Genomic DNA, 288,358 nt, shown 5'->3' with positions numbered 1-288,358 from the left:
AACTTAATTGTTTCGATAATTTTGGAAACACAATTACCATTTAATCGTAAACAAATCATATGATTTAATTGTTACCTTGAAAGGGGGTTAATTGTTATTATTCAAGTTTCATTTGAGTTAATTGTTTCCACCTAATTGTAAACACAATTTGAATCTTTTCTTGTAACTTGTTAACATGTTAAGTTCATCCCTCTTTTCAGGTAACCACCTCAATTCAGTTCCAAGTCCCACCTTCATGGAAAAACTCATTATTCACTTTGAATCATGATAAAAACGAAATTTTAAATTTCTTTTCCTTCTGAACTTTTTTTTCTTCTTCTTAATTTTCGAGCTGAAATTTTCTCACCGATTAACAAACAATTTATAATAATTATTAATTGTTGATTCATTTTTGATTTTCTTTTTTACTTCTTCTGATTGTTTCATAGTTAATTGTTGTTGTTTGATTCATTACTTAATCACGAATACCTTAGAGACGTAAATACGATAAGTTTTTTGTTTTCTTCTTAAATTGTTTGGAAACTTTATCAAAACTGTTATAGGAGAAAATTCTGATTAATTATAAATTGAATTAATCGCTCAAAACTTAACGATAACAAGGCTGATTGTTGATAATAATCCAATCCAATTCTTAATTTATTTCAATTATAAAGTAAAATTTAAATTCAATTTCCTATCGATCGGGGATAAGGTCATTTGTTATTAGAATTATCAGTTAGTTTATTTCTCTCTTTTCGGTCATTTTAAAGCCCGTGTAAGGAGAGTGACCGATGGTCAGAAGGTCAGAAACTGAAGGTATGTTTAATTTATCATTGTTTTTATCTCATCGGCACATAGGCACGGGTCAAGATGATGACCAAGCCCAAAGAACCATCATCAATGAGCCCTAAGCCTAACTGACCCTCAACTCACCAAGTACCGAGCCCATTGACTGTTAATCAAAGATGAGCATCAGAAGCAGTTAAAATCAACTCGATATTCAAGCTAATTCAAAATTAAGATTGATTCGCAAGTTAATTGGTTGAATTGTCGATTTTAGTAACAATTAGTAAACAATCAATTCTCAGGTAGTTTAATACTTTATTTAATCAATGTTGTTGTTGTTTTTTTCTTGATTTTAAATTCGTACAAAAATTTATCTTTATAATATAATATGTGTACTTTTATTTTAATTTTAATAATATTTATATATTTATTTTTAAAGATAATAAAAAATTGTGTCAACGTTTCAACGTTTTGGCAAAAAAATATATTGTTCATTTGATTGAGGATGTTGAAGATGAGAGAGATGAGGATGAATATGTTTACATTAGGATAATAAAGTTTCAAAGTCAAAAATATCATCGGGATCACATTTGATTGTGTCTATTGTTGTGTCATGAAGGGAGTAAGGTGACATTTCTGAAGGTGCCAACGATTTGGGTGATAACATTGAACATGGTGAATGCTGTTGGTACTGTTGTTGATGGTGTTGGTGTTGTTGTTGGTTGATTATGATTGAATGTTGCTGTTGATTCTGATACTGATGAATTGAATTCATCAGATGATGTTGACCATTAATTGGACTAAGTTGGTCTTGATAGTTATTGGGTTGGTGTTGATGGTGATGTTGAATTGTCGTTGGTGAACATTTAATCATTTCTAATGATTGGATTTGAGGTAGTTGATTTAATTGTTGTTGTTGATGGTATTGAATTGGATGAGAGGATTGATGTTGATGTTGATGTTGATGGTGTTGATGATCAGGTAATTGAGATTGTGTTGAGATTTGGAGCAAAGGTTGTGATTGATTATGATTCAGTTCTTGTTGTTGGTGATGAAGATGTTGCTGTTGGTGATTGTGATGGTTCTGATGATTCTGATGCAGTTGATGTTGGTGTTGGTTTTGGTGATAATTACTGTTAACTGGTGTTACTGAAATTGTTGTTGTTGTTTTACAAGATGATGATGATGAGGAGGATGCGATTGATGTTTGAACTATTGGTGAAGATGCTAAAGTGAGAGATGGTGATGAAGATGAAGGAGGAGAAGAAGTTGAAATTGATCCGATATAATTTTGATAATTCTGATTCTGTTGGTGATGATTTTGTTGCTGTTGACGATTCTGATGCTGAGAATCTTGATGATGCGAATGATGATGAGAATGGCGTAAAGGTGACGAATCAACAGGATAATGAGGTGATAATGATTGATCAGGGGAAGAAGATGATGATAATTGAAAGAAGGAAATGTTGAGATGGTAAAGAAGAGGAAGAAGGTGGAAGTAATTTCTTTCTCTATTCTATCATTTTACTTCGCTTTGATTATAAGAAGAAGAGAGAAGAAAGAGGAAGATGAAAAGAGGAAGAAAATATAAGATGAAGAAGATGAAAAGAAAGAGAGAGAGAGAGGAGATGAGAATAAGGATAAAGATGATGAGGATGGTGATAGAGAGAAAATAGCTAACAAAGCAAGAAAAGTTTCTACCTTAAAAAGCGAACAGATCGACATCTATTATCAATGTTCTAAACCAGTTTTTCTCGTTGAATTTTTAGTTCAATGTACATTCGATTGAGATTCAGTGAGGTTAAAGTTCAACAGCTCAAAGCTTTTCTAGGTAAGTGCTGAGTTGAACTCTATCATGAAGTTTCAATTGAAAACTATTGAGGTTACTTGATCTTCGATTGTTGAGTTTGCTTGATCAAAGTCTCTGATTTAAAAAGACAATTTTTACTCTTCAATTTCTGAAAATCCGATGAATATGCAAGCGAAAACTGATTGACATGATTAAACCTTTGATGATTAATCTCATTGGCGCGAATTCAACCAAATAATTAATTGTTGTTTGATTCATTACTTAATCACGAATACCTTAGAGACGTAAATACGATAAGTTTTTGTTTTCTTCTTAAATTGTTTGGAAACTTTATCAAAACTGTTATAGGAGAAAATTCTGATTAATTATAAATTGAATTAATCGCTCAAAACTTAACGATAACAAGGCTGATTGTTGATAATAATCCAATCCAATTCTTAATTTATTTCAATTATAAAGTAAAATTTAAATTCAATTTCCTATCGATCGGGGATAAGGTCATTTGTTATTAGAATTATCAGTTAGTTTATTTCTCTTTTCGGTCATTTTAAAGCCCGTGTAAGGAGAGTGACCGATGGTCAGAAGGTCAGAAACTGAAGGTATGTTTAATTTATCATTGTTTTTATCTCATCGGCACATAGGCACGGGTCAAGATGATGACCAAGCCCAAAGAACCATCATCAATGAGCCCTAAGCCTAACTGACCCTCAACTCACCAAGTACCGAGCCCATTGACTGTTAATCAAAGATGAGCATCAGAAGCAGTTAAAATCAACTCGATATTCAAGCTAATTCAAAATTAAGATTGATTCGCAAGTTAATTGGTTGAATTGTCGATTTTAGTAACAATTAGTAAACAATCAATTCTCAGGTAGTTTAATACTTTATTTAATCAATGTTGTTGTTGTTTTACAAGATGATGATGATGAGGATGCGATTGATGTTTGAACTATTGGTGAAGATGCTAAAGTGAGAGATGGTGATGAAGATGAAGGAGGAAGAAGTTGAAATTGATCCGATATAATTTTGATAATTCTGATTCTGTTGGTGATGATTTTGTTGCTGTTGACGATTCTGATGCTGAGAATCTTGATGATGCGAATGATGATGAGAATGGCGTAAAGGTGACGAATCAACAGGATAATGAGGTGATAATGATTGATCAGGGGAGAAGAAGATGATGATAATTGAAAGAAGGAAATGTTGAGATGGTAAAGAAGAGGAAGAAGGTGGAAGTAATTTCTTTCTCTATTCTATCATTTTACTTGCTTTGATTATAAGAAGAAGAAGAGAAGAAAGAGGAAGAAAAAGAATAGAAAAAAAGAGGTTCTAAGTGATGGTTCAATCGAAGAAAAGAAATTCGAAGCACAGGTTATCCAAGATCCGAAGAAATCAAAATTCATCTCATTGACGATTCTCCATTCATTACATTTACTACCAAATAAGAGATTTTCAATTGACAAGTTAAATCGTATTCTAAACTTTTCGTGAACAAATTCAAAACCGAATTTGATAATTTCAATTGATTAAAGAAAAAAAAATAAACACAATCAGTTGACCAGCAAAATCGATCATGAATTAGAATCAACAAGAATCAATATGATTTGAGAGGAAAAATCATCTCATATAGAACTTAATTGTTTCGATAATTTTAAACACAATTACCATTTAATCGTAAACAAATCATATGATTTAATTGTTACCTTGAAAGGGGGTTAATTGTTATTATTCAAGTTTCATTTGAGTTAATTGTTTCCACCTAATTGTAAACACAATTTGAATCTTTTCTTGTAACTTGTTAACATGTTAAGTTCATCCCTCTCTTCAGGTAACCACCTCAATTCAGTTCCAAGTCCCACCTTCATGGAAAAACTCATTATTCACTTTGAATCATGATAAAAACGAAATTTTAAATTTCTTTTCCTTCTGAACTTTTTTTCTTCTTAATTTTCGAGCTGAAATTTTCTCACCGATTAACAAACAATTTATAATAATTATTAATTGTTGATTCATTTTTGATTTTCTTTTTTACTTCTTCTGATTGTTTCATAGTTAATTGTTGTTGTTTGATTCATTACTTAATCACGAATACCTTAGAGACGTAAATACGATAAGTTTTTTGTTTTCTTCTTAAATTGTTTGGAAACTTTATCAAAACTGTTATAGGAGAAAATTCTGATTAATTATAAATTGAATTAATCGCTCAAAACTTAACGATAACAAGGCTGATTGTTGATAATAATCCAATCCAATTCTTAATTTATTTCAATTATAAAGTAAAATTTAAATTCAATTTCCTATCGATCGGGGATAAGGTCATTTGTTATTAGAATTATCAGTTAGTTTATTTCTCTTTTCGGTCATTTTAAAGCCCGTGTAAGGAGAGTGACCGATGGTCAGAAGGTCAGAAACTGAAGGTATGTTTAATTTATCATTGTTTTTATCTCATCGGCACATAGGCACGGGTCAAGATGATGACCAAGCCCAAAGAACCATCATCAATGAGCCCTAAGCCTAACTGACCTCAACTCACCAAGTACTGAGCCCATTGACTGTTAATCAAAGATGAGCATCAGAAGCAGTTAAAATCAACTCGATATTCAAGCTAATTCAAAATTAAGATTGATTCGCAAGTTAATTGGTTGAATTGTCGATTTTAGTAACAATTAGTAAACAATCAATTCTCAGGTAGTTTAATACTTTATTTAATCAATGTTGTTGTTGTTTTTTTCTTGATTTTAAATTCGTACAAAAATTTATCTTTATAATATAATATGTGTACTTTTATTTTAATTTTAATAATATTTATATATTTATTTTTAAAGATAATAAAAAATTGTGTCAACGTTTCAACGTTTTGGCAAAAAAATATATTGTTCATTTGATTGAGGATGTTGAAGATGAGAGAGATGAGGATGAATATGTTTACATTAGGATAATAAAGTTTCAAAGTCAAAAATATCATCGGGATCACATTTGATTGTGTCTATTGTTGTGTCATGAAGGGAGTAAGGTGACATTTCTGAAGGTGCCAACGATTTGGGTGATAACATTGAACATGGTGAATGCTGTTGGTACTGTTGTTGATGGTGTTGGTGTTGTTGTTGGTTGATTATGATTGAATGTTGCTGTTGATTCTGATACTGATGAATTGAATTCATCAGATGATGTTGACCATTAATTGGACTAAGTTGGTCTTGATAGTTATTGGGTTGGTGTTGATGGTGATGTTGAATTGTCGTTGGTGAACATTTAATCATTTCTAATGATTGATTTGAGGTAGTTGATTTAATTGTTGTTGATGGTATTGAATTGGATGAGAGGATTGATGTTGATGTTGATGTTGATGTTGATGTTGATGTTGATGTTGATGTTGATGTTGATGTTGATGTTGATGTTGATGTTGATGTTGATGTTGATGTTGATGTTGATGTTGATGTTGATGTTGATGTTGATGTTGATGTTGATGTTGATGTTGATGTTGATGTTGATGTTGATGTTGATGTTGATGTTGATGTTGATGTTGATGTTGATGTTGATGTTGATGTTGATGTTGATGTTGATGTTGATGGTGTTGATGATCAGGTAATTGAGATTGTGTTGAGATTTGGAGCAAAGGTTGTGATTGATTATGATTCAGTTCTTGTTGTTGGTGATGAAGATGTTGCTGTTGGTGATTGTGATGGTTCTGATGATTCTGATGCAGTTGATGTTGGTGTTGGTTTTGGTGATAATTACTGTTAACTGGTGTTACTGAAATTGTTGTTGTTGTTTTACAAGATGATGATGATGATGAGGATGCGATTGATGTTTGAACTATTGGTGAAGATGCTAAAGTGAGAGATGGTGATGAAGATGAAGGAGGAGAAGAAGTTGAAATTGATCCGATATAATTTTGATAATTCTGATTCTGTTGGTGATGATTTTGTTGCTGTTGACGATTCTGATGCTGAGAATCTTGATGATGCGAATGATGATGAGAATGGCGTAAAGGTGACGAATCAACAGGATAATGAGGTGATAATGATTGATCAGGGGGAGAAGAAGATGATGAAGAGGAAGAGGAAGATGATAATGATGAATTACTATTGGGTGAACATAATAACGTGCTGATTGGATTCATATTTTCATCAGGCTCTTTTTTCATGACAACATCACTAAAGATCAAATTGAAGATGCGGGAAAATAACAGGAGAGAAAACAAAAAAATTCGAAAAAAAGAAAAAAAGAAAAAAAACAAGCAAAGGTGAGTTTCCAAATAATAAACACAAAAAGGATAAATTTATGCAAACTAATCAATGAAAGAAAATCAATTGAGATGCAAAGAGAAAGAGAGAGAAAGTTAATTCTTACCTTGAAGAGATCGATGAATTGGATTGAATCGAAAGTGGTGATATCGATGAAAGTACTGAACTAAATGCTTCCAATGAACTTGTGTCTCCTTTCAAGAGTAACTGAAGTCGACGAATGTAATTAGCTGCTTCTCGAAGTGTTTCCACTTTGGACATTTTCTTGTTCTTATTTTGTTTCTCTTTAGGAATATGATCACGAAGAGTATTGAATCCAAGGTTTACCATTTTAACTCGATTACGTTCACGTTCATTACGACGAGCGACAGCAAATGGAGCGATGGTCGATGATGTCGACGACGAAGATGAAGATGAGGACGAGGAAGACGAAGATGCTATCGAGCTTGCAGATGATGTTGACGATGATGAACATGAATAAGATGAAACAAGTGATCGAGATTTGGGTGGAGTTGATGAAGATTTAATTGAGCTTCCGATTCGCTTGCGTTTAACTCCCGAAATTGTTGATGGTTTTTTATCTTCTGTCACAATAACAGTTATCATTGATGTTTGATATCCGATTGCTGTTGTGGCCATTTTAGTTTACAGATGAGAAACGATTGCAGGTAAAGTCGAAGGTGAAAACAATTTTCAAAACTTAAGGGAAAAAACTTTTCGAGGAAAAAAAGTTATTACAATTTATAATGTTCTATGTTCATCTATGGTAATAATAACATGGAGAAAGAGGCACAGTGGAGAAATAGTGAGAATAAACAAGATTGAATGTTATTCTATCCAAAGGTAAAGGTAAAATGCCAGTGGAAAGTTAAGTCGACGCTCTAATATGTTATGACGATATTAAGCTCACTATTTTTTGCTGTTATATCGAAATGAGAGGTAACTCCTTGAGAAAGAAGAGAAAGATTCGAAGGCGGAGATTTTGAAGAAAAATGGGAGGTAAACAAGAAAGAAGGTGAGGATGAAGAAGAGAAGATGAAAAGAAAGAGAGAGAGAGAGAGGGAGATGAGAATAAGGATAAAGATGATGAGGATGGTGATAGAGAGGAAAATAGCTAACAAAGCAAGAAAAGTTTCTACCTTAAAAAGCGAACAGATCGACATCTATTATCAATGTTCTAAACCAGTTTTTCTCGTTGAATTTTTAGTTCAATGTACATTCGATTGAGATTCAGTGAGGTTAAAGTTCAACAGCTCAAAGCTTTCTTTTCTAGGTAAGTGCTGAGTTGAACTCTATCATGAAGTTTCAATTCGAAAACTATTGAGGTTACTTGATCTTCGATTGTTGAGTTTGCTTGATCAAAGTCTCTGATTTAAAAAGACAATTTTTACTCTTCAATTTCTGAAAATCCGATGAATATGCAAGCGAAAACTGATTGACATGATTAAACCTTTGATGATTAATCTCATTGGCGCGAATTCAACCAAATAATTAATTGTTGTTTGATTATCTAAATATTGAAATGAGCAAAACTTAATCAAATTATTAACAATCGATAAACATCAAATTGATATTGAGATTTTTTCTACTCAAATGAATTACCAATACAATTAACAAGATGATTTACACAAATTGAATTGTAATTTACCTGTGAAAATAATCTGTGTCTTTATTTAAATGCCTTTGGGTGAATTGTAATTGTTTACCTGGTCTCATTTCAATGGTAAATCTGAATGAAAAATAATCCATAAGAAAATGTATCTTTATAATAAGACTCCAATGTAAATAATGATTACCTTTATTGTTCAATGGAAGGTAGTTATTAGTTGGTCAATTGTGTAAATTAATGTCCAATAATGATAATAATGAGATCCAATGACTTGACCAATGGTCTAAATACAAACAGTAAATATGAGTATTAATGTGAATTTGAGGTGTTGGAGGAAAAGATTTAAATGTTAATAGTTTTAACATGAATTTCTTGACCAACGGTCAAGGGGAAATATGAAAAGAGAAAAGAGAAGAACAAAAAAATGGAATAGAAAAGTAAATATTAAAAGTGTGGTTACAAAGGTAAAAGGTGAGAGAGATAGAGAGAAAAGTTCGGACTTACAATGTTCTTAACGATAAGATCCCTTTTGTCAAAGGTCAAAGACGAAAGCGACTTTGTGGGTGCTTGTGATTCTAAGGGGCAAGTAAATGTAATGGCAGTTAAATGGCGACTTGAGACTATCATGAAAGGCGTGAATCAGATGAGAGAGAGAGAGAGAGGATAAGGTAGAAGAAAGAAAGAAGAAGGTGGAGGAAGATGAAGAAAAGGAGGAGATGATGAAGGATAAATAGGAGGAGTGAAAGAGTTGGAATAGAATGAAGAACAAGATCAAATCTCTTCTTCTTCTTTTATTTTCTGTCAAAGAAAATTCATTGAATGGACAATAGATGGACTATGTCTCAATTTCAAATTCGAAAAGAGAAAAGAAAAACAAGAAACTTTTCCATCCACTGACCACCCTCACCTTCCATTCAATCGTTTCTTTCATTCATTTCTCCTCTGAAAAGAAAACCAAAGGTAAACAACATGAAATAGAATAAAAAAAATTCTTATGGAAATAAAGAGAAAACTTTTCTCTCAATTTCTCTTCTTCTCATTTACATGTATCATATTCACAATTAAATGTTATCATAAATTGTCCATGATCCTTATGGAGTAAAAGTAGTTATTCCAATCGGGATAATAATAAGTTATCACCATTGGAACGAAACAAAATAATAACCTGAATAATTTTCCTTCGTCGATTATTGTTGATTCACCTTTACGATATTAGAAGCTGATTGTTGGTCTATGGAAATTAATTTACCAACAATCTTAAAACTTTCGCTCAACAATTAAATGTAAAGAAAGAAAAAAATATTCAATTGTCAACAATTGCAATTGTTTACTAACTATTATAAGAAAAAACAATTTTGTCGAGTATTAAATTGTTGTGGTAATTGTATTGTGCTTAATTTATTCAATAAACGATTAACTGATTGTCATCACATCAATTCCGGTAATTATCTTAACAGTAAAGGAAGTAAATTGTTCTGTGTAAACGTTTACAATTAATTAGTTACTTGTTTTGTGATAATAATAAGAAAATCTATATAATATTAATGAGCCAACGCCCAGAATTAATTTGATGTATCGTTTCACTTGGATAACGTGTTAATATATTCTAGATGCACGTCCGCATGTCCAACCGATCGCGTGCCAATATCTTACATGCGACATTATTATTATTAGCATAGGAAGTGAACGAGGATGTTGACAGTATGTGGGTGGACACAAATGCTGCACAACTAGATAAACAATCATTAAATTGTTACAAAGGTTCGGATTTAGATGATTAAAACACAACAAATGATTAACTAATTGTTAGATCATAATAATAGTTTTCTCAAATCTGATCTAATCTCATTTGGAAAAAGGTGAAATTGTTAACATCTCCTTCTGACTTGCACAACCAAACTGACCATTGGCTAAGTTGTAATGTTTAATTATTTTACTTTTCAAGTTTAATCGTTGATTATAATCCTTGATAATTACAGGGTCAAGCAATTAAATTACAGCATTACAATTAACTGGCCACATAAAGAAAACAAGATTCTCAAAAATTAATATCTCAGCTCGTTAATTCATTTCAATTATCATGATGATAATGATGAAAATATAAGATAACAATCAGATAATAATGATAATAAAAATCAAGGGTAAAAAATGATGATTATCTTTAGATATTGATTGTAGTTAATTAACAGATTACTTGATTATTAGGTGATAAAAATGAACAATTTAATAACAAGTTTGGAATTTGGTTAAATGTATTAATTGTCATCTTTTTAATTGTGTAAATGACTATTTAAATAGCTATTTAAAGCATTAGGTCACCTTTGGAATGATAAGTTTTGTATATTCAACTGAGGCCCTCGGGCGATTTGTTCATCTCTTTGGTATGAACATGAAACGATGGACAGGTTGACCATTGGGCGTGAATTGAGTCGTGATGATGAAGATGATGATTACCTAACAGGGAATTGAAAAAATCGACCTTAAAGTGATCTTATAAGCCTCGTGTCGAAATATTTTCCAGGTCTAATCATTGGAAATTTATTATTATCATCAATTGGAAATGTTTTTCACTTTCAAACATAATTGTTAATCTAATTTAACTAATGATAATTTTAACTTTCTCTCTGTTAAATTAATTAACCATTTACCTTTTGTCTTCAACCGATATCATCATGTCACTAGGGTCAAGGCCTCTCACCCGTTGCCGATCACCATTTAAAACCATTAACATCAATGCCGATGAAATTTAAATCAAGGTCAATAAGATGAAAATTTTAATTTCGTTTCAATCAACATGTTCAACATTCTAGTTAATTGATTAGTTTAATTGTAAATTAAAACGATGTAACATTTAAATGTTAATTTTTCTTAGGTAAAGATTATTAAGATTAGGTAATTAAAGATAAACTTAATCAAGATGAAAATCAATTAACTAATATCAGGATCACACCTTAATTTATGATTAAGTTGATAATCTAATTATCATGATAATTTACATTCACTTGATGATAATTGATATTCAAAAATCAACTGAAAACAATTGGAAACAATTGATGTCAAGATTATAGCCTGAGGGATAATTTAGTACCGATGGACACGCGAAAATGGCCTGGCCTTGCTTGTAGATATCACGAAGTCGAAATGACAGTTTTTTTTTGCGTTAATTGTTGACCATTTAATTGTGACTGATAACAATGAATAAAATATTCAATTAGCTATTAGATTATCATGTTAATTAGGATAATCGATCTACATCAAAGGTTTTTGATTGTAATCAAGATTAAAGTAATATCTTAATTCAGTTTAATTGGATGAAGGAAGAGGAATGAAGCAAAAAAAATTAATCTAATTGCTTTATCAATGAATTGAAATCAATAATCAAGTTATCAAATTACAATCTAATTCAATTGAATTGCAAATTACAAGTAAAATGTAATCATCATCAATTTGACAATCAGAACAATCAATCACAAAGTATTATTGACAATCAACTATTTTATGAGGTTCACTTTGATTTTTTGGTTGTTCATCTTGATGACAATCAGTTGATTATTATTACAATCAATGGACAAATCAATTTGGGCCTCATTGATTATATGGTCAACATTGATGCCTCATGGGTACACCTTTGATTATATTTGATAAGGTAAATAATCAACAGGTAAGATAATTTATCCCACCAATTTATTTACGTTTAATAAGAGGAAATATTTTCAATTGGTTCAAGAATTTTCATCTTCTCTTCATGTACAAGTGATGAGGATGCTAATCATTTTCATTTTATTTTGCTGAGAGCAATTAGATGAGTGATTACATTTCAAATGACAATTAGAGAGCAGAGAGAGAGAGAGAGAAATTAACATGAAAGAATATGTCAATTGATCATGAAGAAGGAAAATGAAAAGATGAGAGAAAATGAATTGAAATTTTATTCATAAGATGATGAAGATGATGAAGATGATGATGGGTTGAAGGTGGAAGATTGAATTGGGAAGCGGAAATTTGTACCTGTAACATTGTAATTTGCATAATATTTCACGTTTGTATCATCATCAACTGTAGGGCTTTAATTTTTGAGCTTATCTGATCCTCTCTCATCCTGATCACTTGAAGGAGGATCAAGATGATGAGGTTTGTCCTCTTTTCACCTCTAAGGACACCTTAAAAAACCACCGTCACCACTGGATGATAATATCAGTTAACTTGTAGACAAAATTAAGATATTACCTGTAGATTAACTTTATCTACCTGTTGAAAACTTTACGATATCAACTGAGGGTAAACAAGTTTCATGTCAAATCTTGTATACTGATTGAAGATTAAGATTAATTAGTCTAATTGATATTCATCACTTGATACCTAAAGAGTTTGTGTTTAGAAGGAGGAAGAAGGCGGAAAGATGATGATGATGATGATTTACTTTATTTTCCTCATCACTGAATAGAATTGATTTTAATTAGAATCTTAATTATCACTTTTGTCAACATTTATTTAGACTTAATTTAGTTACAAATATATTCATTGAGCGATGATGATTATATTAATTATCTATCAACATTTAGATAAACATTATCATCATCATCGTTTATATTTACATTGAATTGGATTATTTTACTTTTCGTTGCAGGTAAAACATTCAAACTAATTGTTAATTTTCAACTAATTACAAAGCAATTTAACTAAATTATATTTATATCAATCTACATTAACACTGTCATTAACAGCTCCATTTACAATCATCGTAATTACAAGTCAACAATTAAATTGAGTTGACATTTAATTTCATATCTAATTTATCATTACAATCAAATCTCATCAATGTTTCCAACCAAACAAAACAATCAACAAACTTTAAATTGTTGTAATATTTAAATACAATTTATTACTATTTTATTATTAATTGTTGTTTGGATGTTTCTTCATGTATTAATTATGACCATCTAAATTGACTAAATCAGTAATTGATTAACTAGCAAATTATCATTAATGATTTAAAGTCCTTTTTAATTTACTTCGGATTCAAGTTAATTGTTGAGGTTTGTTAACTTTTCAAATGAATATAATATCTAATTGTTGGTTTCTTTGATTGTGATTATAATTTGGGGACAATTTAATGGTTATCTTAATTGTGACTGACGATTAAACCTCACCCAAAAATATCAATTGAAACACCTAATCACTAATTAGTAATTGGATTTTTATTATAATTTTTAATTGTAGATCTAAATTGAGTTGATTAATTCATTAAATCACAAACTCTTAATATTAAAATGATGAAACAATTAACTGAATTACTTTCAACAAACATTAAGTAAATTGCTCAAGGGCAAATGACAATTATTGATTGTGTTGAAAAAGGGTTGTGACAATTTCATTTAATGTCAAGTTAATTGTCAACTAGTTAACTGATCATTTAGTATTTAATTGTATCACAATAATAAAACTTGATGATGAGGTTAATTATTGTTACTCGTTGATGATTATATGTTTCCAATGTTAACTGATGTCAATCAAATTTGATTGTTGTTATTAATTGACACAATTAAGGAGCAGTTGCAATGTTGTATATTAGACTGTTTCCTTTTAGACTGACCATTGTCCAGAATAGCAACCACACCCTCAATAACCTTTCTCCATCGATATGAGGATGACACCTTATCATTATCTTTATTAGATTTTATTTCAAAAAGGTTCACATGTAAATGAATAGTTACTATTGTCTCTGCTGTTAAAAGATAGTGAAGTGGTCAAGGGGTCAAAAGGGTCAAGCATCTTCAAAAATACGAAGATACCAAAGGTGAAAAGTTGACACATCTTAAGGAAAACATTACAAAGGTAAGAAAACAATTAAGCGGAAGTGATAATTTTATCGTCAATGATTATCACCTTAATGTCAATGTCATTGTAACTGTTTCCTTGTTTACTTTTTATTTCTTATCCTTAATCAACTTTAATCCTTCAAGTTAATCACAATCATTTACTTTCATCTCTCTGTGATTATCACCATTGATTGAGTTAAAGGGTTTCCCAGCCCATTAGAGTCTATGGTCAATTACAGGGTGACTTTGGTCTTCCTGTTAATCTTTTTGTGTAAATATCGTAATTACGATTTATGGGTAATATTGGTGAAGGTGAGAACACGAGTTACTTATAATTTGACCTTAGAAGTGATGAAGGTAAACTAATAAACTTACGGGCACAAATAACATGACGATTATCTTTGACATCGCTTCATTCTAACTGAGTTCAAGTGCTAGAATAGTAATACCAAAGGTTGAACACGTTAGAACTGTTTTTCGAGTGTCATTGAGATTTTCTTATGATAATAAGTCTTATAAGTATAATCATGAACTCTAATTGTATGAATCTAGAGTAATACTTTAGCTTTTGCTGAGTAGAGTCTGTGGATTAATAGTTTTGAATTTTTGTTCTAAGCTCGGTTTTGTAGGAAGTGATGTTAATTTTATATTGAAGATAATTCGTGAATTTTTGTTAATAGAAGATCATATGAACTTGAGAGAAAGAATCGAGTTTGTGTTAGAGGAAGAAGGAGGAGAAGATTTGAATGAAGATGAGATTCAACTTCTTCTTTGGTAGTAAAGTTTACAACTAAGAAAAGAAAAAAAGATTAATACCTTTCGAGAAATAATCGTGATCTTTTATTGTTGGAAAATGAAAAAAAGGAAGCGGAAGGAGATGAAGATTGAGACGAAAAATATACGAAAAATATACGAAGATGACCTTTAATCTCTGTCCTTATTTCTCGAAGATAGGGTTTTATTATTGAGTTGTCACCTTCCGATAGAGAGAGAGAGAGAGGGGGGGGTAAGAACATGTAAAAGTTTCTTCTTTTATTATCATAATTCATTTTCTCTCTTGTAAGAAAAAAGGTTCGTCTTTTTCACTATTATTAAATTGATTTCCTTTAATTTTTCTCTTTCTCTCTCTTTTTTTCTCTTTATTCTTACTTCTATTCTCCGAATGGTTTGAAAGACGAAAGGGTTTTAAATGTCCAGTTCCATTGTTTTCCAATGGTCAGTCTATTGGAGATCTTTTCGATTCCAATAGTCTATTTACTTTATCGAGAAAGAAAAAAGTGCCAACGATCTGAGGAATAATATCCAATCTTTTATCTCGATCAAGAGGTTTAATCCTTTGGTCATCTTTTCATCTTTTCATCTTTTCATCTTAAACTCTTATCAGTCTCTTGACTTATTGGTCAACTTTTTGACCCAAACAACATTTCATTCATAAATCGTATTCTTACCTTACAATTACAATGGATTAAAAATGAATCTCTTTTTTTTGCACAATCAATAGTGTTTCCTTTTCTCTCAATCCATTGTCTTTGCTAATCCAATGGTCACAAGATGACAAATAACAAAAGGCGTTCATCTAACAACAATTAACTGCAATCAGATAAAATAAGATTATAACTCATGGATTAATACCTTTACACAAAAGACTATCATACCTCTAGAATCTAGTCACTAATCAACTACCAATAGATTAACCATCAGATCGTCACAAAGATAAAGTAAAATCTTGTAGATCTCCATCTTAATCTTAATCTTGATCTTGTTCTTACTCTTGTTTATGATTCAACTCGATGTTTCTATTATTAATAATATAATAAGAATTTTATTCCAATTTATGATTAATCAATAATTGGATTCATATTCTTATTCAGATTAACAATTGGATTATAAAATCTTCTCTGTATTTATTACCATAAATAAGAATCGTTTCCTTGATTCCAATAAAATATTGATTTCATATTTTCTTAGAATATTTTGTTACCTTGAGAGAGAGAAAATGAATAAGAGAAAAAAACAAGATTCCAATTGGAGATAAACTTTTACCTTGTAACTTTTTTACCTGTTGACTTTTAATCAGGTAACAACCACAAACGAAAACCTTGTGCAACCATAAAGGCCTATTATATCATAGTAAATTCAAGTAAGTTAACCTTTAGTATCTAATGGTCAGAAATATCCTAATGAGAAGGTGTAAAAAATTAGATAACCTTATTAACGGTGAGGATTATAATTAATCTCTCAATTGGTGCTTATCCTTATCCTTAATCTACACAATTCTAGGTTCAAATAATAAATGATGAGCATTTGATCAATTGTAATTTACACTCAATTGTTTCTTCATTCAGTCTCTTTGATTCTTACAAATCAAATTAACTTTTAATTGCTCATTTTTTGATAATCACGTTTTCATCATCAATGTTTTTATCTTTGTATTATTAAAATAATCATCAACATCAACATCATCACCATCTCAAGAGGCTATCACTATTTAATCAATCCTCACGAATAGATATTTATTTTAATCAAGTAAACAACAATTGTTATCAACAATCAACTGAATTAATCACAAATAATTCTGATTAAACACCAAAGTCTTACACATGAAAAACAAAAACAAAATCATGAAATTAATCAACTATTACATTAGATTACATCAGATTAGATCTGTTTAGATTAGATTACATCTAAGAGATTAACAGTTTCAAAAGTGAATATTGAATGTTCATTACAATGATAATCTTGTTCACTTAAATACTTGTGATTGTTAATCATGTCAAGATTTACTGATTATATTTAGAAAAGTGAATTAATTAATGATAATTGATCTACAAGATTAACTGTTCGCCACTGTTGTTATTATTATGTTAACGTGTTTGATAATTGATTAACTGATAATCTAAGCAAATGATACACACAATCAAAAGATACGATTATAATTAAGGCCGAAAGGGAAAATATTAGTTAAAGAGAGAAAGAGAGATGGAGGTTAGAATTAATTAAAAGATTAACTCGAGTTGATTAGTTAATTAATTATGAGAAAAGAAAAAAAATTCTTATGTGTTATCACTTCAATTACCTGGTTATTTGTATTTCTACCAAGTTTTTCAGCACGTTAGCACTTCATGTATAGAAGAAAAGAAAAAAATTCTATACAAACTTTTTCTTTTTCTTTCAGTTTCGAAATTTATATGATGATTTATATTCGTTAATCAAGTTAATGGTTAGGAATCAATTAGCAAGTTGAAATCAAAAGTGATACTTTTCTTTGGCACTTTTCCTCTCTCTCTCTCTCTCTCTCTCTCTCTGTGGGTCCATAATAATTACATTCATTGATTTGCAACAAAAAACATCAGCACGTTGATTGTTGTAGTTACTTGAAAGTGAATCTGATCAAGATGGATGAGTTTACCCTGGATACTCACACTTTGCCACCTTTATCATCATCATTGCACCTTGACACAAGTCAGTGAGTCTTGTCCATCCATTTACCTTGAATGGTCATTACAACAAAGGAAAATAATTTCTAATTGTAATCGATACAATTTTCAATTGAATCCATTTTAATTCCTATGTAATAACCATTGTGATACCATTGGCACGTAAACACTTAGCCCAATGTGATACTTTTAGATTAACAATTTTTGATTATCGACCATTAGAAATAATTAACTAATTTCAAATGTTCATTAAATTTTCCAATTCAATTAGCTGATCATTCATAGATTTTTAGTTTAAATGATAAAAAGGAAATTCAATGATTGATTAGATTGATATGATTGAAGAGATTAATCTTACAGTTTCCGTTTTAGTGACTCAATTGAATAAGAAACAATTAATTAATCCAAATCACTTCTAACCAAACAGATAAACAACAATCTACTTTTTGCTACAATTTCCGTTTTCCGGTCAACCGATATCATTGATAATTATTTACTTGACAAGAAGAACCAGTTGATTGTTACAATTGGGCAATTATAATGTTGAAATGAACCACTAATTAAATAATATCCTTACCAAAGTATCCAAAGGATTAGCTGTCAATCATAAATCTCAAATGATACTCACACTAATCAAAAGGATAGTAATCAAGAGTATTGTTAATACACTTGAATACTAATTAAATGTTGTTACAAAACTGTTGATGTACTTTAACCATGTAATTTCAATTGATCAATATAATAATTGTTTAAATGTATCATTTTGTTTTCTTGTCTTCAATAGTTTTCACCTTTAACCATTTGCATGAGAGGTTGAGCCTTGAGCCCATCAGCACATCGCCACTTCCTATTAGTGTCAAAGGTAAATTATATGAATAAGTTATATCAGTGAAAAGTGTTATTCAGCACCCAAAGGTATCTTTAATATCCATGAGATAATAATATTCACCTTAAAGGTAAATCATAAGGGATTATAATTGTTGAGGAATATGAATCGCGTTGAATTGTTCACGTTGTGTGAGGTTATCTGTTTACAGTACTAACTTATAATCATCATGTCTCAGCCTTGTTAAGATGATGAAAAATAATGATGATGATGATGATTATTATCATTTAACTAATTTCAACATTCAACATGAAACAAAAAATACAACAACTCAAATCACCCAATCACTTGGCGTGTTAATCACATAATAAATGCTCATCTTGTAAACCAAATCGTGATAATCACAATCAACTAATCATTATTTTCTTACTAATCATTAACAGGAAAACTTCATCTCTCTCTCTCTCTCTCTCTCTCTCTCTCTCTCTCTCTCTGCTTTGTTTTAGGTGTTAGTATTAGTACATTGATCGTTAGTTTAATTCAAAACTTTTTGTTTTCTTTTAATTTTTTTCACGTTAATCAGCACGTTAAGCTGATTAGGATAAAGCCATTGGCACAATTAATACTAATCCAAGGTTTTACTGTTCATCAATTACTGTTGATTAGTTGAACAATTTCAATTAACTGATATTTAACTTTTCCAAATTATGAAATAAAAATCATGATTTTCATGATTATTATCATGAAATTCTGATTGGGATTAACAAATATCAATCTTATCTTGTTTACTTAATTTGGTGAAATGAAAAATCATGATTGATATTAATACAATAATATTAACATTTATCATTATATTGTTTGGATAATCATGATTATCAATCAAGAATTAAAATTAACCATTTTCTATTCACAGTTTCAACTTTTTCCAACTACCTAAAGTTAATCAGTTGTTAATTATTGTAAAGTTAAGGTGTTGATTAGCAAAGAGTAAAGTTAATTGTTAGACACTGGAGCTAATCCATGATGACGAAAAGCGTGAAAAATTTTCTTCGAAAAAAATATTCTATTGTAAAAGTGATTAATTAAATGCTCTAAATTAGAACATTCTGAAAATGATAAATTGAAAACGAGAACTTAAACTATTACAATAACATAATAACCTCATGGGTGCTGATCGGTAATTACGGTTAGATGGAGATTAGATTTAGTTAAGTAACGGTAATGTTTACAAGGAGAGTAAAAGTAGATTAGTAAATTGTGGGAGATTACAATTTAAATTGAATTAGATTAACCACCCAAGGCTATTTAAGTATTTATCACTTTTACTTATGTGCGCCCTTTGTGTTTGAGGTCATTTTGCCGATTCCAAATTAGAGCATAATGTGCAAGAAAAGGTAATATGATGAAGGACCATCCGCATAATTATAATCAAATTGATTATGTAATTTATCAGCTAATCAACAAAGGAAGAGAGAGAAAAGTAAATTACAAACTAATTGATAACAATTACAACTTTGAATTAGTATTAATTGTGCCAATGGCTTTATCCTAATCAGCTTAACGTGCTGATTAACGTGAAAAAATTAAAAGAAAACAAAAAGTTTTGAATTAAACTAACGATCAATGTACTAATACTAACACCTAAAAACAAAGCAAGAGAGAGAGAGAGAGAGAGAGATGAAGTTTTCCTGTTAATGATTAGTAAGAAAATAATGATTAGTTGATTGTGATTATCACGATTTGGTTTACAAGATGAGCATTTATTATGTGATTAACACGCCAAGTGATTGGGTGATTTGAGTTGTTGTATTTTTTGTTTCATGTTGAATGTTGAAATTAGTTAAATGATAATAATCATCATCATCATCATTATTTTTCATCATCTTAACAAGGTTAGCATTTGATTATATTATTTATGATTAAAATTAATTCTGTAAGGTTGATAATGACGATGATTTAAAGTTATTTTCTAAATTACTGTAAACAAATAACCTCACACAACGTGAACATTTTCAACGCAATTCGTATACTTGAACAATTAATTTAATCAACTGATGATTTACCTTTAAGGTGAATACTTAATTGTATTCACCATAAGATCACCCACCAATCTAATTATCAGCATTTTTAATGATGGACATTAGTGAATATCTTTGATAATGACCACCCAACATTGATCAATTCATATGGATGCCCACACATATTCACCTTGATTTGATAACAATTAACCAAATGAAAGAGTTGATAAAATCACAATTGAAATCAATTCTCAATCTATAAAATCGTATACACAATAACAGCCAACAATTAATTTTAAGAAATCGGATTAAGTTAATCCAACTGAATCTTTACCAATGAAACTTTTGATTCTTAGCATTTGAATAAAGTTCAACTAACTTACGATAATTGTTAATGAAAATCAGAAAACCGTTGATTTAATTTAATTAGCTTAATCTCACGTTCTATCAATTTAAATAATTTACTCTAATCATAATATAACATTTAATTATCATTCTAATCCTGTTATAATCTTTAATTCAATTTAAATAAGGTAACAACATCTTCTCATTGACTGATTAAGTGAAAGCAGATAAAACAATTGGAAACTTAATGATGATGATTAAATGTGATTACCTGTGTTTAAATGCCGGTTAAATCACGATCATCATTTCATTAAATCATCGCCAAGTGAATCCCAAGTAAACAACAACAACAAAGATAAAAGCCCGGAGGCAAATTTTGATCCTATTATTAATATTGCCTCACATCTTATCATCATCATCATCATAATCATCATCTTCTTGAATGTAACGATATTTAAACCATTTCCTTATTAAAGAAAATGAAAAAAAATTCTCTTGAATTTTTTTCATTCTTTTTGATGATTGAACAAAACTGATCACTTTTCGCTATTACAATTGTCGTTTCAATGGTAAAGATGAAGTTATCATTGAATGACATCAAAATTTAAGGTGTGCCACCTTGAAAAGAAAGAGAGAGAGAGAGAGAGAGAGAGAGAGAGAGATGCTAAGTTGACATTAATCCTCATCTTCCTCATCTTTGTGTGTCCTTTTTGACTTTTTTTGTTGAGTCCTCGAAGATGAATTTGTACATCATCATTATATTCATTATCATTGGTGTGATGAAGATGAAGATAATCATGTAATACCTTTTCAATGATCATATTAACCACATTTTCATCCGCATCTTTTATCATCAACATGCTCTTCATCATCATTATCCCTGGAGAAGTGATGATTTTTTTTCTCTGATGATGAGACCAAAAGTTTCCATTGCCTCTCATCCCTAATACTACAATATACATACAGAGTGTATTCAAGTGTCAAAGGTCCGATAGATTAAGTTCAAAGGCCTTAATCGGAAAAGTGTCATAATCTATAGTTAATACAGTTTATACTTTGTTTCCTCTTGTCTTCTTGTCATCTTGTCATCGTCTTCATCTCAAACTTGCTCTAAATGGCAAATCAATAGCACTTTTACTTAATCACCAATAATCAGTTAATTACAAGCCATAAATTTAGCACAATTCAGAGCAGGTAATTGATTCCAGGGACAGATAATCAAAAGATTATAACAATCATCATGATGATACAATATTTTGATCCAAGATGCTAGAAAAATAGTCATCGTCTTAATCGATATCCTTTATATCAGATAAATGAGGCATTTACCTTGTTACCTTGACGAAAAAAACTAAGTCACCAAAATATCCGATCTCTTCAAGGTCTATATGTTAAGGCCACAAATAATTGTCATCGGTACATTTTTACAACTTCATTGACAAAAAAAGCCTCAATTGTCAATGAGGCAGAAACAAGACCTGACACATAAATAGACACACACAGGTAAGAAAAGTACTATAAATATGATTAGGAGATTTACTTTTAACTTACTAACCCAATTTCAGTTTTGATTCATGAATCAACTTGATAGTAAAAGTGAGTAGAGAAAAATTATCAATGGAAGAGTAAAAAATGAGATAACATAAATTAAAAAGTTATCACAACAATCAGAGGGACGGAAAAAGTGCTTACCGAGAGAGTGACACTTTTTCATTTCATCTTCGAACCTCAAGGTTCAACCTATTAGAACCTTGACACACTCGTACTCTCTCTCTCTCTCTCTCTCTCTCTCTCTCTCTCTCTCTCTCTCTCTCTCTCTCGAAGTCTCGTTCCCATTTCTAAATTGATATAAAATAATTCAACTTGTCAATCCTTTCACTTTATTGTTGAACAAAACATTGTGACAACAATGTGTTTCTGTGTGCGTGTAAAATTAACCAAGCCCCTTAGCACCATTATGATAATAATAATGGTGCCGATGATGGTGATAATAATATTGACAGAGAGTTAGGAAAAATGTTAATCCAATTTAGACCAGAAACAAGCTCACTTATCCTGATCATCTTATTGTCTATTTATCCTTGATCTTTGATTATCTCTGTTTCTCTCTCAATGGCCATGATCAATTTAAATTCATTGTTTATCACCTTGATAATGATGACGATGATTGTGAGGATGATAACGAGGTGCGTCCTTGGCCAACATACCGAAGGTCATTTTACCTCTATTTCTTTCACCTTAACCTTTGACATGTACTGTTTATCCTTGTCAAATTAAAACCCTTGAGCACTTTCATCACAAAAAGTGTGTTCAACTTTTCAATATCCTGTTAGAGGTCAATCTCTTGACCTGTTTAACACACATGAGGCTTGGTCCATTTTCCTGGGTGCTGAATAACACTTTTCACTGATATAACTTATTCATATAATTTACCTTTGACACTAATAGGAAGTGGCGATGTGCTGATGGGCTCAAGGCTCAACCTCTCATGCAAATGGTTAAAGGTGAAAACTATTGAAGACAAGAAAACAAAATGATACATTTAAACAATTATTATATTGATCAATTGAAATTACATGGTTAAAGTACATCAACAGTTTTGTAACAACATTTAATTAGTATTCAAGTGTATTAACAATACTCTTGATTACTATCCTTTTGATTAGTGTGAGTATCATTTGAAATTTATGATTGACAGCTAATCCTTTGGATACTTTGGTAAGGATATTATTTAATTAGTAGGTTAACTTAAAGTTATAACTAATTATTAAGATTATATTTTACTTTTGTGGTTACAACTTTAAATAAACTGATTTGATTGTGATGAAAACAAGCAACTTTTTTCAATGATAAAGTTAATTTAGTGTTTCGATTGTCACTTTTAAAGATCTTGAAACAATGGGTGGTATTGGTGGTCAACATGATCTTTCAATGGTTAATTATAATTTCTATTGAAAACAATCAATTACAATTAAGTTTTCTCATTCATCAAGGTTTGAATTCTAGTTGTAAGCAATTCTATTAACATTTAAATTCAAACAATTATTATACATTGATACCTAAAGAAAGAAATACAAATAACCAGGTAATTGAAGTGATAACACATAAGAATTTTTTTCTTTTCTCATAATTAATTAACTAATCAACTCGAGTTAATCTTTTAATTAATTCTAACCTCCATCTCTCTTTCTCTCTTTAACTAATATTTTCCCTTTCGGCCTTAATTATAATCGTATCTTTTGATTGTGTGTATCATTTGCTTAGATTATCAGTTAATCAATTATCAAACACGTTAACATAATAATAACAACAGTGGCGAATAGTTAATCTTGTAGATCAATTATCATTAATTAATTCACCTTTCTAAATATAATCAGTAAATCTCGACATGATTAACAATCACAAGTATTAAAGTGAACAAGATTATCATTGTAATGAACATTCAATATTCACTTTTGAAACTGTTAATCTCTTAGATGTAATCTAATCTAAACAGATCTAATCTGATGTAATCTAATGTAATAGTTGATTAATTTCATGATTTTGTTTTTGTTTTTCATGTGTAAGACTTTGGTGTTTAATCAGAATTATTTGTGATTAATTCAGTTGATTGTTGATAACAATTGTTGTTGTTTACTTGATTAAAATAAATATCTATTCGTGAGGATTGATTAAATAGTGATAGCCTCTTGAGATGGTGATGATGTTGATGTTGCTGTTGATGATTATTTTAATAATACAAAGATAAAAACATTGATGATGAAAACGTGATTATCAAAAAATGAGCAATTAAAAGTTAATTTGATTTGTAAGAATCAAAGAGACTGAATGAAGAAACAATTGAGTGTAAATTACAATTGATCAAAAGCTCATCATTTATTATTTGAACCTAAAATTGTGTAGATTAAGGATAAGGATAAGCACCGATTGAGAGATTAATTATAAAAAAACTCGTTAATCCTCACCGTTAATAAGGTTGTTTAATTGTTTATATTTTTATTGATACATTTGATATTTGGATTAACTTACATTTCAATTTCTATGTTCAGATTTGAATTCACAAGAGACGCGGGAAATGCTTCAGATTAACTACTTGTCTTGTTTGTGGATTTCAATGACAATTAATTGAGCTTCAAGGAAAATGAGAAGATGATAAATGATCGTGGCACCTCGATAGTCACTAAGAAGCACTCGAAATGCGTGTTACTACCCAGTTCACGCTCGGATTTTTAATGGTGCAAAAAAAAGGAAGGGCAGAAGTGGCTGGTCAAAGGGACACCTATTCGAGTACATGGATGCTGAAGGTGAGGAAAGAATGTGAGAGAAAGTTGAAAGATGAGAACAAAAAAAGGGAAAGAGAAAAGAAAGGCATTTAAAGAGAGAAAAAATACCGAGTCGATGAGGGAAAGAGGAAGAAAAATTAGCAGGAAGAGAGAGAGAGAGAGAGAGAGAGAGAGAGAGAGAGATGAAGAAGATGACATTGTTGTTATGATGATGATTTATTTCATCACTATGTTTGAAAACTATTGAATTAACAATAATCTAAATTGACCCTTAGGGTTTTACCTTTGGTTTTTGTTACAAGGTTTTCGTTTGTGGTTGTTACCTGATTAAAAGTCAACAGGTAAAAAAGTTACAAGGCAAAAGTTTATCTCCAATTGGAATCTTGTTTTTTTCTCTTATTCATTTTCTCTCTCTCAAGGTAACAAAAGATTCTAAGAAAATATGAAATCAATATTTTATTGGAATCAAGGAAACGATTCTTATTTATGGTAATAAATACAGAGAAGATTTTATAATCCAATTGTTAATCTGAATAAGAATATGAATCCAATTATTGATTAATCATAAATTGGAATAAAATTCTTATTATATTATTAATAATAGAAAAATCGAGTTTAATCATAAACAAGAGTAAGAACAAGATCAAGATTAAGATTAAGATTAAGATGGAGATGGAGATCTTCAAGATTTTACTTTATCTTTGTGACGATCTGATGGTTAATCTATTGGTAGTTGATTAGTGACTAGATTCTAGAGGTATGATAGTCTTTTGTGTAAAGGTATTAATCCATGAGTTATAATCTTATTTTATCTGATTGCAGTTAATTGTTGTTATTTGAACGCCTTTTGTTATTTGTCATCTTGTGACCATTGGATTAGCAAAGACAATGGATTGAGAGAAAAGGAAACACTATTGATTGTGAAAAAAACGAGATTCATTTTTAATACATTGTAATTGTAAGGTAAGAATACGATTTATGAATGAAATGTTGTTTGGGTCAAAAAGTTGACCAATAAGTCAAAAGACTGATAAGAGTCTAAGATGAAAAGATGAAAAGATGACCAAAGGATTAAACCTCTTGATCGAGATAAAAGATTGGATATTATTCCTCAGATCGTTGGCACTTTTTTCTTTCTCGATAAAGTAAATAGACTATTGGAATCGAAAAGATCTCCAATAGACTGACCATTGGAAAACAATGGAACTGGACATTTAAAACCCTTTCGTCTTTCAAACCATTCGGAGAATAGAAGTAAGAATAAAGAGAAAAAAAGAGAGAGAAAGAGAAAAATTAAAGGAAATCAATTTAATCCATAGTGAAAAAGACGAACCTTTTTTCTTACAGAGAGAAAATGAATTATGATAATAAAAGAAGAAACTTTTACATGTTCTTACTTCTCTCTCTCTCTCTCTTTATCCGAAGGTGACAACTCAATAATAAAACCCTATCTTCGAGAAATAAGGACAGAGATTAAAGGTCATCATCAAATTTTTCCATCTTCTTCCTCTTCCTTTTTCCAATTTCTAACAATACAAGATCACGTTTATTTCTCCAAAGGTATTAATCTATTTTTGTCTATGTGAGTTTCTTTAGGATAGAAATGCAATGAAAATATTGATAACCTCTTCTCCTTCTTTTTCCTTTCGGATGATATTGCTACTTTCCGTCTATCAATCGAACAAGTCGATTATAAACTATGAAATATTCTAATTGCTTCGGGCGATTATTCTAAAAAATCAACATTAAAGTAAAGAAAACGTGAGGGACATTCAAAAGACTAGAAGGACACTTCAAGTATACAATTCTTGTGCACTTGACCCTTGAATGGAGAGACGAAAAGATAATCGTCATGTTATTTGTGCCCGTAAGTTTATTAGTTTACCTTCATCACTTTTAAGGTCAAATTATAAGTAACTCGTGTTCTCACCTTCATCAATATTACCCATAAATCGTAATTACGATATTTACACAAAAAGATTAACAGGAAGACCAATGTCACCCTGTAATTGACCATAGACTCTAATGGGATGGGAAACCCTTTAACTCAATCAATGGTGATAATCACAGAGAGATGAAAGTAAATGATTGTGATTAACTTGAAGGATTAAAGTTGATTAAGGATCAGAAATAAAAAGTAAACAAGGAAACAGTTACAATGACATTGACATTAAGGTGATAATCATTGACGATAAAATTATCACTTCCGCTTAATTGTTTTCTTACCTTTGTAATGTTTTCCTTAAGATGTGTCAACTTTTCACCTTTGATATCTTCGTATTTTTGAAGCTGCTTGACCCTTTTGACCCCTTGACCACTTCACTATCTTCAAACAACAGACAATCGATTTTGATGTGAACAATTTTCACCTTAACAAGTAACCTTATCATTATCATTGAGAATCTGATGATGATAATTGAGGTGCTAAGATGATAAGTCAACGCATCTTTAAGGATGATTAGTAGATAAAAGGTTGATGAGGGCTATTGGGTGTGGAGGTTGTGTTCAAACTGGACAATGGTCAAGTCAAAAGGAAATGGGTTAATGAATAAGCTTAACGCCTTTGGAAAAGTAAAAGAAACTTTTAAACTGCTCCTTAATTGTGTCAATTAATAACAACAATCAAATTTGATTGACATCAGTTAACATTGGAAACATATAATCATCAACGAGTAACAATAATTAACCTCATCATCAAGTTTTATTATTGTTGTAAGGTCTAATTAATTCACGGGGATGAGGTACAGGCACCCTTACAAAAATGCACCGAAATGATCGAACTGCAATCCTAGCAATTAGTGAGAGGGTTTAAAGTAAATTACCCTAATATCCCTCTTAGCTAATTAGCAAGAGCAATTGAGTAACGATTTAGTTAATTAGGAAATTGTTTATTGAAGTAAGTAACACTTTGAGATTTATAACATGGAAACGGAAGTTGAGAGATTGGGGAAGAGAGAGTTAACTTGAGTAAGTTAAAGGTTAGACATTAACATAACCTGATTGAGAGATTAACATAAAGATGAGTAGTAACAACTATTTTCAACTGATGTGGAAAAGGAAATAGCATAGGTATTTATGCAGGTAAAGAAAGAGATGATTGGTTACAGAGATTAAGCGGGATAAACAAATATAATAATTAATTGATTGTTGATGGAGAGAAATAATTAAGGGGGAAAGAAGCCGATCGAAGCGTTTCCCTTACAGAGCCCCCGTTCAAAGCGTCGATTATGACCTTTAAATAGGCTTAACGACGTTCGTAAGCGTAGAAAAGGCTTCTGATATGCTTATAAGGTAACGGTCGTTTATGATCAGGTTCTCCATCAATGAAATCTTCAGGATAAAATTTTTGTTCAATTTTCTGAGATTCTTGTACTTTTCTTGGGAGTTTTGGATTTGTTTTAAGAGCATCAGGCCAATCGGTAATTTGTTTAAGAACATCTTTTAAAAGTCCACCCATATTGAAATTAAGAGGCCAATTGTATCCTCGATAACCAGTTTTAGTAAAACGAGGTTTGGTTTTGTATAATTCAATTAATGTTGCTTCAATTCGAGGCATATCGATTAAATAGAGCCAAAGGGTAAAAGCTGCATCGATAATTGGGGAGTGGAGTTTTTCTTGAAAGATTTTTCCAAATAAAACGAAGGCACAATATTTTAGGCCAAGAGCTTCTTTTGTTTTAACTCGACAATTATAATAAAGAGAAATGTCAACGATTCGAGGTAATAAATAATAATGATCACGTGGAGTTAAGTAGAGATCAGAAAGATCGGCAATGTGACCACAGAGAATGATTCGATCATATTTCCTTAGAACTTTTAAAACTTCATCTCGAACTTTTACAAATAACGGTGCGAATCGAACATCTTCGTATTTTAAGCCATGAAAAGCTGTTTGCATATCCCAATTAGCTGCTGCTGGATGACGAATGAATGAGTTGTAGATAATATTATTGCACTGGTCGACAATCGAAATCCATACTGGAACATTTTTAAAACTTCCATCCTTCATTACAATAGTTTGTTTCTCAATATCGATTGCACAAACTTTGAAACCATAATATTTGATTTTTCCAACTGCAGAAGCAATTTGCTTCGAGAAATGTTCAGGAGGAATCATTAGTGGTAATGAAGGGATTGATTTAGCTAATATAACATTTTTATAAAGCTTTTGTCTCCTTTGATTTTTTTGTTTGTTAAATGCTTTTGAATTTTTTCGTCGATATAATAATCGGGATTTACGGCGTTTAACAAGTTCAGCTTCAGTTTCAGGCGTATGCGCTGGGGTAGCTTGAGTGATCGGTTGATATTTTTCGGCTGAACTGAAATTGAAAATGATATCATCTGAATTTGGTGATTGTTGAGATGAACATGGAGAAGGAGATGGTTGAGACGATGAAGTTGAAGGAACAGCTGATGAAGTAGATTCTTGAGATGATGAGAGGCTTAACGAAGGAATAGATCGGCGGGTTCGAGGATCTGAAGGAGTTGGATCGGGAGTTGACTTTGGAGTTGAAGGAACTGAATCAGGAATTCGTTCAATAATTGTCGTTAGATTTTCACTTGAAATCTTCAATTGTTGTTGTGGAGGAGGTTCATTCCAATCAACACAATCTTCTTCCCTTGGACGTTGGAAGGTAAAAGGTTTGGGAGGTGGAATTACGGGAGTTAATTCACCTCGTTTTCGAGCATTTTTATTGGCACGACGACGTTGATTAGCTTGAGATTTTAATGCTCTTGATGCTTCAATTATATCCCATGGTATCTCTGGTTCATGAGTTGGTGATGCGGAAGGAGATGAATTAATCTGTTTAATTGTTTCAGTTTCTTTGGGAGTTTTTTGTTTATCTGATGAAGGAGTAATAACAGGTAAAGGTGAACCTAATTTTTCTAATAATAATTCAAATGAAGTCGGCTGAATGAAAAGATCTGCTGCTGAAATTGGTTCTTTAATTGTTGAGGCTGTAGTTGTAGTTGTAGTTGAAGATGAAGGAGTTGGTGAAATTGATTGTTGATTAATTGTTAATTGTTCTACTTGTTTTTGAATTTTAGATTTAGATTTTCTTTGAAGATATTCGGAAGGAGTTAATTTCTTTTTCGATGGAATATTTGATTCGGTATCAGATGAGCGTTTAGATGATGATGATGAATCTGATAATGTTGATTGTTCAGGATCACTGAATAAATTTCTCAATGATGAATTTGCTTGCTCTTTAAAAGCAGCTTGAATATCTTCTTCGGTGAAATTTTCTTGACCAATTTGATCGATGAAATATAAATCGCTCGGATTTTCATTAATTGTTTCATCGTCGAGAAGAAAAGTATCGGCCACATTGGAACAATCGAATTTAAATTTGTTGTTTGATTGTTTACAATTTTTACAATGGTTACTAATTGTAACGTAATCACCATTTTCTTTACAATTTGAATATATACAATTTACTTTATAACTGGTGATTAATTGTCGTTCGTCTTCGGCTAAAGGCTCGAATTTGGAGAATCCATTATCTCCGCAAATATTAAATTGACATAGAAATTGCTTATTTCCCATTTTTTCTTCATTAATATTCTTGGTAAGAGGTTGATTTTTAATTGCTTGAGAAAGAATATGAAAAAAACACAGGTACGACAATAGAAGAAGGTACAGTCCATACATTTCATCGGAACTCGTGCTATTTGATCACATAGAATACAAATGTAAGATCGTTGATCACCACTGACCTTATCCACTGTAAATCCGGGTTGAACTGATACCTTATCGAATGAAACTGAGAATTGACGTTCAGTTATTTCACCGTAAACTTTTAGAACTTTTAATTTGATGAATTTCTTGAATTGTTCACCATCCAACTCCTTTATAAATTCATTACCTCCAATATTTTCATTACCTTCATCAGTTTCCATTTCTGATGACAACTGCTTATCCATTTTATCCATTTAAATTTATCCAAAATTTAACAGCACGAATCCAACGAATGTCACCAAGGGTTCACAGGTAATTAACACTTGCACTTTATTTGTGGTTGACAATTAAAGGATTGGATTGAGGAAAAAGTTAATTGTTGTATAAAGTAAATTACCCTAATTTAACAATTAACTGGGATAGGATAAGAGTTAACAAAGTAGTTTGAAGTAAATTACCCCAATATCTACTTTGACTTTGAGCGAAGGTTATTGTTGGGAAAGGAATGGAAAAGGAAAAAAATTTACAATTTAATCTAATTGTTGATTATTGTTGAGATTTTGTTGAAACAATTAACTAATTGTTGCATTTTCTTCAAGAAAATGAAGGAAGATTGAAGAGAAATCAAATCAAAAATTAACACACATCACTTTAAGACAACGTGTTGACCAGGGTAATTTACTTTGGTCACACTTTCTAATTAAACTAATTTAAATTGAATTAATTTTGTTTAAGTTAAGGTAGTTTAGAGTAAATTACCCTAATATCTACCTTTAACTTACTAAATTAAACGAAAAAATAATTAATTAATTGTTGATTTGATTGAAGAAACAAAGAGAAAGTGAAAACATGTTGACACTTTGAAGAAATTAACATTTTTAACTCTTCTTCCTTAAAGAGAATAGAAAAATGGACATTGTCTTTTTAGACAGAGAAATAGACAGAAAAGAAAGAGAAAAGAAAGGAGAAAAATAGAATAGAATTTTCTTTTGGAGGGAAACGGAAAAGACAGAGAAAGAGAAAGAGAACTTGTTTGTGCGCAAGCGCAATCTGTTGGTTAATTGAAGAGTCAAGGGTAATTTACTTTTGTCTCTTCTCTTAATTAATTAATTTAATTAATTAGTTAATTAATTTTTTAAATTGTTAATTTATATCAATTTTGATATTTAAGATGTGCTTATTCTGATGGTGTTTTAATCATGAAAATCGACTGAATAGTTTTTTCAGAATCTCCGTGAGAAATTTTCAATTGGAACCCCGTTCACATATGCATCAGAAGGTAAGTTGAAATTTGTAATTTCTTTTGTTTTAATTGTTTAAATTTGATTAATTTGATCAACTTAACAAGGGTAATTTACTTTTGTGAGTTAATCAATTGATTGTTTCCCATTAATTACGTTGATTAATCAATCAGAATTTGGTGTTTGTAATTTCGGTTCAGGGTAATTTACTTTGACCGTTTACAATACTAAAGCTTTTTCTTTTCTTCTATTTTAAAGGTAATTGTTTTAATTACGAGGAACTAATTGATTAATTAGAGAAGGAGAATCGACAGAAAAAGGTAATTAATGTATTTAGATTAATTTGAAATCTTAATTTAAAATTGAATATGAATTAAATGCTTTCTTTGTTTCTTTTTGTTTTCATGTTGGTGACGAATTTTTCTTATCGTGGGAACCAAAATGGAGGAAAGTAAAAGATAAGTTGATCTTTTTAATTTTGAATTGACCAAATGGTCAAAATCTCTTGTCTCTATTGTTTCAATTGAATTTAAATTGCTCTCAGAAATTTGATTTGTTTAAACTTATGATCATTGATCGAAATCATTAACTTGTTTACTAGGGTAATTTACTTTGGTAAACAAGATTCTTCTAATTAAGAAGGAGAGAGATAATCAATTGATTAATAAATATTAAGAATGAGAGAACGAAAGAGAGAAGATAGATTTAGATTAGATAGCGAAATTGTTAAATGTATCAATATTACTGGACACAAGGACCAGGGTAATTTACTTTGGATACTTGTGGTCAATTTGATTAGTTAAAACAATTGATTTGTTGGTTAATTAAAATCTTAATCTCAGCGAAGATTAGCTCGAGACTATCATCTGAAAGATGATTTTCTTTCTAATTAAAATCGAATCAATGATCCAAGTGTTACTTAAATCAAATTTTCCTAATTTTCTTTTTAATTATCATTTAAATTAATTAATTTTTCTATTTTGTTTCGTTAAAGGGAATTATCTCAATGGATCTGATTGATTATCAATGGCGAAGTTTGATTTATTCCACCAAAGGAGGAGAAAGAAAAACAACAAATCAAGGGATTGGTAAAAGGTTTTGAATCAATTAATTGATTCATTGAAATTTAAATTAATCAGTCAGATATCAGGGTAATTTACTCTGAACTGAATTAAATTTAAATTTTTGTGACTGATTGATCAAAGGGTAATTTACTTTTTGATCAAATCTAATTTGTGACCACTGCTATCTGAACATTGATAATTAGGGTAATTTACTTTGGTTATCAATGTAATGAAAGGGAATATCTATCTTTTAATTATGAGAGGAGAAAGTGAGATTGAATGAAAGCAGAAATTAAAATTTTAATTTCTGATGATTAGAAAGAAGAAATGTTTGATACTGATAGGAAGTTCACTTAAGTTAATTGTGACAATTAATTGAACAATTAACTTATTCTGTGTTTTCTGATGTTGTCAAAACATCAGCTGATTGATCAGTTAAATCAGTTATCTCAGATCTTTCACCTGCTAGTTTTAAATTTTCATAATTAACTTTAAATGCTGGACCTTTTAGTCCCACAATTAAGGCCGCAGAATCATAAGTTTCAATAACAATATAATCTCCTTTGTAAGGAGCAGTTAATTTCTTTCCTCTTAATTTGTTCTGAATTTTAACAGAAACTTTAACTCTGTCACCTACTTTAAATGGTAAAGGTTGAGGTTCAATTAAATCAAGTCGATTCTGTTGATTAGCGATCATTCTCTGATAATGATCATTTCTTAATTGTTGAAGTTCCTCATGATTTGATTGCGTAGGCTGAATTTCTAATTCATTGAGTAGCGGAGTGTTTGGTAATTTTCCAAACAACAGATAATAAGGAGAAGTTTGTAAATTTTCTGAATGAGCAGAATTGTAACTTAGAACATGTTCAGTTATCCACTTGTCCCAATCTTTTGGTATAACTGTAAACATGTTGATACGGTTTCCCAAAATACCGTTTAACCTTTCGATCAATCCGTTCGATTGAGGTCGATAAGGAGTTGTAAATTGTAATTTAATTTTTTGTTGCTCACAAAATTCTTTAAATCCATTTGATCTAAAACAGGGTCCATTATCCACTTGAATAACTTTAGGATGCCCGATAAATTGAATAATATATTTAACAAACTTAATTGCTTCGTTCTCCTTTTGATTCCTGTAAGGTTGAGCGAATACATATTTAGTGAAATAGTCGACAGCTGTGAATAAATATTCATTTCTTTGAGATGACGGATGAAATTTTCCGACGATGTCGATTTGTAATCGTTCTAATGGTTGAGTTGGAATCGGCATTTGATGAGGTCGATGATTGTTTGTTGTGGGATGTTTAAAAGATAAACAAGTATCGCAATTAGCAATTTTCGATTTTAACCATTCGTCCATTTGAGGAAACCAGAATAGTTCTTTCATTCGTTTCGAAGTAGATTTATACCCAAAATGACCTCCGATTGATTCCGTGTGCAAAGCACTAAAAACTTTTTCTTGTAGAGAAGCAGGAAGAACAATTGCCAAATTGTTATTAGTTAATTTTCTTTGAAGAAGCCCATGCTTCATGACAAAATGCTTGGTTAGATAACCTTTTGATAGCTGTCGAATTGTTTGTTTGACATAATTGTCTTTCGATTGATGCTTTTTAATTTCGCTCGAATCGTTAAAATCATCATCAACTTTGAATTTTTGATCACCAGTTGCGATAAATTTAGAAACTAATTTATCGTCAATAATCTCAGGTTGTCCCATTTTCTCTCAATTTCTTCCATAATTGTTTCGAAAATAAAATCCATTGATGTTTATTTTCATCCTTAATCATTTCAATGTCGTCACAATCGAAATTTTTGATTAATGAATCATCCCTATCCATCCAGTTAGAATTATGAATTAAATTGTGAGGAGATTGATGACAATCGTTGTACATCACTTGACAATTTTCCTCAAAAGCAAATAATAGATATTTGTAATAGTCTTCTTCATTTATTTCACCGATTTTCTTATGGCGCCATTCACTTGAACGTGAGAAGCAATCAGCTGGATGAGTATCTCCTTTACTATACTCGATCTTGTAGTCGTATTGTGACATTAGTGAGGCCCATCGGTGCAATCGTGCACATTTAAAATTAATTTTCGGTAAAGCACAAAGTGCACAATGATCGGAAACGATCGTGAAACTTTTTCCACTTAGATAATGAGAATATTTATTAACTGCAACGATAACGGCCAAACACTCTTTCTCCGTTATCGTATAAGCCAGTTGATATTTTGCAAGTTTCTGTCCAAAATAAGAAACTGCTCTCCATTCATTGTTTTCTAATTGAAGGAGAATCCCGCCAACAGCAATAGATGAAGCATCAACCATCAATTTATGTTGAGCTTCAGGTTTGAATTGAGAAAGTAAACAATCTTTTATCAATGAATCTTTGATGTGTTGCCAAGCCTTTTGATGATGTTTATCCCAATAGAATTTACCTTTGTTCTTCTTAGAACATAACTCGAACAGAATCGAAGCAACAGTTGAGTAATTAGGGATAAATTTTGATAGATAATTGAAAAGTCCCAGTTGACTTTGAAGTCCCTTGACATTTTGGGAGGTTGAAATTCCTTAAGGCGCTGGATTTTCTCAGGATCCAAGGAACTGAATTTCCGCTGATAATATGACCTAAGAATTTTACTTTATGTCCCCATTTACACTTATCAGGCTGAACTTTAAACCAATATCTTTTATCCGGAAAAACGGAATTAGCATTTGCGATTAATTCATCAAACGTTTTTCCAAAATGACGATGTCATCAATATATATAAACAATTTGTAGAGAAGATTGCCAAAGACAGAATTTACGAATTGTTGAAAGTAGGCAGGGAATCAGCTAATCCCATGGGTAATCTCACATATTGAAATTTACCCATTTCGGTAACAAGAGCGACTTTTTCTTTCCGAAGGATTTAATTGATTTGATGAAACCTTGAGCAAAATCGATGGTGATGAAATATTCATAGCCTGCCAAAGCTTGAATATGATCATCAATGTTTGGCATTGATAGCTTCTTGTTTTCATGATAGAATTCAGTTCTTTAAATGATGTAACCAAACGATAGTCTTTACCACCAGGTTTTCGACTAGAAATGCAGGGGAACCACCACAGGAATTAGATGGTTCAATGATGTTGTTCTGAATTAGTTCAGTTATCTTCTTGTCCAGAATTTCCCTCTTCTTTGGACCAAGTCGATAAGGGTTACATTTTGGAATAGAATGACTTCCAATATCGATTTTAATATTGACTGTTTGGCTGGAATACAACCCAGGTCGTATTTGTGAGTTGAGAAAACCGATTTAAATTTGTTAAGAAAATCAACCATTGTTGATTTTTGATGCTGATTTAAATTTGATGAGATGCCTTTAATTAATGTTGATTGTAAATTTGAAATTTCCGAAGGAAATTCATCTCGTCTTGTGTCTAATTTGGCTTTTTTAATTTCATGAAGATATTGTTCATCTGAAAGGAGGACATGATTATCATGCTGATTAAAATGGCTTGATTGTTGATTAAAATTAATTGATTGCTGATTATAAGGCGATTGATTAAAAGTTGATTGATGTGGAAAGATTAAATTGTGATTAAAAGTTGAAGAAGAAGAAGAATTTAATTGTTGATGATTAAATTGATTTGGATGATTGTGACTTGTAGGTTGATTGTAGCTGGAAGGTGATGATTGTTGATTAATTGTTGAATGATTTATTTGTTGATGATTTGTAGTTGATTGATTTTGTTGTGAAGGTGAGTTTGAGGTTGAATGTGAGGTCGAAGTTGTGGACTGTGAGCGAATTTGTCTGCAGTTAGGTGGGTAATTACGGGCGGGTCCATAGATTCTTGGGAATTGAGTTGTGAAAAGGTGATGAAAACATTCAGGTCCGGGAATCTTCAGAGTAATTCTGAGATTTTTACCAGATCTGGTTGGTTTCCAACCTTTCACCGGGTCAGCTTCCAGTGCTGTGTTAGACCAGAACCAGAAATTTTTACCAAGTATCATTTCAAATGGTAACCTCAAGGACAAAACTCTTAATGGATCCAATTTGATTGGATTTTCTACTTTAAAAACCAATTGTGTAACACCTACCGCTCTCACAGGTTTATTTCTTCCTGACAACCCTAGAAACTCATGGTGACTCTGATAAATAGGAATTTGCAATCTAATTGCTAAATCTTTTCGCATGAAAGTTGAGCCTGAGCCGGAATCAAGAAGAGCTTCAATATTGGCTATTTCATGGTGATCAATGTTAATTGTTACTTGTCTCATATTGATTTGATTGTTGACAGCTTGTATCATACAATTTGTTGAATTTTCAGCGGCTACTCTAGCCTGACAATTTGCTGTCGAATGACCGTAACTAGTACATAAAGAACAATAATTACTATTATTGCTTGTGTTACTGTTATTGTTATTCTCATTGTTACTGTAATTTGTGGATTGTTGCTGATTTGACTGTTGATTTGGAGGTCGATTAGATTGCTGATTGTTTGACCTTCCTCGTCCTCTATAATTACTTGATCGACCTCTAGACGATCTTGAATTATTAGGTGATGATGAACTGTTCTGATCTTGATTGTACGACAGAGATTTACCTCTAGAATTAGGTGAATTGGATTGATTTGATCGCTGGGATCGATTAGAATTATCTTTACTGGGAGTGAAATTGGAGTTAAATCCATTGGATTTTCTATTGTTATTGTTACCTTGATTCTGTCGACGATTAGTTGGACTCGGAACATAATTTTCATCGCAAGAGCTATCCTTTATCTTATTGCTATAAATGATTAAAAATTTAGTTAATTTATCCAACGTGTTTACATTTGAATTGTGTCTCAAAGAGAAGCTCAATTCATTTGGAAGCAAATGGAGAATTAAAAAGATGATTCCTTTATCTGGAATCTTAGGTATCACTAACCTAGCTGCTTCTGTTAATTCGAAGACATAATCACTTGATTGATGCCTTTCGTGAATTTCTTATTGAACAATTTTCAGTCGCTTCAGCTACTTTCTTCGCTACGAAGCTTTCACGAACACGTTTAACTAAATTAGCAAAAGAAATGTTAGGATTGTTTCTGAGAATTTCATCAATAGCTTTATGAATATCATCGGTTACTTGTGCACAGAGAGTTTTAATAGCAAGGTGATCAGATAATTCTAGAAGAGAAACTTCTCTCTAGTTTGTTTAACCATTGGCAAAAGTCAGTGACCCTTTTCAATGTATTCTTCAATTACTGATTTGAATTTAAATCCATCAAGAATCGATGGTGAATTAGATCTGAACATTTGCTGAAAAATTGAGGAGTGAAATTAAACATTTGATTGGAATTGATTGGAGTCTGAGGTTGGTTTTCTGTTTGTGGTTATTTAGTGGAGAATGATAATCATGAGGCTCGTCATTGACAATGTCATCGACTAAAGCTTCATCATGATCATCATTCTGAGGGAAACACTCAAAATACCTTCTGATTTGCATAGATGTGAACTCAAGTTCTTTAGATAATCTTCAGAGAGATTTTACCTTCATCGATGACTCTTTGATTAATTTTCGAAGATCTCTTCGGTAATACCAGCGCTTCTCAATCGGTGGTGAATTTCAGGGCAATCGAGGAATTTAGGGTCGAATTGATGATTTTTATCGATGGGTGATGAATAGGATAAAAGGAACCACAAATAAAGGCTGTGTCATCCTCGCGAATGACCTTGGTGACATAGGCTTTACCTTGGACTGAATATTTAAGTCCATAAATTTCACAGAGCTTTTGACGATTATTCTCGTCGTTGATATAAGCGCCAACCGTAATTGTTTCTTCAGACATGATTGAATCACTGAATGTCCAATCGTGCACGTTAACTCTTTTGTTTTCGTGAAAAAATTCAACTAAAGATGTGTTGAGGTTTGGAACAGAAAATGCTGTTCTTAATGATGAATAAATTCTCGAATCGAATGATGTGAAGAATTTTGATTCTATTGAAGATGAGGACGAAAGCTCCACTTTGTTAAATTGTTACTAATTGTTGCTAAAAAGCACACATAGGGAAAGAACACACTCAGAGCTAGTAACACGTGTAAAAGGAACACACTTTTCACGATTACCTTCAGACAAGATAATGATTACCACTACTCTCTGAAGTTATTACTCGTTTAAGTAATGAGGGATCTCCACCATTTGTACGGTCTAATTAATTCACGGGGATGAGGTACAGGCACCCTTACAAAAATGCACCGAAATGATCGAACTGCAATCCTAGCAATTAGTGAGAGGGTTTAAAGTAAATTACCTAATATCCTCTTAGCTAATTAGCAAGAGCAATTGAGTAACGATTTAGTTAATTAGGAAATTGTTTATTGAAGTAACACTTTGAGATTTATAACATGGAAAGAAGTTGAGAGATTGGGAAGAGAGTTAACTTGATAAGTTAAAGGTTAGACATTAACATAACCTGATTGAGAGATTAACATAAAGATGAGTAGTAACAACTATTTTCAACTGATGTGGAAAAGGAAATAGCATAGGTATTTATGTAAAGAAAGAGATGATTGGTTACAGAGATTAAGCGGGATAAATAAATAATAATTAATTGATTGTTGATGGAGAGAAATAATTAAGGGGGAAAGAAGCCGATCGAAGCGTTTCCCTTACATTGTGATACAATTAAATACTAAATGATCAGTTAACTAGTTGACAATTAACTTGACATTAAATGAAATTGTCACAACCCTTTTTCAACACAATCAATAATTGTCATTTGCCCTTGAGCAATTTACTTAATGTTTGTTGAAAGTAATTCAGTTAATTGTTTCATCATTTTAATATTAAGAGTTTGTGATTTAATGAATTAATCAACTCAATTTAGATCTACAATTAAAAATTATAATAAAAATCCAATTACTAATTAGTGATTAGGTGTTTCAATTGATATTTTTGGGTGAGGTTTAATTGTCAGTCACAATTAAGATAATCATTAAATTGTCCCCAAATTATAATCACAATCAAAGAAACCAACAATTAGATATTATATTCATTTGAAAAGTTAACAAACCTCAACAATTAACTTGAATCCGAAGTAAATTAAAAAGGACTTTAAATCATTAATGATGATCATTTGCTAGTTAATCAATTACTGATTTAGTCAATTTAGATGGTCATAATTAATACATGAAGAAACATCCAAACAACAATTAATAATAAAATAGTCATAAATTGAATTTAAATATTACAACAATTTAAAGTTTGTTGATTGTTTTGTTTGGTTGGAAACATTGATGAGATTTGATTGTAATGATAAATTAGATATGAAATTAAATTTCAACTCAATTTAATTGTTGACTTGTAATTACGATGATTGTAAATGGAGCTGTTAATGACAGTGTTAATGTAGATTGATATAAATATAATTTAGTTAAATTGCTTTGTAATTAGTTGAAAATTAACAATTAGTTTGAATGTTTTACCTGCAACGAAAAGTAAAATAATCCAATTCAATGTAAATATAAACGATGATGATGATAATGTTTATCTAATTGTTGACAAAAGTGATAATTAAGACATTAATTAAACTCTAATTTCACTCAATTTGGTTGCATACACGTTTAATTGTCCGACTTTTTATAAGTTAATTTTATCATCATCTTAATCATTTTTCAATTGAAATGATTTCGATAATTAAATAGCGAGAATAAGTTAATCATAAATTAAGGTGCGATCTTGAAGCTAATTGATCAATCGATTGATTGTTTAATGATCATTGAAAGCAAATTCAATGTTCAATAATTTCGTTAATTGATTAGATTGTTAATTAGAATTGATTTTCTGATTTCTACCTTGATTAGCAAATTTAATGGTCAACAGGTGAGAAACTTTGACGCAAGTGACACAAAGAAATCGCAATAAGATCAAAGGTAAAAGCTCAACGAATTTAGTAAAAAAGAGAAGCAAAAAAATCAGTTGATTTAATCAACAATTAATCACAACTTTCAACAATTACATTGGATAATAACGTTAACCAATTTCTTCAGCAATCATCAATTGATTTAAGTATCGAGCCAATGGATCAACACTTACTTATCATCGCCGATAATTACACTAGAATCGCCAAACAATCAACCGTTAATTAATGACAATCAGTAGAAATATAAACAATTAATATCATTCTTTGCTCTCTCTGTCCTTGGATTTTACCTTTCACCTTTTACCTGATTGTTAACTGATAATTGAAATAATCTAACGTGTTAACGAGCTAAGGGATTACCTTTAGCTTTTTCAATCCATTTCAATGTTATTATTTCATTGGAATGAGAATATTTGAAAAATATATTAACTCAATTGTCTGCACCCTGTAATTATCAAGGTAATCAACATTTACCCCAGAAAAATAATGAGATGTTTCAACAACGTGCCAATGTTTTGCTATTAGAAGATAAAATTTCAAAGATAAATAATAAGCAGAAAATATTTTTCATTAATCATTTCAATTAGTTTTGATTGTTGTTGTTTAATTATTGTGGAGAGAGAGAGAGAGTTTTGTTTTTGTTTTTCTTTTGTAACAATTTGAATGTTTACTCAATTGTTTCACCCACTCAGCACATTAGCATCCTATTTAATTGCCTTATGATAAAATGAAAATAATGTCGAAAATTTTTCGCTACAAAATAAATTGGCACGCGATCGGTAAACGTACGGACGTGCGGTAGTATCTTAACACGTGAATCCAAGTGTAACGATGAAACAACAAATTAGCCCTTTGGGCGTTGTCACTACCGTTTCTCTTATTGACAAATCAACTTAATTGATTGTAAATGTTGTTACTTAACAGTTGTAATTAACTTTTCTTTGAGATGTTAATTATAGTGGTGGAAAAGGTTGTACGGTGATGACAATTAACAAAGTTTAATATGTAAATAAACACGCGTTTTGTCAAACCAAATAGGAACGAAAAAAATCCAATTAGGTTGACGAAAAATTTGTAAGGTTTATGATCGAATCAAGTTTGAGAATAACTGATTGTGATCAACTCGATAGATTTACCTTTGGATTTGTTGAATTTTTTTCTCATATCATTAATTTTAAGAATCGACAAAGGAAAATTATTTAGATTGTTTCTTTCCAATGGTGATAACTTATTATTATCCCGATTGTAATAACTACTTTTACTCCATAAGGATCATGGACAATTTATGATAACATTTAATTGTGAATATGATACATGTAAATGAGAAGAAGAGAAGTTGAGAGAAAAGTTTTCTTTTTATTTCCATAGGTATTTTTTTTATTCTATTTCATGTTGTTTACCTTTGGTTTTCTTTTCAGAGGAGAAATGAATGAAAGAAACGATTGAATGGAAGGTGAGGGTGGTCAGTGGATGGAAAAGTTTCTTGTTTTTTTCTTTCTTTCGAATTGAAATTGAGACATAGTCCATCTATTGTCCATTCAATGAATTTTCTTTGACAGAAAATAAAAGAAGAAGAAGAGATTTGATCTTGTTCTTCATTCTATTCCAACTCTTTCACTCCTCCTATTTATCCTTCATCATCTCCTCCTTTTCTTCATCTTCCTCCACCTTCTTCTTTCTTTCTTCTACCTTACCCTCTCTCTTTTCTCTCTCTCTTTTTTCTCATCTGATTCACGCCTTTCATGATAGTCTCAAGTCGCCATTTAACTGCCATTACATTTACTTGCCCTTAGAATCACAAGCACCCACAAAGTCGCTTTCGTCTTTGACCTTTGACAAAAGGGATCTTATCGTTAAGAACATTGTAAGTCCGAACTTTTCTCTCTATCTCTCTCACCTTTTACCTTTGTAACCACACTTTTAATATTTACTTTTCTATTCCATTTTTTTGTTCTTCTCTTTTCTCTTTTCATATTTCCCCTTGACCGTTGGTCAAGAAATTCATGTTAAAACTATTAACATTTAAATCTTTTCCTCCAACACCTCAAATTCACATTAATACTCATATTTACTGTTTGTATTTAGACCATTGGTCAAGTCATTGGATCTCATTATTATCATTATTATTAATTTACACAATTGACCAACTAATAACTACCTTCCATTGAACAATAAAGGTAATCATTATTTACATTGAGTCTTATTATAAAGATACATTTTCTTATGGATTATTTTTCATTCAGATTTACCATTGAAATGAGACCAGGTAAACAATTACAATTCACCCAAAGGCATTTAAATAAAGACACAGATTATTTTCACAGGTAAATTACAATTCAATTTGTGTAAATCATCTTGTTAATTGTATTGGTAATTCATTTGAGTAGAAAAAATCTCAATATCAATTTGATGTTTATCGATTGTTAATAATTTGATTAAGTTTTGCTCATTTCAATATTTAGATAATCAAACAACAATTAATTATTTGGTTGAATTCATACCAATGAGATTAATCATCAAAGGTTTAATCATGTCAATCAGTTTTCGCTTGCATGTTCATCGGATTCTCAGAAATTGAAGAGTAAAAATTGTCTTTTAAAATCAGAGACTTTGATCAAGCAAATTCACTTCTTGCTCTCTCTCTCTCTCTCTCTCTCTCTCTCTCTCTCTCTCTCTCTCTGGCTCCCATTTCCTAGGTAATCTCCGCCTTTAGAACGTTTTTTTTCTATGAAGAGTCACATTTCGATGTTACAGCGAAGATATAACTTTTTCATTGCCAAAACTTAGGTACTATGTTATTGTTACATGAACATAGAACATTATAAATTGTAATAACTTTTTTTCCTCGAAAAGTTTTTTCCCTTAAGTTTTGAAAATTGTTTTCGCCTTCGACTTTACCTGCAATCGTTTCTCATCTGTAAACTAAAATGGCCACAACAGCAATCGGATATCAAACATCAATGATAACTGTTATTGTGACAGAAGATAAAAAACCATCAACAATTTCGGGAGTTAAACGCAAGCGAATCGGAAGCTCAATTAAATCTTCATCAACTCCACCCAAATCTCGATCACTTGTTCCATCTTATTCATGTTCATCATCGTCAACATCATCAGCAAGCTCGATAGCATCTTCGTCTTCTTCCTCGTCCTCGTCCTCATCTTCATCTTCCTCATCGACCATCGCTCCATTTGCTGTCGCTCGTCGTAATGAACGTGAACGTAATCGAGTTAAAATGGTAAACCTTGGATTCAATACTCTTCGTGATCATATTCCTAAAGAGAAACAAAATAAGAACAAGAAAATGTCCAAAGTGGAAACACTTCGAGAAGCAGCTAATTACATTCGTCGACTTCAGTTACTCTTGAAAGGAGACACAAGTTCATTGGAAGCATTTAGTTCAGTACTTTCATCGATATCACCACTTTCGATTCAATCCAATTCATCGATCTCTTCAAGGTAAGAATTAACTTTCTCTCTCTTTCTCTTTGCATCTCAATTGATTTTCTTTCATTGATTAGTTTGCATAAATTTATCCTTTTTGTGTTTATTATTTGGAAACTCACCTTTGCTTGTTTTTTTTCTTTTTTTCGAATTTTTTTATTTTCTCTCCTGTTATTTTCCCTGCATCTCCAATTTGATCTTTAGTGATGTTGTCATGAAAAAAGAGCCTGATGAAAATATGAATCCAATCAGCACGTTATTATGTTCACCCAATAGTAATTCATCATTATCATCTTCCTCTTCTTCTTCATCATCTTCTTCTCCCCCTGATCAATCATTATCACCTCATTATCCTGTTGATTCGTCACCTTTACGCCATTCTCATCATCATCATTCTCATCATCATGATTCTCAGCATCAGAATCGTCAACAGCAACAAAATCATCACCAACAGAATCAGAATTATCAAAATTATATCGGATCAATTTCAACTTCTTCTCCTCCCTCATCTTCATCACCATCTCTCACTTTAGCATCTTCACCAATAGTTCAAACATCAATCGCATCCTCATCATCATCATCATCTTGTAAAACAACAACAACAATTTCAGTAACACCAGTTAATTTTAATTATCATCAACATCAACATCAACTGCATCAGAATCATCAGAGCCACCAAAATCACCAACAGCAACATCTTCATCAGCAACAAGAACTGAATCATAATCAATCACAACCTTTGCTCCAAATCTCAACACAATCTCAATTACCTGATCATCAACACCATCAACATCAACATCAACATCAATCCTCTCATCCAATTCAATACCATCAACAACAACAATTAAATCAACTACCTCAAATCCAATCATTAGAAATGATTAAATGTTCACCAACGACAATTCAACATCACCATCAACACCAACCCAATAACTATCAAGACCAACTTAGTCCAATTAATGGTCAACATCATCTGATGAATTCAATTCATCAGTATCAGAATCAACAGCAACATTCAATCATAATCAACCAACAACAACACCAACACCATCAACAACAGTACCAACAGCATTCACCATGTTCAATGTTATCACCCAAATCGTTGGCACCTTCAGAAATGTCACCTTACTCCCTTCATGACACAACAATAGACACAATCAAATGTGATCCCGATGATATTTTTGACTTTGAAACTTTATTATCCTAATGTAAACATATTCATCCTCATCTCTAATCATTGAGATTTTATTGTAAATTTTAAATGTTAAATGAAAATTATCAATAAATTGAATAGAAAACAAAACTAACTTGTAAGTTAAATACAAAGTTGACAATTCTACTGACAAATCAATCTTAATTTTAATAGAGACTGATTATCGAGTTGAGTCTAACTATTAAATGCTTCTGATGCTCATCTTTGATAAGCAGTCAATGGGCTTGGCACTTAGTGAGTTGAGGGTCAGTTGAGCTTAAGGCTCATTGAAGATGGTTATTTGGGCTTGGTCATCATCTTGACCCGTGTCTATGTGCCGATGAGATAAAAACAATGATAAATAAAACATAACATTCAGTTTGAGGCCTTCTGACCATTGGTCACTTGGGCCTCAAAGTGACCAAGATAAACTGGACACTGGGCTATCTTACCGATCCCATATAATGTTTTACATAATTTCAACATTTAAACTAATCATGACTGATTAGTTACTAAATAATCAGGGTAATGATCAATCACAAATAAAAATCATCAGCTTACAATTAGACAAAGTTTGGACAGTTAACTTGACCATTAATCTAAATGTTCGTATAATGATTAACTATTTGATCATCAATGTCTTTTAATAGAATAAATATTGAAATTGTTTCGTCAAATTACCACTTTAGAACTTTTTTATTAGTTCGAAAGTCGAATGAAGGATAAAAGTGTTTCCATCAAAATATTTGCTCTTTTAGATACTTGGGTAAGTTGATCATTTTTCTTCATATTCATTTTCAGGTCTTTCCGTTTTTACTTTTTCTTTTATTTTCCTTGGGCTTTTTGTTCATTCAATACACTTTTAAACTCGAAACGGAAAAGAAATAAGTAAATTAATAAGGAGAAAGAAATTTGAACATTGAAAAGGATCAGGCCTGAGACATGAAAAGATGAGGATGAAAAGAGAGAGGTGGTAATTTCTGCAGGAATGGAGGAGAAGGAGGAAGATGATGATACAGGAAGTACAAGGAGGAAATGTTGAGTTGGTAAGAGAGGAACAAGAAATAGTGAAGGAGAAGGAGGTGGAAATAATTTTTCTATTAGAATATATGAAGAGAAATAAAGAGTGAAGAAGCTAATGGTTGGAACTGATAAAGGAAATTCGAGAAAAGGTTATCAATGGTTCGAAAAATCAAATATCAAAGTACTTGAGCTACTCAAGTTGGCGCAAGGATCTTTTGTACCATCGCGACATTCGTGTTTCGACCAATTTGATCCATTTCTTTTTCTTTTAAAATGTTTGATTACGATTCGTTCAGGTAACAATTAAAGTTATCGGCTAATTAGTTGATAATTACAATATGATTCATTTACTGTCTCAGGATAAAAAGGAAATACAACCGAACCAAAATCGATAAGAGCAAATTGTTTGGTAAAAAACGTAATTCCAATCAAATGAAACACGAAATTAACTGAAAAGTTCTGATTATCGGAAGATTTTAAAAGTTAAAACTAATCAGTTGATTGGCGATTAAACAAATTTTATTGAATCTCGACGGAAATTTATTTCATGGACTCGGAAAAAATGTCACATCAAATGAGTTCTAAGTGGTTCCATAGATACAGTGTCGCACTTTACAACGGTACATTTTCTTTGAGAGAGTCATTTAAAACCACAGATTAAAGTTGAATGTGTGACAGTTCGTAGACTTTTTTTTTCGCAATTCAAGTGACAATTTTCTCTCCCTTTCTATTTTTCTTTCTTTTTCTTGCTAACTTACCTGTTCGTCATATTTGAAAGGTAAATTACAAGGACAATGTACATTTATCATTATTATTATCACTATTATAAAGAAATTGGTTTAGCCGGAAAAGGTGTCGAGGATATACAACAAAAGGGGGTGATTTAAGATGAACAAGATGAAGATGCTGATGATGACGAGAGAGAGAGAGAGAGAGAGAGAGAAGCCCCTAATGTTTATATGATAACAAAGAGGGTAAAGTGGAAATAGGAAGATAATGGGACAGAAATAATGTCTTCTGTTACGCTTATCCAGCATTTTCTGTTTATAATACAACATAAAGGCTAAAATCTAAAACTTTTTCTACCTTGCAAACTTTGAATACTTTTCTTGGGCTATGATAAATGTTTATAAACCATAGACAGAGAGAGAGAGAGAGAGAGAGAGAGAGATTCACTGACTCAGTTAACTTGCTAGAGAATTACAATGTTATATTGCTTAATGATAAAGTCCATTGGTTTAGGTATATTTATCTTTATTTTTCTTCTTATTCTCTGCTTTGATGTGATTTACTTTTTTTTCTCGGACTTTTACTCTGTGTACCTTTTGTGTCCTTTTCGAAGCCTCAAGAAGACAAGTTTCCTTTTCATCTCGAAACTTTGTTATAAGATTGACCTCATATACTTTTCTCTGACTCTCTTATGGTCTTTTCCGTTCATATCAACGGATAAGAAAATGTGATAACAATGATAATATTCTCTGTTCTAATAAAATATAATATATATTTTTTTTCTCTTCTTCAAGTGGATTATCCATTTCGTTACAGTTGAGAGTTTATCTTTTATCCAAATTGAATATATTCTTATCTTTCAATATATCTTCTTCTTATTATCTTCCATAGACTGTAAATATTGTGTTCTAATGGACATTAACTGTATTAAACTCTGTTAAACTTGTCGAAGTCGAAAGTGATATGAGCAATTAAATTAAATGTTTTTTTGTTTATTCGAACAAAAAAAGTCGAAACTTTTTGTCAATTGAAAAACTTTTACATTAATTTAATTTCTTTTTCTATCATTGTTACTTTAGGTATTGAGTTTCTTGTTGATTAAATTGACAATTGATTGATGAAAAATCATATGCAACAATCAAACTAACCTTCAATCAGAATCATGAGATATATTAATTTAATTGTTATTCCAAGTGATAAAGTATCAATCTTTGATCACAATTTTCATTGTTTATCAATTAATTTGATTGTGATTTCAATGTTATAACAATTAGACTTTATTACTTTGAGCTTTTCAAGTACTCTAATTTTCCACAGCAAATTAATGATAATTTATTTAATTGTTTTCTAGATTATTTTTTATTGTAACGATAATTTAATTAGACTAGAAACTTTTATCAACTATTATTGTGGAAAAAAAATTTCATTCAAGGTCGATTTCCAAATCAGCAACGACGGATAAGCAGCCGATCTCATGGTCATCAGATGTCCATCGAACTGAAAGTTCATAAGTTCCCTGGAAATTGTCAAGAATCGGTAAGAACCTTTTCATATGATTGGATAATAGGTTATGATAGTAATACTTACGGAAATAGCATTCGCAATGATTGATGGTACATTCTCGAAAGCGGTCGGTGGTACAGGGTATGAAATGTTACCTGCATAGGTTGTTGGTTGCATATGACAATCGAAAGGTACATGAAGTTGTTCAGCCAACACTCGAGCAAGTTTATAATAAGATTGAACAAAATAACAGAATTGACCGGAACAACTTCCGGCGTCATTGAAACAAGGAATTGTGATACTTTGACTGAAACCCCAAACTGTGAATCGCCGACTAAGAATCGCGTCCATTTGGACATTATCATCAATCGGATTGAGAAGGTCGAAGTCAACTTCAGCTTTCAGAGGATTTTTACCATCGATGGTTATTTTTTCAGTGGCGAAGTTCAACTTTTTGAAAACAAGTGACCGATCCTCTTGACCACAGTCTTGCCATTTAACAGCACCAAAGATTGACACTGGAAGTAAACAAAGGACAATAAGTTTAATGAACATTTTCACTTCAACTAGATTGAAATTCAAACTGATTTAGACTTAATCGATCTCTGATTCAACTGAAATAATGATGGTTAACTTCATTGTCTTTATAATGCATTTCAATCACAATCAAGATTAAGAGATAAATTTAATCTAACCAGTTTAACAATAAACGAAATTCATATTAATCTCTTTATTTCAGATTACTTTTTTAGATTGTAACGTTGATAATTATGAGTATGATTAGTTAATTTATTTTCTTTCCACAAAAACTATTCCCATAATTATCTTGCTGGTATGCCGATTCAATCCACAGTCACAAGAACGATGAAAGTTCATCCGCATGTATTTATCTCACCATTGACACTTTATATTTGCTGTGTTTTGGATTCGATTTTTTCATAATTGAACTGATTTTTAAATGAATTTACAACATGAATAAGAACTTTCGGGAAGAGATGGTCAAGCTAAGAGGATTTTATGAAATATTTACGTATAAGAAAATCCACCAAAGGTGAAACATAGTGCAAAGAAAATCTGAGCACCCGCTCATGAGAAATTCTAACTCAAAGTTATTAGCATAAACAGACACACAAACGTTAATTGAAGCGCGAGAATTGAAAAGTAAGAGAAGAACGGAAAGAGAAGGATACAAGAGAGAGAGAGAGAGAGAGAGAGAGAGAGAGAGAGCACTTTCATTTTGACGATTAATACATGTATTGGTATTAAAAAGAGATGATATGATTTACTTCAATGTCATATTGTTGGATTTGTTTATCTGTTAATGAGATTACCAATGATTTCGAAGCCATTTCGAACTCAGTGACATTAATTTGAGTTTTATCAACATGAAACTGATCATAGGCCTGTCGTATTCATTATTGCCAATTCTTTAGTTACCGAATGTTTTTTTCTTTTCCAATCAATACTTATAATATGATTGACAATAGAAAAAGATCAGATCATCTTGTAGTTATTAATAGTATAATAGAAAATTTTACGTGCGAAATATTCATGAATGTATTCATTTGAAGGTCAACTATATATTCGTGAAGACTTTGGTACGAGATTACAAAGTTTGAAGATTCATTTTTGCTGAATAAATATTTATTTGGAATTGATGATTACATGTAAATCGAAAGTGTGACAATTAAATATTGGTTTCAATGAAAGACTTTGCAAATTTAGAACGAAGATAAATATGAGAATTAAAAATTGATCGCAAGTTCGGAAGAAATAGCTAAACAGCCGAGCTCATGGCCATCAGATTTCCATCGGATTACAAGTTCGTAAACTCCCTGGGAATGGATTAAGAAATGAAATTGGTCAGTTGATGTTGTTTTCTTTTCAGAATTTGAATGGGCAATACTTACGGAAAGTGCTTCGGTGATGACTGATGGAATACGTTTGAAGGCGGTCGGTGGTACAGCGTATGAAATGTTACCTGCATAAGTTGTGGGTTGCATGCGACAGTCGAAAGGTACATGAAGTTGTTCAGCAAATGAACGAGCAAGATTAGCATAAGATTGAACAAAATAACAGAATTTACCGGAACAACTACCAGCGTCATTGACACAAGGTAATTGGACACTTCGCTTGATACCAAAAAATGTAAAATATCGCCTCAGAGTTGCGTCCATTTGGACATCATAGTCAAGCGAGTCGAGAAGGTCAAAGGAAACTTCAGCTTTGAGAGGTTGTTTACCGTCAATGACAATTCTATCAGAAGCAAAGTTCAACTTGTGAAAAACGAGTGACCGATCAGCTTGACCACAATCCTCCCATCTCACAGTACAAAGGATGGACACTGGAAGTAAACAAAGGACAATAAGTTTAATGAACATTTTCACTTTGATTATGATTAAATTCAAACTGTTTTAATTTTGGCTGATCCGTAAATCCAATTTTCATATAATGAGTAAATTGATTGTCTTTGGTTACATTTATTTCAATTCTCAATCAAGATTAGGAGGTAACTTTGATCGTACGACTCTAGGACTCATATTATTACTCATTATCCATATTATATTAGCTTAGATAGTAGGATTGATTATTTGGATCATGATTAATTAATCATGTTTATATTAACTATCAAAGTGACTTTGTTGCCAGAATCATTTAACTAATCAAAACAATAGATTTTCATTTTATCTGATAAGTTCAATATCAATTGATATTGTAACAATTGAATAGACTTTTGTTATTACAATTCTTGGTAGTGATCTTACAATTAACTTGATTTTCTAATAAATTTGAATCATCAAGTGATAATCAACAACTATTAATGTAATATCCAGTAATTAAATCACAAGTGATTATGAGGAAAAAATCACCAATCATTGTTTTCTATCAGCTAATTGTTACTAAATTTCATGAAATCCGATTAATTTTTTAGTCTAATCAATTGACATTCGGTTGTGATTAATCAAAGAGACCTTAATTGTAAGTCAATCTAATGATCACTCACACGATTGCTAATTATTATTGTAAAAATCTTAATTATCTTGTAATCACTTTAATTAGTCAGTTTAATGAGAACACAAAATATTTAAGATTCAACTGATTAAATTGAAATTGATAGTTACACTTAAATTGAAAGAGTAACAGTTAAATGAAACTTTTTTTTCACCGAAATGCTCAATTCAATGTTATCATTGATAAATAATTCTGATAATGATTAGTAACGACAATTTGATTATATAAGAAATTAAATTGTCCTCAAGATAAATGAATTTATATCAATACAAACGAAAGGTAAATTAAGAAAAAAAAATTCAAATTCGGAAATGAATCAGTTGATTGTATCAATTAGATGAACATTAATGATCAGGGTAACTTTTTTTTGTTCATTAATGATTTCGAAATGAGATAACAATCAATTGAACTGAATTAAATTAAAGATAAATTATGAATTACAATGATTAATTTAAACCATTTACTTGATGATTAGATTTCAGAGCTCAATCAACGATGGACATGACAAAGTTCACAATCAATGCGAAATGAAGTGAATCAAATCAAATCAAATGTTACAATGAATCAACAATTGAGAACTGAGAAAATATCAAAATGCTCAACCCTCCCACTCCCATTTTCAGCTCACTCAGGGTTGGACCTTGTCCACTAATCGACATGATCACCAACAATTTGATGACACACATCCAAGGACAATTAACTAATCAAGAAAGTAAAGAAACGTGAAATTATCTTAACAAGTTAATTATATATCCATTAATTATCATTATCATCAATACACTTTTCTTCAACCCTTTCATTTGATTCATTTGATTCATTTATAATCATTAATTGTAACTAATTAATATAATCATCATCATTAGCGAGAGGGACAACATGTCATATTGAATGTTAATTAATCAATTGATAAAATCGTTAATCAAACCTAATTAGCATTCATAAAGGATAAAAATGAATTTAAATTGTTAATCTTCAATCAAATTATCAAGTTAATCAGTTACAATTTACTTATCAGTTGATTAATTGAACATTAATCATTTCCAACGATGGAAAAGTTGATAAGTTTTAGTTGGAAATTATGACGATAGATGTCACAAGGTTTCTCTTTCCTTAGAATTTTTTTTTAATTGTAATCAATTAACGATTATAATTGTATTTATATGATGTTTCGAACAGTTTTTTCTCAATCATTTCGTATAAGATTAAAGTTCATTACCAAATTGATAGATTTCTCAGTTTCTTTCTCATCAAATGTCCATCGAAAGTTGAGTTCGATCATCAACACTTCGAAATTGTTAGGATTAGAATCGATCGAATCGAATTACGATTTCAATAACCCATTGGAACTTAATTAGTCTACTACTGTCATCGAAAAAACTGTAATTAACTTGATCTTTGTATCTCTTCATTTCCTGACTGTTATGATCAAAATTTCGGGTCATCACAATCAATCATTAATCTCATTTGACAATAAACAAAAATTGTCACCTCACCAAGTTTAACTCGATTAATCCAGTTAGATTTAAATTGTTGGAATGATCTATTATTATAATTATGGATTTACCATCAATCTTTATCAATAGTTAAATAGATGGACACAAGAAGAAAAAAGCTCGACCATAACTTAATTATCTAATCGATGACAAATTAACTTCCGCATAGAATCAGGTTCAATAATATCACTCAATCTTTTAGGAAGAGATCAGAACCAAAGACTCTCTAGAAATGATTATTGTTTAAATTGTAAGTTAATTGTCAACATTTGACCAGAAATCAAGAGTTAATCAGCTATCGCCCTCTTTTGATATCAACGTTAACTATTTTTTCACAATTTCTTCCAATATGATGAAATCTTTTCAAGATTGTCAAAGGAGATTCATGTTTGATCATAAACAATTAATCATCTGAAACTGAACGAAAATTTCATTCAATAATCAGAGTGGATTAGTTGGGAATTGTTTATTAACCTTTTCACAAGGAAGTGTATCAATTATTTTGATGAGCCTTCGTGAACCCAAAAATAGGGTATTCAAAGGTATTATAATGGAAACATTTTCGTCATCAACAGTTTTTTATCGTCATCAGCATGATAATGATGATATTTAAATCAAAATCATCAAGAATATTTGTCATAATCCTAACGAAGAAACAGAAAAATAAGATGAGAAAAAAATTCTCAACCAACAATTAGGTTAATATTGATTTTCCAATTTCCAACTAAATTGTATTATCAACATTATGGATAATAAAACCAACGGCTGGAAACTTTAAACAATAGTAACAATTAATTAATCGACGGTTAGGATTAAAAGTTATTTGTAACAATCAGTTAATCATATTTCTGATTAATTTACTATCTGTTTGTTAATCAATGTTTTGCTTTTTCCAACCAAATCAACAGTCTCTTCAATTAATACTTAAGGTGTTAATATTATCTTATGTCTGTATCTAACCAGATAATTATTATTATTGCAATTAAATTGTAGCCACAATTTCATCATGTTTGCGTGCAATTAGTTGATTAACTGGAATACATGAATATTTGTAACGATATATATTCATGATTGATTTGTGTTCAACTAATTGAGAACGGAAATGTTAACTAACCGTTAATGATAATGTTGATTGTAATTGATTAAAATGTCAACTCAAATGTAGGAAATACAATTAAGAAAAATATATAAACCTAATCCATAGGGAACTTTGAATATAAGATATAATAATCTTTCGAGAAGATTAAATCTTAAATTCATTATATTGGAAGAGACAGAAACAAATTAATCAATTGATAGAATCACAATCTCTCTCTCTCTCTCTCTCTCTCTCTCTCTCTCTCTCTCTCTATATTTACTATATTTATATTCAATTAAGATGATGAGATGATGAAAATGATGAAAATGATGAGGATGCTTAAGATGTGACACTTAAAATTGATTCCAATGTTTTTATAACTTTGATATTCATCATAATTCATATCAGTAATTTGGGTTGGGCTATAAAGTGACATTGTCTTTGGTTTTATCTTTCATATAATAATAATGCTCCAACGGATTAATTCATTAATTAAGATGATAATTTTATCCTAGAAAATAATTGCTTTTTCCATCAAAATTATGATAAACCAATTGATTATCTAATAATAATTATCAGTAATTAATTGAGTATCGTGTTTGTTTATTAATTGTATTTGAGCTGAAAGAGGAAAACAAAATTTATCTGATTAGTTAAATCATAACAATAATAACAATTGAAAGTTATTAATATAACTTTTTGTTTTCCCTTGATTGTATTAGTAAATCATTTGATTTGATTGATTGATAAATTAACAGTTATTATAATTATAACTGTAGTTATTCATGTCCATTGTTATTGTTATTATTATATTAGAAAAGGATTGAATCTTAATTGTTTCAATTGGGATTTCCTTGTTTATTTATTAATTTGAGCATCTCCACACCTTAATTAAGCAAACAATTAGCTAATCAGGATCACATGGATTGATCAATTGATTTGATCTAGTTTCGCATTTAGTAACAATGATCAAAGTAAATAAAGAGAAATTAGTAACAATTAAAATGAATCATTTGGAAAATAGGAAAAACCTTTAATCACAATTAACTATCTTTGTGATTGTTTCGCGTCAATCAAATTAACAACAATCGAAAGGTAATCAGAGATAATTAAGAAAAGGAGGTCAAGAACGGAAGATGTTAGATTTAGATTAGAATAACAATTTAAATCATATATATATATCGATATTTAATCATCATCACGAGTTTCATTAATCAACCAATTCTGTTAATCGGAAAAGATTATCAATAATTGTGGAAACAAAAAGTTGTAACAATTAAATTAATTTGCTTTTATTTGTGATCATAAGTTAGTTATCAAAAAGAAAGTTATTAATATTTTTTGTTTTCTTCATTCGTTGATTAATTTAGTTAATTAAGTTACAATTTTTGTTAGTAAATTTTCATCTCGTAGCAAATAAATAATGTTATTAATATGAAGATGATGATGAGGATGATGAGAGAGAGAATATAATTCTCAGAAGTTGAAGATGATGAAAAGGATGAGATGGGAAGAGAGAGAGAGAGAGAGTAACAATACATCTTCTGAGATTATCATCATTATCATGATTCTATCGGTTTTTTCTTTCGAGTTCCATATCTGCAGGATAATCTTCTGAAGGACGATAAGCAGAAAATTCTGATGGCGAAAAAAAAGTAGATTATGAACTATGAACTTTGAAAATTCTTGAAATAAAAAAGATGAGAAAAGGAAGAGGAATAAATTTCATCTTCTTCTCCTCGAAAAGGATTTTCCAGGCTAAAAGTATCCATCGAATTAGTGTTTAAATAATTAAGTAGATAATTCTGCAGATAAGGAAGGAAAGAAAAAGGAATCGAGAAGAATCAATCAAATTAATTATTTTAGAATAAAAATAAAAAAAAGAAAAAGGGGAAAAGGGTTTCGAATGCGAAAACATAATCGAAAGCGAGAATTTTCTGTTGTGTGTCGCCATCTAGAGAACAGAATAGTAACCATTGAATTTCGAATTTAAATTTTAGGTATGCTCGATTGCGATAAAAGGCACGAATACACATTTATGTATACATATCGATTTCTCTTTTAGCTATTCTTGTTTTTCCACCTTTCCATTGGACAAGCGATTGTGGACCCGCTTTGCGAAATTAATAATAATAATATAATTAACACATTGGATTAAGTTGATTGGTATTAGATTGATGAATCGATGAAATTTGGTTAAATTAGTTCATTAAGTCCTAAGTGATTAGTTAAATCGTCCGATTCGTTACTTATTTGGCCCAATAGTATACGAAAGATACTCGACACACCAATCGGTAACATTGAACTGATGTGTACAACACCAGGAGAAAGTGTTCGCATTCCGTGTGACCTTAGCACACATTTCACAAAGGTCACGTAGATCACTTCCGGGATAACATTCACGTCGAAGGTCATCCGATGATAATTTACCAGCAGGTCCATTGGGTCCATTTGAATCTGAACCTTTGGTCGATGGAACCGGATTCGAATGAGCTAATTGTAATTCACTAAAGATGATTAAAAATACCATGGACACAATTAACATCACAAATGATATCCTATTGGTTGAATGGTTATAACTGTGCTGTTGATTGTTATGATGATGATGATGATGATTTGGTTGTTGATTAGGTTGATGGTGGTTCAAGTTATAATAACTTGATGTTAAAATATAAAATAAACTTTGTTCATGAGAGATCATGATGAAGATGATTAATTATTCAGCTGAAATAATGATTTTATGCAAAAACTGTTCTCAATTAGTTGATTATTTTCAAGAGAATAGAACTTTTTTTTCTAAAAAATAATATTCTTCTTGTTCGAGTTTTTTAGCTCGTTCTTTCGTTGAACAATTGATTCTATTTTCGAAGAGATAGAAAGAGAGTGAAAGATTGATTCGTAGATTGGATCGTACAGATACAAAGAAAGAGATAGACAGAGAAAATATCGAATTTGAAATTATTAGAACAAAAAAAGAAACTAATAACTAATAACAATTCAAATTGTGATCGTCAGCAAGTAAAGTGAATTGTAAAAGTTTTTTTATATTCATGATGAATGAACACAAGTTGTAGCATTTATATACCAGGAAGGGCGCTACTATCTATCAGAACTCCCACTTTCATGGATGAAGATGAGAGAGAAGAAAGAGAAAGAGAAAGAGATTAGTGAAGAGACTCTCTTACTCTCTCTCTCTCTCTTTCTTACAAGTTCTTCTTTCTAATATTTTCCACCTTTGATCATCGTTTTTATCCTCTTTCTTTTTCACTTTCACTCTTACCATTTCATTTTTACTCACCTTTGTATCTCTTTCTATTCTCTCTCTCTCTCTCTCTCTCTCTCTCTCTCTCTCTCTTCTACTTATTTGTCTTCAATCAACAGTTAGCGTTCTGCAGAGGGAGCATTCATTTTACTCTTTTCTTTGGCATGTTCATGATAGAAACTCATGTAAACACATTGATCATCTAACCTCCTATTTCAACGTTACACTTTTTTGGTGAAAAAACAGCAACATTTTTCCCCGAACAATTTTCCCGATCAAAACAATAAATAGTAACAAAAATACAACAGAAAGCCAACAATTAGCATAGCAATTTATTAATATCACTATGAAATTAGAAGAAAACTTTTTTTGTTGTTGTTCAAATTTAGAAAAATTCGTAACTGAACTTCCCCTTGAACACCACACCTTTTCTCACCATCAACATTTGCCCTTCAAGTCTAATTCGAGTATTTCTCATTCATGGAAGCTTCAATTCATCAATCTATCTAAATTAATCAGAATCAGTCTGAACTTTTATTTTTCTTCTTCTTCTAGTACTACTTTTTTATTGATTGATGAAGGATAAGTTCGTACAAAAAATAAATAAATAAAAATATAATTAGTTGATAAAAACCAACGCGAACGTCATGAAGATGATGAAAAAAAGCATAAAAAGCAATAATATTAATCAACTCGATGAATTAAATTAAAGATCCTTGTTGTTGATTCATTAATTTATATTAATGACTGATGATCAATCGATAACAATTGTAACTCTATCGGCTTAGTTTTTCCCAATCTTCCAGGTCAACAAATAATTAGATTCAATGTCCATCAACTGTCCACCTTGATAGTTACATAATCCAAACCAAATTTCAACTACAATTAAGTTAACAATCAAAGCTACAAGTTTATGGAAAAGGAAATAGACAAATATTAATAAAATTCCGAGTTTCAGTTCTTAGAAAAACTTTTTATATTGTCACCATGATAATGAATCATATCATTGATGAGTCGATGATTATGACGATAATGATGATGAACAAGATGATATCTCTCTCTATCTTTAGCTATTTATAATCACCATCTAGACAACATGAATTTACCAAATGATCAAAACCTAAGGATTGGTTGTACTTTGATTCCTTTGCATGTACAAAATTCATCAATATTAATACTTATATTTTTATCACCGAAAAAAGTAGCTAATCAATCAGATTATCGATCGTTCAATTAATCAGATTAAATTGGTACAAGAAATTAGTCCCAAATCCACCATTAGATCAAGTTCATCGATCGGACACCTGACTTGTTCAGCTTCCCCAGTGATTACCACTTCTAACCACCATTCAAAGTTTACTCACTTAGCTCTTCCTATTTCATCATCATGCTTATCCTCATGCTCATCTTCATCTTCATCTTCATCTTTATCTTCATCCTTTTCAAGACCAATCCGTTATAACTTATATTACTATTATACTTTATTATTACAAAGGTAACCAACCTCAAGTATAAGGTTCAACTTAACCTGAAACTGATTGTATTAGTTTCCGTTTTCAGCAAGACAAGCCCTTCAGACAACGGTACTTTTTTTCATGATACATGATAATATATTCAATTCATGAATGATGATGATGATGATTAGCATCATCTAAGGCGTGATGATGATTAGAAGAAGTAAAAATAAAAGTTAATCATTTACCTTTGGGCAACAATCAAGGTAACGGGAGTTTTATTTTGTTGATTGTGTTTGTTTCTAAAAAATTAAACTTCATCTATTACTTTTGTTCATTTCCTATGGGAGGCAACAGGTTATTTACAGTTACTTTACCTGGAAAGGAAAATATTTGACTTGAATAACAATAACCTAGGATAACCTTTGAATTTGCTAACGGGATTCTGACCGGAACTCAGTTCAGTTTGGTTTACCTTTTCAATCAAATAATCAATCATCATCAGCACGATGTTGATGGTCAACTTATTTTCTGCTGCTTTTGTTTAAATAGTTATTTTATTCAATCATTTCCTGGTTTTCATTTTTCTTGCTGTTAATTTGATGTTAATTTTAATCATAAACTTGCAACTTTCAATCTCAACCTTTACAAACAATTAACAGTCAACACAACAATCAACAAACCAGTAACAATTAAGAAAAACAATATAATCAAACAATCATGAAAGTTAACAAATTGTTACCAACTCAACAAGTCAATTGTTTATTTAAAATCAACTAATACCCAATAGAAAACAATAAACTTGATTGTTGATAAGAGAGAGAAAGATGTAAATTAATTGATTATCAGTTTTTAATCATGATTGACCTTCAATACACACAAACGGTAATGATAATATGTAAATTGCATAACCCAGAAAACACGTGTAATTATCATGGTTAATACATTTTGTTTATCATATTATTCAGTTGATTGAAATGTTTCAGTTCCCATTGAATGTAGTCCATGAATCGCCAGAGCCCCTGAAGACAATTGTGACAATAAATCATCAATAATGATCAATAATTTAACCAGAGTTAATGGTTTAATAAACCAAAGAAAGAGAGAGAGAGAAATTTTTATAAAGAAATTTTTTTCTCCATGTAAATTATCATGATGAATAATTCTGGTTTACTGAACATGACGATGACATAACTGGTAAATATATGTGAAAATTGTGTAATAAATAAGGAAATTGGTTCTATTGGTTTGTTATATTTATCATCTTCCAACAGGTAGCATGATGATATCCTCAGGTAAATTATAATATATCTCATTTAGTTGACAACCGTTTCTAACTTTTAATTATCTTTAATTAACTTGTTCATCCTTGTCTCTTTTTTACTTGACTCTTTAAATACCTTTGAATAAACAACCCACTTATGATGATGAGCTCAACAGCTGATTATCATGTTGTCATTTACAATAATTAATATCATCATTTAGATTAATCAAAAACAAAGTTTTCTCTCATTGTTATGTTACCTGTTCCATGATAATCACCAAATTTCAGGATTAGAAGATGAAAGCAAAACTTTTCCAGTAAATCAATTGGTGACTTTTAAAGTATTCATACTTACATTCATTTAGTATCATCTTACAAATTGATTCAATCAACGAGAATCAATAGTAAGTGAGTGAGAGAGAGAGAGAGAGAGAGTCATCATCATCAATGAATTTTCAGGATTTCCCACTGAACTTTTCACAGGGAAAGTTATATTTTCATTTATCGAATTTGTAAAAAGAAAACTTTTCTCTCTCTCTCTGAATTTGTTAATCTCTTAATCAATTGTTTTCGTTTCGTTATTATTTTAATTTTCATCATTTAATGATGAATGATATCAATTGATTATCACTAATGATCGATAACAATTAAGAGTATTAAGTTAATTGGAAAACACGTTAAAACATAGATCACGATTTCGTTTGATGATAACAACTTTTCATCGAGATTAATTAGCTAAATTGTTCATCTACGAACTTTGTTTTCTTGTTAATTTCTCACATTTTAAATTACCTGATATCAGTTAACCTTATTATTATGGAATCTTAATCAATTTTGATGTTAATTGTTGATTAATTTTGATTGATTGGTTTACGTGACTTTGATTTCATTTCACCATTGAACCTTTTTGAAAAAACCACATAGGATTACAATCAAAGTGTCAACAACAATCAGGAGACGTTTTCAATCAGTTGATAAAGATAATCATCTCCATCTAATAGTAATCAAAAAAATTGATTAATCAACTTTCCTTTGATTGTTGGGGTCAAAGGTATTATTTCATAGCTTATATGAGCGGTTAACGATTAGTTAATCACTAACAATTATGTAATAATTATAATATTAGATCAGTAAGTGAGAATGAGAGTTGATAATTAAGTTTCGTCATCGTAAACAATTAACTCAATTAACTAACGACTTTTTTTTTACTTTTTTCTCATTCATCAGATTGTTGCTGTCTGATTGTACATGTATTTGATTTGCAATCAACTAATTGTTTAAACACTCAGACAATGTAAAGGTAAAGACAGTAAACAATTGACTGATTGATGAATCAGATTGTTGTTTAAATTACATTGTAATAACAGAAATGTAAATTCAACAATCAATCAACTTTAGTGCAATTTAATTTTCCATTGCAATCGACAAAGTTAATAGCAATTAAACAATCAGTTGGTAACAAGTTTCATTGTTAATCTGCAAAGATTACAGGTAAAGATAATTGAGTTAATTTAACCAGAGAGAGAGAACCCAAATTTTTCCTGGTTAACCCAAATTACCTGATGATTAAACTAATTGGGGCTAATAAAGACTTGATCAGATAAATAAATTGTGTTCATAATTAATCAACAATTAGCTCAATTATAGACTTTCAAATGCATTTACATTTAGATTTGTGAAAGGAAAACAAAAAGATGATGTTACTTATAAACTCATTGGTTACCATTGGTTTTTTAATTGTTACAAGTGATTTAATTAAGTTGTATCAAGGTGAAGATTCAGTTGATCATTTAAACTCTCATTTTTCAATCAATTGTGATTTCGTTTCATGCCCGGTGATTGAAATTTGCTTGGAACCTCAGCAAGAGATTGTCCAAGGAATCAGGATTGGTGGTTGTTGTCCTGGTTGTGTTTACATCTCAGGTGAATTGTCATGATTATAGTTATCAAAAGTTGTTGACCAATGTCCATTTCCATAGGTGTCAATGAAACTTGTGGTACATATGAAACTCGGTGTAAACATGGATTAACCTGTGACCAGGAATTAGGCCATTGTGTTAGAGGAGAGGCCACTTCAAAGTGTATTAGAAAACAGGAGAGATTGAAATCTTTGAATGGAAAAAAATTCTGTTCCAATCGTGGAGGTTATATGATATTTCATTGATAATTCAGTTTGTCATCATAATCATCATGTAGATTTCATCATGATTTTTTTTCTGTTCGATTCTCTCTTTGAATAATAAAGGTAACTTGGTTTCAACTGGATTCCAATTAGATACAAGTCAACATGAGCCCGACTGTAATCAGGTAACTGGACAATACAAAGCTAAACAATGTAAATCAGCAAAGTAAGTGACCATTGATTAGATTTCATCATTAATATCCAAGAGAACTGGTTAATTATCAATATTCACAGTTACGATTATTGAATGTGAACCAATTGAGTGCAAAATTGAATTAAATCATATGTACTTAGCATGAATTCAATGACGTAAACAGATTTACAAACAATCACATAATAATTATAATTACTTGAAGTAATTCAATGAAATAATTGATTGTGTTTATTTGTTTTCTTACTACAATGATCAAAATTCAATTGCAATCAATCAATTGATAGATATGAATCCAAATTACAACAACAACAACAAATTAAAATTCCAGTTAATTGGTAAAGTTATCAAACCTATTGTCAGGTTGAGAGTAATTAACAAGTTTACCTCAACAATTAACCAAGATTAAAGGTTAATTAAGGATCAAAATATCAACAGATATTCACACATGATATATATGAGAAACTAATCGGATTTTATTAGATTAGATTAGTTAATCAGTTAGTCTTGAAATCTTCATATTCTGATATTCTATCACTGATTGTCACTTTCAACGAGATAATTAGAGTTGAGACTCAATGAGACGAGAAAATGAAAGTCGTAAACTTACAATGAAAATTTAATTACCAGTTGATCAATTTAATTGTGACTTGGATCAAAATGATCATGGTTAACTGATTGTTACATTGGTAATCATTAAATTGATCCTTTTCCTTTGAACATTAAGATCTCATTGGTAAATTTGCTGTTAATCTGTTAGTCTCTTTATGGTGAATTCGTGTGTACATTAAAGCTGAAGAGAAAAAAATATTAATTTGAAGATTTATTAATTAATCCACTCATCAATAAGTGATGAGAACTTTGAACATATTAATAGATGTTAATTACTAATTGAAGTTGATGAATGTGGTTAAGATCAACAATTGAAATTAAAGGGAAAAATTAAGAAATGAAAATGAAATTAACTCTGATGTACTTGCGACAGAGACGAGATTAAGATTAGAGATATTGGATTAACCGAGTTTGATTATACAATCAGAACAATTAACTAATCATGATTGAACTGAAAACCTATTGATTTACATCAAGGGAGAGAAATTGAAATTTTTGATAACAATTTATTTGTATAATCCTCAACGAATTACCTTAATTGTTACCAAAGTTAATTGTATTAATAAGTATTGTTATCAATTAATCACTTTAAGTTTTAATCAATTTTTGAGTGGATTAGTTAAATTGTTGTAAACAATTTAACCCTGAATATGAAAAAAAAACAAAATATCAAAGATTAATATTATTTATCAGTTATGATTAAAGTTGATTAACAATCAATCGGTTAGATTAATAGATTACAATTAACTAATTACTTTTTTTAATATTATTTTTCAAGGTTAAGATTATTTTTATAATCAGTTGAATTTTGATCAATAGATTAAGAAAATGATTGTTTCGGCCAAGATTTAACTGATTAATTACTGAATTTAGACAAAAGGTAAACAAGATAATCAAGTAATTACATTGATCATTGATAATCATCAAGTTAACGGTGTTAATCAATGATTGGAATCTTTTTACTAATCAATATAATGATATTTAGATTAGCAAAGTAATTTGAATTTGAATTTCAATTGATTGTATTCAACTAATAGAAAATAATTAATATCAATCAATCTCAATGTTGATCAATTGTTCAATTGTTTGACTCATATTGAAATCTCTAAGGGGGGTAACGATGAAAATGATGATGATGATAAATTATGAAGAGGAAGATGAGAAGTAAATAGTTCGAGGGTCAATCATATCCGTTTTCTGATTAATTGAATACCTTAGCAACATCGTAACTTGTTCAGTTTTTCAAAGTACTGAACTCAGACTCCATGATAATCACCATGAGATTAAGTTTAGAATGAAAAATAAGAAGAGAAAGTTTTTTTTCTCTTTTTCAGTTTTCAATCGAAAATGAAATTTCATGTTGACAATTTAATACTTTACACCGATAATTAGATATACAATTAGATTAGTTACAATTCAGGTGAACTGATTTTCTGAGCGATTTTCTCCTCTCGGAATTTAATTGCTGCAGGATCCCATTTGTAGGTGTTGAGTCCAAGCCATAGGGATAAAATATAAGGATAAAACATTAGCCCAGCGACGACAAGGTGAGCAGTTCCTGGGGCAGTTTGAATGGTCAGTTGAAATAGGAATGAGTAAAGTAGAGTGATGAATAAGGGAACCAAACCTTCAATACATGCCAGTAATGAGAAAATTTGTCCAGACTCATTTTTCTCGATAATTCGAGATACGATTGACCTTTTAACAATAAGAAGTAGGCCGGAAAACACACCGAGTACACTGGAAACGTAGTAAGCGTAAGGTTCAAGAATACCGCCTCGAAATGACAGAGAGAGAATCATAGAGACTGAGCCCATGATACAAAGAGTAGAATCGAAGACGAGATTTTTTCGAGCCAATAAAACGGGTATTATTGTATTGGCCAGTGCTGGAATTATGGTCAAAAGAGCGTAATTATAAGAGTAATAAGGTGAACTCCAATGGTAAACTTTCTGCGCAAATTGAAGGCCAATTATGGATTCACTTAAATAGCCCATAAAGGCCACTGTCATGCCGAAAGTTAAATGAAGTAAAACTGTCCGACGTTTGTGAGGTCTTTGGCGAAAAACGGCCTTTATCATGCTCGTTATTGTCGATATACGGAAAACCTCAGTCAATACCAATAGAAAGTGTTTAGTTTTATGATCTTTAACATTTGGGTCGGACGATTTTATCGAATCTTCAACTATCGCTATACTTTTACTGTCAACTTTTTCTTCGTCATATCCAAGGTCAGCATCGTATAAGAAGATGAGAACCCAAGTAAAAGCGGCTACATTAAACACAAGTGAGGTCAAAAAGACGAGGTAATAGTTTCGATACTGTTCAGTTCCAAATATTGAATCGACTGTGAGTAGTTTACCACCAAGAGCAGTCGATGTTAATGAAGCTGAATTCGAGGTAAATAATAGAAATAATTAGAGAAAAAAAAGAAACAGAAAATCGTATATTATAGTTTACCTAGTGAGAGAAACATTTCCAGAACAGCGAATCGAGCAACTCGATGCTTGGGATGAGTTCGTCGACTTACATAAGCATATGATCCCGTTAGAACTGTGTTCATACCGCCACTGAAAAAAGTAACAGATTTCCAAAGTATATGGTAAATGTCTTGATTCAGAAAAGAGAAGAGATTCAAACGAATGATATTCTGTTGGTCACAATTAACTCGACAATTAAAAAGTTTACTCACTTGCTTGGAAATAATAAACATTCAATATATCAATCATTTCGCATAGGAAACCACCTAATGCCGGGCCAGCAAGTAGATACTTCAAATGACCAGGATATTTATCAATCCAACAGCCGATCAGTAATGTAATGATTATCCCAATTGGTGTTGTGATCATTGTATCATAATTATTAAAGTTTGTTTGGAAAACGTAAACTTTATTTTTAATTGTATCAAATTCGGGTCCTAATTGTTCAAGTTGTAGACACTTTGATGGATCTAATTTAATTTCATTGATACAGTATTTATCTTGGATCAATTGATTACGACAAACATTTGGGATTCTGTTTGCAAATAAATATAAACATATGAACACATCTAATCGTAACAATTTAAAACATTTAACTAATTTAGTTAATTTAGATTGAGAGGTTGATTTTGTCTCCATGTTATTGTTATTATCGTATTGATTTTTTTCAATGTATTGATATATTGGGTTTGCTTGTTGTTGGTTAAAGTTAATTAGTTGATAACCTTAAATCAAATGAAGTCAATCTAATTTCACCTCAAACAATTTATAACTTTGATAATCAACAATTTATATATTGTGATTATATTGATAACCTCATCTAATCAGGTACAAAGTAATTTATAATTATTGTCAGCGGATGGAACCCTAGAAACTTAATATGATTACTTTTAATTGTTTGTAATAATATTGATTAATTGCCGACGATTATAAGTAAATCAATGTCTATTTGATCACAATTAAGTGTATATTAAATATTGATGTTGAACAATTAATATTTAATGGTTAACATGTGAAAGACAACATTGATTTTTATTTGAAAAATCAAATTAGATTTACAATTAGTCCTGATGATGATGATTATATCAGAGTAACAATTAAATACTGATTAGTTTAAATTATCAAATTCACCCTGAGTAATTATGTAATTATGGTTTTAAATCCGGTTCCTGACTAGTTAATTGTTGATGAGATTGAACCAAAAACCATTTCAAGATGTTAATATTAACCGAATCATTTAAATTGTTATGTCTTAATTGTTAAATGTTTTGGGTAATTGTGTTAAAATGATTAGGTAATTAAGAGGAAAAACAATTCAATACAATAATCAAGATGAAAGATGAATGAATAAATTGCCAGTAATTAGATACTTATAACCAATAGTTTGATTGATTACTCTTAATTTGTTTTTCTTTATTGATTTAATTGTTGCTGATATACCGATAGGATTATAATCAATTATGTTTAATCACTAATGTAGTTTACATCAACTTACATTAAATTGATTTACAATTAGTGTAACCTCCAAATCGCATGTGAAGATTATAATTATCACCATTATCTAATTATTAAACATTTTAATTAATCAATCAACTTTTCCTTTGGTTGTGATTAGTTGTAATTGTGTCAATCCTGATTCTGGTGAAAAAATTTTCGGCAAATCTCAGTCCACTTATCAGTCCAATATGACCTGTTCGTGTTCCGTATCGTTAACTCAATTAACGAAAATGTCATCAATTAATCAGCTTGATTATCAATCAAATATTCATCAACATTGTTCAGATAACGGTAACTTTGCCTCTCTCCAATGTTATCATCAACTTTGCTATTGTTCAGATCCATTAACAGGTAAACCAAAGTCACCGATGGTTCTTAAAGATGCAATTTCAATTCTTGATTGTTGTAAGTATTATTGGTAACAATTTAATCAATCAACTCGAATTGTAATTGATGAAACAAAACACAATTCTCAGCATCATCTTAACCATATATGTAATAGTTGATTAAAATTGAACAAAGTTAATCATCTTCAAGTTAAAATCTAAACAAGAAAAAGATAATAACGAATTAATAAATTATCATTAGTTATCGAGCTATTCAATTAATTTCCAATCAATGATCAACTGTTTAATTGTTGTTTTCGTTGTCATTTTTCATGTTAAATATTAACACGTTTACAGATTATGATACTTACCAACGACAGGTAGAAGTTAATTGCGACGAGAAGGTTGAATATACCGATGACGATGGTAATAAGCGACTTCGAGACCTTTGTTATTGTATTGACCATGATAGTGGACAAAAATGGCGGATGAGAAAAGCCGATCTTAAAGTTTGCTGTAAGTACAATAATTGGATAACTATTGATCAATAGGAAGATATTGATGGTTGATTAGTGGCAATGATTTAACATCCCGTTGATACATATTATTATATAACCATCGTCATTAAAGTGAAGACAATTTAGTTAACGATTAAATTTGTTTACATTGGTTGATCTGATTGGTTATAGTATTTAACATCTTCCAGCATAGTCGTTAATTTATCTCATAATCATCTCAACAATTATCTTTTAATTACCTCCTGAATGGATGTTTACTCTTGATGGTATCAATTCTTATTCCAATCAATATTAATGATCAACTTTTTTTTATATTCCTGATGAAATTAACGGACTTTTTTGTTTCGTCTTTGGCTTGATTAATATGTTGATGGTTCGGAAATTGGTTCGGTACAACAATTAAGTTGATTTCATTGAGTCACAGAATTTAATTGGCGCTGATTATAGTAAACCATGTGAACGAAAGCTTCAACCTTTAGCCAATTTAACTCAATTTTTCCAGCGAAAAGGTATCGATGTTATCGGGTTAAGTTCAGTTCAATGTGACCTTGATGGTAACTATTATTATCGGCAATGTACTGACACTGAATGTTCATGTGTAAACACCAACGGTGATGGGACAGGTAATTATCGTATCGACAGGTATGGAAACGATGATCGTAACATGAGGTGTGACTGCGCCATTCAAGAGTACGAGATTACAACTCTGGGTAAACCATATGATAAATTACTTTGTGACCTTTACGGTAACTTTAAGGCCAATCAATGTTTCGAGGCTGGACTAAGGTGTTTCTGTGTCGATTCCAATGGTAATCGTATATCCGATGTAATCTCATCTAACTTAATCCCCTCTGGATTAAGTATAAGTGAAATTTGTTCAACCATGAGAACAATTTTAGAGATTGATCAAGACGATGATGATCAATTAATTTGGCAAAATTATAATTATCAAGCTTGTTAAACAGTCCATACTTTTGCTATTAAAAAAAAAGGTAAATTATGATCAGTCAAAAAAAACTGTTGTATCTTCATTGACGGTTAGTCAAATACATTTTTCAAGTGAATAATTAGTGTGAACAATTAGTTGCGAGTGTGAATGAATTAAGTTACAAAAAAGAAGATACAAAATCAATGAGCATCATGAATATTGAAAAAGAAGGCAAAAAATCAGATTAGTTGCAATTCTCAGCTCAAATCTACTGTTTTCAGTAATTAAACTGAATTAATTGTTTACACTACACGTGATTAGGTTGAGATAATTAATCTGATGTTACAATGTTGTTGTTGTGAGTTTTTATATCTTTGTTTTCGTAAATATTAATAGTAAAAGTTTCATTTATCACAATAATATAAAGAGAGTCTACTAAAGATGATGATAGAGAAGTGAGTGAGAGAGAGAGAGAGAGAGAGAGAGAGAGAGAGAGAGAGATGAAGATGAGATGTTGATGTTGATGTTTGACTTGAGAAAATTGTTATTTACAATAAAGGTGATGATTTATAAATACAGCTTCTTATTTGGTTATCAATTTTTTAAGGCCATTTTTAATTCGACACGAGGTTTTGATTAAAACATTACGTAAAATCGCATCTTCGAGTAAACTTTTCCAAACATTATTATTCACATCACCAATATCGGAAATACAGATAATCAGTGAATGTCGTGCTCGAGTAAGTGCAACATTTAACCGATTAGGTGAACCCAGAAAACCGATACCATTTTCTTTCCTTGAAAAATCTCGTACCAATGAAATGATGATTACATCTCTTTCTTGACCTTGAAAACCATCGATGGTATTCACATCGACATCAGGATAATTTTTCTCTATTTTATTGGTTAAAAGTTTCTTCTGTCCTTGGTAAGGTGTAATAATACCCACGGTGGTATCACGTTGACAAAGGTCTTTTACTGCACCATAAATGTTGGCCACAAAATCGGCTTCTAATTCATTGAAAAGATTTTTACAATTTGATTGATCAAATGATGTTCCTTTTAGATCGATAACAAGGTAAGGTTTGATTGGAAATTGCCGATTATCCAATTCGGTTGGTGTTTTAAGGCGATTGTTGTAAAATTGTTTCGATGGAAATTTACAAATGGATGAATGCATTCGATATTGTGTATCAAGTACCAATACTGGACTAGAAGGTGAGTGACCACCAAAATGATGGAAAAATCTTTCAAACAAAGAACGATCATAATTATAATCAGAGGCAATTGTTGAGATAACGGTGGCAGGTAATTGCATTGGATCACCGATAAGGATCATTTTAGATATTGATGTATAAGTGAGAGGCATAAGTATCTCGGGCTCACAGCATTGAGATGCCTCATCAATGATGACACAGTTAAATTGACAAGGATCACGATCGAAATGATAAACACCCTCCAAAAGTGATTGACGACAACTATTCAAAGTAGACAGGACAACATCAGCTCTTTTTAGGATATCGGCTCGTAGAGATTTTTTCTTCAATGCATCATTGGTAACCGCCATTTCGTTTGATTTCAATTCTTTCCGGAGATATTCAATTTCACGATTGTTTTGGAACATTTCACTTAAACATTTATCGACATTTTCTTTGTCATTTTGAACACGATAATCGGCGATCATTCTATCTTTAGCGGCCACATCACGTTCTAGCTTTTCAATCTTCTCTTGGAGACCACGGGTTAGATCAGATTTTGCTCTGGACATGTTATCGGTTACCAGTTCATCGAGTGATATTTTACGAACAGAGGGATGTATCTGGTTGGTCATTCCAATTCGAACCAATCGTAATCCTCTTTTAAATCGGGTCTGAGAAAGTGAATTTCGTACACCATAAAGTCGACTAGCAATCTCATCGATAGCACCATTTGATGGAGCACAGACCAAAATCTTTGGTGGTGAATTAACATCTTCCCAAGATTCAAATAGTTTTTTAATCATTCCTATTAGGGTGGTTGTTTTACCCGTTCCTGGTGGACCTTGGACCATTAAAAGTTTCGGCATAGTGTATGGCCGCTGGACAGCTTCAACGGCCGCTAGAATGGCCTTTAACTGGGACTCATTGTATTCTGAACTTTTAAAATCAATGGAAGGCACAGTTATCTGACAAGTGACCATTCGTGGACATAAAATATCTTCACACAATTTAGAATTTTGAATGGCCAAAAGAGCTTCGATATTTCTCATCATGGGCTTTAAATAATAAAGACCACGTACTCTCATCAATTGTGTAATGTCCAACTTAATTTGACGAAATTTGATCTTTATCGTGTAACGAATAAATACACGATGACCAGCGGGAACTTTATATGTACGTATAATTGGAGTTCGATCTGTTATATCCTCTAAAACCATTTCAGAAACATAACCAAAAACAACTCGTTTCTCCATCAATTCTGATTGTAATTCAACAAGCGTTAAATCACCTTCGTTTAGATAAGCTTGATCACGGGCTTCTTGCGCTGTCACTGTTGTTTGACATTCTAGCTTAAGAAAACCATCGATCAACTCATAACTGGCAATTGCAAACATCATCACAACCGATACTTTATCAGCATCATATGCTTGCATGACCTGAGCCCAAATCTCATGTAAAACCAGAGGCTCAAAGGTATCATAGTATTTTTGCCAATTCGTATAAGAAAGAGGTGGCTTTATCAGCGCTTTATCAGCAACCGGCGGTGATTTGTCATGTAATGATTTACTTTCCCTTATCCATTGGACACTCCATTCTAATATTTTCAACAAAACAGGCTCAGTCGTGAAACTTTTAAGATGAATCTCTTTGGGTAAACAACTGATCTGACTTTGCAGTACCGATGAAGTTGGACCAGTTTGTAACTTCCTGTTTGTTGTTGGTGGAGGACCCAAAGGTTTCATTGGACTAACTGTCATATTGTCAAATTTACTTCGCTTCTCGGCAATTACTTGGGCTATCCCTTTATCGGCTTCGTAAATTTTAACCTTTTTAGTTGGCTGGTTGGTTTTGTTGCTATCAATGAGATTAACAGTTCGTTTAATTGTTGATAGTGGTGGTAATTTATTGAGTGAAGAAGAGGAAGAAGAAGAGGAAGATGATGATGATGATGATGATGATGTTCCAGGTGGATCTATAGTTTTAGCATCAGTACCACTTCTCAGTGTAGATCTAGATGTTTCTCCATTAGTGGTAAGATGAGAAACGGGCATTGGCTTTGGACGGGGCGGCGGCGGAGCTACAAACGGTTGACTTGGTGGTTTAACATTAGTATTATTTTTCTGAGCAGCAATAATTGACTCGACTAAAGATGTTACTCTGGTACTTTTATTTGACACATTAGCAACAATTGCTGGTGTTTTTTTAACCGAAGATGAATCACTACGAATACAAGTAAGGTCAATTTTTTTTCTCCCCTTATTATCAGGATTCTCCTTAGATTTATAATCTGTTGTAGTGTTTCTCTTAGTCGTTGGATTATCAATTATCTGAATATCATCATCATCATCTTTTTCTACTTTAACTATGGTCTTAAATCTGTTATTAGATGTGGTTGTTGTCGTCGTTGCTCTGGCTGTTGTTCTTGTTACTGTGTTGTTTGGCCTGTTAGAAGCGGTTACATTTAGTTTAGGCCTTGTTGATAAAATGGTTACTTCGGGTTTTTTTACTCCTCTGCTGACAACTGATGAACCTCCACCAGGAATTGGAATCCTATTACCATAAGAAGCAGCTACTTTTGTCCTTAAACCAACAGTTTTCTGCTGTTTATTAAATGATTTATGAGCTTGCAGTTTGTTGGCTAAATACTGTAATCTCATTTTGGTTTGAATCTCTGAGGCTTTCGATGAACTATACATAATCACGTACCCTACGTACAAGCTAAATACAATTAGAAGAATAAAAATTAACACCACAATTAAAGAAAATAAATCTAATTCTAATTGGAACATGAACAAAAAAAACACTAAGTAAATAAACGCGGACAATTTTTCTTTCTTAATGAAAACAAAGTGAAAAAGGTAAAGAAACTAAAAAGTTGTCGAATCCATGGTAACCAAGACGCTCAATCGAAAAGCGGCAAATTCAAAATCTTTCGAATTTTTTTCTTTCATTTTGATTGATTGTTTTTCTCTATTTACTAATTGTAATTAACTTTTGACATATTAATATTTAGAAATTGTAGATTTTCTATTAATGTTCAAGGTTTAACAACTTTTGATACATTTTTATCTTCATCTAGTTAATAAATTTCTCATGTTAATTGTGGATCAATATTTACATTTGATTTGATAAAATCTTAATCACTTGACCCTAAACCGATTAGCGATTAATTAAGATACTTTGTTCATCTTAATTGTGATTTAGTTTTTGTTTTTTTTTCTATTGTTAGAAAATTGGATAATAATGATGATAGATTTGTTTCAATTTTCTTGGAAATTAGTCTTCTCAATTAAAAGTTAATTGTGAATTAGGAAGTTTTTTTTAAAGAGAATTGAATCTTAATTGTAATCTAACCATAAAACTTGATCAATTAATTACAATCTGATGTTATGATTTGATGAACAATCAAAATCTACTCAAGACAAGTTGTTAATTGCATTAGTTAACCAGTAATTAACTAAAGTAAAGAAGTCAACTAATTATAACTATTTTTCTGTTTCGGTGTTAATTAGATTAGATACAAATTTGCCTTTGGTATTTTAGACAAATTGACTCAATTAACACTAGAATTATAATAATTAACTGCCAGTTAAATATGAAAATGTACAATTAACACAATAATAGTTGTTGATAATCTATATCAATTTAACTAATCAAACAGATCAAACAATCAAAGCTCACACTGAGAAAATCAAGTAAACATTTTACTTCTCATTCGAGACAATTACTATTTATAAAGATCTTCATTATCATCATTTTTTTATCTTCTTCATCATCTTCACAATATCATCTTTTCTCATCCTTTCCATCATCATAGTTAGAGTTTTATCAGAGAGAAAGAGTCTAAAATCAAGAGAGCGACAAAAGAAATCGTCTCATTTTCATTAGTATCAAGAACCAAAGAAATTAAATTGCTTGGAAATTGTGATATCCAAATAATGGAACCATCATAACTAATTAGTTAATCTTCTTAATATTGTGTGAATCTATTACAATTTGAATCATAAGTATTTATTTGCTTGTGATTCGTCAAGTAACTGTAAATTTGTGCTCAGTTTTCGTGTTCCATCAGTTGTTAATTGTCAATTTCTTAATCATGGCTTCATTATTTCAAGAAATTAAGAGCAATAAAGTTAAATTTCTCAGAACTTGTTTAGTTTATTTTGCTTTTCTAGGTGTTGGTTGTGGTATTTCACTGACCGGACCCACTTTACTGGACCTACAAATCGCCGTTAGTTCAACTCTTTCAGAGACTTCACATATTATCCAAGGAAGGTCAGTTGGATATGCGTTAGGGTCAGTTATGGGTAAGATTGATTGACCATCATGTTCAATTGGATTTTGTTTTTGTTGCTCACCATTTTTATCGTTTTTATCATGATCAGCCGGTTTTTTATTGGAAACTTTTAATGAGCAACTTGTCATGGGAGCTGCATCTCTAATTAACGGCATCGCATTGGCGTTTGCGGCCTGGAATCGGACTTTATGGGGAATCGTTGCAACAATGTTTGTCAATGGTCTTGCAATGTCTCATGTTGATACAGGTAATTTAAAAGATAGTTAATTGCTCCCAATTAACCAGAAAAATTTTATTCTCATGGTGAAAAATTATGATAATATTTGTGATTACAATCAATTAATAATAACTCAAGATAAAGCTTCATTACAATGGTTGTATTAATTGTAGATAAACATCAAATTATGTTGATTGTTGGCTTTCAAGGGTATGATAATTTAAATTATGTCAAATCAAACAACAATTAACTAACATACGTGTTAACCAGAGATGTACAAAGAGCAATTAAGATTAATTATCATGTTTAAAAACCTTGACTAAAGAGTAAAATTAACTGACAGAAAATGGATTGAAAAGTTTTGTTTTGTTTTTTCTTCAAGTGAATTAAATTAATTGTGACAATTTAATTTTCTTCCCATAGGAAGTAATGTTTGCATATTACGATATTGGGGCCGATCAAGTGGAAGCTTTTTACAAATTTTACACTTTATGTTCACAACGGGTGGCTTGATTTCGCCGCTATTGGCACGACCTTTTCTCCTTGAACGCGAGGAAAGTGACGAACCTTCATCCACGAACTCATCATATTTCAACGAAACCCTAATAACCAATTCAACCAAAGTCCCTTTCGAATACTCACCAGACGATGTTCTAGTCCAATGGCCTTTCACCGTCGTCGGGATCGTTTTCATTTTAGCGGCAATCGGATTCTTTGTATTCTACTATTTCATCCCAAGTGAACCTTCAAATCCAATCGGTGTTAATAAATCTCTTCAAAATAATCTTCCAACTGAAACTCGGCTCGGTGAATCAGCCAAACTGGATCGATTACCATCAGCTGATTACCGTTATAATTTTGATAACAAGGTGAAAATAATGATCATTGTAATCATATCAATATTTTCCCACATATACTTTGGTGTGGTCATTTCATTTGGTAAGTAGAATCAGTCATCTCTCAGATTCTAATCACTAACAATTAACGTGCAGTACAATCACTTGAAGTTTGTTCCTTAAATAACAATGATCAAGTTTAACTTAAGATTGAAACAATTAACACTAACAAGTTAACAATCAAGATGGTTGAGATAATCAAGTTGATTAATTTACTTTCCCTATTGATACAATTGGTGCATCAACTTGTTATATGATTAAGATGTGGTTGACAGTAATTAAGAGCATCAGATTTAGTTTTTATTGTCATTTTGATTACGTACTTTTTGTAATCAAATTAATTTCAATTTGTCTCAATGATTAACATGAAAACGTACTTGAAAATTTACCACACTTGTAATAACCAATATTCAATGAATCTATGGTTAAGTTAATCACAATCAAACTTGACTGTCAGAATGATAATGTTGATTGTTGATTTTTATTAACTTCAGGAAATTATATTGATCATCATGATTGACTTTTAATCAACTGAATTTATCATCATCAGTAAATAATATTATCGAGATGAATTTTTATCGTAACCTGAGTTACATTTGCTTTTTTATGATGAACAAAAAAAGAGATAATCAACTAATTTGAACCGTTAATTGTTCCTTAATTGTAGCAAACTTATTACCAAGTTTTGCGGTTAAATCTTCACTCGCAATGACTAAAACTGAAGCCGCATCGTTGATGACAGTTTTCTGGAGCACGACGACCCTGTACAGAATACCGGTAATCCTTTTCGCTAATAACATTTCCCATACAGCGATGATCTTAATCCATGTAAGCATAATGGTGATCAGCTCAGTTTGCCTTTGCATCTTTGCTGAAACTTACCTTTGGGCGATTTACCTGTTCACTGCAACTATGGGCATTGGTATTGGTCCAGTTTTTGCTGGAGTCTTGGGTTATCTTCAACAATATTTCCCGGTGACCGGAAGGATAACCTCAATTTTCATTGTTTCCGCTTGTGTTGGTGAATTTCTTTACCCATGGATAATCAGTCAATGGCTTGAAGATCATCCATCGGTGTTTTTATATGTCATGGCAATTTGTTCAATCGTTGATCTAATTGCTTTCATTGCTGCCTACTTAATGTGTAATCTAGTTGTCAAAAGATTTGCAGCAAAAAACGTTAAAACATCAGCACAAGTTGAACGTAAATATTGATTAACTATTGATTAGATAAAAACAATTAAAGAAACTGTGATATTATTGCTAAAGTATTAAAAGAATTGCAATTAAATTCATAATTAATCTTTGCACTTTTCTTTTTCTTCATAATCAATTAGCTGGTTAACTCGTTCGACATTAGATAATTGATCTTTATTCAATAATCGACAGCATCAAGGTCACTTCGAATATGATAATCGACCAAGTCTATCAATGTTTCACTCGAAGTTGGAATCAAGTTTAATGATGATAATCATCTAGTAATCAAGTTGACCTTCAGTCAGCACGAGTTACCAGGATGGACACGATTCTTGAACATTTGAACATCGATAATAATTAATTTCAATTGATAGACAAATAGTTTTTTAATATAAGATTTAAATTTGCTATTGAAAACTGTTTAGTTGCGTTGATTTGGATTCCAAATTATTGTTTTCCAATTGTTGTGATTTAGCAGGTTGATTATCAGTAGTAATGCCTGTTGACAATTAAGAGGTTCATTAGTCATTTAATTGTGATTATTTTACTCTGATTGTGGTAATAAAAACTTACCATCATCAAGTTTAATCCAATCATCAGAAAAGTTGTTGGGATCGATCCAAACGCTTCCAAAACTAATCCACCAACTGAAGGGCCAATTGAAAAGCTACAATTAAAGTGATTGTTGATTTAATTTGCCGATCTAAAAATCCAGTAATGTTAATTATCTTACCCGATGCTAGTACATGATAGGAAAGTACTTGTGATAAGTCCGTAAGTCTCAATGTTCTCATGGAAGCCCCTACGTCCGGTTGTCTCTCGTCGCACCGATACAAACCCACAAAGAGCTCTACCGGCCTCACCGATACCAATAAGAGACAATGAGACCACAATTAACTCAATTGTCGAGTCGATTTCCAATAAGGGCAATGGACCCAAAAGTATCGCTCCGGCCATTGATATTGGACAACAAATGAGATTCATAACTTTTGGTGGAACCTGATGATTTAGTGAGATCGTATTTTGTTAAGGTCGATTTCGATTATTAGTAAATTCTAAAACTTTTAAAATTTAACTTACTCCATGATCGACAATCCATCCGATAAGTGGACTCGCCGTTGCATATGCAAGTCCTTGGGTTACAAAGATTAGTCCAAGTGCAATTGGCTCAAGTTTGAACTGTCGCAAATGAGGTTCGAGGAAAACATTTAATAGACCAAGATTTGTAAATGTAACACAAATACTCAACAAATCGACGATTGTCCCGAAGTCGGATAAAAATTTGGACAATGAAACGGGCTTCCTAATCTCAGGTATCGCTACAAATTAAATATCGAGAAGTATATGAAATTGACTCTATTGGAATTAGCAATAAAGGCATTACCGATTCTTGGTGCACAGAAATGATTAATCACAGTGGCGATCAGTAAAGTAGACCCAAGAACCATAAAAGGTAACAAATACCCTCCATACTCGTAAAGTAGGCCCCCGATAGTAGGTCCGAAAGTCGATCCAGAGGCAAATGCCACTTCAAGGAGACCCTGAAAATACAAAGAACGTTTCAAATAATTGCTGGAAATTTATTAGAATCAAAACTCACAAAAACTGAGGCAATACGATCGGGAAATTGTTTGGCCATTGCCGAATAACTCGACGTGAGATAAGCAGAAACACCGAGTCCGTCCAGGACCCGAAGGATAAAGCAACAAGTTATGAAGATGGAACCGGACGGTAAGTAGACCGTCAATCTAAGATTAATCGAGAAATAATCGATTAGTTCGGAACTTTTCTCGAATCATCAAAATCTTACCCGAATAATATAACAGTGACTCCAGCAAGTGCGAGGCCAAATTGCATCAAAACATTACACGAAATATAAGCGACCTGAATTGTCAGAGATCAGTCAAAATTGATCTTCGAGATAAAGTCGCTTGTGTACTTACCAATTTACCATAAACGGGTGCCGATAATAAAATGGTTACTTCGAGAATCGCGAAAATCAAGCCATAAATCGACGGTGTTGCTCCTTTACCTTCAGCAAATTTCGGGAAAAATGGTGCTTGAAGTGAGAAACAAGAAGCTTCAGCAAAATTGGCGAAAACTAGAGCGAAAATGAACAAAACTTGATTTCGATGGACAAATTTAGATGATTCATCATTTTGACCTTTATCTTGTTCGGTCAAGTCCAAAGACTTCGTTGAGGTCATCGTTGAAACACTTACGAAGTTTTTCTCGATCTTCGAGTCCATGTTCAGTGTTGATTATGTTCACATGGACAATCAATGAATCTTGTTTCTTATTGAAACTTTGAAACTTTTCTCTGAGAAACTAATCAGGTTTAAGTAATTTGGTCAATGTTATACATCTAATGGTAAAGTGAAAAGTAATTAATTATAATTTAATTCAATTCAATTAAGACAGAGAATCAGAATCATGAGCAAATCATGAGCTGAACAAAAAAAACACCAAGAATTCAATTCATCACAGGATCAATCAAATGACGTAACTGTTGATTTTTTTTATGGTGATGATTAGTAACAAGCATCGATAAATTGTCCAGGTAATAAATCAGGTTAATCAACATTGATAAACTTTAATTAACTTTCACGAGGCGATTAAAATTTAAATCAGTATGAATTTATTATCATAAGTGAGTGATGGTAAAGTTGGTTTACTTTAATTTGATTGTTACGATTTCGATTGTCAAAAATTAAACAGAGCCTTTAATAAGTTTTTAGACCCGGAAGTTGGAGCTTGACACTTTTTTCCTCCATATTGTTTACTACTTGGTGACCAGGCTTGACCATTAGCCCAATATTCAACCCAATGTTGACAGTTACAAGTTAAAAGGTTATAATAGACACTTTGACCTTTAAACTTTTCCAAACTCGAATATGCATCTTGAACTGTTCGAACACGTCCTTTACTTCCTGGTCCATTGTTGTGACAATTTTTCTCCATATTTCGATCAAGATATTGTTTCACAGTTTCCTCGACAATCTGAGCCTTATTCTTATGACCAATCACATGGACTAACTTATCATGTCCACTCGCAATTAGTGTGTGATATTTGAAAACATCAATTATCCAATTAGTTGATTTACAAATGATAATATCACCAGAATCCATGGTCTGATCACCAAGCCAAGCATCACAATCTGATGAAATCAATTGAAATTAAGATTATCTCATTAATAGGAATCACAATGTAAAACTAATTAATTACTTACAAATTATGGATAAGCTTATTTCCAATATTAATACAATTAATTTCATTGTTTTTAGGAATCAAATGATCACACAAATGAGCGAGAAAAAATATTAAATGATAAATGGCAAGTAAATGACAAACGTAATCAAAAAGACTAATGATTAGATTTTTAGTCGACATTAATTATTATGTAACTTTGATCAAATCAATTTGATTGCTGAATATAAGTAGTTTCTTATGCTTCTTATATGTGGACCATTTAATCACTAAAAATGAGATACAATTAATAAGTTTTTTTTTTCAGATGCTGATTTACTTTTGCAAGAAAAGATTCATTGAATTGACTTCTCATTCTCACTTTTTTTTGATGAAATTGTAGCGAATGAGATTGTAGGTCAAGGTCACCTGAGGTTAATCATTGAATGTGATCTTCCAATTGCCAGTTATTGAGAAAAGCGAACGGACTGAAATCGTCGCGAATTTATCTCGTGATCAACCTGAGGAATGGCGTTTCTTTTCAATATCAACCCACTCGAGACAAGTACTTGTGCTTATCAAGATTGAGATAAATCAACAAAATGAGCTTGTGATGTTTACATTTGAATTCTGGGAATTCATTCAGAGTTCTGAGCTTACTTTACCTGTGTCGATCTATTAATATTTAAAAGTGATAATGTTCCTAGTCGATTATTTTGAACTTACTAACCCTCTAATAAGTATCATCACTGGACTTTCATTTTTCGTAATTTTCAATTATTTGGTATCACAAGTTAATCGTTTAGTAAGATTACCCAACGGACCCTGGGGCTATCCCATTGTTGGTTACTTACCTTTCATCAAAGATGATATTTATCTGGTATTTGATAGACTGGCCAAGAAATATGGACCCGTTTTCAGTCTGAAATTAGGTAAACATGACACTGTAGTTATTTGTGACTGGGAACATCTTAAGGTCGCTTTCGCTGACGAGGCCTTATTGGCTCGACCTCATGAGAATTTCTATGCTGGATTAATCGATGAGAGTTCGTTTATCGAAATGTCTGGTGACCCTTGGCGTGAACATCGACGACTTTCAATACAAATTCTTCGTGATGTCGGTTTTGGTAAAAGTACAATGGAAACTTTGATCACCAGAGAAATCGATCAATTCTTACCAACAATTGAAGGAGAAAAAATCGATTTTACAAAAAAGATAACACCAAGTGTATCGAATATAATTTCGTGCTTTTTATTTGGTCAAAACTTCGAGTATTCTGACCCATATAAGATTGAATTGGATGAACAAATGGAAAAATTGGGCCAAGTCTTTGAGTTTACTGGAATTCAAGCATTCTTACCATGGCTGACCAGGATTCTTTCTTATTTTAAAGTCGCAAATTTGGAGCAAATCAAACGAGCAATAAATGATTCTGATAATTTAGTCCAGGAAAAAATTGACGAACGCATGAAAAGCTATTCACCATCAACTGAAATCGTTGATTATATCGATGGGTATCTACAAGAAAAAGAGAAACGCAAAGCGAAAGGTGATCATATCTTCAATTTCAAGATTCTGAAAAGAAATGTAACTGAATTCTTTGGTGCTGGTTCGGAAACTGTCGCTACTACTTTATCATGGACCATGAATTATCTTGTCCACTTCCCAGAATATCAGGAAAAAATTCGTTCCGAGATAAGTGAGATCACTGGTTATGATCGAAAACCCAATTATACCGATCGAAATCAAATGCCTTTCACTATGGCTTTTCTCTACGAAACTCAACGAATTGGATCTGTTATTGCATCCAATTTACTTCGCCGTGCATCTCGCGATACGAAAATTGGCCAATATACTATACCGAAAGATACATTGGTTATATTCAACTTATGGAGTATCCACCGGGAAGAAAAACTTTGGCCTGACCCAGAGAGATTCGACCCGAATCGCTTCTTAACCGACAATGGAACCAAGGCATTCAAGCCTCCCTATTTGGTACCATTCGGTGCTGGCAAACGAAATTGTTTAGGTGAAGGCTTAGCTAATGTGGAACTGTTTTTGTACATTGTTAGTATATTACAAAGATATCGAATCAAGTCCGAGAAAATAGATCATAATCTCTGTTCAGAGTCGATCTATGCTGCAGCAAGAAGACCAAAATGTTTGCCACCATTGACATTTGAAAGACTTTGATAATAATGAAAGTTTAAATTGATAGACAAGACACAATCAAATTCAAATTAAAAATAAACCTTCAATTTTTATTTTCTTTCACAATCCAATGATTATTCAAGCTCTACATAAGATCGCAGATAAAGGCATCCGATCTCACGATCTCCTTCGGTCACATAAGTGGTACTTTCGATATCACCCTAAAGTCCAATATTGAAAGTGAAAATTATGGTTATTTAAAATTTGAAGATACAAATAAAAAGTTGATCTAACTTACTGAAAATAAATATCGCATCGCACTTGGAATCCAGTTTAACTTATGGATATTTACTATGTACGACATACGAGCTGAATAATTTCGTGGTAACAAAGGACATTTGATTGGACCACCAGACGCAGCCGAAAAATCCCGAGTCACTTTGTTTTCTTGATCGATCAATTCACATAATGATTGAGAGCACATACCGAAACAGGGTATTGGTATTCGAGTTTCATATCCCCAAAATGAAATGATTCTTTTCAGGCTAATTGTTATTCGAACGTCTGAACCAAGAGGTCGAATAATATCGAAATCAACTTCACCACGTAGAGCTCTACCGTCCATTATAATTACATTACTACTAAAATAGTCGATCTTGTTGATCTTCACGGCTCTATCAGGTTGACCGCAGTCATTCCATTCGAGGCCAGAAACGATGGAAGAAAATATTAATAGTAACAATGGTAAAATAATTGACAGTTTTAGAATCATTTGGAATTAGTTTTAAATCAAATTAACCACAATCGAAATAAAATTAAAGTGAATATTGTAGATTCGACAAGTGATCGGATAAGTATTAATAGTAAGTGACGAATTAGTTACGAACTCTCTGATTTATATTCTTATATTGAGCTCATCAAATATCTGTAAACATTATGTCATTTCTTGTGCGTTTGATTAACATATCGATGATTATTGTCCAGCTAGTGTTAGATTTACATGATAGATGACACAATCTACTGAATATTTCAGAATTTGTTTATTAGTTCTATTGATTCGCAATCATGTAAGATAAAAGATAAAAACGTTGACGTACTCTTTTCCCTTAAACATTAGAATAAGAACAATTCAATAATAAAGTAGAATGTTTTGAATTTCGCCTCCAAAGATCATTATTAGATCATCAAATCTTAATTAGATTATTATTATTAGATTAAACTGATTAATAATCTTCGAGTACAAATATGAGAGGTCGCTTTTTGTTATAAGTGAGTAGAAACTTACGAACTGTTATTTTATCTTGTATTGAAAATTTTCCAAAAAACAGATTGAGAGTTATTCAATTTTCGGAACGAAATCATCAGATCCTGTGCTCTATTCATGATCAGACCATAGTTACCCAATTGAACTTTGCACAATGATTGAATAGTAATTGAATGACTTTGACCAAGAAAACATTATTCTGAACATTTGAATCAAGAATTCGATGAACATCGAAATCAACTTCGGTGCTTAATGTTTTTCCATTGGCTATTACCAGTTTGTCTTCCAGAAGTTTGCCCTTGTTGAAGCTTATTGCTTTGTTATTTCCACCACAGTCACTCCATTCAAGGCCAGAAACGATAGCCGAAAGCAATAAAATATTAACAATTTAAAGTTCGAAAATCATTGTGAAAAACTGAAACAGACAAATATTGAAGATCAACCAAGAATTTATCAATATAATCTGATAAATAGTCACTTTTAAAAGGAAACCATTGGTTTATATTCTCATTGAGTTTATTGAGTATCTGTAAAAAGAATTATGTCATTTCTTGTGTTCCAAATTAATACATTGACGACAACTGGACAATCAGTGTTAGATTTTCATGATGAATCACACATTCTACTGAATATTTGAGCGATTCGAGTTGAATTTGGATTCTTGATGCTCGAAATTAAGTCTTTAATCAAAAACTACTCGGGTTTAGATTTTGATTTACTAACTAATAAATCCACCTACATGTAATACAAGACTTATTATTAGTATAATCTTGCAGGATCATTATCACTGTTGAACTTTGATTAGTTTCTACTGATAGAATCTATAAAAATCTATTAGAACAAGTTGATTCAGTGATGAGCAATCAAAAGTTAGATCCATATAAAGCTAATTGATTTTAGACTGATTACCGGTGATAAATTGGAGATTTTGCAAACAAAACTATTGAAAGTTAATCAAATTTCGGATCAAAATCATCAGATCCTGTATTCTATTTACGATAAAACCATATATCATGACCTTAGTAACTGTTTCACAATCAGCATTGACTTGGTAACCAATTGGACTCTGTACGGTGATGAGGATAACGAAAGCTTATAAGAGATAAAATTATATAGAAATTCGATTAATAACAACACTGAGTTAGTACGAACCCGTTGTACTTTTCTTATGTTCATCTGAGTGAATTAAATTTTTTAATTCTATTCCTAAGGTTAAGTTATGTCTCTGTTTGATTATTTTGAGGTATCGATGCCTTTGCTTAGCATCACTTCAGGGCTCATCTTTATTGTGATCTTAAACTATATTATTTCTTCAATCAATCGCGTGCAAAAAATACCTCCTGGACCTTGGGGACTTCCACTTGTTGGATATTTGCCTTTTATCAATGATGATTCTTACCTTTTCTTTGATAGATTGGCCAAAAAGTATGGACCAGTTTTTAGTCTAAGATTGGGTCAACATGATGTCGTCGTTATTTGTGACTGGGAACACCTTAAACTGGCCTTTGCTGATGAATCGCTATTGGCTCGACCTCTTTCGACCTTCAAGCCTGGTGATGTACCTTCGTTCATGGAAATGTCCGGTGATATATGGCGTGAACATCGTCGTCTTTCATTGCACATCCTTCGAGATGTTGGTTTTGGTAAAAGCGCAATGGAAAACTTGATAACCAAAGAGATTAACCAATTCTTACCTACACTTGAAGGTCGAAATGTCGATTTCATCAAAAAAGTTCAACCGAGTGTTGCAAACATAATATCGAGCTTCTTGTTTGGAAAAGTGTCAGTCTATTCTGACCCACTGAAGATTCAGCTGGATACCAATATTGAGAACGCAGCAAAGTTATTTAAATTTGCCGGTCTGCAGGCGTTTGTACCTTGGTTGATAAAAACTTTGGCTTTTTTTGGATTATCAAACTTCAAACAATTCAAAAGCTACATGGAGGCAGCAGAAACGGTAATTCAAAAGCATGTTGATGATCATGTGGCTAAAGACAAAGACTCACATGAAATTGTCGATTACATTGATGGATATTTACAAGAACATGAAAGAAGAAAAATCAAAGGTGAAGATGACAACATGTTCAATTTGCACATTTTAAGACGAAATGCGACAGTTTTTTTCGGCGCTGGATCAGAGACCATCACCAGTACTCTATCATGGGGTATGATGTTTCTCGCTGCAAGACCTGAATATCAAGAAAAGATTCGAGATGAAATAAGTGAAGTCATCGGTTATGAACGAGACCCTAACTACACCGATCGAAATCAGATGCCGTTTACAATGGCCTTTCTTTACGAAGTTCAAAGAACTGGTTCAGTCGCAGCAACTAATCTACTTCGACGAGCTCTCAATGATACCAAAATTGGAAAGTTTTTCATACCTAAAGAAGCAACTATAATTTTTAACCTATGGAGTATCCACCGGGAAGAAAAACTTTGGCCTGATCCAGAGAGATTCGACCCCAATCGCTTCTTAACTGACAATGGAACCAAGGCATTCAAACCTCCCTATTTGGTGCCATTTAGTAGCGGAAAAAGAAACTGTCCCGGCGAGAGTTTAGCTAATGTGGAACTATTTCTGTACACTGTTAGCATCTTACAAAGATATCGAATCAAACCTGAGAAAATAGATTCTGATCTTCTCTCAGAAGCGGTCTATGGTATTGCTCGACGGCCGAAACATTTACCACCATTGACTTTCGAAAAATTCAAACCATAATCAATCAAACGTCTCTAGCCTTAGATTTACATGAAAATTCATACATTCTATTGATTATTATTAAAACATATTAATAAATTCTTACTCAAAATTCAAAAGCTTATCAAGTTATAATCAATTTAATAATCTACGACTTAAAAATCAAAATTGGTGCATCAAATTGTTAAGATTATCTCAATCTTTATGACATGAAAAGTTCCCAAGTTTCTGTCAATTAATATAACGTAAATGTAATTTCATTTGTAATCCGAAGGAATTGATTTGATCATTCACACTGATTAGTTAAAATCACTAGTCATTAGCAAGAAATGTTCAGCTGACTATTTGTTTCAACTCTCCACAATAATGATCTATCTCTGTTTATTAAAGATGTGATTAGTATCTGATTAATACTGATATCAAATGAATCGTTTGTATAATAATATTAATATTTCTCATCTCTGAGGTTAATCTTTATCTGATTACTCTAAGGTAACGACACCTTATCTTGACACCTTTTCAGGACTGGCCTTTGTTTTGATCTTAAATTATATCATTTCCCGAATTAATTTTTTGATAAGATTATCCTATTGACTTTGTGGTTGTCTCATTGTTATTTTTGACAGTTAATAATATTAATTTCCTGGTTTAAATCAAAGATCTTACATTTGTAGATGTCTGAAGCAATTAGTTTATTATAAATCAAATAGAAAACAACTTTTTTTCAGCTGATTTCTGGTTTTTGATTTGAAATCAATGTTCTAGAACCAAACAGGGCTAATCAATTTCTTATAGAAATCTTGAGAACCTCAACGTCTAATTGAGATCAGGCCTCAATTACGAAGTTGGAGGTTGGTTGACAATCAGAACTCACTAGATAACCACTTGAACTATGCACGACCATGAAGATAATAATTAATCTCCATTAACAAGAGATAAGATTGTTATTGTCAACCACGAGTTGATACTAATCATTTGATGACTTGTTCTTTCTGTTTGTCTGTTTAATTATTTTTGATTTCGTTCCATGGGTTAAGTTATGTCTCTGTTTGATTATTTTGAGGTATCGACGCCTTTACTCAGCATCGCTTCGGGACTCACCTTTATTGTGGCCTTTAATTACATAGTTTCACGGATCATCAGTTTGGTAAGATTACCCAATGGACCCTGGGGCTATCCCATTGTTGGTTACTTACCCTTTATCAAAGATGATACTTATCTAGTATTTGATAGACTGGCCAAGAAATATGGACCCGTTTTCAGTCTGAAATTAGGTCAACATGATACTGTAGTTATTTGTGACTGGGAACATCTTAAGGTCGCTTTCGCTGACGAGGCCTTATTGGCTCGACCTTATGAGAACTTTTTTCCGGGACTAATCGATGAGAGTTCGTTTATCGAAATGTCTGGTGACCCTTGGCGTGAACATCGACGACTTTCAATACAAATTCTTCGTGATGTCGGTTTTGGTAAAAGTACAATGGAAACTTTGATCACCAGAGAAATCGATCAATTCTTACCAACAATTGAAGGAGAAAAAATCGATTTTACAAAAAAGATAACACCAAGTGTATCGAATATAATTTCGTGCTTTTTATTTGGTCAAAACTTCGAGTATTCTGATCCATATAAGATTGAATTGGATAGACAAATGGAAGAGGTTAATCAAGTTTTCCAATTTACTGGAATTCAAGCATTCTTACCATGGTTGACCAGGATTCTTTCTTATTTTAAAGTCGCAGGTTTAGACAAAGTCAAACGAACCATCGAAACCGCCGATAATTTAGTCCAGGAAAAGATCGATGAGCACGTAAAAAGGTTTTCGCCGTCGACTGAGATCATTGATTATATTGATGGGTATCTACAGGAAAAAGAGAAACTCGCTACGAAAGGAGATCACATTTTCAATTCACAAATTCTAAAGAGAAACGTTACTGAATTTTTCGCCGCGGGCTCAGAAACTGTCGCTACTACTTTATCATGGGCAGTGAATTATCTTGTCCACTTCCCAGAATATCAGGAAAAAATTCGTTCCGAGATAAGTGAGATCATTGGTTATGATCGAAAACCAAATTATACCGATCGAAATCAAATGCCTTTCACTATGGCTTTTCTCTACGAAACTCAACGAATTGGATCTGTTATTGCATCGAATTTACTTCGACGTGCATCTCGCGATACGAAAATTGGCCAATATACTATACCGAAAGATACATTGGTTATATTTAACTTATGGAGTATCCACCGGGAAGAAAAACTTTGGCCTGATCCAGAGAGATTCTACCCCAATCGCTTCTTAACCGACAATGGAACCAAGGCATTCAAACCTCCCTATTTGGTACCATTTAGTAGCGGAAAAAGAAACTGTTTAGGTGAAGGCTTAGCTAATGTGGAACTATTTTTGTACATTGTTAGTATATTACAAAGATATCGAATCAAGTCCGAGAAAATAGATCATAATCTCTGTTCACAATCAGTTCTTGGTGTCGCACGAAGGCCAAAATATTTACCAAAACTAACATTCAAAAGACTCCAACATTAATCATCATCAAAAACTCAACAGATCAAAAAGTTAAATCTATTGCTCAGCAGCTTTACTGTAAATTCATGTAATTTAACATCAATAATTGCTTTCTTAGTACAACTCACGAAAATGTGATCTATTAATATAAATGTCCAAGTTTCGTCGGTCAAATTTAATGCAAAGCTCTCACATTTGTAGATATCCAAAAGAACTGATGTGTTAGAAATTAAATCGAAAGCGATTTTTGATCTGTTGATTTTTGTCCTCATGATTGCAGATCACTATTCTAAAATGAAAGCGGTTTAGATCAATTTTCTTGAAGAAAGCTCTCGATCTTCGAGGTCCAATCCTTCTTCGGACTTCGAGATTGGTCCACATTCAGAGCTGATTAGATAACCATTCGATCCAAAGAGCAGAAAAGAGACTTCAGCCTTATGAGAAAAAGAAAAGTTGCCAAGCATCTGAATCATCGGCTTATTACACGTTCTATGATGGAAAAAGCGTATTTTTGGGTTACTTCGAAGATAGAATATTCAAATTCTAGAACCTGCCGGTCTTATAGAATCGATAAGTGCCCTCTGGTCGAAATGTTTCAACTAAAATTCCACATTAACAACATTAACTGTTCTCTCTTGTTATTTATTATTTGATTACAATCAACTCGTTGTTGACATTAACAATCTTGTCTCTCATAAACAGAGATTAATTATTATCTTCATTATCGTGCACAGTTCAAGTCAAAGTCTTTGATACCAATCATTTGTCTACTTCATTTCTTTATTTGTGTCTATTGTTTTTCATTTCATTCCTGAGGCTAAGTTATGTCTCTTCTTGATTATTTTGATGTATCGAGTTTACCTTTACTCGCTGTCGCTTTGGCACTCGCCTTAATGTTGATGATCAACAGCATTATTACATCAATCAATCGACGGCGAAAATTACCTCCTGGACCTTGGGGACTTCCAATTGTTGGATATTTACCCTTTATCAATGATGATTCTTACCTTTTCTTTGATAGATTGGCCAAAAAGTATGGACCAGTTTTTAGTCTAAGATTGGGTCAACATGATGTCGTCGTTATTTGTGACTGGGAACATCTTAAACTGGCCTTTGCTGATGAATCGCTATTGGCTCGACCTCTTTCGACCTTCAAGCCTGGTGATGTACCTTCGTTCATGGAAATGTCCGGTGATATATGGCGTGAACATCGTCGTCTTTCATTACACATCCTTCGAGATGTTGGTTTTGGTAAAAGCGCAATGGAAAACTTGATAACCAAAGAGATTAACCAATTCTTACCTACACTTGAAGGTCGAAATGTCGATTTCATCAAAAAAGTTCAACCGAGTGTCGCAAACATAATATCGAGCTTCTTGTTTGGAAAAGCATCAGACTATTCTGACCCACTAAAGATTCAACTCGATACTAATGTTGAGAGAGTAGCGCAGGCATTAAGATTTGCAAGTCTACAGGCGTTTCTACCTTGGATGATAAAGATACTTGCGTTTTTTGGCTTTACCAACTTCGAAAAGTTCAAAAAAGGAATCGCTGCTATCGAATCGGTAATTCAAAAGCATGTTGATGATCATGTGGCTAAAGACAAAGACTCACATGAAATAGTGGATTACATTGATGGATATTTACAAGAACATGAAAGAAGAAAAATCAAAGGTGAAGATGACAACATGTTCAATTTGCACATTTTAAGACGAAATGCGACAGTTTTTTTCGGCGCTGGATCAGAGACCATCACCAGTACTCTATCATGGGGTATGATGTTTCTCGCTGCAAGACCTGAATATCAAGAAAAGATTCGAGATGAAATAAGTGAAGTCATCGGTTATGAACGAGACCCTAACTACACCGATCGAAATCAGATGCCGTTTACAATGGCCTTTCTTTACGAAGTTCAAAGAACTGGTTCAGTCATCGCTACCAATCTACTTCGACGGGCTACAAGTGACACTAAAATCGGAAATTTCTTCATACCTAAAGAAGCGACTGTAGTCTTCAACTTATGGAGTATCCACCGGGAAGAAAAACTTTGGCCTGATCCAGAGAGATTCGACCCCAATCGCTTCTTAACCGACAATGGAACCAAGGCATTTAAACCTCCCTATTTGGTACCATTTAGTAGCGGAAAAAGAAACTGTCCCGGCGAGAGTTTAGCTAATGTGGAACTATTTCTGTACACTGTTAGCATCTTACAAAGATATCGAATCAAACCTGAGAAAATCGATTCTGATCTTCTCTCAGAAGCGGTCTATGGTATTGCTCGACGGCCTAAACATTTACCACCATTGACTTTCGAAAAGTTCAAACCTTAATGGGCCACTTTTCCACCGAAGGAACAATTAACTAAACATTCAATCATAATGGGAACAAAATTTTCATCTTATGAATTAATATCTTTAGTTTAATAAAGATTCGATTCTTGTCTTTGTAAAGTTCCAATTGTTTGGTTCACTCCGTTGATTGGTAACAATTCACGAACCAATTGTGATCTCTGACTTGTAACAATTAAAAGATAATCGTAATGGTAATTATCATTGTTTCTAGACCATAATTAGTTTGAGACAATAGAGATGATTAACTGATTATTAGACAAAAGTGATTAGTGTAGGAGGAAATGAGTGTTAATGGTGTGTGAAGTAAACACAAGGAACCATGTTAATTATACAATTAGAAATACAATGAAAGGTAGTAATTTAAATTGTTATTTATATATAAGGCACGTTAATCAATAATTATGGTAAGTTAATTGTTATAATAATTATGATTGGTAAATCCGTGAATGATACAATTTGAATGCCTTGTTGATTTTTGTTTTATCCTTACAATTAGTAAACAAAAATGAGTTGATTGTTGATACATTAATTATTTTATAATAATAATATAAAGACAAAGAAAGGGATTGTAATAGTTAATCAGTTTTTGGCAATAGATGATATAATTATTACAATTAAGGAATTGCGATTGAAAATGTTACAAAGATAACAAAGAATTGAACATTTTCATTAATGATAAAGTTAATTGATAATATTAATTGCAAAATAGAAACAATAACATTACAATTAACGATTAGACAATATTAATTGTTGATGAAATATTTAACAGAATCAATAGAGATTAATGTTGTTTCCATTTTTTGTTTCAATTGATTTTCTGATTGATTAACTTTCGCGTCAATAGAAAGGTGTTATCCTTGGTAATTGTACCGTTCGATAAAGATCAATTCCCGAACAGAATGTATTAGCCCAACGGGAATTTGTCCCTAATTGTGCGGTCGATGTTGAGCTACTATCGGTTTCCGATGAGAGGCTTGAGCTTCGTGATCGAAGTGATCCCGTGGCTGAACTTTTCTTTGATCGTAAATCGTAAGTTGAACAATTGGGACTCGATGAAGTAGAATAGTTTTTAATCAATTTATCTGAATAAGAAAAATAGAACAAGAAAAATTTCAATTAGTTTAATTGTAATTAGTAAATTTAGTTGAGCCTAAATTATTTTGGTAGTCTAAATAACCAATAGTTAAAATTAGATTGTTTAAAAAGCAACAACAATTTACACAATTAACACTAACAATTAATCAATCATCATGATGTAAAGGTTTGCCAAAGAAATGAACTTGATTGTTGCTCTAAATTAACACATATACAATCACTAAATAGTTAATTAATATAATAACAACAATAAAAGAGGTTCCAGTTTAGTTGGAAAAAGAAAGATTCACAATTAATGCTTTTAAATTGTAAACAATTAAGTAAATTATAAGACAATTTAACGGCCTATTGGTTGTCAGGAACGATTCCCTTTTTATCAACTATCTTTAACAATTTACCAATTATTAATCTGCCAACCAAATGATTTTCAGCTAAATTAAGTGAATTATATTTAATATTGTTTAACAATAAACATATCAGTTGATTGGTTAATCATCTTGATTGTTACTCTAATAATAATACAGTTTGATAATTTAACTAACAATTTAGTGAATAATTGATTTGCTCACCAATAGGATGGGTTATTGGTGAGAAATGATAATTAACTGTACTTTCACTTTGAACAATTAATTTTTTCGCCCAATTTAATTGTTTAACTTTCAACCAATTAAATTTGGCTCAACGAAAGTTCAACGTAACCATAAATTTGTTGATTGATTTTAAAACTATCGATAGAAAGTCGATCAACAATTGATTCTTACCTGGTAAAGGTGTTTGGTCATATAATGAACCCGGAAGTCTTTGACTGAGAAAACTGGGCATTTGAATTGATGAGGATGCTTCAGGAATTTCCATCAGTGTTTCTGCCGATTTACCCCAAACTCGATGCTCTTTAATGTGAACATCAATCACATTCAACCAAACCTCTCGATCCTCTTTGTTCAGCACGTAAAGTGTATGTTTAACTTTACTCTCTTTACCATTAAAGTTTAAGGTGTTAATAAGTGTGAATGATTTTGAATCTGAACCTTTTCTGCAAACGGTAAATTGATTAATGTCAATAATTAGAGTAGGTTGACCTGCTCGTCGATTAGCCAATGGTTCAGTGTTTACTGATGAAAGTTTCTTTCGCCAAAGGCAGAGTTTAAAAGCTTCAAGTGATGCCCAATACATGGGCTTCTTTTTATCCTCTTTTTTGTTGTTCTTATCACTCGAGGTTGTGGTCGTTATCGTTGTCGTCGTTGTTGTTGTCGTTGTTGTTGGCGTTGTCGTTGTCGTTGTGATGGTATTATTTTCATCTGTAGTTTCAATATCGCCCTTCAAGTAGCTACTCAATCGCTCTTCTGTTAGACAATAAGGTTGAACTGCTAATCGACAACAGAAAAGGCCAAATAAAGGTAACTGTGACTGGCGATTAGATTCCTTGACCAATTCCAAGTCATATGTACAAATGGACTCATCCGAATCCTCCAATCTTAATAATGCTTTGGCCAATAGATCAAATTTAGGATAACTAATGAAAAAAGATGAGAAATTGATATTATTAGATTAGTAAGAATATTGAAGAAATCAGATCAATAGATTTAACCTACGGTTCGTTAAGTTCCTCTTTAATTGCGGCTCCTAACTTTCGACCGAAAGTTCGACTCACTGAGGAAGAGATTTTCTTTTTAAGCTTTTTCGGCGTCGAGGCAATACTGAGATCATCGTGCATCAATCGACCGTAAACCTCGAAGTTTAACTCAAAGTCATGGGGAATGTGACGGAGAACAATTATATCATCGAAATTGATATCGGTCGCACTTCGATCAATATTGTTAACTAGAACAGTGTCGTAAACTTCAGTTCCACATTTTATCAAGCAGAAAACAGAGAAACGCCGATAGTCTCCTTTGTTCTTAAAGTGATCACTGTCCTTCCATAGTAAAGGCATTCGAATATCTGAATTGGAAAGAATAGAAGAAAAAAATTCGATTAAATTTAAGAAGAAAAAAAATCAGAGGAGTAAAAGGATGCGGGAGAAAAGTTTTTTTTTTCATTCGATTGTTCTGAACTCGATCCGCTCGAGTTATCGTAACATTTACAATCAACAGGATACAGAAAAATATTCATCACATGAAACTCAATTGCGATCTTAAAACCCTGACTGATTGTTGACAATTAAATCATTTCTTCATTATGCAAACGTTGGGCAGTTTTTTCTTCTTGATTGTCAACAATTAAAACTAAATTGTAAACATTGAGCAACAATGAGATGTGACAATTAAGAAGCCTAAATAAGCAAAGTTCCAAAAAATAAGTAATGAAACTTTTCCTGGTGATTATCACTTTTGATTGTAACAATTAATTAATCTAGAAATCTGAATCAAGAAAAGCCGCAAGATTATAATGTTTGCTCTAATTATACAATTAGATTAGATGATAATTCAAGAAGAATCAATTGTTTACATAATAATTTACATATTAAATGATTCTTGTTATTGTTGATTGAAACAATTAAGGAATTGGTCAGAAATGAGGAAGTTAATTACAAGAATTAAGTGCAAATAAGGTGATGAGGATCAAGATTATTATTGTTATGATGATGTTAATGATTTTCATGCTGATTCATTAATCATTTGTTACTATTGAAGATGAACAACAATCAACTCTCAATGGTTGTTGACCTTTGATTTGTAATTAAGTAGATTAATCCGTGAATTTGATTGATATTATTAATACAATCAAGATGATAATAATAATATCAATGCAATAAATTTCAATCAAAATAATATTATTATTAAATTAAGATAATCATCCGATCACGAAACGTTGATTGTTGTTGTTGTTTTATTGTAGGTAAACAAACAATCATCAAGCCTTAAGGTAAATTGTAAAAACAATTGGCCTCAATTGAATTGATAATAATTGAGTAATTTTTACTTTGATTGTCAATTAATGTTGAAAAAACAACAATCACTAATCAACATTACAATTAACATTTAGACTATTTTTTTTTGTTAGTTAATTTAACTTTGACTTTTTCATCTTCATAGTGATTAAAACTCATCATTATTGTTTCAATTTTTTTCCGCTTCATTTGATTAATTCATTAATTTGATTTGGTTCAAAGGGATTGGTAGGTAGTCCAGTGATTAGCAAAACATAAACAGTAATTAAACAGGTTAATTAGTTTTGATTTAATACCGGATTAAAAGTCACCAACCAATGTAAAATTGTTGATTAAATGAAACGACTAATTGTTAATCTTATCGGTTAGAAAACAATTAAGAATCGGATTGGAAAAGCATTCATACTTAAATGGTAAACAAATGATCATAAATCATTAGACAATTAGATAATTGTTGCTGAATGGATTCAAGTGATGATTAAGTTAATCACCACCACAATCATCAATTTTTTCACCATCATCATTATCTGATTCTCAGGTAAAAGCTTATTAATAGTTTGGTATCAGAAAAAAGGACAGAAACAATTTAATAATAGTCTTGATTATGATTCGCAATTTTCACTTGATTAAATCATGATAAGTTGCTAACCGATTTCCATGTGAGAATTACTTAATTTAATCATCATTTTAATCAACCATTAAACCGGTCATTAGCTTAACATTAACGCTACGATAACAAAGATTGAGAAAAAAAAATTCATATTAGATTATCATGATAAGTATTCAGATTCAATTCTGTAGTTTTAATCAATCAACTCAAACTCAGGTAAATGATGGAACTTTTTTTATCTTTTCCTCATCTTTTCATACATACTTTCAGTTTCACAATTAGTTAATCGTTATCACCTTCATAATCGTGACTTAAATTGTTGATAATAACAATTTAACAGTCAAAAAAAATCGTTTCACTTCAATCACTTTAATCTGTGTAACCTTTTTTTACATGATTATCATTGAGTAATAATAGTAATCATGATTAATATTAAATTATGATAAAAAAAAATTTGATCACCAAAAATATCCGGAAATCAGAATTACGATAAATTCAATAGTTTCCTTGATGATTAACAAATTGTTCAATTTACAATTAGCTCAATCAAAAAGGACCGTCAATGATTTACAATTGTGATTGGAAAGCAAATGATAAAATATCAAAAAGTAAACTTTTCATCTGATTGATCAAGTTAAATATCATTATCGCTAATTTCAATCATCATCATTGAATAATCAACATTAAACAAGAATAATTCATTGATTAATCAGTACAATTAAAACTGTTGAATTGTTCAATTTAATTCAGATTAAAATCAAGGTTGAGACCTTGAAGAAAATTAGTTAATTGTTAATCATTTGATGATTCAAGTTGATTGATAATCAAGATGAAAGTGATCAACTTTAACAAAATACAAAAGGATAATCAAGATTAAGATTAACTCAGATTATCAAGTTAATTGTTAATCTAGTTAATCGTTGATGATGAATATCATTTCTCATACTAATCATTTAATACTTGTAACTATTGTTTTCAAACTTAAATCATTGAGAGTTAATAATTCATCCATAGTGGGAAAATTTACCATCGAAAGAGATTTAATTGTGATTAAAGTTAATTTCTAACTAGTTAATTGTTGATTCTATTGATTAAACTCTCTAAGGTTCCGTTTCAAGGGATTTTAAATGGTAAAAGTTGAAGGTAAAGTTAATATTGATGGTTCAATGGTTTTAATTATGGTTTAAATCAACAATTAATGTATCGAATTGAATCAATTAACTATTTACTTTAATCAACAAGAAAAAAAGTAACAACAATTAGCCTTGAGCGATAAACATTTACTTTTAACAAAATTAGTTGTTGTACTTGTTTATAAAAAAATGATTGTTTAGTTAATTATGATGATGATCATGGTGATTAAGATAATAATATCAGGTAATTGATGGTTAAAAGTAATCAATCCGGAAGACAATTAAAGGTTAAATTGTTGTAGGGTTAAGTCAATGATCAAAGTCTGAGTGAATTAGTTAATTCAGTTTAAGTCAATGATGATTAGTAACATTACATGGAATAGATTAAATTAAGTGTGTCAATTGTAAATCTATTTTCATTTGTTTCTAATTGTTAATTGCATCACAATTAAGCTAAACATAGTCATGGTTACGTCAAGTGATTTGATGATGATGATGATGATGCTTAATTGTTGACAAAGTTTGTTAGTAGGACAAAATAACTTTGTGGTTGATTACCTACTTTAAATGTGATGATAAGGTTACATAGCTACAATTAACATTCAAACAATCAAATTGATCAAGTTTAATTAGTTAACTAATTTATTGGATTTTTTTTATTATCGGGAAGGAAAATCAACTCAAAAATTAGATTTAATTTTGTTGGATGAGCAACGAAAAAAATGTTAATCATGATTAAATCTTAATCAACATCACACAGCATCCTAATCAATATTAATCATTCTCATGATTATTATGATTGTTTGAAATGTCAGAATGAATTAATGTTCATGTAAATTAATATAAACAAAAACAAAATGTTACGATGAATATAAATTAACCGTTATTATTATAAAATTAGCAATAAAAGTGACTTTTTAACAGCAAAAACCATTTAAAGTGGGATTAAGGGCAAGGTAACCAAGGGGGAGAGATTAATGTTAATCCACTAACCCAAAACCTAAGCCTTTGTTTATACATCCAATTGAATTTATATTTAATCATTTTGGAACAGTAATAACTCACAGTTGGATTATTTTACATAATCTAATCAAAAGTAATCATGATGCTGATCCATAACACACACACAAATATCATCATCATCATCGATACACTCCCATGAAACAACCCACATGAACATGATACTCAGTAATTGAAGCTTCTGGGAAAAGATTTCATGAGGTTTTCTATGCAAAAAAAGCAACAAAATTAATCGCATGATTATTATGATAAACTGATCATGTCTCATATTTAATGAGCAGGGTAAACAATGGGCTTGGTGTGGGGCCAGAGCATTGGCACGACCAACATACAATATGAATTATCGGATAAGTTTTATTGCTATTGGCACGAAATTGTTATGGATGAGGCTGTGAAGATGACAATGGAAAATTATTTCATCCGAATCTTGAAAATGATCATCTTAATTATCTTTGTTAATGGTAATTAATTTGAAACCATTTTACATGATAATGGTTATAGAAACATGGAAAACAATGATAACTGATTGTTCAACTAAATTTAGTTACTAATTAAATCTTGATCTTTAGATAGACATCATGGAGAGAGAGAGAGAGAGAGAGATTTAGATGAGAAAATGATATTTTATATTGTTGACAATTTAGAGCATCTTTTTGCAATCGTCAACAATTAACTTTTTTCTCCAAGGAATTGATTAGAAATCAAACAATTCAATGTAACTTGATATTAAATCAAATTGATCTCAAGTGATGAGGATGAAAAAAAATCTAATGTAAACCATGAAAGTTTTTCCGGTAATGTAACATTAAATGGTTGAGAAAATTTTGATTGTTATTAATTTTTTCTTCTGTCTGTTAATTGTAATTGATTAAAGAGGGTAAAAAATTGGGTAAACCAACAATTTGTAACAATTAAGATGATGGTTAATCTATTGTAATACTTTGGCATAAGAAACATTGTTTTTTTGTGAGTGCTAATTGTTGTTGATTTAATTTCAAGTATTTCACTATTTTCATTGTTTTCATTAACCAAATGGACAAACTATTAGTTAATTGTTCACTGGACATATCAAGGTTAATCTGATTCCTTAATTCATGTTAATTGTCAATAATCAACAATATCAATGATATGGTTTTAATTGCGAGATATCAATTTTTTAAATGTTCACATGTTGATGATCAATAATATTAATATGTCATGATGATGATGATATTTATTGTATTGCCATTTAATGGATAAATGTAATTGCTATCAAGAGAATGCAATTAATCATTGGTGTAATTAACTGATTGCTTTTGTTTGTTTTACTAATTGTTTTGATTGTTTCATGAAAATAACTTTCCGATTGACAGAATCAAGAGAGAGAGAGAGAGAGAGAGAGAGAGAGAATCTTAAATTCTGAAACAATTTCATGATTCTTATTTTCTGATGACCAAAACATGAGGATAGTTAACTAACTACAATTAATGTTTTTACTTTTTCATTTATCATCATCTTCATTTCTGATCAGCATTATCCGCATCATCATCATGAAACCTTAGTCAGCAGCTTAATCATTTGAAATGAAATGAGCTTCAAGCTAAATTGTCCTCAATCATTGTGATCTGAATATGCCAACAACATGCAACAATTTAAAGTTTATATTAATATCTTAAATTAACGTCAACAGTTTTAGGCCTAAAGATGAGGATGAAATTAAATTGCATCAGAAAATGATGAAGATAACGGTTTTCGTTTCCTATTAGACTTTTACTAGAAAAAGTGGTAAAAAAACTCCATTTAAATACCAAAAATAGATTGTTCAATAAACTAATTGTGAGAATCAGGAGCTGGTGTCACCAACAATCAAGAATCGATCCTCATCACAATCAGAAAAACTTAATTATCAGTTCAATATCTTCATCACTCTGTCGGATATCAGTTTCTGACCACTAACCTAATCTGATTTTTTTTTCAAAACATCAAAATGGATCAGCAAGATTCAAACTCCAATTGATATCATCATCATCATAATCATCATCGCCATCATCATCATGGTGATGGAGATAATAATAGAAGTGATAATAATAATGAAAAAGTTGTTGACATGATAAAAATTTCTGAAATAAAGTTATCAAAAAGGTAAACTATTATTTCCTGTGATTAAAATCTGATTGATACTTTGTTGCTATTAAAAGTTTCCAATTGTTATCAAGGTGGTTGTTTAAATTGGACAACAATCAATGGGATCAATTTAAAAATTCATAGAATAAAATCAACCGATTAACCGGAATTTCAAGATTTCTGAGTTGAATTAAATCTTAGGGAAAACGATTAAATCATCATCATGATACATTGGAATTGATTGTTATCAATTATATTTTCATCACAAAGAAATGATGATAATATATGTTTGCCCTTTGTAACACCTACTCAGGTAAATGATGAAGATCAAGTAGGATTAATGATTCCATCATAATGAAATCCTCTGTATATTTTATAAGATGAATGATAAATTGAAGTAATGGAAAGAAAAGAAATAAAAAAGAATATTTTTTTTCTCTAAATTCTAAAATTCTGTTATCATCTTTTCTCATCAGGAAAAGTTCATCATCATGATTACAATGAAAGTGAAATCAAGAGGTATATCCATGATGTGTATAACCTTGAAGATGATGATGATGATTGTTGATTGTTGATGAGAAATGATGTAAATGACAACGAAAAGTAAATGATAACTTTACATGCAAAGGAAGAAAAAAAAATATAATTACAATTAAGGATAAATTATATACTTTGTGATTATGTTATTAAAAGTTTTTCTCAACATGATGATGAGATGAGAGGAGGAGAAAGTAAAAGATGATGATGATAATGATGATACTCATGGTGAACACTATTAAAAACCTTAACTGATTCTAATCAGATTAAATTGATTGAGGTGTAATTATAGAAAAAAAGAAAACACAATTAACCCTTTTAATGATTTGATAACCATGAAAATTCATATATTCATGATGATATGATGATGACCTCAAATTGATAAGTTTGTTTTCTGTTTGATTGTTTTCAATTTTCAATGGTAACAAATGATCAGTACAATTAACAAGCAAGTTTGAGTGTCTTTGTCTTGTTGATTGTTGATTGATGATTGAGTGATTTCATTTCCAATTGGCATCGATATATAATCTCAGCAATTCAATGAGTGAGTAAGCGAGAGATTCAGATGATAAAACATGATAAAGGTAAACATTAACAAGGAGAATGGCCCAAAACAATCAAGGGACACACCTTATGTTTACTTTTATTATTTATCTCTCATGGGGTTACCTGTTTTCTATTATTACTAAGGTAATTTTTTTTTGTCTTTTCAGGTTTTTTTTTGGGTTGAAGTAAATTAGGTTTGGTTGTTGTTTCGCCAACAAGAACAATTAACAGAATCAATTAATCAAATGAACTTGAGGTGTTGTGATTGTGTTAGAAATTGATGATGGAAAAATGATCAACAGGCTTACCTGAGATGGCGACTTTGGCTTTGCAGGGTTTCAATTGTTTACTTGATTTTCTATGAGAAAAAGAGAAGCGAAAAGAATAATTAGTCTCAGGGATAAATTGAAATTCGAAAAGATTAACTAGATCACTATTTTTAACTCTTCTTCTTTCAAATCTTCTTAAATTTCCTCTTCCTTTTCTTTGCTTCCTTGTTGATTTTTCAAAAGCTTTCGCTTCCTACTGTTCTCCTTTTTTTCTCTCTCATATTCCAAACTGATTTTACTCTCTCTCTCTCTCTCTCTCGGTCTATGTTGATTGAGTGATCGATTATATAACTCACATGGTGATTGATTCTGCTTGTTTTCTTCTTTGTAGCTCACTGGTGTAGGCGTTCATCCGTTCATTTGATGTAATTAATGATTTCGCTGGTTCCAGACTCTGTATCTCATGTTTACAGGCAGCGAGTAACTTTGTTGTTCCCTCTCTCATCTTTATTTCATAGTCAATTTTTTGCTCTAAATCGTATTGCTATTTCAATACACCAATTAGTTGACCAAATGTAATCAGTGGTTATGGTGATGGAGAGAGAAAAAAAAGAATAGAATAAAACAAAATTGAAAAGATTAATTTTGTGATGAGAAACATTGATGAGATAATCAAACAAGAAATTCACTCACATCAAAAGCCATTGTTTTAGTTTCTGGTGGAATTATTTGTTCTCGGTGTAATTGTTGTTTCCAAGCAAATAGTTAACTTAATTTTTGTTGATCATCACCATTGTCACATTTAATTAATTTTAAGAAAAGTGAGAAAAAACTAATCAAAAAGGTAAATTAATTAATTTGATAGAAAACAAGTTTCACATTTAAAGTGAAAAAATAAAAAAACGTTAGTAAAAGTTTCTTCAAGTTGATCAGGTGAATAATAAATTCAAACTGAAAACAAATTGAATCTCAAGGTTGAAATTTCGTGAGACTCGTTTAGTTAAGAAAATGGTCACTAGATGGCGACACAATTTCTCTTTTCCGAAAAAACTTTTTGATCAATTTGATTACAATTCTTTCATCATTTATGACAATTTAGTAATTTGGTTATGGTAATTTTGCAGATTCGATTTATTCTATCATGCCACCTGAGAAAATTCTGACTGAAAAGTGATGAAAGTTATAAGAGTGTTACTGGAATTTGGTTTATTCATTGTAATGTTTAATTACTATTCAAATCTTAGTAAATTCAGTTATGATTAATCATTTAGGTCTTATGATTGTTGATCAGTTGATCTTATTTATTATATTGTTTTTTTTTAACTCATTCATATGAAATAATTGATTGCAAAAAGGGTGTTAATTAATGATTAATGATTATTGATTTGTTTTTATTTGGTTATAATATTTGTATACATTGACAATTAATAAATTGTTTTAGACGATTGATTCAAATCCGTGGCCAGTTAGATGATTAAGACATGCCTTTTGTAATCGTAGGGTGAATCGTTCAAGTTCAGAGGAATCAAAGTTATTTGATTGAACGATATTAGCAAAAGCGTACATGTATTTAAGTCCATAGGAATGAGTACCAAGGTTGATACAATCAGTTTCAAATGCTTTGGTCACTATGGAATAAGATTTATGGTCAATTAAAGGTAATCGAATTGAAAGAACATCGGAAACATGTGAACAGAATCCATTGGTACAAAGTTCGTCGATCACTTGTCGAATTGACCTATCATAGAATCGACGACCAGAGACAAGGGTCGATAGTTTTGATTGAACTTCTTTTGTGTCATTCGAGCCATTTGAAGCTAATCGACGTTTCAAATTGACCAAAGGCACATCTCGACTATTAATCGAACCTGAAGTTTTGATGAATTTGGATCTTGAGTCGAGTTTATTTGATTCTCCTTGGAATTGACCAACATCAAGGGAGCCCAAATCCTTAGAACCATATTCTTGAGGTGATGAATTTCTAACTGATTTAACAACGTTCTTGAACTGAGTTTCAAGAGTTTCATGAGTAAGATCATTACTTTCCGAGTCAAGAATCCAAGCAACTGAATATTCATCAGCTAAACAGGTCATTATGTCGGGTTGATCACAGAAAGTGGCGTAACTTGACTCATCTGGATTGGCCGCTGTAGTGGCAAAGACACTGATGTTCGAGGGCAAAATGTTGGCAAACATTGACCCTGATTCACAAGCTTCAAGGTAAAAGGTCAATTTACCGTATAATCGGTTGTCGTGCATGTAAACCAAAGCTTCATTGAGCTGGTGGGATGAAAGGGTCGATGAAGGAAAAGCAACAAGACCTGTTGCCCCATGGTCAGAGAAGTAGATGAAGACGTGATCATTTGGTCCAGAGGTCAAAACTTTTTTGCCCTTGGCTGCGAGTTCCTTGTCACCTTTAAGCACTTTGATGAAATTTTCGGGGGTCACTTCATGTCCAGTGTAGTCTTTTGAGACTCCTGAATAAACGTTGGGTCCTTTTGGAACATTGAAAATTTGACCTGGATAAGGATTCTCCTTGTTATTGGCGATATCATCATACATCATGACGATAATATTTTCCGCTGGGACACCATGAGATCGTAGCAATTGGTAAGCATGACAAACATCAGCTTGATGACGATAATTTCCGAATCCAGATGAACCAGCGACCAGAACTGCATGAATGTTGAAAGCCTCATTGGTTTTCAATTGTGCATTCAAGTCAATTGAAACCGACGAACTTAAGTTAATTGCAATTAAAACAATTACCAATCCAGATAAAAGTAACTTCATTCTGATGATTTACTATTTTCACAATCGTTGATTCAACTACAATCAATAAAGCGAAATGTACAACTAATTGTGAAAGTTAATTTCCTTTTATAATTTAACTTTGATTCATTGGGTTGAGATAATTATTTATCAATGAGATAAATAATTTATATCAGTTTACAAACAATTAGTCATTTTAATGAAATAATATTGATCTCGTCTTTGATTGTTTGTTTTAATTGTAAATGGATTGAGTTAAATTGCGCTTAAAAGTTATGGGAGTTAATTTGATTATTTATTTCCACTCGTTTGATTGTTTTTGATTGTTTACAGTTGTAAACAATCAATATTATGATTCATGTATTAGATCATTTGTTTGAATACAATTAATTTGATAGAAAATGATTTGATATAATTATTAATAAGAAGCAAAAAGTTAATGATTGTATTTAAAAATTGTGATAGAAAGTTGATAATTTCTGTTGGGTTGAAATAAATTGTATTTATAAAAAATTAACGAAACATAATTAGCCAAATTGTTACAAATCGCAATTAATTAACAACAAACTGAAGATGAGGTAGTATAATCAACAATTAAATCAGTTTTAAGTACTTCATCTTTAATCAGTTTGATTTGTAATAAATACATAGAAAATGATAGATTGATTAAATGAACAATTTGGAAGCAAAAAATCAAGACACAATTAGCTGCCATTTAGATTGTTTGTAATTGAGATCAGTTAATTGTTCATGATGAAAAAGTATTCTAACCATGTTTAACCTTATTGGCTCTTCCATGAAAGGTCATCATCGCCGTGTCACCACCGATCAGTTTGATGATATAATATGAAGCTTGAGAGGGAAGAAATGACTTGATGAACAATAGGAAGTAGATTAACTTTGGAACCACAATTATCTCCTGATTAGCCAGAATCCCTGAGATTATCTCATCGGCGACATAATCTGAGTCCAAAAGTCCCATGTACTTGGTTTTCACCCCGTCAAACATGCCGGTGTTTATGAACCATGGACACACAACCGTACAGTGGATCCCATCGTAACCCTCTGTCTTCATCTCGTACCTTAGGGATTCATCAATGCCCACGGAGGCAAATTTGGAGGCACAATAATCGGCAAGTCGAGGTCCACCTGAAAGTCCAGCGACACTTGAGATGGTCACTATGTGCCCATGATTATTTGCCATCATGTTACCAAGAAACGATTTGATTATCCAAAAATTGGAGGTACAATTAACGGCCATGGTTCTATCAATATCATCATCTTGTAAATCAATGAATCGCTTTCCGGTTACAATTCCTGATGAGAACAATTAAATTTAATCAATTTCATTGTCTACACTAACTGTTTAATTAGTATCTCTAATAAATTAACTTTCTTCCTTGTTATTGTTACCAAAGGTGATCAAGATAATCGGAAAAGATTCACAATTAGCTGATCACAATTGATTTGAGGGCAAAGACAATCAACAAAAAAAATGATAAATTGTTTTTATTATTAATCAAGATTAGATTAATCATCTCAAAGTTAATTGCAACATCAAAACAATTCACAATTAAGTGTTAAATTTGATTAACTTTGCCAATAAATACCATTAGTGATAATTATTAATAGATTTTGATAATTAATTTTTCATTTTCAATCAATCTCAACAACTACTGATCTAAATCAATACTTAATCAATATTAACAATGATTAGTATTGATAAAAAGGCAACCCTTTTATTAAATATTGTGACAAAATGTTTAGTTGATTGCTGATTGATTAAGTGATTAGTTAATCAACTTACCTGCATTGTTAACTAGGATTGTAATTGGTCCGGCTAATTGTTTGGTTTTAATTGCAGTCTCATAAACTGATTCTCGGTTTGAAATATCAACCTGAAAGGTGAAAACGGGTGAGCCCAATTTTTTAATTCGAGCGGCGGTTTCATTCATTCCGTGAGCATTAATGTCCCAAATAACAATTCGACAGCCAAGTTTAGCAAATCTACAGGCTAAGTTTCGACCTAGGCCACTTCCTCCGCCCGTGATTAGAACGGTTTCACCTTTAATATCCTTGTGCTTTAAAGATCGAGGTAGTAAGGCCATAATCGCACCAACAGTCCAATGGTAAAGTATCAACACAAAACAAATTAGATTCTTGAAAGCATCACTTTTCATTGCATTGGACATTTTTATGGTTAATTGTTATATTAAATTTCTTTCAGGGGAAAACTCAGAAATGGAAATTCAATCAACAGGTAGCACAAAGAAAATGGAAAAAGTTTTCTATTCAGGGAAGAAGAAGAAAAAAGAATTTTTTTAACATCGAATGTCCTTCGAATGTTCAACTAATGTTCTCTCTTCTCAACAGGTAGGTATATTTTTGCGACTTTAGCACATGATAATGAGTGAGAAGTTTTTGATTACAAGAAGGAGAAGTTTAAAAAGTGAATTGTTTATTCCTGAGAGAGAAGGAGAGTTGATGAGAGAGAAAATAGGGAGAGAATGATCCGCCTCCCCGAGTTGTTTCTCTCTCTCTCTCTCTTAATCGATAACAATCCTGATTCATAATCGATGAAATTGAATTAAGACTGAAATTTGGGTGGAGTCTTGGTGATGATGAGTTTCCACTTACCTTCGAGCCAAAAAATCATCAGGATAAAAAGTATCGAATTTAAAAACTCGACGAAGAAAAATGGATTGTTTTTCGAGATTAAGATGCTTATGATAACATCGAAGTGAGAGAGAGAGAGAGAGAGATGGCCTGTAGAAGATTAGTGAACATTTTGCCTTCGAAAACGAAGTTTTCTTTCCTTTTTCAGCAATTCGGTCATAAACTTATATTCGGCTTCGAGTGCAAGGTTAACATTTGATCGAAGGTCAAGCAATCAGGTTAATTTATTAAAATCTTTTCTTCTTCTAAGTGGAAAGGTTATTATTAATCACTGATTGATGACAATCAATTGAAACAACAACAGGTTAGGTCAACACTTTAATTAATCAACTTTAATTGTGTGATTACCAATGTTTGAGCAATTCAATCTGTAACCTTGTCTGATTTTTACTTGAAATTAGTTTCGCTAATCACTTGATAGAGAAAATCAATAATTAGCTGATTATTTTGTTCACAGGTTGGAAAAGAAAGAGAAAAATTCAAATCGAAACTTAAATTAGCGACTAATTAACTTGGTAAGAACTAATTAATTATTCGAAAGTGTGATGCAATGGTGATTGATTTTCGAAAATGGAAAAATAATTTCTCTTATTACCTAAAAGAAGAAGAAAATTATTAATCAAATTGGAAATTTTCCTCATTCAATTATAATTATAATCGACAATTTAAATTACATACATCGAATTAGTAAATTGTTTGGGAAAAGACCTGAAAATTATCAGGATGACGGCGAGTTAATTGCAACAATCAATTGATTGGATCAATGTTGTATCGTTTTCTTGTTATTATTAAACATTAATTATGTTTCAATATATTAAAATCTTAACAATTAACAAGTATCATTCAGTTAATTGTAATGTTTAGTTCATACTAAGTGCCTTTGAGGTTCAATTCAAGGTGGTTTGATTAAGAGCAATCAAGAGGTTTCGTTTTAATTGTTGTCTAACTTTTAACCAATTGGAAGAAATTAGTTAACGTAATCACATATAACTAATAAAGTAACAAGTTGATTTCTTTCAAGTTTTTTGTTGATTAATCAACTTTTTCTTATCTGGGGATTTAATTGTTACACAATTTATATTAAAGAGAGAGAGAGACAATCAATTGATTATCTATTAATAAATTGAGTAATACAATCAACTGTCCAAATATATTAAAAGTGTTAATCAATCATTGTAAACATTATGATGAATGAGTGACAATCAATTTAATTATAATCAAATAATAACTACAGATAGTCAATGTCAGTTGATCAGCTGTTTTCACTCAATTAATCAAACCAAATTCAATTTAATTGTTAATCTAAATTGCGATTACAACAAATGGTGACATAGAATTTGAAATTTGAATTTGATTTAGTTTGAAAATTTAATCTTAATCATAGCTGAGTAAATTTCGAATATAATTATTCAGTTATTAGTTAATTGTTGAATTAGATTGTTGCTTCTTCGTATTAATTATACAAATGGAACAGAAAAAAATTAAAAACTTGGATTTCGATCTTTGGGTTGACTGTTTGTATCGAGTACCAGGATCTGTTGCAGGCTTGGCAATAGAAAATGTATCCGAATATCAGATTGAAAGATCGAAAAGTAGCTGATATTTTATTCTAAACGATTCGGTTGTGGCTCCATCTTTTGTTCATTCGAAAACTTACCAATGATTGACATCCAACTGAGAGGATTTTTCTTGATTGGAGATTCCTTTTAATTTGAGAAAAACAAACTAATCAAGTTTAATGAATGGACAAAAGTTGTTTATTATTTAATTTAATAAATTAGTGGTTTAATTGGATGACAAATTTTTAATTAATCTCCTTTGTGAGAATAAAAGTAAGTTCATTTCAATTGTGATTATTTTTCTTCTTTTCCAACATTTTGCTTTTTTTCTCTTCTCTCTCTTCCTTTCTCTTTGCTTTTTTCGCTTACACTCAAACAGCTTCCCTTATATTTTTCGCCATCTTGTTATGTTATATCAATTGATTTTCTTAATCATTTTTTCTTCTTTTTCTTCTAATTTAGCTGTTTATCTCTTTTTATTTTTTTCTTCGACATTTTCCACTTTTTTCATCTCTACGTTCTCTTTAGTCTATTCGCTTGTTCATGTTATCATTTCAGTCGTTTAAATATGGAATCAGATTAGTGGAAATACAATTTTCTCCAAGTCTCCATCTCTCTTTGTGTGTGTGTCTTTTTTTCTCTTTCTCTTTCTCTCTTTCTCTCTCTCTCTTATACTTGTCTTTCTTTTTTTCTTTTTTTGCCTCTCCTTTCTTGTCTGTTTTTCCTCTTATTCACTTTAACATATATTATGATGATGTTTAATCTCTTGTATTGTTTATTTATTTTATTTTCTTTTTGTATTTTCTTTTCTCTTTCTTCTTATTTATAACAGTTTTATAATTGGATTGTCAATAGTCAATGAAGTTTGACAACATGGGAGAAGATTCTGAGAGAGATTCTTTTATGAAGCGGTTGGCCGCATTCAATGAATCCCGTGGTGTTTCCATGACCTCATCGCCAACGATTAGTAAACAACCACTTGATCTGTTTCAATTATATAATGTTGTTAAAGATAAAGGTGGTTTCCAAGAGGTTTCCAAGAATAAAGGATGGAAAGAAGTGGCCACTATATGTAACTGTATGGTCAATCCAAGTGCTGCCTATGCGATTAGGAAACAATATATGAAGCACCTTTTGCCCTTTGAGTGCAAATTTGATCGAGGCGGCATTGACCATACGACTTTAATTCCACAAGTGGAAAGCAAATCAAAGAAATCTAAAGATGCCATGTCACCAGGTCATAGTGATAGCAATTCGCAAAGTGGTTTCCCACCGACTCCCGGCTCCATGGAACCACCTTCATCACCCTATCCTTCTGGGCCATCGCCCATAGGTAACAACTATCCACCCGGTTATCCACAATCTCACCCGGGAATGTATCCAAATATGATGGGTATGAATCCAGAATCATATCCAGAAACAGGTGGTCCATATGCTGGACATCATTCTGGTTATCCACCGGGACATCCAGCCAGTCATCACGGTCAACCACCTTCTACCACCTCCTCATCCAGCACCTAGACAACATTCACCTCATCCTGGTAGGAAAAAAGGAGGAGCATCTGTTCCCTCTCCTGGTTCAGCTGACTCAAACTCGCAAGGTAGTTATCCCCAATCCACCACACCGGTTCAGTTTGAGGGACCATATCCAGGTCATCGACAACCACCGCCTGGACAAGGTTACCCTGAGAATCAAAATTATCCACATCAAGGAGCCATTAATGATTATGGTCCCAATCATCATCCTGGACAACCACCTCAGCAACCACCTCAACAGCCACCGAGCAATTATGGGCATTTGGGTGGTCATTTACCTCCTGGAATTCAACAGCAAATGTCTCAACCACCTCGCCAACAATCTCCTCATCAGAATAGGAAAATGATGAAAAGTGGTGATAACAATTATCCTCAGCCAGGAAATCCAGCAATAGGCTCTCATTATCCTCCGCCACCACACCCAGGATCAGGTCCTGCTCCTGGTTCAGGCCCCGGCCCTGGCCCCGGTCCAGGTTATCCAGGTGCTCAACATTATCAGTATCCTCCTTATCCTTACCATCAACCACCTCATGGTCAATATCCTCAACAGCACCCGCAGCATCATCAACACTTGCAACATCCTCCACATCCTCAGCACCCTCAACATCCATCACACCAACAACATGCACAACATCAACATTTACCACATTCCCACCATCAACAAACTCATCCACAACATTTACCGTTACTTCATCAACAAGGTTCCAACTATTTACCACCCAATCCACACTCTACTGGACCTCCTTCAAAATCAAATTCTTCACCTTATCATCCTCAAGCTTCACATGCACCAAATCCACAATCACCATCACCTGCAGGGAACTCAAATCGATCTGGTGAGAATTCAGACTCATATTCGTCTGAGATGCAACCATCTACGTCAAGTGGTCATCGTCGTCATCCTTCAGGTCACCAGCAGCAACAACAACAACCAACAAACTTTGAAGGTCCTAATCGAACTGGTCCAGGAGGCTACTATGGTCAACATGAGCAACAACAACCACCTCATCATCAACATCTTCGTCATCCTCATCCACATCAACAACCACAACAGCAGCAACAACAAGGTAAAAATGGTCCATCCTCTGAATCGACCACCGAGAATTCAGGATCCCATAGTCGTCCTAATAGTAGACCAAATAGCACAGGAGCAGCGAGTCCTGGTGCTTCTTCCAGAGGATCTGATAGTGGCAATAGCAAAGAAAATCAAGATTCATCTAATTCATCCAATTCATCACAAAATCATCCATCTTCTCATCCCTCGCATCCCCCGCATCCTTCGCATCCTTCGCATCCATCTCATCTTCCACATCAGTCTCAGCCTCCTCATCCACCGAGTATTGAGACTAATCAGCGTTATCCTCATCCTCATCCTCATTCTCAAGCCTTGCAACCACCGATCAACAATTACCCACAGAGACCACCAATTTCTGGATCATATGGCTCAGCTAATCAACCCAATTACCCAGGAATGAATGACAATTATCGCAGCAATGGTCCATCAAATGTACAGGTGAGTGATTTTTGTTGATTGTTTTCACTTTTGATTTGATTTTATTATATTTTTATTTTTTATTTTCTTCCATTTTCTTTCATTTTTGCACGAAAGACGTCAACCCATAATAGTCCACTTGCACAGCGACTTTTAGCTGCCAAGTATAATCAACCTAATCAACAAGTAGGTTTTTCTTTTTTTTATAAACTTTTTTTCGTTTTCTTCTTTTCGTTTCTTTTCTTTTCTTTTCTTTTTAATTAATTTATTTTTCTGTTTTTTCTTTCAGGGATCGAATTACGATACAACGGTTTATCCTGCAAATAGATCATCTCCTAATGGACCTTCGCGATTTATTGAACCGCGAGAAAACAATTTCTATGGCACAAATGCTCCTCCAACAAGTGGTCAAGAATCAGGACCGGCTCCTCAACATCCACCGCATCTTAAAAGACATCCTGATTTCATGAAACCTGATCATAAATCACAACATCCTGGTCAATATGGACCTTATCCTGGTAGGCCAATGGCTCCGAATTACCCTCAAGGTGGCAATGGACCAAATCATGGTCATCAAATGTGGAATCGTGATCCCGTTTTTAGAGGTAGTCCAGGGGCTCCTCCTCCTCCTCAGCCACCTAATATGACAACATCATGGGACCATCAATCTCGAACTGATCCAGGATCTTTGCCACCTCCACCTCAATCTCTCCATCCGAATTCAGCAAGACCTGAACTTGGACCATCAGTTCCAATGGTCAACAATGCAGCAGGTGGTTGGCCCATGAATCGATATCCACCACCACCAGGTCAATCTCCTGTTCCACCACCACCACCATCACAACAACAGCATCAGCAACAACATCAACATCAACCACCACCCGGAATGAATCATAATTATCCACCTTCTACTCAACCTGGCTACTCTTATCCACCTGATCATCCGATGAATAAAATGAATCAAATGCAAAATCGAATGTATCAAATGCCTGGTGGACCACCAATGCCACCTAAAGCTCCATCACAACATTTAACTCGACTTTTATGTTCATCACCGAGTCTTCCGTCATCACCCACACCGAGTCCACATTTGGGAGCACCAAGATCACCTCATCCTCATCCTCAAGCTCATCTACAAGCTCTACCACACCAACACCAACATCCGCACTCTCTTCAACATCCACATCCACATCCACATTCTCACTTACCACCACATCCAGGTCATCCAGGCCACTCTGTGCACCCAGGACATCATCCTCAACACCCTCAACATCCTCATGGCCCTCATGGTCCTCATCATCCTTCAATGCCGTATAGTCAAATGATGATGAAAAGAGAGTTAGTTTTCCCTGTGGGAAGTGTTGAAGCCACTACACCAAATCTATTCAAAAGACGCAAATTGAATTGCAAAGATTTGTGTCCTACTGAAGCCTGGAAATTGTTAATGAGTCTTAAATCGGGTTTACTTGCAGAAAGTACTTGGGCAATAGACACTCTCTCAGTTTTAGTTGCCGATGATAATAGTTACCTTTACTTTGGACTTCAACATTTGCCTGGATTACTAGAAACTTTATTAGAACATTACAAAAAGTGTCTCAACGACATGTTCGAAGGACTTTTCAAGGACACCGAAGTCAGTGGTCACATAGAAACACCTTTACAAAATGGTATCAAAAAAAGTCGAAAATGGTATCAGATTGGATCTGATTTCGATGAGCTTTCTCAGGATAATGAAAATGGTGATGATGCAAATGATGAGAATAGTGATGATGATTGTGTAACTGGTGAATTCGAGGGAATGACGGATGTAAATATAATGAGAAAAAGTGTCAGTGGCAAGAAAGAAATGACCAGGAAATTGGATCGGGCGATTAATGTCAACATTCCGAAAATGGATCAACAACTGAAAATGTTGAAATCATCTTTAGATTTAACTTTTACTTCTCGCAGCGGAAAATCTGTGAGAATGGAAAATGCTGAGGCTCATCTATTTGTTACTGATTATGAAAAGAAATGGGATCCATTTAAAAATGGATTCAAAACCGGTAGAGATCATTGGTCAAAGGGATATGGAGAAGCCACTGACCATATAATCACACACTTCGAACCAAAGGAAAAGTATCTCAAACTTGTTAAAGTTATCAAAACAAAAGAAAATAAGTCAAAAAAGTCGAGAAAGAAACAAGATTCATCATTTTCTGTTACATCAACCACTTCAATTACCAATAACACCACAACCACAACAACAACAAACTCAAATATAAAAAACAACATTGTGAATAATAGTATTATGAATAACAAAGATGATGTGTCTTCCAATCAATCTTTAGTTAATGGTAATTGTGACTCTAAATTAAGTTCATCTAAAAAACCATTTATTCACAATGATCATCCAAAAAACATCAAATTAGAAGTGAAAGTTGATTTCGATGATCTTGAAGATGAGCCTGAGGATGAAGATGATTCTCCTCTTGCAACAATTCAAGATTATTATGATTCAATCTCACAAAGATGCCTGTGTCTTTCCACCTTAATAAGAAATTTATCTTTTGTGCCTGGTAACGATATCGAAATGTCCAAACATCCAGGACTACTTGTTGTTCTTGGACGACTCTTAACATTGAAACACACTCATGCTGTTAAGAAGAGCAACTTTACCAATGATACAAGCAGCAATTCCACACCATCAATACCCCAAACATCATCATCATCATCATCGTCATCATCATCTAGTGAGGAAGATACAATTGGATCATCTAACTGGTGGTCGGAATCAATTCATCTTTTAAGAGAAAACACTCTTGTGACTTTAGCAAACATTTCATGTCAACTCGATCTTGACCCTCATTCGGAAGAAATTAGTTTAAATATTTTAGATGGTTTATTACATTGGACCGTTTGTCCTTCTTCCTATGCTCAAGATCATCTTCCGACCACCACAGTTCAATCATTCACCCCGAAGAGACTCGCCTTGGAATCACTCATGAAATTGTCCATCATCGACTCCAATGTGGATCTAATGTTGGCCACTCCACCTTGGAGCAGATTAGAGAAAATGTTTACCATGTTAGCAAAGATGTTGAATCGAAATGAAGATCAAACTTTACGTGAATTTGCTCTTGTGTTATTAACCAATTTCGCTGCCGCTGATTCTAGTATAGCCCGTGCAATAGCTTTGACTGGTTATGCGATTCCTCAGTTAATTGGGTTCATTGAACAGTCAGAACAATCAGCATTACAAGTAGCCAATACACAAGGATTAAATGCTTTACGTGATAATCCAGAGTTGATGGGGACGACACTCGATATGGTTCGAAGAGCTGCCATTTGTTTGCGACATTTCGCCAGGATACCTGAGAATAGATCGATGATATTAGTCCATCAACAAAGACTTTTATCACTTGTTTTCTCTCAAATTCTCGATCAAGGAGTCGCTTCAGTGATCGCTGATGTTATTTATGAAGTGTCTCTTCACGATGATAGTACTTTACCTCATCCGCACCTGATTTCTTTAGAAAAATCATCATCTGTACATACGAAATCATCTCCATCTCCATCATCATCTTCATCTACTTCATCATCAACAACAACCACCTTATCGTCATCATCATCGTCCTCAATCACCACTACAACTACAACGACAACATCAGGAACAACAACAACAATCACAATCCATAATAATAAGGACGAAACAAATGGAGATTCATCTCAAATCTCTGATGAAGGTAAAAGCGATCAACAAGCTGATTCATCACAATTCTCATACCCTTTATCAACATGTTCCAAAATTGGAGGAACAATCAAGCCTTGTGATAATCCGGATAATGAGCTGGAAAAAGCAGATAAAGAAGACACAAATTCCAATAATCAAAGATGCAACGGAAATCTATTGGTCACAATTACATTTCTCTGTTAATTAACTTGTCCTGAACTTTTTTTCTTTTCTCAAATCATTGTAACTTGGCTGTAATTCTCTCTATTCAGAGTCACTAAATAGAAAACAATTGTAATAATTTATTCCTTCTAAATATTTCTCTTTTTCTTTCTATTCCATTATATGTAAATTATTATTTATGAAAATTTTCCCATTAAATTAACTAATTGAATCATTTTCGAAATTTAAATTTCTCAAATCTTAAGAATGAAAATTGTGTCACCTCTTCGAATGATTAATTGTCGCATAAACTAAGATGGAGGCACTTCCACAATTAATTTCTAAGTTTCAGTTGATAAAGAAAATCATCTTCATTGCTTTAGGTGTTTTTGCATACTGAGTAATTCAGATTCTTTCTTTGAATCTATGGGTAATTAAGTTGAAACAGTTTATCAATTAAACAATTTATCTTATTGTTTAATTTGTGAAACATCTTAAACAATAAACTGGTTAAAGGAAGATTTAAGATAAACTTTTCGCTAAGAAATAAAAATAAGAATAAGTTTATCAACTTTTGGTTTTCATTCAAAACTTTTCTCAGTTTAGTTTTCAGTGTCAGTTCAACAGGTTAATTTTGTATTTCTTTCCGAAACTTTTTGGTTTTTTGATTCTATTCTTTATAATCAAATTTTTACACGACTACAAACATGTTAAAACTTCTGCAATTTGTTTTAATTATCTTGTTGATTGTTGTAATTGAATGTCTGCCACTAGATCGATTTGTACATTTATCAATCAAATCAAATCAAAACGAAACTGATAATCGATTACAGTTTTCACCAGGTCATAGTGATAGAAATTCGCAAAGTGGTTTCCCACCGACTCTCAGCTCCATGGAGCCACCTTCATCACCCTATCCTTCTGGGCCATCGCCCATAGGTAACAGCTATCCACCCGGTTATCCACAATCTCACCCGGGAATGTATCCAAATATGACTGACGGGAATCTGGAATCAGGTGGTCCAGATGATGAATATGATTCCGAACTCGAAGATTACACGAAAGAGTTATATTTAAAAACCGCAAAACAAATTGTGGAGGAGTGGATGGACGAACTCGTTGTTTTAAATCGACATGGAAGGATTTGGGTTCGTTCGAAGGTTCATAATCAGTTATTTCCTGGTTCAGCTGATTCTAATTCGCAAGGTAGTTATCCCCAATCCACCACACCGGTTCAGTTTGAGGGACCATATCCAGGTCATCGACAACCACCGCCTGGACAAGGTTACCCTGAGAATCAAAATTATCCACATCAAGGAGCCATTAATGATTATGGTCCCAATCATCATCCTGGACAACCACCTCAGCAACCACCTCAACAGCCACCGAGCAATTATGGGCATTTGGGTGGTCATTTACCTCCTGGAATTCAACAGCAAATGTCTCAACCACCTCGCCAACAATCTCCTCATCAGAATAGGAAAATGATGCAAGGTAGAGATAACAATTATCCTCAGCCAGGAAATCCAGCAATAGGCTCTCATTATCCTCCGCAACCACAGCCTGATCCCGGTTCTGGTTATCCTGGTGCTCAACATTATCAGTATCCTCCTTATCCTTATCATCAATCACATCATGGTCAATATACTCAGCAACACTCGCAACATCCTCTACATCCTCAGCACCCTCAACATCCATCACATCAAAATTAGTATTAAGGCTGACTGATGATATTAGTCCATCAACAAAGACTTTTATCACTTGTTTTCTCTCAAATTCTCGATCAAGGAGTCGCTTCAGTGATCGCTGATGTTATTTATGAAGTGTCTCTTCACGATGATAGTACTTTACCTCATCCGCACCTGATTTCTTTAGAAAAATCATCATCTGTACATACGAAATCATCTCCATCTCCATCATCATCTTCATCTACTTCATCATCAACAACAACCACCTTATCGTCATCATCATCGTCCTCAATCACCACTACAACTACAACAACAACAATCACAATCCATAATAATAAGGACGAAACAAATGGAGATTCATCTCAAATCTCTGATGAAGGTAAAAGCGATCAACAAGCTTATTCATCACATTTCTCTGTTAATTAACTTGTCCTGAACTTTTTCTTTTCTCAAATCATTGTAACTTGGCTGTAATTCTCTCTATTTAGAGTCATTAAATAAGTCTTTTTCTTTCTATTCCATTATATGTAAATTATTATTTATGAAAATTTTCCCATTAAATTAACTAATTGAATCATTTTCGAAATTTAAACTTGTTAAATCTTAAGTATGAAAATTGTGTCACCTCTTCGAATGATTAATTGTCGCATAAACTAAGATGGAGGCACTTCCACAATTAATTTCTAAGTTTCAGTTGATAAAGAAAATCATCTTCATTGCTTTAGGTGTTTTCGCATCAAAACAATGATTAAGGAATTAGAAGAAAAGGAGATTATGATTAATCTTCTGTTTCCATGGAAATTCATCTATTTGAAGATTTTCTTTTCATTCGAAACTTTTTTCTTAGTTTATTTCTGTTCATCGACTTCAAAGATCTACAATTGAAAGATGAAAATGTCACAAATACTCTATACTTTTTCGATTTTAATCATTACCCTCGTAATTACCGAATGTTTTTCGGTTGATAATCATCCAGCTCCTTTCGTGTACCTAAAATCATCAAGCCAAACTTCTGAAAACTGGCAACCACAACCATCTCAGGTACAGCCATCAGAGCCTCCTCGCTATTCAGATACAGGGAATCAACAACTTTATCCTCAGCAATATCCTCAATATCCTTATCCAACTCAGCATACACAATATAACACCAACAACTACAACCTCGTAGCACCAGTATTCAATCATCCTCAAGCCTTGCAACCACCTCAACAGTTACAACCACCGATCAACAATCACCCAGGAGTAAACAATGATCATCGTAGCAATGGTCAATCAAACGTACAGGTAAATGCTTTTTAATTTAAATTTTTCTTTTCGGATTTTGATTGTCTGATTTGCTCTTATTTACACTTTTGTTTTCTCCATTTTCTTACTTTTGAATGAAAAGCCATCGACCCATTATCACAATTATTCCAACAATATCACAATAATTAACAACTATCGTGGCCATAGAAACCTGACATATTATAAAGGTGCTTTGACTCGTTACTTCAGGAAAGTGAGAAAGTTTTTCGTTGATAGAAAACATTATTTCAACCATGAAAACTTAAAAACTTTTACGGATAAAGTTCTCATTCCAGTGCTAATCGCTGTTCTTGACCACCACAGTCACCATTCAAATCACGGTATTCATTTCCATCATCATCATCATTGGCGTCGTCGTCGTTATCTAGTGAAGAACATACAATCTGATCATCTTGGAATCACTCATGAAACTGCAAATCCATAACTCCAATGGAGATCTAACGTTGATCACTTCGCCATGGAATAGATTAAAGAAAATGTTTACTATGTTACCAAAGATGTTAAATTGAAATAAAGACTAAACTTTAAGAGAACTGAGTAACTATTATCAAATAAAAATAATATCGCGCCAACTCATTGAGAGCTTGTAACGATGGTAACATTAGGATGTTGATCATGTCGATTTATGATTCAGACAGAATCAGAATGAGATGAGTAAGAACTCGAAAGAGACACTTGGAGTTTTCTTTTTACTCTTCTTTCCACTTTTTCTCAACTTTTCTTTCAGTGAATCATTTTTATCATCATTCGACTAAACTTATCATCAAATCATCTCAATCAACATTTACCATCGAATCTCAACAGTTTACAAGTTGAGTGAAAATCGAATCGAGTTGAAAATTGGAAAACTATTGTTCTAATTTGATTTAAATTGTTCCCTAATAGTTTCATTCTCAAGTGTTAAATCAGTAAATTCAACTTTAATTAGATTCTGTGTATCGCAATCATAATCATCTTCCAATAATTGAATTACTGATAAACAATTTAACTCTTAATCAATTGATAAACTTTTCCATCAACAGGTAAGAAAAATTTTCGATCAACAATTTAAAGTTTTTCATCTTTCATGGATTCAAGGCAGAAAATTCCCTCATCATGATTTCCCATAAATTCTGAATTTCAATCATTCTCTTTATTTAAATTATCATGATGATTATTATTAAATTTTCATGGAGTAGCAAATAATGTTAACAGTAACAATTCACCAGAGAATCAGAATATATTAAATATTGAAATGTTATCATTTACTATTAATATTAACCTTGTTATCATGATAACAATAAACGTTCATCCCACGAATCAGTTTTGTCAACAATTTCCTCATCATTCTGATTATAATATTTTTTATCATTCTAATTTGAGTAAACATTGAGGTATTATTAAATTAGATGATCAGAATTTAATTGACTTGAACCAAAGAAACACACAAACGATAATAATTAAAATTGAAACTGAATTCATGATGACAGTTATTTCAACTTCAACCATCAGTTGATAGCTTTGAAACTGAATCTTCGCCATGATTATGTTATAAATCAATTTTTGGTGATTATTTTGATTTGATTCTGTGAGAGTTTTGATAACTCTGATTCTAAAACCAATGCTCCAATGATGAATAATATCCTATCTTTTCAATTGAATCTAGAATATAACAAGAATAATAATGAAAACTTCACGTTTGTTTGTATAACATGAATTCGAAGGGATAAAAAATATCACCATGAACCCGAATTTCAATGATAAAAGAATAAGAATGTAAATACATCTAATCTTCTTCGTTTACCTGAACTCAACTTTTTCTTTTTTCATCTTCATTTTTATGTCTTCATAAATTCATCATCATCTTATAACTTATTTTATCTTCTTACTAAGTTAATACTTTTGTCAAGTTGACGAAAAAAAGAGAAAGAAAGAGAAAGAAAAGTTCTAACATCGAACTTACCTGTAACAATATGATCTACTCGAATCATTTTTTTCCAGAGAAGAAAAAAATTCTCATTACCTAAAGTATATTATGAATATTCATGATTAAGATGATATTTATCATCTTAATTTTCAGCATCTTCATTATCATCTCACTGAAAGGTAATAGAATGATAATTATGCTGATAAAAAGTAAATTATGTTCAAGTTTACAATCAACTAAATCATGAACAGGATTAAAATGGAATCACTTTTGACATGGCAAATTTTTCTTCCTTCTTAACATCAATATAGCTGATGAATAAAGGAATTTAGGAATAGAAATGTAACTTGAAATTATTAAATAGAAAAGTTTAATGATTAAAATATTGATTTTGTCTCTTTGAAGGTATATAAACTTAATGAGTTTTAACAAATTCCGTTAATTAAATACTATTGCTTCTCAAATGAGAAGCAGTGACAGAATTCCCAACGATTTAACACCACTGCTTCTCGAGTTGAGAAGCAACGTAAAATTATATTAAAGATGAACTATAACCATTTAATATCATAAATCTTAGTGATAAAATCTAATAATCAATGGGATTACAATTAACTGGAACAATTTGTCACAATATAATCAAGCAGATATACAGTAATTAGAGAAAAACTTGATTCAGATTATTACTCTTCCTATTGTTAATCAATGGTAAATATCGGTAACCCTAATAAATTAGCATCTCACATATCTCAATGTATCTTTTACTATGTAAATACTAACATCGTATTTGTGATATTTGTCCTAACAATCAACAAATCGCTACACCATCAAATCTTTTCAATAGTTTATAATCTAAGGTAACAAAAGGTAATGGATAAAGGAAAAAAGATTCATCATTCATGAAATGATGAATAAATATGATTCAATGGTGATCATGAATTCACCTCTAAGCCAAACATCTTAATGACAGAATTTCACATGAATAATATAAGAAAATATCATGTAACCTTTATATTCATTAACAATCGATGATATTTTTACTTGTTGTTACTCTATTGTTTAGATTCTAAGTTCGAGCTGATTAGAACTTTTCTTTTCTCTACTTCTTTTGTAACTGTCTAAATAGAGATAAAGAGAGAATAAAATAAGTTTCTTCTTATGTAAATATTAATAAATTATTATTATGAAATTTGAGATCTGTTTTCACCTTAAGCTTATTTATTGTTCTGTGTGTTTGACAGATTCATTTTCTATGTATTTTCGTGTCTCTAAGATGGTGATGTTGATGCAGAAAGTGAATCAACATCTTCATCGTCATCTTCCTCTGTTCAACCAAAAACAAACATGAGAAACTCAAAGGTTCACATTTGGATGGAAAGATAAACAGCTTCAGGGTTTTTCATGAGATTCAATTCATTTCGTTTCGTTTGAAAAAAAAACTCACCAAAACTGAAGAGAGGGAAAAAATATCATCACAATATCATCATCATCTCTATCCAGCTCATTATTTAGGTCTGATTATCTGCTAGTGCTAAGCATTAGGGTTCATGGGTTCAATTTACCTCTTGACAGTTTAGCATTTAAGTTTATTCACATTAAATTAACTCCAAGTTGACTTTTTTTTTTGATTCTTTGCTTGTAAGTCAACAGCTTATCATGATTATCATTCTGATGAAAATTCTCATTCTATATTTAATATAACGAACAATGGATAAATAATATCATTTTCCCTTTATCACCATGATCAAATTTCCACTACCTGTGGTTCATCATCAACTTTAAAATTGTTTGGTTGAATTTTTCTGCTCATTTTCATGGTAATTAAAGTTGTAGAAACATTTTCCCTCTTCATCATTAATACTTTCACTAACTTATCAACATTAATTCATATTATTAACTCAATTAACTTTATTGATCCGTTAATTTAACCCAAAATATATAACTTGAACGGAAACAACATCAATGATAAAATAAAAATGTTATCAGGAAATGAGATCCAACATTCACCTTGACAGATTGAATATATAAATTCATGTTACTTTAACAGCCACAGATCTTGAGGCTTACAGAACTTTTATCTGATTCTCATGAGAATGATGATTCTGGTGAATCTCATGAAGAAGAAGAAATTTCAATTGTTGCAATCACAATTTGGTACCGTTTTTCTCATCACAACTTTTTCTCTTCCTTTATTTGTTTGACAAAATTTCTCTTCGATGAATGGATGAAATTTCCTATTCAACTGAGAAAGTAAAAAGTTCAGGATAAGGAAGTAGAAAAAAAATAAAGAATCGAACTTTATTTTTTAAGAAAAAAAGAAAAAGGTAAAAGGGAGAGAAAAAAAAGAGAAAAAGTTTCAGTAATGAAGATGAAAGAAGATGAAGATGATATTCTTAACCTTTGTATATACATAAAGATATTTATGTTACCCCATTGATTCAGATAAATAACATTGAGATAATTACCTTCATCTCGGTGGAATCATGTTCCTCGATAATAGAATAGCTTTGAAATATGTTCCATTCTCTAGTTTGAGTTTAGTTCATCGAAAATTGTTTTCTCTTCCCTCTTTTAATATGATAGTTATTTTATCAGTTTCAATGGTCGATTATCTCTCAATATTTATCTCAACTCTGAATTCCCTGAACAGAATAAAATAGAAAGTAACAAAGTTAATATAACAGTTATCGTCATGTCCAGTCAATCGGAATCAATATGGTTTTATATTATTTCCATTTCAATCATCATCATCTTCATCTTCATCACCATCAATTTTATCATGGAAACTGGAAGCTTCATCTTTCACTTATCGTTATTTTTATCATTAAATATCTTGATGATGTCTTCATGATGATGAGCTTTGCACAAATATGAATTAACCTCAGAATCGAGATGAATCTTGTAATTTGGTGTTTCCGCTATTCGATTGCAAGATAACATTTAATTAGCAATAAATTCACAGATCAATTGTTGAGCCAATTCTTATTGTTGATTCATTTCCTGAACAATTAAGATACTTTTGGTTTGTATTCTGTATCATTGATCTAATATTGAAAATTGATGATTCTCCGTGATAATATCCATGTGTGAAATTAATATTGTTTTATTTATATCGGAAGCGATAATAATATTCACCCAGAATCATAATCATTCATGAGTTAAATGTAACATCATCATCAGAATATATGACCAGAGGTTAGATTAATATTAATTATCTGATATTGAAGGTAAAGTTCAATCCTCACCAGAGATGATGTCTAACTTATAATCATTTCTGTACTGGTTACAACATGATCGTGATCAATAAAGATGACATTTTCATGTTCATAGATAACGTTGGATTATTCATGTGAAATAACCAGAATTTTTCGCCATCGTTAACTGCTTAATGCCTTTGATTTTCTGTCACTTTAATGTAACTGTTTCCATAAAATATTCATGTTAGGATGAACAGGTTATGGTTGGAGAGTGAAAAAAGATACTAAAAATGAAATTGACCAAAGTAATTGGACGATCAAATTTACTGTTAATTGTTTTCATAGTGACACTAAATCACTTGATCAAAATCATTGAGAATAATATTTCAAGTTGATTGCCAGTTAATTTGCTTGAGAAAACACTGTAACAATTAAGGATAAAAGATGATACTGTTGGGACAAATTTATGAAATTTGCTGGAAAAAGTTCTGGTTATACTCAGACGATTTTAACAGAATTATTTTTCGTCTGAATTTTAAGTGGGTGAAAATGTCATCCTTTGGTTGAATTAATCAATTCCAATTGAATTTTGAGGAAAAAAAAGGTCTCAATATTCCGGAAGAATCAGCAATTATAGAATTTCAATTTTCTACTATGGAAATGAATGAATATTTTCACCTTAATCTTGATGATAATCTATTTTTGGAGTTTCTTTTCAGGATAATCTTCTGAAAATGTATAGAAATAGTGATTCTGAATAGAATCAAGAACGTTTTTTTCAGCATTTCGACTAGAATATAAATACAAATGGATTGAGCCATTGAACTATTTTTTGCATGATAAATACCAATTCACTTTGAAATGCAAAATCAATTCTTTATATTCATCAATTCAATTAAATATTAAACCAGTTGTGGGTTGAAAAGCAATTTAAACTTGTTGATGATCATTTTTCTCAGTTAAATAAAACATTATTGTTAAATTTTCATGATTATTTTGATGTTTTTACAATCATATTGATGATGTAATGATAAATCAACAAGGTTTGCTGTAAGAAATTGATTTGAAAGTAACTCCATGACACCAAATTGTTGAAAATTGATTAACTTTAAAAGCAGAGAAAGAAAATTTAAAGTTTCTAAAGTTCCAACAATTGAAACAACCTCAAACCGATAGATTGAGTAACTCAGGTGAAAATGTTCAAAATAACAGATAAAAACTCAGGGGAATTCACGGAAACATCAGTTGGAACTTTAGGTTTGATTTGTTTACCTATTTTGGGAACAGATTCAAAGGAAATACATTGTAAAGGAAAATGATGAAGATGAAATAATATGAAAAAGATGTTGATGATATTATCATGCTGAAGAAAAGATGAAAATTCATGAAAGGTGAAAAAAAGAGATAGAGCAAAATCAGTGATTCATAATTTCCCCTGTAGCCTTTAGGAAAAACATGATTTCAACTCAATTCCTTCAGCCTTCCAGTTATAAGGTTAATATTTTGATTATTATTTTTATTATCAAGATGGTGATGTTATTTCATGATGATTTCAATGTTTTCTTTCCTGAAGATCTCATCATCATATCATCCAGGTAAAATCGTTCACTTTGATTTATTCTGATGATTTTTTTTCCTCATGATGAACGATACAAATCAATGGAAACTCATAAATAAACAGTTCGTACCAATAAATAGACTCAAATAAAGATGAATCTATCTCTCGTTCCTGGAAATCATTTGCAATCCATGAATTAATCTGAATTAGATCATAAATCACCTTGGAAAGATCTGATTGCAATTAAGAAAATAAATTTACATCATTAATAGTAAAGTTATTAAACAAGTAAATCTCGTTCAAATGAAGAGTTCATGAGGTAAAAAAAAAACAATGAATCTATGGTTGATTTGCTCATTCAATTATCGAGAATAATTAAAAGATAGACAAAAGTTTTACCTTGATAATGATTATTTTTGTGTAATAATAATCATGTGTTGATGAACATGCAACATATCAGAATGATGAGTATGAAGATGTTGATGAAGGCAAAAAAAACGTTATTTCCTCCGGGAAATCATGATGATGAGTTTATCTGAAACTTGTGATGAATTGAATAACACCAAAATTAGCAACAACAGAAAATATTGTTTTTCTGTCATAATAATAATGTTAATCTCTAGAGTGAAAATCAGCCAACATTTAAAGTTTTATCAACATTAATTATCTGAATCAGGATTTGAAACTTTGACCAGTAAATGAGGATAATCTTCCCACCTGATGATCTAATTATAAGCCGTCACTTTTTGGACACATTGATCTGTGGATATTGAGTGGGTAGAGGTCAGTTGAAAGGTAGAGAAAGTTTGAAAATGGAGAGAGAGAGAGAGAGAGAAAGATTATTTTTAGGCCTAATTCGATCATTATTTTTAGAACTTCGAATCTAGAACTTTAAGTGGTTGTTTGTTTTGTTGTTCACCAAACGATAACTACTCTTGAAGATGATTCAATTATCGTCACATAATCATCGGAACTGAAGAATGACTGGAGAAAATCTCATGATAGAAAATAAAAGTTTCTCATTAGAAGATAATAAAATTTCATATTCCAAAGGAAAACATGTTATTATTTGAAGTAGGAAAAGAATAGAGGAAAAAAAACTCACTCAGAACTTTACCTTTCAACAACAAGTGTCAAGGTTTTCATTTTCACCTCATCTTCATCAGAATCGTCATGGGAATCACTTGATTACCATGTATTATTATAAAGGTACAAAGAAAATGAGTAATCTGATATAATCAACTACTTGGAGTCACAATAGGAAGAGGAAAAAAAGTTCTGATAGAAAATAATAATCATAATGAATCACCATGGATTTCATGGAATTACGTTTTTCCCTTCATACATTCAAGCTAATTCACCGCCAATATGGTTATGATTATGTAAGAATATCATTGAGATTGTTGACTGAACAATAATTTAATCAGCAATCAGTTAATCAGGAAAACTGAATTGAGTAGAAACAAAAGTCTTGGTAAATAAGTAAACAAATAACTGAATCATTCCTATGGTGATAATGATACAATCATATTGATTGAATTGTTCAGTTGGTGATTATCATAAAGTTCATCATGTTGATTATGATTCTCATGTTAATCTGATTTCTGGGAAAATCTCAACCATTTCATATGAACAATTTTCGATCTTATTATTTCAATTAGTTAACATTCACTTTCATAATTGACGATAAATTAACAATACGATCATCATAATAATCTTTCATCGTCAATTAATTTGAATCGTTATTCTGTTTATGTTAATTGCAATACAATCTAATTATGTTCTGTTCTTGGTTAAATTATTTTAAACTTTAACCATTAGAAATTGTTAGCAATCTAAATCAGTTGGAGAAAAAAAATTCTATCAACAATTAGCCAAATGAAAAGGTTATTAGATTTTAGTATGAATTTCAAGTAATTACTTTGGGTTAATTTCTTCATCCTCATCACTTTTTTCCGCATCTTCTTTCATCATCAATATATCACTTACCTGATTCTATTTCTTGCTAATTACCAAATTAATTTTAATTCATTAGATTTACGTCTTTACGTTTCTGTGTTAATTTCCATTCAAATGGCAAGCTCTAAATTGTTTGGATTAACCGATTTCCTCTTAATCACTTTATCATGTTAATTAATTTACTATATCTTCTTCTTGCCTCATATACTAATTGAACTTTACCCATGGATTTGATGATTTATATGTATTAACTTTAAATGTTAATTTCTATGTTGAAATAGAGAAGTAAATATTTAACTAATTTAAAGTTAATTGTTACCCAATGTTTTAATTTATTTCTGTTTGGCTTCTTGCTTATTAATCTGATTTAGTTTCATTCCAATAACAATTTGATTGTATTATTATCTAATTGTTTCACAATCTAATCAATCTTTCAATTGTTTGTCAATCAGTTAATCACAATGTTTCTCATTCATCTAATTATCTATTAGACTGATTGAATTTATTTCTCACCTGATTCTTTGGGCTTGTGAGTATTAATAACTTTTCTCCGGTTTAATCATATTCCCTTTGGAATTATTCGTATATTTACTTTCTAAAGAATCACATTTTCATATTCCATGTAAATATTGGCTCATGTTTTCATGAGAGATTCATCATCATTGAGAGATGTTGAATTTCTATGCAAATTCCATGTTTTTTTCATGACAGGGGACAGAAAATCAGAGCTTCTTTTGAGTACTTTTTCTTTCACCATGAAATCAGAACCAGAGATATGAAACTATTTGTTTAGAGAGAGAGAGAGAGAGAGAGAGAGAGAGAGAGAGAGAGAGAGAGAGAGAGTTATGTATCAGCTGATTCTAAATGCTGTCAACTTTTTTTGGTGAAAAAAGTCAATTATATTTGATTGAGATTCGGGTACTCACAAGTTCATGGTGATGATGATTAAATTGTCAATGTCATTTCATTTAAAATATCATGAAATTGTGATCTCTCATTTGTATTCACAGTTATTATCATGTAATAAGAATCAATTATCACCATTGTCAATAGTTAAGTCAATTCTCATGCTAAATTTAATCTTGATTCAGTCAGGAAATAACTAATCCCGATTTCCAGGAATCAAAATTCATGAGTTTGATCATGTAAATTGAAAATAATTGTAGATCAATGATCTCGATTTGTAATTGATTGAAAAGATTTCATGGTAAATGTCATGAGTAAAATACCAACTTAATTGTAAGTTGATTGTTATATTACAATCATTTCAATTACGTTTTCTAAAGAAAAAATAACAATCAATAAATCATTTTGATCAAAACAATTTTGATTACTTTCCTCATATACCAGCATCAATACTCATTATTAATATTCATGATAATTTCATGACGGATCCTTGAAAGGTAATTAAATTAATTAATAACCAGGATGAAAATAATCATATTAAAATGAAAACTAATTAATTAATAAGAGTTTAGTAAGCTAATGGCAAACAATTAAACTCAAATTGCATCATTCTGCTTGGATTTAAAAAAGTTCCTGGTAATCTGATTCAATCCTGAATTCAGTTTCATGATGACAACTTACATTAAATGATTGATATTTTCATCAATATTATTCAGGACAGTTTCAATTCTGATTTCATGTAATATGATGAGATACATCAACGGAAATAGATAGAACCGGAAATTAACTGTCCAATCGATTCCAATTTTTTTCACTGTTTCAGTTTATTAGATTCAATCTAATTCCATGAAAAAATTACGAAATTTGATTATTTCGTTTGTGATGAAATTAGAATAGAAGAAAAAATCTATTAAATTGTCATCTTTTCAATACAATTAAGATTAATTTGATTACAGTTATCTTTCATTAATTGTAATCAACTTAAATGGGATTAGGTTAACGATGATTAATTTGACAATCAAATCACAATAAATTGTGTGAATCAACATTGACTAATTGTTTGATTTGAATCATTTTTAAGTGAGAAGAATCAAAAATGTAACATTTAATTGTTTACAATTTAAGATTGAACCTTGCTCATTTGGTTAATTATTGATTAATTTATCAAACCAAATTAAAAAGTATTAATAAATTGTTATTGATACACTAATGTAATTTAGTTGATTAACTTTACATTTTCCATCTCTTATTAATTAACCTAAATTGTTAATCAAAACTTGAAATATAATACTAAAGTTACAGTTAGTAAATCATGTTTGGTTTCTAGTTGGTTGATTTTATATCATCATCTTGTTAATTTGTGATTCAAATCACTAATTTAAAATCAAATCAATCTAATTAAGTTGGTTAAATTTAATAACAATTAACTTATTACAAGGTTCAGATCACTAATCATGTATTTATAAGGTTATAACCTTTGTTTGACAGTTAAGGTTTTTGGGTTAATAATAATATTTCATCAATTTTATCAAAAACAATCAATTTGATTTTATCATTACTTTTACCTAATCAAAGCTGATTGTTTACTGTTCATCTGATTGTAATCAATTGAATAAAAAAAACAATAGACTTGATAACAGATCAAACATCAATTTGATCAATTTTTGTTTTTCAATCAAAAGATGGATAAGATTAGCTGAACCATAAAATTCAGAGGTGATTATCTCCAGGTAGCAAGAAGATGATATTGATTTGAAGTATAAAGATTATCAGCAAGAAGTAAATAAATATAAAGGTAAATATGTTTATTAATATTCTAAAAGGTATAATGATGATGATGATTTACGAAGGTAACATTGATTATCTTCATAAGTGAAGGTGAATGATGAAGATGAAGATTATTTTTACCTGAAAACTAACAGAATAACTTTTGAATCATGAATGATGATGGTGATAAATTATTCGTCACCTAATATAAGTCAAGTGAATACAAGATCATTACAATCAACATTTTACTCTGCAGGTCATCAAGTTGTTCACTTTGTAACTATCATAATTTACTATCGAATGTTACAAAATTATAATTCTAAGTTTAGAACTTTTTTTTCTTCTATCAAAATGTCATAATCTTCTTTTTTTCTCTCATTTAGAATTAAGAAAATGCTCGAATTGAACTTTTCGTTTTCTAATACATTTTAATCGTTTAGAATTGAAAATTAAACTCATTAAGCAGGTAAACACACAAATGAGAATAAAATTTAAGATATTAAGAAGTAAATAAGATTAAAGATTTACCTTGGAAGAAAAAGTTCTCGAAAAGTTTCTTGGTTCGAGTTTTTTTTTCTCGCTTCTACTTTTCTTAGAAAGTTTTATATTCTTACCTGTCCAATAATCTCATGTCTTATTATCATGGATGAAGAAAACAAAACTCTCGTATTCTTAATCATCTCCAGTATCATTTCTATTATCTAATCCGATGTATTTCTCTCCCTCCCTACTAGTTTATCATCTATCTTCATCTTCGATCCTCTGGTTCATCTATTATCCTTTATCATGAATCAACTCTGAAACCAGAATGAATAAGATGATGATCGTAAAGATGAGATAAACAAGGTATTGGTAAGGAAGGAGACAAAAAGATGAAAGAAGAAGCAATGAAAAAAAATGAGAAACAAACTTAAGCTTAATAAAAGTTCAGTTGAACATGAAATCGTCTACATGAATTCATGCATAAGAAAATTCAATGAAATTTCATCTTCTTTGTTCATACTTTGTTTTCTTTACCTTATTTTACATCCTTCTTTCATCTTATGTCTATAAAGATCACCTTCATCATTTATCCTCATCCTACTCAACCCGATCCTCATCATTACCTCAAGCCTTCAACAATTCAGATACACACAACAAGAAATAAACACTATGATGTTTTTACTGTTTGTTTGTTGATTTTTGTTCAATATTGAAAAATGAATCGTCAGCATATTTGTCAGAATCCTGAGTAACATGGTAAAACTTTGAAAATAAGAGAGAAGAAGAAAAAAGTTGATAAAAAAGCAAAAAAAGTTGGCGAAGAAAATTTTTCTCCTCGAACTTTTCTAACTGTGATAATGTTTACCCACTTCGATGATAAGAACGCTGATTATCATTTCTATCGATAATCTTTTCGTAAGTTAATCTTGATCTGTTTTATCTATTCTTTTCTACTATTATTTCATTCCTATTTTTTTCTCTCTCTTTCCCTCTTATTATCACAACGATTTTGTACTAATATCAACATCACGTTCGTTGATTTAGAGATAAATATTCTGAAGCAATTGAATTTGAAGAATTGAAGATCTGTCGTTTTCCTTGAACTTTATTTGAGTTTGGAACTTTTTTCTCAAACTTTGATTCGATTTTTTATATAAATAAATATTATTGGGAGATGAAAATGATCACCATGATCCCTTGTCTCGATCGTGACGATGGCTCATATTCATTCCTATCTTTTCGTCATTGCTGTTCGATAAGTTCCAAATTTTTATCATTACGATTCCAATGAAGCATTTATAGTAATTGTAATCTCTCTCTCTCTCTCTCTCTCTCTCTCAAATTCTGCTTGGTTAAGCTCAACATTCACCTTTCCATTCACAAGAATACCCACTTGAAATATCAAACATCCACCATCTTCTGTCATCTAACCCGATAAACCAACCACCATCATTAGAATCATCATCATTCAACTCATTCCTAATTTGATCATTCTCATTCCCTGAACTCAATTCAACTAATTAAATACAGAATAGAATGAGTTTTCAGACTTCCGGTAATCTAATTATCAAAATGTTCATCGTCATGAAGTATTAGGTTTTAATGGTCATAACTCTTGAAATCAACAAACAATTAAAACTTTAACTTTGTATTTTGAATTCCAAATTGAAACAGTTCACAAAATAAATATCGAATGTGTCAAGAACTTAAAAAGACTTAAGTTGGTAAGTTTTACGAATTTTCGTCAATCTATTTAGTTAATTATTTCCAACATGATTATTCAGAACATGATGTTTTCTTAAATTAACTGACGGTATTTGAATTCTGATTGAATTTGATTCTTCGCAAAGTTGAGAAGAAAAAAGTTACATTCTCAATTGAACTGAATCGTAATGAATACGTTCTTGAATGTTTATGCTCTCTAATTGATTAGTTTTCCATTGATGCTTAACAATTAAGATAATTGAACATTTGTTTACCTCGAAATGAGTTGATTACCAATCGCTTCTTGATAAATGTCCATGAATGGTCATCATCAACTGTCCACCTCCATGACTTGAATTTAAACTGCATAATTAGGCAAATGGTTTCTCCCCCTCCATCCAATTGATTTGTTAACTTATCGAACCAAATTAATATCAGTTTGATCAAAATGGTTTCAGAATCAATTCATTCTAATCAACAACTTCATAACCATCTCCTTGAATCACCATGAAAGTAGCAAGAGTCGAAATAATGTTCTTATCAAATGAAAAGAAATGATTGAGAACTAATTTTTCTCTCTCTAAGTGAAACTCCAGAATCTCATGAAGTTGTCTTATAATCGCTTAGCAATTCAATGAATTCGAACTTTGAACTGTCTTAATTGACTCAAGAATTACTGATGAGCATCTATGGATTCATAGTACATGGTGGGTGGAAAACTTAACCTCAGACACCATGTAGATTGGAGAGTATTGTTAATAATGACAACGATAGAATAATAAAATCAATGTAATTCCTCCTATTGAGAGAATTGTGATTTATTTTTCTTCTTCATCATTATCATCATGATAATCATCATTGTTGTTGGCAAAGAAAATGTAAACAACATCTCGTCTCCTTGGAAAAGACGAGATGGAGATAAAAATAATGATGAAGATGAAGATGAAGATGAATGTGAAATGAAAGTCAAAGATGAGCATTAAAGCTCAATGAAAACCCAATGTATGAGTTAGTTGGGATGATATTCCCCTTCTCTTCTAATTAAAAAGTAAAAGTTATCAATAAAGTGAATTATTAATACTCCAATCTACATGGTGTCTGAGGTTAAGTTTTCCACCCACCATGTACTATGAATCCATAGATGCTCATCAGTAATTCTTGAGTCAATTAAGACAGTTCAAAGTTCGAATTCATTGAATTGCTAAGCGATTATAAGACAACTTCATGAGATTCTGGAGTTTCACTTAGAGAGAGAAAAATTAGTTCTCAATCGTTTCTTTTCATTTGATAAGAACATTAATTTGACTCTTGCTACTTTCATGGTGATTCAAGGAGATGGTTATGAAGTCGTTGATTAGAATGAATTGATTCTGAAACCATTTTGATCAAACTGATATTAATTTGGTTCGATAAGTTAACAAATCAATTGGATGGAGGGGGAGAAACCGTTCACCTAATTATGCAATTTAAATTCAAGTCATGGAGGTGGATAGTTGATGATGTCCATTCATGGACATTTATCAAGAAGCGATTGGGAATCAACTCATTTCGAGGTAAACAAATGTTCAATTATCTTAATTGTTAAGCATCAATGGAAAACTAATCAATTAGAGAGCATAAACATTCAAGAACGTATTCATTACGATTCAGTTCAATTGAGAATGTAACTTTTTTCTTCTCAACTTTGCGAAGAATCAAATTCAATCAGAATTCAAATACCGTCAGTTAATTTAAGAAAACATCATGTTCTGAATAATCATGTTGGAAATAATTAACTAAATAGATTGACGAAAATTCGTAAAACTTACCAACTTAGAACTCTTTTTAAGTTCTTGGCACATTCGATATTTATTTTGTGAACTATTTCAATTTGGAATTCAAAATACAAAGTTAAAGTTTTAATTGTTTGTTGATTTCAAGAGTTATGACCATTAAAACCTAATACTTCATGACGATGAACATTTTGATAATTAGATTACCGGAAGTCTGAAAACTCATTCTATTCTGTATTTAATTAGTTGAATTGAGTTCAGGGAATGAGAATGATCAAATTAGGAATGAGTTGAATGATGATGATTCTAATGATGGTGGTTGGTTTATCGGGTTAGATGACAGAAGATGGTGGATGTTTGATATTTCAAGTGGGTATTCTTGTGAATGGAAAGGTGAATGTTGAGCTTAACCAAGCAGAATTTGAGAGAGAGAATTACAATTACTATAAATGCTTCATTGGAATCGTAATGATAAAAATTTGGAACTTATCGAACAGCAATGACGAAAAGATAGGAATGAATATGAACCATCGTCACGATCGAGACAAGGGATCATGGTGATCATTTTCATCTCCCAATAATATTTATTTATATATAAATCGAATCAAAGTTTGAGAAAAAGGTTCCAAACTCAAATAAAGTTCAAGGAAAACGACAGATCTTCAATTCTTCAAATTCAATTGCTTCAGAATATTTATCTCTAAATCAACGAACGTGATGTTGATATTAGTACAAAATCGTTGTGATAATAAGAGGGAAAGAGAGAGAAAAAAATAGGAATGAAATAATAGTAGAAAAGAATAGAGAAAACAGATCAAGATTAACTTACGAAAAGATTATCGATAGAAATGATAATCAGCGTTCTTATCATCGAAGTGGGTAAACATTATCACAGTTAGAAAAGTTCGAGGAGAAAAATTTTCTTCACCAACTTTTTTTGCTTTTTTATCAACTTTTTTCTTCTTCTCTCTTATTTTCAAAATTTTCCCATGTTACTCAGGATTCTGACAAATATGCTGACGATTCATTTTTCAATATTGAACAAAAATCAACAAACAAACAGTAAAAACATCATAGTGTTTATTTCTTGTGTTTGTATCTGAATTGTTGAAGGCTTGAGGTAATGATGAGGATCGGGTTGAGTAGGATGAGGATAAATGATGAAGGTGATCTTTATAGACATAAGATGAAAGAAGGATGTAAAATAAGGTAAAGAAAACAAAGTATGAACAAAGAAGATGAAATTTCATTGAATTTTCTTATGCATGAATTCATGTAGACGATTTCATGTTCAACTGAACTTATTGCTTAAGTTTGTTTCATTTTTTTCATTGCTTCTTCTTTCATCTTTTTGTCTCCTTCCTTACCAATACCTTGTTTATCTCATCTTTACGATCATCATCTTATTCATTCTGGTTGCAGAGTTGATTCATGATAAAGGATAATAGATGAACCAGAGGATCGAAGATGAAGATAGATGATAAACTAGTAGGGAGGGAGAGAAATACATCGGATTAGATAATAGAAATGATACTGGAGATGATTAAGAATACGAGAGTTTTGTTTTCTTCATCCATGATAATAAGACATGAGATTGGACAGGTAAGAATATAAAACTTTCTAAGAAAAGTAGCGAGAAAAAAACTCGAACCAAGAAACTTTTCGAGAACTTTTCTTCCAAGGTAAATCTTTAATCTTATTTACTTTAATATCTTAAATTTTATTCTCATTTGTGTGTTTACCTGTTTAATGAGTTTAATTTTCAATTCTAAACGATTAAAATGTATTAGAAAACGAAAAGTTCAATTCGAGCATTTTCTTAATTCTAAATGAGAGAAAAGAAGATTATGACATTTTGATAGAAGAAAAAAGTTCTAAACTTAGAATTATAATTTTGTAAATTCGATAGTAAATTATGATAGTTACAAAGTGAACAACTTGATGACCTGCAGAGTAAAATGTTGATTGTAATGATCTTGTATTCACTTGACTTATATTAGGTGACGAATAATTTATCACCATCATCATTCATGATTCAAAAGTTATTCTGTTAGTTTTCAGGTAAAAATAATCTTCATCTTCATCATTCACCTTCACTTATGAAGATAATCAATGTTACCTTCGTAAATCATCATCATCATTATACCTTTTAGAATATTAATAAACATATTTACCTTTATATTTATTTACTTCTTGTTGATAATCTTTATACTTCAAATCAATATCATCTTCTTGCTACCTGAAGATAATCACCTCTGAATTTTATGGTTCAGCTAATCTTATCCATCGTTTGATTGAAAAACAAAAATTGATCAAATTGATGTTTGATCTGTTATCAAGTCTATTGTTTTTTTTATTCAATTGATCACAATCAGATGAACAGTAAACAATCAGCTTTGATTAGGTAAAAGTAATGATAAAATCAAATTGATTGTTGTTGATAAAATTGATGAAATATTATTATTAACCCAAAAACCTTAACTGTCAAGCAAAGGTTATAACCTTATAAATACATGATTAGTGATCTGAACCTTGTAATAAGTTAATTGTTATTAAATTTAACCAACTTAATTAGATTGATTTGATTTTAAATTAGTGATTTGAATCACAAATTAACAAGATGATGATATAAAATCAACCAACTAGAAACCAAACATGATTTACTAACTGTAACTTTAGTATTATATTTCAAGTTTTGATTAACAATTTAGGTTAATTAATAAGAGATGGAAAAAAGTTAATCAACTAAATTACATTAGTGTATCAATAACAATTTATTAATACTTTTAATTTGGTTTGATAAATTAATCAATAATTAACCAAATGAGCAAGGTTCAATCTTAAATTGTAAACACATTTTGATTCTTCTCACTGATTCAAATCAATTAGTCAATGTTGATTCACACAATTTATTGTGATTTGATTGTCAAATTAATCCTAATCCCATTTAAGTTGATTACAATGAAAGATAACTGTAATCAAATTAATCTTAATTGTATTGAAAAGATGACAATTTAATAGATTCTATTCTAATTTCATCACAAACGAAATAATCAAATTTCGTAATTTTTTCATGGAATTAGATTGAATCTAATAAACTGAAACAGTGAAAAAAATTGGAATCGATTGGACAGTTAATTTCCGGTTCTATCTATTTCCGTTGATGTATCTCATCATATTACATGAAATCAGAATTGAAACTGTCCTGAATAATATTGATGAAAATATCAATCATTTAATGTAAGTTGTCATCATGAAACTGAATTCAGGATTGAATCAGATTACCAGGAACTTTTTTAAATCCAAGCAGAATGATGCAATTTGAGTTTAATTGTTTGCCATTAGCTTACTAAACTCTTATTAATTAATTAGTTTTCATTTTTAATATGATTATTTTCATCCTGGTTATTAATTAATTTAATTACCTTTCCAAGGATCCGTCATGAAATTATCATGAATATTAATAATGAGTATTGATGCTGGTATATGAGGGAAAGTAATCAAAATTGTTTTGATCAAAATGATTTATTGATTGTTATTTTTTTTCTTTAGAAAAACGTAATTGAAATGATTGTAATATAACAATCAACTTACAATTAAGTTGGTATTTTACTCATGACATTTACCATGAAATCTTTTCAATCAATTACAAATCGAGATCATTGATCTACAATTATTTTTCAATTTACATGATCAAACTCATGAATTTTGATTCCTGGAAATCGGGATTAGTTATTTCCTGACTGAATCAAGATTAAATTTAGCATGAGAATTGACTTAACTATTGACAATGGTGATAATTGATTCTTATTACATGATAATAACTGTGAATACAAATGAGAGATCACAATTTCATGATATTTTAAATGAAATGACATTGACAATTTAATCATCATCACCATGAACTTGTGAGTACCCGAATCTCAATCAAATATAATTGACTTTTTTCACCAAAAAAAGTTGACAGCATTAGAATCAGCTGATACATAACTCTCTCTCTAAACAAATAGTTTCATATCTCTGGTTCTGATTTCATGGTGAAAGAAAAAGTACTCAAAAGAAGCTCTGATTTTCTGTCCCCTGTCATGAAAAAAACATGGAATTTGCATAGAAATTCAACATCTCTCAATGATGATGAATCTCTCATGAAAACATGAGCCAATATTTACATGGAATATGAAAATGTGATTCTTTAGAAAGTAAATATACGAATAATTCCAAAGGGAATATGATTAAACCGGAGAAAAGTTATTAATACTCACAAGCCCAAAGAATCAGGTGAGAAATAAATTCAATCAGTCTAATAGATAATTAGATGAATGAGAAACATTGTGATTAACTGATTGACAAACAATTGAAAGATTGATTAGATTGTGAAACAATTAGATAATAATACAATCAAATTGTTATTGGAATGAAACTAAATCAGATTAATAAGCAAGAAGCCAAACAGAAATAAATTAAAACATTGGGTAACAATTAACTTTAAATTAGTTAAATATTTACTTCTCTATTTCAACATAGAAATTAACATTTAAAGTTAATACATATAAATCATCAAATCCATGGGTAAAGTTCAATTAGTATATGAGGCAAGAAGAAGATAGTAAATTAATTAACATGATAAAGTGATTAAGAGGAAATCGGTTAATCCAAACAGAGCTTGCCATTTGAATGGAAATTAACACAGAAACGTAAAGACGTAAATCTAATGAATTAAAATTAATTTGGTAATTAGCAAGAAATAGAATCAGGTAAGTGATATATTGATGATGAAAGAAGATGCGGAAAAAAGTGATGAGGATGAAGAAATTAACCCAAAGTAATTACTTGAAATTCATACTAAAATCTAATAACCTTTTCATTTGGCTAATTGTTGATAGAATTTTTTTTCTCCAACTGATTTAGATTGCTAACAATTTCTAATGGTTAAAGTTTAAAATAATTTAACCAAGAACAGAACATAATTAGATTGTATTGCAATTAACATAAACAGAATAACGATTCAAATTAATTGACGAAAGATTATTATGATGATCGTATTGTTAATTTATCGTCAATTATGAAAGTGAATGTTAACTAATTGAAATAATAAGATCGAAAATTGTTCATATGAAATGGTTGAGATTTTCCCAGAAATCAGATTAACATGAGAATCATAATCAACATGATGAACTTTATGATAATCACCAACTGAACAATTCAATCAATATGATTGTATCATTATCACCATAGGAATGATTCAGTTATTTGTTTACTTATTTACCAAGACTTTTGTTTCTACTCAATTCAGTTTTCCTGATTAACTGATTGCTGATTAAATTATTCAGTCAACAATCTCAATGATATTCTTACATAATCATAACCATATTGGCGGTGAATTAGCTTGAATGTATGAAGGAAAACGTAATTCCATGAAATCCATGGTGATTCATTATGATTATTATTTTCTATCAGAACTTTTTTCTCTTCCTATTGTGACTCCAAGTAGTTGATTATATCAGATTACTCATTTTCTTTGTACCTTTATAATAATACATGGTAATCAAGTGATTCCCATGACGATTCTGATGAAGATGAGGTGAAAATGAAAACCTTGACACTTGTTGTTGAAAGGTAAAGTTCTGAGTGAGTTTTTTTCCTCTATTTTTTCCTACTTCAAATAATAACATGTTTTCCTTTGGAATATGAAATTTTATTATCTTCTAATGAGAAACTTTTATTTTCTATCATGAGATTTTCTCCAGTCATTCTTCAGTTCCGATGATTATGTGACGATAATTGAATCATCTTCAAGAGTAGTTATCGTTTGGTGAACAACAAAACAACCACTTAAAGTTCTAGATTCGAAGTTCTAAAATAATGATCGAATTAGGCCTAAAATAATCTTTCTCTCTCTCTCTCTCTCCTCCATTTTCAAACTTTCTCAACTGACCTCTACCCACTCAATATCCACAGATCAATGTGTCCAAAAGTGACGGCTTATAATTAGATCAGGTGGGAAGATTATCCTCATTTACTGGTCAAAGTTTCAAATCCTGATTCAGATAATTAATGTTGATAAAACTTTAAATGTTGGCTGATTTTCACTCTAGAGATTAACATTATTATTATGACAGAAAAACAATATTTTCTGTTGTTGCTAATTTTGGTGTTATTCAATTCATCACAAGTTTCAGATAAACTCATCATCATGATTTCCCGGAGGAAATAACGTTTTTTTTGCCTTCATCAACATCTTCATACTCATCATTCTGATATGTTGCATGTTCATCAACACATGATTATTATTACACAAAAATAATCATTATCAAGGTAAAACTTTTGTCTATCTTTTAATTATTCTCGATAATTGAATGAGCAAATCAACCATAGATTCATTGTTTTTTTTTACCTCATGAACTCTTCATTTGAACGAGATTTACTTGCTTAATAACTTTACTATTAATGATGTAAATTTATTTTCTTAATTGCAATCAGATCTTTCCAAGGTGATTTATGATCTAATTCAGATTAATTCATGGATTGCAAATGATTTCCAGGAACGAGAGATAGATTCATCTTTATTTGAGTCTATTTATTGGTACGAACTGTTTATTTATGAGTTTCCATTGATTTGTATCGTTCATCATGAGGAAAAAAAATCATCAGAATAAATCAAAGTGAACGATTTTACCTGGATGATATGATGATGAGATCTTCAGGAAAGAAAACATTGAAATCATCATGAAATAACATCACCATCTTGATAATAAAAATAATAATCAAAATATTAACCTTATAACTGGAAGGCTGAAGGAATTGAGTTGAAATCATGTTTTTCCTAAAGGCTACAGGGGAAATTATGAATCACTGATTTTGCTCTATCTCTTTTTTTCACCTTTCATGAATTTTCATCTTTTCTTCAGCATGATAATATCATCAACATCTTTTTCATATTATTTCATCTTCATCATTTTCCTTTACAATGTATTTCCTTTGAATCTGTTCCCAAAATAGGTAAACAAATCAAACCTAAAGTTCCAACTGATGTTTCCGTGAATTCCCTGAGTTTTATTCTGTTATTTTCACCTGAGTTACTCAATCTATCGGTTTGAGGTTGTTTCAATTGTTGGAACTTTAGAAACTTTAAATTTTCTTTCTCTGCTTTTAAAGTTAATCAATTTTCAACAATTTGGTGTCATGGAGTTACTTTCAAATCAATTTCTTACAGCAAACCTTGTTGATTTATCATTACCATCATCAATATGATTGTAAAAACATCAAAATAATCATGAAAATTTAACAATAATGTTTTATTTAACTGAGAAAAATGATCATCAACAAGTTTAAATTGCTTTTCAACCCACAACTGGTTTAATATTTAATTGAATTGATGAATATAAAGAATTGATTTTGCATTTCAAAGTGAATTGGTATTTATCATGCAAAAAATAGTTCAATGGCTCAATCCATTTGTATTTATATTCTAGTCGAAATGCTGAAAAAAACGTTCTTGATTCTATTCAGAATCACTATTTCTATACATTTTCAGAAGATTATCCTGAAAAGAAACTCCAAAAATAGATTATCATCAAGATTAAGGTGAAAATATTCATTCATTTCCATAGTAGAAAATTGAAATTCTATAATTGCTGATTCTTCCGGAATATTGAGACCTTTTTTTTCCTCAAAATTCAATTGGAATTGATTAATTCAACCAAAGGATGACATTTTCACCCACTTAAAATTCAGACGAAAATAATTCTGTTAAAATCGTCTGAGTATAACCAGAACTTTTTCCAGCAAATTTCATAAATTTGTCCCAACAGTATCATCTTTTATCCTTAATTGTTACAGTGTTTTCTCAAGCAAATTAACTGGCAATCAACTTGAAATATTATTCTCAATGATTTTGATCAAGTGATTTAGTGTCACTATGAAAACAATTAACAGTAAATTTGATCGTCCAATTACTTTGGTCAATTTCATTTTTAGTATCTTTTTTCACTCTCCAACCATAACCTGTTCATCCTAACATGAATATTTTATGGAAACAGTTACATTAAAGTGACAGAAAATCAAAGGCATTAAGCAGTTAACGATGGCGAAAAATTCTGGTTATTTCACATGAATAATCCAACGTTATCTATGAACATGAAAATGTCATCTTTATTGATCACGATCATGTAACCAGTACAGAAATGATTATAAGTTAGACATCATCTCTGGTGAGGATTGAACTTTACCTTCAATATCAGATAATTAATATTAATCTAACCTCTGGTCATATATTCTGATGATGATGTTACATTTAACTCATGAATGATTATGATTCTGGGTGAATATTATTATCGCTTCCGATATAAATAAAACAATATTAATTTCACACATGGATATTATCACGGAGAATCATCAATTTTCAATATTAGATCAATGATACAGAATACAAACCAAAAGTATCTTAATTGTTCAGAAATGAATCAACAATAAGAATTGGCTCAACAATTGATCTGTGAATTTATTGCTAATTAAATGTTATCTTGCAATCGAATAGCGGAAACACCAAATTACAAGATTCATCTCGATTCTGAGGTTAATTCATATTTGTGCAAAGCTCATCATCATGAAGACATCATCAAGATATTTAATGATAAAATAACGATAAGTGAAAGATGAACAGTTTCCATGATAAAATTGATGGTGATGAAGATGAAGATGATGATGATTGAAATGGAAATAATATAAAACCATATTGATTCCGATTGACTGGACATGACGATAACTGTTATATTAACTTTGTTACTTTCTATTTTATTCTGTTCAGGGAATTCAGAGTTGAGATAAATATTGAGAGATAATCGACCATTGAAACTGATAAAATAACTATCATATTAAAAGAGGGAAGAGAAAACAATTTTCGATGAACTAAACTCAAACTAGAGAATGGAACATATTTCAAAGCTATTCTATTATCGAGGAACATGATTCCACCGAGATGAAGGTAATTATCTCAATGTTATTTATCTGAATCAATGGGGTAACATAAATATCTTTATGTATATACAAAGGTTAAGAATATCATCTTCATCTTCATCTTCTTTCATCTTCATTACTGAAACTTTTTCTCTTTTTTCTCCCTTTACCTTTTCTTTTTCTCAAAAATAAAGTTCGATTCTTTATTTTTTTCTACTTCCTTATCCTGAACTTTTACTTTCTCAGTTGAATAGGAAATTTCATCCATTCATTGAAGAGAAATTGTCAAACAAATAAAGGAAGAGAAAAGTTGTGATGAGAAAAACGGTACCAAATTGTGATTGCAACAATTGAAATTTCTTCTTCTTCATGAGATTCACAGAATCATCATTCTCATGAGAATCAGATAAAAGTTCTGTAAGCCTCAAGATCTGTGGCTGTTAAAGTAACATGAATTTATATATTCAATCTGTCAAGGTGAATGTTGGATCTCATTTCCTGATAACATTTTTATTTTATCATTGATGTTGTTTCCGTTCAAGTTATATATTTTGGGTTAAATTAACGGATCAATAAAGTTAATTGAGTTAATAATATGAATTAATGTTGATAAGTTAGTGAAAGTATTAATGATGAAGAGGAAAATGTTTCTACAACTTTAATTACCATGAAAATGAGCAGAAAAATTCAACCAAACAATTTTAAAGTTGATGATGAACCACAGGTAGTGGAAATTTGATCATGGTGATAAAGGGAAAATGATATTATTTATCCATTGTTCGTTATATTAAATATAGAATGAGAATTTTCATCAGAATGATAATCATGATAAGCTGTTGACTTACAAGCAAAGAATCAAAAAAGTCAACTTGGAGTTAATTTAATGTGAATAAACTTAAATGCTAAACTGTCAAGAGGTAAATTGAACCCATGAACCCTAATGCTTAGCACTAGCAGATAATCAGACCTAAATAATGAGCTGGATAGAGATGATGATGATATTGTGATGATATTTTTCCTCTCTTCAGTTTTGGTGAGTTTTTCAAACGAAACGAAATGAATTGAATCTCATGAAAAACCCTGAAGCTGTTTATCTTTCCATCCAAATGTGAACCTTTGAGTTTCTCATGTTTGTTTTTGGTTGAACAGAGGAAGATGACGATGAAGATGTTGATTCACTTTCTGCATCAACATCACCATCTTAGAGACACGAAAATACATAGAAAATGAATCTGTCAAACACACAGAACAATAAATAAGCTTAAGGTGAAAACAGATCTCAAATTTCATAATAATAATTTATTAATATTTACATAAGAAGAAACTTATTTTATTCTCTCTTTATCTCTATTTAGACAGTTACAAAAGAAGAGAGAAAGAAAGTTCTAATCAGCTCGAACTTAGAATCTAAACAGAGTAACAACAAGTAAAATATCATCGATTGTTAATGAATATAAAGGTTACAAGATATCTTATATCATCATGTGAAATTCTGTCATTAAGATGTTATTAGAGGTGAATCATGATCACCATTGAATCATATTTATTCATCATTTCATGAATGATGAATTTTCCTATACTTTTGTTACCTTAGATTATAAACAATTGAAAAGCTTTGATGGTGTAGCGATTGATTGTTGATTATACGATGTTAGTATTTCATAGATCGATATTTGAGATCTAATTTATTAGTTACCGATATTTCATGATTAACAATAGATGATAATCTGAATCAAGTTTTCTAATTACTGTATAGCTGTTGATCTTATTGACAAATTGTTCCAGTTAATTGTAATCCCATTGATTATTGATTTTATCACTAAGATTCATGATATTGAATGGTTATGTTCATCTATATCTTAATATTTAGTCATTTCAATAGATTTATTGAATTTCATGTTCATTCAGTATTTAGTTAATTAGCGATTTAGTTGAAAATCATTTACAATAGTATATTAACAAGTATGCATTTGAGTAATAGTATAGTTAACAAGATGATTTGATAAGTATTAGTTAACGGAATATGTCATTTAGTATATATTTAGTTAATACATTTGTAGATTTAGTTAACAATAGATAAGCAATAGTATTAGTTAACAATGTACTCATTTCTAGTATTTATTATTTCATGCATTTGAATAATAGTATTAGTTATTGTTAATCTTGAAGTAATAGTATTGTTAACAATCATGTCATTTAAGCAATAGTATTATTAAGAATTTATCATTTACAATAGTATTAGTTAATTTATGATTAACATTAGATTTAGTTAATATCATTAATAGATTTAGTTAAATTCATGCTTCTCATTTTAATAGTAAGTTAATTAGTCACTCATTTAACAATAGTATTAGTTAACGAATCATCATTTGATAGTTAATAATTAGTTAATGTCATAATCATTTAACATTTAGTTGAATGTCACTGCTTCTCATTTAAGAATAGTATTTAGTTAATGTCAATTTAAGAGATTTAGTTAAAATTACTCATTTAAGCAATAGTATTTAGTTAACAATTTATGTTCTCATTTAAGCAATAGTATTTAGTTAAAATCATTGAGATTAATAGTATTAGTTAACAATTCTGTAATTTCAATAGTATTTAGTTAACATTTAGTTTCTCATTTAACAATAGTATTTAGTTAACAATTTATTCTCATTTAAGCAATAGTATTGTTAATTCGTCACTGTTCTCATTTTATAGCAATAGATTAAATTGAATTTGTAATTGAAGAATTTGTAATTTTATCAATATTAATTTTGTCATGGCTTCTCAGTTGAGAAGCGACGAGTTGTAAATGTTTAATTGTTAACATTTAATCTTAACTAAATTATCCTTTGATTTTAGTAAAAGCAAAAAGACGAAAAGAGTTAATAGTATCTCGTAAAGATATTAACGAGATTTTGTTAAAACTCATTAAGTTTATATGCCTTCAAAGAGACAAAATCAATATTTTAATCATTAAACTTATCTATTTAATAATTTCAAGTTACATTTCTATTCCTAAATTCCTTTATTCATCAGCTATATTGATGTTAAGAAGGAAGAAAAATTTGCCATGTCAAAAGTGATTCCATTTTAATCCTGTTCATGATTTAGTTGATTGTAAACTTGAACATAATTTACTTTTTATCAGCATAATTATCATTCTATTACCTTTCAGTGAGACGATAATGAAGATGCTGAAAATTAAGATGATAAATATCATCTTAATCATGAATATTCATAATATACTTTAGGTAATGAGAATTTTTTTCTTCTCTGGATAAAAATGATTCGAGTAGATCATATTGTTACAGGTAAGTTCGTTGTTAGAACTCTTCTTTCTTTCTTTCTCTTTTTTTCGTCAACTTGACAAAAGTATTAACTTAGTAAGAAGATAAAATAAGTTATAAGATGATGATGAATTTATGAAGACATAAAATGAAGATGAAAAAGAAAAGTTGAGTTCAGGTAAACGAAGATTAGATGTATTTACATTCTTATTCTTTTATCATTGAAATTCGGGTTCATGGTGATATTTTTATCCCTCGAATTCATGTTATACAAACAAACGTGAAGTTTTCATTATTATTCTTGTTATATTCTAGATTCAATTGAAAGATAGGATATTATTCATCATTGGAGCATTGGTTTTAGAATCAGAGTTATCAAAACTCTCACAGAATCAAATCAAAATAATCACCAAAAATTGATTTATAACATAATCATGGCGAAGATTCAGTTTCAAAGCTATCAACTGATGGTTGAAGTTGAAATAACTGTCATCATGAATTCAGTTTCAATTTTAATTATTATCGTTTGTGTGTTTCTTTGGTTCAAGTCAATTAAATTCTGATCATCTAATTTAATAATACCTCAATGTTTACTCAAATTAGAATGATAAAAAATATTATAATCAGAATGATGAGGAAATTGTTGACAAAACTGATTCGTGGGGATGAACGTTTATTGTTATCATGATAACAAGGTTAATATTAATAGTAAATGATAACATTTCAATATTTAATATATTCTGATTCTCTGGTGAATTGTTACTGTTAACATTATTTGCTACTCCATGAAAATTTAATAATAATCATCATGATAATTTAAATAAAGAGAATGATTGAAATTCAGAATTTATGGGAAATCATGATGAGGGAATTTTCTGCCTTGAATCCATGAAAGATGAAAAACTTTAAATTGTTGATCGAAAATTTTTCTTACCTGTTGATGGAAAAGTTGATCAATTGATTGAGAGTTAAATTGTTTATCAGTAATTCAATTATTGGAAGATGATTATGATTGCGATACACAGAATCTAATTAAAGTTGAATTTACTGATTTAACACTTGAGAATGAAACTATTAGGGAACAATTTAAATCAAATTAGAACAATAGTTTTCCAATTTTCAACTCGATTCGATTTTCACTCAACTTGTAAACTGTTGAGATTCGATGGTAAATGTTGATTGAGATGATTTGATGATAAGTTTAGTCGAATGATGATAAAAATGATTCACTGAAAGAAAAGTTGAGAAAAAGTGGAAAGAAGAGTAAAAAGAAAACTCCAAGTGTCTCTTTCGAGTTCTTACTCATCTCATTCTGATTCTGTCTGAATCATAAATCGACATGATCAACATCCTAATGTTACCATCGTTACAAGCTCTCAATGAGTTGGCGCGATATTATTTTTTATTTGATAATAGTTACTCAGTTCTCTTAAAGTTTAGTCTTTATTTCAATTTGACATCTTTGGTAAACATTTTCTCTAATCTGTTTCATGGCGAAGTGATCAACGTTAGATCTCCATTGGAGTTATGGATTTGCAGTTTCATGAGTAATTCCAAGATGATCCGATTGTATGTTCTTCACTAGATAACGACGACGACGCCAATGATGATGATGATGGAAATGAATACCGTGATTTGAATGGTGACTGTGGTGGTCAAGAACAGCGATTAGCACTGGAATGAGAACTTTATCCGTAAAAGTTTTTAAGTTTTCATGGTTGAAATAATGTTTTCTATCAACGAAAAACTTTCTCACTTTCCTGAAGTAACGAGTCAAAGCACCTTTATAATATGTCAGGTTTATGGCCATGATAGTTGTTAATTATTGTGATATTGTTGGAATAATTGTGATAATGGGTCGATGGCTTTTCATTCAGTAAGAAAATGGAGAAAACAAAGTGTAAATAAGAGCAAATCAGACAATCAAAATCCGAAAAGAAAAATTTCAATTAAAAAGCATTTACCTGTACGTTTGATTGACCATTGCTACGATGATCATTGTTTACTCCTGGGTGATTGTTGATCGGTGGTTGTAACTGTTGAGGTGGTTGCAAGGCTTGAGGATGATTGAATGTTGGTGCTACCAGGTTGTAGTTGTTGGTGTTATATTGTGTATGCTGAGGTGGAAAAGGATATTGAGGATATTGCTGAGGATAGAGTTGTTGATTCCCTGTATCTGAATAGCGAGGAGGCTCTGATTGTACTGGATAACGAGGGTAATCAAGAGCAGGCTGTACCTGAGATGGTTGTGGTTGCCAGTTTTCAGAAGTTTGGCTTGATGATTTTAGGTACACGAAAGGAGCTGGATGATTATCAACCGAAAAACATTCAGTAATTACGAGGGTAATGATTAAAATCGAAAAAGTATAGAGTATTTGTGACATTTTCATCTTTCAATTGTAGATCTTTGAAGTCGATGAACAGAAATAAACTAAGAAAGAAAAGTTTCGAATGAAAAGAAAATCTTCAAATAGATGAACTTCCATGGAAACAGAAGATTAATCATAATCTCCTTTTCTTCTAATTCCTTAATCATTGTTTTGATGCGAAAACACCTAAAGCAATGAAGATGATTTTCTTTATCAACTGAAACTTAGAAATTAATTGTGGAAGTGCCTCCATCTTAGTTTATGTGACAATTAATCATTCGAAGAGGTGACACAATTTTCATTCTTAAGATTTAAGAAGTTTAAATTTCGAAAATGATTCAATTAGTTAATTTAATGGGAAAATTTTCATAAATAATAATTTACATATAATGGAATAGAAAGAAAAAGACTTATTTAGTGACTCTGAAAAGAGAGAATTACAGCCAAGTTACAATGATTTGAGAAAAGAAAAAGTTCAGGACAATTAAGAGAAATGTGATGAATAAGCTTGTTGATCGCTTTTACCTTCATCAGAGATTTGAGATGAATCTCCATTTGTTTCGTCCTTATTATTATGGATTGTGATTGTTGTTGTTGTTGTTGTGTAGTTGTAGTGGTGATTGAGGACGATGATGATGACGATAAGGTGGTTGTCGTTGATGATGAAGGAGATGAAGATGATGATGGAGATGGAGATGATTTCGTATGTACAGATGATGATTTTTCTAAAGAAATCAGGTGCGGATGAGGTAAAGTACTATCATCGTGAAGAGACACTTCATAAATAACATCAGCGATCACTGAAGCGACTCCTTGATCGAGAATTTGAGAGAAAACAAGTGATAAAAGTCTTTGTTGGTGGACTAATATCATCAGTCAGCCTTAATACTAATTGTGATGTGATGGATGTTGAGGGTGCTGAGGATGTAGAGGATGTTGTGAGTGTTGCTGATGCTGCGATTGCTGTTGAGGATATTGACCATGAGGTGATTGATGATAAGGATAAGGAGGATACTGATAATGTTGAGCACCAGGATAACCAGAACCGGGACCAGGCTGCGAATGCGGAGGATAATGAGAGCCTATTGCTGGATTTCCTGGCTGAGGATAATTGTTATCACTACCTTGCATCATTTGCCAATTCTGATACTGAGATTGTTGGCGAGGTGGTTGAGACATTTGCTGTTGAATTCCAGGAGGTAAATGACCACCCAAATGCCCATAATTGCTCGGTGGCTGTTGAGGTGGTTGCTGAGGTGGTTGTCCAGGATGATGATTGGGACCATAATCATTAATGGCTCCTTGATGTGGATAATTCTGATTCTCAGGGTAACCTTGTCCAGGCGGTGGTTGTCGATGACCTGTATGACCCTCAAACTGAACCGGTGTGGTGGATTGGGGATAACTACCTTGCGAATTAGAATCAGCTGAACCAGGAAATAACTGATTATGAACCTTCGAACGAACCCAAATCCTTCCATGTCGATTTAAAACAACGAGTTCGTCCATCCACTCCTCCACAATTTGTTTTGCGGTTTTTAAATATCTCTCTTTAATGTAATCTTCGAGTCCGGAATCATATTCATCATCTGGACCACCTGATTCCAGATTCCCGTCAGTCATATTTGGATACATTCCCGGGTGAGATTGTGGATAACCGGGTGGATAGCTGTTACCTATGGGCGATGGCCCAGAAGGATAGGGTGATGAAGGTGGCTCCATGGAGCTGAGAGTCGGTGGGAAACCACTTTGCGAATTTCTATCACTATGACCTGGTGAAAACTGTAATCGATTATCAGTTTCGTTTTGATTTGATTTGATTGATAAATGTACAAATCGATCTAGTGGCAGACATTCAATTACAACAATCAACAAGATAATTAAAACAAATTGCAGAAGTTTTAACATGTTTGTAGTCGTGTAAAAATTTGATTATAAAGAATAGAATCAAAAAACAAAAAAGTTTCGGAAAGAAATACAAAAATTAACCTGTTGAACTGACACTGAAAACTAAACTGAGAAAAAGTTTTGAATGAAAACCAAAAAGTTGATAAACTTATTCTTATTTTTATTTCTTAGCGAAAAGTTTATCTTAAATCTTCCTTCAACCAGTTTATTGTTTAAGATGTTTCACAAATTAAACAATAAGATAAATTGTTTAATTGATAAACTGTTTCAACTTAATTACCCATAGATTCAAAGAAAGAATCTGAATTACTCAGTATGCAAAAACACCTAAAGCAATGAAGATGATTTTCTTTATCAACTGAAACTTAGAAATTAATTGTGGAAGTGCCTCCATCTTAGTTTATGCGACAATTAATCATTCGAAGAGGTGACACAATTTTCATTCTTAAGATTTGAGAAATTTAAATTTCGAAAATGATTCAATTAGTTAATTTAATGGGAAAATTTTCATAAATAATAATTTACATATAATGGAATAGAAAGAAAAAGAGAAATATTTAGAAGGAATAAATTATTACAATTGTTTTCTATTTAGTGACTCTGAATAGAGAGAATTACAGCCAAGTTACAATGATTTGAGAAAAGAAAAAAAGTTCAGGACAAGTTAATTAACAGAGAAATGTAATTGTGACCAATAGATTTCCGTTGCATCTTTGATTATTGGAATTTGTGTCTTCTTTATCTGCTTTTTCCAGCTCATTATCCGGATTATCACAAGGCTTGATTGTTCCTCCAATTTTGGAACATGTTGATAAAGGGTATGAGAATTGTGATGAATCAGCTTGTTGATCGCTTTTACCTTCATCAGAGATTTGAGATGAATCTCCATTTGTTTCGTCCTTATTATTATGGATTGTGATTGTTGTTGTTGTTCCTGATGTTGTCGTTGTAGTTGTAGTGGTGATTGAGGACGATGATGATGACGATAAGGTGGTTGTTGTTGATGATGAAGTAGATGAAGATGATGATGGAGATGGAGATGATTTCGTATGTACAGATGATGATTTTTCTAAAGAAATCAGGTGCGGATGAGGTAAAGTACTATCATCGTGAAGAGACACTTCATAAATAACATCAGCGATCACTGAAGCGACTCCTTGATCGAGAATTTGAGAGAAAACAAGTGATAAAAGTCTTTGTTGATGGACTAATATCATCGATCTATTCTCAGGTATCCTGGCGAAATGTCGCAAACAAATGGCAGCTCTTCGAACCATATCGAGTGTTGTCCCCATCAACTCTGGATTATCACGTAAAGCATTTAATCCTTGTGTATTGGCTACTTGTAATGCTGATTGTTCTGACTGTTCAATGAACCCAATTAACTGAGGAATCGCATAACCAGTCAAAGCTATTGCACGGGCTATACTAGAATCAGCGGCAGCGAAATTGTTAATAACACAAGAGCAAATTCACGTAAAGTTTGATCTTCATTTCGATTCAACATCTTTGCTAACATGGTAAACATTTCTCTAATCTGCTCCAAGGTGGAGTGGCCAACATTAGATCCACATTGAGTCGATGATGGACAATTTCATGAGTGATTCCAAGGCGAGTCTCTTCGGGGTGAATGATTGAACTGTGGTGGTCGGAAGATGATCTTGAGCATAGGAAGAAGGACAAACGGTCCAATGTAATAAACCATCTAAAATATTTAAACTAATTTTTCCGAATGAGGGTCAAGATCGAGTTGACATGAAATGTTTGCTAAAGTCACAAGAGTGTTTTCTCTTAAAAGATGAATTGATTCCGACCACCAGTTAGATGATCCAATTGTATCTTCCTCACTAGATGATGATGACGATGATGATGATGATGATGTTTGGGGTATTGATGGTGTGGAATTGCTGCTTGTATCATTGGTAAAGTTGCTCTTCTTAACAGCATGAGTGTGTTTCAATGTTAAGAGTCGTCCAAGAACAACAAGTAGTCCTGGATGTTTGGACATTTCGATATCGTTACCAGGCACAAAAGATAAATTTCTTATTAAGGTGGAAAGACACAGGCATCTCTGTGAGATTGAATCATAATAATCTTGAATTGTTGCAAGAGGAGAATCATCTTCATCCTCAGGCTCATCTTCAAGATCATCGAAATCAACTTTCACTTCTGATTTGATGTTTTTTGGATGATCATTGTGAATAAATGGTTTTTTAGATGAACTTAATTTAGAGTCACAATTACCATTAACTAAAGATTGATTGGAAGACACATCATCTTTGTTATTCATAATACTATTATTCACAATGTTGTTTTTATATTTGAGTTTGTTGTTGTGTGGTTGGTGTTATTGGTAATTGAAGTGGTTGATGTAACAGAAAATGATGAATCTTGTTTCTTTCTCGACTTTTTGACTTATTTTTTTGTTTTGATAACTTTAACAAGTTTGAGATACTTTTCCTTTGGTTCGAAGTGTGTGATTATGTGGTCAGTGGCTTCTCCATATCCCTTTGACCAATGATCTCTACCGGTTTTGAATCCATTTTTAAATGGATCCCATTTCTTTTCATAATCAGTAACAAATAGATGAGCCTCAGCATTTTCCATTCTCACAGATTTTCCGCTGCGAGAAGTAAAAGTTAAATCTAAAGATGATTTCAACATTTTCAGTTGTTGATCCATTTTCGGAATGTTGACATTAATCGCCCGATCCAATTTCCTGGTCATTTCTTTCTTGCCACTGACACTTTTTTTCATTATATTTACATCCGTCATTCCCTCGAATTCACCAGTTACACAATCATCATCACTATTCTCATCATTTGCATCATCACCATTTTCATTATCCTGAGAAAGCTCATCGAAATCAGATCCAATCTGATACCATTTTCGACTTTTTTTGATACCATTTTGTAAAGGTGTTTCTATGTGACCACTGACTTCGGTGTCCTTGAAAAGTCCTTCGAACATGTCGTTGAGACACTTTTTGTAATGTTCTAATAAAGTTTCTAGTAATCCAGGCAAATGTTGAAGTCCAAAGTAAAGGTAACTATTATCATCGGCAACTAAAACTGAGAGAGTGTCTATTGCCCAAGTACTTTCTGCAAGTAAACCCGATTTAAGACTCATTAACAATTTCCAGGCTTCAGTAGGACACAAATCTTTGCAATTCAATTTGCGTCTTTTGAATAGATTTGGTGTAGTGGCTTCAACACTTCCCACAGGGAAAACTAACTCTCTTTTCATCATCATTTGACTATACGGCATTGGAGGATGATGAGGACCATGAGGGCCATGAGGATGTTGAGGGTGTTGAGGATGATGTCCTGGGTGCACAGAGTGGCCTGGATGACCTGGATGTGGTGGTAAGTGAGAATGTGGATGTGGATGTGGATGTTGAAGAGAGTGCGGATGTTGGTGTTGGTGTGGTAGAGCTTGTAGATGAGCTTGAGGATGAGGATGAGGATGAGGTGATCTTGGTGCTCCCAAATGTGGACTCGGTGTGGGTGATGACGGAAGACTCGGTGATGAACATAAAAGTCGAGTTAAATGTTGTGATGGAGCTTTAGGTGGCATTGGTGGTCCACCAGGCATTTGATACATTCGATTTTGCATTTGATTCATTTTATTCATCGGATGATCAGGTGGATAAGAGTAGCCAGGTTGAGTAGAAGGTGGATAATTATGATTCATTCCGGGTGGTGGTTGATGTTGATGTTGTTGCTGATGCTGTTGTTGTGATGGTGGTGGGACAGGAGATTGACCTGGTGGTGGTGGATACCGATTCATGGGCCAACCACCTGCTGCATTGTTGACCATTGGAACTGATGGTCCAAGTTCAGGTCTTGCTGAATTCGGATGGAGAGATTGAGGTGGAGGTGGCAAAGATCCTGGATCAGTTCGAGATTGATGGTCCCATGATGTTGTCATATTAGGTGGCGGAGGAGGAGCCCCTGGACTACCTCTAAAAACGGGATCACGATTCCACATTTGATGACCATGATTTGGTCCATTGCCACCTTGAGGGTAATTCGGAGCCATTGGCCTACCAGGATAAGGTCCATATTGACCAGGATGTTGTGATTTATGATCAGGTTTCATGAAATCAGGATGTCTTTTAAGATGCGGTGGATGTTGAGGAGCCGGTCCTGATTCCTGACCACTTGTTGGAGGAGCATTTGTGCCATAGAAATTGTTCTCCCCTGATTCATAACCTGACGGCCCATTAGGAGATGATCTATTTGCAGGATAAACCGTTGTATCGTAATTCGATCCCTGAAAAAATAGAAATAAAAATTAATAAAAAATTAATAAAAAAGAAAAGAAAACGAAAAAAGAAAAACCTACTTGTTGATTAGGTTGATTATACTTGGCAGCTAAAAGTCGCTGGGCAAGTGGACTATTATGGGTTGACGTCTTTCGTGCAAAAAAAAATGAAAGAAAATAAAAAAATGAAAATAAACATGAAAATAAAAATAAAAATATAATCAAATCAAATCAGCAGAACAATCAACAAAAATCACTCACCTGTACATTTGATGGACCATTGCTGCGATAATTGTCATTCATTCCTGGGTAATTGGGTTGATTAGCTGGACCTGAGCCATATGATCCAGAGATTGGTGGTCTCTGTGGGTAATTGTTGATCGGTGGTTGCAAGGCTTGAGAATGAGGATGAGGATGAGGATGAGGATAACGCTGACCAGTCTCAATACTCGGTGGATGAGGAGGCTGAGACTGATGTGGAAGATGAGATGGATGCGAAGGATGCGAAGGATGCGGGGGATGAGAAGATGGATGATTTTGCGATGAATTGGATGAATTAGATGAATCTTGATTTTCTTTGCTATTGCCACTATCAGATCCTCTGGAAGAAGCACCAGGACTCGCTGCTCCTGTGCTATTTGGTCTACTATTAGGACGACTATGGGATCCTGAATTCTCGGTGGTCGATTCAGAGGATGGACCATTTTTACCTTGTTGTTGTTGTTGTTGTTGTTGTTGCTGTTGTTGCTGTTGTGGTTGTTGATGTGGATGAGGATGACGAAGATGTTGATGATGAGGTGGTTGTTGTTGCTCATGTTGACCATAGTAGCCTCCTGGACCAGTTCGATTAGGACCTTCGAAATTAGTTGGTTGTTGTTGTTGCTGTTGGTGACCTGACGGATGACGACGATGACCACTTGACGTAGATGGTTGCATCTCAGACGAGTATGAGTCTGAATTCTCACCAGATCGATTTGAGTTGCCTGCAGGTGAATGAGAAGGTTGAGGAGGATGTGGAGCAGAATTGGATTTTGAAGGAGCTCCACTAGCATGGGGATTGGGTGAATAATTGGAACCTTGTTGATGGGGCAATGGTAAATGTTGTTGATGATGTGATGGATGTTGAGGGTGCTGAGGATGTGGAGGATGTTGCAAGTGTTGATGATGCTGCGGGTGCTGTTGAGGATATTGACCATGAGGTGGTTGATGGTAAGGATAAGGAGGATACTGATAATGTTGAGCACCAGGATAACCAGGACCGGGACCAGGACCGGGGCCTGGACCAGGAGCAGGACCTGATCCTGGGTGTGGTGGCGGAGGATAATGAGAGCCTATTGCTGGATTTCCTGGCTGAGGATAATTGTTATCACCACTTTTCATCATTTTCCTATTCGGATGAGGAGATTGTTGGCGAGGTGGTTGAGACATTTGCTGTTGAATTCCAGGAGGTAAATGACCACCCAAATGCCCATAATTGCTCGGTGGCTGTTGAGGTGGTTGCTGAGGTGGTTGTCCAGGATGATGATTGGGACCATAATCATTAATGGCTCCTTGATGTGGATAATTTTGATTCTCAGGGTAACCTTGTCCAGGCGGTGGTTGTCGATGACCTGGATATGGTCCCTCAAACTGAACCGGTGTGGTGGATTGGGGATAACTACCTTGCGAGTTTGAGTCAGCTGAACCAGGAGAGGGAACAGATGCTCCTCCTTTTTTCCTACCAGGATGAGGTGAATGTTGTCTAGGTGCTGGATGAGGAGGTGGTAGAGAAGGTGGTTGACCGTGATGACTGGCTGGATGTCCCGGTGGATAACCAGAATGATGTCCAGCATATGGACCACCTGTTTCTGGATATGATTCTGGATTCATACCCATCATATTTGGATACATTCCCGGGTGAGATTGTGGATAACCGGGTGGATAGTTGTTACCTATGGGCGATGGCCCAGAAGGATAGGGTGATGAAGGTGGTTCCATGGAGCCGGGAGTCGGTGGGAAACCACTTTGCGAATTGCTATCACTATGACCTGGTGACATGGCATCTTTAGATTTCTTTGATTTGCTTTCCACTTGTGGAATTAACGTCGTATGGTCAATGCCCCCTCGATCAAATTTACACTCAAATGGCAAAATATGTTTAATATATTGTTTTCTAATCGCATAGGCAGCACTTGGATTGACCATACAATTACACACAGTGGCCACTTCTTTCCATCCTTTAATCTTCGAAACTTCTTGGAAACCACCTTTATCTTTAACAATAGTGTACAGAACAAATAAATCAAGTGGTTGTTTACTAATCGTTGGTGATGAGGTCATGGAAACACCACGGGATTCATTGAATGCGGCCAACCGCTTCATAAAAGAATCTCTCTCAGAATCTTCTCCCATGTTGTCAAACTTCATTGACTATTGACAATCCAATTATAAACTGTTCAAGTAAAAGAGAAAACAGAGAAAACAGAATAAATAAACAATAACAATATACATATAAAAAAGGAGAGAATTTGATTCATCATAATAGTAAATGTTGACTGTTAGAGAAGAAGCAAAAAAAAACCAAGAAGGGAAAGGAAAAGAAAGGAGAGGCAAAAGGAAAAGAAAGACAAGTTGAAAGTAAAATAGAAAGAGAGAAAGAGAAAAATTAGAAATAGACACACACAAAGAGAGAGAGAAAGGAAAAAAAAGAGATACTTGCACAAAAATTATCACCAATCTGATTCCATATTTAAACGATTGAAAGGATTATCTTAATGAAGTGAATAAAAACACGCGGCAGAAAACAGAAACGTTGTGGTAGCAAACAAAATAAGAATAAAAAATAAGAGAGATAATCGTAAATAGAGTAAGAAAAGAAAAGGTTTGATTGTGAAAATCAATTCAAATAACACAACAAGATGGCGAAAATAGGAGAGAAATAGTAAGAGAAAAGCTTAAAAAAGCGAAAAGAAAGAGAAAAGAAAGAGAGAAAAGGCAAAGAGAATTTTCCCCACCAGTTGATATTCTATTCGCCAGATGACACTAACCTCAACCTTCTCTCAATGGGAACATTTATTTTCTTCGCAACCACAAGAGGGCATTCGATTGATTGAGCGGCAACTATAAACTCTGTTTTGAAATAAATGTTGACAATTAACTGATTGTTTTCGATGATGGAAAATTGATTAGATTGGCTGATGGATTCGATAAATTCTCATTTTTCATTTTTCTTTTTAAAATCTTTTCGAAATTTTTCTCATGTTAATTTCCATAGAATCAATTTTGTTTTTCTTTCGTTTAAGTTTCGAGTTTAATCATTTGGGTTATGTAACTTTTTTGTTTTTCATAGTTTCCAACTCAAAGTTTTCGATATGTGATTCATGAAGAGATGGTGAATTCTCGGTGAGGATCAAGATGAAGATAAAAAGACTCCCAGCAAATTATCGCGCCAACTCATTAGATCCATGTAACTATGGAAACATTTTGCTTCCTATTCTGATATAAACAGAATGAGAAAAAAGACAGAATGTTATCATTATTATTATAGAAGAGAAGAAAATTTTATTCGAAATTCTGATTTAACTTGTGTATGAGTTTTCATTCTATCGTTGCTTTCGATTGAACAACAAACAACAGATATCATCATCTTCGACCTTCGAATTTATCTAAAACTTTCTTTCAACAATTAATCTCAATCATTCAAACTAAATACGATCGTTTAACATTCACCTTGTTATCAATAAACATCAGAACAGTTCAAAAGTCATATTGTAAGTCACGAAAATCTGTTGAAAGTGATTATCAACTAATCACAATCGAACATTAATCAATCTCGATTACAATCAATTGTGCAAAGTTGATCAAAAGGTGAGTTTGGAAACTTTTTTTATCATATGAAAGTTTTTTTCCATTCATTAACATGACTAATTGCAACAATTATCAGTTACCAAAGTTGCAATTTATTAATGAATAACAATCTGATTGAAATGATTAATTCTTTGATTAGTATTGGAATTGAGATATTCTCTATTCTCGAATTGGTTTATGCAATAGTAAACGAACTTTTTCTCTTCGAATAAGTTGATTTAATCTAATAGATGAAAAGTTAAATGAGAAACAATTCCCATGGAAAAACGAGAATCTCATTCCAGGATAATCTTGAAATAGGAACAAAAAATTATTCGAAAGCCTTGAATGACTTTTATTCATTTCTACACTCAAGGAGACTCATGAATCCACGAACATTTTTATTTGGATCAACTCACGTAGCACTTTAACAGAATCACCATGATCATTATCATTCTCACCAGAATTTCCTTTCGATTCTCACTCAATACTTTTCTTTTTGGGATAGAATTTTTTTCCTCTTCCTCTTCCTATTTCCTTTTGTACATAACAAGACTCACTCTCTTTTTCTCTCTCTCATCATCATCTGTGCTCCAATTTTTTTCTCTTCTCTCACTCTCATTCGATAGATGATAGCATAGATTCAGTATATATTCGATAATGATGATGATAAGAAATAGATAGTCAATCGGGAGAAGAAAATCCAACCAAAATAAGAAGTAAACAAGGAAGAGAAAAAAGAAGAGAAAAAACGATAAAACGAAAGAGAGAAGATGAAGATAATGATGATGGAGAAAAAAAGAGTTGGCTTATCTTTTATCTTCTCTGCAACCTTCTCATCCTCATCCTCATCCTCATCCTTATCCTCATCATCTTCAGATCATCATTGAGTTGATCACAATTTATATCTTCCCTAACCTCGGCTTGTTTACTAATGGTCCTCATCATTATCATCTCATTGGTAATGTATTTGGAACAGGGGAAGAAAATTGATCAACATGGTAATCAGTGAATTTGAATAACCTTGAAATTATCAATAAACTTAATCACTTATTCTTAATCATGATAATATGATAATAAAGCTGATTGACTGTTAAATATGTTGAAAGTGAATCAAGTTGCAAGATTTAATAGATTATCCGATTTGGAGAAAAAAGGAAAATTAAACAATGAGGATCAAGAAAGAAGATGAAAAGTTCTGAATACCCTGAAAGTTTTTTTCTTCTCCATCAACTGAGCATTTTCATCATGTTATCAGAATCTTTGACATTCAATATCTTTCACTTTTGTTCGGGTTAACAAAATTTTCTGTTCATTTTCCCAGGAATCTTGTTCTCCCAATATTTACCTGATTTCAATCCTTTTTTTTTCATCACTCGACTCATGAGAATATGTTATCATTATCATGATGTTACCTGCGTATTGAAACATTTCAACGAGAAAATGATGAAGATGAAAAAGCTTCCATCCTGAAAAAGAAGAAGAAGAAAAACAATTTCTCTTGATTTTCAGGTGGAAAATGATTGGGAAGGAAAAGTTTTGTTCGAATACATAAAATTTATTGTTGACAGAAAGAAAAGAAAATCAAAAAGGTGAATCTTTTATCTTTTTAGAACATTGTGCCCATCGAATGATGGATAACTGAAGATCAGCTGAGAACTAATTGAAATCGATTTATTGAAATGTTCGCAGTAGAAAAGTTAAAAGAAGATCATTTCATGTAGATCCATAGGAATTTCTATCAACATGATGATATTCAGGAAATCATGAGATTCGGTTGCATAACCTTTTGAAACCCTGATAAAAAAGTATCTATGACTATGAAGATGCTGATAATAATACAGGGAATGATTATCTTTTCATCAATTGAGGTAATTCAGTTGAGCAAGTTATTAGCATTTCAATTGACATCCCCTCAGGCTAAATCACCTCTTTTTTCATCATCACAGTCTTGATGATACATGATGATGAAAGAGAAAGATCTGGATTCAGAACGATGAGATTTACATCCGAGAGATTGATCAAGTAACATTGAAATGAATCTGATTATTTCTTTTCAAATGAGAGATTACAAACTGAATGGAACTTTTTTTCACTTCTTTCCCAGGGTTTTCCCTTTCGGGAATTGATTATAACGGTAACTTAATCAGCATTTCGCTGATAATAACAATAGAAATTACATCAACTAATTGAGCCTTTTATTCAACCAAACAACAAGATGACAAACCCTTGATGTGATCAAGTAAAATTATCGATAAATTATATTAATTGAATGCAAAGTTCAGAATAGCAAATGATGAAATTCTTGAAATAATTAAAAATCTCAATGGAAATTTGGAATTGGAAATTCTGTCATCTGAGAAAATTAATCAAAACAAATTAAGTCAACAAAGTTTCTTCATCCAATCCTTTAATTGTTGAGATAATTAATTTTTCTCTTGATTAAATTGATGTTTATCCAAATAAGTATCATATTGATTTATTGTGACAAATAAAATCTGAGGATAATTTTTGACTCTCTCATGTTTATTTGATCAAATTGCAACAACAACAATCTGATACCATCATGATGATAATCACATTGATTAACATGATTAAATCATCAAGGTTATAACCTTGAGTTCAATAATCATATTATAACAATTTACGTGTGAAAATTTTATCACTAATTCAATTTGTCATTTCTAATCAATACCATCTATTAATATATTACAATTACAATCACAATCACAATCAAAATCAGAATAACAATCAAGGTTAAGGTTTGATTATCAATCCATACCTTTGATCATCTTGATAGCTTATCAATTATAATAATTACCATTTGATTACAAGTGATAAACTGATATCTCGATGATAATTAACTGATATCAATCAACTGAGCAGGTTAATGATAATCATAATCATTGGACATTAGATATCACGAAAGTTTCATATTAATTTCATATCTTTGTTATTACGATAATATAATTATTCTGATGATAACGAAATTGATATTCACTAATATTGAATATTATTCTTATAATAAGTTGACAAGAAATTAACCCAAAAGGAAAATCTTATTTTCACCTTTCTACCTGTCAGAAAATGTCATAGAGAAATTATTGGAGAAAAAGAATCTTTTAAATAAACATTTTCTTCTGTCAGAAATTACCAGCATTCTGTCAATGCTGTACTCCCAGTGCTCTTATGATAATAATCATCATTTGGTTGAACCCATAATGATGATTGATATGTTTAGTTAAGTTTTTTTTCTTTTGGAAATCGAGAAGAAGAAGAAAAAAAGTTCATACTCAGCTTTATTCAGGGCAAATGCATTCATGAAACTCTGAAGATTCTGATGGTTAATTTATTGCACATCGTTATCACTTCTTATTCTTACACTAAGGATACTTGGGTTTACATCAGCACGAAATGAATATAACGGTCAAGGTGAAATTCAATCTCAGGCTATAAATATTCAGGATAATTCAGTTCACAATCTATTCAATAATGATAATAATCTAATAAATAAAAGTATATTATCAATCCTTGTAATTACATTAATTCATGAGATGGTGTTTGAGAAATTTGCTAAAATCATTTGATCCAATTAATGTAATTAATGTACGATTCTGGTTGCGGTGTAACAATTTATTACGCCACATGAATCTCATGATAGATGAAAACAACAACAACATTATCATCATCATTCTGCATGAGTATCAAGTAATTAGCACAGAAAAATAAGGACAAGGATGATGAAGAAGATGAGGAATGATGCAAAATGGAAAACATTGATTCTGTTTTATCAGAAAATCTTTTCAGATCATTAAGATCATCTTAATACAACGATTTCCTTTTCCTTTTTATCTTCACCAGAACCTCAGCCTATTCCTCCTCCTTTACCATTTATCATCTTAATCTTTATCTTCTCTTATCCTTCATCTCCATCATCATCATCATCTCCTTTTCTTCATTGATAAAGGTTGACCCAATTCCTTGTAAAATAATAATAAATTACTGGTCAGTGTTTTTTTGGTCTTCATCATATTTTGCTGATTATTGCGCTTTTACCTTAGCATGATGATGACCATCATCATTGCTCAGTCCAGCATTAAATTACTTTTATTACCAAGTTCCTAATATTATATGGCCAATTAGAACGGAAGTTGACCAATGTTTTCCCTTTACTCAAATTTTTTGTGTTTCATTTTCATAGGTTATCAATTCTGTTGCTTTCGTGAGGACTCATAGCATGTTGATGGTAAAAAAAATCCAGAATTATTATCATCATGATGAAAAAAATGAGTCAAGATAACATATGATACAATTTATATTGTAGATACGTAATTTTTTTCCTTCATAAACAAACACATACTCAAGGTTATCCGTTCAATTCATCAAATTAAGGTTGAATCTTGTAAGCCCTTCATGTTAACTTTTTCATATTATCATCATCTTCATCATGATCATCATGTTGTAATAAAAGTTAAACTTGTAAACAAACAATTTATGATATTGACGGTGATTAATTTGAGGACTTGCAATCAGCCATTTATGTTGATTAAAATGCGTTGAAATGATTACACTTTGAGAGGCTTAATTGTTTGCCTTTATCAGAATCTAATTGGAATATATTATCAAGATGATTCAAATTCTGAAAGAGTAAACAAATTTCTCATGCAAATTTGATTACAATTGTATTCTTAAACCTTAGATGAAAACATTGTTATACAATATGAATAAGTAGATCAACTGATTGAATAATATTTTGTTGTTTGACGATAAAAATTCCCAGATAATAATGAGTTTTACATCATAGCGAATTAGTTAATTGTTTTTACAGTTTGTTCATGAGTTAATCTGTAATTTGCTTGAATTCAGATTGATTTCAATAGAGAACTAGACTTAATACCTCCATGGGTATAATTCTGAGACTGGAAAATGAAATCAACTTGTTGACATGAAACCAGATATTCCAATGAAATAATATCATGCTAAGCCATTATGTTAGATAAATGCTTTTAGTAATACAAGATAAGTCTTTCCTTTGAATTCCGAGTTCATTTTGAACATTTTTCATGGGGAAAAAAGTTAACATTAGCTTGAAATATGAGTCTTAAAATTGACCATTTTATTTGGTCATCTAGAGTCAGAAAACCTCACTTCCTGATTAGATGGTGTTTGAAACTACATGAAATACATTCAGAGAATTCTGTTCATTTGTTCATATATCAAATAACATTCGAAATCAGATAAGTTTACTTTCTAACATGTATTTGAATCAATGGATTTCAGAGTAAATTCATGTTGAAATATTTTCCAAGTGAAAACCATAACCTGATTTGAATACTGCTAACAAATGAAATTAGGAATTGGTTTTGGATAATTCATCTCATTATCTTGATTAAACACTTGTAATCAACTGAATACCATGAAAGTACATGGTCAAGGTAGTTCTATGAGTAGATGGTTTCAAGGTAGTCTGAATAAATTACATCATGAACAACACACACACTCACTTATAATGATACTTTTACCTTGAATTAGAATTGAATTGTGATCGATCAACTTCAGAAATAAACTCAATCCAAAATCATTCACAATCAGAAAACTAAAGTAGTTCATTGGAGATAACAAATCAGACTCAACTTTTGATTTCCTTGATTATTCCCTATGGTTAATAATATTAATAGATAACAATTATCATCAACACTCGAGATTTACTGACCACTTGAATAATATTTATAATGAAAAAGAGTTAAATGATTTATATTACTAATGATAAAAGATGAAAATTCATAATTAATTGGAAACATTTCAATTCTGCTGGTTCATGAAGTTGATGGGAATCAACTTGTGAATTTTGTAGATTCAGGAGATCCTCAGAATCCATGAAATTTGGAAAATCCAAATTCAGCATTATGTTTCCATCCAAAAGATATTGAAGTTGATGAAAATCCTAACAGAACTTTCCAGATAAAGATGACCATGACTTGAGACTTACTGACCGATGAACTTTTTTGTTCTAACGAGCGAAAGTGAAGTATATTAGATAACCATGGAGATAAGTTGTCGAATTCTCGAATTAGGTTAATGGAAACGTAAAAATTTTCAATAATCGAAAAGTTCAAACGATTCAAGTGGAGAAATAATTTTTCTCTGATCCTTCATGACAAAATTTCTTACCTCAGAATGGACAGATTTAGTTACAAATAAATATCACATAGAATTTTAATATCACCAGGAAATAATAGCGAGAGAATTGAATATTTTTCTCTTTCAATTTTCAATATTGAAAGAGAAAACTAAAACTCTATTTCATTATACTAAAACTTTGCCCTCAAGATACCGAGCAAGGTCACATGAATTCTGAATAAGTTCATGGTAACATCAATGAATATAGTTTATCTTCATCTCATCTTATCAAAATCATGTACAAGGTTAAACTTCCCTAGATATTATTACCATTATATCAAATTGTTGATGAAATTCAGATTCATTATTATCTCGGTGATTCCTCATTATCATTACCATTATCATTATCATCATTACCCACTGTCATCAATAATAATGAGATGGTTACATTGTATTAATCAGAATTAGTCTATTAACATGAACTTCGTTTTGTATAAATTTAGCTGAACAACTGATTACCATGAAGATGAATCAAAATGAATTCGAGATGTAATAATCTCATTTTCATGGTAACTTGGAACAAAGAACAAGAGTAATGATTTATATTTCTAAATGGTTCAGCTCAAGTTTTAGAGAACGTAAATGCTTACATTGGGGAAATTTTGAAATTTTTCTTCATCTTCTATTCTCAGAATGAAAGTTTCATTCAGAGTTTTTTGATCTTTTCAAGAGTTCTTGCTAGTTCTTCCTGTCTTTCTCAAGGAATGAATAGTTATTGTTCCTGTTGAATCTTTTTCTTGACATTCAATTGTGTGTGGGAGTGAATTCTGATTCAAATGTTTACCTATCTCCACTTAGAGGGTATTCACTTCATCTCATGACAATGTTGTTTTCTGATGGGCGAAAAAACTCATGTGAAATCTTTTCCTATCATGGAATTGGAAAGAGGTAAGGAAACCAAATGATAACTTGAAGATCAATAAACTTGAGATTTAGCAATTATTTCAAAGAATAGAAAATCATTTTCAGAATTTACTATTCAATCAGACGGATTTTAGAAATTTTCTTTTCTTTTTTTTCTCTCAACAAAACTACTCAAACTAAACAACTTTATCGTTCTACTAGCATGAGACATGATGGAGTGAAAAGAATGATATTAAAGACAGAAAATCTTGTGAATGATAATTCATGAACATTCAAGTTCAACTCTATTGAAAAGTAATCAGTTCCAATCTCGCACTTATCAGATTATTAGCATTTCAAATTCAATTGAATTTCCAAAGTGTCAGAATAACAAAAGATCAGCATTAACTCAAAATTTTAGTTTCATGAAACTCTCTCTCTCTCTCTCTCTCTCTCTCTCTCTCATTTCTGAAATAACATAGGTTAAACTGGTGAAAAAAACAGGTAACTGCACTTTGAAAACTTCTGAGGTGTAGATTCAGAGCCATAGTTGATATTGGAAAACAAAAATATCCAATTCAATCATCACCAGAACTTTAAGTTCACTGAACTTTTATCGTGATGCAAATCAGATTTAACTTTTTTTCTCCCTGAGCTTCAACATATCAAATCATTATTATAGCAATAAACCAATTATCTGGTTACATGATAATCTCAAATTTTTTATCTTCTCCAATTGATCAACACCAAGACAACAGAAATAGCAACAGGTTCAGGTGATAATAAACTCAGGGTAAATATGAGTTGGTGTTAATCAGAATCATGTCATTGGCATTGAACTTCCCCCCCCTCTCTCTCTCTCTCTCTCTCTCTTTCGCAATTAATAGTCTTGTCACTCTTTCAGTTAGTTTAACATCACCATTGTTTCATCGTTCTAATCAACAAATTGTCTTGATTATTGTTTGTTAAACAATTAACTTGAGATTTGTTCATAAACTTTGCCCTTTATGTTTAATCACGATCATGATTGCAAAGGTATTACTTTATTTTTTGTTATTTTCTCCCGAAAATGTTATTATGTATCCAGAACTTGATTTCTTATATTTTAACTAACTAGAGTATTACAGAGATTTAATCATATTATTATCAACAATTATAATTAGTATCATGAAATATCAGAAAATTTCAAGTGGAGCGACAATTGAATATCAAGTTAATTATATCTTGAATAAAGAAATAGAATCTTAAAGATAAGAAGATATCAGAACTTTCTGAATACCATGTATTACTTTGTAAATGATAAAGTTCAAAATTGTTATCATGATAGAATCGTAAATTGATTAACTAGAAGATTTCTTTTCTATCTCAATTAGTATTCCAAAGTATTAATAGATGAATAATTTATTGCAAAATTTTCGAGAACATTTTGTCTCGCATTTCAAATTCTAATGCATTTATGAAATTGGATATTTCAATTCAGATTAAAGCCTAAGAAAATCACGACCAAGTTCAGAGCGAGAGATTTTCATGATTATTAATACAATGAGATTGTCCAAGATTCAATATCCACAAAAATAGTTATAAAGTTACCGGAATAGTAACTGAATTTTGGATGAATTTTCTTTTGTGAATAATTTCAGGTCCATTGGGAACGAATAATAAAATGTAGACTAGGATTACATGGGAAGATGAATTTAGCAAATGAATAAATAATACATGTATGAGTTAAGATTTTCAAGTTCAACTTATTTTTTTTATTCAGTTAAAAACAAAATAATATGAGGAACCATAAACATTATCATGAAGTAATGAGACTCATATCATGATGGGTTTTTTCATGGATTGTGATTGAGATAAAGTTGAATAATTGATGCAAAAAAGACATACAGATAAACTGAATTCATCCTGGATTTAGAGGTACTCGGGTAAATAGGAAAAATTCAGAGAATTCAGAATTAAAACAAAGAAAAGAATGAAAAACTTGAACAAAAATGGCGATTTCTCAGTTACATCAATCGTAAATGAAACTGAATTTAACCTGAACAATAATGAATTTGATTAGAACCCAGAAAACAGAAAGTAATAAAAACCTGAGAAGATAAAAAAATGTTATTGGATTTTATCAGAACTGTTATTTGTTTAGTTACATGAGAGTGAGATAGATGAATAAAATTACCTCTAGAATCCAGGGGAAAGTCAAAGTATCATGTTAGTCCGTTGAATAGTTAAAAGTTAACATGATGTCTCGATAATAAATGAAATTGATTCCAGATTATTTGGAGCAAGAATGATGGTGATTATCTCCATATTCTGAGGGGAAAGGGTGAGTTCAGGGAATGAAATTCAGGCAAAGAAAAATAAGAGAGAAAAAGATATTCCAAACATATAATAACCTTGAGGATTCTCAGATAAGAACAGAACTTTTATCTCTATTTCTTTTTTCTTATTTAATCAGAGTATTTTTTATATTCCTCTTTCCCCATGAATCTTTAGGCAACATGAGAAAAGTTGAACAACAATGAATATGTTATTCTGTTTCTGTTAGGTTGTTGTTGTTACTTTTACAGAGATTATTGTATAGCTACAATCAGAAAAGAACGAGGAAAAAGATGAGAAAAATATTCGTAATTCAATGGGGGATTTCAAGATTTCAGGTGAAACTTTATCTAAAATCTACTGAGCTTTCTACTGGTTGAAACTTACATGATTCATGGAGAGGGTAAAACGAAACAATAAGAAAAAGTAAATACTCTGAATGAAAAAGAAAAGAAATTCAAATTTTTACCTGAGATCTGCAAACATATTGTAATGAGATTAAATTTCATCTTTTTCTTTCTCAATAACATTATGAGAAAAGTTCTGAATAACTGAATACAGATAACTCGTTGGAGTAAGATAAGGAAGTAAAATATTTAAAAGAATAATAATAAAATAAAAGATAACAGAATAAAATTTTCTCCCTGTTAACTGAATTCACCATGAATTTGAATGTTTTCAAGTTCAATGGTTGATTCAAATTTTATAAACAATGTTTTCGGTAATTATTATGATTCCTCATGACAAAGTCAAGGTAATTCATTTGTTGTCATGGTTTAATGAAAAGTAACATTGAAGGTTAATTATTATCATTATTTAATTCATTTTATTTCCTAATGAACATTAATTTCATTATTAATTGTATTATCTTCACATTCATTTCAATATATAATTAATGATTGAATAGGAATAGAATTGAAATAAAACTAGGAAAAGAATAAAAAAAATCGGGAAACCTGATAAAAATGCTAATTCGAACCTCGAATTTGTAATAATAGTATTTATTGTTTTGTATCAACTAATTCTCTCCAGTGATGATAACTTGATACTGGTAAGAATCCTCACCAGAGAATCAATTAATTAATTATTAATTCCAATGATTAACAATAAATTACGTTCATTTCCACCTTGCCTAACCCACTCCACCCTCTCAATCTAATACTTGGATAACTTTTTTTTCCCACCATCAATCTGAATATTATTTAGGTCAACTGATGATGATAATCATGATGATGATTATAAGTACACACAGAACTTTCATCTTCAACTTATTATCATGATGAAAGTTTGATAAATTGTTATCTAATTAATTGTGATTCTCATTGTTTTTATATACAAATTGATTGAACAATTTATGATAATTTAATGGATGAAATATTAATAATAAGTGGAGAGAGTTGGAGGATATGATTGTATTCATGAAAATTCAATAACAATGAATATGAAAAAATAATAAATGATAAAGATTCAGGGAGAAAAGGGTGAAACTTATCAAATATTAATCATGATAATATAACCTTGGTTTTAATCATTTTGTTGATTGAGTCAACATTTAATGAAATCTGATGAGATACAATCAGTTATGCAAACTTTTTAATACTTTGATTGAATTTCGTTGAAAATAATTTACATGAAACTCAAATTTTTCATTTTCACCTCGATTTCAGATCACCGTAAGTATCATGTTCTTAATATTTATTATATTTAGAAAATGAGAAGAATAAGAAAATAAAAACTTATTATTATCAGAACTTTTTTTTTAGTTTTTCTCTTTACATGAAGATAACATTGAGATTGATGATGATAATGGTTGATGAAAGAAAGAAGATGAATGAAAAGAAAAGGAGAATTGAAAAAGTTCAAGGATATTTCATCATCAATGAATTCCTGTGATGATGGTGATGAAAACGAGAAAGTGAAACTTTTAAGATGTAAACAATGATAATTTCATATACGATTCCAAATGAGTTCAAGGATATTGTTTAAAAAAGGAATCAATTTGAAACGAGAAATCATATTGATCATGATAAGCTTTCAGTCTGATTCATTTTTTATTATTTCCTGATCATGATCACAATTTTATCGATGTTCATAAACACTAATTCTCATTGAATTGATACAGAATTCACTGATTCGATATAAAATCAGACAGTGAATCAAATTTACAGCATTTCTAAGACTTGTAAGGTCCATTTGTTGACATTAATGTTTATGGTTTGACTCAAGAGCGGGAATTTGGATCACATATAATTTGACCTTAGTGTCGACCTCAAGGTTACTGGTTTCTCTCTTTATCTGTGTGATATTGATTCCTAATTCCTTTAATTGTCATGAATTTCGTGTAATTGTTTGATTGGATTCTAGGTGATTTGATTTGATTGCTATTATCAGCAATTCAGCTCTAGTTTGATTTGTAATTCAATCAACACTCCTAATCCAATTTCCGGTTAATTGAATGTTTCTCATGAATTAAATGAGCAGCAATTTATTAATTATCAACCTACACTTTCATTGATGAATCAATTTGTTGCCAATTCAACAGATACTTGAAATTTTCTCATGAATTTTTTATATCATGAACCATTTAAATGACCTTAACTGATGATCAATTATGACCATAATTAAGGCTCCCATTTAATTATACTGATTACCACTCGAAAGTTTTTTCCATTGATTAAAATATTGAATTAATTGTGAAGCTTTTTTAATGAAAAAGGTCAACTAGATTTATCAATTGGCGCTTGAAAAGCTCATTAAATTTTCCGACAATTAACTAATCACTAATCAGAAAGTGGAGCAATTTAGTTTGAATTACTTTTCCACTGCTAAATTAATCAAAATGATACAATTAATAGAAAGTAATTAAGTTCAATCACCGATAAAATATCTGATTAAATTGATCACAATTGAGAATTAAAAAATCTTGAAACAATTTAAATACAATCAATTTTTTAAATAATCAATATAATTGATAGATTGATAACAGAAAATCAATCTAATTAAATTGTCAGTATTGATTAGCTGTTAATCTAACACGATGGTTGATTAGGCTTACTAATTGTTGGTAGTTTGAATTTTTTAATCAGGTCACTGGATTTAAATTTAATTACAATCTCAAACTAATCAACTAAAAGTATTGGTAAAAAAAGCCAATTACTTATTTGCAACAAATTGATTTTTTTAAATCTTCTCAGCTAATCAACTAATCATAGTTAATTTAATCACAAGTTAAACTGCGATTACAAACTTGAAGCTTGATTGTTGATCAGAAATTTAAATTGTTATTGATTAACTGCAATGATTTACTCGGGAAAACAAATGGAAACTAAATTGTGATTAATTGATTGTAATGAGAAATCAAATGATTCCCATGTTGTAATTAAATTTTTTCCTCCTCGAGATCAACACAATTAATTTACTTGCACTGATTATGTTGCTCCAATTTAAATTACAATTAAGTTAATACCTTCAATTCAATAAGATTCATTTAATTCAATCTAAGTAAATTAATCAACGTCCATTTAATTTGTTTAAAGTAGATCATTAAAATTAATCACAAATGATTTTCATGGCGAATTGTTATTGGACTTAATTGTTAACAATTGTAGATAATAGTTGATTTAGTTTGATCTTGATTAATTCAATTACTTTAATTTCCTAAAACTCAATTTTATTGTTGCTTTTGTATTCAGAGTGTTGGTCTTTTTTTTTGCTGAACATCATGGTGATTGTTGAGGTAATAATAATAAGTTGATTCTGATAAGTTAATTAGATGAGAATTTATTAAATTAGTGAGAGAGAGAAAGAAAAAAAGTCAACAATAATTTGTCGAACTGATTGAATTATCAGCCTGTAGAATAAGAAATCAATACAGATGAAAAGAAGATGATATTTTTTTCTAGCATCTTTATTACTATCGATTGAAATTGATCAACTTGAAATGAGGAAATTCAGTTAACCAGAACAGAATCACAATCAGGGTGATTATCATGATGAAACAAGAGGAAGAAAATAAAAGAGAAAGGGAAAAGGAAACAAACTAACACATCAAACACTTAATCAATCTGATTGAAATGACAGAAATCAAGTTAATTGTAAATTGTTTTCATCACTTCAATTGACTCAATTTTTGATTATATGTAAATTGTTTCACCCAAACAATTATCCACAACGATTAGTTATCATCAAGGTTAATCAGGGAGGCAAATTATTGATTGAGATTACTTGAGATTAAATTAAATGCTTACATGATTGATTATTCATCAACTGAGTTTTCAATAATCTTTTGTTGATTCTTTTCAGGGCTTTCATGTTATAAATCCCCTGATTTTCATGATAGGATCAATTTTGACAATAATTACTTTGTGGTATAAAGTTTCATCTTAACATTAAATCAATCAGTTAGTTGATTGTTAACCAGAATGTTATATTATACCTGTTGAGTGCATCATGGTGATTGTGGTGTAATATCAAGTTTATCAATCAGATTGTTCATTATTTTATCAATGTTAAGCTTTGATGATCCAGATAAATTAATGGAAATCAATTGTTCCACATATTGTATAAGATGATGATGATGAAATTCAGTTGATGTCAGGGTGAAAATGATGATCACCATGATATTTACTAAGTGAAAGTGTAAATGTAGATCATGAGATCTGGGGATTCACAATTGACCAGTTTGATTAATGATTTTACAATAAAACCATCAATTGGACAACAATTAAGGTGAAAGTGGTCGTTACAAGAATCAGAAACTTTCCTCATGAAAAAAAGGATAAGCTGAATGTTGATAATAATGAAAAGTTCACATTGAAATCAATCAATTCTTATGGTATTTTGAAAGCAGATTATATTACTAATTGAAATACGATAAATTTTATAGTGTTTAACATGATTAACATTGGAATATGAATCGTGATTATCATTGAACTTTTTTCGTCTGACCTTGTTAGTACATTGACCAGAGCTCGAAACCTTTACAATCCTTTAGACTTTCAAGGTTCAAATTATCAGAACTTTTTATTAATACTTACACATGGTAAACATGATAATGATCCAATATCATGATTATTTCTCTCACATTTATGAGATTATTCATCAATTACCATGATAATATTATTAGCATTACCTTTATGATAATACTTGGAGTAAATATTATTGCAAACAAATTATTTCAAGTGTGTTAACATGTTTACATTGAATAAATAATAACCTTACCTGTTGATTATCATAAACGTTGATAAATATTGTAAGAGAATCACCAATCCAAAGTGTCAACCTTGAATGAGTAATTATCAGAATTTATCATGATCTTTTCAGATTCTATGAGTTTTTTTCATCATCAACAATTTCCACTAATCACATTTAATTAGCATAAATGTTTAGGTAACAATTAACTTAACGTAGGAGTGAATGAGTAAAAAAAATCCGTACAAATTCAATGTAAATTGTACTAATTAAATTATTCATCAAAAGTTCAAGGTAGATAAGTTCATTGACTTAAACCTTGAGATAATTGTGACTAATCATTTAATTAAGTGATTAACAGACAATTAGAGTATGAATCGGTTTTATAATAGAAAAATTCTGATTTCAACTCATGTTAATGAATAGGAATCATGGAAAATTAATCAAACTTATCGATAACATTTTTCTTTGTTCTTAATTTTATATCATTTTCACCAGATAACTTTGGACATTTTGCTTTCGAGTAAAATTTCATTCTCTTTCCATTGATTATCGTTGGAAATTTGGAACTATCAACTGGTGACAATTAAAACTGAACTAAATGATGCCAGGACATTTGCCTTCTCTTGGTCGATTGGGTTCAACTCATTCAGAGGGTAAAATGAACTTTCACCTGAAAATCGTTGTTCTTGGTTCACCTCGAGTTGGTAAAACGGCGATTGTCAGTCAATTCCTTTACTCTCATTTCCCGGAGACTTACAATGCCACCGTTGATGAATTACACCGAGCAGAATATGAGATTAAAGGTTTCGGTGATTTGGTTCTTGACATTTTGGATACTTCGGGTTCTCATGAATTTCCAGCCATGAAAAAACTCGCCATTGAAAGCGGTGATGCATTTCTACTTGTCTTCTCATTAACAGATCCAAATTCATTTGAAGAGGTTCGACAACTTCGTGAAGAAATAATCGAAACAAAAACCTGTGCAGCGAAAGCCAAAGCCGAAGCAGCCGCAGCCGCAGCGGCAAAAGTGTCCACAGTCCAATTTATAATCCACAGCAACAACATTCTGGTTATACTTTTGGTAATTCACATCATCACGATTACGATCATACCTTTAGCTACACGAACAATAATATGAACAGAGGTCGACATCATAGTATTAATCCGATAATCGCAAGTTATCAGGGGACTCATCATTATCCACCAAGTGATAGATTAGATAATCAGTTTAACAATAGTCTTGATACTAATAAAAATAATAATAGTCTAATTAGTGGTATCGATTCTATTGATATCAATAATAACAATCTTGGTGCTGGAGGAGGAGGAGGAGGAGGAAGTGGCATTGGTGGTGGGAATGGAACTGGCAGTGGAAATCGTGATAAAGTTAATCCCTTATATGATTCCGGATACATTGAGCCAATTAAATCACCTCCCATTGTGGTTGCTGGTAATAAAAGTGATCTTGATTCCATGAGATTAATTAAAAAGGAATTAGCAGAAACCATAGTTAACATTGATTGGGAAAATGGTTACGTTGAATCTTCAGCAAAAGATGATTATAATATCAATTCAATATTCCAACAGCTGATGGTTCAGATCGGTGTGCCTTACAAGATCGGCCATGTTATCGGTAATCCAAAGATAAGGAGGAAATCCCTTCCCGCTTATCCCACAAGTCCAGCCATTCGTGACAGAGTCACACCAAAGCGAAACAGTTGTGCCGTTTCATAGATTTTCAACAAGAATCGAAATAACAAAAAGCAAGAGAAAACAACTGCAACGATCTTTGATCTGGAAAAAATAAAATTTCGAGAAAAAAAAACGGATCAAAAGGCCACGAAAATCGAACCAAGAAGAAAAAAGAAGAAAGAATAAAATCAAAATTAGCGCACTTTTTTTTCGAGCTTCACTTTTTCAACATTAGATGGAGTTGAGATTCGAATTTAGTTTTAATCAATAGATGGCGTTTGGAGCAAGTTAATTGTTCAGAATGAGTTTGATTGTTATTTGGATAAATTGTTGTAGTTTAATTGTGAGAAAAGTTTGAAAACTGATTAGTAAGAAAAAGTTAATTTGATACAATGAGAAGTTTATTTTTTTTTCTCTCATCTTTACTCTTTCTTTTAAATTTATTATTCTTATTCCCTCTTGATGATCATCTCTTCCTATTATATTGATCAATTAGATTGATTTACAATTAGAGTTGCAAGTGTGAATTCAGAATGAATTGTTCAATTGTTCAGAATGTAAATATAAACAATTAAATTATAATCTCGAAAGTTAATCTAATCCATATGATCAACATTGTAAAACTTTTGCTCATCATTTAGATGAAGAAAACATCAAAAATATAACACAGACTAAGAAACGAAATCTTAATTTTCCAAACAACAATTAAAATTGAGCCAAAAATACTCATTAAATTTTCACTATTTTACCAGCAATTAACTTGATCAACAATATAAGTAAACCTTAAAGAAAACTTTAAACATCGATCATTTTGCAAAAAAGGAGCAAACAATTAACTAATTGTGTTCCCTGAAAAAGATGAAAACAAAACAATTTTCATTCCAATTGAAAACTGATCATCACAAGTTGATCGTTGATTAATCGTATTGATTAATTGATGAAATGATAAAAAGCAAAAGTGAATCAATTTCTTTGTAAATTAGTAAATACAATCAATTAAGCTTCGTTTAATTGTTTTCATTGCTTGTTACACATTTTAAGTTAATTAAATTTATTTACATTGTAAAATGATTATTATTATTATTATGTATAAATCATGATAAGAAAATTATGTGAAACTTTAATCATCAATTGATTTGATGTAAAATAAAATGTATTATTCAATTGGAAATCAATTGATTGCTTGATTGAGTCTCAAGATGAAAGCTTTGGTAAATGATGTTCAAAAAAACAATTGTAAAAAAAGTTAATCCATCGACAGGGATTAGCAGATTATTGGATCAGGCAGTGATGCAAGGATGTAGCCGTCCGAAAGTGGCACTAAAAGTGAGGTCAAGTAGAAAAGAGTATAAAATTAGAATGAAATTGATCAACAATTAGCCGACAATTAGTTGATTATCCCAAGTTAATGTAAGAGAAAAAGAAGAAAAAAAATAATCAGTTTGATTGTTGTTCTTTCTCATCGTTAATGATGTTTTTCGATTGTTTTTTTTCTTCCACAATCATTATCATGATGATCATCGGATATTATGACTATTTATCACTTTCACATGTAATCACTTTGTTTCGAACTTTTTTTTTCTCGTTCTATTCGAACTCTACTTTGGGTCGTAATGATCATTTCTAATACATTAGATGCGAATGAGCATTTTATTTATTTGGATTGTTGATATGCTTTTCTTTTATCGCTCTCATTTAATCTTTTCAATTCTTTTCGTTTGTTTTGTCTCTTGTTCAGTTTTTTTTTCATGGTGAAAGATTGAGATTCTCACCGTAAGTACTGAATCCTTGAGGTTGGTAGTAGTTTTTGACATTTTCCAGTGGATCATCAATCAGATAAGTGGTCAGACTTTGATGAATGTTACCATGCATGTAAGAGTGTATATTGGGATGAATACTTTGCTGATTTCCGTTCATTGGTATACCAGAATTTATCTCCTAAATAAATTAGAACAATTAGAATCATCATGAGAAAGATAAATAAACAAGAACATGTAATTAAATACATGATAGTGATTCCTAATCAATACAAAAAGGAAATAGAGAGAGAGAGAGAGAGAGAGAGAGAGAGAGAGAGAGAGAGAGATAATAATTGATGAATAACAAAAAAGGATGCGGAAATGATGAGCAATAGGAAAACAAGATAACGGTAAGTAAATAGATTTTTTCCCCTTCTAATTGCGATTATAACAAAGTTTCAATTGATACCAATTAGTTAATCTAATTGGTGGAAATTAAATTTTTCACTCCCTTCAAGGAATAGACGAAAATAATCAAACTTATAACTCATGTAATTATCTCATTGATGATGAATAACGGAAATAGGAAATTGGTTTCATACACACAATATAATTATCATGTGATTAAAACAAAAGAGAAACTTTCAAAAAATATTAACTAATTACTAAAGCGAAAGCTCAATTATTATATTGGCAATTTAATTGTCATGATAGAATCGCAATAATTACCATTACATAGTCCGTTTGACCTGAGTAAGCACCTTCACTGTGCTTTTCCTCATCACTTGCAGATAATGATGTTTCATTAGGTCCATTAGTGTAGCTTCCGCCTGAACCGGAAGCTGGTGCATACATTTCAATGGTTGCCGGTTTATTTGTACTTGATCCATCAGTTTCTGAACATATAAATATATCCATGGTGATAATAATATGATATCCAAAAGTTTCAAGTCAATATCCGAGTAAAAAAAAATGTCCATGATCACCAAAAATGAGAGCATCATCATCATCGTCATCATCATTATAATTAATGAGTATGATGAGAAAAGGACAATATATATTAGAGGAGAAGAAGATGAATCAAAAAGAAAGAGAAAATAAACAAAGAGAGAAAGATTAGAATCAGGAAGATGAACATGATGCGGATAAATGATGATGACGAGGAGAATCTTTTCCACTACTGGTCATCCATTGGTCATAATCAACTTTTTATTGTGTTGGTACAAGAGTTTTGATATAATTATAGGAAATATAAACCGGAAATAAAGCATAGGAAACAAAAGGATCATGTTGATATAAAAGATGAAAAAAGAGAGAGAATCTCATAAACCAATGAATGGAAAAATTTGAAACAGAAATGATCATGTATCATCATGATAATGACCATCGTGAATTCAGCCATTGAATTAACATAATTGTGAATCTATTTGATTAATTTAATTCAACTGAAAAGTTGTGAGTACATTAAATTATTACAATTGAATCTGGACCAAGAGCAATTATCAAATGAAATGATCAGTGTAACGATAATATGAATGAGTTTCCATCAATCTAATGATGAGAAAAATTGAATTTCTCCTCGAATCTAGAAAAACAGATCAGTTTCAATATTCATGGAGATTCACAAGTTCATGGATATAAAATTTTCAGGAATTTGTTTCTCTTTCTCATTAATCAGATAACCTGATTTCGAGAGAACCAGTAAATAGTTTTTTTAGTGTTTAAAAGATGAAGAAGAAGAAAAAATCAGGAGATATAATCAATTATCAGAATAAGAAATTAAACATTTCAACTCGAACTTAAATCGAAAAGTTTTTTTTTTGTTTCGAAAGGAAAAAAAAAGTATTCAAATGAAGATAATGATTGAGTTTCACAAGAAGAAAAAGAAAAAAGTTCTAATCAAAGTTTTCGATGAAAATTATTCGATTAGTTGAAAAGTCTAATTGTTGTTGGTTCTAAATAAGATTAATTGTTTCTAAGTTGATCATTTAGCTCAGTTGATTGACTTTGGTTACGAGTTTGCTTTCAACAGAAATTTCATAAAATGGTTCATGATGATTCACGATAATTAATCACTGAAAAATCATTTCATGATCATTAAGTTTCCAGAGCATCCCGATAGAAGGCGCTAACTCGATAACCATGGTAACTGGTTCCATTTGGATTGTTTCAAAATGATGAGAATAGTTTGGTCGAAAAACTCAACCGAATATCGTTTTGTACCAACGAACGGGAAATTTCGTGACCTTGACTTACCTTCTTCGAGTCTCTTTTTCCTTCGTTTTCGGACAAAACAAATAACAAGAACAACGTTGAGTAGTAACAATGTACTTCCAAGAACCGAAACCGCAATGATTATCAAGCGAGGAACATCACCCGATTGACCAGAGAAAACTTGAGAGATTCTCTCAGTCTCCGAAACTGGAGTTTCTATTATAAGAAGAGAAGCAAAAAAAAAAGAAGAATAATTAATCCCAAATGAGGAGAGAAAAAAGCACCAATGAATAAATAATCATCGAAAATGAAACTAATCTGTCAATCAGAATATTAACATAAACGGTGAAAAGAGAAGGAGAAAAAAATCAAGATTCATCATATTCGATAGACCCAATTAATGGTATTGTTTTTTTTCCTTCTCTTCTTTCAATTCTGTCGATCTTTCATGACAGAAATTGAAATGATGAAACATGATCTTTTTCCCATGAACAGATAATCATTAAAATTACCCTGAAGAGTTTTTCCTCTGATGTTATCCATGTTATATTTACTTTCTCCGAGGTCATTATAAGCCATTACATTAAATGAATATTCAGAATTATCTGTTAATCCCTTGATGGTAAAGATTGTTGTATTTGAAGGATGGACATCAGAATACTGAGCAGGTTCAGATGAGACCACGGATGAAGTTGTTGACGATAATGATGATAAACTATTGTCTGAGGGTGATGATGTTGATGATGAAATAACAGTGTTCGAGTCATCCGATGATTTGGTGTCAATTTTCTGATACCTTAACCTGAAAGATTGACTTAAACCACCATCAAAACCAGGAATCCACCTTAATGTTATACTTGATGTTGTTCTGTTGACAATTTTCAATGTCAATGGTGGATCTGGAGGTGATGTCCGATTAAAGTGAATAGATAAACGATTAAGTCCTAACTCGTTACGAGCAATACACTCATATGGACCATAGTCTTTATTGGTGACATCATTGATGACCAATGTACTCTGATAAGTAATCAAATTTGGCTGTTCAATGGGTTCAACTGTATATTTGTTATTGGTCATTTTCTCTGATATTATTGCTCCTTCTCGAAACCATTGGAACGTAATGTTTGGTGCACCTTGAGCCCGACAAACCAGTCGACCCTTTGAACCATTGTCACTTGCTGATTTCGATAGAATCGGTGCCATCAGAATTCGAGGTTGATCTGAAAATTGGACGAAAAATATTCATCATTAGCTTCATGATTGTTTGCAAATTATTTTCAGAATTTTTCATTTTACTCTTGAAATAATAATCGTTTCATGGAAATATGAAACAACCTAATTTCCAGTCTCAAATATTAATCAACTTTTCATTTTGCACTCTCATTGTTTCTAATGATGATGAGTTTCCAGAACAGTTATTAAGCTGATTAATGGCTCGATAACGTTCAATTGGAATTGAAACTAATTCGAAAACTCTAAATCAGGTCAATAAATGTAATTTAAACTAATGAGAAAGATCAAAATAATTACATAGATGATACTCTGTGAATCGTTGAGGCTAATGAAAGGCTGATGAAATTGTGGATAACAGAATCAGGCTGAGTATTCATATTGAAATCAAATTGTATCACAACTCAATTGATTGAATTACATTTTTAAGCAGTTCTCAATGATCACGAACTGATCAAGAGGTTGATATTTATTAATAAGCTTTGTTATTATGAAATTGCTATCAAATAAATGTAATAAGAGAGTTGATGGGAAATTGTGATTCTAATTATCTTGTTAATCTCATGAGGAGATTTTGAAAATTGCAAGAGAAAAGGCAATTAAAATCTCAAATTAACGAAATTACGAGAAATTGAACATTTAAAGTTTAGAAAAAAAAAGTTCCAAAAAGGAAATTCATCAATCAGAATAATTTCCTATTCCGAAAGATACATTTCAAAATTGAGAGAGAAGAAAAAATTGCATTGGGAATTTGTTTTTTTTTTCTATGGACGAAAAGGAAAACAGGAAAAGGAAAGAAATGAAGAGAATAGATAAAAATATCTCAGAATAACCAAAGGAATAAATTTTCCGATAATATCATCATGAAGATTATTATCATGATTCGCTTGATAGGTGATGCAATTTTCAATTCCCTTGACTGATGAGATGATACAATGAAAGAGAAAAGAAAAGGATTAGGTTAGTTTTAAATTCAAATTCGTTAATGAAAGTTCAGAATAATCAGTATCATCATAATCATCATGCAAAGTGTAATAATTGCCTGTTTATTGTGTTAAGATGAGCATAAAATGATGAAGATGATCAAGTTTTTCATCATTTTCTTGTGTGTTGGTGTGAAAACAAAACAAGTTATTAGATTTTTCCATCTACACCAGAACGTTTCCATAGTAACCAGAACTTTTTCCTTTTTTCCGCTAAAACAACTGAAAGAAACAGGAGATCTTAAGTTATCCAGACAATTCGAGAGAGGTAGTTGAACTTATTTCTGCCCTTTTTCGCGCGGGAAATGCTGATAAAACGACTGCTATTCCCGTGAAAGGGTTTAATCAATTTATTTATTAGATTACGAGGTTAACTGAACTTTCTGAACAGAAATGAATCTGGTACAAGAAATAATAGTAATGATTAAAGCTAAAGGTGAGATAAAGTTCAATCCATGAGAATGAGTTTCATTTGTTTTACTTTTTTCAACTTCACCAAGAATATGAATCAATCTCAACTTCATGATATCTGAACTTTAAATCTCAATGAACAGTCTGACAAGATGTGAACTCGACACAATTATTTATGGTTCTACTATGATCAGTATCTTTTATTGGTCGTTCGATTCAGTTCGAAAAGTTTAGAGTAACATTTGGAATTCTGTTGGAACTTTTTTTTTATTCCAAAGTTCGAACTGTTTGACAGACTGTAAATGAGAAAAAAAAGTCTCAATGAAGATGATAGAAAAAGAACAAGAAGCAAAATAACATTTTCGAAAAATCTTTGAAAGAAAAATGTCCAAAAGTTCATTGGAACATTTCCACTGGTGAAGATGTGAAAGAATTACATGAAATAGACTGAGAAAAATTCTGTTATTTATCATGTTTTGTTTTCGAAACTTTTTCTTACTCTTCATAATATAAACGGATCGAAAAAATAGTTCACCACATCAATTTTACTATTCACGAGGAGAAAATTACTATTGAGTCAACGGAAACGGAACTAGTTCAGTTCCAATAAATGCTTAACTCTGGTGAAAGCCAAGAGAAATTCATGTTGACCACTTTACTTGACCGCTCATAAATTGAGGATAACATTAGTTTCATAAATCTAATTCATGTCAACCTAAATTTACAGTTTGTTGATTATAAACAAATCAAGTTGAAGAAACAAAATCAAGTCAATTAATTAACATCAATCTAATTGTTAACCAATCTAATCAAATGCACACTCATGCAAATATCCAAGGATAAGAAAAGATCAACTCTTGATTTTCATTGAACAGTTAATTGATTAACTCGATTTTTACTCAACTCGAAGGATTAACTGGTCAATCAATTCGGTTGACCTTTTCAAGGCTCAATGTTTTGTTGTTCAACTCAATTAACTCATTTTCTAATTGAAAAATAAAAATAAACAAACAAATAGATGGAAAATCAGAATAATGCCTGAGGGCGAAATTTTGCCGAGAATTTATCATTATCAATCCAGTAAGAGAATTAGTTTGAAATTTATAAAGAACAATTCATAATCAACAATTCTGTGGCTCTATCAAGTGTCCATTGAATCATTTTCCAAGTTTCAGATTATCATCTCAACAACTGACCAAATCTTTCATTCTTAAATCAAACTGACTAGTAGATGATTTTGTGTACATCTTTCTTTTGGTGTCGATGGGTGGACATTAGGAAACGGAAGTTGATTGAAAAGAAAATAATGAAAACAGAGATTGAGAGAAAAGTATCAAACTAAAGTGACACCAACAAGATTCGAAGTCACAATGATAACCTTGGTTAACATGTCAAAAATCATCGAACCAAAGAAAAAGAATATAAAAAAAGTTCCAAGTTCATGTTGAGTAATTCGTCTTGATATGGAACTTGAAATGAAATTTTTCTCTCTCATTTTGCCGAATCTTTCCCCTCATAGAACTTAACATTTACGATCTGATCTTTTACCCTTGAACCATATTTATATCTCTCTCTCTCTCTCTCTCTCTTCTTCCTAACGAATCATCATCATGCTCTTCATCATGACGCTGATGAAATTTTCGTTCGATTTATTATCAATGTGAGGTTTCATCATGGACTGAAAGATAAATAGAGAAAGAGAGAGAAATGGATGAAAGAAGACAAGAATCTAATCAGCTTTAGCTGAAGAAAATAAAGATGAAGAGAGAGATAAAAGTTGATCTTCTTTATCGTTTCTCTATTTCTTCGCCATTCGATTCCCTGTATTCCAATATATAATTTCATCTATAATCTTCTCCATTTCTTGTTTCCATGAAAATTATTCTGAGTATCAGAATTTTCCTCTTCTTTCCTCAACAACAATCTTAATCATCAGTAAATCAACAGTAACATTTTCTCATGGTCACAATAAAAACTTGTCCTTTTTCATGATTCACACCAGAGTTTCTATGTTATATAAAAACAAATGACCAGTTGACCAATTGAGAAACAACAGTTATCGGGTAAAACTTATATCATTTCACTGTTACTCACAATTATGATTATCATCCTCATCCTCATCCAATTCTCATGAAATTCACATCATCCTCATGGTAATTTCTTAGTCAGTTTCATTGCACTTGTGTATATTTAAGTAACGTTTATCATGCATAATTGGTTAACCACATTTCCGTTTCAATCAATTTATCTTCATCACAGAATCTTCATAACAGAACTTTCATCAAACGAATATAATTCTGATTGGTTATCATCATCATCATGAAAGAAAAACAATTCAACACCAATAATCGGTAAATAAACCTGATTAACCTTTGAGAATCTTCAATCTAACCAACTGAATATCCTCTTCTCATGATCATGTTTATCATGAGAAATAATAATCAATCGATTGACAACAATTAGATAAATCACTTTGATTGACATTCTCGATATTTGAATTCTCGATATTTGAACTAACGTCCATATGAATACACGTATTTAAGTTAATTCATTTAGAATTCAGAATTTCATCAAATAATAGTAATCATTTCATGCTTCATGATATAAATTTAACTTACGTTTAACAATTAAATTTGTCGTTGCTGAATCAGGTGAACCAATTCCATTGGATGCAAGGCACTCATAAGCTCCTGAATCGGATTCTGAAACATTGAAAACGCTCAGGAATGACCTGTTATCGAGTATTGTTATCTTGAAACGTTCATTATCACTCATGGTAACAGAATCTGAATCAAATGTTGGTAAAGTTGTAAACGATTCAAGTGAATCTTCAACATAATTGGGTTTTCGTTGCCATTTGATTAAATCTTTAGTTATTGGATTAGCATCGACGGTACATTCAAGATAAGCCGTTTTTCCGATATCAACGAGGGCAAGGTCACTTTTCTGTGTAATTGTTGCAGCGTCTACGAAAAAAGAAATTGAATAAGACCAAAACAATTAGTGCATCATGAAAGATACACTTGGAATACTCAAGTTGATACAGATGATTAAATTATCTATGTAATGACTTAATCATCTAGGATTAAATAAGTGGATTTCATAAGGATTAGGTAAGAAAAAGGCTTTAAGGTAATACGAGAATTGTTTTCAGGAGACTTTCAGATCTAATGTATTACATTTGAGTCTTTTCCATGATAATCCTAGTAATTTTTTCGTCTCTCATGATATAAGATAATACATATAAATCGTCCAGAATGCTCATTTTTTATCAGAACTTTTTTTCATCATTCTCTCTCTCTCTCATCACCATTATCATCATTACTCATCACAATCAACAGCACCTTAACATTGACCAGATTCATCTGATATCATGGTAAACTCATATTTCATTCACAGAATTATCATTATTCATCATTTCATCAAGGCCTGAAATCTTTCAGGGGAGATGAACAAAAATATCAAATTCATTTTGTATCTATTATCATACTTCATTCAAATGCAAATTATTTCTGGACAAATTGATTATGTATATCATGGAGGAAAAAGGTAATTAATAATAAACTCAAGTCAAGAATATCAATTATAATTTTCATGGTAAAAGTAATCAGGGGTAAGTGCATAATCGAATTCAATTTGGAAATAAATTGTTCTGTAATGTAGAGAGAAGGAGGAAAAATCGATCGAGAGACTGTAAAAGAGGTGGAAATACATGGTGGGTGAATTTTTCATTTTTTCTGATACTCACATTTAACATTCAATGTGAAAGGTAATTTGGTGGTTCCTTGTGAATTAGTGGCTTCTATCAGATATGAACCTGAATCTTGCCTTAGAACTGAAGTGATATTGAAAACTGGACCTTCGGTTATGAATCTCGTACTGTCCAGTCCATTATTACCACTGATACGATGCCATTTATACTTGATATTAGCTGGATTACCTCGAGCAGTCAAGTTGATTGAAGCTTCATTACCTTCAACCAGTTCAAAGGAAACCATTGATTCTGATCCAAATTCAGGTTTGACTTTAATTAATGGTAAGAAACAAAAGGGAAAAGAGAAGAAGATTGATTTCATCATCATGTCCATGAGAGTGTCCAGTTATGTTGTTCATGTGTCAATGTGAAATGTTTGTTGTGTCATTGGATGAAATTGACAGCGAGAGAGAGGAAAAGTGAGTCCAAAAAAAGTGAGAGTGAGAAAAATAAACAAGAAAAAAAAACAATGGTGAAAAAAATGATATATCAAAGTGGGAGTGGGAAGGAAAGAAGTCACCATAATCAAGTTACGATGATTGTTAATAAATCAGAGAGACACACCGAGTAGCTTAAGCAAACAGAAGCTCAGCTAAGCTGCAGTGGGAGTGAGAGGGAGTGGGGTGGAAAATATCAAAAGCCAAAGGGAAGGGAAGAGAGAGAGTGGGTTATGTTTACAATGAGAAAAAAAGTTCTAAAGTGGGAAAGGATAAGATGTTCGAGACAATGGTGACATCATGAAACACACTGAGTGTTGGATTAGATGAAAAATGATTTCTGTTCAGAAGTCACCATGAAAATGAGCAAACAAAGAAGAGGGGAGCAGAAAAAAAGTTCAATAAGTTGGAGGTGGAAGCGAAAAAGTTGAGAGAAAATCAAATAAAATCAATTATGAAATGAAATTCATATTAAATCAACAGTAAGAAACATGAATCTGAACCATGATGATTCAGAGTAAATGAAAATAATAATAAAATAATTGAATCTTGCAGGGAAGATACAAAAAACAACAACAACAACAGTAAAAGTAAATGGTCAGTTGGTCAAATGAAGATAATGAAAAAATTGCAAACCAAACAAAAAGAAACGATATCACTGCAATTGCAAAAATTAACTAATTGTTTGATTGCAATTGCCTCAAGATAATTAGAGAGTAAAACAAAAATGAGAATCATTCAGTGACCATGAAACGAAAAACAGTTGACTGGACAATGGTCAATAAATGATAATGGCAAAAGCATTTGCATGAGACAAAACAAAAGAAAAGATAAAATTTATATGCAAACAAATTCCATGATGAAATGAAAAGCATGATGAAGATGAACTTTTTTGGCAAAATGTTTCAGTTCATTTGACTGGTCAAAACTTACACTGGACATTTAATGTTATCGAATCATGAACTTTCTGATCTAACAGGTGATTCTCTGCTTGACAGGTAAATATGGTTCCATCGTCGGAAGAGGTAACATTTATGTTTAGAATACTTTTGGACGATTTACCACCGAACGATGAATCAATCGGTTTTTTCACATTTCCAGGTAAGAGTTGACCATTTCTCCACCAGACCACCTCAGAAGCCGGATTAGAGGATTCGGTCTCACAGATAAGGTCAACTTCTGTACCCGCTTTGATACGACCTGGTCGTGATTTAATCTTCACTTTGGACGGTGCAACTAATCATAATAATCATAGGTTTCCATTTGTTTATTATCATCGGTGATGAAGATGAGAGAGAGATGAGTGAGTGAGTGAGATGGAGATAATTTTCTTTATTAATTTTATTATTCTTAGAATGCTATATTAGAACTGTTTTCTCATTAAGCAGAACCAAAATAAATCACGAAATCGATTTCATGTTAATCATAAAAACTTTTCTTCGTACTCATTTACCTTTATGATAACTTAATAATCTTACCAATTATATTTCCTTAGTTAATTGTTGTTCAATATTCAATATACAATCATGATAATAGTTGAATTTTTATGAATATTTTAATCACGAATTAGTGTTTATAATTAAATTAACTTTCACATCTTAAATGTTGATCATTTTCCATGTAAAAGTTACAAAATCTTTAAATGATTAACTTTTTCCAGATCAATTTATTTCTCCCGCCTTTGAGTTTGTGATTTAATTGATTCTGATTATTGATGAGTTAATTTTAAACTGTCTAATATATAAAATACTCACAAAAAACCGTTAATTTAACTGAAGCTTCGAGTGGTTTAATTGTCGCTGAATTTGATGCTTCACAACGATAAGTTGCCCCATTGTCAGAATCTTTGACAATTAAGGTTAATTCAGATGATATTCCGTTTATTTTTGAAGAAATCGTAAACCCTGAGGTTATCTCATCTTTACCCTTGAACCATTTAAGGTCAGCTAAGGGATTACCACCTTGAGATTCACAGGTAAGGCGTTTAACTGAGCCAGCACGTAGAGGTGTAGACTCATCGTAACCAATAATTGAAGGCTTATAAGGTGAATCTTCATGTGAAATTATCATTTCAAGACCCATACAATTATAATAATGATCATCAGGAAGATTAAGATGATATTTTATAAAAGGATAGAGGGGATGAAGAGGAAAAGTTAAATTTAAATTGTTAAGAGTTAATGATGATCAAGAAGTTAGGAGGATGAGGATGATTATGAATGATTAAGGAAAGGCAATGTTATCTTCTTGTTATCAATGAATGTGAATGTTTACAAATGATGATAAATGAGAAAACAACAGTAAAAAAAAAGGATGAGGATGAAGATGAAGATGAGCAATTGGATTAATCATTCATCTTACTCAAACCACGAGACGCCCAAACCAATCAAGTTAATTACAGTTATAGATATTTTGATAATGTTGATTATCAGAATGATAGAGAGAGGCTACCGGTCAATAACTCATCTGATTATCAAGATGATGATGATGATGATGATTATCAATCTGATGGGTTGAATGATGAGGATGAAATAAAAGATAACTGATAATTTTCATTGATCATCAACAATTTTTTACATTTATGATAAACTTAAATTTCAATACAATTCACCCTCATGTTTAACAAACTAACATGATGATCATTTCTGATTATGTTTAATTAATCATCTTCATCATTTGTTGATATCATGGATTCTTTATCATCTTTTTCATCATCTAATCTTCATCATAATGTTAATCGGTTGTCAATTCATTCATAAGCAAATTATTTATGTCACTAATTAGACTGATCATTAGCTACTACTTTATATAATCAGTAATTCTTGTCACTTAATTGCTAATCCAAATTTAATCGGATTGATTGAGATTTTCTTCAATTGAAATCAATGTTTGGTTGTTTACTTTTCTAAATGATGAAAGATTTGAATCATTGAATAATAATCAACAAGTTGATCTTCATCTTAATCATTAACCTACATCAAAGTTAATCAATAAGAAGAAAAAAATAGTTGAGACTCAGTTAATCATTAATTTGAAAGAGAACAGGAAGAAAATTAAGTTTGGAAATTTAATTAACCTCAATGATAGTCAACCGGACATTCAACAATCTATTGACCAGAATGAAATTCAAGATATAAATTGAGAGGTAAATTCTGACAGGGGACAAGATAAAGTCTCCAAGATAATATCAACATTTAGAAGGGGAAAAAAGTTCCAAATGAAATTGGTCAAGAGGATAAGAGAAAGATGAACTTTGAGGGATTCACTGTTTTCAAATTTTCTCAGTTCAAGATAAATAACATGGAGAGAAAGTGATAAAACTCATGGATAAAATTCTGAATGTTAGGATTAGTTCACAACTTGGGTGATTTGAAATAGAGACAAGAGAGAGAGAGAGAGAGAGAGAGAGAGAGAGAGGAAATGATAGAATTCGAATATAATATCAAACAAGATGATCGGAGGAAGGAAAAAAATCGAGAAGAAAATATAACATGGGAAGAGAGAAAAAAAGTCAGAATCGGAACTTAAGAATTCTCAGCTACTACATGAAACAATAATTCTTTTTTTCTTGCTCAGTGGTATCAGAATTTCCATCAGAGAGGAAAAAAATCCTCTCACCAAATTAAGATTCTGATGTAATAAGATAACAGAATTTTTCGATAAAACTTCTGATGAGACCAAAGTGATGAAGGGATCAAGGTAAGAATAGAAAATAACTTTATCCCAGAATTTTGAGGGAAATTTGAATATTATACAAGAAAATCAAGTTTAAGAGGAAAAGGATGAGGTATAAATATGAATTTCCAAGGCCAAACTCTGAGAATTCATGAGATACTTACACAAGATATTTAAGGCATGAGTGGCGGTAACTGTTGTATCGAGAGCTCGATTAATAGCAAAACATGAAAAAGTTTTCACACTTCGTTCCTGTGAAGAGATAAACAAGATGGATTATTAATAATTCTGCTTATTTTTGTTTCTTCAATCAAAGCGCAGAAATAGTTGATTTAATGTTAATCATCTTCCAATCAATCGTATGAATAATTATCCATGATGAGGATAAAGTAATTAACTAATAACTCAATCAATTCATGAGCCTTTTGTTATCAATCAAAGTTAAATATTCACTTTTGACATGAAATCTATTTGATTCATTCAATATTCACTGAAACAAAACACAGCAAAATTTTTCAAATCAATTCCGCCCAATTGATTCAGTTCAATATCTGTAACTTATCATGAAATCAACTTAATCACTCCCTCCTTTCCCATTACTATTTTTCCACATCTCATCCTCATCTTCATCTTCATCCTTTCCAATTATCATATTACACTGCATCAATCATAATGAAGATTAAAACAATTAAGGTGATATGTTAATTATATGGAAAACTTTTCATCTCAAATTTTGTGCAATTAAATTAACTGATGATGAGTTTAGCCAATGAACAATTTATAAATAATTACTGAAATATCAAAAATATCAAACATGTAATTAAATATGAGATATACAAATGAGACAAAAGGATTAATGATTAATCCTTCAATATGATTGACAATTGATTGGATTAACATTTTTATCATCAAATTGAAATTACATTTGAATGATAATCAAAGTGATTATTATGATTGAAGATGATGATAACCTACCGTTGACAATATTGGTACCGTTATGTTTGTCGTTGTTATATAACCTCCACCCTTGGATTGTGATTTATGACTATTTTCAGTTTTAATTGTCCGGCCATCGATTGACCAGTTCAATTCAGCGGGCGGATTAGACGGTTCAGTTTTACAGATCAAGGTAACATTATCACCCGCTTTAGCTTCAGATAAACCTACAATTGTGACTGATGAAGGAGCAACTGATGGAGAGAAATGAAGAAGAAGAAAAAATATCGTGAGTTAAATATATATGGAAAATGGATGAGAAGAAGTGAGAGAAAAAAAAAGAAATCAGTTAACAGTCAACAACAAGAATAACATGATAACAATATGAGTAATCAGTGAATCAGAAAAGATGAAGATGAAGATGGACACAATGGATAAGAGAAACAGGTAATCAGACAGGTAGACAAGAAGAAAAGAGAGAGAGAGAGAAATGGATGATAATGATTATTATTATCCTTATATGATATTAATGATATCGTTAATAATGATGAGGATGATAAGTAACAAAGGCAGAGGATGAAGCAAGAATTGGGATACAATTAGTTGCTCAGGTGAGGTTGAGGTTATCATGTTTTGCAAATTTACCGCTGCACGATTATGCTTATGGTCAATGTTTATTATTTTTACCTTCTTAAGGAGCTGAAAAAATTGATGATAATCATCAAGATGAAGATGATGATGATAATGAAGCAACTGAATAATAACAACAAGTTGATTCCGTCGAGTTACCTGTAAACTTTACCTTCTCATTTCTTTACCTTGACCACTTTTACCTGAGATTTTTTTTTCTTCAATGGATCGTTTTTATTATATTTTTTTTTCCTCTTCTTCTTTTCATCTATTACTACTACTAACTATTCATTTTCCATTCATTTCAATACCTTTTTCCATTGGGTAACTACTTTTATCTTTTCTGACGAAAAATTGACTTCACGAGTTAATCTTCACGCACTTAATAATTATCATCAACTTAATCGTAATCTTAATCATCATGATCATCATTATCATTCAATCGTTATCATCTTGTTATTTTCACATTTTCTTACCATAATTTATTTATTATACAATTTACTTCATATCCAAGGTAATAATAAACACTCACACAGGTAAATTATTATATCCTGATAATTATTATCATGATATGAATCATTTTTCACGTTCATCATAATCAACAAACTAAATGATCACAATGAGATAATTTTGGTTTCATGTTGAGTTAATCAGATGATAAATTGATATATAATAATAAACATGGTTATCTTATTGTTACCATTGTATTGGAAAAGGAGGATTAAAAGTGGATTAACAATATGAGACTTACATTGAACGGATAAAGTAACTGAAGTGGTCATCGCATTTGAAGATATTGGTGTTTTAGCTTCACAGGTAAACTTGGCATTATTATCATCCGAATCAACTTCAAAGGTATATTCATTGATTGATTCTCGATTACTGTGAGAATCAAATGAGAAATCAATTGGCTCGTCATTTTTGTACCAAATTAGTTGAGCTAATGGATTACCACCTCGAGATCTACATCTCAATTTCAATGTATCTCCTTTTCTGATTATATCTCCAGTGTGATAACCTGAAATCTCAGGTGCACTTGGCGGATATAAAACGGACATGGAAACAGTTGATCGCAGGGGTGATGATAAGGCAGGATGAGAGGCTGAACATGTATAAGTAATACCATTATCCTCGGCGTTTAGTTTAAGTGATAATTCAGATCTTGTGGTGGTAATTGAATCACCACCTCCATTAGAAGATGAGACACCATCATTGGTAGAAGATGTTACAGTTAAGACACTTTGATTTGGAAGGGAAGCTGAATAAGAACGAGAGAGAAAAAAAATCAATCAATCAAGTGTAACAATTAAAATACTCTTTCAATTTGTTCAACATCCTTTTCACTTTGTAAACAAAACCGGAAAAGGAAACGATGATTTGTCTTCAATTATGTTACTCTAATCAAAAGGGTTGAAAATGAGATACAATCATAATTAGATTATGATTATCAACAACATCATCATCATTATCATCATCATTTTAGTGATAATTTTGTTTTTTCTTCCACTTTTCTGTAAATACAATCAATTTTATCGCCTTTTTGATTGTAAACAATTAACTTGATATTTACTTTAATTTAAGTTGCAAAGAGAATGAGAAAATTAAAATCAATTGAAAAAGTAAACATGATGATTATAAGTATTCAAAGTCTATTGTTGTTAATACATCAACAATCAACTAAAATCTATTCTTGTTTACAGTAAATTAAACAAAATTTAATCATGAGAATAGAAATTAAATTCAATCAAATTAGCAGGAATTAAAATTTTTCTTCAATCAAATCTAATTGCAAAGGTGATAATCAATGAAAACATTTCAGCTCATGAAACGTAATCATGAGAGTGAGAGAGAATGCAATAAGATGCAATTAAAATTGAGAATCTGCTGAAATTAAGGTTGACCACAAATGGAAACAAAAACAACTACAACTCAATGAGTGGAAAATATCAGTTACTAGAAATCGTGAGCATCACCCTGGCACCGATTACTGAATTTATGGTGAAAAAAAAGATTCAAAGCCTGAAATGAGAGAGACAACAAGGTGGATCCATTATCAGGGTGGAGATGATGTTTTCTGCTCTTTTTTTTTCATTTATCAAGTTTGTTTTTTTTTCTTTGCGTTTGCTAACATTTGAAACTATTACAACAACAAGGAGCATCATAACTTATCAGTTACACCAACATGATGATAATATTATTATCGAGATGATAATAAGAGGATGAACAAACCGAGATCTGAATTATATTGAGTTTAGGTTTTCAGGATAAACGTGATGAAGATAATTTCCGGAATCATAAGGAGGAGTTGGTGGTGATGATGATGAAGGAAAAAAAAATGAAGCTAAAACTTTACTGAATACAAATTCAGGCGAAAATATAAAATTCTGACTTTGGCACTTAGAACTTTTTTTTCGACTTGTTCATGATTCTTATCATGATGAAAGATTTTTTTTGTTGGCGATTTACTTACTTGAATTAAGCTCAGTTTCTCGGCGAAACCATTTGATCTTAGCGGAGGGTTTACCTCCGTAAACTAGACAGGTAAGAGTGACCTTTTCACCCTCTCTCACCTCGACTGCTGACCCATTGGAATGACCAATGATTTCAATCTTTTTAGGTTTAACTGTAAACAAAAAAAAAGAGAAAATTAAATCAAATGAAAAAGTAAATTAGTTACATTGTTTATTCAGAATTAATTTGGAAACATGTTACATGAATTCATGATTAGTTTATACTATAAAAGGTTCGAACTGGTCAGAACTTTTTTTTCCAATATCACCAAATGACCGATAAGTTTGATAACTGAAACGAAAAAATTTCTTCTTTTTTTCTGTCTGTTTATATGTAACATTTTCAATGGAAGAAAAAAAATTGAAGCCTCAAGTTATTGTGAAAGAGAAAGAAAAACAAAAAAATTGAGCTAAGAAATTTAAGAAAATAGCCTGAGGCATTTCTCTTGGTTCCTTTTAGCATTATTATCTATTCATATATTTACTTAATAGTTAATTTTTTTCCTCTCCATTCTTTTCATTAATTTCATCAAGAACGAAGGAAAAAATAATAATAAGCTTTTCTCAAATTCGGTTTTCTATCATTAATTGTAATATATTGATTCAGTTTATTTATGATCTAATTTTGATTCGGTTTTCAACCTTATTTGGAGGGAAAGATTGAGTCAAATACTAATTGCGTTGGTTAATTGTGATTAACAATCAATTCGGATAAAAGATAATGATACTTACGGAGAACCGTTAATCTGCTATTAGCTCTGATTGCTTTATTATTGGATGCTGGACCAACCTGGAAAAGGGAAATGTCAAAAGAGAGAGAGAGAAATCAAATATATGTATTAATCTGATTGAATGTAATCTGATGAACATTGTAAACATCATGTTAATTAGGTCAATGAGATAATATTATTGAAATGAGATAAAATGTTGAGAAAATCATTCGGATCGTACTGAGCTTTTTATCAGAACTTTTTTTTCTCGTCCAACTAATCTCATATAACTAACTGATTATCATCATGATTCTGTAGAAGGCAAAAAGATAACCATGGAGACGATAACTGAGACTCCGAAATGAACAAAAAAAGCTCAATAAATTGAATTTTATCTCAAATGATAAGAATCAATTCCTAATGTAATCTTATCTTATATCAGAACTTTTTATTTATTTATTCACTCGGACATTATCAATGAACTTACCTGACATTGGTATTCACCATCGTCATCAATTGAAGCATTTTCAATTTGTAAATTATGTTCACCTTTGATTGGATTACCCTCCATACTATAACGAGGATAACCAGGGATGGATCGATCGAAACCTGAACAATTTGAAATAGAAAAGAAGAAAAAAAATCATCAAAAATCATGAAAGAAACAAAAATTCATGCAAATATCAAGAACATGATAAAAACAAATGAATAACACTCATTGAATAGTGTAAAAAAAGCTTAGCAATTAAGTTAATCATAATAATAGAAAAGGGCAAACATCATAATGGTTTAATATTTGTACACATGATCATTCATTCATTCATGAATTGAAATGAATCATCACCATGATGAAGATGAAACGAGAATGGGAAATAATTACAACTAACTAATCATTATCACTCTCAGAACCTTGGGGTTACCATTAGCATCAATCATATTATTTATCATTATTAATAATGAATAATAATCAACAAGATCACTTTAATTGTTAACTTTAATCACCATGAATGTGAAAAAAAACAGTAATCACAAAACTTTGAATCAGAACTTTTTTCCTCTTTCTCTCTTATATTACTCATTTACACATAGAAATTACAACAAAAAAAGTGACATGAATACACTGAGGGATAAATGAATGGGTGGAGTAGAGGGGTAAGGGTTAGGGTGGATTATGATTAAATTGTTACAATCAAATAACAGTTAAATTTGTCGTACATGTAAAAAAAATCACCCTGAAAGTAAATCAATTTATTATGAGTTTCCTTTTGACAGGTTACTGTTCCCATCAATTCAATTTCATGATAAAATGTTTCACTTTTTTCAGTTACTCGGATAATCAGATTGATGTTATTGATATTATGAGATTTAATATGATTTATGAATTGAAACATTTAACCTTTTTTTTTGCTATTCTTCAATTGATTACAATTAATCACAATCAAGAAGTTTATCTTTGTATTCATGTACAGTTATTATTAAGTCATTTTCAGAAGTTCATTGATTTCTCATTAATTATCTCGATAAAATTTTCCTTGGATTCTAATAGTTTTTGTTATCATTTCTTAATTGTTGCCAAATTGTTAATATCGGTTAATTTTCCAGCTTAATGGTTATGATGATTATGTAAACTAAATTAAAACTAATCTAATCACTTTCTTTTAGAGTAAATTGTTACCAAAATGTTTCTTCAACTGATCAAGTAATTTAGGTTAAAATTACTTAGTAAATTGTTTGCAATTTTAATTGTAAAACCATTGACTTCCTTATTTAGCTTCTAAATAGTGTTAATAATTTACTAATTATCTAAACAATTTAGTCGTAAATTAATATAGAGTTGAAAAAAATCATAAGTAAACTTAATTGTTAACATTGATGGTTAATTGTTGGCTAACAATTTGGATTAACCTTCGCTCTCGTAGTTAACTGTTAACTTTGAACTTAATTGTTGCATTGAGAAATCTTTACAAATCCTATGAAGGTTAACGATACCAACGAAATCAATTAAACGATTGTAACAATTAGTTAATTGAATTACGACAAAAACTAAAAGTCTATTGATTACAATTGGTTAGAATTGTAGTTGAATTGAGATCAGAACTTTTTTTTCCTTCTTGAATTAACTGAAAAGTTTTGTTAATCCTCTCGAAAGGTGAATAGCCATGAGATGATTAGGAGATGATGATAATAGATGATGTATAAAAGGGGGTGGAGGAAGATGATAATGATTTATATAATTCTTACAATGATTATCAACAATTAGTTAACAATTTACCACCTCTAATACTGACCTGGTTCATACGGTTAAGTGAACTGAATCAAATTAAATGAAACAACAATTAATTCAAAGAGAGTTGATATCTAATTATCATTCAGTGTATTATCATGAGATACATGGGTAGGAGGAGGAAGAGGACATTGAATTAATTTTCATCATCAACTGATTGATCAAAAGCGTTTAATCAAAGTTAATTTTCATCACAAGTTACTCAATCATCAGAGAAACATCATCATCATGAAAAATTTCATTCGTTTCGTTTTAATCTGTATCGAGATAATTGTTATCTTCCAATCAACAGAATCATCATCAGTAAATTCATCGTCATCTCCATCTGCTTCTTCATCATCAACAGCATCTCCATCATCATCATCATCATCATCTTCTTCTTCTTCTTCTTCATCAACCAAATCATCTGCATCTTCCTCATCATCTGAACCTTCCCAAGCGGAATCATCTGTTAAACCAGTTCGAAATGATCTGACCATCTTATTGACCGATAGACCAATCGGTGAGATTCAAAATAACAACAACGCAAATGATTGTGTTAATGATAAAAGTTCATCAAATTCTGGTACTCGAAACATGAAAGGAAATGGTAAAAATCGTTACAGTTCCCAGCGAGTGGTCAGTTCATCTTCAACTAAAGGATTAACTGGCTCTCGATTCACTGGGATTAGTCAAACTAAAGTCACTGATAATCTTAGTGAATATAAGTTACTCCATCATGGTCATCTTGACGATCCATCAGATGATCAACCCAAGCAACAAGGTAACTTACTAAACACTCGTAATCAAGGTAAACATTCATGGACATCGAAATTTCAAAACAATCAAAATTATCGGGATAATTCACCGATGAACAGAATCTCAAAGAATCGCCACCAATTACAAGAATATGGTTCATCTTTGAGAAAGAAGTTCAATAATCTTCGACAAGGGCAAACAAGATTAAATCAAGGTGTTAACAATGGTCAACTTCAATCATCGAATAAAAATAATGCTGGTCAAGTGATTGTAAGTGAAAATGAATCAGCTGATGGCGATCAAGAGGAACAAGAAGAAGAGGAAGAAAAACCGAAAAAAAAGAAAAAGATTAACAAGAAAATTTCAAGTAAGCAAAAACCTCAATAGATTTTTTATTTACCTTTAATCCTCTTAATCTCTTAGTTGATTAATAATCTAACCTTTTCTTACTCTTACTTTTCACTGGATTAGGTAAAAAATACAAGACCAATAATAGTAACAAGCATAAAACTTATGGCTACTCGAACTTGAAAGGTCATCGAATCGCAATCAAGGATGGATCGAGAAACAAAATCAAATCTAATCACAAACAATCAAAGGATAAGGTTCACATTATCCTGGTAACATGATTAACCTTTTAATCTCAAACCAGATGATTAACCTAATCCTCTAAAACAATCAAATCTAATTTATTCCGTTACTCGAAAAACTAATCACTAATTTAAATCCTTTAATCTATGAAAAGATTGAAACCCAATCATGTTACCCAAATTTACCTGAAGATTAACATTATAAACCCAAAAGTTAATGAAAAGAAATCAAAGATTACTAATTATCAGGAGAGATTAACAATTTATTATCAACAATTAAAGTTAACAATTTTATATATCATCTAATCTCAAAGGTGATGAGAAAGTAACAATTATTGTAACTGTTACAAATTGACAATGTCAATCGGGTTTCAACAATTTTTGTTCAACTTTTATCATGAAATCTCATGGGAACATTTGAAATGAAATATATAATGTTTATCTTTGGAAACAATAATTATCTTGATAACGATAATGTTTGATAGTAATCAGAATGATAGTTAATAACAAAATTGTCTTTCGTCATGAATAATAATATCAAGAATTGTTGTTATCAAAATTCAGGTGAAAATTATCACAACTCATCATGTTTAACATTTTAGTCTGATGATGAATACCCACAGGGAATAAGTTATGCTCAATTCTGCCTCTCCCTCTTTATTTTTTACCCTGAAATTCAGTGTATATAATATTCATATTCAACACTTTCTATTCAATCAAACCTAATGTTTTCGTTGTTACTTTCATCATGATGAATATTAACATAATATATATTGGAGAGATAATTTTTATAACGATAACATGATGAAGGAAAAGTTCTGACTGAGAAATCTCGACAGGGAGAAAGAATCAAGGTGATAATAGAAATCATTGGTGATAAAATTGACAGAATTCTGATAAAATTCAGAGCCCATGTTATCCTGTTACACTTGGAGTTTGTTTTTCAATGAGAAAGAAAAACAGGAAAAGAGATAAACCGAAATTTTCTCTCTCATTTTCGTTTTATTTCTGATTCTTATCTTATTCCTAGGTTATCATGTGTTCATTGTTACATTAGCATATATTTCAATGATATTTCATGATGAAAAACATGGGGAACATGATAATGTTTCAGAAGAGTGAGTGAAAAAATAAAACTCAGCTTGTAACTGAAACTGAAAAGTAGTAAGAAAAAAAATCTGATTAATCTTGAGAATAGATTTTACTTTTTTTCCTCTTCAAGTATTTGCATTATTATTATCGTTTCATGAGCCTGATAATAAACAATGATGGAAAAAAGTTCATGTTGTTCAGATCGGTAATCATGATGATGAAACCAGGGTGGGTTTTTTTCAAGCAAAGTTACAGGAGGAGGAGGAGGAGGAGAGGCAAAGACTGATTGTTGGTAAAGTTTTTTATCAATCACAAGTTGATAGTTGTAAATGTTTATCTCTTGGAAACAGTTCATGGTTCCTATTGAATCAGCATCATGTTTTATCATGAAATTGATGCTTGGTGAACTTTTATTTTTCTTCTTCTTTTATGTTGTATATCTTGCGATTATTGATATACTTTAATGCAATTGATGATAACTGATTCTACGGATGAAGATGCGGATGATAATGGGGCGAGGTGTTGATGATGATGCTAGAAAAGTGAAAATCAAAGAAAAGAGAATGAAAAATTTTTCTCCTTCTTTTACTCTTTCTCTCTTACATTCAATGATGATGATGATGATAAAGTTTTGCTTTCAATTTGAAACATGATTGACATGATGGTTTGAATTATATCGAGAAAGATGTTTCTCATCATCATCTTTATCATCTTCATCATCCTAATCAGATTCTTGTCATACTCGGTAGAAATATAAGAGAGATAGAGAGAGAGAGAGCGAAATTTTTTCCATCTTCCAGAGGAAGAGGAAAAAAGATGATGAAGATGGAGTAAAAACCTCAAATTCTGAAATGATGAACATTGATCCAGGGGAGAAAAAGTATTATTTTGGAATCTGAAGCTCTATCAAATTCCGAGGATGATAAAAAAAAGAGCAGAAAGACAGAGTGAGCATCTCAAAACATCCTCATCATCTTATCTTCATCTTGTTTTCCTTTCTCAGGTTTATCTCTTCTTCTTATCATCATTTGGATGTCTAACTTCATCTTCATCTTATTTGTGTATAAGATTTATCCTCATCTTTCCTTCATCCATCTTCTCCCTCGCCCCCTTTTTTGTTATCCTTTTCTGATTATCATTATGAAAATCAACATTTCCATCCTCTGATTATCATCATCATCTTTAATCATGTCTCCGAAATGATTATCATCTTCATTATCATGAACCATTTTTACTCTCTCATCCAATTTCAATTCATCATCATGTATCATCATCTTTTAACGTAATAAAATGATTTCTCAATTTAAGATTGGAGAGTGAAATATTTACACCATTCATGGGCCCTGGTTGTCCTGATAACATGACAATCACATCAGTCAAGCTTCATCATCATCTCTGAGCATCCTCATCAACTTCATCTCTGTCAGAAAAATGATAAGAAGGCGGAAAGTGTATCACCATCATCATCATCATCACCATAATAGTTGTGTAAATTATTGAGGGAAATTTTCATCTCAATTAAAAAAGCGCAGAAAAAAAAGTTGTAGTCTACAATTGATCAGAAATGATTCAGTTGATTCTCAGAATTTTCATCCAGGAAAAAATTGCTTCAGAATTGAGAATCAATCTTGTCAATATTTATCGGATATGAACAAGATGCTTGTTAAGCAGAAAAAAATATCAAATATGAAATTGAAATGACCCCAGAAAGAAAAGAGGAATCAACTAAGGAAACGCGGAATGAACTTATCATGAGACTAGACTAACATGAGATTAAATTTTATCATGAAATTCAGGTTACAAGTCACCTCAACATTAATATCTGAGATCAGGGAGAAAGTTCAACAGGAAACGTAAAGTTGACACTTGATTGAATGAATTACAAGAAACTGACCAATATGATTGAGGGTAAAAAAGTAAAGAAAGTTGATTAATTCACTGGTCAAGATCATGAGCAAGTTCATCACATTTTTCTGCGAAATAAAAGTGAAGATTGATGATAAAATTATCCTGAAATTCTGAATCTATTGGTGTGAATTTCATGATATCAACTTGTTAGCATTTAGATGATAAGAGGAAAAAATATTCTTCCATAATTATTATTACCATAGAGAAATATTTTATCTCCATTTCTATATTTCTGTCAAAAAGCCAATCCCTTTTTATTGAAACTCAACTATCAGTTTACAAACAAAGAAAAGAAAGAAACAAAAAAGTTCTGATAAATCTGATTGATGCTGATGAAGAAGCATCAGAGTCGATTGATTAATTACGGTTATCATGATGAAACTTATCCATTCTCATCGGATTAACATTAATCTGTTATTCAGTTGAGAATTGGTTGTTGTTAATATTAGATAATTTTTCCATTGTTACAAGAGATAAACTTTTTCATCCAATTTTGTTTTAATTTCAACGCTGATGGTCAATCAAATGATCTTACAAAATGGATAATCACTTTCATCCTCATCATCAGCTTCTTACCTTAACCATCATCATTATCTTCATCATCCTCATAAAATCATTCTGATCAATCTTTATCTTTAATATTTGAGAAGAAAATTGTTCATCTTTTTGCTATTTCAACTTTTCATCTTCTCCATCATCAGTCAACACCTTATTCTTGATTGATTTTAAATTCTCCATCAATTTTATCTTCATCTTCTCTCTCTCTCTCTCTCTCTCCCTCTCTCTGTTTTTATCTTCTCTCTCTCCTGTCATCATTATGATGAACGATTGTTAATCTTAACCATATCAAGAAACATTTGATTCTCTATTCGAAGGAAAAAAAGATGATGAAATTATCTTCTTAAAAGATGATGATTAACTTGATGCTCATCTTCATCATTTATATTCTGTAATGATGGTGATAAGTTCATTTACTGAATCCAAAGTTAATCAGGTAATTATCATTGAAATTATATCTTAATCTTTTTCAAAAAGTTTTCTTATCGATTCCGATTGATTTTTCAGTTTAAACTTTTCTTTACACTATTCTACTTTTATTCTCATGAAATTATCATGAAATTAATGATGGTCATAAGCAAATAGATAATCTAATCACTTGGTTATTTATCCTGATTCATCATGAAAGAATTTTCTTTTTTTCTCTTCCCTTATTAAACTTCCTGTCTCATTTTGTTTCCCTTTTAATGATATGGGATTAGATTGAAATAAATCTCTGAATAGGGTTACATGATTGTGATACATTCTGTTCAGAATCAAGAGTAATAATCAACTTGGTGATAATATTGAGAGAAACAAGTTGAATGGAAATGTTATTTTTCTGTATTGTGTGTGTGTTCATTGTCTGATATTGAATCTTGTTTGTTGCTCATCATGAAATCAAGAATCTGAGCCTCATGAGATTCAGTTATAAGTAAAGGTTAAGGTCACATGGAATTGATAAGATTTCTTGGTTTTTTTTCTTCTACTTCATTTTCTGTAAGTGTTGCTATTGATTGTAAATGAATTATTAGAGAGAGAGAGAGAGAGAGAGATGAAAAAAAGTACAGAAAATGATGAGGATAAGAAAGATGAAAGTTCTGAAAGGGAAGATAAATATTCCTCATTCTATTACAAATGGTAAATGTAGATGACAATCTCTCATGTGGAGACTCGGTAAGATAAACAGAGGATGATTCGGAGGAAGATGATGATGGATAAAGATATGGGTGAATTCAAGGTAAGATGAATGGATAGATTGAGATGAAAGTCTGAAAAAAAAGATAAAGCGAGTTTATTGAGCGTCTAATTTGATGAGAAAAAAGTAAGAATTGATTGATTCTTATCCTGAATCAGTTACATGTTTTTCTTTTCTTTTCTTTTCTATTATTTTTACAGGTAAACAATAGAACGAGAGTAAAAAAATAACCGATATGAAAGATTCTTATGAGGTTACCAAAAGGTGACAACAGATGAAGAAGATGAGTTGAGTGAAGAAATGACCAACCATGAGGAGAAATATAATCTTTATGATTGAATAGTGATAACTGAAAATTCTGGAATGAAATACTGGGAATGGAGAAGAAGAAGAAAAAAGTTCATGTTGAGTAAATATTGCAACTCAAATTAAGGAAAAAGTTTTTCTGTGTAATTTTATTTCGTCGATTTTTGGATCTAAGATGTTTGTTCATTTTATTTATTTTTAGAGAGAGAGAGCCGAGTAACACTGGTCAGTGGTCAATCATTTTCATGGGAATTTCAAATGAAAATAATGATAACTGAAGATATTGAAGAGACAGTGAAGATGAAATAAGATGATAACAAAATTACAAGATAAAAGTGTGAACTTAACAAGTTTATCATCTTGAGAGAGGATTAAACTTCATCTTCTAGTGTTACTTTGATATTGGAAAATGAGAAGGAAAGAGTTCAGAGTGAATTCATTTTAATTTGATAACTAGAGGGAAAGATTCTGGTGTAACAGAGAAGCTCTGGACATGGAGAGATGATGAGGAAATGAAGAAATAGAAACTTGAAAACAATGGAAATGTCATTAAAAGAGATACAAAAGAAACTCTGTTTTTATCCAAGAGGAAGAGATGATGAAGATGAAAAAATAGATTCGGAGGAACTGTGTGTATGTGTGAGAGAGATGATTTTACAGGGTGTCCGAGTGTGATGAGCTTTTTTTAACCATGATAACATTTGGAGAGTGTAAAAAAGTTCAATTGTTTGATTTTCTTTCAGAATCATCAACACATTTTCATGAAAGAATCAAACTTTTTTCTCTTGTTCTTGCAAAAAAATAATATGATGATGGAGGATGAGGATAAGAACATGAAAGAAAGAGAGAGAGAGTGGTTGTGTGTGTGTGTGTGTGTTTATAAAAAGACTATGATGATAAGAAAGAGAGAGAATAGAGAAAAGAAAGAGAAAGAAGTTGATTGTCTTACATGAAAAAAGTTCATTGTTATCATGTTCACTTGAAGATAATGAATGGTTAAGACAATGTTTATATTATCATTTTGATTATTTTGGGTTTCCAACACTTAACAGCAATTAGTTGAAAGTTAGTTAAAATATTATCATTCACGTCTGAATTATATTTATCATGTTTTCCTTGAACTTTCAAGATGTGAAAATTATCATGTTGAAAACAGTTCATGTTGACATGTTATCATTTCCCTTTGTTAATTGTTACGCCATTTTTTTCCCGCTCTTATTTTTGTATCTTTCTAATTGTAATCTAATTTAATTTGACATTAGAAATGAATATTCAGTTCACATCATTACCCATGGAAACAACAATCAACCTCAAGTTAACACCCTGAAAGTTGAAACAATTTGAATTAGAATAGAATCTGAATATAATTTCACCTTTGCAACTCAACTGAGTTTCTTTGAATTTTTTTTATTCTTCTTCCTTTTTTCACCATGCAAATTATCTTAAACATGGGATCGGAAACCACATAGCTATGGAGAAGAAAATTTTCCGAAGAAGAAAAAAAAATTCTGATGTAATATCATGAAAATCCCTTTGTCTCTTCTAATGGTAGAATCTACTGATTGTCATGTTGACTGTAAACAGCGGAGGAAAAAAGTTCCAACAACATTTAGAGAATTGGAATCAGTCAAGAGAAAAGTTGAGTTACTATGATTTCGAGATATTTTTCAGTTTTTTTCTATTCTTTTCCATCTTCATCATTGTCTAATCGTATCTCATGAATGAAACAATAGATGTAAACAGGAAAATAATAGAAACAAAAAGATTATGATGATAAAAGATTAATGCAAACATGATAAGGTAAAAATATCAATTGCAATGAGATTGTATCAGCATTTGCAAAGGGAATTGGGAGTAAAGCAAAAAATCAAAAATGAATTTGATTTGATTCAAAGAGATGCAAAATCAGTTCAGTTCAGTTCAGAGGTTACATTGACTTTTTCATGGAAAAATTGATGAAATAAACAAACAGAAAAACAATAGAGTCAACAAATAGATTCACAAAGATTATCGAATATTTTGTCCAAACTAATAATTCATATTAAACATGATAGAAGAAATAAGATCTTTCTCTCTCTCTCTCAATCTCGATTCTCATCTAATATTTAACAATTACACTGAACTTTTAGCCGAAATCATGTTGAATTTTCATGTCAATTTGTCGAGTGAATTTCCTTTTGTATTGTTGTTGATATTTACGATGTGATATCAACAACAACAATGGCAAAGGAAATGGAAGAAGCATTTTCCATCATCATGTTTCATTCAGAAATATTATCATGAATTCAAGAATAAAGCATCTTAAGATGAACTGCAATGGCCAAAGTAATTTGTCAATTTACAAAATCAAATTAAACGACAATAAGATTGACATTTAAGCTTAAAAGTTAAAAACAAAGTTAATCAAAGCCTTGAGATTATTACAACAAAACGAAAGGTAAGTTAAGTTAATTGTTTGCCTTTGCAAATTGAATGAAAGTTGACATTGAAAAGTTCAAATTCATCCAAGTGTCACTCGAGAAAAGTAAAAAAAGGATTCAAAGATCAACTTGGAACTCATGTAATAATAGCATCATGATTATTAGTAATATCATTAAAATTAGTTATGATTTATGTTGTTTTTTTGTTCTGTTCTTTGTTATCAACACTTATTTCACTATTTTCTTGCAAAGTATCAGCAACTTTTTCTTACTCACAATCTTAATATTATTTTTCTCAATGTCACTTCCTTTGAATCTCTAATATTTCAAAGTTGAAAGTGAAAAAAAGTTGAGCTCAAATTAATTTAATTTTCCAATGTAACTTCAATGTAGATTTTGCATTTTTCCTCACAATCTCTCTCTCTCTCTCTCTCTCTCTCTCTCTCTCTCTCTCTCTCTCTCTCTCTCGCTCTCTCTCTCTCTCGAGTTCTAGTCTTCTCCTTTGTATGTTTCGTTTTTTTCATCATCATCATTTGATATTCAAAAAAAACAATGAGAGAGACAAACACTTATTTACAGTTAGCTGAGCAACTACATTTTCCTTAGAAAAAGCTTTCATCAAGTTTTTTTCATCTTCCTTCACTATGTCTACATGAACAACAATAGTTTGCTCCCTGAATAAGGATAATATCATTTGCAAAAGACTCATGATAATATTTAGACGATGATGATTCTTGATGATGATGATGATGAATATTGAGAATATAAGTAAAAGGAGTAAAATTAAATGCAAACAAAAGCATCTTAACTTTGCTTCCTTACTCCATGTCAGATCTTCATCCGCTTGTATCAACATCATTTCTCTCTCTCTCTCTCCAATCTTATCATTTGCTTGTTTCTCTGTTGAATTTGCATTTCTGCAAAGGCCTAAGGTTTTTTTTCTTCGTCCCTTGTATGAAGTTTTCTTCTTCTTTGAAAAAATATTATTCTTCCACCTTTGCAGTATTAAAATTGAGTTATCATCATGATGCAAAGGAATAGATTGTAAACTCTGAACTTATATCAAAATGAAGTTTGCAAAAAACTAGTTGTTGATACTTTTGATTCGGTTTTCTTGCTTCAGGAGATGATTAATAAATCGTTTGCTTTTCATTTGCATTTTGAGGTTTTGTTTTCAATCTCATGGTGGATAACACAAATGCTCATCATCATCATGAATTTCATGGTGAGAGTGACAATGTAAATATGATTGGGAACAAAATAAGAGGATAAACTTGTGAGTGGAAACAAAAGTTTCTCAATGAATTGTTTTGATTACCATAAAATGAGATTCTGATAAACTCCAGGATTTCATGAAACTTGACTGTATTTCTCATTCTTTTCATGGTACAATTGTGAAAATTCAATATAATCAAGAACTTTTTCAGTTCTAAGTTCTATCAAAAAAAATAGAGTTCGAGATAAAAGTTAAGTGTAAACAAAAATTCATTTCGTAAATGATATTTAAATTATTCTTACCTGATTCGCTATTCACCAATTTCCATGAAAATTTGGGAACTTATTTGTTCAACTCGTTTATTATTATCATTTTTTTCCACTACTTTCTCATTCAGTTTCAAATAACTTTCTCTTCATCAAATTTCATGTAAATGTTTCAAATATTTGCAAAAGAATTTACAACAATTCCAACAGAATTCAATCATGAACGAATCTGAATAATTACCTTCATTCAAAATTTTCACCATCGACACAATAATAATAACAATAATCTTCTGAATCAAATTGAAACAAATAATCAACTGTTTGTCAACGATATTTGATTAAGTTGTGACAAAGTATCTCGAGTAAAAATCGATGACAACTTTTAGTCCAAAACAAAAAGTTCTGAATCGATAAGATTCATTGAGCTTCTCATGATTATTACAACTTTCTCCCCTTGCTCCTTTCTGAGCTTCTCTATTCATTGAGAATGATTTGGAAACCTAATCAGATAATTTGATATAATAAGATTGATTAACTTATTGAATCAACGTGATTCATTCTTGATGATTATCAAGTAAATAATAATTCAGATAATTTTCTGACGATAATATTGAATTATCATCATGAAAACAGTAATAGTTTTTTTCCTTTCCTTTTTCTCACCACAGATAATACTAAGAAATCTTGTTTTTTTTTGCTCACCTTTATCATCTGATACTTTTTTCTGGTTAGATAATAAATAATAATCATAATCATAACTATCTCAATGAATTTGAGCTTGAAATTTATCATGGTTAAGTTTATGTAGGCTGAAAATCACGTTGTAAATTAATATATTATCAAGCAATTGAATTATTATCAGAATTAAAGTTAATTCTCTCGCTTTGATTCAATACACTCACACAATCAAATTTAACCATAACTCATAATGTTAACCTTACGTTACGATTGTGTAAATTAGTTTCAATGGTAACAGCAAACAATTTACAATAATATCGCAATCAATTACCATGATAATCAATGTTGATTCAGTTGGAAAAGTTTGAGAATTAAAGTTTTAACCTTTATTAAAATCTGAGAAACTCTATGATAAATGATTATAAGTTAATCACGATTCTGCTAACGATTAAGAGTAGAAACAATTAACTTTCAACTTCTCAACGATTAATAAAAATGAAGATAGAAAAATAATTAAAACGAAAAGTTTAACAATTAAGTTAATCGTTGTTGATTAAATAGCTTGCAAGTCAAATCGGTAGTTCAACAAACCTGATGATGGAGATGATTGTCTCTCTCTCTCTCTCTCTCTCTCTCCTTTTCAACAATGAGAAAGGAAGATGATAACCTTCTGAAAACAATGGAAGGTGATGAAAGTGATTCAATGAAATGATGAATCCAGAAATAGATGATGAAGATGATAATGTAAAGAGATAAAGATGTAAATTCGAGGAGAGATTTTATCTTTGTCTTATCTTATCGATGAATTTCACAATAAGAAAACATTGTTTTTCTTAAACAATCTGAATCACACATGGAACCGGATACGGAAATAAAGACAGATGCTTGATAAACAATAGAAGAAAGAGGGAGAAAAGTTCTAACCGGAAATCGGAAGTAACGAGGAGAAAAAAGCTAAAAGTTGGGTGACCAATGGTGGACAGATTGATGAGATTATTGATACAATGGTGTTGGTACTTCTGGTATCAAATGCAAGTGGTTACTTTGCACATGGGATTGTGAATGTTTATTCAGGGAAATCTGAATCTTGAATTAGGAATTGTAATCATATTATAAAACAAATAGTTTTCCTATGAATGGATTCTGATGATGGAGATAAAGTTTCCCATTTTCACACAATAAAACCAAAAGTAAGCAAATCGCTTTGACTTAAACCTTCAATCATTTGATTAACTTTATCTTCATCACTTATCATCTTTCATCTTCTCTCTCTCTCTATCATAACCACCCACTAAATAATAACAATGATGATGATAATCTAACGTAGGATTCATTGATTTTCATCAACATATTCCTAAGATTAAATGTTACAATAACTTATCGTATCTCCAATCAACCTGAACAATTTCATCAATCCCTATCAACTTAAAGGGGTCAATCTTATCTTCACCTTATAATCTCACACTCATGATAATAATCAAGCCTCCTCACTTTCTATCCCTTGTCCACCCACAACTGACCTTATCCTCTCTCTCTCTCTCTCTCTCTCTCTCTCTCTCTCACTAATAACTGATTCACTCTTATTATTAAAGCTCCAATTTTCCATGGTAACTAACCTCAATCTCTTATAACACTTTTCTCTTGAAACTTTTCCTTTATTAAGAAAACTCAACTTTCCAAGTTTATCTTTTCGATTTTCTCTTTTCACCTTCTCATCTCTCATGATTCTGATTCTCTGTGTTAACTGTTTAAATAACGAAATCACCATTATCATGGTTAAAGTTATAAAAAGCCAAGTGGACATTTTCCCATGTGAATTGACCATTAACTTATATAAGATATTTACTAACAGTAATTTTATTGAGACCTTATTTCATCTTTATTGCTTCTTGACCAGAAGCAGTTTGATATTTATCCCTTTATCCAATATCACATTTCATCCTCATCCTCATCCATACAAATATCAGAGACTTTTTTATATTGAAAAAAGTAACAATCTATTTGCAATAACATTATAAAAAAATCGTCACATGAAAACATGAACAGAAACCACAACATGATAATCGCGCCGATAATCAAAACTGATTATATCTTCCTGAATTGGATCAACAATTAGCTGGTTAACTATATTTCCAACAATTAAAGTGATAAAATTAATCTCCAGCATTGGTGTTGGTTAATTTGCTTGTTGGGTGAAAATGTCAATAGTAATTTTTTTCCTTCTCCATCCGAATAACAATTAAAGTTAATTCATAGTATTTACTCATTAATGGAATTAAATTAAACATAGAAAACTTTTTTTTTCTTCTTCTTCTAAAGACTTATTATTATTATTATTATTTACAAGGGAAAGGAAAATGCCTCAGGTTATTTTATCTTATCATTCACATGCATAATGATGGTGATAATAGTAACTGAATCAATGAACTTTCTAGTTATCAATGGGAGAATCAGATTCATCATCATGATGGAAAGTGAATCAAGAATATGAATAAAGTTGATCGATAAACATTATCATGTTTGGATAACAGTTTTCATCTTTTAATAAGCATTTTAATCAGAGAGAGAGAGAGAGAGAGGGGAATTATGTAGAGTGGATATTGAAGAGTGGGTCTATCATCTTGTATGTGTGATGATTATTAAGATGTAAAGATAATTAACTAGAACTTTGTCTTCTATTTGTACTTTGAATTAACATTAAATAAATAGAACAACTTGTATATTTAATTACATTGAGAGAGTTGATGCTCATCATGATGATATAGTTGTTCAATTAGTTGCTAGTCAAATAAGTATTACAATGATTATCCTCATCATTGAGAGAGAATTGGAAAAAAATATATTTATGTAAGTAGATACCGGTTGAGGATGATCAGGTGAAGGAGATGGAGAAAAAATCACCAAATTAAAATGATTATTATTGTTACTTGGTGATGAAAAAAAGTTCCAAGATCAGGATAACTTGGAACTTTTTCATTTCTCTCTAACTGTTTCTCCCCTGGATCTTTATATACTTATACTTTAAGGGTTATCATCAGTTTCTGATTGTTTATAAATATAACTAATGATAAGATGAATTGAATTGTCATCTTCTTTTTATCTTGTCTTTGTTTTTACTCTTAGTTATCATCGTGATAGGTAAAGGATTTTATTTCTTGTGTAATGAGGCAAGAAGATGAAGTGAGAAAGATGAAGACAAAGGGAAGATAATGTTTCTTTTTTCCTCTATCCTAATGATACTCTTTTTTGTATCTCTCTCTCGTTGTTGTTTTAATTTTGTGGTGGGAAGAGGAGGTGATGAAGGCGGAGTGGGTGGGATGAAGTTGAGAGTTGAATATAAGTTGAAAACAAATGATTGTGATGATGATGATGGTAAATGGGAGGAAGAGAAGTGAAAACAATCTCAGTGTTTTGATACAAATTGATGATATTGAGATGATTTTCTTAAGGAATCATCATGAATGTTATATAACCTTTATGGTGAAAATAGGAAGGATAAACATTGGAGTTGAGTTTTTATTTTTCCCTTTTGAATATTGAATTGGATTCCTTGTTACGATTGATGAAAGTGATACAATTTCTTTCTCATTCTTTTCAGGGTGAAAGTTATTTTTATCTATCATGTTGTTGAGAAAAAGAAGAAAAAATGGAAATATAAAAAGGTGAAAGAAAAGATGATCTGTCATCAATAGAAAATTCAACTTGATGAACAATCATGAGACTCTCAGAACTATTCTCTGTTATTATTATTAATTCCTTATTCTTTCTGATTCCATGAATTCTAAGCAATGATAATATTGACAAAATGTGATTATCTTGCAACTGATTATCTCTCAAAATTGAATTCCATCCTCATCTTCATAACTTCATCTTCCATTATTCATCCATAGGAGATGAGAGAGAATCTTTTTTTTTCATTATTAATCTTGATTTCTAATCATCATCATCTCAAAGACAAACTTTAATCTTAAACGACAAAAAAAAATGTTGACAAAATATCAACACTTTGAGTGATTATCCTTGTGATTGTTAACTCAAGCTGAATACAATCAGATGATTTAATCAATCAACAATGAAAGTTGATAATCGATACACCAATTGATTATGATAATCAATACAATTTCAAGATGAAACAATCAACCAGCAAATGCAACAATTGAATAAAATTGAGTAGCAATGATTTTAATACAAAAAGATGATCAATATTACAGTTTCAATAACGATTACACAATTAATACAAATCAAGTGAAGCTCAAATTGTTACAATGAACTTGATTAACTGCTTAACTGTGTTGGAAAAAGTTAATTGTTGGAGATGTATAAAAATAAATTATCCACCAATTAACGTGATTAATTTTAACCATTGATTTATTTTTCATCTCATGTTTCACTTTTTCAAATGATTAACGTGATTTCCTATGAGCAATTTAAATGTTTGCCATGAGACAATCACTTAACTTTTAATTTTGATTAATGATTTCGCCTAAAAATAAAATCATCGTTGAGTTTTTTGTTCCTATTCAACTGATATTCAAGTTACTGGACAATTTTGTTAGCATCCTCATCACTTTTCACATCAATGGAAATGACATTGAAAGATAATATTAACTTTAAAAGCTCAGTGATGAATTTATCAATTGCTTATTATAATTAACGCTCTCTGATTTTCCTTGTGATTAATTAACTCAATTTTTCAATTGATTTAACTAATACCTAACAATTTATAAATTTCATTCATTTCTCACTGAAACAAATGATAATAAAAAGTAATATATTGTTAATAATTGAGTACAATCAACGATTCGTGATTAAAGTGAAAGGTTAAATTAATCAGAATTACAATTAAGCTTGAAAATCAATTGAATTGTGAAGAGAGAGAGAAAATTATTTAATCATTTCAAGTGTAATGGTCACAATTAAAAAGTTAATCAAGATTGTCAATCAATTTGGATCAAGTTGATTACTTCACTCCACCCAGAAATGATAATATTAATCTAACTATTTATGTAACAATTAGATTTGATTGTTGTTGATTTATCATAATCTTAATATGTCAGGTTAAGGTCAAGTTGATTTTACTTGGACTTATACAATTGTATTATTTATCAAAGTGAAAACCAATTAACAATCAAATCTAATTGAAATCTAATTGTTGAAGGTTTTACCTTTTATCACAACAATATAACAATTTGGATAAGAGAGATTGAGAAAAAAAAATCTAATCATATTTTCACAATCAAAAATTGATTGTTAATCAAGATGTAATCAACCAACTCTAAGGTTGCTGGTGGAAATATAATAATCAATCTGATTGAATTGTATCACTAATAAGAATCAACTGTAATTAAGTAACTGTAATAATCAAGAGAAAATGTCACCGGTATTATTAAAACTCATTGAACCTTAAAACAAGATTAACAATTATCCCAATTAATTTGACTTTAATTTGATGATATTGTATCGCACTGATCATCCTCATCATCAAAATGACACAATATATGATGTAGGAGGATATGGAGGAGGAGGATAAATGATGAGGATGATTAAACAATGAATCCTGAAACTCACAATGATAAAAAATCAATGTAAGTAAATGATGAAGTAAAAAAAAAATCCAACATCAACAAGGGAACATGATAACATCCGGGTAATTTGGTACCATTATGATTGGAAACAATTAACTAATTGCTTTGATTACTGATAATTGACGGGGGTGGAAATAGATTCAATTAAGACACTTACCCAATACGAAACCATCTTTGGCCCATTGGACGGCACCGGCTTGATTTCCTACTTGGCATTGGAGCGATATTGAAGAGCCTTCGATAACCTCGACATTGGATCGAGGTCGAACACGAAAATATTGTTGATGATGATGTGAGTTTGATGATGATGATGCTACAATAGAAAAGAACAAAAAAAAGAAAGAGAAGATTAGATTTTTTTCTTTTTTCTTTTATTATCTCTCAATCTATTAATTTTATTCTTCACTGGTTACATGGAAAATTATTTTCTCTCTATTATCATTATTACCCTGAAATGTAAAGTAATTAATTTGATGAGCTGAATGTTGATATTTCTGTTCATCTTTTTATCCGCATCTCTCATCCATCAGTATCTTTTGTGTGTGTGTTTTCAGTAACTTATTTGTTAGAGTGAATTTTTTCTCTCCCTCTCCTTATCTTCCGCATCCTTTTTTGTTCATTATTTCAACAGATATGTTTCAGTGATGATAACAACAAAGACCATGATAATGATGAGGATGATATTGTTTGGTTGTCATGGTGAAATTATGTAACATATGGTTGACACGCAAAGTCATGAGAAGAAGGAGAAAGTGAGAGAGAAAAAGTTCTGTACATGAATTGGAGTGATAATTTCAAAATGAGTTGAATAGAAAGAGATGAAGATGAGGATGAGGATGAGGATAAAAGTATCAAAGGTAAAGTGAAAACAGAAACAGTTTCTCTCTCTCTCTCTCTCTCTCAGGAGACAGATGAAAGTGAAGGTGATTGCGAAGAGGAAAACAATTTATTTCGAAAAAAAAGTTCTGTTAGAACTTTTTTTCACTTTTTCTCTCTCACTCTTTTCCATCAACAATCAGCTATCAATGTATCATGTTAATAATGATCATCATGAAGATGATGTATGCGATTCTCAGGATGTTAACCGAACAAAATTTGATGCAACTTTTTTTCTGGTTTAATCTTTTTCTTTGATACCTGAAACTTTTATTTCTTACTCTTATTCCTCATGATACTTGTGTGAATGAATTGTTTATTCATGGTGGAGCTTGTAAAGGTTTTTTTGCCTCAGAAATTGAGGTTCAACCAGAATCAGCTCATCATCATCATGAAGTCAACATGAAACTGAAGGCGAAAAAAATCAACATCATCTTTTTTTCTCTTCACTCAAAAGAATCAAAATTGATTCAATTTTTTCATCTTCTTTTACCATGTTATCAGTATTTCATGTCTCTTATCCTGAAAGCTCTGAGAATTGAGAATTTGAATGTTTCCATGATAACCGGAACCAAATATTTACTTTCCTCATGTCAAAATAAATCAAATTTTTCAGTTCTCTGAAAGAAACATGATAAAAGAAAATGATGAAAGTAAAACACGTTCAAAGTATAATCAGTTATTCGTGAAATCAAATATCGATATCAGCATGATTACCATGATATCAATGAGGATCAAGAAAGAGAGAGAGAGAGAGGAAACTACTGAAACTCAATTTACCTTTCAGATTAATCGAGCTTTAAATTTGAATCAATCAGTGAATTGAGACTAAATCATGAAATGAAACATCAATCAAAACATTTTAATTGAATAACAATTGGGATAGTTGAGATAAGTTCTGATAACTTGAGCATTTTCAGCGGGTTGAAATGTTTAATACTTTTGTTTTGTTGATTAAAGTTAAATGACAAATGATATTCAATTATCTGCAACTGTTGACAATTGACCAAAAGTGCAACTGACCAACACACTTGAAATTAAGCTAATAGTCATGACCATAATAATAATAATAATTCAACTTGAAATCAACTTGAAATTGGCTAAATAAATAATAAGAAAGTGAAGGTTACCCTGTAAGAAGGATAAAAGGGAGAGATACACTTTCTGCATATAAGAGGTTCCCTTTTATTCAGAAACAATTGGGTCAAGTAGGTAAAAGTTTGAGAAGAAAGAGAAACCGAAAGAGAGACAGAATTTAATAAAGAGAAAAGTTTTTCAGTCATGGGAGAGAAGATGGAGAAACTCAAAGATATTAAGAACTTTTTTGTTTCCTTTTGCTGGAGAAGAGGAAAACAAAAAAAAGTAATGAAAAAAAAGAGTTGAACTGAGAGATTTTGATGATTTGTGTTGATTTTTGGTTCCATTCATTTGCAACTCAAGTCTTATTGCAGAAAAGAAGCTGAAACTTCATGGTGAATTGAAATACACATTGAATATGCAAGAAATGCTAAGGTAAATGTTACGAACTAATAATTCACCCAATTGAAAAGGTGTAAAGAATGCAAAAGTATATCAACATTGAGAAAAACATGCAAATGGATTTGCAATGTTTTCTTTTCGTTTTTTTTTCTGTTCGTTGACTTGTTTATGTGAATTTACATTGAAAGTATTATGATGATCAACAAGAAAAGAAGCAGAAAAAAATAATGACCCAGTAAACGAGTGAGTTTATGTTGGAAAACCATTAAACTGACCATTGGAATCACTTAATCTTGGTCATAAAATGTCAACATTATTATGATAATCCATGATGACGATAATGATGAAGATGCTACTGAACTTTTGGGCTAATTTGATGGACACGAAGTAACAGTTTTATTTCATTATTCTCATCATCATGTAATCAAATGATTGTTACAAATTATTTTCTTGTAATTAACTGTCATCATGGTGACAGGATCTCTTTTTTTACCTGGTACATCAAGATACCATTTGAATAACATTTACATTGGTCAATCTTTTTTGCAAATACAAATCAAGTCCGAGTGTAAACAACTAACTGACCATTAGATGGGAAAAGTGACCATTCGATCAACAAAAATTCGGAGATGTCAAGGTAACTTTCAGGTGAGAATTTGATAAATTCAAATTCGAATTTTCAAAAAAAAAATCTTATCGTCTTTGGATTTAAACTGATAATCTCAAGGCTTGAGAGTCATTACTTTTGGCTTAACAATTTAGTAAATGATTAACACTTAATTACGTTGATTAATGAGCAGTGAAAAATGATTGTTATTGTAAATTAGCTTGTTGATCAATAATTAATCCTCTTTGATTGTTTACAGTCCTCTTGATTGTTTGGTTGATGAGATTAACCAAAAGTTAAAGTAAAATTTTTGATTGAAAACAAGTTGATTTAATTGTTATCGTAATCAATTTGATTGATTAGTTGAAAACATTCATTTGCAATTTGATATTTCCTATTTGGGTATGTAAACGATTAACTAGGTTGTTAATCACTGTCAAAATCAATGATTACAATTAACGAGAAATTGAAAATTAACTGACTAACTTAAAAAGGAAATACAATTAAAACAAATTGAAAATTAATTAACTGAAACTTGTTATGTCAATGATTTAATTTGGTAAAGTTAAATTGTCAACTATTATTAGCAATTTAGTTTGATATTAAAGTGAATACAATTGTAATTTAATGGGTTAATTTAAATTGTGATACAACTTGAAAATGATGATGATTAGTTAAAATTTAATGATAGTTAACCAATTGAAGAGACATTGATGATCACATTTAGTTAAGTTATTAGTTAGTTAATCATGATGATGTTTATTATTATTATTTCCGTGAATACAACTCAATAGATGAATTCAAGTAGATCATCATCATAATTAATATGATAATTTGGTTAATAAATAGCAAGATAATATAAATAATATTTAGGTAAACATAATAAATATTTACTTGTTAGGGTTGGTGCTTTTTTTTGTACTCAGATTCTGTATTCTGAATAGATTCTGAGTTCATTCCCTGCATCATCATCATGTAACATCAAGTTATTTCATCTTCTTGCTTATTGCACATTGAATGATGTTATTATTTAACCGTAAGGATGAGGCTTAATTGCTATCGATATTTACTGAATACTTTATCCTACTGAAGCTTCAACAAACTGTTTATTTCAGAGAGAGAGAGAGAGAGAGAGAGCAGGGTGGAAGGAGGAAAGTTCAGACTGAGGAACTGAATAAGAAATTGGGAACAGTGTAAATAAGAAGAGTACTTGAACATGATGATGAAGAAGATGGAGGAATAAAGATACACCAAAGTGATCTATGGGTTTACTAATAGAGTGAAAGAGGGAGAGATGAGGATGATGATGAAAAAGGGGAGAGTTGGGTGGTGAATGGGATGGAGATGAAATTCTGAGACTTGTTTTCCATGGCAAAAAAATGGGTTTTGATGATAAGGAATAAAAAAAGATAAACTCATTGATCGCTTTTCTTTTGGCTCATATTGTACACATGGAGAGAGTCTCATGATTAAGATGATAATTCTGGGAACTCAACTTTATCATGGAGCTTTTTTCTTGCTCAGTGAAACAATCCAATAAATTGCAATATATTAAGTTGAAATTAATTTTTTCACTTGCAAACAGAATCAAAAGTTTAAATGAAATAAAAAAAATAATCATCATTATTGGAACGAGTTGAGAGACGATTTTTTTATGGTTAACCAACGAAATCGATTCTTTTTCTTAGATCAAATGACTCGTTCAGTGTTATTGTTATCATCATCATTATCATCATGAAAAATATCATCATCTCTCTCACTGAATTGATGAAACTAATAGAAATGAAAGAGTAAGAGAAAAAAAAGTAATAATGTTGAAATAAGGAAGAAAATATCAGACACTTGGAGGGATAGAAAGTTGTATTCGAATACAATAAAAAAGAAGCGAAATAAGAAAGAGAAAAACAAATAGAATCAACTAAAGTTCTGTGATTTTCATCAACATCTTCAGTCAATTACGATTCCAATATGTAATCAATAAAGTTTCATCTTCATTCTCATCCTCATATTCATCCTCATCTTCATCAACTCACCTCTGGCCAGAAAAAAGTTTTTTCCTACTCTCAGTTAGTTGGAACCAGAATTCTGGTATGAAACTAATAATTTTCAATGAATTTTTCAGCTCATTAACCTTCCTGTTAATTTCACCTAATCTTGAAAATTCATCACAATTTAACCTCAATTAAATTAATATCTCATAATAATAATTTATAAATCACCAGTATGATTAGTTTGTCAAGACAATTTAAAATTTTTCTCCTTTTAATTAATAATCAGATAATAAGCTTAATCTCAATTAAAGTAATACCTTTAATGTTATTTAAACTTTCATGACAATTAAGTAATTGTCATTATGAAAGTTAATTGTTATCATCATTCTAATCGCTATCAAATTAATTGTAAGAGACAGAAAATTTTGCCAATTGTAACTCTATTGTCTTTGTCTTTCAAAGTTCTGGTTTCACTTGATGAAATTATATCAACATGATAAGGATGATGAATAAGTGAGAGAGTAAAACAAAAACAGAATCATGTTAACAATTTAAATGTTGAGTTAATTATTGTGTTAATTGTTTGAATTACTTTTACTGTATTAAAACCTTTTGTTTAATCTTAACAAATTTGTTGTTTTCTGTATTGATTATATTTGCATTTATCTTGATTACATTGATTGCAAACAATCAACAACAAACATTTCATCATCATCATCAAGATTAGATGAGATTTAGTATTCAGGGAAGCGTGAAGTTAATTGTTACTTGCTAATTGTGATTGTGGTTTCTGTTTTTTCTGGAATAACGGTAAATGATAATTTTATTCATGGTTAAGGTCTATGGGGTAGATGAGTGAAATTTTCACTCTATGAGAGTCAACTATGTTTACAGTTGATGAAGATGATGATTAGAAAGGCAAAGAAGTAGGAAGATAATGGTGAAGATGAGGAAGATGATGATGATGATCGCACTAGTCGAAGGCATTTTTGTCTAAATTAAGGTTAAATTAGTTGATGTTTTATGGGATTGAAGCTATTTCACAATTGGATGCACATGAGTTCATCTCTTACGCTCATATCCTTAAAGAGCGGCTTCATCAACGCGCCATCATCATCATCATCATCATCTTCTTCTTCTTCTTCTTATTCTATCATCATTTTGTAATCTTCTTATTCAATGTTACCAAAATGATGCGAAAGAAAAAATCATTTTCACTTTTCAAATGTTCTCCTTTCAGTGTCAAATGATGAGGATGGAGATAAAATGTTATCTCTTCCTCTTGATAATCTTTCAGCCATCATGTTGTTGTTCATATTATTATTAGAACAATAAGTTATCACTTTCAGATCTTTTTTTGGATCTTTTCATGGAAAATACCACCCAAAGTTCATCGAGAAAGTGAGGGAGAGAAAGAGAGATAATTCTTTTAGCATCATCATCATTATCATTGAGAAAGTTCATTAATGATTTTATCCATTTAATTTTCTTTTCAATTGATATTAACCTCATGAGAATAATAATTTAAATTGATAACAATAATTTTCTCAGTTAGAAATTATCAAAGGAAATTAATACATTTTCTACAGACAAAATGATGATAAAATTTTTTATCCACAATTCATGATGATACCTTTGGAATCAATTTTTATTTTATCAAGTCCAAACTCTATTAATATTGAACAATAATAGTTTCTTGATAATTGACCAAAAGTGACTGACCATTTTCAGGAATAAGCAAAAAACAAGTCAATAGAAAAGCTCAAGGTCTACAAAGTAGTCATAGTAATAAGGTAAATGACCAAGGGTCAAGTGTAACAAGATTGATGGTCAGTGAATGCTAAGAAAGAGGATGATGGTCAATCTTAAATTTAGGACAAAATAACCATAAAAATAGAGCCAATCTTAAAGTAAATAACTGTTACCTTTTTAAAAGGTAAACTACTAATAGTATTTAAGGTTGACCAACTCTCTGTCTCTGTCTCTCTCTTTCTTTCTCTAACAATTTTCCTCCTACTGACCATTGGTCAACATTATGATGATTCCTCTTTTGTAATGGGTCAATAAGAAGAGAAGAGGAAAAAAAAGACAGATAATTCACATTCCATAGATATTATCTTTTTCTTTTTCAAAGATAAGATTAGAATGCAAATTGATTGAATATGATGAGAACCACGTCATCCTCATCCTCATGTACATGATGTTCATGATATTTATCTACTCTTTTGGAAATGATATTGAATAATTGGAACCAAGAATTCAGAATAATCTTGTGATTAATTCACTATTTCCCTAGGAGAAGAGCCTTTAAGGGTTTCAAATGGGTGTTGACAGAATTCAAGTTTAACTAAACAATTAATCTGAACTTTTTCCCATTTTTCTCCATTGTATCATCACCATTCTCATCTTCATCCTCATCATGCTCATCTTCATTTTACTTCAATTTAATAGCAACAACTTCACTCACTCGGAATTGATAAATTCTGGATTGAACCATGAAAAACGATGAAGGAATAAAAAAAATAAATTCCACCTCATATCAAGAGCTTGTTTCAAATCAATATCTCACTCTTGATATATTTCATCAGATAAAATTAGATGACTGTAAATGATGATAATAAGAGAGGATAATGATGATAATGATGACTGATAATAATCAGGTGAAGTAAAAAATTCCATTTATAAAAGAGAATCTTTTTTTTCTCTTTTCTTTAAATTCTGTTCAAAAAATGATTACAATAAAGTTTTCATGAGTAGACTTTGAATATGATGATGATGATAGGAAGCGATGAGGAAGATGAGAATAAATTGTTAGAGAGATAAGGATGCGAATGATGAACATGATGATGAGCATGATGATAATGATGAATAATATTTTTCTTCAAGAGTAAAAGCGGAAAAAGAAATGAAAGAATCTCCATCCTCATCTTCATCAAGAAAAAAGGGAAAAGGGAAAAGTTCATCTTAATCATATTCATAATATTCATGATGATGAAAATTATCCTCTTTTCTCATGTTAGGATGTATATATCAGCTTACGATTTGGAATTCTATGAATCCGTTCAATTATCTACATGATACCAATGGTTTTTCAGAATGAGATGATTCCTCATCAGGGTAAACCATGGAAATCTCTGAATAAAACAAGAATCCAAAATGCTGAGAAATCTCAACATTGAGTTAACTGTTTCCCTTTATCCCTCTTTTCATACCTGAATAGATAAATATACAAAGTTATTCAGGTAAGAATCGGAATTATCTTGTAAGTCATCATCATCTTCATCTTCATCTAAATCTTCATGTTGATCCAAAAGTGAAATAATAGGAACACGAAGAAAATATTATTATTACTCTTATTATGATTACAATTTTATTCCTCACCATGAAAATGAATCTGAACCAGCTATCAACATGTAGAATCGACATTTTTTTAATGTCCATCATCATCATCATTTACTTTAAGATTGAAAATGTTTCAGATTTAAATCAGTTCCAAGTTCATGTGAGAGAAAGGATAAGAAAAAAGAACGAGTAAAATTTAAATCACTTTTCCTACTTTTTTCTTATTCTTTGCATTAATCTAATCTATTCTGAGCTCTGAACTTTTACCTTAAAACTTTATCGTAATTTAAAATTTAAATTACCATTTTGTTCAGTACAATGAGGAAGATAAAATAATGAATTTTTTTCTTCAGGTAAATATCATGGATTTGAGAAAATGATCATCATATGCAAAGAATTGCGAAATTTTAACCTCTCTAATCTCATCTTAGATCCAAACTGAGCACTGAGATTAAAATATCTCGGTGAAGTTACCATGTTGAAATCCATTTGAAAATCTGATTTCATTTTCCAACTGAGAGAGAGAAAGAGAGAGAGAGTTGATATATTATGTATAACATTAATGGTGAAATATTCAAAAAAAGTTCATGATAATTCAGTGCTGTGTATTCAGATGAAATTGAATTGATGCCTTAAAATAGTAACCGAATCACATGGTGAAAATGAAATCATCATGTTGGAACAATTTTCATAATAATTTCATAATCTAACTGAGTAAATATCATTCATGAAGCCTCATAGGTTGAAAATGATACTATTCATTTCAACCTGGAAATCAAAGTTCAGGGGAGGAAAATGAGATGATATTAATTCAGCAAAAAGGAAGTGAAAAAAGATTCAGGTCAACACATGATAATATATTTCATGATTCAGATAAAATAAGAATGATAATTTCTCGGTTCATCTTTGAGCTTATTGGTAGAGTTTCAATGATAAGTGGACAGTTATTTTTTTTTCTTGTTCATGATAAAAACAAAAGGAAGATAAAAACTACTGATGATGAAGATAAAAAGGGAGTCAAAATGATCGAGAGAGAGAAAGAGTTGATTGATGAGCCTTAAGGTGTCAACCTTTTGTTACTTTTCCCTCGGTGGAATATAATTCTTATTCTCAAGCTCAAACTTTTCGCTGATATAATACTCACAGAATTTACTGGAAAATCAGAGCAAAAATATTATCCATCTCATTTTTATCTTCTCTCACTTATCATCTTCATCATTTTTTTCTCTAACAATCAAAGTCTCTTTTAGTTCTAACGGTCAAGTTATCTTCATCAACGATTTTGCCTCTTCCTCAAAGAGAAAGTGAGAGAAAACAAAAAGAAATCTAGTCACTGAATTATCCATCGATTCTCATGAACATCGTTTCAGGGGAAGATGGAAAAAAGGAGAGAGAGAGAGAGTTCGAACATTTATCTCCCATGGTAACAGATATAAATATAATTCTTGGACAGCGATAAATTGTATCAATAAGAAGATGAAAAATATAACATCGATTAATCGTTTTCTATGGTAAAGATATTACATTGTGTTAACTTACTTTTCTCTCTTCATCTTCAACATTGTTTTTCTTTTACTTTTGTTTTCATTCTTAAAGAACGATAATGAAGATAGAAGAAGAGAAAATGATGATAAAAGTAATAATGATGGCGATACCGAAAGATAAAGATGAAGATGATGAGGTGAATGATTAGCTGTCTATGGAAGATAAACTTGGCGAAGGGAAAGAAATTAGAGAAGAAGAGAAAAGTATTCGAATCATTGATGCATTACTCTTCATTTCTTTTTCACAAATGAACATTATCTTCTAATTGGTAAGAAGACAATGATTCGAGATGAGGATGAAGATCAAGATGAAAAGTGAGAGAGAGAGAGAGTAAAACGTGATGCAACGAAATGTAATGAAAAAGATGAGGATGAGAAGGCGATCTCGCCATAAGTTAATTGGTAATCAAACTCCAATCTCATGAGAGTTTCATCTATTTTTTTTCTAATACGAAAGTATATATACTAAGACTCCTACAGAACAATAATGATTAAGTTAAGATTATTTTTACTATGAGAATCGGTGGAAACAAATAGTTAGAGGTGGGAGTAGGTCCAAGAGAGAGAGGAAGAGATTTCTCATTTTCTCCCTGCGATTTTTTATCATCTCTTTGCCTTAACAAATTCTCTCACATTGTGAGTAATAAATCTGATAAAATTAGTTTTCCATCATGAAGATAGTTGGAGACTCGAACAAAAAAATCAATGATTAACTCGTAATATAATTGTGATTGAGATTTGTCAATGTTTTCATGTTTATTATTAGTCTTTCAACTTCAACTACATTAGAAAGGTCGATGGATCGATTTTTTTTTCTTCTCGTCTTTATCTTCATCATCTTTCTAAATACAAAGATGAATTGCAATTCTATTTTTGCTCCACTAGGAGAGCCCACATTTAACTCGGGTCTTACATATGATCATCATCATCTTCTCCTTAGCCCAGAACTCTCTCATCTTCATCTCCATCCTCATCTTCACCGTTCAGAAAAAGGAGGAAGATAAAAGTTCTTGAAGAAGAAAAAGAAACTAAACTTTCAACTGATCTGTGAACTTTTTCTCCATCTTCTCAATCTAATAACTTGATTGTTCAGGATGAACCAGAATTAGAGAGCTGATGATTAATGTAAATTGAAATTCTGGTTACTAAAAATCATTTCTATCTTTTCATCAGTCAAGAGTTTATCATGATGATAATGATGATTATCAGAATCATCACCAGAGCCCGTATTCCATTTTCTATCATTAATCTGAATAATATGTTAATTTTGAGAATTGAATACAAACGATAATTATAATATCATGTTAACGACGATTCCGTTAATGATAATCATCATTGAAACGTTTACTTTGTATAAATAAAAAAAAGGTATTTAGGATTCAGGTAAATCTGGTAACATTTAATAACTCATTTAATCTCAATTACTTATCTCTTACCTGAATATCATTTCAACAAACCTATGAGATTAAGAGGATCATTTTAATCATCTTCTTCTTGGTAGATTAAACCTCTCAAAACAAATTGTTTGCAAATCTTTTATTCTTGTTAAAAGGTAAATCAGCTCAAGGTAAATCGCAAGCAGATTCGTAGAGCCATTTAATCAGTAATCTTTTTACCTGGAAACTTTTATTTCGTAGGGAAAACATTACAAGTTCATGTTAATGAGTTCGAAATGAAACATTATCATGGTTCTCAATCTGAGAATTAACCATAAGAAAATCACATGTTAATGAAAGAGAGAACAAAAAATTTCATCGTTTTAATCGCGATTCTTATTTTCATTGAGGTTACTAGACTTTTTTTGTTGGCAAATTTTGAGTGAATTGATGTTACTTGATGGGTCCTAATGGTTAACAAATGATTTCCTTTTCATCCTAATATTTATCTTCATCCTCCCACTTTTTGCCTTTTAAACTGTACGAGTTTTCATCTTCTTATCATCTTCCATGATGATGACTCCATGAACAGTTATATCATCTCTTTACTTGGTGATTCTTGAATCATTTTAATGTTCCCTTTGAGAGAAACCATTTAAGATTCTGTTGTAATCATACCCTGGGTTGGATATCAATCGATAATCATGTTAACTTTAATTCAACAACAACAATAACAAAACATTAGTCACAAAATTCAAAGTTAACTGTCAACTGAATCTTCATGAATTTACCATGATAATGATGATGTTTAGTGTGGAGAGACTTTTCTCTATCTCTCTCTCCTTCTCATCCTTTCCTTTTATCTCTTCAATCATTTGCTAAACCAAAATTGATGAACATTCAAATGAAATTGAAACTTTATCATGCAAAGAAAATTTTTCTCTCTATTTACAGAAATGAGAAAATAATTTCAAATTCATTCCTATTTCCCATAAAAAGTTCAATTCAAATGAATGACCATTAGTTAAACAGAAAGAGGGAAAATGAGAGAGAGAGAGAGAGAGAGAGAGAGAGAGATTTGCAGGTCAATATTTATGATTAATAACATCCCACTCTTAGGAATATGAGTAAAGCAACAAGGAAATAAGTTGTGATTGGTGATAAAAAAATCTGACAAAATCGTACCTCAGATAGTTCTGATTACGATGCCCCGCATTTTGATATAACTTGACTGTTTGTGACAAACAATTAGCTGATAATTATCGTAATTATTGGCGAAAAGATATCAACATAATCAATCAATGTCAGGGTAGCAAAAAAAAAGTATCAAAAGAAAAAGAAACAAAATCTTATTATTATAATAAAAACAATGTTGACGATAATGATGATGATGGTGATGAGACGGTGATTATCATATATACTGAATGATAACAATAACAATAATGATGATGATGAAGAGGAGGAGGAAGAGGAAGAACCAGAATCAACAGAAGCTCTTGATTATCATTATCATCATTATGATTGTCAATTTAATGTAAACATTAGTTGAACCAGATTGTGTTCATCATCATTCAGAAACATTAACCATGAGAATTGTCAAAACCATTGAGACAAAATCGGGTTCAAATTGCAGAGATTTTATTTCCCAATGTGGATGCTGAGATGAAAATTTCGTAAAATGTCAATCGATAAACACGTTCTAATCGATGAATTCATCAGAACGGATTAGAGAATCACCTTGTTCCTTTTTCAAGTCTTCTAATCGACAGGAAAAGATTCACTCGAAAAAAGAAGAAAAGAAAAAAGTTCTAAACATGAGTAAATAATAGCATCGAAACTACATGTTATGATGATAAGCGAACCAGGAAAAATAACATTCTTTTATCATCTTTTTCTTCATGAAAATACACAATAGATACTTGGACCCATTAGAAAAGGAAAGATGATAAAAATAATAAACGAAAGTTCAGATGCTTCAGAACTTTTCACTTCTTCTCTATAACTTTCAGAATCATGGATTAGTTGGAAAAGACTCAGATGATATCATGAAACTTGGAAGTTTTTTTCAGTAACAATCAAAGTGTTCTCGTTATGAACAGGGAAACTGGCACGTTGAAGCAAAAGTGATGAACTAAATGTGGTTCATGTTTCCAATTTCAACTGAATTTTCAAGAATTAGATTCATCAGAATCAGAATGTCCTCATAGAATTGAATGAATAACAGTAAATAAAAAAATCTTTTTTTCCTTCAAACTTGTTACCTATTGTGTGTCATAATCTTTAGCACGTTATTCAAATTTAGTACACAAATCTAATCCTTGTCTCAAGAGTTAATTACAACTTTTAATTGCAAATTTAATTTCACTTTTACTATAGAGATAATCTTAATATTCAGTAATTTTGTTAACCTTTTTTTTCATGCTAATTACATGATAGTATTAACGTAGCAAAGTTTTACTTTATTCAAATTTCTGTTGAATTTAAAGTTTCACTTTACATTTTGAGTGTTTATCTTTTAATTGTTTACAAGTAAATTGGCTGATTAATTGTATCACAAATTGTGTCACTTAATTGGCTATAAAAAAACAAAAGGATGTTGCTTGATTTCTGAATACTTGTCTACATGAAATTGATATGATTGCATTGAGATTGTAATAATTAACAATCAGAAAGCAAAACGGAAGCAATAATTTACTGATAATTATTTAAGATTGATAATCTTTTACTTAATTATCATTTAAGATGAGATATTAATAGTTGATGATGATGGTAAAGTTGTCAACACTCACGCAACTATTATCAAAAGGAAAACCAATCAACATAATAACAACAACCCCACGTAAATGCTGATTAAATATATAATTCAAATCAATGAACAGGAAATCATTTTCCAAATGAAACTTGAAATTTTATTTTCGCCAGGTAAATGAATGATAATCTTTTCTTGTGTAATTTTGTGTGTGGTTGCAAAGGTGAGATTGTAAACCTGAGCCTTCTGGTGATTTCACTCAGAATTTTACTCAATGGAAATTGAGAAAAAAGTTCTAATCCAGATCCATATTTATCATCATCATCATCATTATCATCCTCGTTTGTAGTAGTAGTAGTTGTAAATTGAATTGTAGTAATTGAAAAGCGTTGGTGTAACTCTGACATGCTAAATGTTATCATCATGATGAAATCGTTATTATTATTGGTTTATTATTACCATGACGAATTCAGAGCTTTTTTCTTATTTTTTTTCTCAATTTTTTTTTCACTTTATCGTCAAAACTGTAGCTACATTAATCGTTGACCTAATTACTTTCAACGATTTAACAATCATTTAGTTTTACCTCATGAAAACAAAACTATAACATTCGTTACCTTTTCTTTTTGTTAACATCTCACGTTACGATCGTTGCAACGATTTTGTTATTTTTTTTTCGCTTCTCCTCAATTCGTAAGTGAAAGTTATCATTATCATTATTATATTGTCTCGGTGTAACTACAGCACGTTATGAAATAAATACGATGATTATTTTTCAGTTAGCGTGATAAATTGTTGCAATAATGATTAAAAATTGATAAATTGATCTTATTATTATAGAGATAACTTTTTTTTCAGCATAGAGAGGAAGTGATTATCATTTAAGTTTGATTGTCTTCATGATATCAATTAAATTCAAAGGAATTTAAAAACTTGAACATTCTGAAAATATACTTTTCTCTTATATATTGATTTAATTGATTCAGGAAGTTAATTGTTGAATCATGAATTGACTCAACACAGTTACTATTTAGTTAATTGTTGGTTTAAGATAATTGAAAATCTGAAAAGTTTCAAGTTGACATGAACTTTATCATGGATAAAGTTATAATTTATCAGATTTTCCCTCTGAGCAGAATTGAAATTTTTCTAATGCTAATCAGCTGATCAATAATGATCGTAATTATCTTGATCATTATCATTGAATATGTAATTTACCTGAGAAGAGGGAAAAAGGTTGATGATCTTGGTGAAAAAAAAGAAGAAAAAATTTCATGAGAATTTCCCAATTTCCATGAATATGAATAATTTTCTAACTCTGTTAATTCAATTACTATTTTATCATTCATATTATAATACTAATGAATTTATATGAGCTCAAAGTTATTAGTTAATTTAAATTGAGTAAGTTGATTGCTGGTTAACAATTAAATGGTAATTATGTTGATGGAGAATCAGAAAAAAAATGAAACAATTAAAGAGCCAACAATTGTTTAATCAACTTTTCTTGTAAGTTGCAAGTTAATTGTTGTAATAATAATCGTAGTTGATTAACATGATGAAGCATTTAAAACAAATTAAATTTCAACTGTAAAACCAAACAGATTAGTTAATCAATTTCAACCATGAAGATACAAGAAACTAATGATTATGCAAATGAGTTTTAATTAATCAACATTATGATTAAGTTTTTAAGAAATCATAATTACATCATAATAATAATCTTGAAACAAATTAAATCATCATCAAAATTATAAGACAAAGTTTTAATTGATTGGTATCAATAATAATGTTATCATTACACTGAATTGAATTGATGCTAATCAATCAAGAGGAGTAACATTAAGTGGAAATCATAACAATTAAGTTATATGAGATGACCAACAATCAGATTAATTGTTTTGAGTAATTAGTTAAATCATATTAAGTTAATTGTCTTGAGTAAGAAAAAAAATATCTCAAGTCTACCCCTTACACCTCCCACACTGATAAATTTCAATGGTGTTCAGGTCAATTTACATGATGATTACTCTGATTGTGACAGGATAACAATCAATTCAATAAATAGGATATTAGGTCAATAGTAATGAAATAGTTTACATTGAGTTTTTTTTTCTCTCTCTCTCTCTTCATCAATTTCATGATGATTATTCAGAATTCAATTGATTCTTTTGTTTTCTTCAAATATGATTACTTTGTTTACCTTTTGTTTTGTTTGTTTATTTTTTTTTCTCTCTTCATCTCTTGTTTGAAAAACTTTTCTTTCATCATGATTATCTTATTATCAGTCAATAACCAGAATGAATAATAAAATATAATGAATTATAACGGGATGCGGTTAGGATAACAACCACTCATACACATGAGAAAAGCTGATTGTTCATCATCATCATGATAATAATAATAGTCAATCAAAAAACAAAAGGGGTTAACAGGTAAAAACGATAATGATGATGATAAGTAAATAGTATCACGAGTTGATAATGTTTAGGATAATGATGAATGAGAAAAGTGTGTCATTTGATTGGAGTAACATTGTATTATTATCGTTATCACCTTTTTGACCTTTACCTTGTTAACACATTGACACATCTTTGTGATGATAGAATGATTGAAAAAGCAATTAGATCATCGTCAAAGTGATGATGATGATGATGAGAGTGAACCATAAAATTGAGTAAATTACAGGTAAGAACAAAAAAAAGTGAAAGAAAGTGGCAAAAGTAGTTAACATTATATCTCAACCGTAGAGGTGAAAACCTTACATGTATCAGAGTGGGAGGTGGGAGTTGATTTTGAGGTGATGATAATGATGATCATTATGATGAACAAGCCGATGATTTAACCTAATCATCATCAACCATAATTATCTACCTGTTAACTAAAGTGTAACGTTGACCAAATGCTCATCATAGTGACCGATACGATTTTCATTTTTACTCCAACGAAAACGACTTATTCATTTTCGTTGCTCATTAATATTCATTGGAATATTTTATTTTCCAATAACTTTTGTCTACCATGTAATTAAGTTACCTGTGGATGATTTAATTGTTCACACAGGTTAATTAACTCTCAACTCGCAATAATTATCATCAATTAAATACTAAATCAAGGTTGAAACCATAACACATCTTATTAGTTACATTGAAAATGAAACATAAGAAACTTGAGTAATTCAATAAGAATATATTTCTTTTTTCTTCTTTCTTTTATCTTTCTTATCATCCTAATATCATCATCATTATCTTCATCATTATCTTCACCTTGTATTCGTTACTGGTGATTGCTGTTTGTTACTTAGCTTGTAAATAAGCAAAATAAATGAGCTTTTTGAAACAAGAAAACAACAACTCAGATTACATGGAGATATTTAATGTGCTCATTGACTCTTTACCATGTTAATAACGTTTTCTATCATTATCATCATGAGAAAAATAATACAAATAGACTTGGATGATGATGGTGACAATTTTCATGGGGGTTTTGTCATTTGCAAGTTTCAAAGTTATCATGGAGATTGATTCTGAGAGATTGTGAGTTGAGCAAATTGAGAAAAGGATAAACCAAGAAAAGAAAAGTAAAAGAAAACTTTTTGAATTTTATCTCAATGAATTGGAAATAAATTCAGGTTCAACTCATCACATGATAAATATTATTATTTGTAGGTGGCGCAAGTGTATTTCCTCATTCATATTGTATATTTATCATCCTTATCATCATAATAATCATCATTGGTAGATATCCATTTACAATGAAAATTGATGTTTACATTGTTGTTGTTTGTGAATAAGCAAACAAACAACAAGCAATTCACATTTTCTTTGCATTCATTTCATGTTATTCATTTTTTTCTGATGCTGTTATTATTTGATGTCTTCTCACTCTCATCATCATCATCATCATGTATCTCTCTCTCTCAAACTAACTCACTATGTTTATTTCCCTCTCCCTTGGTGGTTATCATGTAACCTGTTTATATGGGTTTTATATGAGAATCAGACAGAGAGAGGAAAATGAAAGAGAAGAAGTGAAAAATTTTCAACAGGATAAATCTGATAGATCTGTAAAACTCTGAAAGATGAGGATGGAGATGAGGATGAAGATGAGAAACCCAATGAGGTGTTATAATCTGAGAAAACGTTTTGCTGCTCAACATGATATTGGCCTGAGAAAATCTGTTGAAGCCTCACCAAAGTATTATATTGATGATACATGAGAGAGAGAGAGGAGAAGATGAAGAAAAAAAGTTCAGACAAAATAAATAGGCAGATAAACTTATATATATAAAAGGGATGATGATGATGATAATGATGAAGATGGACAGATAAATATGATGAGAATCAAGGGGAAACAAGTAAAAGTAGCACTTATCACGGAGCCAAACAGTGAAGGTTATCATCTCAACGGAATCTTCATAAGGCTTATCATCATCATCATCATTTTTTCATGTTCATCATCATGAATTAACCCATGGAAACCTGATTAATATCATTATGATAGCGTGACCATGTTGACCGTGTTTATATATTATCACTTTAATATCAATACAATCAAAATGGATAAATATGAATTTCGGCTTTTTCATTTTTCAAAAGTTTTTCATTTTCTTCAGAATTTCAATCATATAAAATGTTATCATGAATCTTTATCGGTTATCGTTTCATTACCTTTTGGTGATTCAATTGATTTTCCAACGATTATTATCATGGTATTTAAGTGAATACGATTTATTCTGATTGTTGCAATTGATTTGATGATTTAGTAAACTTTTGCTCTTACTTCATTCACTTGATTATTGTAAATAAATCAAAGCTTATTGCTTAGGATCAACAACATTTAATGGATTATCTTTCATCCTAATCTATGGTGATAATTATTATTATTATCAACATTATGATTACAGTTTTGAGTGGGCGATGATTTGTAATTAAAAGTATAAAATGTTGAATAATAATTGTGATTTAGTTAAATGTTGTTAATCAACGTTTTGTATTTTGTTTTTACTAATCAGTTGAGTGAAATGAGCAAATGTCTACCTTAGTTAAATGGATCAGTGAAGTTAAGATATTTAAATTGAATAAAGAATCAAAGTAGATGATGAGGATAATCATTTGGAAGATAGAAAAAAAAGCAGAAAAAGAAATTATCATTATTACATGATGATGATGATGGAAGAGAAAAATAAAGAAGAAAGAAAAAGTAGGAAGATGAGAGAGAGAGAGAGAGATGAAGATGAACAGAGGTAAGAAATTGGGTTTAATAGAGGGTACATTTAATTCAGAGTCTTGAAGATATAAATTGAAGAAGCAAAAAGATGATGAAGCAAAAGAGGCGGTCATAAGCATGGAGGAAAGTGGGCAGCTAAGGTAAATTCAATGGTGGCCTTTGCTTAAATCGCCTAAGGGCTGCAAGAAAGAGAGAAAGAGAGGTGATGCTGTACAAAGAACTAGTATTTTCTGATGTAAGGTAAAAAAGAGAAGCTAATGGAAGATGAAAATGATGATCATGAGGAAAACCAGAGGCAGAAGAAGAAGAGAAAGAAAAAACCAGTAGAAAGATGATGGAGAACAAGAGGTCAAGAAGAAAGCGAGAGCAGCGTGAGATAGAGAACTAGTCTTGTAAGAGAATATAAGATGATGAGAAGAGAGAGAGAGAGAGCAGTCCGTGTATTAAAAGATTGTTATAAGATCTGAGAACCGGAGTAACTCAAGATCTTCCAAAATGGCGGCCAACCCGAAATTAATTGCTTCATCAGTTTAGAAACTCACCTTACAAAGAGAGAGAGAGAGACTCTCCTTTCTATCTACCTAAGATTTCTCTCTCTCCCTCTCTCTCTCTCTCTCTTACTACTGACCTAGCACGATTTGGTCTATCTTTTTCCTTTCCATCTTCATCTTAGATCATCTCTTTTACTGACCACCCCCTTTAATCTTACCTGTCTCTCTTCATTTATCTTGCTCACTCTCTCCTTGGACTTATATTCTTGCCACTAATTAACAGACTCCTTCAGAACTGATGAGTGAGTAACCATGAAAGGAGATGAAGAAGAGGATACTACAGTGAGTCAACTAATTCACCTCAATTAATTTCCTCTCTATCTCTCTTTCTGATAATTTTTTCTTACCTACAGTTGATGAAAAAAACGAAGCAAAATCTTATATAACTTTCACTTGTTCATCATCTCAATCATTTTTTTTTCTTATAAACTTTCAAGGTTACATTTTTGCTCCCGAGAATCACCATCATTGTGAAAATAAGATGATGATGATTCCCTCTCCGTCATTATCATCACAATTCCCTCATTTCTCTCTCTCTCTCTCTCTCTCATCATCATCATCATTTTGTCTGCTTGTGAATCAATCATCAACACGCAAAAGTCATTGACATGCAAAAACATCAACACAAAATGTATTTTCTCCTCATTCTGACAAGAAAAAAAAAGATTAGTCCTTTTTTGCAGACCATCACAGGTACATGATAATTTTGGGAGCACCTCATCATTAACATCATCCAGGTAACTTCTGAACATTCTGATCCTCATCACTTTGTATTACCTAACAAGAGACATCATTATCTAGGGCATCATCATCATCATCATCATCTGGGTGAGGCAATTTGTTATTGTTGGAACGGAGTGAAAAAAGTTGAGCAATAATTTTGGTTATACAATTACAAAGAGATTGTGAATAAATTGATTGAAGATTACCAATTGTCTTTAATCAATGGGTATTTAATTATCATGATTAGTTGAATCACTTATAAGGAAAAACAAGTTAACGTTATTATTATTAACACGCGATCAATACTGATGCTTATGTTGAATAAACAAATTAAAGTTGATTGTTGATTACGAATCTCTCTCTCTCTCTCAATAGTTACATTCTAAATGGCAAGTTATCACTTTTTTATCATGATGATCATTACAATTTTTGATTGTTATTACAATCAAGATGATTAAGATGATATAAGGAAGATGAAAGATGAGAAATCAATCAGCTATATGTTACTTGGCACACAATCATCATCATCATTTGTTGATTTAACAATTATCACCAATGATGATGTTTGTTTGCTTCGTTGGATTTACTTATTTTTTTGTTCATTGATGATGATGATGATGATGATAGAGATAAAATCAGATTCAATAGAAAATGAAAAAATCTATTGATAAAGATGATAAGAAAAGGAAAAAGTTTCTTTTCTCTATTCTCTCAATTTAATCATCATCATCTTAATAGAAAACAAATTAATCAAAATTTTCTTCATCTTCATCAATAAGAATCAAACTTGAAATGATTATTACATTTATATTAATTTTTCTGATTCTCTAATTTCATCATCTTTGTTTATCTTTATTCAGGATCCATCATCAACTTCCTGTTCATTTTTTCATCTAATAAATAATCAATATCGTTTCAAGATATATAATAAACATGGTAACATATTATTAACAGTAACTCATATAACTTGATTTCTAACCTTTGACATTGTAATATCGTGACCTTAAAGTTGAAGGAACAAAATTTTCATTAATATCCTGTAAGTGATTGGCTATTATTGGGAAATGTATTATTATTGTTTTCATCATGTTAATTAACAAGAACAGTAATAAAGTTAGCAAATTAAACATCATCATCGTTATAATAACTTTTTAAAAAAGTTAACTTAAGTTAATCAATAATAACATGATAATATCATCAAAGGTATTTAAAGGTAATCAAGGTGATATTCAAATAATAGTAACGATAATAAATGATGATGACAAAATATTATTATTGATGAAACATTTTCTGTGTGTGTGAGAGAGAGGGAGAGACAACTACGAAATGAACATTAATAGTAATTATCTGATCGTTAGGTTAAGATATTCGTTGGAAAGTAATTATTATTATTATCAGCAGTGGAAGTGGATTACAGGTAGCAAAGGAATAGTCAAGGTAAGAAGAGAGATGAAGATAATGTTAAGGTTGTGATTATAATGGTGATGATGATGATGATAAAGGGGAGGGAATTGGGAGGCTGAGTGTCATTTAATTTTAGGCTTTGTGTACATTGGCATGTTAGAACTTGGAACTTAGAACTTTAGAAGAAAAAAAAATTTTCTTTTCTAAAGTTTCTTAGGGTGAAGAGTCTTAAGGCAATCGTTTTATTATTAATATACTTTTCTTTCATATCTTCAGGCTATTCAATGATGATTCAAAGATTCAATGCTAATTATAATCATCATGTTGTTGATAATGGTGAGGAAGATGATGACGATCATCATCCTAATGGTTGTGACGATGAGCAAATTGCATCAGAATTTTCATATTCTATCATCAGTAGTGAAAAAATGTCGCGAGTTCTAAAAAAAGTTATTCCAAATTTTCGAAACTTTCAACTTTTCGAATTATCTTTTTTCTGATAAATTTCTCAAGTTCAACATGATAACCTTTCGTTGACTGAAGATGAAGAAGATAAAATTAATAACGATGCTAATGACAGGGCTGTCTCAGGATGAGATTCTTTTGTTTTTTTTGTCTTCATCAAATTTATCTTCCTCTCTCTGGTCATTTATTTATTTCTAAATTTGTGTCCACATTAATGTCTTGAAAGTGATAATAAGATGAGAAAAGGACTCATATTATAAAGTTTCCCATGAAAACGATGATGATGATGATGATGATCGGGAGCAGGAGAAGGGTGATAACTATTACCTGGATCTATCAACTTCATCATCCAATGGTTTGTTTCTCTCTCATTCAAGAAATAATAACCTTAAGGAAAAATAGCCTCAGGGAATAATTTTTTTCTCTCTCATCTTTTTTGAAAAAGAAAAGTTTTTTCTCTCTTCTCTTTTATAAAAATGATAACATAAAAATAATAAAATGTTTCCATCATAATAAACATAAAGAAACTCAATGATTATCGGTTATCATCCTTAAATTGATCATCATTACCACTAAAACAACATCCTCATCCTCATCCTCATCTTCATTGTCATTGCAACTATTAATTTCCATCGACTTTCACTGATCATCTTTATCTTCATCATCTTTTCTTCTCTCACCAAGGATTCCCTCATCTTTTAGGAACCTGATAAAGTTTACATAAAATTAGAGTCTAACCTTAATGCTATTTCCTGTTTCTGATCAATATTAGAGAGTGGAAAAGATTTCTCTTCCAGTTTTATCATCTTTTTTCATCTTTATCTTCATTTCTCTCTCTCTCTCTCTCCCAATAGGAACCTCAAAATATTTAAATTGGATCCATCATGTTATCAACTAGGCAACAACAACAACGAAAAAAACAACAACAGATATAAAAGGTAACCTCTCCCATGAGAATCCTCCCACTTCCGCTCTTCAGCATCCTCATCTTTAATTTCCATCTCTTTCCATTATAAAACTTTGCCTATTCCCTTCATTATCCATTTCAGATTCTGGTTGAAAACAAACTTTTCCTGCGTTTAACTCAATCTATCATGAAGATGAATAATATTATCATTATAATACCTTTGATCCTAATCATTTAAGATAAACAGTTTCATTAGATTTTAGAACTTTTTTTTCTTCAGAATTTCTGTTCATTTGCATTTCTTTTTTTCATTTTTAATTCTTCATGATAAATACCAGACACAATTAAAGATAATTAACATTAAAAGTGCAATTGAAATCAATCAATGAGAAAAGAGAGAACTGATTGATTCATTTAAGTAGAGAAGAGAGAATAGAATAAGTTTCAAAGAGAATAGGAATAATATCTCATTCTCTATCACTATTGACCTTTTTTCTCTATTATTCTTTAAATTCCATGTATCTTTTTCGAACTGATACCTTTTCCATCATGTTCATCATCTTATTCAGATGATTATCTTTCATTCATCTTCTTCCCAAGGAAAAAAAATACTGTATCTTAGCACGAAATCTAATTTCATGTTACCTGGAGGGTTAATATAGTTGTTAAAAGGGAGATTGATCTGATTCAACCAATCATTTGTTTCCTATTAGACTGAATATCATCATCATCATCATCATCATCATCATCAGAAAGAAGATGATAAAAGAAGAAGAGAAAAAAAGTGAAGATGAAAAGACTCTGAGAAATATAATCTTCTCTGTCTATGATTATGCACACAAAGATTTTACAATGACAATGTTACTATTATTACACTTTACTGATAATGACGATGAAGATTAAGATGAGGATCAAGATGATAAATGGATGAGGGAGACAAAGTTACAATAACGAAATGATGATTGATATACATTATTGGAATTACAGAATTGATACAAAATTGAGTATCAATGTAACGAGTATTTAACTTTATCACTGATACTCAACCATGAACATGATGATCACCATCATTTTGTATAATAACCTTCAGCCTGTTTTTTTTATCTCCATCAATTATTATTATGTTGATTCAGTTAATTTACAGAAGCAAATCAACAATCAACTTGATTGTAATTACAATTTAACTACAGCCAAACATTTGACAACAGTACTGAGCTTATAACATGTAATTATTTTTTTTGCTTCTACAGGTAAACTCAATGTCAATCGTTTGATCATTCAATATAATCAAATGCTAATTACAAGAAGATAATGATTAGCTGATTAATAACAGTCAATTTGTGACGATTATTATTTAATCAAATTGTTACCAGCATATGAACAGCAATTAGAAACCTGTTGGGTCGTTGAGAGAAATGGTTTATTTGATCGTTGGAAAAATACAGTTACCATTTGGTTGGAACTTTTTTGTTGAACTCTTCTATTCAAACTGTATTAGAATCGAGATAAACTTGAAATTGTTCAGCCTGAGGCAGAATTTTTTTCGGTGACAATACAATAAGATGATATTTGATGATAAAGATCATGTTCAAGAGGGAAGATTACAAGAAGAAAGTTGATTCATTCATTGAAACAATTGACTGGGAAATTGTTGTAACTGTTTCAAGAAGATTAACCGATTAGATGAATGAAAATTTTTTCTTCTTCTCAACGAGAAAAATTTTTACTGTTTTTTTTTGTTGTTCTGTTGTTGTGACGAGATAATTTCGTCCCAACGAAAAGTAGCTCAAAGTATTTGAAATGATAAAGATAATTGTGTGAAAGAAACAGACTCGTATGTGAGGTTATCAGGGACACATAATAATGACCAGTACCAGAAACAAGGTCATTTGACTGTCATTTTACTCGAAGATGATGATAATGATGTAGTTACATTGTTATTACTGTTTCTTTTTTTCATTTTCTGTCTTTTCATCAAAATATCACAACATTGATTCCGGAAATTGTGTAAAAAAGTATCACATCAATTTACGAAGTTTAAACTCAGTTATAAAAGATGAAATTTTCAAGCTCAAGATTCATGGTGAATGGGTGAGCAAAATAATAGATAAAATGGAAGAGAGAGAAAAAAAATTGCTCCGATCTGGAGGAAGTCCCAACGATGATGATGATGATGATGAGAACCATGTTGATGATGATAAATAATCAATAGCAAAAGGTCAGGAAGAGGTGGCAATGGCACTTGTTATTGATCTAATATCCGGTTATTTCCGATTCTCCAAAAAGTTTTTGCCTCATCATTATCACCATTCTGTTCAGTTCCAATATCTCTTATCATGTTCGAAATTCAAACAGGATGAAAAATTTTCTTCTCTATTTTTCTATCCCAGAATTCTGGTACAATTTTCACTGGAAATTCATTCTATCATAATCATCACCAAACGAACTACTGATCAATCCCGTTTTCATTATAATTTTCTTGAAAATGAAAATTAATTTTTTGGCCTACCACAAAAGCAAATCATTGAAAAAATAACAACTAAACTTGATCATCAAATATTGATATTGACTGTTGATTATTGAGCAAATGATTATCATGATTATTTTTAGGAAACATATAAATTATCAATTTTATGATTATTATTAACCATTAGTTTTTATTATTATTACCCTGATTATGATTATTGTTATTATTACCATTGAGTGTTGAGTTGTATGTAAGTTGAAGGAGGAGAGAAATGATCATCAAGATCAACTGATGAGGAAGACGATGAAGATGATGAAGATGAAGATGAAAAGGATAATGAGCTAAATGAATTATAGTTTGTATAATGTTACCCTGAATGTCGTTCATCATTCCTCTTCATCCATATAGTCATCAGCATTTTCTTTAAAAAATGTTCAAAAGAATAGTAATAACTAAGATGAGAATTTATTAATAGAGAGAGAGAGAGAGAGAGAGATGAAGATGGAGATGGAGATGGAGATGATGAGGATGAGGGATTAGTGTATGTTCATTTTTTGTGGTTTACATAAACCACCACAATATTTCATCATGAGCTCAAATCTTATGGTTCATTTTAATTGAAACAGTAAACATGAAATTATCATTAAACTGATTGTTTATCAACATATTCCCATGGTGTGAGTAATTACATTTACCATCAACATGTTTCATCATGATAATTATTCAGTTTTTTAACATGAAAAGATGGATCAAAAATCACAGATAATCAGTTAAATCAAGGCAAAGAAATTCATAATCAGAGGTGATTTTTTTTCATCTTATTCACTTTCAAAATGTTTAAGCCATCATGAAGATGATTATAATCATCATCATCATCATCATCTTCATGATAACAGGTAATAATAATAGATAACAAGACTGAAACTGTTTCAATCTTTTATGTTGAGCATCACTAACATTGTATAAAGAGACTGATCATCATCATGATAAAGATGATAGATTCAAGATTCAAAGATGATATTCACGGTCAATTCATCATCATCATCTCACCTCGTCTCTTAGGATAAAGCAAAAAATTTTCTTCAAAATATTAAAAAAATGAATTTTTTTCTACCCTCATCTTGAATTCCAAGCGAAAATTGAAACTTTCCTGAGTTACCATAACAACGAATCACAACAAATTTGAAATGAAAACATGATTAGGATGAAGATAAAATATTTAATTTCCATGGAGATTGAAACAAGCAAAAGGTTCCAATTGAAAGACCAATCTAATTGTATTGTTATCGCCTCAAGGTAAATGTTTCAAATGAACTTTCAAAACAATTACCAGGAAAATTATCATCTTCATGATAATTGATTGGACTTTAGCAATTTGAATTTATTGTTTTTACAAGTTAACATTAACATCAATGATAATTGATTGATTGGACTGGATTAAAGGTAAATACTGGAGAGGATTAAGTTATCTTGGTTTTAGTGAGCAAGAAATTGATGATCAGATGAAAAAGAACGAGAAAACAACAAGATGATGATGATGATAATGTAAAGAAAAGACCAAAGACTTTAGCATCTTGATTTCTTTTTCTGATCATCTTCATCATCTTCAAGAGTCTATGAAAGTTACAAGGTATGAATAGAAACAACTACAAAATGATGAGTTAACATTCATCTTCACCTTTCCACTTTGCTCTCTCTCTCTCTCCCCCTCTTCAATTATCATCTTCATCATCTTTTGTCTACCTATGGAGAGAATTAATGTCTTTCTCTCTTTCTTTTCTCTTTCTCTCTCATCATTATCATCTTTTTTCTAAGTGAGTGAAAAAAAGAGTGACTCCTTATCGGCTACTTCAATTTGATCGCCTCAAGGCTTGGTCATCATAATGATTATCATCATCAACTTCTGTCAAATGTTAAGTGGTATCTCGTTCATCCCTATTATCATCATTATCATCATTTCGTCTTCTGTCAATCTCAAATATCTTTTTTCTTCATCATCATCATCTTAAGAAATCACTCTTCCGATCTTAATCTGATTCCATTATCCTTGTTGACCTTTTTGCTTCTGTTTCGTAAAAAAATAAAAAGGTAACCTTTAACTCTCACTTATATAAGATACTCACTCAGGTAACAAAAGATGATGGTGATGATGAAGATGAAAGTACCATTAAGAGAAGTGAGTTAGTGGCGAAAAATTATCATCATAGGAGGTATTGTTCATAAAGAATCAGAAAATAGCCAGTAGATTATTGAAAGAAAATGATGAAAAACAGAATAAGATGAAGAAAGATAATGATGATTATCTTCAACCAGGTAAGGGGAGATTTGATTCTATCTTTCTCTTTGATTCTCTAAAGCATTTGCACCATTGGCCCTTCTAATGAGGTCATTTTCATCTCTTATATGAGCCAGTTTTCTGTTCGATTCAATATGTGAGATGATTAAGATGAAGATGAAAATAGTTCCAATTGAACGGACTCGAGAAAAGTTATTGACGGATGATAAACATTTCGAACATAAAATAAAAGATGAAAAGTGAATCACTTACGATCAATAAGGTTACTTTTGATTCGAAGGCACCACATTGATATTCTGTTCTAACGGTTTCTACTGCAGTTCAATTGATCTTTTCTCTTTTTAGAAAAGAATTTTTTTCTTCTTCAATCGAAGATTAAGAGAAAGAGAATGAGAGAGAGAGAGAGAGAGAGAGAGAGAGAGAGAGAGAGAGAGAGAGAGAGAGAGAGAGAGACAAAAAGAGACTTTAAGTGTCAACCTGAAAGAGAAGAGACTTAAATTTCTTCTTTTAGCTTTTCCTAGTCTTCTTTTGGCCAATTACCTTTTGCATGGTAAAGAGTTGATGGAATTATCTTCCAGCATCTTCACCAGAATTCCAAGTCTCATTGGTGATCATCATTCTCTCTCTCTCTCTATCAATCTGATGACAACTATGCTTTTCTTTAGCTTCTTTTTATCTCCTCATGATGATAATGATGAAGATGAAACAATTTTTATCCTTAAAAAGTGAACCTTGTTATGTATTCCATGTAATCCATGTTCATAGCTTTGAGCTTTATCCTCTTTGGTTATCATCATCATCATTTTGAGTATTGATAAGCAGAAATAAAAATGATCATCATCATAATCTTAAAGCTACTCAAGATGCTCATTGTTATCATATTATCATTATCATCCGACTTTATCTCAGCATTTTCATGGAGACTTTCAGGAGTGAAAATGTTATCATGGTAAATGAGAGGGAGAGCGAGAGAGTCAGTGAAAACTTCTGACATTTCCATGATGATAATCTTTTAGCAATTCGATAACAAAGCACCAAGTCCACCCCCATCCATTTTCATCATCATTATTACTTTGTTATCTATTTCAATTTCATTCATTTTTATTGAGAATCAACTCCAACAACTCTGAAAGAAAAGTATCAAACTTATAACTTGAAGAGAGAACGAAGAAAAAAAATTCTGAAATTCGATAACAAGAGGGGGAGAAAAAGTTCTAAACAAACCTCGAAACTAATGTTCAATAAAAAGTAATATCAATGACATTTTATCTCAATTCTGAAACATTATCATGAGAAATTTCATTTTTTCCATATACATGATATTATATATTATTGATAATCAAAAAATGATCATCTCTTTATGAACAACATGATCAACTTGGAATCCGAACACTGAATTGATATAAGAACTTTTTTTCATCAAATGAATAAGAATCAATATATTTGAAGCATTTTGATGAAAAAAAGAGGAATAAGATGATATTTATGACTATTATCATTGAAATTATGATGCTAATAATCATTATCGTCAATAAATGATAATATTGATAGTAAAACATTGGTGATAGATAAACATAAATGAGAGAGAGAGAGAGGAAGAGGAAGAGGGAGATGGAAGATATTGAATTAAGTGAAGATTAAATAAATCATTGGTTCACTAATCTCGCTAATCAACTAATGATATTTAATTACAATTGAATTAATTTGCGATCAATTTTTCTTTCATCTTGATAAACACCAACTATTACATAGAAGATGCTTATTCAAAGTTACATTTAACTTGACAGTCAATTGTAATCATGATAATAATTAATTATCTTTGCGTGTTTTCAATGGTCAATTGAATTTGACCAGAAAAAGATGACGATGAGAATCAAGTTGATTAGATTTGAGATGCTGATGCTAATGGTATGAGAAGATGAAGATAATGATAATGATGATGAAAGAAAATATTAGTTTGTGTTACCATTTTTATCATCAGATTGATAATATTAATATTTTGCATATGATTATATGTCCAGTCGCCTGATACTGATGATGATGAGGAGGAGGAGGAGGAGGATAAGGTAAAGGATGATAATGATGATTGAAATGATGGTCAAGGTAGACTGATTACCCAGGGTTAAGCTGAAATCCAATTAGTGACAAGAAAGTTTCTGATTCAGTTACATGTAAATATGAGAGAGAAGGTAAAAAAAGCATCTGTCAATAATCATCCTCATCACAGAATCTCAGCTGCTTGAGCATCATCGGTTTGATCCCTCATCATTATCTTCATCTGTCTTCTTTGTCATCTTTCTCTTTCTATTTGTAAACTTTTATCTTCCTTTTTTTCTCAATTCTTTTTCTGGTTAATCTTTCTCTTCCCGTTCCTTCATGAAATCGTATCCAATTTACTTGAAGCTACCTTTTTTTCATTCATTTACACTTCATCTTCATCATCATCATCATATTTTTTTTCTCAGAAAGAAGCAAAATGAAAACACTGCTTCTTGTTCATCATTATCTTCATCTCATTTCATTCACACTTACATTTGAACTGCCCTTTTCCTCTTCATCATCAATTTCTGTTTTCTCATCAACCTCATTTTCATCCCAACCTTAAAAAAAGAGGAGAAGCAAATAAGATGATGATGATAAGAGTTCTTTCTCTCACTCTATTCATTAGTTCAGTATCTCCCTGTTGAGGGAGTACTTTAAGTGCGTATTGGTTGTAGGGAAAAAAACGCGTGTTCGAAAAGCAACTCGATGAAAGACAAAGTCCAAAGGCGTCGGCTGACATCTTCTTACGAAACACGCGTCTTCAATACTCTTAATCTCCATCTTCTTATCATCCTCTTTGCTAATTATCTTCATCATTATCATCCATTGAAGGTCAAATGGTAAAAAGAAACGGAGATGAAACATGCAATAGAAAAATAGCTCTCTCCGTTTTTCTTCATCATCTTCACCCTAAAGGCAATCATTTAATTTATATTCTTGTGTATATTTATCATCAACATCTTTTCCTAAACCATGAAAAATGACCAAAGTTACAGAGGTTAAAGGTATCTTTTCATTATCCTTTTCAATCTTCATCCCTCATCTTCTAGGCCCTCGATCATCATGTTTGATGTATTCAAGCTGGTTCATCATTTTCTCTCTGAAAAAATAGATGAAGATGAGGATGACGATGGAGAGAGGGAGAATATAAATAAGTAAACAAAAGATTCTTAGCATTTTCTTTTGCAAACAACAAGACAAATCACAAGAACATAAACTGAATTTATAAACAGAGTTTTATGTAATCATCCTCATCCCTTCATCTCATCATCATCATCAACAACAACAGATAATATTGTATGTTGGTTAATAATAGTTTTAAAAACTACAATCAAGTAAATTGTTGTTACATTTTGTTCCTGGTGACAAATAACACAATCAAGTAAAATCAATTTGTCTTCATCCATTAACTTCAAAGACGATAATACAATCAACCAATTTACATTATACAAAATTTAACAACAAAAACTTATCTTCATCATCCTTTTCATCATCATCATCATCTTTACAATTTGTTAATTTAATCATTCATTGTATTCATTAAGGAAAAGATAAATTCTTGAATCAATACTTGAGATCATTACAATTATTTCAAGTTGTAAAAACTTTTCCTCGAAAATGAAAAAGTTTTTTTTTATTTCGTAAACATTTACTATATTCAATTGTCACATCATAACCTTTGACCTTGTACATTGATCAAAGGTTAATTTACATAATGATAATGATAATGTTGAATGTTGATAATTATATTTGATTGTAAATACATAGATGTATAAATGAATATCAAGTTACATCAACAATTAACATAAACATTTATCTTTGTTGAAATTGTAGGATTTTTGTTTAACTTATAAATTGTTTTCCTCTCATCTCTAGTTGCTTAATCATCTTTCATACTGATTAACAGGATGATGTAAATGATTAGATTGATCATCATCATCATCATTATTATTATCGTTTGCAATTTCATATTTAATCAAGGAAAGAAGTAAATTGAAAATTAAATGACAAGAGGACAAGAAATTAAAAATATCAACAGAAAACTCAGTGGGAACTGAATGAGTGGGTTAGGCTCATGGGAAGATGAAGAGACAAGTTGAAAGAGAAAAAAGAAAGAGACATCTTCTTCATCATCATCATCATCATCTTCTCTCTCTCTCTATTCACCGACAGCGAAAGATGATGAAGAAGATAAAACATTTTATCCCTTAGTGAGTAAACTCTTGTCCAGCCTCAAGAAATTATAATGAAAATGATGGAGAGTGGGCTTCAAGTAAGAAGATGATGATAAGTTAGTGTGAGAGATAAAAAATTGAGGAGTCGATGATCTTTGACTATCTCTCTCTCTCTCTCTCATAAAATTAGTATTAATGTCTGAATGAAGATGATGATGATGTTGAAGCAAAGTGGAAAGGGAAGTGGGCCTTATAATCAAGGTCCGCAGTTGAATAATAATTTAAAAAGTTATCAACTTTTACCAGGCTCATTAAATCCCTTAGCTCATTAGAGACTGAGAAAGACAATGATGATAACAGTAGAAAGGGTGAGTGAGATTAACATCCTCTCTCACGCACATCATCATCATCGTAGTATTTAGCTTACTATTTTTATCTTCTTCTAATTTTGTGTCAATCGTTTCTCTCTCATAAACTTATTAATCTTCTTGTGTCCATCATAAGCAAATTATCCTCATCCCTCCCACTGATGTCACCCTCTTGCGACAATCTTACCTGTACAATCATTTTACTTTTGTCCATCTCTTTGTTTTCAATTTCATTATCATTTCTATTCTCATCATCTTACTTTCTTTTCTCTCTCAGTTACTTTTGAAAGAGAAAAAACTTTCTAAATGATAAGTTGATTATATTTGAGCTTTTTGAAGCTTAAAGTTAAATCTTATTTAATGTCCAGTAAGATTTTTATCATCACTCTCTTTTCATCCTCATCCTTAGCTAAAAATGATTACAACTGATGATAATTATTACAAAAAGATTTCATATCAACAACAATCAACAGTAGTAAAGAAAAAAAAATAGAATAAAAAAAATCTTTATCAATCATCAATTCAGTTTATATCCTTTTCATGGTCACACATCTTCATCAAGTTAAGACATTGATCTTATACTTCATCTTTTCATCATCATCTTCAGACAAAAAGCTATCATCATCCCTTTGGGGTTACTATCACAATGTCATTTTCATCCTATTGTTTCCCATCATCTTTATCATCTTACTCTCAGCACGCCAATGATAATAATCATTATCATTACAGAAAAGCTAACAAAAGTATCGGAGGTAAAAAAAAACTTTCACTTTCGTCAACGATTTCGTTGGATTAACAAAATGTTGATGATGATGTTTTCCTTTACCATCATCATTACCATTGGTGTTAATTCATGTTATCTTAATGTGAACGGTTGAGAAGATGTTAATTGTTGCAACTAATAATCAACAATGATGATAATGGTCTTAATATAATGACCACAATGTTGTTTTCTTATTTAGTCAAGGTGAGAGAAAGTCAATCTCAGGTAAGAGTCTAACAAAAAGGTAATATTATTTTACAGAGGAAAAAGTTTTTCTTACATTTAGTTAATACAAATAAATGTCTTTTATTGGAGACTCTTGAAGCAAGATGAGGATGATAAAGAAGATGAAGGATGAGGATGAAGATGAAGAGAAATTATTTCATTTTCTTAAGATTTTCAGGTAAGAGAAAGTCGGGTGGAGTCTTATTTCTAGCATTCTCTCTGTTTCTCTCTCATCTTATCAATCCAATTTTCACCTTAGAATTTTTTTCTCTCTTCTTTATGATTGAGTAAATACTTATTGTTGGTAACGTTTATGGGTCAAAGATGATGATGTTAAGATGAGAAGATGATGAAATCCTGATGACAAAGTGAAAGATTGACAAAATGATCAAGTTGAAAGGTACAATTAGTATCAAAGTTATTTACAAAGAAGAAGAGGAAAATAAGTCCAACATAAACCTTAAGGAAATTCTGAATGTCTCAGTTACTTTATTTCCTTTTACTTTCTTCAGGTAATATTCAGTTGGAATACAATTGATAACGTAACATCCTCATCATTATCATCCTTAACTTGTCATCATCTCTTTCAGATGAGTAAATTCTTAGGGGTAGAGAAAAAGGAGAGAGACAACTTCTTGCTTCCTCATTTCCGTTTCCATGATGAATGGTACAAGCGATGCTCATGATAATATTTCATCATATTGTTATCATCATTATCATCATGATAATGATATCGTAAACTAATAGTGATGATGATAATGAGGATAATTTGGTGAATTGTACTAAAAGATGATAAATATTAGAGATGATAAAGTTTTCATCTTCACTTATCTTAAATGATCACCATTATCATCAGCAAGTAAAATCTTATGTCCAATATTTTTCATCATTTCTCATCTTTATCACTATGAAAATGATGCTAATGATAAACAAATAACAATCAATTTTATCCGTATCATTATTACATCTTCATAATATAAATAATCATCTTCACCAACATGTAACAGTTTTCTTGTTAAAATTATGCCAAAGTCCACTTTTCACCTTTCATTTATCATCATCATCATCATCATCATAACTCCTACAACTTATCATCTCTCTCTCTCTCTCCCATTGTTCCAATATTTTCATTTCCTTGTTTCCACTGAATAACATTTCACCGTTATCACCATTGTCGACATTACAACACATCATCATCACCATGATAGTCCACATGATCATTATCTTCATGGAGCAAAAAATAAAGTTATCACAATAATTTATTCACATTTAGAGTAATATTTTCCTGTCGAGATGAAAAGTTATCACCATGATAACATTGGTGTTACATGGTAAAAACATTTTCCTTGTTTCATCATCATCTCAGTTGCCAGATAAACATCATCATCACCATTGTGATTATCATCATACAATATAACCAACATGATATATGGAAACAATAAATATATACTAGGAGATAATTGTGAATTCTGAGTTTGAATGAGAGGGAGAGAGAGAGAGAGGGAAAAAGTTCTGATAATAATTGAGATAATGATAATGAAAATGTTGACTAAATAATTAATCATCAAAATCAAAGTTAATTCACTTTCATGTGTTTACCATTATTAAGTTAATTATGTTAACATTTTCTTGTAACAATCAAATCCAATGATGAACAAAAAAACAAAATAAATTGCCTTTTGTTTTAATCTTAATCATAATGCGAATCGTCATTACAATTAAATCTAAGGATAAACAGAAACAAATTATCATCATCATGGATAATAATCAAGAGTTAATCAACTTATTGAGACAATGAAGATAAGGTGTTAAATATTGTCCACTAACAAGAGTAACAACAATTAACTTAATTATCCTTCAAGTTGGAAAACAATGATGATAAACATTTATAATCATCTTTTAATCTCGAGTGAGTTTGAATTAAAAAGATTAATCTTCAATTATCATGGAGAAGTTTTTTTCTTCTTCATCTTCATTTTCAGTTGTTAATTAACTTTTTCTCGTAATTAAATTGTCAATTAATGAAGAGGAAAACAAGTTCATTTTCTGTCAGAATTTTCTAATTTTGATCAAATTTAAATGATAATAAAAATTAAGAGAAAATAAGAGATAATCTCTACAAAAGAAGTTTAAAAAAAGTTCTGAAATTCTGAGTATCTTTTTTTATGAGATTCTAACAGGAAACAGTATCATTATCACTATCATCTTCATCATAGAGAGAAAGAGAGAGAAAGAGAGAGAGAGAGAGAAGTTATCATTTCACTCTCTCACTTTTTTATCATCATCTTCATCTCTCATGAGTAAGATAAGAGATGATTTTTCACCATTAATCTACAATCATTTGGTCATCTTTTTCCCACGAATAGAGACAAACTTGAAATTTAGAAGATGATGAAGATGAAGGATGAAGGATGATGATGCAGATAGAGAAGGAAAAATTTTCTTTACTAATTAACTCATCCAACCGGTTTCATCTTCATCATCAGAAGCTTCATCTTCATTTGATAAACAAGAAGCATCTTCTACCTTTCCCCTTAAGCCTTCCTACCTGTCTTCATCTTCATCTTCATCCTCATCCTCATCCTCATCCTCATCATAATCTTCATGTTAACCTTTTCCCAAATTTAATTTTATCATTTCCCCTTAATCATCATTATATTATCATCATCAACATTTACTATCAGTATTAATTATTAACTTAATCTAATTAATTCAATGCCGGTTTCATCATTTAATTGTCTTTCACATTCATTAACAATTAGACTAAATTTTTAATTTTCTGTCAAGATTAAGATCTCGATTAAGATTTAAATCTATAACTGATCCATTGAACAATTAACTTAATCATCATCAGATGGATTATTTAGATTGTAATAGTTAATTTTAATTTTCCAGGTTAATTATGAGTTATGATAATAGAGAGAAAATTGTTTTATCCATTTATCGATCGTATCATCAAATTGACGATTAACTTTGTTTTAATTACTACTGGAGTTAAGTTTAATTGTTTGTTGATTGTTCAGAACTTACCTAATGAACGATTAAATCCAGTTGCATCTTTCGGATGACGATTAAATTGATTAGGTGAATCATTAACAAAATCTATTGTGTCCATTGGGCTTGAATACACTTTGGGTATAATTAATAACGATAAGATAATCAACCAATTGATTGATTGATGAGTAATTAAATTTATCACATACTCCATTGGAATTGATTTGTATTGGTGGGTATTCAAACCCATCCATTCAATTAATTAACACTTTTTCCTTTTTTTGATTCTATTAATTTTAATTGTAACAACAACACAGTTGATCAATTGGATTTAATAATAATTATCAACAGTTGATACGAAAACAATTTAAATAAATATCGGACACTTTGATTAGCTCAGTTGATATAATGATGATGGTTCTTGTTGATTGTTGTTCATTTAATCCGTTTGATTGTTGTGTCTAATTTGATTTACCAATTGATCCGATTTTTGTTTTTCACAAAACTATTTACTATTATTATTGTCGTTTAATTAGTTAACAATATTCACAGAAACAATTAAGAAATATGATCAATTAAACCTCGCTGATTGTTAACTGTTGATAATCACAATCTTCATCCAACAAAAACTTAAACTAAACTAAAAGTTGTTTCTGTTTGAGAAGCAAAAGCAAAGCGGATGAAAAGATGAACATTTGAGAGAAATAGTGACATCTATTAGCGTTCATTTGAGTTACAACTGAGTTTATCTTTGAAATTTTTACTTATTGATGAACATTTTCAGTATCTTGTTACTTGAGGTCGAAACTAATGTTCTAATGACGATATTTCGAGGATTTGTGGCAAATGTTGAGCGCGTCGACTACGAGCCGCTTGGTTCGAAAAGGTGATTTGAGAACAGAAGCAAATTAATTTTAGAATTAGATTTTTGATTGTTCACCTTTCACTTACGTAAACAAGATTATCTTTAATGATGGATTTTACATACCACGAGGCGATTGGCTGAACCATTGAAGATTCGAGTGACAAAATAATCGATTGTGAAATTTAATCTTTAATCAAATTTTTTCTCTTCCTCTTTCTCTCCCCTCTCTTTCTCTTCTGTCCTCTCTTTCATCTCTTTCTCTTTCTTTTCCCTACCTTTTACTTTTTCTCTCTCTTTTTGAATCTCGCGCTCTCAAAAGCCGAACTGCTCTCGCGTACAAAGAACTTTTATTCAGAATTTCTCATGAATGGATGATCAGATTTTGTTCGTACTAGTCTTTTGTTTTGTAGGATTTTTGGTCAATTTTTTGATACCTTAACCTTTCATAGACTCCTTGTAGCTTGAACGTAATCTATACCTAAAATGTCAGCAAATCTTAATCAAGTTAGTGGATACTGAATTTAAACCTGATTATAATCCCTTGTGATTTTTTCTAAAGTGATTCAATTAGTTGGATAATCAAAAAAAAGCACAATCAATATCCCCAAAAAGGAAATTAACTGACAAATTAGATAAACGATTGAGTATCAAAGTGTTAGATTTTGTATTTCCTCGATTAGTAGACATTGATTATGATTTTTACTTCGTCACTACCTGTGATTAATTCATTGATTGTGTATGAAAATTTACTTCTCTGTGAAATGATTGGTAATTGTTATCATTTGGTATTCATTTGCAAATCAAATCAGATATCCCCTTTAATTGGATGTGGATTGGATTTGCGATGATTATTGATAATTTCATCTTGAGTAGTTGAGTTAATCGAACTAATCATTAATATATTCTATGATTTGTAATCTTAACAAATCAACTGTGATCAACTAATTGTGAGCCAATGGTATTATCTTTAATGTCCTTTGACAACAGCATTTCAATTGGTTATAATTCATCAGTAAAAATGCCGCATGTGTTGGTGAACTCTTTTACCTTTCGATCATCGATTATAGCATTTGGAGACAATTGTTATTCTAGCTGATCTTCTAATTACTTTTACCTGAGAAAAAGTCAAATTGAATTTCGAATGATACATTGATGAATCTCTAAGGTACGAAATGAAGACAGAGGATTACGATGGGATCCACTGTACGGTTGTGTGTCCATGGTTCATAAACACCAGCATGTTAGACGGGGTGAAAACCAAGTACATGGGACTTTTGGACCCAGATTATGTCGCCGATGAGATGATCTCAGTGATTCTGGCTAATCAGGAGATAATTGTGGTTCCAAAGTTAATCTACTTCCTATTGTTCATCAAGTCATTTCTTCCCTCTCAAGCTTCATATTATATCATCAAACTGATCGGTGGTGACACGGCGATGATGACCTTTCATGGAAGAGCCAATAAGGTTAAACATGGTTAGAATACTTTTTCATCATGAACAATTAACTGATCTCAATCTAAATGGCAGCTAATTGTGTCTTGATTTTTTGCTTCCAAATTGTTCATTTAATCAGTCTATCATTTTCTATGTATTTATTACAAATCAAACTGATTAAAGATGAAGTACTTAAAACTGATTTAATTGTTGATTATACTACCTCATCTTCAGTTTGTTGTTAATTAATTGCGATTTGTAACAATTTGGCTAATTATGTTTCGTTAATTTTTATAAATACAATTTACTTCAACCCAACAGAAATTATCAACTTTCTATCACAATTTTTAAATACAATCATTAACTTTTTGCTTCTTATTATGATAATTTTATCACATCATTTTCAATCAAAGTAATGGTATTCAATGTTTCAAAAGGAACCAACGTTTATTCAGGAGTCTCAAAGGACTACACTGGACATGAAGTGACCCCCGAAAATTTCATCAAAGTGCTTAAAGGTGACAAGGAACTCGCAGCCAAGGGCAAAAAAGTTTTGACCTCTGGACCAAATGATCACGTCTTCATCTACTTCTCTGACCATGGGGCAACAGGTCTTGTTGCTTTTCCTTCATCGACCCTTTCATCCCACCAGCTCAATGAAGCTTTGGTTTACATGCACGACAACCGATTATACGGTAAATTGACCTTTTACCTTGAAGCTTGTGAATCAGGGTCAATGTTTGCCAACATTTTGCCCTCGAACATCAGTGTCTTTGCTACTACAGCGGCCAATCCAGATGAGTCAAGTTACGCCACTTTCTGTGATCAACCCGACATAATGACCTGTTTAGCTGATGAATATTCAGTTGCTTGGATTCTTGACTCGGAAAGTAATGATCTTACTCATGAAACTCTTGAAACTCAGTTCAAGAACGTTGTTAAATCAGTTAGAAATTCATCACCCCAAGAATATGGTTCTAAGGATTTGGGTTCCCTTGATGTTGGTCAATTCCAAGGAGAATCAAATAAACTCGACTCAAGATCCAAATTCATCAAAACTTCGGGCTCGATTAATAGTCGCGATGTGCCTTTGATCAATTTGAAACGTCGATTAGCTTCAAATGGCTCGAATACCACAAAAGAAGTTCAATCAAAACTATCGACCCTTGTCTCTGGTCGTCGATTCTATGATAGGTCAATTCGACAAGTGATCGACGAACTTTGTACCAATGGATTCTGTTCACATGTTTCCGATGTTCTTTCAATTCGATTACCTTTAATTGACCATAAATCTTATTCCATAGTGACCAAAGCATTTGAAACTGATTGTATCAACCTTGGTACTCATTTCTAACTTGAACGATTCAACTTACAATTACAAAAGGCATCTTAATCATCCATCATAGATTTGAACCCAACATCAAATAATAGCAAAAGTACCAATACAAAAACGATAAATTCTAGGGATAATTACTCTATTCAAGGTTGAATTCCGGTCGAAAAGCCCAACTCTTGTTCAGTGGTCGTCGATTCTGTGACAGAACAATTCGCTCAATGGTCTTGTAACAATTGGATTGTGTTGATAGTTGAAATGGAAAATTAACTCTTACATACACTGATAGATGTCACTATCGCTTCTAAATTGTAACAATTAAGTTAATGGTGTAACTAGTTTGCTTTTACTTACCAAACAGAAACAACTTTTAGTTTAGTTTAAGTTTTTGTTGGATGAAGATTGAAGCTTCTCATCAACAACAATCAACAAATTACCATCACCTTAATCTTAATGTGTACTAGCGGTGAATGTGTTTACATTGTGTTTATCCCTTTGATCACAATTAAACTAATCAACTTGAGAAATTAGTTTAGTACAATCAAAGTAAAAAAACAAAACAAACTACAAAACATTTTGGATTAATTTGTGAATAAACTTGAAACTAAATTGAAAACCTTAATTTAGCTTGTTAATTGTGATTAAACTTTGCCAATACTCGGACTCAACTAACTAATTATATTCAATTAACCAACAATCTAAAAGTTAATCAACATTTGGAAACTTTTTTATACAATTTAAGTTGTTTTTTCATTACTGCCAATAATTAACATTTAAGTTTCACCTTCAAACTTAATTGTGATTAAATTTAAATTGTAAAGGAATCAATCAACAATTAACCTTAATTCATCAATTGAAATTGTGTTTTTTTTTCAACTTTAATCAGTGCTAATTACAATTACAATTGGATTAAAAAAACAATAATTAACTACAAAGTGAACAATAATTTTACATTAAAAATTTTTCATCAAATTCAAGGTAAGTCCAATCAATCAAATCGTTAATTGTGATTAGCAAACTAAATCAGATGAAATGTATATGATTAAAAGCTCAATCAAGTGTTACAATTAAATTAGCGATCAATAGTTTGAAGAAATGAACTTTTTTCATTGATCAGAAAATCTTGAAACCTTGAAATTCATGATTGTTTCCGAGAAACTGAAAGAAAAAAGTTCTGACTGAATTTATGATAAGATGTCATATATTAAGAAGATGAAGATAATGATGATGATAATGATCATCGAAGCGTTTATTTAGTATCTTGGCTCATTACGATAAAACAAAGGCCACTTTTTGTTACTCGAAAAGATACTCGAAGTTATTATAATATTTTGGCAGAATATGAAATTTACATGGAGAGAAATGTTTCTCAGCGAATCAGCAAAATGAGAGACTCAAAATGAACTTCGAACTTTTTTTTCCTCGAAAATGTGAATTTCTAAATTTAATGATAACTGTGATTATCTTAAATTGTATCGAATGAAAGTTAATTGCTGTTCATTAGGAAGAAAGAAGCAAAGAAAATTATTAGGTTGGTCAATTGAGAGAAAGAAATGAAATTTAACAAATGGAAACAAATTCGTAAACTGAATCAATTTAACTTAATCACTGGAATTAAAGTTACCCGAAAGATATAATATAATCAATGAAGATAATCTGACCAGATAATGGACAAAGTTTCCTACCAATGGAATATAATAATTAGTCAATTATTATCTAATTTCATAATCTAAACGATAACGATAATTAGTTATTACTACTCACTGATTATCAAATTAACTTTGTCTTGTTGTTCATCCTAACAGTGATGAAGATGGCTAATGATGAAAATGATGTTGATTCATACAAAATAAATTACCATGAAAAGCTAAACTTTTTTTCTCATTCACCTCAAGGCAAATTCTGGTTCGGAATCAGAAAATTTCAGATTATCGGAATCATTTTCATGGTGATATTTATGATGGATGAAAACAAAAATGCTTTATCATCAATTGTTGAGGTTTTATATCATGATAATAAATATATGATCAGGTAATCTAGTTAATAATGATAATAAGGAAACCTTTAAAATTAATCATCTACCTTGAGCTTTTGGATTAGCATCTTGTTAATCCTAATCTGATATAATGAAAAACCTTAGATTAGTTTGTGATGTAATTTTTGCTTTCTTGTTTACCTTTGGTATGATTATCATTGTTATTAAATTGATTCCTTTAGTACTGAATTAATGATGATGATGATGAAGATGATGATAGATTTTTTTTTCCTCTTCTTGTTATCATTGCAATTGATTAATCAATTGTTAATCTCACTTGGGAATTGATTGTTATCAAATTGTCTTGTTGTCGTTTCTCTGTGTCTTTTTTGCCTTCGAGCTTTTAACTCTTAATCAACTTTCATCATGATGATTATCGTTGTTGTTGTTTATATTATTCAGGTAATTTAATTCATTTTCTGGTTTCAATTGTGATCCATTTTTGGTTATTACTTTTATTATGATTACAATGTTATCAAGAAAATTTTCCTCATGAAATATTTTATCATCATGAAAAGATAAATTCTGTCATGATGAAATAAGAAAAAGAAATCAAAATGAATGATAATCTATGGTAATAATCATAACGAGTCGAAATTCAGATGAAACAATTGTATTAGAACTTTTTTTTCCTTCTCTTTCCAATTTCGAGAAATTTTTTTACCTCTAACAATTTACCGTTAGAAATGAAATGATTACAATACCTTAGCTAATCTTTGAATGTGATTAATTGTCAACAAAATGATATGACAATTAAAATGTAATGATAATCTTGATGGTTGTAAATGTTACTCGGATTAACATTACATATTATTGTAAATCCCTCGGTGAACATTGGTTAGATTAAAGTAAAAGGACAAATATGATTTACTGATCATCATGATTGATCAATTGATTGTTATACTTTTTTGTTCATCTCTGATTGTTATTATATTGGTCAAGAACAAGAGTATGAAAAAGATGACCAGTGAAAGTGAAAAGATTGATTCTTTGTGGTCACTTTTTGTTTTCTTTCATTTCTCTCTCTCTCTCTCTCTCTCTCTCTCTTTCTCTTATATGCTTGACCTTTGTCCACTCTATGGATTAGCCTTCTATTAATACTGAAAGTATTTTTATTATATTTGATTCTTTGATAAGTCAAAGTGAAACTTTTGACAAGATTTTTTTTCTTCTTCTTTCATAATATTAGTTATAGGCTTTACTGGTCATCTTCTTGACCTCAAAGCCTATACGATATTATATCATTTCTTTGACATCTTACATCTTCTCATCCTTCATCTTTTATCTTCATCATCATCTCTCTCTTTCAGAATCTTAATCTCTCACTTTTTTCTGTCGTCATTCAACTGTTGCTGTTACTTTTTACACTTTTCCAATTGATAGAAAGCCATTCATCTCTCTATGAAGAAAATTTCCTCTAAAAATGATGATGATGATGAGCAAAGATGAGGATGATAATGATGATAGAAATTATTTCTTTCTCTCTTTTACCTTTTTATTGACTCACCTTGAAAAAGGGAATCTGTTATTTCTGTTATTTTATTAGTTTCAATTGGAAAAGAATTTTTTTTCTCCAAATTTTCTGATATTTTCTTTTATCTTTTTGCTTCATCTTCCTTTTGTGTGAATTTTTTGATAACTTGTTAGTTGATGGTGATAGTGATGATGAAGATAAGTAAGAAGATGATGATAATCTAGATAACCTTTTTTTTCTTCATCTTCTACTGAAAACAAACACTCTTTTTCCAGGTAAAAGGAAGTTAGAAATTTTTTTTTCTTTTCTTTTTGTTACTCTTTTATTGCATCATAATTGTTACTCATCATCATCTTGATCGATCATCATCTTAATCAGAAAGTATCTTCTCATCTCTATCTTGATCTTTTGTAGCTTCATTTTCATTCTGTGTGGTGATTCTTGTTTACTTTATCATTCTTGTTTCTAGGAAGAGAGAGAGACGAGAACATGATGAACAATTGGAATAACAAGCAAACTCTTTTCTCTTCTTTATCTTTTACTCATTTCATTTACTTATTCTCGGATTCTAATTTCATTCATGTTACGTTTTCATTATCACTAGCATGATATTTTCTCTGATGATGTTGAGCTTCCGTTTCGTGTTCGTTTACCTTTAGTTACATGTTGTAACAACAACACTCGAATACAGGAACAAGGGAGAAAAAATTAGAACACAAATTGAAACAAATTTCCATGAAGGATGAAGCTTTTCTTAATGATGGATGCATAGAGATGATTTGTCTCTAGAGAGATGATGATGATATTTAATACAAGGTAGTGAGAAAAAGATGGATAAAAAAGAGTAAAGAAAGAGACGAGTGAATGATAAAGATAAGGGATGAAGATGATAGAGAGGCATAAGAGATGAAAATTCTGATGATCAGAAAAGTTTATGAACACTAAATGAGGTGAATAGATGAACTTAATAGCAAACAGCAAGGAAGAGAGAAAGAACCAGAGCCAGAGAGAGAGAGAGAGAGAAATTATGATGATGATGATGATCTTTGGTGAGTTTCCCTGATGATTTTGTATTAGTTGAAAATCCTTGAGATTAACTATTTTCACTTTGATGTAACCAATCTGTCTCTCGGATGATAATTAGGGCATCTCTCTCTCTCTCTCTCTCTCTCTCTCTCTTCTTTCTTTCTTTCTTTCTTTCTTACTTTCTTCCATCTCATCATAATCATCATCATGTTGATCATCATTCACCTAGCTACTTCTCTCAGTATCCCAATTGAACTCGACACGCCCTTTTCCTGGGAGGTTTTGACTTCTCCTGATTTGACTCACCATCTCCAGGAGTGTTCAATATGCTTTTTTATCAATAGGATAGCGTGAGAGATAACATGAGAGAGAACTAAAAAAGGGAGCCAATGATTATGATGAAAAAAAGGATCAGATAACAAGGGTCAAGTCTCGATATACGTATTATATGTTTATCATCATCTTCTTTGTTAATCCTCAGGAAGAGAAAAGTATATTTTTTTCTTGCTCTCTAATGAAAAGAAGATTAAACTGACTCATATAAGATTTTCCTCATTATATTAACTCTCACTCCTTAAAGTATCTCTCTCATTCTCCATCATCATCATCAAGGCCTCTCTATCATCTGCATCTCACCCACTCTTGATATAATCTTCATCTTCTCATCAATTCTTATATTATCATCATTAGTTTTCTATCAAACTTATTTATGCTTCTGTTCATCGATTGGAACTAAATTTTTTTTCTTCTTTTCTCTTTCAGGTTTTTTTCTCTCTCTTCATCCTCATCTTCTTTCTTCATCTTATTCTTTGTTAAAAATTTTTACTATTCCAAGTAAATATCAGAAAGAGAAGAAGCTAAAACCGTGATATCCTGATACTGAAAGAATCATCTTCATCTCCATCTCTCAAGGTAAGACTTGTGTGACCTATCATCATCACGGTCATCATTATCCTCTATTATTTTTTTCCTTGTCTCCATCATCTCAACAACACATAATAATAACACAGTTTGAAAACAACAACAGAAAAAATCACCAGCAATGAACATTGGATACACAATATCAACTTCCGTGAGTTTTTCAAAGGTAAAAAAATGGTAGAAACTTGAAAAGTACAGACGAGAACTTTTTTTCTGATTGTTCAATACTGATGCTTTTTTTTATCAACTACAATTCTGACAACATGATATCAGGATAATTTGCTCAGAAAATATCACACGTTACAATGATAATTGAGACACTTACCTTAGTTTTTTTTCACGATTCAAAGATTTCCTATCATCTTCATCAATAAACTCACGTCTTGACTTATTATTATCATCATCATCCTGAGATTAAGATGCTCAGAGATAATGAATCTGTAATAAGAAGATGAAAAAAACCAAGGTAACGGAATATGAATATACTGGTCAACATGGTGAATAGTTTATCTAACTAATTGAGTCTCAATTCATGAGACTTTTTTATGATGATAATATTGTTATTTTCACTCTTGAATACAAAAGAAGATGAAAAAAAGTTATGAATCTCATGTTTCCAGGGAAAATGTTATATAATAATAAGAAATTGATCAATGATAATTTACATAAATATTCACAAGAAAGATGATGAAGATGAGCAATTGCCCTGGGAATGGATTAACATGTCAATCTGTTTTTCTAAAGTAATTTCCATCCTCATCTTCATCTCCTAAATATATAGGTTACGATGTGATGGAGATTTTTTCATCATTCTCATCATCTTCATCTTCCTCCTCAGATTTTGACATGATGATGAATATGATAAAAGGTGAAGGAGTTAAGAAGCAAAATGTTACAAACTATTAATAATAACAATATAATAACATGATAATATGAGAGTTCATATGATATTCATTTGATATTCATGATGATACGTTTTTTTTTCATTCATACCCTCAGCATATCACCTGGTTCATGAATCTTTCAGGGTGGTTTTGAATGTTGAACAGTTTCTTCATATACTCACTTACATTTCTGGTTGAATTGTAAGTTAATTCATATTCACATGAATTCATATTTTTCACCCTGAAATTTTTTTTCTCTCAATAAAGTTAATCAGCAGAAAAAGATTCATGGTGAAAATTATGTTCACACACAATAGTTACAGAACTTTTTTTCCTCGGAAAAATTTCAAGAACTTTTTTTTCACTTGGAACTTTTCATCAGCATAAATAATGATTAATATTCACTTGTTGATTCCTAATCAATTACTCGTGATAATAATCAATTGATTGTCTCATTTGTTTATCGTCGTTGGTTTAATTCAATTGATCAATTTCAATTCGTGACAAGTTATCGGTTACTGTTTGTTTATTGTTGATATAAAATCACAGGTATTATTGTTATCATCATTTAGGATGATTAAGATGATAAAGTGAGATAATGATCATCTCAACATCTTCAAATGATGGATCGGCATCAATTAAATGTCAGATTATGTTATCTCTCACTGGGAATACTTTTCTATCTTCATCAACAAACTTTTTCGAATTTTTTTCTCTCTTTTTTCCTTTTTTTCCCTCTTTCAGTTGTTTCTCTAACTATCATCTTCTTCATCTTCTTTGTCCTCTTTTGTCTTCTTCATACTATGTCAACCTTACGATCTGTGACAATCTTTTGTGTGACAATAGTTTCAATCTCTATCTCACCTTGAGAGAGATTTCCTTTCTCACTTTAACTCCAAGAGTCAAATGCTTATATCATCATCCTCGTCTCCACCCTTACTCTATCCTCCCACCTTTAAATGTCCATTTGTAGGATTCACCGTTGACCATAGCCTGTTGGTCAAGTCTCTGGAGTCTTTGTCATAGTCAATAACCTTCACCTTGTTTTCTGTTATGAAAATCTCATTGATTTTCATGTTATTATCCTAAATTTTATCTAGCAAGTTATATTTTCATGATGAAATGAACTTTTCACAAAAGATTTAAAACTAAACCATTATGATCATTGATTATTTTCCTCCAACTTTCTCAGAAAGAATCAGAAATCCTCTGATTAGAAATTCATTTTTTTCTCAACTCAGTGTGAAAACATGATCATTTCATGATGATTCTGACGATGTTTTGATGAAAGTTCAGAAGGAAATTTGTAATAATGTTACACAATTTGTATTGTGATTCCTCTTCTTATATTCTTATCATCCAATCTGATTCTCTTCCTCTTCCTCCTCTTCATCATTACCTCTGGTATAAGATAATGATGATGATACATTTTCCCAATGTTAACATCATTTTGATGTTACCTTCAATATTTATGACGATATTTATTATTTAAGATACAATTAGCTGGGGAGTGATGATAATGTTGATGACTATGGTGGTGGTGGTGATGATAATGATTCTGTTGATGATTTAAAGGTTGCCTGTTATATTATTGGAGTTAAGTTGTTGATGAAATTGAATATTACCATTGAAAGATTAACATACAAGTTAATTGCAAATTCAGTGTGAATATTAACTGGGTGGATGAATACTAGATGATGGTGATAATGATAATGAGTTAAAGTGCAAGTGGGATGATATTGGATGATAATGATGATGATGATGTAGTTTATCAAAATCTTTTGGCTATTCTTTGGATGGTGTGAAAGTGAATGAAAAAAAAAGTTCTGACATTAACTGAGTAACTTTATCTTTTCAACAGATTTAATATATTAGGATAACTCTTGGAACAGATTATCATTTATGTATCTTGATCACTTTGAATCTATCATGATGATCACCTGAATGTGATGAGGAAAGAAAAAGTTTCCTCATAAAGTGACCATTTACTTAACAAGAATAAGGAAAGAAAAAGTTGCAAAAATTTTCCATTCATAATGATTATTGTTTTCTTACTTTCTGATGATAATGATCATCACCCTGATGATGATGAGGATCATGATGATGAAGATGTTATTATGTTGATGGACTTTATGTAAAAGGGAAAATAACATCAACTCGAGATTGAATAAGTTACTCAGCAAAAACTGAATCACTTTCGATAGGCAATTCCAATGAATAGTTGATTGTTTTTCATCACAATTTTCAATTCAGTTAAGTTGAAATGATAGACTCGATAATGGTGATAAAGAGATTGTCAAAATGATTGTAACAATAATAATAATAATATTAAACTATTGAGTGTCAATGATGATGATGGTTTCAAGTCATTTTCAGGGTGAAGATGAACAGGAAAGAAACAATCAACTGATGTGATCTGAATTTAAATTCAAATTCTCAGATGAACTTTTTTTTCATCAGAATTTTCAATAAAATGTTTTCCTTTTTTTTGTTTCTTATTCTCTTCCATTGAGTTACCTGTTTTTTTTTGTTTTCTCAAAGTAAATACATGATATTATCACTATTCATGGTAAATCTTTCAGGATTTTATTTGTTGGTCATCATCATCCTTTTCCTGTTTCCTTTAGCATCCTCATCATCATTTATCTGTGTGAAATTTTATTCCTTCATCATCTTCATCTTTCTCTCTCACATCTAAATATCAATAAAAACAAACTCATAGTAAAAACTATTTGCTTTTTACTCTCATTTTTTTTTCTCTCTCAATTGTTACCATTATATCAACCGGTACAATCATCATCATCATCATCATCATCATCACTTGGCACTTTATCCTCATCCTTTCATCTGAACTTAACCTCCTCTCTCTCTCTCTCACTGGTATTTACTTTTCTCTCTCAAATGTTGATCATCTATTTTAATTAACTCATCTTCATGTTCATCATGAAACAACAGGAGAAAGTAAATTTCAACACCAGTGATTATGTTGATAATGGTCAATGGATCAAGATGATGATGATCATCATCATGTTAAAGTTAAACGTTAGTGTCCAGTTTTGGTCAAAAGTGTTACATTTTAACCATTTACCTTGAACTTGGAGGTAACTATTAGTTGATGTTGATAAATATATTGATAAATGTTTACCATCAATTCAATACACAGAAAGCTGAATAATATAAAAACATTTTATTTGGGCAATAATATCAAATTGTGATTCCATGGACAGTAACAAAAATAAAACCATTGACCAAACCTAATTGACCATTTGATATGGTTATATAATATATCTAACCTTTTACCCATTGACCATTTACCTTTTATTGTTGCGAATCAGATTTTCAAATCAAATCAAATAACCATAATAATAATAATCATGAATCAAAATCTTCACCTGTAGTAATCAAAATGATCATTGATTCAATTGCCAAAATATTGAATTTCAATTGATAATTAAAATTTGATCACAAAGTAAATTATCAAAATCAACAGTTTACATGCAAATGATAAGCTTTATTTACATATTTACTTACCTGTTCATCAATTATTACCTCAGGTAGATAATGATGAACATCCGGTTACCTCTTTTGAAATGACCACTTAAGATGAGGATCTAACATCATTATCATTATCATCCTCATCTTTTTTTACCTTTAACACATTAGCCATAAGGGTCACTTGAAAATTGAACAACTTTCGGTCAGATAAGATTGACCTCATCATCTTTTTCATCCTACAAAGGATGATAAAAGTTAGAATCATTGTTAGAAGATTTTAGTTTTTTTTCCTTCTTTTTTTCTCTAAAATAATTTTCTTCTCCATAGACACCATTATATTAATATAATGATGATAATTTGATGTAACAAGAAGATGATGATGATAATGATGATGTTAAAAGCATCAAGTTGATTGTGATAAAAGGAATATTGCAATTAATATGAAATTATCAATTGACTTTCCTAGAAAGTAAATGAATTTATCATGTAAATATCTATTGAAATATACTACTGACTTTCTCAGAAAGTTAATGAATTGATTCATGGAAATGTTCATGATAATTTAGTATTGAATTTCTAAGAAAGTAAATGTTTAAGAAACGTCATCTTAAGGGATTATCATGGGATATTGGTGTTAAATTTAATTTTAACAATTTAACCTTAATTGGGATACAATTTACTAATTGTAATGTTTGTCTTTATATAATCTTACTGATATAAAAACCCAATCGATCAACAATTTAAGTTAAGTTAATCATTTTACTTTCATCTAATCATCATTACAATTTTACAATAAAATTATCTATTTAACTAACTGAGTTTAATTGTGTTCTGAGTTACTATTTATCAACTGGTTATGGGTCCAGATACGCTTAGAGGTAGTAATTCATTGGTAAACTCTCCGTGTTTAGTGGATATTTTTAATGGTAAACATTTCGATGTTTGGAAATTTAAGATGATGAACTTCCTGAAAAGAGAAGGTCTTTGGTATGTAGTCAATGAGACTGTAGATACAGGTGACCAAAGAAAAATCGATTTATTCAATCGGAATAACGAAAAAGCTCTTGGATTATTGTGCTGTTGTGTTGGTTCGAAATATATTTATTTAATCAAACACGCAGAAAAGGCTGCCGAAGTTTGGAACATATTGGTTCGAACATTCGAGCGAAAAGACTTAGCAAAGAAATTTATTGTTAAGCAAAAACTTTCTAACTTTAAAATTAAGTCTAATCAACCTTTGATTGATTCGATTGCTGAGTTAGAGCGTTTGTGGTCTGAATTGGGTTCTATTGGTGATCCAATAAGTGATGGTGATAAGGTAATTGAGTTACTAGGTAAGCTACCATCAGAATACAAACATTTTGTATCAGCTATTCGTGTATCATTGGATATTATTAAGTTTGAAGATCTTATTGCTCGTTTATTAATTGAAGAAGATCACATGCAAATTGAAACGGTTCATGAACATGAATCAGCTTTGGTGACCAAGACGAAATTCAAATATAAAAACAAGAAAAATGTTATTTGTTTTGAGTGTCAAGAAAAAGGTCATTATAAACGAGATTGTCCAACTTTGAAAAACAATAAGAGAGACAAAAATGATTTAAAGAAAAAGTTTGAGAAACAAAGTCCAACCAATGAACATGCACTTACAATGGTTAATCATGATAAAGATTCTGAAAATTGGGTTATTGACTCAGGAGCTTCTAACCATATGAGTTGGAATAAGAAATGGTTCAGAAATTATTATGAAACTCCAGGTAAAAGTGTAACTCAAGCTGATGGTACATCGATGGATGTCAACGGTATTGGTGATATTGAACTTTTATCAGAATTTGGGACTAAATTTATTCTTAAAAACGTTTACCATGTACCAAAATTAGCAATCAATTTGTTTTCCATGGGTCAAGCTGAAGATAATGGAGCTACTTGTACATTTAAAAATGGACAATGTAAAGTTTATCTTGCTAATAAGTTGATTGTTGTTGGTGAACGAAAAGTGAAACTTTACTATTTGCGAGTTAATCAAATTGATCAAGATTACTCGTTAGTAAATATCGAGGAAGAGAAAGTCGAAAGTGAAGATAAAACGATTCCAATTGGTAATATTAATCTTTGGCATCTTCGATATGGTCATTTGAATTATGATAATATGACCAAGATGGTTAGAAAATATTATCGATGGTATTAACCTTAAAGGTGAAGTCTGATATTTGTAAAGGTTGTTTGAAAGGAAAAATGACCAAGCACAAGTATCCAGCTCGAACTATGGTTAAAACTGAATCAGTTTTGGACTTGGTACATTCAGATATTTGCGGTCCAATCAGAGTACCATCTTTTTCTGGTTGTCGTTATTTTATAACTTTTATTGATGATTTTACCAATTGGGTAAAAGTGATTCCAGTAAAAGAGAGAAAAGAAATTTTCAATGAATATAAAATATATGAAGCTGAAGTTTCGACTCTTCATGGTAAAAATATTAAGTGTTTTAGATCTGATAATGGGCGAGAGTATTTATCATCTGAATTTACGAATTTCTTAAAAGAAAAAGGTACTAAACATGAAACTAGTATCGCTTATGCTCATGAACAAAATGGTGTAGCCGAACGAATGAATCGAACTATTCGTGAAATGGCTTGTTCGATGTTACATCAAGCCGAACTACCATTAGAATATTGGGCGGAAGCAGCTATGACCGCTGGTTATTTAAGAAATCGTTGCATATCCAAAGCTATTGGTGATGTTACTCCATTCGAAAAGTGGAAAGGCCGAAAACCTAATGTTCAACATCTTAGAATATTTGGATCGAAAGCTTTTGTTCGTGTTCCATCCGAACAACATCTCAAGATCGAACCAAAGTCGATCGAAGTTCTTTTTGTTGGATATGGTGTAAACAAAAAGGGTTATCGATTAATCAATTTATCAAATAACAAAATCATTTATGGGAGAGACGTTATTTTTGACGAAAAATCAATTCTCATTAAGCAAAATGATTCAATGATTAATCAATTTGAACTTATCGAAAATGACTTAACTGATTTATCTCAAGTTGAAAGTTCAAATGAGAAAACACTGATAACTTTAAACAATGAACCAGAAAGTTATCAAGAGGCAATTGAATCAAATGATTCAGGTGAGTGGTTAAAAGCAATTAACGAAGAGTATCAATCTCTAGTTAATAGTGGAACTTGGATATTAACCAAACGACCTGAGAATACAAATATTATTAAAAACAAATGGTATTCAAAATGAAAAGCAATGAAAAAGGTGATGTTCAATATAAAGCAAGATTAGTAGCAAAAGGGTTTACTCAAGTCAAGGGTAAAGATTATCAAGAAACCTTTGCTCCAGTTGCAAAATTTGCGACATTGAGATTATTAATCTCGTTGGCCGTTAATTTTGATTATATTGTCCATCAACTCGATGTTAAAACTGCTTATTTGAACGGTAAATTGGAAGAAGAAATTTACATGGATCAACCTGAAGGTTTTGTTGATGATCCTGAACTTGTTTGCAAACTAAAACGAAGTTTGTATGGACTTAAACAGTCAGGAAGAAATTGGAATCATTTGTTCAATGATTTTATTACGAAACTTGGATTTACACGAACTCAATCGGATAATTGTCTGTATTTCAATGAAAGTGAATCTAAACGAATTTATGTATTAATTTATGTTGATGATTTGCTTATATTTGGAAAGCAAATTGAGATGATCAATATTCTCAAGGAACAATTGAAAACTAAGTTCCAAATGAAAGATCTTGGTGAACTTAAGTATTTCCTTGGAATCGAATTTGATATTGATCAAAAGTCACAAACAATTAAAATGCATCAATCAAAATACATCAAATTTATACTCGAAAAGTATAATATGATTGAATCTAAACCAAGTAAAACTCCAACTGATTTATCAGTTAAATTATCGAAATCAACTGATATAAATGCTGATATTAGTTATCCTTATTCAAGTGCTGTAGGTGCATTAATTTATTTGTCCACTTGTACTCGACCAGATATTACGTTCGCAGTGGGAGTAGTTAGTCAATTTATGACTAATTACAATCGACAACATTGTTTGGCTGTCAAGCGAATCTATCGATACTTGAAAGAGACAATGAATTATGGTTTGTTGTTTGACAAATCTAATGATCAACTGGTTGTTGGTTATTCAGATTCTGATTATGCATCTTGTATAATGGACAGAAAGAGTATCAGTGGGTTAACTATTTTCAATTTTGGTAATCTAATTGTTTGGGGTAGTAAGAAACAATCAACCGTTTCGCTATCGACTGCTGAAGCCGAGTATGTGGCTTTGACTGTGTGTACAAAAGAAATAATTTGGTTGAAATCTTTATTAACTGAACTTGGTTTTATCTTCGAAAAACCAATTGTCATAAATGAAGACAATCAATGTGCAATCGCTTTGGCAAGAGATCCAGTGTCTCAATCACGATCTAAACACATTGATATTAAATATCATTTTATCAGAGAAAAGGTTAATGATAAAATAATAACAATTTATTATTTATCAACTGAGAATATGATTGCCGATATTATGACAAAATCATTACCACGAGAAAGATTTGAAAAATTAAGATCGCAATTGAAAATTATTAATATTAATTGAGTGGGAGAAAAGGAATATTGCAATTAATATGAAATTATCAATTGACTTTCCTAGAAAGTAAATGAATTTATCATGTAAATATCTATTGAAATATACTACTGACTTTCTCAGAAAGTTAATGAATTGATTCATGGAAATGTTCATGATAATTTAGTATTGAATTTCTAAGAAAGTAAATGTTTAAGAAACGTCATCTTAAGGGATTATCATGGGATATTGGTGTTAAATTTAATTTTAACAATTTAACCTTAATTGGGATACAATTTACTAATTGTAATGTTTGTCTTTATATAATCTTACTGATATAAAAACCCAATCGATCAACAATTTAAGTTAAGTTAATCATTTTACTTTCATCTAATCATCATTACAATTTTACAATAAAATTATCTATTTAACTAACTGAGTTTAATTGTGTTCTGAGTTACTATTTATCAACTGTGATGATGAAAAATGATGAGATAATGAAGATAATAATTAATCATCAAAGAGAGAGAAAGAAAGTCAATTGGTTAACATTTACATTTCCATGTTAATCATTTTCACTTTTATTCAATGCTAATTGTAAGCTGGAAATTCAAATATTATATTCACCTGATCATCTTCATCTTCATCTTCATCTTCATCTTCATCTTCATCTTCATCATTTTCATTACCACTCTATTGTTTTACTCTAATTTCTTATAATTAACCTGGAAACGAAAACAATTTATCAGTTAATTTAGTTGAACAATAAAAAACTTGAAGACAAACTAATGTCATAACCACAATCATCAAGATGATAATGATGATGAAGATGAAGATGAGGATGAGGATGGAGATAAACTTATATATTAAATGTTTGTTTATGTAAATTTAAACATGATGATTTTTGTTTCTCTCACTATTAGCAAATTAAATTATTACATTAAATTGCAATTAAACTTGATTATGATAATGTCAAGTTTAATTGGTGTTGTAGTTTTGTTGAATCGCAATCATAATGTTTAAATCAATGTCACCATACAACTATTATTATTATGATTATGCAAAATTGTCAACAATTACATTCAATCATTGTCAATTACAATCAACATTAAATGATAATAAATCATATTTACATTTATATGATTAATATTTAATTTGATAAAAAACATATCAATTAACTTGATTGTTGTTGTTGTTGTTAAACATGATGATTATCAGCTGATAAATGATTAGTATCACAAATAATAATAGAAACTTGTTCAATCAATTGATTACAATTAATCAATTTCCAATGAAATGATAAATTAAATCACTTGTTACAAATTCATGATTCTTTTTCTCATCTTTACAATTAACTTGGTTCTCGTTTCATTCATTCATTTAATTGAAGATGAGGATAAAATAAATGATTAACTTGATGATCATTATTATTAATCAAATCATTCAAAGGATATTAAAGTTGATTGAAGATCCTAAGTTTTTACCCTTTGGTCAACCGAGCGTCTCACCTCATACATATTTATGTATCACCTTGATCATCCTCATCCTTTATCTTCATCATCTTGATCATCTTTGTCTCATTTTTTCCTATGATTAAATATCATCATCATCATCATTATGATTATCATCATGAAGATGAGATGAAAATTGAAACAGTGTAACTTTGTGCTCATTCAAATGAAACCAATATTCACCAATATAATATATTAGATGATTATTATCATCATTTTATCATGAAGATGATAAAAAGATGATGATAATAATAGTAATAAAATTTACCTTTTTACATGGATCTTTTTTTGTTATCTTCTTCCTCTTCCTTTATCATCATTATCATGATGATGATGATGATCAGCTCATGGATGAAATTGTTGCATGATAACTGAATAAATGTTAACATAAAATTATTGGTGAAAAAAAATCTAATATCTTCAGGGAATTGAAATTGATGATAACTTACATATCAATGGTAGTTTTATATTGTATTCAATTTTTTTGTTATTCTCAACCAAATTATCTGATTTTGATTCTCAATCATCTTGATCAATTTGATTGTTACACAGAAAATGTAACAATCAATAAGTTTGATAATATAACAAACACGTTGATCCATTGAAAATGATAACTTTTGATTAGATAAGAGGATAAATGTTTCGTCGTGATTACGATCACAATTAAAGTTAATTCAGTTGATCAGTTAGTCTGAGATTCATTCAATGTCCAAACTATTCACTTTATGGAGAATTTTTTTTCTTCTATTTGAAAATTTCCATCAATATGATGATCAGGATTCTTTGCATGGTCATCATGAAACTCTGCTTGAGATAAATTTGATTGGTTAAAGGGAAAAGAACAAAAAAAAAGTTCATAATCAACAGAATAGATTTTTTTCTCTCCATCATCATCACTTGTTTACTCTCATCGTTTGTTAAAATGTAATCGTAGGTTCACTTGACTGTGTAAAGGTAATCTCATCATCTTCAGTAGGTAAAGATGATGATGATGATGATGATGATTCTGTACCTGTCTGCTAAGCCCCCTCAAGGTTTTCATCCTCTTGATGATTATTGTTAACTTAAACATGACCAATTGAATGTTGTCCCAGTTTCACCTCCTCCAGGGTAATGTAAACATATTGTAACACCATAAGTAAAATTTCAATAAATGAGTTGAGCAAAATTCAAATTGGTCAAGTTAAAACTGACCAACATCATCCATCAGAATATGATTCATCTTCTTATCATCATTTAATAGTTGATTGATTGTCTACAATACATATTAATGTAACTGAATTTAATTCACTTGATGTAATACGTGAAACATAATGTTAATCATAATCTTTAATCAACTTAATCCATCGTTTACCTGATGGTACACAATTTAATCTTAATTCACTGTTACCTTTTAGATTTTATCTTCTCTATTTATCTTCTTGATCATCTTTTATCATCATGATTGTTTTCCCAAGTGAAGTAAATAACTGACTGGTCAAATGCCGGTGCCAATTCAGGAACAGTAACAATCTCAATCCCAAATTGACCCTTCACAAAGTATTAACTTAGTTGAAGAAAATAATTTCAAGTGAGAATGAGAGAGTAAAAGATGATGAAGATAAAGATGAGAATGAGATTCATGGACCAAGATGAAGATTATAACGATAAAAGCGTTGAACCAGAAAAGATTGGCAATGGAACGGTGCCAATGTTCATGGTCCACTGGTCACTTCTAGTACCAATTTGAGTACAAACTTTGTTGTTCAATCATCTTCATCTTCATCTTCATCTTCATCTTAATCTCCATCCCCATCTTCATCTTCATCTTCATCTTCCTTACACTGATTATCATCCGAGTTAATTTACTTTCGATTGAAGCAAACGCACCTTAATTTTATCAACTCTCAAAAGTGTAGGTTGATTAATAAACTAATCATTTGATGATAATTGTTATTATCATTTTCTTATTTTCTCATATTAATTATAATATGTAATTTGAACTTGTAGCTGATTAATTGTTGATCACTGTTAATTAAATTGTCCATGATAAATTTCCTACTGATCCTATTTCATTATGATTATCTTGATTCACTTGTTGATTTCAATTAATTGACTTGACTAAAGTTAATCAATTGATTGGTTACATTGTATTTACTTAATTGTATATTCTAATTGTTAATCAATTGTTAACCTATCAACTCATTTGGCTTCATGATAATTATTTACATGATTAGAGAGGAAATTTCATAAATTAATCATTACAATTTACTTACGATTTAGATGATTCTGATTACAATTTAATTTAATTGCTTCTCTTGAATATAAATACAATAATCTTGAGCAAATGTTGAAACAATTTAAAAAAGCGTTAAAGTTACATTAAAGTTTCGACTACAAATGATTAGTTAATTTTGATATTTTGCTCCAATTGTAATTGTCACACTTTTAATCTAATTAGACATTCAATTGAATTTGAATTAACTTTGACAATTAAGAAGATGATGATTAGATTGTAATGATGATCAAGACAAAGATGTGATTCTAGTTAATTGTAACTTTTAATACAATAACAAATTCATTCAACCCGAAATCCCTGTAACCTGTTTCTTCAGAATTTTTTTCTTCACCTTTCTTTATCTTCCTTATCATCTTCCCCTGAACTTTCCAAGGCCTATTTTGATGATGATGAGAGAGAAAGAGAGGGAGAGATGATGTGTAACTTAAAATTGATCTTAATCTAAATCTTCACAATCAAAATCATCACAAGAGTGTTGAGATAATTCATTTAAAGGAGTTTCTTTATATCTTCCTATTTTTTTCTTCTTTTCATCTTCACTCTCTTTCTCCATCTTCCATGTCCAGTTTATCCTCATCTCTTATCATCTTCATCATCTTACCAACTTGACCTTGATTTATCTTTTCTCTCTCTCATCAGTTATCATCTTCATTCTTGTCTTGATAAATTGTCAAGATGTTTATCTTTTTTTACCTTAATCATAGGAGATTAGCTTAACCTCTGTTGATCTCAATCAGTCTTAATCATCCTCATCATCTTCTTTGTCTCTCTCTCTCTCTCTCTCTCTCTCCAATTCTAATGTAACATTGAAATCTATCAATCAGTTTATTCCAAGTAACTGTTTTCTCTCGTTTCATGTCATCAGTTTGATTCTGGTTTCGATAAATCTGATTGTTACATTGTTTCCTTTTTTCTCTTCCTTCTCATCTTCTAATCATCATCCTCTGTCCTTTAACTTCATCATCTCATTGACAGTCAGATAGATATATTGTATTCTCCCTGAAGGTAATCGAAAGAGAGAGAGAGAGAGAGAGATGATCATGCAAAAAGAGAAAGAAAGAAAATATCTTTTCTTTTCCAATTCGACATCAATCGAATTTTCAATCATCTCTTTTTTTCAACAAATCGCATTTACTCTTAATATCATCAAGTAAGAAGATGATGAAGGAAAATGGCATCAACTTAGGGAATAGAAGAGAAAATGATAAAATAAAAGGAGACACTTTAAGATGATGGAGAAGGAAGATAAGAAAAGAGAGAGAGAGAGAAGATGAAATGTTAAGTCAATCAATTGATATAATATCATATAAGGTGTCGTTCAAATGATATTTTTACCTTTCCAGAGGTAAAAGGGATAAACTTGAACTTGTTTTTCAGGTAAATTGTTTTGGAGAGAGATGAGGATGATAAGAAAGAAGAAGAGTAAAAATTATATAACAAGAAGAGGAAAAATAATGTCGATACTTTGACTTTTTTATCTTCATCATTTTTCCCCTTGACTTGTATGATCACTTTGGTAAGATGAGAAAAAGAAAAAGAAAATTATCATAAATTGAGAGAGAAAGGGAGATAGAAAGAGAGAAATGATGATGATGAATCTTCTCCCTGGTCTAATTATTGACCATTTTCAGATCACGATTTCAAGACTAGGACCGAACCAAGAATTACATGTTCCCCTTAAGCCATCAGTCGTTTTCATCTTATCTTCTCTTTCTTCCTCTCTATCAATTTCATATCATCATCATCATCATCTTCTTCTTCTTCTTCTTCTTAATTCGCTTTCAAAGTAAGAAAAAAAAACTGAATAATAGTGAAGCCATTTTTTTCTCATTTTCCCTCCTCTTCTTCTTCATCATCATCATCATCAAAAGCTACTTCAGAAGCCTGACAGTCTCTCTCTCTCTCTTCTTCTGCTCTTTCTTTTTCTCTCCACTATCATCATCATCTTTTTACTTCTTCTTCTTCAAAGTTAACGACCATTCCTGCCGGGATAAATAGCCTAAGGCTAAACCCTGACTACCTGTATCATTGGGGGTTGCACAAAATTATTTCAAAAACCGAATCAAGACCTGGAAGAGAAGATGAAGATTCTTCATCTAAGACTGGTCTTCATCATCTTTATTATCTCTCTCTCTCTCTCTCTCTCTCCATCATCTGCTTCTTCATCTTCTTCTTGCAAAAAAAAGTAACATCGCCAATGCTTTTTTCCAGTTCTAACCATTTATTTGGCTCATTTCTCATCTTAGCATTTATTTTATTTTTTCCTCTTACCTGGATTCTGACCTTGACTCTTGATAACAACAAACTGACTTGATAATTTTTTAATTTAAATTGTTAACTAACAACAATCTATAAAATGTAATTAAAATACTACCTGACAAAATCTTTCTGATAACAGATTAATTATATCAAACTGTTCATTCACTATTATTATTAAATCTTATTATCATTTAGATTGTCAACAAAAATTAAAGCAAGAGAATCAAGTTAATTCTGGTTAAATTATTGTCTCTCAATGTCCAGTGTATTGGTCAACCATTAATACTTTCTAATAATAATATTAATCTGTTGATTATAAATCACATTGGTCACAAATGAATTGAATTAATTTATTATCATTAGATTGAAAATGTCATTGAAATATTTTCCAAATATATTATACTAATTATTAATTGTTACTCTAATACTGAAGCAAATTTTAAATTGTTAACTGTTAATTTATGTTACTTTTTGTTGACTGGTCAGTTGACAAAATTAATGGTAATTGACCAACAATGTTTCAAATTATGTATTCACTTAATACATTGGATAAAGAAAATTAAGTTAATTATATTTGATATTTTCCAGGTTTATCAAACCTTGAAAATGTTAATTTAGATTGATTGTTATTCTGTCACAATCAACAATTAACTGTATCACAATTGAAATTATTTTCTCGAAAAAAGAAAAAGTAAAAAAAACAAAAACAAAACGAAACGAAAACGATTCCATTTGAATTGAGCGCTTTTTTTTTCTTCTCTCTCTTTGTTTATGTTTAGTGTCACAACGAAATAAAAATAATTTAAGTTATGATTTAAAGCTAAAATTATTAAATTGTTGTTATTAAGCTCAATTAAATTCTAACTGTTAATCCAAGCAAAGATTATCATGATTGTCATTTAGAATCGAAGGTTGAAAAAAGAAATTATTTTCTTTCAAATTGTGTCAACATCAATTCTGTTTCCTCTTTTTCTCTCACACCTTTTTCTCTCTCATCATCATTATCATCATGTTCCTTTACTCTTTCATCATATGTGTAATATGGATGATGAAAAATGACCTAAGAACCATAAATCTTAAGTCAATGGGTTTTCACGCTTTTCCTTTTGGTTAGCGAACATTTTTTCCTCTCTCCTAACCAATGATAGAGAGAAAAGTGAGAGAGATGATACTTTAACTGCGTAAAGTGAACAGTTTTTTTAATCCTTCTCTCTCCATCACCATCACCATCATTATCATCAGTTTCATCGTTTCATCTTTAACAACATGATATATTTACCAAGACGATGGTTTTTACTACGATGGAAAATGATCATTCAAACAATAACAAAACTGTTATCTTCTAATTCCTGATTTCAACAAATCTTGTTAAACTCTCTCTCTCTCTCTTATTGGTTTGCTGATGTTTCTCTTCAGGATTTTTTCGCTGTTGCTTGTTCTCAGTCTGTTCCAGGTTAACATTGGAAAAATGTGGAGGAAGAAAAATCCTAAAAGAGAATAGAATATAACTGAAAAAAGAGAGAAAATAACGAAAAAGTGAAAGTGATGCTGCGTAAATTTGGTTTACTAGCCCTTGAAATCCCAACTTGAAATCTGGATATTTGATTGATGGTATTGATTCTCGAGAGGCTCATCTTCCTCTTCATCCTCCTCATCTTTTTCTTGCTTCTATTTTACAAGAGAGAGTGAACAAAACCTTCACAATTTACTTGGATGATAATTCCTCATGTAATCGGTAATCCTGTTGATGATGTTCATCTTCATCATTCTCTCTCTTCCTCCTTCTTTTTTTACACTCTCCATCTCTGAGTTAATCACACTTTCTCCAATGGATAACATGGATTTCTGACCCGATACATTTTACAACAAAATCGACAAACTTCAAGTTACTCAGGAAAATAATCGAGATTTGGAAGCGCGAACATGAAAAGCTCAATGATAATCATGATTATCGTGAGGATGGATATGAATCGTAATTGAACTCTCACCTAAAATAATTCAATTGATTGTTCATTTTAATTGTTACCTTCTTTCACCATTTAACTGTTTTAATGCTCATTCCATCATCAGTTTACCTTTTTTATTGTTCAACTATTATCATTATCATTATCATCTCTCTCTCATCCTCATCCTCATCATCATCATCATTGTGTTGTTAATGCTTTTAAATGGAGCTATTATCAACTAATTAGTTTGATGAAGAAATGAGTAAAGTGATTTAACTTACAGCTTCTAACAATTCCCAGAATGAAGTTGATCAAATGATCATCTCTCTGGCTTTAATTGTCAATCAAGAGCCAACGATAAACAAACTTACACACACAACAATTAATCCGGTTGATTAGTTTGTAAAGGATTTACAGATTTAAGTACAATTTTCAATGGTAGTTAATTTATGTTAACAATTTGATCTTCAACAATTTATCTATTATCCATGTATTAGGTATGTTGATTAGAGATTTAATTTACGCTGCAAATTTAATTATTCTCATGAGATTTTCTCCTTCCATCAGAATCTAAGGTAAAAAACGAAAGAGAATTGTAATTGTTAATTGTTTCTCTTTAAATTCTACATGTTAATTATTTCACAAATGAAAAGAATTTAATTTATCTTAATATTCTCTTTAATCTGTCTCAGTGATCAAACAGAATCTTGAATTGATGAAAAGAGAGAAATTCTAATAAAGTGATGAAGATAATGATAATTAAGATGATGATGTATATCAACAGTCATCAGAAAATTAAATTAATTCTAATGGTGTTGATATTTGTCTTGTTAATCGTAATTATCTTTAGCACTTTTCTCTCGCCTTGGTGATTTACCGTTAATTCTGTTGATAGTTTTCCGTTTTTTTCTCCATCTTGATTATCTCGTGTTCTTTATGAGGCAAACAATTACTTGGACCAAGTTCATCATTTCATCCTCATCACCGGTGGATCCTTGTTGCTTATCTCGTTTCTCCACCAAGACTCACTTTCCTTCTCTCTCATTGTGTCATCTTTGTTGTGGATAAAAAAGTGGAAAATGAAATGGCTCATAAGAAGATTCGCTTGGAATATTTTTCGCTATCATCAACACCTCATGTTCCTTTAATCATCCCTTTCTTATTCCATTATGAGAACTTTTTTATGGATCTTCATCCATCCTGGAAAAGAATATGGAACAAGATGATATTCTGTCATCTTCTTCCAACCGACTAATGATTATCTTTTATTTACTTTGATAATAATTTCCTTCTCTTCATTTTCATATTACCGTTATTTCACCATTTCCATTGATTAGTCTGATTAACGGCTTTTCTTATTATGGGTTAACAATTTAATTCTTGTTGTTGGTCCAGTTGATGATGATGAAGATGATGATTATCGTTGATTATCCTTCATCTTTACCATTTAGATTCATGTGTTTTGTTTGATCTGTTTACCATCACCAATTGATTACAAGTTAATGAGGATATTGAATGATTGAAGAATTGGAAATGAAGATTTGTAATCAAAACGAATATCAAATGTTAATGATTACGATTTGATTTTGGATTATCGTTTCAACCTCATTGATGGAATGATTATCATGATGATGTTGTATTTATATCATGGGAAATAATCTTTGATCAACAGATGAGAGAGAAAGAGAACAAGGAAACATGAAGACGCTAATTATGTTCTGAGAATATGGTGATTAGCGAAAAGCATTGATTGTCGAATGGAAATTAAGTTAAATTAATGATCTTAATTGGTCTCATTTTCCATTTGACCATCAACCTTATCACTTGGTCGTCATCTTGAGCATCTTCATCTTCTTGGACTGGGATAATTGAGAGAGGGAGAGAGAGAAAGAGAAAACCCAAACCTAAAAATTTTCTTCTAAATTATATCATGAATATTGTGAGACCAAGTATCAGGTTTAATCATTTGGTTAACCTGATGATCTTTATCTGATTTAAGTTTCCTTTGAGTTGATCTTTCTCTCTACCTTTCATTACATATGATTTAATCTTGATTATCCTCGGGATATCCGGTTGGATTAACTTATAACTGATAATGTTAATGACGATGAAAGATTCACCAAGAACTCAAGATCAACGATGATGAAAATAATTCTGATTACTGGTAACCAATCAAAGATATTTTTCCTTCTTTACTCTCTCATCCTGTGTATTGATCATCCTCATCAATGTATTCACAGGTTTCTCTCTCTCCCTCCCTCCCTCTCTCTCTCTCTCTCTCTCTTTATCCTGATTACTTCATCATCTTCAATCAAACCCTCATCCATGTTGATTCAATGATGATTATCGAAGGCGTGTCAAACTGGATCATCATCATCATTAGTATCGTTCTAGTTTTGCCATTTTGATTTTTTTCCTTCTCGCCATCATCATCATCTCTCAAATTGATTTATTTCCAAGAAATAATCAGGTTCATGGTGATGGAAAATGATTATCATCTAATATCTAAAAAAGAAGAGCAATTGAATAGACTTTTAATCAGAACTTAAAATATGTGTACTTACCCGCAGCTAATCATCATCTTCAATTTGTCATCATGAATATTTCTCAGAGAGAGAGAGAGAGAGAGAGAGAGAGAGAGAGAGTTTCTATTTCTCTCTCTGTATATATCATGGTAGAATTATATTGATGAAGAATAGAGATGATGAGAAAAGAAAATAAAATCTGATTAACTAATTATTCTTAAAGCGAAAAACTCTTTCCATCATTATCTTCATTTATCTAAAAGCATTAACTCATTTCTTCACCAATTGATTGTTGGTGTAAAAAGGTTTTACCATGATGATGGTTATCTCTCACTCTCTCTTTATCTTTGTGAGTTTGTGTGAATAGCCTGAAGCTATTACTATCAAACCTAAATGTTAATTAACCAGAGGAGAAAAAGATAACCCAATTTACATGTTGATTATTGATCATCTAAAGAGAAAGGGAGAGATAAATATCCACAGAGATGAAAGAAAAGATGATGGCGGAAAAGAAGTTTAGTCGAAAATTGAATCACATTGGAAGATGAACATGAGAGAGGAAAACACTTGCCAAAAAGAATCAATCAAATCCATTGAAGTTTAAATAATCTAATCCAAAATCACCAATAAATTGTTAATCCAAATGGTGGTAATCATATTAACCCTTTACCATGGAAACACAAAGGGATAAACACTTTTATTAAATTAGAGGGAATTTGGTTTAGTTGTTATGGTGACCCGTTCACTTGGATGGGTCATTTTCAAAAACGAATCACTGACCGAATGTTTAACTCGATGATTATTAACAATCTTAATCATAAAAACGTCTCTTGATTATAATTAAGTTAAAATGATGAGAAGGTGAACACTTTAGGTAAGAAGATCGGTTATGATAGAAAAGAATTTCTAGTTTATTCTATTCTCTTTTACTCTCTTTCTTTTTTCTCTTTCGCTTTTTAATCCATTTCGGTTACCGATCTTTTCTCACTTGACCTTTTATCTTTATCCTTCATTTTGTTTTTTCCTCTTTAACTTTTCATCATTTCAACTTCTTACAAAAAACGTTAATCTTTTCATCTCGCAATTTGTTTTAGAAAAACTGTTGAGATGGTTATCCAATGTTCCTCACACTGTGTCTTATGTGTTTGTCTTTTAATCCAACTTGTTGTTTCTCTCTCTTCTGCTAATCCATAATTTCCAATGATTATTAACTTGTTTTCTATTGTTTTTTATTCTCTCTCAGGTTATATGTTAATTGTTGAAGATTTACTGGGTTTGATTGGCGATTCCATCATCTTTTTATCCATCATTCAAGTTGCTCATCATTTTCTTTAAATTTCCATCTTTCTCTCTGCGGGTCAATTCATTTATATTTATCACCAATTGGATTTGTAAACAACATGGAGATAAAGGTTAATCCGATCCTTGAATTATTATTTGGTTAAAACAAACGTTGAACAAGATTATGGATAAACCGGTAATTGTTTACTTGATTGCACTTAAATTGGATAAATTAAGATGTAAGTATATTTTTGATTATCTTCTTTTCTCTCAATTCATTTCATTTTCTATTCTATTCTAAATATACATTTTTTTCACCTTAATATATCATCTTAATTTTTATTCTCTAATAACTGTTGAAGGTTAACATTAGATAATCCATAATAACATTATTATAATCACTTACATGTTGTATCATGCAGACAATTTAATTTCTCTTGATCATCTCTCCTTTTTGTGTGCTAATCATTTCCATCAGCATTATAATGATAATCTTATATACACCTGATAACAATGACCATTGTCCATCATCATCTTTTTGTTGTGTCCATTTTTCTATGTGTTAATCATGATGATAAATAGAAGATGGAAAATATGTTATTGTTACACAATATTTACCTGTTTCTCTCTCTCTCTCTCAAATTCTCTCTTCTTTATTCACTTGATATTCTTTTTCTTCTCTTCCATTTCAATAATTCTCACCTTCTTTTATCTTATTCTTTCTTTTTTTCAGAGCTACCATGAAGTTTTTGTACAATTTTAATTTAATTATTTTATTACTCGGAGCTTTAATCTTATCATCATCATATGAACCTGTTACCTCAATATCACTGACCAATGTTGGAAACATTGGAGAAACATCAACATCCGATAGATTATCGGATAGAAAACGAGTTCGCAATAATAATGGTGGATTCTCTTTAACTAGCAGTAGTATCAATGATCAACCATTTAATCAACAAGATGGAATCTCAAGTTTAAGTCGAACAAGAGGTAAAAGAGAAAATTTGTTCTTTTCCTCTTCGCCAATGTTAAACTCATATTTATCCCCCTGGAACTTATATACTCTCCCATTCTCTCTCCGATTCCCATGACAAGCAAATTAATTTAACACAATCATTTACAGTTTTTCTCCCTCATCTCTTGTTACACTTGCAACTTATATGTGTGTGTTTACATCTACATGATTTGAGGTGATTGCTCAATGGAATCACCGTAATCATCAACACATGCATCTATTTTTTCAGTGAAAAATAGATGAGAGAGATTCAGTGAGATACTCAATCATGTCAACAACAATCTTGATAATGATAAATCCATTCTCTAACTTATCTCTCTCTAGTTTCTCTCTGGCCATTTGCTAAAACCAATATTTCACCGATATTGAATGTCTGTGGATGTGTTGAACTTCCTCATGAAAGAGGAGTGAGTCAAATTCATAGACAACCTTGTCAGAATTTATCTTAACGAATCACTCTCTCTCTCTCTCCTCTCTTTTTCGCTCTACCATTGGAAATATTTTCCACCTTCTTCCTTTTCCCTTATTACATGGATATATTTATTTCTAACAGTTTTATTCTTTATCCCTTCTCGATATCTTTTCTTGCTCAATTTTCCCTTGTAAATGTAATATGTCTTAGGGAATAACGTTATGTCTCTAACCTGCCGAGAGAACTGTCAAGATCTGTCATCACCAATTTTCTATTAATGATTTTCACCTCTCTCTCTCTCTCTCTCTCTTTCTCTATCCAACTTTTATTTTTCTTCATGTTCCTCCTCTTCCTCCATATTCATTCTGTAACTGATTCTAATTCGATTCTGTTATGTCATTCACAGAATTATCATAATCTATTCATTATTATCCCTCATTTTCGTCAAACTCTTAATCTTCGTGTTTCTTTTTTTCTTTCTTCTATTTTTATAGGGAATGCTGTTCAGAAGTTCGATATCGAACCTGTTGATAAATCTGCAATAATCGGAAAAACAGTTATACTTCCATGTAGAGTATTGCACAAAGTAGGTCCACTACAATGGACCCGTGATGGTTTCGGCCTGGGTCCTGATAGAAAGTTAGAAGGTTTTTCTCGTTACCAAATGATTGGTAGCGATGAAGAAGGAGATTTTTCATTACAAATTCAAAGCGTCTCCTTGGAGGACGACGCTGTATATCAGTGCCAAGTAGGAGCAGCCGAAGGAGTTGACGGAATTCGTTCTCGAAATGCTGCTCTAACGGTTTTTGTTCCTCCCGAACCTCCCAAAATAGTCCAAAGTGATCCCCTTTGGACAACTGCGGGTACTACTGTTGAGTTAACCTGTGAGTCCCATGGTGGTAAACCTGCTGCCGAGGTAAGAATTTTCTATATATTCTTTTTTGTTTGTTTCTTATGAAAGAAAAAAAAAACAAAAAGAAATCAATCATAAGCGTATCATTTACTGTATCACATTCTCACAACAAGCATCATTATCACCATCCCACTCGTTATTTATGCTAATCTTAAACATTGCTACTTTTACCACCATCACCATAACCACCACACCTTTTACCCAATCCATTGTTTTCTTTTGCACAGTCGGTGGAAAAGAGACAGAACCACATTCTTTGCCCACCATCAGAAAAGATCATCATCATTACAAGTCATTGGTTTTCTGTCCTTCTCCTGTTTTCCTCCTTACCCTCTCTTATCATTTTCTTCCTCTACCTTTCACTTGCTCTTTCTTTTTATTCATCTCTCCCTTCTTACAAAGTCGATGATTGTTTGAGAACTTTTTGATCATATATACCCTCAGGGTATTCAGGCTATCGTAAGGAATTGAAATCAAACTGAATTATAAGAGTCAAAGGAAGCAAAGATTATACTTGTATCTATCAGTAATTGCTTCATTTCTCTGTCTTTCTTGTCTTTCTCCTTCTATCTCTCTTATTACCTCCTCTCTCTCTCTCCATCATCATTTTCTTGATGATCAATTCTTGTCCGACTGGTTTAATGGTACATTAAAGGAGAGAGAGAGATAGAGAGAGAGGGAGATAGGCCAATCAAAGATGGAAGAGAATCCAAATTTCCAAAAACTATTTAAATGTGTAGTAGTTGTGTAGATATAATTATATCATTGAATCAATTCCAGTCCATTATTACCTCTCTCACTTGCATTGGATTCTCATCCATCTTTAACCATTGGTTTTCAATTGGTAATTTTCATCATTATCATCACAAGGCCACAAGCAAGTAGGCAAAAAAAACAATCATCAAGTTTTGCTTGTCCGAGTCCCTCTCTCTCTCTCCTCACTTTTGCTTCTTCCTCGGAAGGTTAGAGGCTCATCATTAGTGATCAGTCTTATCAAATGCTTGAAATGACCAATAACAATTACATGTTATTATGTTGCTACATTTACATGCATTCGCCACTGAATATGATAAGCTATCAAGTAGCTTGATGATTGTAAATAATGAGCTTTTTATTTTATTAACTGAAAAGAATAATTAGTGATAATTGTTATACAGAATCGAATCTTCTTTTTAATATTAATTTCATTTTACTTTTCAGAAAGAAATTCATACACTTGCATGGCTGCTACAATTTCAGGAATGAATTCACTATTAATGATATTCATCAATTGATCATTTCAATTAATCCCTATATTTATTATCATTTTTTCCTCTACAATTTAATCTTGCTAATCCCTCTCTCTCCCCTAGTGATACTGTTTATCTTGGTTTCTTAGTAACAACAACAACTTTTATCCAAGTAAAAGTGATCAAGTTTATTTGAGCAAACCCATTTAATTAGCTTCACATGATTGGTATTTTTCATCCACTTTTCAAGCTGAAACATTTTCCCTCTCTTTACACCATCATCATCATCTCCATCTTCTTCATCTCCTTCTTCCTCTTTCCACCCACATCTTCCTTCATTGTTTCACGTTTACCTTATAGGCTAATAGGATATGATGAACATTACTGTTAGTTGATTGTATTAATAGTAAAAAAAGATTCTGATAAACATTCCCGATGATGAGACCTTTTTTGCTTCTCACATCTTCTTTTCCTTTTCCTGTATTCTCATCCCTTGACTATCTCTCTGTATCATTTATATTGCTCAAATATTGTGGATACATGGTGTATATGTGATGCAAAAGGAAGAGTAGGATGAGAAAATGAAGAAAAAAGGTTTCTCTCTCTCTCTCTCTTTACCTTCATCGAATGATTAATTATTGCAAATATATTAAGTCATGTCTCTGAGATAGTTATTCCTATGTAATTTTGCATATTCCTTTTTCACGCTACTATCATTCTGTTAACATTGATACAATTGAATTAACCTCTTCATTAATCTAATCAAATACACATTCAACTTGGTGATATACTTTTCATTCACATCTATTTTTAGCCTTACAGAAAATATCTATTCTTATGATTGGTCATTTTTTTATCCATTCCTATTAAGAATAACTTATATTCTTACTGATTGTTTTCTTTAACTTATTTTTGATAATCTCTCTTTTAGCTCACATGGCTTGATGGTGAAGGTAATCCAGTGAGAGTTGGAATTGATCAAAAAATTCAACTCTTAAGTGATGGTAAACGTGCCAATTCAGCCTTAAAGTGGACATTTATTCCTGGTCGGGAACATCATGGTAAAACATTTACCTGTCGAGCAGAGAATCCGGCCTTACAGCAGCCACAAAAAGCTCATATCCGGGTTGAGGTTAAATATAAACCGGAAATTCATTTAACATCAGATAAATCATCTTACATGGAGGGTGAAGATATTAAGTTATCATGTAAAGCATTTGCTAATCCTACTGAGGTAGCATATAAATGGTACCGTAATGGTGAACTTGTAATGGGCGATTATACAACTAATCTGGTTATACCTCGGGTAACCCGAGAAATGAACGGCTCTCCGGTTACATGTGAAGTGACCAACTCAGTGGGCACTTCTAAAGAAACTTATACACTAGATATTCATTACGGTCCCGTTTTCTTAACATCGAAAAGTGAAGAGGTTTTAGGAGTAAACGCTGGTGAAATCGTTAGGCTAAAATGTGATCCCTCCGGTAATCCTAAACCCGAAATAGCTTGGCTTTACAATGGATCAACTAAAGTTCTTAGTACCAATAAAGAGCTTGTAATACCTTCCATGAGTGAGGATAAATCAGGTCGCTATGTTTGCCGAGCATCGGTTCAAGGATTTCCCGAAGTTTCATTTTCAACCCACGTTTTTATTAAAGGTAAGAGAAGTTTCCATCAAAAGTTTTATGTATCAAGTCTAAATCATCATCAGTAACTTTTACTGTTGCAAACCATCAAAATATGATGATAATGATGATGATGAATATATAAGCTTTTTCTTACTCCTATTTTCTTGCAATCATCATCATCATCATAATGATATTATTGTATAACTGCTTTGCTAAAATAATTTTTTCTTCTATTTTTAATCAACTCACCCAAAAACCATCAACTCGAGTCGAGTTGAGGCAAAAAGGCCAACAACAACTCTCAATTATGATGTTTATGTTGATACAACTTTCCGGTTCTTTTCTTAAAAAGTCATCATTTTTTTTCTTGTCGGTCTTTCGTATATTACTCTTAGTCTTCCATCATCATCATCAGCATCCATTTTTTTATCATTTTCCGTCTCTTTCTTTTTAATTCATGAGTTAGTTAAGTTTCCTTCACCTTCTTTCATCATTTCTGACCTCAACATAATCATCATTAACAGCAACACATCAGAGTCTTGTTTTTCTTGCTACTGTTACTTTGCTACTTGTTACTGTTGCTTTTGCATCTCAATCTCTCGTGTTGTCAAAATAACCACGTTACAATTTTTGAAACAACTTCTATTTTCTTGCTTATTGAAATTATCTTACGATCGTTGATGGTTTATTAGCCTTAACGAATAGACAAGTAAACAAACAAACTTAAAACTCTCTCAAACTGTGATTCTTTAATTAGGCAACGCGATGAAAGCGATGTTATTGTTAAGCTAAGATGAGAGGAATGGAAATTATTGTAACTGTAACAGAAGCATTTACGAGAAGGGTGGGGTGGGGTGAGTGGCGATTCTATGTTTAAACAACTTAGAAAACCATAAAATTGATGCAAAGTGATGATGATAAACAAGTAGAATGAGAAAGCTTTAAACAGTGAGAGAGAGAGAGAGAGAGAGAGAGAGAGATTGTCGTTTAAATGAAAATTCGTTGATAATGATTATGATGATTGTCTTTTTTCCGGGTTTTAAGCAACAAGTTTCAACAAAGAATCAGAGTTTTAATGACAATCACTTTGATTGTTAAATTATCTTCTAACTGTTAATATTTATATCAGAAAAAAAGTTATTCACTTTAATGATTGTGTTTGCTGTTTAATGATTATTATTTGTTGGTTTGTTGACCAGATTATATTATCCAATGAAAAGTTTTTCTTGTTGTTACTGTTAAAGACCATGATGATGATGATGGTTATGATGATATTTTGGTTAATTCAGAAAATGATGATAGTATCTTTGATAACTTTTCAATTGGGATGATTGGAGATATGATTATAACAATTTATTGCCTGGCAAGTTTGTCACCAGCAAAGAATTGATTGATTTTCTTAATTCAACTTGCTTATCTCTTTCTTCAATTTAATCATCATTATCTTTTTAATTTTTCTTGATAATGATGATGATGGGCCTGGTCATCACCACCAACATATTCCTGCAACTCAAAGTCATCATTATCATTTGAAGAAAATCCTGAATAACCAATAAATCAAAATCACTAATTCTTTTTTCTCTCTCCTCCCTATTACAGGTCCACCTAAGATTATTAGCCCATCAATACAATATATTGTTGATGATGAACCTGTTAAAGTTGAATGCATTGTACACTCCGTGCCATCACAAAATCAAGTTATATGGAAACATAATTCACAGGTTATTGATTTAGATAATGGTCAAGGTATTGAAGTGATCGAGGATAAAAAGCCTTCAGAATCGATCACAAGAAATATATTGTTAATTCATAAACGCTCAGATGAATACTTTGGTAAATACAGTTGCTCAGTTGTTAATGATTTGGGACAAGATTTCAGGACGATCACGTTAACAAAGCAAAGTGAGTTACTTCATCAGTTTATCCATTGTTTTGAGGGAGAGAGAGAGAGAGAGATGCTTGTGATGATGATTTCCATTTGTTAATGAATCGCAAATCATTCATCAATTTTTTGCTTCATCTCTTTAAAACTTTCAATTCTAAACAAAAAAGATCAATCATCATGATAATAATACATCATCTTTTTTTATCTCAATTATCACAGAGAGTTTTCCCATGTTAATAATTATTGCAACAATTATTGGTTCCATTGTTGCTGTTGTTTCGGTGACCATAATTGTAATACTCTGTATGAAACGTAAATCATTGGATAATGATGATTACCTGAGTGACGTGAAAAAAGACACTTCCAATTCTAATGAAGCTCCTTCATTAACAAATTCAAATAAAACCAACGATTCAAATACGCTGACTAGCAATGGAATCAGTTTTTCAGGTTGTATATCCACAAAATCGGCAGCATCATCATTAATTAATCCAAGTAAAACCATGATGATGGCCAACGATTCGCCAACATTGATCACTGGTTCAAATACACTGACCAACGGTGCAAACATATTATCCAATGGGTCAAACATTTTGTCCAATGGGTCAAACACATACTCAGTTGGGTCAAATACTTATTCAAATGGATCTAATATATTGTCCAATGGGTCAAATATTATGTCTAATGGTTCCAATCAATACACCAATGGCTCAAATACATTCACCAATGGATTAACCACTTTTACTAGTAACGGAATGAGTTTTTATGGTTGCATCTCTCAGAAGTTTCCTCCGCCATCATTATCATATGTTTAGAGAGATGATGAGATTAACCGTTTTTTTTGTGTACAAATTGCGAGAAAACGAAACGATTAAGACCAAAGGATATATAAAAAAATTCGAGAAAAGGAAAAGGTCAAAGGATTCTCTCCATCTTCATCCTCTGTCATCACCATTGAGAAATGTTGAAGATGTAAATCAAAGCCGCTCCCTTGGTTTTATCTTTTTGTTTCATCTTTGATTATTGTTGGAACTTTTTTTCTTCTTCTTGAAAAGTTATCACATGTTTAGTTTTTTATGATGAAACTGAATTTAAATCTCTCAAATTAAATAATCAAATTAATTACTACCAATTGGTTGTAATTGTTGTGATCAGAAATTGAAAGAAATGATCAGGGAAGCAAAACACCCTGAGGAAAAATAAGAGGACGATAAAAAATGAACTTTGATGACTTTTTCTGATGAAACAATGATAATGATGATGATTAATTTCACCTGAGATGTGTGTATATATAAATATTAAATCAACCTTTTAAATCCCAAACTTTTTTCCCAAACCATCATGTAAATCATATCATGATTAAAGTGATAATGATAGCAATTAGTTAAATTGATTAACTTGGCATCAAACTTTGTATTATAATCCAAAAAAATATCATCATCTGAATATGTTGATCAGATAATCAATCCTGTAATCTGAATTACAGGTAACTATACATAGTTACTATATTGTTCAATAAAATCTACGTCAAAATTTTCAATTGCTGTCATTGAGAGCAAGACTTTCTCACCTTGACCATTGGTCATCCCAAATGAGTAAACTCAAAGGTAAGTTTGATCCTCATGATCAACCAATAAATGAAAAATAATCTAATTGTTGGGTTATAGTGAGTGAAGAGCAATTGAATTTTACTTTATTCTTATTGTGGATTACAAATTTTTTGAAATTTCCTCATGAATTTATGAGGATTAAGAAAATGGATCCATCGGATTAACATGGATAATTGAATGAACGTTGATTAGCAGTTGAATCGTTTGTTTCACTTTATTGTTGTTTATTGTTGTTGGTGATGAGGATGATGATCTTCATGATGATGATCCATCTCTTCATGGTGATGATGATGACAGATGAAAAGCTTTTACCATGTAACCCAGAATTGTTATGAACCATCTTGAGTGGATAAAGATTATCATGTAAATGTGTATTAAGTATAATTGTGAATGTGAATTATGATATTACTCTTGTCACGTAAAAAAACAAATGCAAACAATATCAAGTGTGATGATTGTTATTGTTGATTGTTCATCATCATGGTGATCGTCTTGTTGATGTTTTTTTTCATCCAAGTGATCAATTGAAATGAGAAATGATAATGTCACTTGAAGATGTTCTTGAAAGGTAAGAAAAGAAAGAAAAAAGTAAAGAGATGAGGATGAAGATGAAGATGGAGATGGAGAGTGGGAGGGATAAGGTGACAGTGGAAAATATCAAATCCTTTTGAGTATTTTTATTTTCATGAAGATGGAAATTCAATTTTCCAATAATATCTAAGATTCATCAAGTGTTCAGAACATTCAACTTACCTGTTGAAGAATTTTTTTCTTCTCTCTTTTTGTTTTTTCACTTCGATTTTGAACAGTTCGAAATCCTCGAAATACATTTGATAGT

The 288,358-nt window shown here is 31.0% G+C and overlaps 26 protein-coding genes, 3 long non-coding RNA genes and 1 pseudogene across 33 annotated transcripts; 13 read left to right on the top strand and 17 right to left on the bottom strand.

The window, feature by feature from the left end:
- Nucleotides 1–6,122: 6,122 nt before the first annotated feature.
- Nucleotides 6,123–7,776, bottom strand: LOC128385739 (uncharacterized protein DDB_G0271670-like; the record flags this gene model as incomplete). The annotated part of the gene is made up of 2 exons (XM_053344643.1): nt 6,929–7,776; nt 6,123–6,732 (listed from the first exon to the last, which is right to left on the bottom strand). Coding segments are annotated over exons 1-2 (1,143 nt in total), but the record flags the coding sequence as incomplete, so codon positions are not given.
- Nucleotides 7,777–8,448: 672 nt separating this feature from the next.
- LOC128385740 (uncharacterized) lies at nt 8,449–9,074 on the bottom strand. Its single transcript, XR_008324825.1, has 3 exons — nt 8,936–9,074; nt 8,619–8,714; nt 8,449–8,551 (listed from the first exon to the last, which is right to left on the bottom strand). It is a non-coding gene; the product is annotated as an uncharacterized LOC128385740 (long non-coding RNA).
- Nucleotides 9,075–43,772: 34,698 nt separating this feature from the next.
- LOC128385658 (uncharacterized protein DDB_G0271670-like) lies at nt 43,773–45,804 on the top strand. Its single transcript, XM_053344545.1, has 2 exons — nt 43,773–44,494; nt 44,684–45,804. Exons 1-2 carry the CDS (start codon nt 43,962–43,964, stop codon nt 45,684–45,686), a joined length of 1,536 nt encoding a protein of 511 aa, XP_053200520.1. The 5' UTR covers nt 43,773–43,961; the 3' UTR covers nt 45,687–45,804.
- A 2,872-nt stretch (nt 45,805–48,676) lies between these two features.
- On the bottom strand, nt 48,677–49,558 carry LOC128385807 (uncharacterized). Its single transcript, XM_053344729.1, has 2 exons — nt 49,011–49,558; nt 48,677–48,939 (listed from the first exon to the last, which is right to left on the bottom strand). The coding sequence occupies exons 1-2, from the start codon at nt 49,479–49,481 to the stop codon at nt 48,847–48,849; spliced, it is 564 nt and encodes a 187-aa protein (XP_053200704.1). The 5' UTR covers nt 49,482–49,558; the 3' UTR covers nt 48,677–48,846.
- A 990-nt stretch (nt 49,559–50,548) lies between these two features.
- On the bottom strand, nt 50,549–51,391 carry LOC128385813 (ganglioside GM2 activator-like). Its single transcript, XM_053344735.1, has 2 exons — nt 50,837–51,391; nt 50,549–50,761 (listed from the first exon to the last, which is right to left on the bottom strand). Exons 1-2 carry the CDS (start codon nt 51,305–51,307, stop codon nt 50,672–50,674), a joined length of 561 nt encoding a protein of 186 aa, XP_053200710.1. The 5' UTR covers nt 51,308–51,391; the 3' UTR covers nt 50,549–50,671.
- Nucleotides 51,392–62,137: 10,746 nt separating this feature from the next.
- LOC128385757 (uncharacterized) lies at nt 62,138–69,225 on the top strand. The gene is made up of 6 exons (XM_053344666.1): nt 62,138–62,412; nt 62,469–62,633; nt 62,735–62,837; nt 67,530–67,816; nt 68,095–68,253; nt 68,660–69,225. Exons 1-6 carry the CDS (start codon nt 62,184–62,186, stop codon nt 69,214–69,216), a joined length of 1,500 nt encoding a protein of 499 aa, XP_053200641.1. The 5' UTR covers nt 62,138–62,183; the 3' UTR covers nt 69,217–69,225.
- Nucleotides 64,282–67,043, bottom strand: LOC128385754 (proton-coupled folate transporter-like). Its single transcript, XM_053344664.1, has 3 exons — nt 66,127–67,043; nt 65,895–66,044; nt 64,282–65,823 (listed from the first exon to the last, which is right to left on the bottom strand). Exons 1-3 carry the CDS (start codon nt 66,551–66,553, stop codon nt 64,844–64,846), a joined length of 1,557 nt encoding a protein of 518 aa, XP_053200639.1. The 5' UTR covers nt 66,554–67,043; the 3' UTR covers nt 64,282–64,843.
- Nucleotides 67,815–68,664, bottom strand: LOC128385763 (uncharacterized). The gene is made up of 3 exons (XR_008324826.1): nt 68,495–68,664; nt 68,109–68,274; nt 67,815–67,955 (listed from the first exon to the last, which is right to left on the bottom strand). It is a non-coding gene; the product is annotated as an uncharacterized LOC128385763 (long non-coding RNA).
- Nucleotides 69,226–69,743: 518 nt separating the features above from the next.
- Nucleotides 69,744–73,207, bottom strand: LOC128385752 (probable helicase senataxin). Its single transcript, XM_053344662.1, has one exon. The coding sequence runs from the start codon at nt 73,169–73,171 to the stop codon at nt 69,767–69,769; it is 3,405 nt and encodes a 1,134-aa protein (XP_053200637.1). The 5' UTR covers nt 73,172–73,207; the 3' UTR covers nt 69,744–69,766.
- Nucleotides 73,208–74,179: 972 nt separating this feature from the next.
- Nucleotides 74,180–77,090, top strand: LOC128385759 (sodium-dependent glucose transporter 1-like). The gene is made up of 4 exons (XM_053344668.1): nt 74,180–74,689; nt 74,768–74,926; nt 75,320–75,835; nt 76,460–77,090. Exons 1-4 carry the CDS (start codon nt 74,479–74,481, stop codon nt 77,005–77,007), a joined length of 1,434 nt encoding a protein of 477 aa, XP_053200643.1. The 5' UTR covers nt 74,180–74,478; the 3' UTR covers nt 77,008–77,090.
- A 256-nt stretch (nt 77,091–77,346) lies between these two features.
- Nucleotides 77,347–79,419, bottom strand: LOC128385760 (MFS-type transporter SLC18B1-like). Its single transcript, XM_053344670.1, has 8 exons — nt 78,933–79,419; nt 78,800–78,873; nt 78,590–78,737; nt 78,374–78,530; nt 78,070–78,308; nt 77,723–77,988; nt 77,563–77,656; nt 77,347–77,488 (listed from the first exon to the last, which is right to left on the bottom strand). Exons 1-8 carry the CDS (start codon nt 79,236–79,238, stop codon nt 77,411–77,413), a joined length of 1,362 nt encoding a protein of 453 aa, XP_053200645.1. The 5' UTR covers nt 79,239–79,419; the 3' UTR covers nt 77,347–77,410.
- A 185-nt stretch (nt 79,420–79,604) lies between these two features.
- On the bottom strand, nt 79,605–80,477 carry LOC128385762 (uncharacterized). Its single transcript, XM_053344672.1, has 2 exons — nt 80,220–80,477; nt 79,605–80,147 (listed from the first exon to the last, which is right to left on the bottom strand). The coding sequence occupies exons 1-2, from the start codon at nt 80,263–80,265 to the stop codon at nt 79,693–79,695; spliced, it is 501 nt and encodes a 166-aa protein (XP_053200647.1). The 5' UTR covers nt 80,266–80,477; the 3' UTR covers nt 79,605–79,692.
- A 258-nt stretch (nt 80,478–80,735) lies between these two features.
- On the top strand, nt 80,736–82,454 carry LOC128385758 (cytochrome P450 2C15-like). The gene has a single exon (XM_053344667.1). The coding sequence runs from the start codon at nt 80,874–80,876 to the stop codon at nt 82,368–82,370; it is 1,497 nt and encodes a 498-aa protein (XP_053200642.1). The 5' UTR covers nt 80,736–80,873; the 3' UTR covers nt 82,371–82,454.
- LOC128385761 (uncharacterized) lies at nt 82,412–83,358 on the bottom strand. The gene is made up of 2 exons (XM_053344671.1): nt 82,627–83,358; nt 82,412–82,549 (listed from the first exon to the last, which is right to left on the bottom strand). Exons 1-2 carry the CDS (start codon nt 83,098–83,100, stop codon nt 82,463–82,465), a joined length of 561 nt encoding a protein of 186 aa, XP_053200646.1. The 5' UTR covers nt 83,101–83,358; the 3' UTR covers nt 82,412–82,462.
- A 1,352-nt stretch (nt 83,359–84,710) lies between these two features.
- Nucleotides 84,711–86,700, top strand: LOC128385755 (cytochrome P450 2J6-like). Its single transcript, XM_053344665.1, has one exon. It carries the CDS (start codon nt 84,812–84,814, stop codon nt 86,312–86,314), a length of 1,503 nt encoding a protein of 500 aa, XP_053200640.1. The 5' UTR covers nt 84,711–84,811; the 3' UTR covers nt 86,315–86,700.
- A 560-nt stretch (nt 86,701–87,260) lies between these two features.
- LOC128385676 (uncharacterized) lies at nt 87,261–91,360 on the top strand. Its single transcript, XM_053344562.1, has 2 exons — nt 87,261–88,833; nt 89,637–91,360. Exons 1-2 carry the CDS (start codon nt 87,333–87,335, stop codon nt 91,142–91,144), a joined length of 3,009 nt encoding a protein of 1,002 aa, XP_053200537.1. The 5' UTR covers nt 87,261–87,332; the 3' UTR covers nt 91,145–91,360.
- Nucleotides 91,361–91,518: 158 nt separating this feature from the next.
- Nucleotides 91,519–102,320, bottom strand: LOC128385753 (rhotekin-like). Its single transcript, XM_053344663.1, has 6 exons — nt 102,062–102,320; nt 101,725–101,912; nt 101,408–101,457; nt 93,853–94,201; nt 93,022–93,773; nt 91,519–92,247 (listed from the first exon to the last, which is right to left on the bottom strand). The coding sequence occupies exons 1-6, from the start codon at nt 102,071–102,073 to the stop codon at nt 92,003–92,005; spliced, it is 1,596 nt and encodes a 531-aa protein (XP_053200638.1). The 5' UTR covers nt 102,074–102,320; the 3' UTR covers nt 91,519–92,002.
- Nucleotides 102,321–102,731: 411 nt separating this feature from the next.
- Nucleotides 102,732–104,236, bottom strand: LOC128385780 (legumain-like). Its single transcript, XM_053344694.1, has one exon. It carries the CDS (start codon nt 104,159–104,161, stop codon nt 102,806–102,808), a length of 1,356 nt encoding a protein of 451 aa, XP_053200669.1. The 5' UTR covers nt 104,162–104,236; the 3' UTR covers nt 102,732–102,805.
- A 503-nt stretch (nt 104,237–104,739) lies between these two features.
- LOC128385781 (epidermal retinol dehydrogenase 2-like) lies at nt 104,740–106,588 on the bottom strand. Its single transcript, XM_053344695.1, has 2 exons — nt 105,948–106,588; nt 104,740–105,457 (listed from the first exon to the last, which is right to left on the bottom strand). Exons 1-2 carry the CDS (start codon nt 106,330–106,332, stop codon nt 104,907–104,909), a joined length of 936 nt encoding a protein of 311 aa, XP_053200670.1. The 5' UTR covers nt 106,333–106,588; the 3' UTR covers nt 104,740–104,906.
- Nucleotides 106,589–109,655: 3,067 nt separating this feature from the next.
- Nucleotides 109,656–115,514, top strand: LOC128385779 (trithorax group protein osa-like). Of its 2 annotated transcripts, XM_053344691.1 has the most exons (3): nt 109,656–111,424; nt 111,521–111,589; nt 111,693–115,514. In XM_053344691.1, the coding sequence occupies exons 1-3, from the start codon at nt 109,808–109,810 to the stop codon at nt 115,317–115,319; spliced, it is 5,313 nt and encodes a 1,770-aa protein (XP_053200666.1). In that variant the 5' UTR covers nt 109,656–109,807; the 3' UTR covers nt 115,320–115,514. The 2 variants fall into 2 exon arrangements, with proteins under 2 accessions (XP_053200666.1, XP_053200668.1); XM_053344693.1 differs by lacking the exon at nt 111,521–111,589.
- Nucleotides 115,515–115,984: 470 nt separating this feature from the next.
- Nucleotides 115,985–116,989, top strand: LOC128385675 (calcium-binding protein P-like). Its single transcript, XM_053344561.1, has one exon. It carries the CDS (start codon nt 115,985–115,987, stop codon nt 116,987–116,989), a length of 1,005 nt encoding a protein of 334 aa, XP_053200536.1.
- Nucleotides 116,990–117,679: 690 nt separating this feature from the next.
- On the top strand, nt 117,680–118,793 carry LOC128385697 (uncharacterized). The gene is made up of 2 exons (XM_053344587.1): nt 117,680–118,249; nt 118,353–118,793. The coding sequence occupies exons 1-2, from the start codon at nt 117,854–117,856 to the stop codon at nt 118,692–118,694; spliced, it is 738 nt and encodes a 245-aa protein (XP_053200562.1). The 5' UTR covers nt 117,680–117,853; the 3' UTR covers nt 118,695–118,793.
- Nucleotides 118,794–146,541: 27,748 nt separating this feature from the next.
- On the bottom strand, nt 146,542–148,335 carry LOC128385683 (uncharacterized). Its single transcript, XM_053344569.1, has 2 exons — nt 147,714–148,335; nt 146,542–147,614 (listed from the first exon to the last, which is right to left on the bottom strand). Exons 1-2 carry the CDS (start codon nt 148,137–148,139, stop codon nt 147,534–147,536), a joined length of 507 nt encoding a protein of 168 aa, XP_053200544.1. The 5' UTR covers nt 148,140–148,335; the 3' UTR covers nt 146,542–147,533.
- Nucleotides 148,336–148,532: 197 nt separating this feature from the next.
- LOC128385674 (trithorax group protein osa-like) lies at nt 148,533–157,221 on the bottom strand (annotated as a pseudogene).
- A 570-nt stretch (nt 157,222–157,791) lies between these two features.
- On the top strand, nt 157,792–175,152 carry LOC128385783 (uncharacterized). Its single transcript, XM_053344698.1, is given in 3 exon segments — nt 157,792–158,138; nt 173,145–173,680; nt 173,683–175,152. Coding segments are annotated over 2 exon segments (1,134 nt in total). The 5' UTR covers nt 157,792–158,138; nt 173,145–173,247; the 3' UTR covers nt 174,384–175,152.
- A 181-nt stretch (nt 175,153–175,333) lies between these two features.
- LOC128385782 (nephrin-like) lies at nt 175,334–249,614 on the bottom strand. 2 transcript variants are annotated; one of them, XM_053344696.1, is made up of 17 exons: nt 248,998–249,614; nt 212,546–212,701; nt 194,058–194,179; nt 193,593–193,650; nt 192,821–192,973; nt 191,102–191,608; nt 189,760–189,974; nt 188,949–189,036; nt 186,864–187,160; nt 186,043–186,345; nt 184,667–184,942; nt 183,537–183,884; nt 178,807–179,514; nt 178,337–178,510; nt 176,810–176,976; nt 176,114–176,279; nt 175,334–175,661 (listed from the first exon to the last, which is right to left on the bottom strand). In XM_053344696.1, exons 1-17 carry the CDS (start codon nt 249,209–249,211, stop codon nt 175,606–175,608), a joined length of 4,008 nt encoding a protein of 1,335 aa, XP_053200671.1. In that variant the 5' UTR covers nt 249,212–249,614; the 3' UTR covers nt 175,334–175,605. The 2 variants fall into 2 exon arrangements, with proteins under 2 accessions (XP_053200671.1, XP_053200672.1); XM_053344697.1 differs by lacking the exons at nt 186,043–186,345; nt 186,864–187,160 and having other exon boundaries at nt 175,339–175,661; nt 248,998–249,607.
- On the top strand, nt 196,073–197,548 carry LOC128385784 (putative uncharacterized protein DDB_G0277255). The gene is made up of 2 exons (XM_053344699.1): nt 196,073–196,959; nt 197,064–197,548. The coding sequence occupies exons 1-2, from the start codon at nt 196,083–196,085 to the stop codon at nt 197,219–197,221; spliced, it is 1,035 nt and encodes a 344-aa protein (XP_053200674.1). The 5' UTR covers nt 196,073–196,082; the 3' UTR covers nt 197,222–197,548.
- A 2,063-nt stretch (nt 249,615–251,677) lies between the features above and the next one.
- On the top strand, nt 251,678–252,616 carry LOC128385673 (legumain-like). Its single transcript, XM_053344559.1, has one exon. The coding sequence runs from the start codon at nt 251,678–251,680 to the stop codon at nt 252,614–252,616; it is 939 nt and encodes a 312-aa protein (XP_053200534.1).
- Nucleotides 252,617–252,639: 23 nt separating this feature from the next.
- Nucleotides 252,640–287,450, top strand: LOC128385677 (irregular chiasm C-roughest protein-like). 3 transcript variants are annotated; one of them, XM_053344563.1, is made up of 8 exons: nt 252,640–253,573; nt 257,893–258,042; nt 278,788–279,064; nt 279,559–279,818; nt 280,750–281,171; nt 283,329–284,055; nt 285,625–285,927; nt 286,130–287,450. In XM_053344563.1, exons 4-8 carry the CDS (start codon nt 279,566–279,568, stop codon nt 286,723–286,725), a joined length of 2,301 nt encoding a protein of 766 aa, XP_053200538.1. In that variant the 5' UTR covers nt 252,640–253,573; nt 257,893–258,042; nt 278,788–279,064; nt 279,559–279,565; the 3' UTR covers nt 286,726–287,450. The 3 variants fall into 3 exon arrangements, with proteins under 3 accessions (XP_053200538.1, XP_053200539.1, XP_053200540.1); XM_053344564.1 differs by lacking the exons at nt 252,640–253,573; nt 257,893–258,042 and adding an exon at nt 273,870–275,516; XM_053344565.1 differs by lacking the exons at nt 252,640–253,573; nt 257,893–258,042 and adding an exon at nt 277,720–278,418.
- Nucleotides 275,450–277,662, bottom strand: LOC128385679 (uncharacterized). The gene is made up of 3 exons (XR_008324820.1): nt 277,584–277,662; nt 275,897–277,524; nt 275,450–275,589 (listed from the first exon to the last, which is right to left on the bottom strand). It is a non-coding gene; the product is annotated as an uncharacterized LOC128385679 (long non-coding RNA).
- Nucleotides 287,451–288,358: the final 908 nt, after the last annotated feature.

This window comes from Panonychus citri, unplaced genomic scaffold (assembly GCF_014898815.1).
Source record: "Panonychus citri isolate SS breed McGregor unplaced genomic scaffold, ASM1489881v1 Contig00050, whole genome shotgun sequence".
Taxonomy (NCBI): domain Eukaryota; kingdom Metazoa; phylum Arthropoda; class Arachnida; order Trombidiformes; family Tetranychidae; genus Panonychus; species Panonychus citri.
The sequence above is the reverse complement of the archived record's forward strand: the minus strand, read 5'-3'. Positions and strand labels throughout refer to the sequence as shown.

What these genes read in the sequence shown, in the direction of transcription:
- LOC128385658 (XM_053344545.1), top strand. Translation starts at nt 43,962, where the DNA reads ATGGCCACAACAGCAATCGGATATCAAACATCAATGATAACTGTTATT. An exon ending in AATTCATCGATCTCTTCAAG is followed by an intron (nt 44,495 to 44,683) that starts GTAAGAATTAAC and finishes TTTGATCTTTAG; the next exon opens with TGATGTTGTCATGAAAAAAG.
- LOC128385807 (XM_053344729.1), bottom strand. Translation starts at nt 49,481, where the DNA reads ATGTTCATTAAACTTATTGTCCTTTGTTTACTTCCAGTGTCAATCTTT. An exon ending in TCATTGCGAATGCTATTTCC is followed by an intron (nt 48,940 to 49,010) that starts GTAAGTATTACT and finishes GACAATTTCCAG; the next exon opens with GGAACTTATGAACTTTCAGT.
- LOC128385813 (XM_053344735.1), bottom strand. Translation starts at nt 51,307, where the DNA reads ATGTTCATTAAACTTATTGTCCTTTGTTTACTTCCAGTGTCCATCCTT. An exon ending in TCATCACCGAAGCACTTTCC is followed by an intron (nt 50,762 to 50,836) that starts GTAAGTATTGCC and finishes ATCCATTCCCAG; the next exon opens with GGAGTTTACGAACTTGTAAT.
- LOC128385757 (XM_053344666.1), top strand. Translation starts at nt 62,184, where the DNA reads ATGATGTTACTTATAAACTCATTGGTTACCATTGGTTTTTTAATTGTT. An exon ending in ATTCTGTTCCAATCGTGGAG is followed by an intron (nt 62,634 to 62,734) that starts GTTATATGATAT and finishes TGAATAATAAAG; the next exon opens with GTAACTTGGTTTCAACTGGA. An exon ending in AAACAATGTAAATCAGCAAA is followed by an intron (nt 62,838 to 67,529) that starts GTAAGTGACCAT and finishes GGTTGTGATTAG; the next exon opens with TTGTAATTGTGTCAATCCTG.
- LOC128385754 (XM_053344664.1), bottom strand. Translation starts at nt 66,553, where the DNA reads ATGGAGACAAAATCAACCTCTCAATCTAAATTAACTAAATTAGTTAAA. An exon ending in TGTTTATTATTTCCAAGCAA is followed by an intron (nt 66,045 to 66,126) that starts GTGAGTAAACTT and finishes TTCTGAATCAAG; the next exon opens with ACATTTACCATATACTTTGG. An exon ending in GGAAATGTTTCTCTCACTAG is followed by an intron (nt 65,824 to 65,894) that starts GTAAACTATAAT and finishes CCTCGAATTCAG; the next exon opens with CTTCATTAACATCGACTGCT.
- LOC128385752 (XM_053344662.1), bottom strand. Translation starts at nt 73,171, where the DNA reads ATGTTCCAATTAGAATTAGATTTATTTTCTTTAATTGTGGTGTTAATT.
- LOC128385759 (XM_053344668.1), top strand. Translation starts at nt 74,479, where the DNA reads ATGGCTTCATTATTTCAAGAAATTAAGAGCAATAAAGTTAAATTTCTC. An exon ending in TGCGTTAGGGTCAGTTATGG is followed by an intron (nt 74,690 to 74,767) that starts GTAAGATTGATT and finishes TATCATGATCAG; the next exon opens with CCGGTTTTTTATTGGAAACT. An exon ending in TGGTGTGGTCATTTCATTTG is followed by an intron (nt 75,836 to 76,459) that starts GTAAGTAGAATC and finishes CCTTAATTGTAG; the next exon opens with CAAACTTATTACCAAGTTTT.
- LOC128385760 (XM_053344670.1), bottom strand. Translation starts at nt 79,238, where the DNA reads ATGGACTCGAAGATCGAGAAAAACTTCGTAAGTGTTTCAACGATGACC. An exon ending in CACCCGTTTATGGTAAATTG is followed by an intron (nt 78,874 to 78,932) that starts GTAAGTACACAA and finishes CTGACAATTCAG; the next exon opens with GTCGCTTATATTTCGTGTAA. An exon ending in GATGGATTGTCGATCATGGA is followed by an intron (nt 77,989 to 78,069) that starts GTAAGTTAAATT and finishes CTAAATCATCAG; the next exon opens with GTTCCACCAAAAGTTATGAA.
- LOC128385762 (XM_053344672.1), bottom strand. Translation starts at nt 80,265, where the DNA reads ATGAAATTAATTGTATTAATATTGGAAATAAGCTTATCCATAATTT. An exon ending in AATAAGCTTATCCATAATTT is followed by an intron (nt 80,148 to 80,219) that starts GTAAGTAATTAA and finishes TGATTTCATCAG; the next exon opens with ATTGTGATGCTTGGCTTGGT.
- LOC128385758 (XM_053344667.1), top strand. Translation starts at nt 80,874, where the DNA reads ATGTTCCTAGTCGATTATTTTGAACTTACTAACCCTCTAATAAGTATC.
- LOC128385761 (XM_053344671.1), bottom strand. Translation starts at nt 83,100, where the DNA reads ATGATTCTAAAACTGTCAATTATTTTACCATTGTTACTATTAATATTT. An exon ending in CGATGCGATATTTATTTTCA is followed by an intron (nt 82,550 to 82,626) that starts GTAAGTTAGATC and finishes ATTGGACTTTAG; the next exon opens with GGTGATATCGAAAGTACCAC.
- LOC128385755 (XM_053344665.1), top strand. Translation starts at nt 84,812, where the DNA reads ATGTCTCTGTTTGATTATTTTGAGGTATCGATGCCTTTGCTTAGCATC.
- LOC128385676 (XM_053344562.1), top strand. Translation starts at nt 87,333, where the DNA reads ATGTCTCTGTTTGATTATTTTGAGGTATCGACGCCTTTACTCAGCATC. An exon ending in ATTCAAAAGACTCCAACATT is followed by an intron (nt 88,834 to 89,636) that starts AATCATCATCAA and finishes CCTGAGGCTAAG; the next exon opens with TTATGTCTCTTCTTGATTAT.
- LOC128385753 (XM_053344663.1), bottom strand. An exon ending in AAAGAGGAACTTAACGAACC is followed by an intron (nt 93,774 to 93,852) that starts GTAGGTTAAATC and finishes TTTTTTCATTAG; the next exon opens with TTATCCTAAATTTGATCTAT. An exon ending in TGACCAAACACCTTTACCAG is followed by an intron (nt 92,248 to 93,021) that starts GTAAGAATCAAT and finishes TTTCTTATTCAG; the next exon opens with ATAAATTGATTAAAAACTAT.
- LOC128385780 (XM_053344694.1), bottom strand. Translation starts at nt 104,161, where the DNA reads ATGAAGTTACTTTTATCTGGATTGGTAATTGTTTTAATTGCAATTAAC.
- LOC128385781 (XM_053344695.1), bottom strand. Translation starts at nt 106,332, where the DNA reads ATGTCCAATGCAATGAAAAGTGATGCTTTCAAGAATCTAATTTGTTTT. An exon ending in AATCCTAGTTAACAATGCAG is followed by an intron (nt 105,458 to 105,947) that starts GTAAGTTGATTA and finishes TGTTCTCATCAG; the next exon opens with GAATTGTAACCGGAAAGCGA.
- LOC128385779 (XM_053344691.1), top strand. Translation starts at nt 109,808, where the DNA reads ATGCTGGACATCATTCTGGTTATCCACCGGGACATCCAGCCAGTCATC. An exon ending in ATGGTCCATCAAATGTACAG is followed by an intron (nt 111,425 to 111,520) that starts GTGAGTGATTTT and finishes TTTGCACGAAAG; the next exon opens with ACGTCAACCCATAATAGTCC. An exon ending in ATAATCAACCTAATCAACAA is followed by an intron (nt 111,590 to 111,692) that starts GTAGGTTTTTCT and finishes TTTTTCTTTCAG; the next exon opens with GGATCGAATTACGATACAAC.
- LOC128385675 (XM_053344561.1), top strand. Translation starts at nt 115,985, where the DNA reads ATGTTAAAACTTCTGCAATTTGTTTTAATTATCTTGTTGATTGTTGTA.
- LOC128385697 (XM_053344587.1), top strand. Translation starts at nt 117,854, where the DNA reads ATGAAAATGTCACAAATACTCTATACTTTTTCGATTTTAATCATTACC. An exon ending in ATGGTCAATCAAACGTACAG is followed by an intron (nt 118,250 to 118,352) that starts GTAAATGCTTTT and finishes TTGAATGAAAAG; the next exon opens with CCATCGACCCATTATCACAA.
- LOC128385683 (XM_053344569.1), bottom strand. Translation starts at nt 148,139, where the DNA reads ATGAAAATGTCACAAATACTCTATACTTTTTCGATTTTAATCATTACC. An exon ending in ATGGTCAATCAAACGTACAG is followed by an intron (nt 147,615 to 147,713) that starts GTAAATGCTTTT and finishes CTGAATGAAAAG; the next exon opens with CCATCGACCCATTATCACAA.
- LOC128385784 (XM_053344699.1), top strand. Translation starts at nt 196,083, where the DNA reads ATGAAAAATTTCATTCGTTTCGTTTTAATCTGTATCGAGATAATTGTT. An exon ending in GATTAACAAGAAAATTTCAA is followed by an intron (nt 196,960 to 197,063) that starts GTAAGCAAAAAC and finishes TCACTGGATTAG; the next exon opens with GTAAAAAATACAAGACCAAT.
- LOC128385782 (XM_053344696.1), bottom strand. Translation starts at nt 249,211, where the DNA reads ATGGGTTTGAATACCCACCAATACAAATCAATTCCAATGGAGTATGTG. An exon ending in AGTTAAATTAACGGTTTTTT is followed by an intron (nt 186,346 to 186,863) that starts GTGAGTATTTTA and finishes TATTATGATTAG; the next exon opens with TTGCACCGTCCAAAGTGAAG. An exon ending in GTCAAACGGACTATGTAATG is followed by an intron (nt 176,280 to 176,809) that starts GTAATTATTGCG and finishes TAATTTATTTAG; the next exon opens with GAGATAAATTCTGGTATACC.
- LOC128385673 (XM_053344559.1), top strand. Translation starts at nt 251,678, where the DNA reads ATGGTATTCAATGTTTCAAAAGGAACCAACGTTTATTCAGGAGTCTCA.
- LOC128385677 (XM_053344563.1), top strand. Translation starts at nt 279,566, where the DNA reads ATGAAGTTTTTGTACAATTTTAATTTAATTATTTTATTACTCGGAGCT. An exon ending in AAGTTTAAGTCGAACAAGAG is followed by an intron (nt 279,819 to 280,749) that starts GTAAAAGAGAAA and finishes CTATTTTTATAG; the next exon opens with GGAATGCTGTTCAGAAGTTC. An exon ending in GTGGTAAACCTGCTGCCGAG is followed by an intron (nt 281,172 to 283,328) that starts GTAAGAATTTTC and finishes TCTCTCTTTTAG; the next exon opens with CTCACATGGCTTGATGGTGA.